The sequence below is a fragment of the Leguminivora glycinivorella genome, chromosome 7 (genome assembly GCF_023078275.1).
Source record: "Leguminivora glycinivorella isolate SPB_JAAS2020 chromosome 7, LegGlyc_1.1, whole genome shotgun sequence".
NCBI lineage: Eukaryota > Metazoa > Arthropoda > Insecta > Lepidoptera > Tortricidae > Leguminivora > Leguminivora glycinivorella.
In genome coordinates, this window is record NC_062977.1 from 2,487,897 (window position 1) to 2,776,254 (window position 288,358).

Consider the following 288,358-nt stretch of genomic DNA (forward strand, 5'->3'; position numbering starts at 1 on the left):
GCTTTACTCAGGCCACACGCTACAACCATACCGAGCGCATCGATCAGCCGCTTAGTTCCTACGCGCGCCAATAGATGACGCTTAAGCTATATTGGGAAACGGGACAATGACGTCATCTTTTTCGTGCATGCTGCCCGTAGTAACGAGTTATTAGACGTTATCACGTCAAAAAATATATTAAGCTAAATCGAAATTAAATAATCAGTACAGGAGAACTGCACTATACATTGTCAGTACCGGACATGTCAACAACCAATTTCGGAACATTGTTATCGAAATACTGTGAAATCCTTCATCCTTTTTTAGGGTTCCGTAGTCAACTAGGAACCCTTATAGTTTCGCCATGTCTGTCTGTCCGTCCGTCCGTCCGTCCGTCCGTCCGTCCGTCCGTCCGTCCGTCCGTCCGTCCGTCCGTCCGTCCGCGGATAATCTCAGTAACCGTTAGCACTAGAAAGCTGAAATTTGGTACCAATATGTATATGAATCACGCCGACAAAGCGCAAAAATAAAAAATGGAAAAAAATGTTTTATTAGGGTACCCCCCCTACATGTAAAGTGGGGGCTGAAATTTTTTTTCATTCCAACCCTAACGTGTGATATATTGTTGGATAGGTATTTAAAAATGAATAAGGGTTTGCTAAGATCGTTTTTTGATAATATTTTTATTTTCGGAAATAATCGCTCCTAAAGGAAAAAAAAGTGCGTCCCCCCCCTCTAACTTTTGAACCATATGTTTAAAAAATATGAAAAAAATCACAAAAGTAGAACTTTCTAAAGACTTTCTAGGAAAATTGTTTTAAACTTGATAGGTTCAGTATTTTTTTAGAAAAAAACGGAAAACTACGGAACCCTACACTGAGCGTGGCCCGACACGCTCTTGGCCGGTTTTGTTGTTAGTAATTTATCTCGTTAAGTATAATTATTTTCACTTTTTCAAATATTATTTTGGGCATATTTGCGATGAAACCGTTAGAAAATCTAAAATATTTACTTCTCGTTTACATCACTGACATTCAATGACTTTCGACGACGGGTGTCAAATATTAATCCTTGCCAGTAAAAGAAATTAGTTCAGCTGAAAATCCGCAACGTGGCGAGGGTCAAATAAAAACTTGTCAGGCTATATCGAATATAAAATAATTATTTGCCTCTCTATCACTCTAACTTGCTCTAACATACATAAGGAAGAGAGAATCACGAGTTAAGAATAATTTTGCGACTACAATTCGGACCTAAGCGATTATACACTGTGGTCGACGTCACTAGGTTGGTTGGTCAACGTCTGTCTATTCTATGTTTCTATAATCTATGACATCATGGTTGCGATGGTTGCTGTCATTTGACAGAATTTTTATTCTGCATTCGATTGGTCGTCATTGAATCGTGCGACAACACAATATTTCAACCATTTATGATATTGATACAAAAGAACAATCGTATTCCCTAAATAATCTTTTCTTTTATTAAAATTCTTCGTGAGAGCCGTGTTTATATTCTTATAGTGTATGTGAGTGATTTAAAAGCTATGGAAAATAGTTAACATTGACTGTCAAGCAAGAAAAATAATAGCAGTGGCCTCCAAACTTGTAATGGAATCTTATTTCAAAGCGACTTCCAAACGAAAGAAATCGGCTCTAGAGGGCTACAAGTGAGTTATGTTGTTAAACTAGTTCGTGAATACGTCGGTTGATCGGTGAACGCTGGTCGACAGGTTTTATATGCGCGTAACGGTGACATGAGCACGAATAAGAGGCGCGGAGGAGCTAGCAGTTGTGCCGTGCCCGGGGTGCCCGCGCTGGCCGTGACCACCGTGCCCACCGCCATGTCGGCCGACCTCGCGTCGTTGTTTGAATGCCCCGTGTGCTTCGACTATGTCCTCCCGCCCATCCTGCAGTGCCAGAGCGGGCACTTGGTGTGCTCGAGCTGCCGACCCAAGCTGTCGTGCTGCCCGACGTGCCGCGGGCCCCTCGGCAACATCCGCAACCTGGCCATGGAAAAGGTTGCCAGCAATGTAATGTTCCCTTGCAAACACTCCAACACAGGCTGTACTGTGACCCTTGTTCACACAGAGAAGGCCGAGCACGAGGAAGCCTGTGAGTTCAGACCCTACTCCTGCCCCTGTCCCGGGGCCTCCTGCAAATGGCAGGGCGGCCTCGATCAGGTGATGCCTCACCTTATGATGTCACACAAAAGTATCACAACCCTACAAGGCGAAGACATAGTTTTTCTGGCTACAGACATAAACCTTCCCGGAGCAGTAGACTGGGTGATGATGCAGTCCTGCTTTAACCACCACTTCATGTTAGTTTTGGAAAAGCAGGAGAAGTTTGATGGGCATCAGCAATTTTTTGCTATAGTGCAGCTTATAGGTTCTAGAAAGGAAGCGGAGAATTTTGCATACAGGTTAGAGCTGAATGGGCACCGTCGGAGGCTGACCTGGGAGGCAATGCCGCGCTCCATACATGAAGGGGTCTCCTCCGCTATCATGAACTCTGACTGTCTTGTCTTTGACACATCACTGGCTCAGCTGTTTGCTGACAATGGAAACCTTGGAATAAATGTCACAATATCTATTGCCTAAAATCAATATTGCCACATTAGTAGTAGAAAGCTGCCAGAAAAACTTATTTCATTGGCTATAAAGAATAATCTAATTATATTTTAAAATGTCAGTGAAATAGAAGTGTAAAGATCTCTTATGAATTATGTATAGACAGTGTTTGAAATTATCAAACTGGATTTAATACTTTGTTACAATTTGCATTGTTTACAGTTCCCTGACTTTGACATGTTTATATTTGATAGGACATCATAAGCCAAATGTTTTTTATTTCATTATCATTTTGTGTATGTGTGTTCACTTTAGTGTTAAGTAGTGGAAAGTTTAATTCGGAGTGCAATGCTCCGGAAACGCCTTGTAGACATAGATTATAAATTATATCAAATTATGACCTCTCATGTGTGAGGGAAAGTGATTACTTTATTCCAAAATATGAACAAATATTATTTGTGTTGTTAACATTTAATCATTTGTATATAGTGTAATGTTAAGAGGTTTGAGCAATTTCTATGCAATTATAACTGTGTGGTTGCTTTTGATCTAATTTAGTGCTGGTATTGACTGAGCTCAGGTTACAAGGATGATCATCATTCATTGCTAAACCTTTTTTGTTTTCTTAGTCAACTACTTCTAATTTCGAGGAATTTCCCTTGCTGAGGAATTCTCAAAAAGTTTATACATTGAAATCACATCTTAGATGTTGATAAAAATTATTAGGCCAGTAATCTTGAGCAAGATTACTAGGTTTCTCAAAATGTATAAAATTTTCCTTTTTGTTACTATACATTTTTAGTATTATTTATCTGAATAATATTAATTTGATTTGACTATTCTAATACAATCTTTATCTAAAATCATACATATAAATTAATTGATAATGTGGGATGTCTTGAAATTAAATATTATTTCGACTTCATTAAGAATTATGAATATCAGCAAATATTATTTATGTTTCTTTACACTTTAGAATCGACTGTAGGTATATCCACATTTCTTGCATTGTAAAAAACTGCAAAGTACAATATATAATATGCTAGCTCAAATTAAATTGTCTTGATAAAAAACCTGATGTGAAAAAGCTCAGTGAATTCAGTAACTAAATCGCTATCTTATTAGTAAACCATAAAATAAGTAAATAAAATAAACCTGTTTATCTTGTCCTAAAACCTGGCACTTCCGAACTCGAAAGTAGTCAGTTCTGGGCGTTGGTTGGTTCTGATCAATTGTTTTAGATGTATGCTTTATTTATACAAAGACCATGTTACTTAATCAATTAATCATAGTCTAATTGTTTGGGGTGCATTCGGATTCACTGTTTAAAAAAGTTTTTGCATGCTATTTGGAAAGCCTAAGGCACTGGTCCCACGGCGAGCTAGCAAACTATGAGCTATCGGCTATTTGTGCGACAAAAGATAGTCACTCCCGTGTAAATAAAAGTGACAGATGTATTATAGCTGAGCTATTGACTATTTTATAGTTCATCGCTCAGCTATAATACATCTCTTTCTTTTGTTTACACGGCAACGACTATCTTTTGTCGCATAAATAGCCGATAGCTCATCGCTTTACTAGCTAGTGGTGGGACCAGTGCCTAACCCCCTTATTCGTAAAAAAATGACTGAACTGATTAGTTAAAAAGTGTTTTATCTCTTTCTCTCACAAATACATAAGTTATCATGACAAAAAGGGACAAAACACTTTTTAAAGTAATCAGGTCACTAACTTTGCTATGATTGCTATAAGGGGGTCAATATTGCATGTTTTCAAATGCATTAAGAAAAACAAGGGAGTTTTGTGCAGTAGCACTTTTGGCGCCGATTGACTAGCGGCTGAAGCCTCAAATACTTTTACACAAAAAATGCATTTGTCTTGGAAAGATCAGTAGGTAGTTAAGAGTATAAAATAAGTACATAACTCCCGTCCGTATTCCGAAAAGGGGTAGGTAGAGTAACAAACTGCTCAAGTTTCGGTGCCACTCTTAGCAATTACAGATGTAGTGCGAAAAGCTTTCCTTCGTATATTTCCGGAAACGTACGAACGTGTCATGCTGTTTCAGTCAGTCTCAGTACAAGACGTACTGACACTGTCTGAACTAGCATGACAAATACGAACGTTTCCGGAAAAATACGAAGGAAAAGCTTTTCGCACTATGTCTGTGTGAGGTTGAAAGAAAAATTTGATATAGCAGTTGACAGGTTGCTAGGACGTCGCCCATACATTTGAATCCATACTAGTGAAATTCTTTTAAATAGGGAAGAGGCACTGTCAACTGACTTGCTTGTTAACTGGTTATCCGATATGCACTCCTATTTCTGTACTTGATTACCCTTCCATAAGTTTTTCCAATGTATGCCGCCATGGTAGCATACTTTAATAGTTATTTGTTATACAAAGGGGCGAAGTTGTATTTTAACGCCGAGTGTGGAATTGAAAAACGAGCAAGTGAAAGGATTCTATAGTTGAACCACGAGCGAAGCGAGTGGTTTGAGAATAGAATCCTGAACTTGTGAGTTTTTTAACACACGAGAAGTAAAATACATTTGCACCCGAGTGTAACACAAAACTTTTCCCCTCACTATAGCGAGGAAACTACAACGCAAAAAATGCGTTTATCACTGTTTCCAGTAGTTCCACAGGTGGTAAATCATCTTTATTACTAGATTCACCTACTTTTATCAATTTTAAAGCAGTTAATTTGACTTTATTCAAGGTCAAATTACTTTACCCACTAGTGGATAAAATGCGTTTTTACCCGCTGGTATTAAAGGACAAAACACGTGTTTCCGAGCTAGAGAGGGGAAATATTATTTAATCTTTCTTCTATCTCTTAGGGTATATACCTGGTAAACAAATACGAAAGATTCTAGTTTAAATAAACATTTTGTAACATATTTTGTGGTTTTATTGCAGTCAAACTTTGTGTTAGTGTACTTATATCACTTTATTATGAATAATTTATTATAAAGGTAGGTATTTTCACAGAAGTCTATACAGCTCGATTCAAAAAGGTTTTGGTAATTTAATGATGTTCTCTTAGGTATCAGTAGTTTATTTTAAATCGCGGAGAAATAAATTTAATTCGTTTTTGTCTATAATTTTAATGACTAAAGTAAGTATTATGATATATCGCATTTATTTTTGCAATCAAATTACTTATTCCTAGATTTTTATAACAGTATGTATTTATAAACTATAATAAAAATAAATAACGATTTCTAATTTTAAACACAATCACAGTGTGCAAGATTCAAAAATAAAATTTACAAGAAGGAAAAAACATGGTGAGCACCAAATAACATATTTTTTTTCCTAATTACATAATATTTCATAAAATCCACCAAGTATCCAATTTTTATTTTTAAGTAGTTACCTATGAAAGTGGCAAAGAACAAGATTGTGTCTTAATTGAATCAGTTACAGTGTTCATTTTTAACAAATAACGTCTGCAATAGATGCCACTAGGCTTAGAATAATTAAAAAGAGAAAAATGACTGCCTTGAGTGAGACTTCAAAGTATTTAGATTACAGCACTCTGACATGTGAAAAAAATGCGATTTCACCCATAAAGTCAGCGAAACTTTCCAGCAATAGGAACCTGTAGCGACATCTATCGTAAGAGCGTTATACTTAAACGATCCAGAGGTCGTGAGTTCAAGTCACACAAGGCAGTCATTTCCCACTTTAAAATTAATTCTAAACCTAATGACTGTTGTTACTGAATACCTTATACTGATTACAAACTTGTTTTTTCCTTACGTGTACAGTATTTTCAGCATTACGGGCTTTATTGGGCATATTCAGAATTTGGGACCCCCAATTAGCGTAAATTGTTAACAAAAATTACTCACTGTCAGTTTTGTGACGATAATCAAGCATGAAATTTCAAGCATAAGAATATTGTTTTTGTGTTAATTATATAAACTTTAAGCGATATATCTACATTCAGAATGTGAAAAAAATAAGTTTTTAGACAGATTTTATGCTGAAAATGCCCTATTACTTTTACAATTAGACAATACGCGCATATAAAACGCTATTTAAAGTTACATACAGGTCGAACGCGATTAATTAACATTATTTTTACCTTTTTTCCCAACGTTTCGGCCAGGTTACACTGGCCGTGTTCGCGGAAGATAATGTTAATTAATCGCGTTCGACCTGTATGTAACTTTAAATATGTGTACAAAGCGCGAGAACTTAAAGTGTTATATAAAACGCTAGTCTGAAACCGCTCTAAGACTACAATTTCTCACTCGCCCGAAATTAGACACGACAACGATCATTCTGCATGATTTTCGGATTCCAGAAATAACTAATAGTAAAATAAATCATACTTATTTCTTCCCACTACTTTGGGGTAGCAACGGCGATGGCAACAGACAGGCTGCCGTTGGCGAGTCACCGTCGTCTAAAATAGAAGCGTTATGCTCAGGGCTAAAAGGGTCCCTTTGCTTTGGAACTGGGCTAAAAGGATCCTTGGTTTGAGAAACAGCTGGGTTAAAAGGATCCTTGGTTTGAGATACATTTGGATTAAAAGGATCCTTGGATTGAGAGACAACTGGGTTAAAAGGATCCTTGGGTTGAGAGACATTTGGATTAAAAGGATCCTTGGATTGAGAGACAACTGGGTTAAAAGGATCCTTGGGTTGAGAGACATTTGGATTAAAAGGATCCTTGGATTGAGAGACAACTGGGTTAAAAGGATCCTTGGGTTGAGAGACATTTGGGCTAAACGGATCCTTGGCAGAACCGACTATGGGGCTAAAAGGATCCTTGCTAACTGTACGGACTACAGGACTGAAAGGATCTTTAGTAACTGCAGGACTAAACGGGTCTTTTGTAGAACTAACTGGAGCAAACTTTTTAGGAACTATTTCAAATGGATCCGAAGCCTTATTCTTGGAATCTAAAAGAGTGAACTGATCAAATATTTCTTGTACTGGACTAAATGGATCTCTAGGTGCAAAAGGATCAAAAGTGGCTTTCATTTCTGGACTGAAAGGGTCTTTCTCTTTAGGAGCATCTTCTGCTATACTATTATCTCCGCTAAAGTCTGATAAATCTATATCATAGTTGATATTGCTCAAGCCAGGGGCTAAGTGTTCTGATCCAAATTCATCTGGAGTCATCAATTCATCTATAGATCTTGAATCAAATGGTGTGAATCCCAAGGGTGATGGAGTTAGAAGTTCCATGGAGCTTGTCTGCTTTAAATCCCAAGGCTGATCTAAATGTGGAGACTTAGGGGGAGAGTTCAACTCTTCAAATCCTAAGATGTTTAGTTTCTCTCTCGGTTCAGGTTCTGAGCTAGTTGGTTGTTCCGTCAATATCAATGGTTGGACATTTTCCTTTGGCGGTTCTGTTCCATCCACGTCATCCTTGATGTCTTGAGCGACTTCAGTCTCTGTTTTCGCTTCTTCGGTGACATCTTGTGGTGGTGACGGGATGTCCAAGTCGACTAGTGGCTCAGAGTTGAGCGTTTTAAACTTGCCGAACTTTGGGAGAGTACGTCGAGGTTTGATCTCGAGAGGTGTCTTCGTGAGGACGTCTTGCACTTTCTTCGCTATCTCTTTCTGTAAATAGAATATTTTAAATTAGATCGGAGGTCTACAGATTTCAGTATAGTATAACTTAGTGTTCACCCAACTTCATTGATTACGCCATTACGCGAAGCCCTAAAGTAGTATGGCAAGCAGGGCTCTTCAAAGACAAGGAACGTTTATTTTCAGAACCATGATTCCACATTACCAGCGGTCTCCGCACGAACGCGCCTCTATTGCCTTAGCGTTAAAGCCGTGTTCAGATATTTTTGAGTACCTCGGGCACTCTTATATATCTTATGATACACAGACCAACCCCTATAGACATCCATTACAAGACGACTCGCGGTCGCCAGCCTTCCTAGTATTTGCACTGATATAAGCGCGGGCGCTCGCCGTGCCCGATCAGTATCGACCAAGTAACAGACCCGAAAGCAGCGCGTGTTTTTCGCACAAAAAAATTGAAAAAGGGTGTTTTGATGCCTTAAAGATGTCCACCTGTAGTGTGAAATGGTGTGGAAAGGTAACAAGAAGCTCAAATTTAAAAACAGACGGCATTACATTCCACAAATAAGTCATATTTATAATTTATTCAGAGCCGGCATAGGTCAACTTACATTGGCCACTTACGCGTCAGTAGAGGGACAGTCATACTTCTGTCCCTTTTCATCTGGCGCGACTGCCCGCCGTCCTTGAAACGGCCAATCACAGCGCGCTTAACACATTCCCCGCCCGCTCCTCGCACCCCAAACACTGGTGACTCGTATCGCGAACAAAATATACAAGATTGCTACTCTATAGGAGGTTCTCTGTGTTATGATAGCAATTGTAAATACCTGTTTCCGAACCTTGCTGGTAAAGCTAAAACTAACGCACCTACAAAGCTAAATTATTATGATTTCTAATGTGATTTTGGGGCTTACCTCGAAGGTTTCAGCGTTGGCTGCGAGCTCGTCAGCACCCCGTTCGATCTCCTGTGCCTGCGCGAGCAATTTCTTCGCCAACGCCATGTGCTCTTCGGCTTCGCGGAGTTCCGCTGACAGTGATAACGCTGCAGCCTGTTGAAATATAGGGTTTTTGTCAAAAAAAAAAAACAGTCAGTCTCCCGATAAACATATAATCAGAAATGGTAGAGCATCAAGCAACACATTTTAATTGATGCAATTGATATAGCCCGAATTAAAAAATGGAGTATTTGCCGACTTCTCTTTACTTTTCTCCGGTAAGTTTGAAATATCCAATAAGTATTTTACATGATTTGACGATACTTATTCAGGACAAAAAAAAAATAGTCCCAAGTCGGTCGGAAATAAAATATGGTCCCTTTATACCTTTGTTGCAGGGATGTAACGGAGCTCTGCTTCTGCTTCCGTTTCTGCGGAACTTCCGTTTTGTTTTACACATCCGCTTCTGTTCCGGTTCTGTTATTTTTCAAACGGAAGTTATAGCGGATGTCGGAATTTAGCGCGACGGTGGGACATGAGCGGCGTACATCAAAGACCAACAGGTCTATACCTGTCATTCACTCATCTCTCCGCTTGCCACGTGCTGCGATACTAAACATCAATCGCTTCATTCCATTGCGCGCCAATATTTATTTTGTCCTGTCCACTTAGTTAGTAGCGAGTGAACAACTATTCAGTGGTGCAGGGCTTATCTACGATCCCCTTAGAAGCAAACTGCCGTGAGATAAAGCTGCTAAGCTTTTGTTTATTAAATACAGTTTACTTCTTTTATAATCACTCCATTTAATTTAAAAATTTATTTGTGTGCTAACAATTACACATATAATTTTTACTGGTTAGTTTTGGATTGTATTATACTACCTACGAGTAAGTTTTCTTTTCGTTTCTAAAACCTTTTACGGCATAATAAAGGTTTAAAAGGATTCTTATGTGATTTTTAGTGATTACCTAAACAACTAAACATCTTAAAGTTCAAGGTGATTTAAATTTTTGGATTGTAATGAATGATATACTTAAGATAAAATATCAGGTAACTTTTCTTTTCGTTTTTAAAACCTAAGTGGGCCTAAAGGCTGATTACAAACTGCTGATTACAGGCTGAACAGTAAACACCTAAAGGTTCTAGGTAATTTAAGTAGTTTTGGTTTATGTTATACCTATGTGGTATTTTTTCATTTCGTTTTTAACATCTATAACTTCCGCTTCTGGTTCCGGTTCCGCTTCTGCTTCCGTTAAACTAAATTCGAAAGTTCCGCTTCCGCTTCCGGTTCCGTTAAAACCACATCCGTTACATCCCTGCTTTGTTGTATCAACAGTTTAATACGATTCAACCCAGTATGGGTATGTTGGTACTCTTATTTCTTAGTATAACGTACCCAAGAGCTGCCGCCAATAGAAGCCGGCATGGCCATGTAGCCGTCGAACTCTTTCTTGTCCATGTTAAGAGACTCCGCTGTCAGGTTTTCGATGAAAGACACGGCGCAGCACTGTAGGGAAAAAATATTGTATTATTATTTTTCTCATCCTGTTTCTTCTGTGTTTCTTAGCCTGTGTGGTGACGGGTTAAGAATTTCACCATCCCCTTTCTTCCCGTGGGTGTCGTAGAAGGCGACTATGGGATACGGGTTAAATTGTGGCTTAGGCGAGAGGCTGGCAACCTGTCACTGCAATGTCACAGTTTCGATTTCTTTCAACCCCTTATTTGCCAAGAGTGGCACTGCAGCTTTAGTAGTTTCATGTGTTCTGCCTACCCCTTTATGGGATACAGGCGTGATTGTATGTATGTATGTATGTATTTTTCTCATTTAGACCTAATACACTTACAGAACAATTGGAGGTCTAAGAAGTGGGGCGTACGTAGTGTAACTTTTATTAATTAGCAGAGTTCACTTCGCATTTTTATTCAGAGCGTTTTATATGATTTACACAGGAAAGAGAAATCGCCTGATAGGGTTTGCTATATATGGAGTACCATCAAAAACGCCACTTAATTCTAAATATCTGCTTCATAAAAAACTTCACGTTCTTATATCATCATCAGGGCAAAGAAAATACCTCTGTAAATCTCAGTCTCTGGAAGTATCAAAAACAAACTTACAATATTATGCATATGTGCATGTGTATTGTGTATCATAATTTAAATTACTGTGTAAAAACTATCCATCCAGTCTCTATTTGTGAGTTCCTATAATTGGCTCTGTATTGCTATTCTAAATGTATATTGTATCATTCATAGCTGTTGGAATTCCTTGTATAAATAAATAAATATTAGTGGTAGTAAATGCTTACCAAATTGGTGAAATAGTAGCCCCCCTCGCCTGTCATGAGCCTTTGCGCGTTGCAGAATCGCGTCACGAAGTTGATGTTGCTCACGAGACGGGGTGGGTTCGCCTTCAGTACCTGCACATTAAAGCACATTAGGATTTATACAAGCCCAGGCAAAGATAGCGAAACGATCTTGACGCCTTTCTGAAGAACTGGCTGGAGGAAACGGAGAATCTGGAGTCATGGAGAGCCAGGGGAGAGGCCTTTGCCCAGCAGTGGGACACACTACCCATACCACAGACCAATACAACAAGACGGCCCTTACAGGGCGACTCGCGGTCACCAAGCATACGACAAATCAGGTTTATAAAAGTTTGAACGCGTGCGACACCGATCAGTAGCGCCCAAGTATACGACCCGCTAACAGTGTTCGTGTCCGCTCGGGAAAAAATCTTAAATAATCAAATTTGGTTGCAAACAATGGTCTCTTGCAGCATAAAGTGGTGTGGCAAGTCTTCTAACACTTCTACATATAAAAAAGATGGAATAACATTCCACAGTTAAGTCAAATTAATTATTATTTGTGCCGTTTGTATATCCGAGGTCTTATATAGAGAGTACGTCGTAGACGTCGCATCGGACCGATAGATGGCGCCATCGTTCGTTGTAAGTCGCTCCGGCGTCACACCGCCGCGATGTTGGTAGTCCCGTTTTCCCCACCTGCAACATAAGGCTCCTACGCGCCACGACCCGCCACCAGCCACCCACATTGTTTCGTCGAACGCCGAAGTGACCGGTTGTCGCGTATTCCGTTCGAACATTTTTACAGCATGGTGTCTCGAAATTAATCTTTTAGTTTCTATTTCCTTGTTACTCCTGGTCAAACCAGAGTTATTCGTGTTTTTATTTAAAAAGTGGCTTATAACGTTTCGGAATTATGAAATTTTTCAATTTCAATTTTCACCGTCAATTCTTTCTTCCCTTTTAATTTACGCTCGTTCGTCTTGAATAATGAGATATATTATGCCTCGCTAGCGATCATTATTCATCTTTCGGGGTTCTCACGATATAAATGAACGAGCGGTGCTTTATGATTCTACCCACTTTTTTGTAAGAAAGTTCCATGCTGCAAAAATCGTTACCGTTAATCAGTTTTCTTTTTAAACTATTCGCATTTCCGAGACTAAAGTAGGAAGTGTTATCCGCGTATTAAAAGTTTCGCGCGAGAATATAAGCGGTAACGTAGGTAAGTTGCTCCGCCGGGGACCACGTGCTCCGGGGACCACGTGCTTCGCGACCGCGGGCTGCGCGACCTGCGGGCTGCGGCGGCGGCGGCGGCGGCGGCGCGGGCGCGGTGGAGGAATACCGCGCTCCAAGGAGGTTTGAATTTCTCCGACGAATGGGTGAGCAGATTCATATTATTTTAGAAAGAACATGTTCGGTTTCCGATTCGGTGCGGAGGCCCCAAGCCACGTGTCGGCGCCGGAACTTACTGTAGCGCTGCGATAGCGCCACTGACCGCGGCAGTGTTGTCCGCCGCGTCGGCGCCACCGAAGTTGCGTAGAAGTTGCCTCCTCGTTAACGATGGCCATCTCTGCGGTGCCGCCGAACAACGTTGTGGCCGCCACATAGGCATCGCGTGCGACGCTGTAAGTATGTCCGCTGCTGCCCCGACGCGAGCGCCGCGCCGTTAGTGATCTGTCGTCAATATGCAGGCTACCAGCGCGGCCACCTTCTGCCCCCGCCACAACGCCGCGAGCCTGCTGAAGCTGTCCACCAATATCGCTGGCCGCCACGCTTATGCTGGCGCCTCGATGGTGATGCAGAGCGTTCGTCTGCCGTGACAACGCCGCGATCCTGCTGAAGCTGTCCACCAGTATCGCTGGCCGCCACGCTTATGCTGGCGCCTCGATGGTGATGCAGAGCGTGCGTCTGCCTTGACAACGCCGAGAGCCTGCTGAAGCTGTCCACCAATATCGCTGGCCGCCACGCTTATGCTGGCGCCTCGATGGTGATGCAGAGCGTTCGTCTGCCATGACAACGCCGCGATCCTGCTGAAGCTGTCCACCAGTATCGCTGGCCGCCACGCTTATGCTGGCGCCTCGATGGTGATGCAGAGCGTGCGTCTGCCTTGACAACGCCGCGAGCCTGCTGAAGCTGTCCACCAATATCGCTGGCCGCCACGCTTATGCTGGCGCCTCGATGGTGATGCAGAGCGTTCGTCTGCCGTGACAACGCCGCGATCCTGCTGACTGTCCACCAGTATCGCTGGCCGCCACGGTTATGCTGGCGCCTCGATGGTAATGCAGAGCGTGCGTCAGCCCTGACAACGCCGCGATCCTGCTGTAGCTGTCCACCAGTATCGCTGGCCGCCACGCTTATGCTGGCGCCTCGATGGTGATGCAGCGAGCTCATCTGCCGTGACAACGCCGCGATCCTGCTGAAGCTGTCCACCAGTATCGCTGGCCGCCACGCTTATGCTGGCGCCTCGATGGTGATGCAGCGCGCTCATCTGCCGTGAAAACGCCGCGACCCTGCTGAAGCTGTCCACCAGTATCGCTGGCCGCCACGCTTATGCTGGCGCCTCGATGGTGATGCAGAGCGTTCGTCTGCCGTGACAAGCCTCAGTGCTGCACAGGCGTCGCAATCCTTCTGCTGCGTCTGCCGTGACATCGCCGCAAGCTACTTGAAGTTTTCCACCGGTGTCGTCGGCCGACACGCTGATGCTGGCGCCTTGATGTCGCCTCGATCGCACGAGGTAAGATTGCAGACGCGGCGACCTTCATCGCGCCACCGAGCGCAATACTGCGGCTGCCGCGAAGGCGTCGCTAATTTTCCTGCCGCGTCTGCCGTGACGACGCCGCGAACTCTGTTGATGCTGTTCACCGATGTAGCTGACTGTCATGCTGGCGCCGGTGCCTCCCGCGCTGACGGCGGCGACCTCGAGAGGGCCACCGAGCACGATACTGCGTGACGCGACAGGGGCATCGAAGACGCCTTTCGAGCTGACGACGGCCGTCTCAATCTCACCGCCGAACGTAACATCGTCTGCTGCAGTGACAAGCTGGTAAGATTGCTGATGTGGTCCCTTGGTACTGCTAGCCGCCACGCTGATAACGCCCGTCGCGCCTAAGATGTCACGCTCACCGCGAGCACTGTCTTCCCCTACAATGGTGCCACGACCATATCCGGGCTCCGTCTGCTACGGTATCGTTGCAGACTCTGTTGCTGACCAGGCTGATACTGCCCTCCAATGTGACGCCGGGCGCCGCTATCAGCTGACATCCCGTACACTATGGTATCCACTCTTCCCTTTCCAGTTCCCGTGAAGTACTTCGACAGTATTTACACTCTATTTTGACCAATGACTCCTCCGTCGCCGAAGTGAGAACAGATAAATTCTAAAGATACTACGTCCTAACGTGGCTTGGCCACCTATAGTTGAACGAGGTAAGACGTCAATAACCGGACGAGGAGCCGCACTGCTGCGAGGGTGTCCTGACGATGTTCGCGAGCTATCTAATCGGAGAGGCGCCTCGCGAGACGACCCTGTGATTCCTGTACGTCGCTCATTGTGTAGGTCAAAGACATCGTAAAGGTTTGCGGAATTAAAAAAAAAAAAAAAAACTCTTTCAGAATGTCCAGATCTGAATTCGAGCCAGCGTGCTGCATCCTGAGCGTGCGTCTGTTTACCGGGCGGACACCAAAACCGATCGGTAATCTGGCCGCGGGGGTTCCAAGTACACGACGATTTCCCGGAGGCTTGTGGCGCCCCCTGTCCATTCGAGAGATTAACTTATTCGCCGAGCCTCTAATAAACAAATTGGGAAAAATAAACCCGCTTCGCCTTAGTGAACTTGAGATTCCAGCTCAAAGCGAAAGGGGCCAGGAACTCAGGAGGACTTCAGTAGTTATCATCTGGCTCGAATATACTGAATTAATATAGTGCTTGATTCGATCGTAGAACCTGATTTCATCAATTTCACAACTTTAGTAGTCTACAGAGGGAGGTTGGTTTCCAGCATTACCTCGTACAGCTGCCGATAGCTGTAGGCCAATCGCTCCTGTTTTGCTTGCATTTGCAGCCCGATAAGACCTTCAATAATCGGAATATTATACAAAGTAAAGCTCTTCCGATGGAAAATAATCTTCATCAGGCGGTGGCGCTGGCGACTGAAGTGACATGCAGCCGGATTAAGGTTCGCATAGCACTATATGCTATGCACAGTTCGGTTGTATGTTATGTTATGCTGTACGATGGCAGGACTACATCTCTTCTGTTACGAGTAACTACGACAGTAACTGCTGACTCCAACAGACTGTCGTACGAGGTCAGTATGCACCCCCTGGGAGCCAAGTAAGTGACCTTCGGTGACCTCGCCTTCTTCTGCTTCGCCCGTCATCGTACCTCTTCGTCTGCGAGAGCCCTGCATTACGCCGTACAACGGTACGTATTAAGCCTCCGCCACACATAAAGCGCATTCCGCTTCGCTAACGCTACGCTATCAGCGCGCTGAATGCGCGCGCATTCCGCTCGCGTCTCGCGCGCGTTGCGCTCGCAATCCGCGCTCGTTAGTTCCCGCTAGTGCCCACTGGGCGCAACGCCAGCGTTTGTGCGGTGCACCGCCATTATTGCGCTCCGCCTACGCTCTCAAAGCGCGCATGTGTGGCGGTGTTTTAATTCACCCCTTGACCTGCTACCACGACGTGTTCAGCAACCACCAGCGATGCGACACGGACGTCACCTCTCAGTCTACACTGTCGACCTTCATTGCACGAAGTAGAAATCCGTCGCATCGGGTTTTGGATTAGGTAATGGATTACCCTAAGAGTCAATGACTGACTTGAAGAAATCGATTGATACCTCCGTCCAGTGTAGTAGCAATCGACAGCGCTCGTACTTTTCATCTTCTAGGCTAGTTTTACCGAGCGATCAGTATCCTCAAATGCCCTCACTAAAAAGAGTTCAGAGTTCAGGAGTCTCGCTTGTAACCGCGCTCGCTTGACGCGAAATAGTCTGATCGAAAATACCAGTATCGTAACAAATAGCCCTCGGGCGCGTGAGTGATGACCTTTTTCTGTGTTTGATATGGACGTAAGACGTTGGACTTTAAATAGTCATATCAAAGCTAATATTGATTTAGATAATTTTTACGAAGGGTTGACAAAAGCAGTATCAATTACGTTACCCTGCTACAGTACAGATAGTTACACTACTTTTACAGTTAATTTCCACACTTTGTGTCTGAAATTGGGTTTATAATAACCTGATAAAATAACGTGTCTGTTAATAATAAAAGTGTATCTAAGGTTTTTGTATCTTGTTCAAGTCAGCCTCGCCTACAATGTATAATAATGTCATTTCTCTAACTATTCGCTGACTAAAGCTAAACGTCATCACGAAAATCTCTTTAGGCGTTTCTGGCACCGAGATATTCGCGGATCGAAGGCGATTTCGACTGATACATCTGTCAAATCGGTTCAACAACCGATTCACTTATTCTTCTATGCTATGCCAATAGGGCTACCAAAGGCTTGCGCGCCAGCTGACTCGCCACCAGGAGATAATAAACAGGTCTCTATATAAGACCTCGGATATACAAACGGCACAAATAATATAAAAATTTTACCTTCCAATAAAATTGTTATTATTTTGCCTGGTATATCCGAGGTCTGAGTGATGCCTTCCTGGTAGGCTTAATATACCGTCGGCACTTCTCCTCAACAATGAGGGTGGCTGGTGGCGGGTCGTGGCGCGTAGGAGCCTTATGTTGCAGGTGGGGAAAACGGGACTACCAACATCGCGGCGGTGTGACGCCGGAGCGACTTACAACGAACGATGGCGCCATCTATCGGTCCGATGCGACGTCTACGACGTACTCTCTATATAAGACCTCGGATATACCAGGCAAAATAATAACAATTTTATTGGAAGGTAAAATTTTTATATTTTGTTGAATATTGTTTATTATCCGCGGAGTTCATTTATACTGGTTCATATGGTTGTACTGAGCGGCGCCGAGGCGCGTCCATCCCTTTTTGCCTAGTTAACAATGCGATATGCTATCCCTTTCACGTAAACGACTAGGGATGGGGCCATGTTAGTTTATGTCTGTTGCGGGAACTTCGTACTACCGTTCGTACCATGTGCTACCATTTTATGAAATATAAAAGAAAGCAGATTTGTAATTGTGAATAATTATCTAGAATCTGTAGAGTCTGTAGTGTTATTTAGTTGATTGATTAGTTTAGAATATTTAGTTGGTAATTTAACTTAGTAAACGTAAGTAAAAATGCACAGTTTAGTTATTAGTTACTAGAATGATTTTTATTGAGGTGCTATCACAATCATCATCCTCCTTGCGTTATCCCGGCATCGGCATTCGCCACGGCTCATGGGAGCCTGGGGTCCGCTTTGGAAACTAATCCCAAGATTTGGCGTAGGCACTAGTTTTATGAAAGCGACTGCCATCTGACCTTCCAACTCGAACGGTAACTAGGCCTTATTATAATTTAATTATAATATTATAATTTGTTGCAAAACAAATTCACCACAGTACTGGTACCGGTACCATTGTCTATAATAGACATGTCTCATTCCCATCCCTACTGCTAATCGTAAAGGCGCGCCATTATTTGAAACGACCAATGGCAGCACCGTGTGCTCCCGCCTCACCCCGCAAGGATTGGTGATTTGCGTCTCGAACAATATTGCTTGCATTAGGCTTCTAGTGGGGTGTTCTGTGACCCATACCCATAGGCTAGGGAAAATAAAGAATATATACACCCTGTTTTGACTCCCACGGCCACTGTACATCAGAAATTCATGCACAATAAGTTTACATTTACTAGACTTTTATTGTCCGGGATATAGAACATCATTGCCTTTTTGTTTATAGAGCTCCCTATATTTCGAATGCATGCCAACCCATAAGAAACTTGTACTTAACACAACAAAAAAGAGTGTACAAGTTCTAAGGAGGGTTTGGGTTGCCGACGACTCAAAGGGCAATAGACGGAACAAATTAGTTCCGTAGGTCCTTCCGTCACCAGCACACCACACCCTCGTTGAGCTCTGGCAGCCTTACTCACCGGCAGGAACACAACACTATGAGTATCTAGTGCTACTTGGGTGTGGTCTTTTGTAAGGCGGAGGTACTTCCTCAGTTGGGCTCTGCTCTAGACTCGAGCGAGATGATATCCGCTGTGCTTAAACAGACTTACAGTAAATATGAGCGCAGGCAGCAGGTCATCAGCGGAGGCCGGGGCTCCGCACAGCGCCAGCACGTGGCGGCAACAGCGGCGGACGCGAGCTAGTTTACCGCCGGGAGATGGCGCGCTATCCATTCCCAGTAATTCTAAAAGAGATTTTCAACTATCAAAATTTTGCAGATTCGTCATATTTTTATGATAATCAATGCGAACTGTTTAAGGGTCCTATCACACTAGTAAGTTGAAAGTGATATTAGCAGGCACCGAGCGCTCAAACTTGCTGCACACTTTCCTCACTTTCAACTCGCCTGTGTAATCGTAATAGGTAGGCTCCTTAGGGTTACTTAGGTATGATGAGAGCAGTACTGTACAGTCAATTAATCTGAATCCTAGGCCACTGTAGAACCCTTTCACAGTAAAAGTCAAACTGACTTCTATAGCAATTGAAGCACAGTGTCAATACGACAGGGTTCTAGAGTGGCCTAGGATTCTAATTGGTTGACCGTACAAGGTATGTAAGCAGGTAAAAGTAAATAATTCAAAAATTCTTTTGAATTAATACATTATTTATCCACAATGTAGTTCCAGTAGGATTTTTTTATGGCACGTAGTCATATGACTGGACTAAATACACCCAAATCGAATACGACTTGAAAGCATTTTCGTAAATGCTTTTCAAGCAGACTGTCGAAAATGGAATTTCAGATGGCGGGACGACTTATTAAATAAAAAATGTGTTTAAACATTACTACTGCATTTTCTTCGATTGGCTTATTTTATTTTAAGTACAAAACTTCCAGGGTTGAGTGGAAAAAAATGAAAATGAAATATTTATTTTTCAAGTAAGCATATTACAATGCGCATATGATCGTCAAATAAAGCTTCGCAGGCTCTAACCCTACGCCTCAGCCTCGAGAAGATTTCATTCCCCCCTCAGTTGGGAGGGGGGTATCCACTATAGGACCGGCAAGAAACTCGGCGGGCCACTTCTTTTCAAAACATTACATCTTATAATTAACGTGCATTAAATAACAAGATAAAATTTTTAATGTAACATGCAAAAGTGTTCATCAAAAAAAAAATAACAGACTAGGTAGGTAGGCTATGGAAATTAATTTCAATAAATTATATCAAATTGTCACAGAAGAAAAAGATAAAGATAATATACATCTCAATATCATTAAAAATGTGAAAAAAAGCAAATGGAGACCTTTGCCCAGCAGTAGGATACTTAATTTGGTTCATAAAAAAAACGCTAACCGTTTATAGCACGACATAGTAGTTGAATGCATTTCGCTGGTTCCGCTAGACGAGTTGCTGAATCCTTTCGCATAACGTCCGGGAACAGTACAGAAGAAAGAGATAGTATAACTATTTAGACAGAGATAGACTAACCGTTTATAGCAGGATAGAGTAGTTGCCTGCATTTCGCTGGTTCCGCTAGACGACATTCTAGTTGTTTCCCTCCGACCCAACTCAGTTGCTGAATCCTTTCGCATAACGTCCGGGAACAATACAGAAGAAAGAGATAGCATAACTATTTAGACAGAGATAGACTAACCGTTTATAGCACGATAGAGTAGTTGCCTGCATTCCGCTGGTTCCGCTAGACGACATTCTAGTTGTTTCCCTCCGACCCAACTCAGTTGCTGAATCCTTTCGCATAACGTTTGGGAACAGTACAGAAGAAAGAGATAGCATAACTATTTAGACAGAGATAGACTAACCGTTTATAGCACGATAGAGTAGTTGCCTGCATTCCGCTGGTTCCGCTAGACGACATTCTAGTTGTTTCCCTCCGACCCAACTCAGTTGCTGAATCCTTTCCCATAACGTCCGGGAACAGTACAGAAGAAAGAGATAGCATAACTATTTAGACAAAGATAGACTAACCGTTTATAGCACGATAGAGTAGTTGCCTGCATTTCGCTGGTTCCGCTAGACGACATTCTAGTTGTTTCCCTCCGACCCAACTCAGTTGCTGAATCCTTTCCCACAACGTCCGGGAACAGTACAGAAGAAAGAGATAGCATAACTATTTAGACAGAGATGGACTAACCGTTTATAAAACGATAGAGTAGCTGCCTGCATTTCGCTGGTTCCGCTAGACGACATTCTAGTTGTTTCCCTCCGACCCAACTCAGTTGCTGAATCCTTTCGCATAACGTCCGGGAACAATACAGCAGAAAGAGAAAGCATAACTATTTAGACAGAGATAGACTAACCGTTTATAGCACGATAGAGTAGCTGCCTGCATTTCGCTGGTTCCGCTAGACGACATTCTAGTTGTTTTTCTCCAACCCAGCTTAGTTGCTGGATTCTTTCGGATAACGCTCTGTCTAGGCGTTCGTCATCTGTGCCGTAGGGAGAGAATACTATTGATGGGAGACTGAAAAAAATATTATTAGATAAATTATATAACTAGTTGACCGCAATGACAGTATAGGTTTACGATTTAACTCGATTTGCTTTTTGTTTTTCGCATGATCTCATTTACAGGTCGTAATTCTTAACCGATTCGCGTGAAATTTAGTTACCAAATTCTAATATAAAAAAATGTCGAAACAGTTTTATAGTTATTTGTTTTACAAGGGGGCAAAGTAGTTGTTTAACAGCACGTGCCAATATTGATACCCGAGGAAGTGAAAGATTCCAATATTGAACCGCGAGCGTAGCGAGTGGTTCAAAAAGTGGAATCTTGAGCGTTGCGAGGGTTTCAAGGTACGAAAGTTAAACAAAGTTTGCCACCGAGTGAAACACAAAATTTTTCACCACACTAACACGAAGAAAATACTGACTATAAAATATCAAACTAAATGAAATCTATCGATTATTCAATATTTATGATTCAAAATCATCATTTTAGGTAAATTCTATCAGCTAGCTTAAGACATCAAGTTAAAATTTGTATGAAATTACTTTGGACTCTTGTGGCTAAAATGCAATTTTGCTATCTGTTTTCGAATAGCAAAGTAAGCCTTTACCCGTTGGTGTGGTGAAAAGATATTTTTCATCACCTCAACGGTGAAGGCTCTCTTTGTTAATGGAAAACAAATAGTAAAATTGCATTTTATATACAAGAGTGCAAAGTAATTACATACAAATTTTAAGTTGATGTCTTCAGCTGGCTGGGAGAGTTTACCTATTAAATGATGATTTTGAATCACAAAAATTGAATAGATTGATGGTTTTGATTTAGTTAGACGTTATACCGTTAGTATTTTGTTCGAGTTAGTGTGGTGAACAATTTTTAACTCGGTGGCAAGGTTTGTTTAACCAACGTACCTTGAAACCCTCGCAATGCTCAAGAACCCCTTTTTGAACCACTCGCTACGCTCGCTTGGAATCTTTCGCTTGCTCGAATATTAATATTGGTACGTGCGGTTAAATATTATAGGACATTCTTACACAGATTGACTGAGGCCCACGGTAAGCTCAAGAAGGCTTGTGTTGTGGGTACTCAGACAACGATATATATAATATATAAATACTTACATTTATGACACCGGAAACCTACCTAAGGACTGGCTAGTATCCACCTTCCTGCCCCTGCCCAAAAAACTTAACGCCAAATCATGCGGTGAACATAGGCTGATAAGTCTAATGAGTCATGTTCTCAAGATATTTTTAAAGATAATTCATTATAGAATATACAACAAAATTGACCAGCACATCAGTGAAACACAATTTGGATTCAGAAATGGACTGGGAACCAGAGAGGCTCTACTTTCCGTTCAGGTACTGGTACAAAATTGTTTAGAATTTAAAAAAGACGTATTCATATGCTTCATAGACTTCGAAAAAGCATTTGATAATGTAAGACATGATAAATTAATGGAGATACTGAATAGAACTGAGATAGACAGCAAAGACCTCTATGTACTGAAAAACCTGTATTGGAAGCAAACTGCACATATAAAAGTTGGCCAATGTTGCACAGAAGAGCTCAATATACTAAAAGGAGTCAGGCAAGGATGCATTTTGTCTCCAGCTCTGTTCAATCTATACTCAGAATTCATTTTTCGAGAAGCTTTAGATAACATCAACATTGGCGTGAAATCAAATGGAACCATAATAAATAACATAAGATATGCCGACGATACAGCTATCTTGGCGGAATCAAAGGAAGACCTTGAACACATACTAAATCTCTTAAACATCAAAGTAAAAGAATACGGCTTGAAGATGAATATTTCAAAAACAAAATTTATGTTGGTTAGCAAGAAAAAGAAACAGTGTGAACCAGTCAGAATTGACGGTGAGGACATAGAAAGAGTAGAAAAATATAAATACCTAGGCTGCTGGGTTAACCAAGAATGGGACCCAAGCAAAGAAATTAAAATTAGAATAGAAATTGCCCGAAGCACATTTATGAAAATGAAGTCTTTTTTCTTAAACAAAGATATAAATTTAAAATTAAGATGGCGAATGGTTAAATGCTATGTATTGTCAGTACTTCTGTATGGATCGGAGTGTTGGACTCTGTCCAAACAAATGTTAAAAAAACTTGATGCCTTCGAAATGTGGATATATAGACGCATGCTTAAGATAACCTGGCAAGACAAAGTTACTAATCAAGAAGTACTAAAAAGAATGAAAAAGAAACAAGAATTAGTACTTACAATAATGAAAAGGAAAACAGCTTATTTTGGACATGTATATAGACATGACAAATACAAAATTGTTAAAGGCATAATAGAAGGAAAAATCGAAGGCAAAAGGGGCAGAGGAAAAAGAAAAATAACCTGGATGGATAACCTTAGGAGCTGGACGGGAATAGACGCTGCCATGCTAGGCAGAAAAACTGCAAATAGAGAGGAGTTCCGGTCTGTGGTAGCCGACATCCGAAGAGGATATGGCACCTGAAGAAGAAGAAATACTTACATACATAGAAAACATCCATGACTCAGGAACAAATATCTGCGCTCATCACAAATAAATGCCCTTACCGGGATTCGAACCCGGGACCGCGGCGCAGCAGGCAGGGTCACTACTGACTGCGCCAGACCGGTCGTCATCTTAAACAACGGTTAAACAACAACTTTGCCCTCTTGTAAAACAAATAACTTTTCCAAAATGCACACATTGCTATAAAGGACTTGTGCGCCAATAGCGTGTATGGCGCTTAAGACCAACATGACTAGACTGAAGTAGACTGAAAGATGATGACTTGAAGAACTAAATGTTTTCCAAGCATATCACGAAGGTGTCAACAACTTACGCCAGTATTCCCATAAGGGTAGGCAGAAGTATGCTTTATGTGCTGAAGTACTTACGATGATAACCTATTTACTTATATAACCACACAATTAAAATTTTGAAAAACCCTCGACCGCGACATAGTAGACCGATTTTCATGAAACATGGCTAAGAACACTCCCGACTAATTCAGCTTTCAAACAAAAAAAAAACTAAATTTAAATCGGTTCATCCGGTCGGGAGCTACGATGCCACAGACAGACACACACAAACAGACAGATAGACACGTCAAACTTATAACACCCCGTCGTTTTTGCGTCGGGGGTTAAAAATAGAACAGTGTTATTATTTACATAAATTATACTTCAGTTTTCAATCTTACTTCATTGGTCATTTCCAGCTGTTACCATCAAGTTGCTACCCAAGAAAACAGATTTGATATTTTGGTATCTACTGATAAAACTCTAAAGTATGGAAAACCTCAAGAAATTCTAGAAAAGCTGATATTCGCTGTGTGGTAGGGCACAGCACAGCGGATATCGTCTCGTATGGGGTCAAGACCGCAGCCGAATAGCACTGACCCTACTCATAGTGTTGTGTTCCTGCCGGTGAGTAAGGCTGCCAGAGCTCAACGAGGGTGTGAGTCGTCGGCAACTCAAACCCTCCTTTGAACTTGTACTCTTACAAAGGGGAGTGTACCAACGCGCATGTGACACTCTTTGAGCACCTTTCCATCAGGCGAACCGTATGCTTGTTTGCCACCGACGTAGTATTAAAAAAAAAATGAAAACTTACTCGTGCAAGTATGTCATTGCGTGCTTTTCTACAAAGTCCATGAGCACCTCCTTCGTTTCGGAATCCACGGTCATGTAGTGAGACTCCATGTGTTTCATGTAGCGCTGTCAACAAAACAAAATGATGTTCAAATATTTAGAGACCCTTCATCAAGCATGAGTGATAGACTCTAGCTGTCGTGAGCACTCATGTCTGATAATGGGTCTCTGAATGATTTGAAAATAAATAGTGCGCTCGGGGATGGTATCCACCACGAGTATCCCTTGCCTATAGATTAAAGTGTCTAAAAGGCCTCTGTGCTGTTGGCTTCGGCCCCACGCATGCCTCCCAAAAGTCCGGGACCCCATGGTCCCGAGATATGATAAGACATACAAATAATAATAATAAAATGCTTTTCACCACACCAACTGCTTACTTTGTTATTCGAAAACAGATAGCAAAATTTTGCATTTTATCCACAAGAGTGAAAAGTAATTTTGAACTTGATGTCTTAAGCTGGCTGGTAGAATTTACCTATAAATGATGATTTTGAATCATAAATATTGAATAGATTGATGGATTTGATTTAGTTTGATATTTTATTGTCAGAATTTTGTTCGTGTTGATGTGGTGAAAAATTTTGTGTTTCACTCGGTGGCAAAGTTTGTTTAACCAACGTACCTTGATACCCTCGCAACGCTCAAGATTCCATAATATTGGAATCTTTCGCTTGCTCGCGTATCAATATTGCACGTGCGGTTAAACAACAACTTTGCCCCTTTGTAAAACAAATAACTATTAATTAATATTATTCCTGTTATCTCTAAGTTTTTAATTTTATGACGATCATGATGGGAATTCATATATTTTTGTACAGAAACACAAACTTATATTGTAATTTTTTTCGTGAAATAAATCATCTATCTATCTATCTATTGCACACTACTTACAAAAATAAAATACATAAATGAAAACAGATACAGATTGGATATCGTCACTACTTTGAAAAAATCTCGTATCTCACGCTGTTCCTCAAAGTTAAAACGCAGTAAGTCTATATGCATTCCATACATACTTACTACAATTTTCTTTTCATTGACAGACGAAGATACAAGTTTTTTTAAAAGTAGTGACGATATAATAATGTGAGTAATACATCCGTTTAAATATTTGAATATGTCTCACGAAAATGTACCGTCTACAAACTGTGATTAATTATTTTACAAAGCATGTGCGAGATTTAGGGATTGCAAATTGCAATCCGGCCAGCGGATGTCGCTACGGGTCCCATTGACTTAAATGGTGGAAAATTTGCTGGCTTGGTTGAACCCTTGGTTGCTCAGTTGGCAGGGCGCTGGAGTATCGTATCGATCCAGATACCGTGAGTTCAAGTCTCAGCCAAGGCAGGCATTTTCCACTTTTAATTTTATACTAAGACTATGCACTATTTTGTCAACCATAGCTCGTGCGTCGCGTTCTATATTAGGAGCTTGGGCGTATATGAAAAAGGGATGGAGATACATATATGTAAACATAAGACAAGGACAGCTAACCTGATAAAGTTTCTGCACTCTCTCCGACAGCTCATCTACAGACATGAACCCCGAACACTTGATGACGTCATGGACCAGTTTGTCAACCACAGCTCGGGCGTCGCGTTCTATATTAGGAACTTGGGCGTATAGCTCGGGGAATCTTTGGCGGAAATCACGCTTCATGTTTTCGAAGACGGAGGTTGGGACTTTGAACTCTTGACGCTTCTCTGGTGTGTCGTGGTCATCTGTAAATAAAAAATAAAAATAAAAATTCATTTATCACGTTAAACTTTCGTGAGACATATTCAAATAATTAATGAATCTACGGTTGTACCTACCAGCAGCACTGGTCCATACAAGCCGATTCCCACCGGCTTGCCTAAAATGGTTTACTAGTAAAGTACCTAATGTTAAGGTAGGTTTCTTTTTGCTCAGTGTTGCCTAGCAGAAATTTTCACCAGCCGCCACTGGTACCTACTCACGTTATTGTATCGCTATTGTTGCGACATGTTTCGGGCCAATTTGGAGGCCCCTCTTCAGGCATATAGGAGTTCCCGCGGCGGCTAAACTCCTCATTAATTATTAAAATTCATTTATTTCAAGTAACAATGACTCATAAATGTACATAATAATTTCATTACATATTTACAACACATTATCACTATTTAAATACAATTACAAAATAAATATCATTATATTCTATTCTAGAGACTATAGGTACTTTATTGATTGTTATGTATAACATGCATGTCGCAGCAATGGCGAATATATAAACAATCTACTCTGCCGGCAATCATAGCCAGGACGGCATTGGGGCTGGCTCGCATCCTACGCACCCGTTCGCGTCGCGAAGAAGCACGCCGTGCTTGCCTCCGCGAACATGCCCGACGCGCTGCAATAGCGAGACAGCCCCATCAGCATCACCGCCCTAAACGCATTATCAAATTGCACTCGGAGGATAAAGTAAAAAGTTTGTAACCTTGTCGCAACTGACGGGAGGTTAGCCGCTCCGAGTAGATACTCATACGCCTGATGAAGAATCACCAGTTGATTCGAAATATGTCGCCAATATCAATATAATAAACGCGAGTATAACCATGCTTTTCGATATTTACCCGACTCATCGTTCGCAGGTTCACCGTTTGAAGCAATAGAGGTCGAGTATGGTTGAGTCTTTTCTTTCTCTGAATAAAGAAGTTATCTTACCTGTGCTGATTTAAACTAACACGATTTGCACTCATAAGTCATTTTAGAACAAAAACGGGACTTAATCGCGTAAACACAACAAGTGCGGGTAGTTCGAAAAACTCGCGCGACTAGAAGATGTTGATGCCATTTCTCGCCAGTCTACCCGTGACCACGAACATAATGTAATGTTCGAAACGTCGGGCCAAATATAAATGTAAGTGTTTACGCGATTAAGTCCCGTTTTGTTCTAAAATTCTTACCTGTGCTGCTTTTCTTGAACACGCTAAACTTCAGAAGATTAGCCTTTTTTAGCGTCTCGCTCTGCCGATGCCGTTTTTCTTCAAACTTAGAGAAGGACGAATGTGGGGCGAGACGGCCCCGCTCACGTTCGGGCGTTCGATGCTCGGGGCGGGGCAGCGTTGACGCTTGGGCCTTTTCTTTTTCTGAAAGAATTATGGTATTAGACTTATTAGGGTTTTGCCTTTTTACTAAAAGACACAAGGGCGTAACGTAAGTAAAATCAAGTAACTAATTATATTCCAGAAAACTATGTCGAAAATAAATTCGAATATCTTTGACTAAATGTAACTTACCTATTTGAATGGCGTAGTTTAATGGCAAAATAGATTTAGCATATGGAAAATCTCAGACATAACCAGAAAGAAAGTTAACTACAGTTACAAAACCCGCTTGTAACCCGACTTCTAGTTTCAATATTTCAAACTAAAACGCCATACTATACGTACAACGACTTCTTCCAGTTTCAATCGTTTCCATTTCAACTAAATGTTCTGTTCTCTGTTTTTTGTCCTATTCTTGTGTACATGTACGTACGTGTTTGTGAGCGTCATGAATAAATGTCTTTTATCTTATCTTATTTTATCTTAATTAATTCATATTATATATCCGTTATCAGGATTAACTATATGTACTAGGTACATAATATTATTAATTAAAACTGGTCCTAATTACGTATTGACGTCATTAACTGGAGTATCATAAGCTTTTAAAATTATCATTTATCAATTTATTTAAATGAGTAACAGTCTGATTTTATCACTTGATTAATATAACTATCAGATTAATACTCTAAAAACTAAAAAACCTTGAATAAGGGAATTTCCGGCAACTGATTAAGAAAAGGCTTGGCAAATATAATCTTGGTAAAAAATTTCGCAATAATTTAACATTATCGCACATATTATGTCAAAATTGTCACGTAATACTTAACTGTAAAGATATGAGTAAGGTGAAGTTCATCTAATCTTGATATTTTGATATAAATCTAACAGGAACAGTTTAAGTTTATCTATAACAATTACGCAAGTTAGCCAAGGCTGAAAAACAGATTACTTCATATTGTTTTGTAACCGGTTATTTTAGAATTTAACCCCGGTAAACAGGAGTAGGTAGGGGTCGGGTTAGTTAGCTATAGGAGTAGGTTGACTAACTATTAAAAACTTGAGCCAAAATCGAACTTGAGCCAACCAGTGAGGTACGAAAGCCCGTCACCTCCCCCCGCTCAGTCACCGGTGAGCCTCTCGTACCTCATATCGTATCACTGGTTGGCTCAAGTTTGATTTTTGGCTCAATTTTTTAATAGTTAGTCAACCTACCCCTATAGTCAACTAGCCCCGGTCTCCCCTATAAACAACGCAAAAGCGTGTTAGCTCATTAAGCATACAGTAATCGTTGTGTGCGCGCGTGCATGATGACACAACTCGCTGGTCGTTCGAATGTACCTACACGCGCGTGTATTGCGCAATAGGAGCCTCCATCTCATGCATCTACAAGTCATCATCATCCTCCTTGCGTTATCCCGGCATTTGCCACGGCTCATGGGAGCCCGGGGTCCGCTTTGACAACTAATCCCAAGATTGGCGTAGGCACTAGTTTTACGAAAGCGGCTGCCATCAGACCTTCCAACCCGAAGGGTAACTAGCCTCCATCTACAAGTGTGTGGGTTTAAAAAATGGCGACTGGCATATTCAATACCAAAGAGGATCGACTATTATAGAGAGTTACTGTCAAAGTAAAATGTCTAATCACAGTGCATAGACTGCCATCTCTCGACACAGGCTTAAAACTTTTGAACCTCAGTTTTGACAATTTGGTCCATATTCTTAGCTTGATATGTGTTAAAATGTCAAATATTAATATTAGCGCCATCTAGCCGAGCGTCCCCCAAAAGTGTATCGTCATCTAGGTCACCGTACCTTTTTCTGTATGATTTTGAGGTACGTTTGTTTCTTAGACTACCTGTCTATACGGAGTTACATATGTCTTTGTCAATACTACTATTCCGGTATGTCCGATTGCCTTCCTTCCTATATCTGTGGTATACGAGTAGATAGATCATGTTCAAGACAAGTGAATTTGACAACCTTTAGGAGTAAGAGAGGCCGTGTCTTATAATTATGAATCAGTGTTAAGGATGTCTTCTATAGTTAATATTTTAGATGTTAGGAGTAGGACCAGTTTTCTATGCTAAATATGCGTGTGCTGGTGACAACCAGTAGTCTTGGTCAATGTTCGTTTTTAGTGTCTATCTATTGTGTAGATGATGCACGGGATTTCTCCCTAATTACGTACTAACTTAGATTAACAGGTTCTTCAATTTCCCTATGAATATATGTATCTGACATCCCCTGCTGCCTGACTGCTTCGACCCATAGCATTAGATAGGTAGTTTTCACATTTGGAGACTGCAGGCGTAAGCATTACCTATTAAACATCTAGTATCAAAATTCTATTCTATTTAAAATCAAATAAAATTGTTCCTAAAAGCCTCTATGTTTTACATGTATCTATATTATTTTGCTGTAAACAGATTTTTATGAATTATTTCCTTTTACTTTCATAAATAATTGAACACATATTTTATATTCATTAAATTAAATGGAAATATTTACTAGAAAGTGAATGTCTGATAAGTAAGCCCTCAGGCAACATAGTGATCTCATCTCATCTCATACCATGTACCTACAGACAAGTATATAGTGTGAAAAGATTTGCTTTCATATTGTTATGGAAAAGTCCGAACGTGTCATGCTATATCATTGATGTATGGAGTTAAAGTCGCCGTCAATAGAATTTGAGAACAATGTAAACAAACCTTGTATTGAAAAAGCCTTTAAATTCCATTCTGACTAATCAAATACTTGCTTTAAAATGTGTTATTCAGTCAATTCATATCACACCATGATCCTAGATTATTAAAACATGGAATATTTTAACCATCCAGTTTGTTTACATTGTTCGCAATTTCTATTGACAGCGACTTTACAACTTTTTCCTTACTTATTCCTCTATGCTGTAACATATAACAAAATTAGAACTTTACCTATCCAAGATTCTTTGCTATTGTTGAGACTTTACCAAAACCATAATAGAATTGGTCATGTTATTTTATAGATAGAATGGAACATTTATTTACATACTAGCGACCCGTCCCGGCTTCGCACGGGTACTATACCTACATGTAAACCTTCCTCTAGAATCACTCTATCTATTAAAAAAAACCGCATCAAAATCCGTTGCGTAGTTTTAAAGATTTAAGCATACATAGGGACATAGGGACAGAGAAAGCGACTTTGTTTTATACTATGTAGTGATAGTGATGATGCAAAATAATAAACCATGTCTCACTCAAAAGTAAATACTATCAACACTCCATCAATGGATATTTTAAGTACATAAAATGTTTAAAAAAATCATCTGTCCATTGTTTGTTATATCATAATATATATTCTATAAATATTCTTACATATTAAGTGGATTAATAACATTTATTCATGGCTAATAAATAATGTATTCATGAAAAACCCACTTCAATAACTGCATGAAGTCTAAACCAAGATATTAACGCATACATCTTATAAAATCTTAAGTAAATAAAATACTTAATCCAACATAAATACATTGGTTTCTACATGCATAAATTAAATGGTTTCACAGTCATGAAATAACATTTAAAAACACATGTTATGTATTCATTTTAAAATGAAATAAAATAAAATCACTCAGGAAAAAGTTGTTATGATGGGTACCTGACTGGTTCACTTATAATACCGTGTTGACTACACAAACCTTGAAAACATATGATGCTAATCATTAATTCAAAAATTTGTCTTTATCAGACATTCATTTACTTATTTATGAAGGGATAAAATGAATAACTGTACTAATTAAGGCTAGTATATTTTTATAAATAAGGATTCTATATTCACCTGCTCTTCGGGTCTTTGCCTTCTGCTCACGGTGGCACTCCGAGCAGTAGCCCTGCCACTGCGGGTTCCCATAGTAGTCACACCCATTCTTACACTTCAAGTCGCTCTGGTCAATGCGCAACGACGGCATCTTGGCCAGCGTCAGGTACTTGTACGATCTCTGCAGATTAGGAGCAAACCACATCATACAAAATTCGAAAACTGATTTTAAAGAATTCCAAACTAGTTTTTAAATAAATTCAAACTAGCTTCAAAGCTCTGTTCTCGTAAACCCTCCCGAAACTTGCATTGCGACGAACTTCAGCCCATTTTAGCGAAAAATTAAACTCGCGAATGTACTTTTCTTTGTGAACGAAAGCATTCATCGCAATATGTGTTGTTAACGGTGGCCGTTCAACGGAGCCCCACGTTATATAGGTTTTGCTTATCAAGGATTGTACTTGAGGCTATCTGTGATAAGTGAACGAATCAACATATTTTATTGTAACGAAAAATATCTAGTCGAACGGCTATGACACATACTTTTAAGAAGTGTACTTTTATATCGTTCTAACAATAGACTTACCTTCAAATATGTGTTTCACTTTTGAAAAGCGTTATAAAATTACATATATTATAAAACAATTTATTTGTGATAAATTTGTGAATCGTAGGGCTTTCGCTGTGACTCAAAACAAAGATTGACAGTAACAAAGATCTTTACAGGGGACAGCTCAATCACATTTTTTGCCATACGAAATTAAACCTTATTACTGAAACAGAAAGTCGATCGTATCAGACTAGCGAAAACGGTCCACATGAGAGGGCATTGTTTGGGCTGGTGTCCCTCTCGCACGTGTTGCCAGTGTTAATGAGGTTCCCATATTAGTAGTATTTTTATCTGTATATTACCTGACTTTATAACTTCTTATTTTATTTTAATGTTTCAAAAAAATTGTAATGTAATTATTTTGATGCCAGTAAATCAAAGATTTGTATAATTAAAAAATACTTTCAATTGGGTGTTAGTAGATTTAGTAGTAACTTTGAAAATTGACTGGTATCCCCAATTTATGACAGTGATGACGTCACTGAATAATGTTGACATTGTCAGCAAGTGCGAGAGGGACACCAGCCCAAACAATTACCTCTCATGTGGACACACTTTTTGACCTAACTAAACAATCTAGTTTAATAATTCTAAATCTATGGACAGTTGACAGTAATAAGACCCATTCCAGTTTTTTTATTGGCGTTTGAAATCTATGCCGTGCTACAGTTCGCGGCCTAATCAATGACTTTCTATTGTTATTTTACGTCGCGAGTTTTTTTTTAAGGTTCAAATGCGATGTCCGACTAACAATGACATCATGAATAAAATATGTACCCATTCTTACACAGATGACCCACGGTATATATACATACCTAGAAAGTACCAAGACTTAAATATAATAGTATAAAATTTTATCTGACCAGTTTTTTTTATTGGCGTTTGATATTGTTTGGTCTATGGAATTATCCCATTCAGCCAAAGATTAAAATAAAGTTATCAAAATTAATCTTTTTTCAATTATAGCATTTATGACTGAAAATATAATGTTAGATTTATTAACTGGACATTGTAGTATTTAACTGGTAAAAACGATACGGTAAATGAAACAGTACAAACAAAAACACAAAATAGAATTGGTTATGATATTTATTTCATACGCATTTTCCGAAATGTTAAGTTAATTCTAACACCTAGCAACTTTTTTCTAGTTGGTAATGAATGGTACCAAATATCGTTCGTAGGCGGATTCATGAACAATATACTCCCATGTTCCAGGTCAATTTTAACTGAAAAAAGAAAATTCTAATTTTAGTATAAATTGATTTGCATTACTAAATTCTAACATGGGGATTAAGTTAGTTATATTACTAACTTTTTTAGTACGTATGACAATCAAAATCACAATTCAATCAATCAATCAATTTGGACTTGATTTGGACAGTCATGGGCATGTTACCATAGTAACCTGCGTTGGCTGCGTTGTAAACACAACTGAAAACCAAGATTTAATAATTACCGAGTGGAAACTGTATATCTGAAGGGAATACTTTGAATAGATTATGGATTACATGCAAATTAAAGATGGACAGTATACTAAAACTATTTATACCATGGTGAGTACATACCAAAAACATTTTCGACCAATAATGGCACAGAACCCCGGTACTTACTAGTCATGTACTTGTACTCGCGTGGTTGCGACAACTTAAGCCCCGGTCTAATAAAACTACGCTACGCTTTGCAAGAAGTGTTCTGTTTATTGTATTGTGTAATACATCGGAATTATATTAACTCAAACTCTTAGAAATTTTTAGAATAAGATTTTATTTAACACTACTGTGTAGCAAGCGCATTTACATTGTACGTTATTTGATTTGTCTTGAATTCTCGACGTAAGTAAATATAGGTACTCATTAGGTACTTGTATTTGCAACGGCGGCGCATGCTATCATATATATAATCTTACACAGACAAGTCATTGTGTATATCGCATTGCTAGAGGTTGTTTACTTTTTAAAATAAATCCAGTATTTAGGGTCGTATTAATACTGGCTGGTTACACTATAAATTTGACGATTATTTTTCTTCCGCTACTAGTTTGACGTTGTTTGTCAGTTTAATCTTAATGTTTATCATAAGTCATAACAAATTGAACTAGTACCGGTAATTACAACCTTGTCATTTTGAATATTGAGTTTATTTGCTTACTGCGATTACCTGTCCAATTTGAAGTTTACTGTGACAAAGATTTAAAGTGTTTTACAGTGACATCTTAGCTGTCTATTGGTAAACCTTATGTCGTTGCAGTAACGTACACAAATAAATAGTCTTATGGTTTATGATGGTAGTTAGCAATTATTTTATTGAGTGTAGAGCTAAAAGTCAAGTAGAGCTGTACAGAAAATTAAAAATTCAATTTAAAAAAAAGTAACGATCAGATTAAAAGATGAATACTCTAGATGAGTTTAAAAAAATAAAAATCAGTTGGGGTGTCTGAGGTTTTGAGTGATACCGGAAACACCGTGTATTAACTCAAACTCTTAGAATTTTTTAGAATAAAGGTTCAGTTTCGTTACGATTTTATTTAACACTACTGTGTAGCAAGCGCATTTACATTGTACGTTATTTGATTTGTCTTGAATTCTCGACGTAAGTAAATATAGGTACTCATTAGGTACTTGTATTTGCAACGGCGGCGCATGCTATCATATATATAATCTTACACAGACAAGTCATTGTTACGTTACGAATCCACTCGTTATCGCATTTGATGAAATTTAGCATTTTATCAAATTGAAACGAGCACACGGAAATATCGATAGTACTGGCTTCGACATTTTTTGTCGGTATGCGAACTGTTTAATTGTGATAGCGATTCTAAATGAGTCATAAGGTGAGACGACATTTGATTCTACCATTTTAGAAATGGTGGGTACTATTGTAATAGGCCTTCGTTAATGTAGATTAGATTAACGACAGGTATTAGGAGTAGCTAGGAGTTTTAGGGATTACTTTAAGATTGCATAAGGTTATAGGTATTAATTACTTATCCCACTCGGTCACTCAACTACTAAAAGAATTCGACACTACCATAATAAATCATTGGAATTAAGATAATATAAGAATAAAGATAAAAATGAAGTATAATCGGCCAGCCTTTGACAGTAAAGATACAGTATGACCAAAAAGACTAGAAATTAATGTGGCAGCGCAGCGTTGTAGTGTGATCCCTTTCAAATCAATGTGTGTGAGAATACGGGACGACACTACGAGCGCACCTCGGACACTGGCGATCAAATATATGAAAGAGGCGCGTTCCTACCACACAGTCTAAGCTCGTGTAGGTGAACGCGTACTATGCTTGTATGAGTGAAATATGACAGGTCGACTGTTCGCATTTTTGACAGGCGGTAACTGTGAGGTAACCGAGAGGGGGTGGGCCGTGGGCGGCACTTTCAGCGGGGAGCGGGAGTGGCCATACTGTAGGTACGATAGTACTCTTTATTATACTGTGCTACGAGGTTGCCAGTGTTGCCACTTTTTAATTTCTACTCTTTTTGGTCAGACTTTAAACTTTGAATTTTCGATGGGTCGCCAAATTTCGCACCCACCGACAATGTTATATTTGTAGAAACTGTCTACTAGCGGAAATGGCTTGACAAACTATTATATAAATTCATATCCGTCTGTAATAAGTCGGTGTAACTGCATAGTTTTACTTTGTATATCGTTATTTGATTAGTTGATAACACGATAATTGGGGACAGGTACCCTTAGACAATTGAGTAACTAGGGTATCGTCTTTTTGTCTTAAATCCTATTTTTAACCAGATCCAAGATCGTTCGATACTCTGTAAAATAATTTTATTACGGTGACCTTAAAGTTTTTCTAAAATTAAACAAACAGCTTTGCTAGAACGTGTTTGCAATAACGCCGGCAAATATACTTAAGTCTGAAAGTTTTATCTATGACTAAGTACTCCTTAAGTAGTTTCCTTCAGTGCTTTATTTGTTTGTTTCTTATTATTGTGCAAAATGTTTAGAACTGGATTTGAAACAAATGCGCATTTATGAGCAGTTGTAATAGACATAATATTACAACTTCTTATGTTATCGACTTGTTTTGATTATTAAAAAATAGACAACATCAATAGATCTTTATCTACATAAATAGCCGGATCGTACTTGAGCTTGATTCAAATCAAGATAATTTAATAGTACTTCCAACGAAGGTTTTATATAGGGATGTAGATCATGTAGATAAAAAAGGAATACAGTTAGTAAATGTATTATAAGCCAGAGCCAGTGGAATTAATAACATGTAGCAAAAGCATTATAAATGGTAATGCAATTTTACTTAATAATCTCGAACGTTATTCCATCCGTTCTTTAAACTAGGATAGTAAACACTCAACCTATTTCTGGCGTAAAGGACATACACATGTTCGACTTATCTCAATGCAATTATGTGTAGGTATCATGCAGTTATCAGAGGGTGCATTCACTCAATACATGTGCCAGACATTTCTTTACTTAATAGTACTAAAGTAAATCAATAATTGCGCAAGACACTTCATAGTAGACCGATAGCATCTTGATATAACGCCTTTGATGTTACAGATAAAGGAAGCAAGGTACGAGGACGCCATAAAAGCACTCAATGATGCTATCAATTTTAACCCAAACAGAGCTGGACTGTCCTTGCTCGGTTATTGTTACTACAGGACTCAGGCCTTCGTCGAAGCAGCGAACTGCTACGAGCAACTGTCCGCTATGCACCCTGACGTGCCAGAGTACAAGCTCTACTTTGCACAGGCACTGTATGAGGCATCAATGTTTGATGAATCTTATAAAGTCACCATGCAAATTACGGCTCCAGAGTTAGAGCGAACGGTTATTAAACTACAATCAGCGATAAAATATGCAGAAGAAGATACCGGTGCTGCAAAAAGTCTTGTTGACTCGTATATTCAAGATGACGTTGACAAAGACATAAATCTGGGATGCTTGTTATACAAAGATAGCCAATACGAAGAAGCATTACAAAAGTTTTCTCGCAGTTTAAGTGTACTGGGTTTTAACGCGCATCTTCATTACAATGTAGCACTTTGCTACTTTAAACTGAAAGAATATCCTCAAGCATTGAAACACATCACCCTCGTTATTGAGAGAGGTATTCGTGATCACCCCGAGTTAGCCGTGGGCATGCAAGCCGAGACTTCCGAGGTCAAGTCAGTAGGAAACACTCTAACACTTCACGAGACAGCACTGACTGAGGTATTTAATCTTAAAGCGGCTATTGAGTACCAATTGAAAAATGTTGAAGCCGCAAGAGAGGCTCTCAACGACATGCCACCCAGACAGGAGCACGAACTAGACGCCGTTACTCTACACAACGTTGCCTTGACTTCTATTGATATAAAACCTACGGATGGCTTCGAAAAACTGCATTTTCTTTTACAACAAGACCCTTTCCCTCCAGAAACGTTTGCAAATTTGTTACTACTCTATTGTAAATTTGAGTATTATGATCTGGCTGCTGACGTGTTAGCTGAAAATGCGCAGTTTACATATAAATATTTAACCCCTTACTTATACGATTTTTTGGATGCAATCATAACGAGTCAAACGTCGCCCGAGGAAGCTTTTCAGAAATACGAAGATATTGCATCTAAACATGCCGAACAACTAAGGAAGCTAACTAAAGTTGTTCAAGAAAGCAGGTCGCAAGGAGATAATGATCAGGTCAAGAAAGCTGTTGTGGAGTATGAAGAAGCCTTGGAAAGGTACATTCCAGTTGTGATGGCTCAAGCGAAAATATACTGGGACATGGAAAACTATGGCCAAGTGGAGAAAATTTTCCGGAAATCTGTTGAATTTTGCAACGAGTCCGACGTATGGCGCCTGAATGTAGCTCACGTTCTTTTCATGCAGGAGAATAAGTACAAAGAAGCTGCTAGCTTCTACGAGCCTATCGTCAAGAAACAATATGACAACATTCTGGATATTAGTGCAGTTGTTTTAGCGAATTTGTGCGTCTCTTATATCATGACATCCCAGAACGAAGAAGCTGAAGATATAATGCGAAAGATAGAAAAGGAGGAAGAACAGCAAATTTTTGAAGACCCGCATAAGAAGTTCTATCACTTATGCATCGTTAACTTGGTCATCGGAACTTTATATTGCGCTAAAGGGAACTATGAATTTGGGATCTCTAGAGTGATCAAATCTCTGGAGCCGTTTAACAAACGCCTCGGGACGGATACTTGGTTCTACGCAAAGCGCTGCTTTCTGTCTTTTCTGGAAAATCTTTCTAAACACTTGATTGTAGTTAAGGATAATACTATCAAAGATTGCCTGCAGTTTCTTGAGGGTTGTGAGACCTACGGTCAGCGAGTCAGTACTGTTATTGAGAATCCTTTTCAGGAAGAAGATGCGAATACAAAAGCGAAGCAGACAGTGACCTATGAAGCCCGTTTACTGCGATATATGTTCAATAAGCTAAGAAATATTGATGACTCTGTAACAATTAATAAGTATGAAGATTTAAAGTAAAGTATGGTCACCTGGAGCTATCTGCTTTTTTTCTGGGCCAGGTTTTCTCGCATTTTTGTGTTTAAGAACAAAAGGTCGTTCTTGACCGAACGATATGGAAGCGATGGGGTACGTGGGGTCTAATTCAGGTTCATTGTCTCTATGTTCACCCATATGGTCATTGCCATTCCTGTACCTGAAAATAAAAAGTAAATTATTTAAAGGTGTCAGCTGGGTTTAAACACAGTTAAGTAGTAAATGTAAAGGCTTAGCTCTTAGAAGTTGTATTACATCTTTTGATACTTACTTGTTTACTAGGACAAAATCGTACTTAATCCCTTTTATACTCTCGAGGAAATTTCGCAAAGCAAGAACTGGTGCTGGCCACGGCAACGCTGGTATAGTTTTTCCAGAATATTTATAACATATTCCTGGATCCCCATACGCCACTTGCTGTCTAGGCAAAGGATACTCTTTGCCAAAAACGCTGGTTTAAGAATACAAGATAAATTTATAGTGTATGCTACATTCTTAGGTAACTTTCACATTCGTGTAATCAAATTATTTTATAGACTAGCGACCCGCCCCGGCTTCACACGGGTACTATACCTATGTACATGTAAACCTTCCTCTATAATCACTCTATCTATTTAAAAAAACCGCATCAAAATCCGTTGCGTAGTTTTAAAGATTTAAGCATACATAGAGACATAGGGACAGAGAAAGCGACTTTGTTTTATACTATGTAGTGATGATGAAGTGATAGTGATGTGGTCGTGACCTATAGTGGTCGTCCACGGTAATTAAAAGTTTGAATTTATCACCGTGTCTCCCCAAGACCAGAGTATTATCATATCATATTGCACGATTTATCGTTACCACCTACGATACTAAATGACACAGAACAGCGGAAAACAGAAGTAAAAAGTGCATGTGGTCCCTAGCTCCTAGCAGAGAAGGATAAGCACTTTCTCGAATAGCTGATGTGAGAATATAATAATGTTTCTTACTTAAGTAGCAAAATAGCAGAGTGACATTTATGTAAGGCCCACTTTCACCAAACATTTAACTCGGGGTTAGTGGGCTGTCATCTGTCAAATTCCATATGAGGAGTGGCTTTTCAAAAGGACTTATTTCTATAAGTCAACAAGGGTTATTTCTCTAGGAAGACAGATAAAAATAACCTCTGTTGACTTAATAGAAATAAGTCCTTTTGAAAAGACACTCCTCATATACAATGGTGGGTTAACCCTTTGTTTTCGTTGGTGCAAGTGGCCCTAAAGGTTGTAATAAAAGCTTTATTAAACTGTAGACAAGGAAAGGAATTACGTTATTTTTGCTAGATCCCCTTTAAAATATTCCAATGTCTTTTCTAGTTCCTTTAAGATGTTGTTGGCAATGCTTCTAGGTATAGCTACAGCGTAGTCTAAATCCAGCCCTTCTTTGCGTATTGTTTTCCATTTAATTGAAGTCGTGTCGATTTCGGATAACGAGTTCATTTGTCCTCTGCAAGTAATACAGGATTTTTCCAATTAAGGCATGGCAACATTTGAAACGTCAAAATGCAGACGTGACGTGATATTTTTTGGCTTTTTATTCGCATTCTGTTAAATTTCTTTGTACAGGACGATTTTACATATATTGGACTACATCGGAGAAGAGGGACAAACTAAGGGTTTCGGGGTTTCTCGACGAATATATACGGTTTATTTGTTTAATGCTGTGTTTTAGCTAAAACAGTTACTGGTAGTTGAATTAAAAAGGCTTTCTATTAAGTAAGACACAATATATAAAAATGCAGATTCTTACCTGGAATTTAGCTTGAATTCTTTAATTTCAAGAATTTTATTGAAATAATATAAGCATTACAGTTGTCAATAATTTTGACTTTTACATCGACTTGACTGTCAACGGTCTTAACGTCGTGATATAATGTTACCAGGATAAATTATGTTATTTCCCTAATTCTATTATTTCACAATACATGTCCGGGGATAAAAATTAATGACACAATCTTAATACAAACGAATTTATTTTCAAACTACCCAAACAATCGTTAATTGTCTACGAATCACAAACACTCGCCATATAGGGTAACGGAGGTGTTTCAGCGCTGGGCGGCAATTGTAAAGGAACGCTTTTAAGTAAGATCTTCGTTAGGAATCCTTGGCTTGAGAAGGATTTAATATCGAGCCTTAACCTTGTAGCACTCGCACTTAGGCTTGGGAAAGTTGGGATGGAAGCAGCCAAGCTGAAATATGAAAAAAAAAAACGGTGTATCTTTCTAACGAGTTAATATGTAAGTGAGGGTAGTTTCGCTGTCGCAAATCTTTTGTGACCTACTCCTACTCGATGTTGTAGGTGATAAATCCTTCCTTCCCTAGCAAGTGAGATCGTGGTCAAACGCTTTACACCTTTCTAACAAAAAAGTTCGCATTTCAGAGGGTTTCAAAGTATATAGGTATGTCAGTCGTACACAACTTACCTCGTCTGATCAACAAGACTATCTTTATCATGAAATACAGAATATTCTCGTATCCTCCGTATAGTTTCACCATTATCTGAATGAGCACCACATTCATACTCGTACAGCTTCTCAATAATGCCGTCCTTATTTTTAGCTGTCCAGACGTATTCGCCTGGTAGACCACGTAGTTTGGGTCCAGTGGACCCATAACTCGCAAAATTATCATCGTCATCCATAATTTCAGTTACCCGAGGAGTTAAAAGATCGTTGTTTGAAAAGTGCAATTTTTCGTCAACTACAGTTATCACAGGCTTAGATTTTTGCAAAAACTTGTGTATTTCAGCGCCGACGTCAGAATTCAGTAAGTTTTTCTTCGTGTGCACAATAAATCTTGTGCAATAGGCCTTTAGATCGTTATTTCTCGACCTATAAACGATATTTATCAACTCTAATAGATTTTTCTCTGCTTCCATTTTTTCTTTCTGCAGTTTTTTAATAGTCATTTTCATTAAACAGTTTTCTTTTGATGTTGTCATGTAAAGTTGCTGGAAATCTACGTAGCGCGATTTGTTCTCCTTCATTACATTTTGAGTATCTTTAACGTAACGTAGAAGCCGATTTTTGGCAATGATTTCTAACTGACATTGTCGCCTGATATTCTTGTTCTCTTCAATGGCTGCCATTAAAATCTGCCCTATAGCTTTACGATCACGCACAAGGTCCTTCATCCTTTTAAGTAATGATAAATTAGTGTTCTGTCCATTTTCAGATTGCTCAATGATGCATGGGTAATTTTGCAGTTTTTCCTTTAGAAATCTCCATAATTTGAGCATGGCAACACTTACATAATCGGCGATTATTTTTAAACAGTTTTGAAGTTCGAAAAAATGTAATGGTATAATAATCTTACTTCTGCAGTATGTGGCCAGCAAGGCTCTCTTATTGTAAACGAACAAAGCAATTGCGCCAGCCAAAAATGTTACATAGTGTAGATAGGCGATCCGATGGTGCTTTTTCTTTTTTCTTAGATGCCAGTTTTGGGTTATTTTTTCCATTTTTACGTCTTTTAATAAAGATTCGTTGCTATATTTGTAAACCTTATAAGGAGTGATGGCAGTACCTGTTGATTAGATTGCATAATAAGAATGGTACTTACATAGAGTATGGAAAGAAACAGATGAATTAGAAATTACATACAATTGATACAATTAATATTGCAGTAAGTAATTATTGATAAAAAGCAATTTTCTTGATCTAATACTTACTTAGATATATGCTAGTCTTATACTGGGTCAAATACATATCCAGACAGCAAAGACCCAGCCACATGGCAAAGCACAATCCCCACAACCATCTGAATGCAACATACATTATAAAAAAAATACTTTCTCCTAATAAAATACTATTTTAATACATTCACATGATGGTTTGCTCCACACTATATAAATTTTTTCACTTAATTTTGTTTTTCAATATTATAAATCAAAAACATATTTATACAAATTGGTAGTAAAATATTTGTCACAACTGACAAATGTATCAAAGACAAAGATAATTCTAAAATGTCATGTCGTTGTCAACCAGTATTTTTAATATTTTTATCAAACAGTATGTATGAGAAATATAAACTTTTATTTCACATGACGTCATCTGTACATTCTGTACTGAAAAAATACACTAGCCATTTAACATATATTTCAGTACAGATGGTGTTTTTTTTACGCACGTGCGAAAAGGTCGAAACTTCGGAGGAAATTCTGTAACTCGTACGTACACGTGCGAAAAGGAAATTCGTAACTCGTGTCGCCACTCGTTTCGAACTTCCTTTTTTACGCACTTGTATCGCAATGTACTATTTTAAAGGGCTGGTGGAGGGCCAGATAAAAATTTTTTGCAGGCCGGATTTGGCCCATGGGCCGTACTTTGTCCACCACTGGTTTAGCCCAAAGGTTATTTTATGGTCTGAGATTTTGTGAAGTAAATCTTACTTAACATTTGTATTCCAAAATTAAATAAAAATACATATAACTACTTATTACTTTTTAATCTAAATAATCTTCTAAGTTTCACTTGTATCGCTAAACTTAAAAGAGTAATATTTTTCTTGTACCACTCTATATTATAAGTAATGTGTGCTTTCCAGTTTTTATCCAGGTAGGCTTTGTAGAAGACACTCATCTCATCAGCTGTCAAGTTCTGTTTGCCTTCAGGTAAGTTCTTTTTAAGGTAATCTTCTCTTTCCTGAAATTATAATAATGAGAACTTATTATTACCTTCAGTTACCTAAAATAACAGAGACAATACACGTTTTATGTTTAATACGTAATTCATTTTGAGTCTGATCACTGGAAGTATTGAGTACTAAGAATGACGAACAGTCATGAGCGTACCTGAAAAAATCTCGAATTGTGTTGTGTCCAGAAGTTTTGGTTCCATTTCTGAACTTCCATCCGGAGCTCCCTGTACCTTTTTTCTAAATCCGTTTCATTTGCAGGCTGTTTGTAAATAACCTTTCGTAAATTCGACACGGGATCAGGGGGTCCAACCATGTCACAGTTGATTTTTGTGGGATTCGGTGTTTGCATTGATTTTGCTTCATTTGTAGTACTTGTGTTCCTGGATGTTAGTAATAGAAAGGAATTACGTAGATATATTCGACTAGACAACATTTTAAAGCATAGTAAGTACTCTATTATGTAAAATCTTTAAAATCCAAATCGAATTCAGGTTCGACTTTCAGATATTTCAATATGTCAATGTCAAATGTCAGTGTCAGTGTCACACTCAGAAACAAATTTGTTCCAGGCTTGTTTTAAATAGGTAGTTCTAGATATTTGAGATGTTTTCACATAATTTTACTGAACATATTATATTACTTAGACTGTTCTGTCTTGATATAACTTCAATTAACCAATTTAATAGATTTATACTTCCTATAAATATTTGATGTTGATGGACTTAATTTGATGTATTTAGTGTTGGATGGTTTTTTATGCAACTTAAATAGTTTCTAAACTATTTAAAGTTATATTTAAAACGACAAAGTCTCTGCAATGTCACGAAAACGCAGCTTTTTAAACATTGCTTGAAATGGTGTGGCTGTCAAATTGAATGTCAAAATGATGACAATCTGTCATGTGAAATTTTATTCTTCACTGCCGATTTGCATTATGTAAAAGTGTATGAGATCCCCTTTTATCTGAATTTGCACTATTTAACAAACGAACTTTTGCATTTTCGTGATCTTTTATCCTTTTGTGCAATAACGAACAACCCTAAATATGGCGAAAGGAAAAGAACCTGTCGACGAGTTCTCAGCGAAGCTGGACATGTGTCTCACGGACGGAGTTGTTAAAACCGGTAAGGAACAGAATTTTGGTAAACATTTTGGACCTTGAAACCTGTAGCCTGTTATATAATGCACAAGCTTTTGAATACAGAACTCATTCAGATTGCAATTTATTTGATTATACCTATTGTAAGATGCGTGTTATTAGTTACCTAAATTTTGGATGTGATCCATATGCTATACGCCATTTCTTCGCTCATTTCACATGTTTATAAGGCAGCAATGAAGAAAAAGGAGTCGGATAAGTTGTGTAAAGGTCTAATAGATAAGAATAACATAACTCTAAGAATTAAATGCAAGTCAAGAGCAGTGTTTTAGAAAATAAAGTCTAGTCTACTTATGCTGTTGACAAACTTGTGGACTAGTATTCATAATACGTAACAGTAGTTGTTAAAACATTTTATATCAGTACTGTTTTAGAACCCTATCTTGTTTTGTCAGTCAAAAGAAAAATGTGGTATCTATTGTATGACATGCATACCCATTTACTGCTCTTCAACTTTGAGACCGAAGTTAATGCCTTTCAACTTTTCAGCATTGTGATATACAATTTGTATTCAAATTTACATTTATTTTGTGGCCAAGTAAATGGGTCACTTTATACTAACATATTAGATGTGCTTAGCAAATAACTTTTTTAATAGAAAGGCCACTTACAATGGCAAAATATAAATGTGTTATATTTAAAGTCTTAACAGGTCGAATGTGAATAAATATAATTATTTCACCTTTTCTCCAACATTTTGGCCAGCTTGCACTGGCAGTGGTCATGGAAGACTGACGTCCCAGCAAAATATCATCAAAGTTGTAAACAACACAAAACTTCGAATATTAGTGACTTATAATTGTACAAAAATGGGAATGTATTATGTTTTGAATTTCAGGAGGTGGCCTGGTACTAGGATCGCTGGCATCCCTGCTCTTCCTCGGCAGGCGGAAATGGCCCATCCTCACCGGCATAGGCATGGGCATGGGCATTGCGTATGCCAACTGTGAATTTCAATTAAATCCCAAGAAGTCCACTTCATAGAGTAATGGTCTATGATTTACAGGTAAAATTATATTTTATTTTTGCTTGACCAATAGTTTTTTTTGTGAAGATTAGCTATTATTGATATTGAAAACTTTAAATAATTTAACTGTTTCATAATGACCAACAGCTTTATTTTAAGCATATAATTACAGACAGTTTTTATGGAATAAAGGGATCTGACTCTATATAGTGTTAATAAATGTTGAAGAGAAACTCTTACTATCCTTAGTATCCTTATTGAAAAGGATAAAGTATGTCCTCTTATTCCTAAGTTATGTTATGACTTACACTTTGAATGCTATAAAGCAATTTTACGGATGAATGCAGATATATAATAAAATAATAATAATAAATCCGTACAACTAGGGAACAAATCAAATTATTTTATTGAATACTTTTTTGATTTGTTATTTTTTTCAAGTAGTCACACTACTATATATAAATTATAAATTGAAATAGATATCATACACGAAAGAAAAAACGACAAGGCCCACTGGTGGCCAAGCCGGGAATCGAACCTGGGTCTTCAGCTTACGCGGCTAACGTCTTTACCACTAGACCACCCGCCCGCCAACCCTGGGCCTTGTCGTTTTTTCTTTCGTGTATGATATCTATTTCAATTTATAATAATAAATCCGTTTATTGCAGACAACATATGGTCCAAACAGTACAATTAAAAATATATGGTAATTCAATTTTGCACAGGATACATGAACAGTGTCCTGTGAAAATTGGACATAGAACCTTTTAAACATTGCACTGCACACTTATTGTAATATCGATTGTAAGAAGATTCCCATGTGTGGGGCACTGGACTGTAATCATGTTAAACTGTTACTATACAAGTTTGTAGCTGTCTTAGCAGCCTCAGAAGAAGTAAAATATACTTCATCATCATCATTCGCCTGCCCTTATCCCATTCATTTGGGGTCGGCGCAGCATGTCTTCCGCTTCCATACCTCCCTATCATCCGTCATTTCATCATTCACTTGCTTTCGCTTCATATCATCTCTCACGCAATCCATCCACCTTTTCCTCGGTTTTCCTCTCCCGTTACTTCCTTCCACACTCATTCGCAATGCCTTTCTCGTCACATGACTTTCATCCCTTCGCATCACATGCCCATACCATGCCAGACGATTAGCTCTTACTTTTTCTACTATCGGTGCAACTTTCAGGCTTCCTCTTATATACTCATTTTTTATCTTATCCATCCTTGTCACGCCACACATCCATCTTAACATTCTCATCTCTGTTACATGCAATCTCTTTTCATCCATCACCTTTAGGGCCCAGCACTCTGATCCATACATGACGACAGGTCTGATGATATAACTAAAATAAATAAAAAATAAATAAAATATACTTATGTGTAGTAAAATTTACTAAATAAGATTGTCTTTGTTTCAGATAAGGGATTTAAGTTCAAACAATATACAAACACAAGCAGAGCCGGGCTGCCTCCTACGGTTCAGTAGACACTTATTTAGACAATATTGTAATTTTGTGTTGTTATACTAATATGTAATTATTTAATTATGGAATAAATGCATTTTGTTTACACTAGTTCATTTTATTTCTCGATAGCTATCAATATGCGACATGTGACGTTATTTGGGTAAAGGAGCTTATTGTTGATGGCGCTTACGTCCCGCGGTGTCGTATTTGTACACGAACATCGCTCAAGCGCCATCAACAATTAGGTCCCTTTACCTAGATAATGGCACATATATCCTAAATGGTTTGAAAAGACCTATGCTAGGGTCATGAGGGGAGACAGATGTACATTTTTTTATGAATTTGCACATACACACATCAACATAAACAGTAAGAACAAACAAAAAAAAAAACAGATTATGTGTCAGCAAAAAGGATCAAGCTCAGAATTGTGCTTTTTTTTTTTTTTTATACTACGTCGGTGGCAAACAAGCATACGGCCCGCCTGATGTAAAGCGGTCACCGTAACCTATGGACGCCTGCAACTCAGTGTCACAAGCGCGTTGCCACCCTATTAGAAACTTGTACACTCCCTTTTGCTGTGTTAAGTACACAGCAAAAAGGAATGTACAAGCTCCAAGGAGGGTTCGGGTTGCCGACGACTCAAAGGACAATAGACGGAAAAAGTTAGTTCCGTAAGTCCTCCCGTCATCAGCACACCGCACCCTCGTTGAGCTCTGGCAGCCTTACTCACCGGCAGGAACACAACACTATGAGTAGGGTCTAGTGCTATTTGGCTGCGGTCTTCTGTAAGGCGGAGGTACTACCCCAGTTGGGCTCTGCTCTAGATTCGAGCGAGACGATATCCGCTGTGCTGTGCCCTACCACACAAAGCGGAATATCATTCGCTAGGCCCTACCTCCTCTAAAAGTGCTTCAGCACTTTGCATTAATATTTCTATTTCTATCTTTTTAATTTTTTCATATCATAATTTCTTACCTAGCTTTACCTGGATGTTCAATAGAGTTGCAAGGTAAATGTAAAATAAAACAAATTTAAAGAACAATAAATTTATTGTACAAATCGATACTGGAATTAATTAAAGGATAGATTTAATGTCATTTAAAAGTCCGTATACGATACGGCCAATATCGTCGAATATCGTTATGAAAATCATGCCCAAAGAGTTTACGGGACACTCAAATGGAAAAAGCTATGTTGTAATCAAACTGTAAATTGAATTAGAGGAATGGAAGATACATTTCCAAATCGTGTACGGACTTTTAAAAATAAAATAATTAAATACGATAATTATATTTAGTATGAATACATGAAAGCTTCCAACAACCCATATACAGACAGACACCCAACATGGTGGTAATTTAATACAATACAAATATAAAACAGTACAACATATATTACATTTATACCAATTTAAACGGCGAACGAATTGTACTTGTAAATAGTAAGTAACATTACACTTTATGGCACAGTGTACGAGGTATTCGCTTTTTTTATGACTACAAAGAGATGTATCCATTTTTTCACCTTATTTCATTGTAATCACATACATCATCAAGTGATTTCATGTTAAACTATGACAGAATTATTATTTATTAGGTATAGTAGATATACATATATGAACTAAAGTAAAAACGCTAGACGAAGAATATCGTGTTCAGAATGATTTCCTATCTCTATCGCACTAGCGTAATTTGGCATATTCCTGTCTAGCCCATGTTGACGGCAGTAATATATGGCAAAATGTGCCTGCAATGGAAATGGGAAATGTCAATGTACCCAATTCTTCATGCTAATGACATTGAAACATCCATCGTTAGTGTAATTATACCGAGGTACAATCCGTTCGCGCGAGCGTATCAAATAATGCAATGTGAACACAATACAACACCACATAAATATTTGTCTTTTTGTCAAACAAGGATCACCAAATGCATATTCGATAACTTTGCAAGTGCTCGGCAATAAACTAGTGTAGCCAACTAAATTGCCTACTGGTAGCTGCCGCGGGCAAATACAATATAAATAGACAGTCTACAATGACATTACAATGTTATATTAAAAAAAGCTAACATGGTAATTTACAATTTAATTTTTATTTTATGAAGTGCCCGATATTTAGGTACTGTTAAAAATGCGTCTTTCGCGCTACAGATCGATTGAAGTTTTGAATAGATGGCGCCATGATTCACCATGGATCACTGAGCCAAAATAGTTGGTTAGGATGCCAGCCCATTAAGCCAAATCTCTTAGGACAGAACTAGAGATAGATTTAAGTGATTTTGGCGCCATATATGCACAGTCAACCCCATTTCGTTCCTCAATCTATATCTCTGTCGCTCCAGTGAGGCTCAGCTGTCAGAGCAAGAGAGAAACAAATAAACAAAACTTCAATTGTCGATGGTCGAGTTATAAGAGGTACAAATAATTGTATGTTAGTGTAAAGCTGAGTTTAGACGTGCACGTTATTCCTGCAAGTTTTGAGACTATAAGTAAGAGTGAGTGGCAAATATCTGCATTTCTTTCTTGAATATACTTGCTGCAATAAGTTGCACGTCTAAACTTAGCTTTAGGGCTGATTGCACGCTCATATTGGGCGTGCAGCGGGGAAAGGCTTGCGGCGTGCATGTCAAACAATTGAAGCTCATACAAGTGTTCTGAGTCGACGCTGCATAGCGATCACGTGAGCGGGCCAGCCCCGCCGAACTGGACGCTCCGTGTGATACTATACAGCACGACCACGGATGATTTTATTAATTCTGTTGCGGTACAAATTCACCAAAAAAAATGTACTTCCTTTCTGTACCTCCTTTAAAAAAAATGTACATTTATGGTTTTGGAGTTTCAACATAGGGGCCGTGGTCGTGCTGGGTAGGTACTCCCTGGCACGACCACACTATATTAAATGAGTTTTTAAATTTCTGTTGCAGTACAAATTCACGAAAAAAAAAGTACTTTTTTGTACTTACCTTTTAAAAAAATACTCGCATGGTTTCAGAGTTTTGACATGGGTTGTGGTCGTGCTAGATAAGTACCTACTACCTGGCACGACCACACTATATTTATGTTTAATTTGATGGTCAAATGAATGTTAAACAAATGTTTTGAAATTGTACTATGTAAATTACTTCAAAAACTTAGTGTGACCTATCCTAGTACGACCACAAGCCATGTCGAAACTCTGAGTCCCTGCGGGTATTTTTTTTAAAAAGGTAAGTACATAAAAGTACATTTTTTATGTGAACTAGTACCACAATATAAATTTAAAAACTCATTAAATATAGTGTGGTCGTGCCAGGGAGTACCTACCTAGGACGACCACGGCCCCTATGTCGAAACTCCGAAACCATAGACGTACATTTTTTTTAAACGTAAGTACAAAAAAGTACATTTTTTTCGCGAATTTGTACCGCAACAGAATTAGTAAAATCATCCGTGGTCGTGCAGTATAGTATCACACGACGCTCCGAGCGTCCACTCAGGTTTTATACCAAGTATTGCCATGTTAACAATAGATACACATTCGTGGGCACAATATAAAGTGTGCGTGTGGATTGAGTGAGCACCTTCCAAAAATAAAAAAAAATATGCTGATCATTTAGTAAAAGTTCTAAAACAATTGTAAAACGAATCTCTGAATTTGTAAAAAGATAAATCAAAAGATACAGTCATTAACATGTGCTCACTCAGTTCTCACAAACCACCAATGAAAACAGTGAATGTATTCATTTAACATATAATATTTATATACTAACATTTAGTAAAAAATATGCCAACCTACCTCTATAAATTTTAGATTACCTAGTGACTCCCCAATCTCAATATGACAATGGGAAAGCCGGGAAAATCAGGAGCCGACATAGTGTGGTCACCCTACATGATACATTTGTATGAGAAAAATTATGTCTGAATATCTTTAAAACCAGACAACGAATATAAAATATTAGATGGTGGATATTTAGTAAATTTTTTTACTAAATGTTGAAGTACTTTCGAGTGTCTGTGGTGCTACAAATCTTAAGATATTTACATTTTTAACTTTCTCAAAACGTGTGGACTGAGTGAGCACTTACAAAAATTTATTATAAAAAAACCTGACACGTTAGTGGTTCGTTTTGTATTTTACAAATTCCCATTTCACTTTTACTAAACTATACACATATAATAGCGGTCTAAATCTTATGTTTTTCATCAAAATTCGGCTTTACAAAAGTGTGAGGATTGAGTGAGCATAAGAAACTATTTGTAAAAAATTTAATACGTCACTAGGTAATCTAAAATTTATAGAGGTAGGTTGGCAACGCACACAATATAAACAGTAATTAATAATAATAGATAAAAGGGCATTTAAGAAATATCAACAATAATTCAATACTTAACAATACATAGAATAAATTTAAAACTATTCGAAATACACAATCATAATTTTCGAAACAATATTTTGTTAAGACTAATAACAATTTAGCCAGCACAACAGGCAGCGATTATCGCGCGACATATATTCGTCTCTTTCGTAATAACCTAAGTGCGCAATAAACGGGTGGTGCGTATATTTGATAGTTATGCTAGCTCTTTCGATATAAACTATAGACAAGAACTATAATTTGTATTTAAAGGAAGAGATAATTATCTTAGGTAAGAGTTAAAAGAATAGACACTAACATAAACCTTACTGGCATTACCTGTGCTCGATTTGGACGTGGTTCTAATAATGAGGAGGCACACTGACATTTTTATCCCACCAGACGGCGCCTGTGCAAGGTAAGGCAATTCATATGTGTGTGAGAGAAAAAAAATCATTTTCTCGCTCTCACGTATGAAATTATTTATCAGCGCAATGTGTTTCTTCCTTTCTTAATTTCAATTTGTTGTATGTCATATTTTTTCCTGTCAATATTCATAAGATATTCTTTGTAAAGAGACCATTTTAATACATCGTTTTTACAAAATCTGGAGTTTTAGACATAAACCCATTATTCCCCGGCAACACAATGGACAAATAAGGTGGCCTTAATAACGTTTGAGTTCGCCTCCTCATTAGATCTAGATTAGCTAGACAGACTTACCTTATTCATAATAAAGTTACTGAACTGATTAGCTAAAAAGTGTATTGTCCCTTTCTGTCACGTTGACGTGTGTATTTCTGAGAAAGAGATAAACACTATAATAATAATAACTAATCAGTTCAGTGACTTTTTTTATGACTAAGGGCGTTACAATATAACCAGACCCTTCTAGCGGCCCACTATACAAGAAAAATGGCAGGCAAACGTCTTAAAATCGCAGGAATAAAAGCAATTCAGTTCGTCGAGTAAATTTTCGTTGGACACTAAAAGTTATGTTCTAAGTTCTAACCCCCTTATTCATAAACGTAAACTAAAATTATCATGCCGATAAAGTTAGTTTGTCCCTTTCGGACATATTGGTGTGATAGAAAGTGACAAACTAACTTTATCGGCTTGATAACTTTAATGTACATTTCAGTGGCGGGGCGTGAAAATTTTCGATGGTAAAGCACTGGTACATTTATTAATAAGGGGGTTAATCTATACTGTATATCGTCACTACTTTTAAAAAATCTCGTATCTCATGCTTCTCCTCAAAGTTAAAACGCAGTAAGTCTATATGCATTCCATACATACTCACTACAATTTTCTTTTCATTGACAGACGAAGATACAAGTTTTTTAAAAAGTAGTGACGATATGTGTCTCGAGTCTCGAAGCTTGCGATAAAATGCAAGCCTAATTCAACTTTTCAACATCCGCGTATGGACTATGGGTACATTACAATTATTAGTTTGCCTGGCTTCAGACATATTACAATCCTATTATTCGCTAATAAATAATATTTGGTATAAATCTTTTGACTAGCATGGTACACCCGTGTTTATAAATAACGGTGCAGGCAAGAATAGAGAGCTTAATACTTTTGAATACTAATCGATGAAAATATTCTCTAAGCAATAGCTATGAGATAAACAACTTATATTATTTTTTAAGGAAAGAAGTATAGCTTAAAATAAGTATTACTAGATGTTTGTATAGCTGAGTTTAGACGTGCAAGTATTGCAGCAAGTTTTGAAACAGAAGTATACGCAAGATAGAGATGCAGATATTTGCCACTCACTCTTACCTATAGTTGCGTCTCAAAACTTGCAGCAATAACGTGCACGTCTAAACCCAGCTTATGAATGCTTAGACAATGGACTTTGACCAGCGAGTCATGACACAAAAAATGCGGTTTATAATAAAATTAAAATCAAAGCTCGTTTATAGCTACATGCAGATAAAAATAATGGCTCATGAGCCATTTTTTTTTTGGCTCATGTACTGGCCTGGCGAACTCCCATAGCGCCGCAATTTAAATAAAAAAAATACAGAAAGGTTAACATTTTTATACACGAGTTTCGGTCAGATAAATGCGACTGAAATAGGGAAGAGCCTGAGATCAACTTTGCTCATATGGTGAAAATAGCGACATGATTCGCTAGCCAAAGTCTATGATCACTTTTATGGAACACATAGGAAGTACAGATTGATTCGTGAAAGCCGACAGGAACGGAATAAGCGATACTTTCATTGTATGATTGTCACTTTATACACTGTATAGTCATAGACACAATTTTATTGGTTGCATACACATAGATATTTTCATTCACTTATTTCGTTCGTGTCAGCTCTTGTGAATCCACCTGTAACATGAGTCATTTAACATTGAGATTGCAGATACCAAGCATAATTTCAATTAAATAATTACGATTGACACCAAAATAACTTAATTTATCTTTAATCAACTCTAATTTATAATCTTAAAAGACTAAATTGGAGAAGGCTGTGTCAAATAATCAGTAAATATGAGTGAGTTTAGTAAATGGTCCCACTTTGTCGATTGCTATAAAGCCGCTTTGTCAGTTTATTCATATAAAGATACAAACAAATTTTGTATTTTTGGTAAGCAACAAAATGGGACGTTTTTACAAAAAATTCACACAAATGTATTTAATTCTCGAAATTAACCATACATGTTTGGTAGCTCGATATTATAACCCATTCTACGCGTCGTTGCAACAATTGTTGGAATGTATATATGTTAAACTTTCGTAAGACACATTCAAATATACGGATATGGCCACGGAGTCTAGCCGCAGTGAGCACTCATGCCTGATGACGAGTCTCCAAATGATTCAAAACATATCGCCGAACTCGATGTATTAATGTATGTAATATTTCTTTTAAATATCATAACTTAGCCCTGTGATGGCGTCCTGAGAAAGGTAAATCTTTATATGAGCGGTTCTTATTTTCATAGGATCCGTTAAGACAAGGAAAAACGTAGAAATGTGATATAAAACATGTAGGTATAAAGGGAGTAAGGCAAAAACTATTTTTGAAAAGTAACTTGGTGACCAGACTGGCACCATAACATCGTTTTGACAGAACTACACAGACGTAAATCCGTTATAACCTTATCAATAAAACCTAACAGCATAATCTATTATTAAGCTAGTTATTCAAAATTGCAAAACGGTGCCTTCCAAATGTAAGACTAGCACCAAATACGATCTTACTGGGAACGTGAATTTCTAAAATATGGTTTTAACACATTCGTGTCCGGCACTGTTTTACTAAAAGCCTACACTATGCCGGTAGAAATTACTAAATTCTCATTCCTATGCCACTGGCATAAGTCAACTTCTTACTTCTATGCCAGCAGTATAGAAATATGAACGTTTTGAACACAACTGCTGTGTCGCCGGCATAGGGCGGTAATTATGTTTGAACACTCATGCGTGTCACTGTTGTTTTGATCACAGACCTTGTGTCACCGGCACCGAACGTGTTAAATGATCTTAGCACAGTCGTCAAAGGGTTAGCAAAACATTACAAACAATTTTCGTCCCGTTTTGATGTTAATTATCAGAGCTGGTCATAGATATCTGAACACTAATTTATTAGCAAGATTTCTTAATTCGCGTACATATATCAAGAATCCTTTGTATTTTATTTATGAAGACGACTGTACTGAACCATAATGTTACGTGTTTTATGTCGAGTTAAAAAATCTTATAAACCTGATCTAACTTACTTTATCTACGAGTCTACATTGTTGCTATTTGCTTACGTAGGTAATTAATTTAAAATCAGTAGATACTTATCACGAAGTGCAGTGTATATCGACTATATGGCATACATTCGTATGTGACGGTATAACAACCAAGCGTGTTTTTAAGGCGTAAGACAAAACACGGTATAAAAGTTACCATAGAATGTACCTAATAACCACAACAATATGATTTTGGTTTCAAAATCCACCCATGACAATTTTCTGAGATGGAGAGCCAACAATAGGCACATTTACCCTAATACTTATTAACGATGCTTATCGCGAGTAGGGGACCCGGTTTTTTACCGCAATATTTTAAAATTAAAAATTACATAAGCTGTGAATCTAAAATAGTATATATTTCACGCAATATTGGCAGCCAATAGGTACATATACCTATTTAAAAATGACTAGATTGTTTGTCCTTTATCTATTATGGCATTATCGATTTTATTAAATTCCTTTTTAACACATTCGTGGACACGTATGCTATAGAGGTAGCATACGCGTAGTCATTTGTTTCCTTTGGTCTATGACAGATGACGTCACTAGCCGTTCGTGAACGTGTTAAAGACTGTCTTTGTGTTTAGTTCTTTTGTGACTTTTACATTCTGATACTTTTTTACTAATACTGATACATTTTCAACTGATTGATATTAACCACGGTTAATTTAACAGCTGTTCACAATTTAACCATAACGTAAAACATTAAAATATAAATAATTTGTAATTAAATAATGGCACTTAGTACATAACAGTGTTTCGACGTGCGTTACCCGTTACCCCCTACTGTTTCTACTCTTTTTTCTCAATGTTTAATTTTCCGCGGTATACTTTATAAAATTGATAACACTTCGACTACATTGTACTTATATTGTAAAACGCTAGTTATGGTGAGACGAAGTAGCTAAAATAAAGCTAACTTTATAAAAGTGCGAAGAGAGATATCGGGTCAATACACAATGTACTATACTAGTTCAGGATTGCATGATACTACAAGTCCATTTATATACAAAGTATTAGCTAGCCGATGATACAGTCGACTACAAAGAGATGTATCCATTTTTTCACCTTATTACAATGCAATAAGGTGAAAAAGTGTATACATCTCTTTGTAGTCGACCGTACAAAATTTCCATATAACAAAATTTGACTTATAATAAACCTTGTTTCAATGAATTAAGGTCTAATAAAGTTCATGGAACTAAACTGTAATATCCTGGTCACGACACCAAATTGTAATTAGCATCCCACGAAATATTTGATGGGTTTTATACAGTACGACATAAAATAAGATAAATTAAATTAAGACGCCATTTTCAACGTTACAATCACGGCAACAATATGGCAACAATTTTGTATGGAGATTGTTTATGGTCTATTTTATATTTCTACTACTTTATGTCGAACTATAGTTATGTTATGGTATTATTTAACACTACTAGCAAGAAAATGCTTTTAATGATTCGATAAGGAAATCAGGTGATTCGAATGATCAGTTATCGATATTTAGCCTATTTGGACTCGTAATATCACGCTCTTTAAAAACCATGTTATAAATACATTTAAATGACAATACTTAGCGTATATGGCAGCCATCTTACTTATATCATTACTTTCACTTGCCATTCTAAGTTTCAGTGAGCTATTTAGTCTTCTTAGTGAATTTCTACAGTACGCTATAACTCGCTTATGTCATGGTCCCACCAAAACGAGTAAGCGATGAGCTGTCGGCGTTAGAAACGAACAAAAGATAGTCGCTTTCGTGGAAATGAAAGAGATGCGATGATAGCGCAAGAAAGTTATATTTCGCAGCTGAACGATGAACTGTAAAATGCTCGCTCTCTCTTTTGTTTACACGGGAGCGACTATTTTTTGTTTATTTTTATAGCCGATGACTCATCGCTTACTCGCTGGTGGGACCAATGCCTATAAAACGTTCGATAATACTAGAATATTTCAAATTTCATTCCAGAATGCTCTCACATAAACTCCTAAACGTCAGTTCTGAATGTATTAGGGAACTAACGTATAACCGCGTAGCTCACAAGCATTGAGCACAGATTAACATTTTCCATATTCGTGACATGATACTTATTTTTATTTCAGATTTTTACTTTAGTCAAGTAAGGTATCTGGGGATGACATTAGACAAAACTTGTCACAATTTCAGAAATGAGATTTACCAGTCTTAGGGTCAATTTTCAAGTTTAAAGTTATCCTTAGTAACCCAATTACCTCACTTAACGACATCATACAACTTTTATATTCGTCACCCTAGTTCATAATAGTACTAATAAAATAATGGTTGTAATAAAGACCTTGTTTATACAGTATTGTACTAATTACAACATCATTTTTGCCGAAATTGGTACAACTGTGAACTACGGTATTATTGGTGTGGTCTGTTTATATCCATAAAAAAGTTACTTAACTCGAAGATCTGCGTTCAAGCGTAGCTTGTACCCTTGGATGTATAGTAGGTAAGTAATACTGGCAGAGCTGCGTTCACTTGGAGGTCATGTCGGGCCAGTAGTTGATGTAGTAGCGGTGTGTGCTGCCTTCGAACAGACGGTCGAGCCAGTTCTCCAGACCGTCTAGCAGATTTTCTGTAATGAAAGTATGTAAAAATTAATAAATGATGTGCTAAAGGCCTATAACCGTCGATAATGACCCATTTTAGTGTAAATAGATTTATATTATATTTCCACTTACCTGTGTGGTGACGGGTTAAGAATTTCACCACCCCCTTTCTTCCCGTGGGTGTCGTAGAAGGCGACTATGGGATATGGGTTAAATTGTGGCGTAGGCGAGAGGCTGGCAACCTGTCACTGCAATGTCACAGTTTCGTTTTCTTTCAACCCCTTATTTGCCAAGAGTGGCACTGAAGCTTTAGTAGTTTCATGTGTTCTGCCTACCCCTTTATGGGATACAGGCGTGATTGTATGTATGTATTATATTTCCAAAACTAGCTAGCTTAACAATTGAGAATAGATGAACATATGTGGGAACGAAAGGCTCCATCGCGTTGTCTCCCTCCAACCTACAGCTCTATGGTCATTCCACAGAACACCCCACTAGAAGCCAAATGCAAGCGATATTGTTCGAGACGCAAATCACCAATCCTTGCGGGGTGAGGCGGGCGCGCACGGTGCTGCCATTGGTCGTTTCAAATAATGGCGCGCCTTTATGATTAGCAGTAGGGATGGGAATGGGACATGTCTATTATAGACAATGGTACCGGTACCAGTACTGTGGTGAATTTATTTTGCAACAAATTATAATATTATAATTAAATTATAATAAGGCCTAGTTACCCTTCGGGTTGGAAGGTCAGATGGCAGTCGCTTTCATAAAACTAGTGCCTACGCCAAATCTTGGTAGTAGTTTCCAAAGCGGACCCCAGGCTCCCATGAGCCGTGGCGAATGCCGATGCCAGGATAACGCAAGGAGGATGATGATTGTGATAGCATCTCAATAAAAATCATTCTAATAACTAAACTGTGCATTTTTACTTACGTTTATTAAGTTAAATTACCAACTAAATATTCTAAACTAATCAATGAACTAAATACCACTACAGACTCTACAGATTCTAGATAATTATTCACTATTACAAATCTGCTTTCTTTTATATTTCATAAAATGGTAGCACATGGTACGAACGGCAGTACGAAGTTCCCGCAACAGACATAAACTAACATGGCCCCATGCCTAGTCGTTTACGTGAAAGGGATAGCATATCACATTGTTAACTCGGCAAAAAGGGATGGACGCGCCTCGGCGCCGCTCAGCACAACCATATTGACCAGTATAAATGAACTCCGCGGATAATAAACAATATTCAACAAAATAATTAATTTGACTTAACTGTGGAATGTTATTCCATCTTTTTTATATGTAGAAGTGTTAGAAGACTTGCCACACCACTTTATGCTGCAAGAGACCATTGTTTGCAACTAAATTTGATTATTTAAGATTTTTTCCCGAGCGGACACGGACACTGTTAGCGGGTCGTATACTTGGGCGCTACTGATCGGTGTCGCACGCGTTCAAACTTTTATAAACCTGATTTGTCGTATGCTTGGTGACCGCGAGTCGCCCTGTAAGGGCCGTCTTGTTGTATTGGTCTGTGGGTCATTCACTAAAACTCGCATTATGCAACTCGTGAAAATCGTAAGTAGGCACAATAACTGGATTTAAGTTGCTGTGTATGTATCGGCCTTATTTGCCAAAATAGCATGGAAAGAAGCATGTTGAATATAAAACTTAAAGATAGAATAAAGTTGGACAACATTAGAAAACGAACAAAGATAACTGACGTAAATCAGACAATGAAGCAACTAAAGTGGAAATGGACTGGTCAGATGCTCCGAGATAAAAGAGAAAAATGGTCAAAGGACATAACATCATGGTACCCAAGAGACGGCCAAAGGAAGGATGGTGGACAAAAAATGAGATGGGAAAATGAATTCAGAAAGGTAGCTGGAGCCTTGTGGAGAAGACAAGCTCTAGACAGAGAAACATGGAGAAGTATGGGAGAGGCCTATGCCAAAGGCAACCAGACAAAACATCTGCGGAGAAAGGCTAGCAGTAAGCAGTAAGTAAGTATGTATCGGCCTTAAGCGTTGTGCAAGATCCACTGTTCATTGAGCTACAATATGTCCCAAAGGATGTACCTTCCAGTAATGGAGACGGCGGTGCCTCATCGGAGCTGGAGTCCCGTTCAGTGAAGCCGATGAACGCGCCCGCCTCGGGGTCCGCGGAGGCGCCCAGCGACCGCGTCATTCGGGACATCCTCTGTAACAATCAGTTTTTAGTAAAGAAGTGCAGCACTGGCCTTCTAGGGATTGTGACACGCGATACAACTGGGCGAGGTTACGCTACACAGACTTTTGAATATTTTGAAACAGTACTTCAATCCTCGCGCAAGAGTCCTGGGACCCTTGTCTGTGTCAGACATTTAGGTTACTGGTTGCATGCGTTCGTAACCTTGGCACTGCTCTTGACCAATGCTGTGCCTTAACTATGCAGTCACACTGCTATTTTAGTTTTGAGCCTTAGTGCGTTTTCACATTATCCGATCTGATATCGGATGTAGGACCGATATTCCATACATTTAAGCCGCCATCTTTGATTTTTGCCTTTGAAATCCTTCGACATCCGATATCAGATCGGATAATGTGAAAACGCACTTAGTGACTTATGGGGTGAACTTTACCTTATGTGGCTTTGCACCCTCTGGACAAAGACATATGTAACTCCGTATAGATAGATAAAGTCTAAGAAAAAAACTTACCTTCTAGGTGGCCTAAATGGCGTTACACCTTTGGGGAACGCTCGGCTAGATGGCGCTGATAAAAATATTTGACATTTTAACACATATCAAGCTAAGAATATGGGCAAAATTGTCAAAACTGAGGTTCAAAGTTTTAAGCCTGTGTCGAGAGATGGCAGCCTATGCACTGTGATAACACATTATACTTTGACAGTAACTCTCTACAATACTCAATCCTCTTTGCTCTGGATAAGTTACTTGCCGTGGTATATGTGGATGTAGTTGGACGGATTAAGAGCCATTATTCCTCAACGCAGTTCCCAGCGTTCATTCGAACATCTTGCCCTCCTACAGATTTCCATTTTCTACTATACTGACACTTTAATGTAGTATGTATATTTTACCTTGTGAGGCTTGGCGCCCTCTGGATGCTTGGCGTGGTATATGCAGAAGTAATTCCGGTGCGGGTTGAGCGCCAGCACCGTGCCCACACAGTTCCTAGCGTTCATTCGGAGCTCTTGCCCTCCTCTATACAGCTATATGAACATACATACATACAACATACATACATACAATCACGCCTGTTTCCCAGAGGGGTAGGCAGAGATCACGGATTTCCATTTACTACGATCCTGACAAACCACTTTCGCTTCACACACTTTCATAACGTTTCTCATACACGCTCGTCGGTTTCGAGTACTTCTGACCTGGCCTTTTTGCAATATTTCCCCGATTTGATCAAGAAAAGTTCGCCTAGGTCTTCCACTACCAACTGACCCTTCCACTCCTTTTTCATATACTTTCTTCGTTAATCTCCTCTCATCCATCCTCTCTACATGCCCAAACCACCTTAACATACCCATCTCAATCTTTGTCACCACATCTACATCCACTCCACACTTCTCTCTTATCACGCTATTTCTGATCCTATCACTCAACTTTACACCAGCCATGCTTCTTAACGCTCTCATTTCCACGGCATTCACTTGACTTTGAAGTCTTTTCTCCCACACCCAACTTTCACTACCATACATAAGTGTAGGCACCAAAACTCCTCTATGCACTGCCAGACGTGCTTTTTGCGACACTTTCTGGCTGCCCATAAAAGCGTTTAGTGCTCCATTCACTCTATTCCCAGCATTCACTCTCCTTTCAATATCTTTTCCATGTTTACCGTCCCTTGTAAACAACGTTCCCAAATACACAAACTCTTTCACTTGAACAACCAGTCAATATTGCGTTCTACTATATTTTTACACATTAATGCAGTATATTTTACCTTGTGAGGCTTGGCGCCCTCTGGATGCTTGGCGTGGTATATGCAGAAGTAGTTCCGGTGCGGGTTGAGCGCCAGTACTGTCCCCACACAGTTCCTAGCGTTCACTCGCAACTCTTGCCCTCCCAGAGATAGTTGTAGTACGCGGCGGAACCAGTCGATGTTTCGCTCCACTTGGAGATACGCGAAGAGGAGCGTTTTGTTTCTGTAAAAAATAAAATAAAAAAAGAAATAAGTATAAAGCGTCCCAGCGGTCGTAGCACCGAAAAGGACGGACTGACGTGATACGCTTTATCACGCGACCGCGCTTGCCCGCCAGATCTCGTGCTGTTGTGCGAAAACGGAAGATCTTTCTTCGATTTCAAATTAAAGACGATTGGCGTTTACAGGTTTTGGAAGACACACACAGGGTGCGAAAATAAGGTTTTCTTTGACAAACTTTTTTAATGCCATTATAAAGCTTGTGTACGACTAAAAAAACATCTGTGTGTAGCCGAATGCACAAACGCTCACGAGACGAAACGTTCGTAGATATCTATCTCTATCGCTCTTGCGTATTGGCGCGACAGAGCCAGACTACCTTTCGCGGCGTTTCGTTTTCGTCGCAGAAATGCCATTCAGCTACGGGGCCTGACTAGAAAATCCACAAATCGAGGATTTTTTCATACAATTTAGAATTTCTCATAAAATCTTTCCTTTTTATTTGCTTTTAATCTTTTATTATGTCATAAATACCTATAATAGACCTGCGAAGCGCTGGTGGCCTAACGGTAGTGATGTGCAAGTTGCGGAAACTTTCCAAAAAAATCTTAAATTTCTTAAAAAATTCACGAAACTTTCACGAAAAATAAAGGGAATTTAAATTTATGAAATGGAAAGTTTCCACCCATACAATTGTTCATGCAAAGTATGGAAAGTTTCCGAAGTTTTCCTATGTGAAAGTTTCAGAATTTTGGAAACTTTCCGTCGGCACATCAGTGCCTAGCGGTGAGAGCGCGCGGCTTTCGATTCGGAGGTCGCGAGTTCCAACCCCGGCTCGTACCAATGAGTTTTTCGAAACTTATGTGCGAAATGTCATTTGAAATTTGCCAGTCGCTTTTCGGTGAAGAAAAACATCGCGAGGAAACCAGACTAATTCCAAAAAGGCCTAGTTACCCTTCGGGTTGGAAGGTCAGATGGCAGTCGCTTTCGTAAAACTAGTGCCAACGCCAAATCTTGGGATTAGTTGTCAAAGCGGACCCCAGGCTTCCATGAGCCGTGGCAAATGCCGGGAAAACGCAAGGAGAATGATGATGAAATACCTATAATAGACCCGTAAGCAAACCCTAGTGTAGCAACACTAGCAACAAGATCCAAGATCTGTGCCTTTTTCGATCAAAAGGATACTTACCTACTAATAATGCTAAGGCGCTATTTCCAAAATAGCTGCAATATGAAATCGATCCTATCGACAACCGACTAAGCAAAAGGGAATGTACAAGTTTCACTGTGACACTGTTTGAGTTGCAGGCGTCCATAGGTTACGGTGACCGCTTTACATCAGGCGGGCCGTATGCTTGTTTGCCATCGACGTAGTATAAAAAAAAAAGCATGTGGACTATGTGGTGTCTTTTGAATACAAACGTCACAAACGATATGTTAACTTTATCATTAATGGTAACTACTTTGTTATGTTAGAGTACACTCACAATACTATCTAGGAAACGTTACGACTTGCACGAGGAATGTTTTCCCAATAAACGTGCAGTTGCCAGTTATTGTCCATTGTTCAGTAATTACTTGTCAAAGAATGGACAATTGTTCCTGACCTCAAACTATCTATCAAAGAGGATCGAGTATTATAGAGAGTTACTGTCAAAGTAAAATGTGTAATCACGGTGCATATACTGCCATCTCTCGACACAAGCTCAAAACTTTTAAACCTCAGTTTTGACATTTTGGCCCATATTGTTATCTTGATACATACACTCACGCCTGTATCCCATAAAGGTCCCCCTCAGTTGGGAGGGGGTATCCAGGGAGAACACATGAAACTACTAAAAAGCTTCAGTGCCACTCTTGGCAAACACATGAAACTACTAAAGCTTCAGTGCCACTCTTGGCAAATAAGGGGTTGAAAGAAAACGAAACTGTGACATTGCAGTGACAGGTTGCCAGCCTCTCGTCTACGCCACAATTTAACCCATTTCTTGATATGTGTTAAAATGTCAAATAACTATTAATATTAGTACCATCTAGCCGAGCGTTCCCCAAAGGTGTAACGCCATCTAGGCCACCGTACCTTTTTCTCTAGGGCTTTGAGGTACGGTTTTTTCTTAGACTTTATCCGTCTATGCGGAGTTACATATGTCTTTGCTATCTATTGAAGAAAGGTTATTTCAATATGTCGGGTCGAATATATGTTGGGCAGCGGAAACTGCAGTGACGTCTTATGTGCAATTGAGTCTCGTTCATAGAATAGTAAATTGTGCATTGAGGGCGGTCAGACTTGCAAATAACCGATGACCGATGAAGGACGACCGGTCTGGCCTAGTGCGTAGTGATGCTGCCTGCTAAGCCGGGGTCCCGGGTTCGGATCCCGGTAAGGGCATTTATTTGTGCGATGAACACAGATATTTGTTCCTGAAGTCATGGATGTTTTCTATGTATATAAGTATGTATTTATCTATTTAAGTAAGTATAGCGTCGCCTAGCACCCATAGTACAAGCATTGCTTAGTTTGGGGCTAGGTTGATTTGTGTAAGGTGTTCCCCAATATTTATTCATTTATTTATTTTTATTTATGTAATTTGAATTATGATGTGATGTCTATGTCAGCATGTGCTGTCAATAGAGTCAAAAATCGATGATGCTTATATACATCACTATGCATTTAATGGTTAAGGCCCTGTCTACGACTGCCATCGAATATCAGAAATAGGGAAACGATATACGCCAAACTATAAATAAACAAGGTTTATATTATCCGACATTGTAACGCTCGTTCCAGGTTTAAGGCCAGTTGCATCAACCACAGTTAACAGACACAAGAGTGTCACGCAGCAGAAGTCTAATAAAGTCCCATAAAAAAAATTGCGAACGCTAAATTTGGTAACCGACGGTTTGAATGGTTTGATGCAGTGCAACGGACCTATTGTCCCGGACAGCTCCGGAGCTGTAAGTTCACATTTTTGACACATGACAGTGTCCACAAAACGTAAACTGGCGCGACCTAATGAAATTTTAAATAAAATCCTGTAATAATAATTAAAAAAATTGAGTACCAAAAAACAATATATCGCTTACTTTAAACATAATATTACATGTTACATTTTTATTTATTTATTTATTTTATTTATTTATTTCAAAAAAAACTTATGACTATATTACATTTTTTTCTTTTCGCCAAACTGGAACCAGTTTGTTGGCGAATAGTGCGCTCTCAAACATATTTTACCTTAATTAAGTTGTTTACCACAAACCACAATGCAACTTACAACTAACATGCGTTTGCGTACCTACTTCGTCTCACGACAGCAGTGTCTATGAACCTTATTTATATGTTCTTACGATCTGCAACATGTCGCTCTCGTGAAACGAAATATCTACGCATTCCTACCCACTAATATTTACATGACATGATATGTTAACTGAAAATCCACTACTTAGGCAGTTATATTATCTAATAGTGTTGACTTTAATATTTTTTTAAACATCTGTTTACTATTACATCGATCAATTAAACTGTTGCGGATCTTCGTTAGTGAGTATTTTACAATATTAATTTATCACGCAGGATTTACTTTTTATGTCATTTATCATTCATTTTTATTTTTAAACTAGTGCTGTGGCAGAGTCTGTCATTTCGATTCAAATGACATTTCAGTAAGTTGATAGGAATCGTACATTTGTTTAAGCGCCTCTTTGTACATAGGGCCTAATCGATTCAACCAATTCGTAAATAATCGCTAGATTTGGCAAACGATACGTCTTAGCCACGTCGCAACATACTTCAAAACGAATGTGTCAAAAATGTGAATTTACAGCTCAGGCACAATACAGAATAGAGTACTTGTTACTTGCGACTCCGAAAAACTGCGGGTCATAACTGGATGAGACTAGCCCAGGACCGGGAGAAGTGGCGTACTAGAAGCACAGTATAATAAAGAGTACTATCGTACAGTATGGCCACTCCCGCTCCCCGCTGAAAGTGCCGCCCACCCCCTCTCGGTTACCTCACAGTTACCGCCTGTCAAAAACGCGACCAGTCCACCTGTTCACCTACACGAGCTTAGACTGTGTGCTAGGAACGCGCCTCTTTCATATATTTGATCACCAGTGTCCGAGGTGTGCTAGAAGAGAGGCCTATGCTAGCAGTGGGTGATAAAGGGCTGATATGATGATGATGACTTACTTGCGGTACGGCCACACGATCTTGTGGAACTTGGATAGTAGCTGCACGCGGCTCTGCATGTCGACGAGGAGCACGATGGTGCGGCAACCAGGTTTCAGCAATCTGTGGAAGATTGCCACTTTATAATACGACATTTTATTATAGGTACAGTCAACCAATTGGAACCCACTCTATAACCTTGTCAAAATGACAAGCAGTAAGAGATTTCTTACAATCTGATTTATAACGTCACTATGACATAGTTCTAAAGTGGCCTAGGGTTCCAATGAGGAGGTACACTGACATTTTATCCCGCCAGGCGGCGCCTGTGCAAGTGTAGGCTCACTGTCATTCATGTGTGAGAGAAAAAAAAATCATCTTCTCGCTTTCACGTATGGACTAATAGGGTGGCGCCATCTGTCATAACCTTTGAGTGTGCCTCCTCATTGGTTGACGTACAGTAAACTAATTTAAATCTTAGGCTACCGTACCGTAGAACCTTTTCAAAGTACACGTCTAAGTGACTGCAAGGGCGAATAAAACACGGTGTCAATAAGAGAGGGTTCTAGAGTGGAATAGGATTCGAATTGTTTGACAGTACAAACAACACCGGAACACATCTTTATTTTTATGGTGTGCGCGGCTGTTACAGGGAGACTGAGGTGAGTTGTGACAGAGGCGAGTTGTGACAAAGTCGATTTTTTGGAACTTATTACTCTTATCAGCAAGTTCTTTATTGAGAGAATTTACTAGCCTGAAGCTTGAACTACAAAACCTTGCTATTGTCACAACTCTCCTCTATCACAACTAGGGCTTGCATTCCGGAATTCCGGAATCTCGAAATTCCGGAATTTCGGACAATTTTTCCGATATTACAGTTCCGGAATTGAAACACATAATCTCGAAAATTCCGGAATTGAAAAAATATATATTTTTAGATAAAAAAGTGTAATATCAGCCTGGTTATTTTACAAAATTACCACAGAATGTATAAGAAATATGTAAATTCATAAGTTAGACACTGCTCGGACTCAGGTAGTACCCTATTTTATGGCTAAAGGGGCTAGTTAGAGCGAGATAGTGTAATTTTAAATTTTAACCCGCTAATGGCGCTAATATTAACCATTGTCACTTTCTGATTTTGCGAACTTAAATTCAGATGCGAAACGTAGTATTTGGTATTACATTCATTCACAAGCATAACGTCGTAGTTACTTATACACTTTTCACAAAGACGTGTGCATATTTTACTAAACTGGTGGACTTTACTGCAATGTATGGATAATGGTGGATATGAAAACTATGCTTTATTTTTTACAAGAATTCAAGGTCTATATGTACATGTACCTAGGTATAAATCAGGAAATCTGACTTTTTGGGCCTCGAGTCTGATACAGGTAATTCAATATTTATTTTATTACATTTATGTGAATAAGACGTTGTGCTATTGTTGTAAATTATTACTTTTACATTATTTCGGTGGACAATCGACCATTTAATCGATCATTTATGCATTTAAAAGTTTTAAAACCTTTGTTTTTATTAGATTAAATTGATAAGACAATAATGTTGTCCTCGTCCATATTGCTGTAAATCCTCAAATATGAAATAAGTTCAGAAGGAAAACACTGTATTTGGGGTAGTTTTATTTAGTTTTTGTCTAAAATATGTAGTTTTTATTACTGATTGATGTGTCAAATACTATTAAATAATAATGCTAAATATATTTACTTTAATGTTAACTACTATCACAAAACTGGCACTAAAACCTCGTTTGTATCGTTTGTTGTTGTTCGAAATACTTAGCAAGACCGATTTTGACACAAAATGGGCTTTCCTGTAAAATTACTAAAATGAAAATTGCAGTGTTATATGCCTTTTAGGTACGGAGTTATTGTCTTAAACGTCGATTAATAATAAATTATAATTTAAAATTGTATTATTTCATCAGAAATCCACCAGAAAACAAAACGAAAAAAAATTGTCCAATTCCGGAACTAGTTCCGGAATTCCGGAATTGAAGTCCAATCTCGAAAACCAGTTCCGGAATTGAAAATCGTCCGATATTGCAAGCCCTAATCACAACTCACCTCGGATTCGATGCTGACTGCACCTACACTTGACGAGATTTAAATGTAAGCGTTCTGATTTTATTATTATTTATTTATTTCGTGTAACAGAGACACATATTTTGTTAGTACATACATGGATGACAATAACAATTAACTAAGGGTTAGTAGAAGCCTAAATGTGCAGTTCTCAAAAAGTTTGTACAAAACTTAAAGAAAAAAATTTTTTTTTATTATTCCTATTTTGTTACCAAGATCTTTTTGATGAAGTGAAATTTTAGTACGTTTTATTTCATCATCATCATCATTGTCATTAAGGTTCTATAGTATCTATATTTTCTTAATTATAACAATTATCCTATATATATTTTACGTTTTTTTATATATTTTTTTTTTGCCTGTGTGGTGACGGGTTAAGAATTTCACCACCCCCTTTCTTCCCGTGGGTGTCGTAGAAGGCGACTATGGGATATGGGTTAAATTGTGGCGTAGGCGAGAGGCTGGCAACCTGTCATTGCAATGCCACAGTTTCGTTTTCTTTTAACCCCTTATTTGCCAAGAGTGGCCCTGAAGCTTTAGTAGTTTCATGTGCTCTGCCTACCCCTTTATGGGATACAGGCGTGATTGTATGTATGTATGTGTATGTATATTTTACGAAAGTCGACTTACATTACTAAATGTTGGTAACAAAATAGGATCAATTAAAATTTGCTGACGTGGCTATGTACAAACTTTTTGAGAACTGCTGAAATCTAAATATTTACGTTTAAACTTAACCTAAAGAGCTACCCAGGTGAATTTAGTCACTAGTTCCGCACAGTGTAGCAATAGAGGACAATCAGGCTTGTCCGCTATCATTCTCAAGATGACATTGAGGAATGTTTATTTTCCCCTCACTAGCTCGGAAACACGTGTTTTGTCCTTTAATACCAGCGGGTAAAAACGCATTTTATCCACTAGTGGGTAAAGTAATTTTACCTTGAATAAAGTCAAATTAACTGCTTTAAAATTGATAACAGTAGGTGTATCTAGTAATAAAGATGATTTACCACCTGTGGAACTACTGGAAGCAGTGATAAACGCATTTTTTGCGTTGTAGTTTCCTCGCTATAGTGAGGGGAAAAGTTTTGTGTTAAACTCGGGTGCAAATGTATTTTACTTCTCGTGTGTTAAAAAACTCGCAAGTTCAGGATTCTATTCTCGAACCACTCGCTTCGCTCGTGGTTCAACTATAGAATCCTTTCACTTGCTCGTTTTTCAATTCCACACTCGGCGTTAAAATACAACTTTGCCCCCTTGTATAACAAATAACTATAAAATATGTATCACTTAATATTCCGATTATCATTATTGGATAACCTTAACCGCATACAACACACCCACAATGAACTGGCTGGGAGCCAACACTTTCACGTATACACGTGGTAATAAACATACAACTAATGCCAAACTTACTCCACGCTTCGTGTTTGCATTGCATATATAGAGCTATATGTATAGGTAGCAGTGGCGGCTGCTGAAAATTTCTGCTAGGCAACACCGAGCAAAAATAAACCTACCTTAACCTTAGGTAGTTTAGGTACCAGTAATCAATTTTAGGCAAGCCGGTGGGAATCGGTTTGTATGGACCAGCCGCTGCTGATAGGTAGTTAACTTGTTTTATACCAGCGAAGATTAAGGGCCGGTTGCGTCAAACCGCCTGTCACCGTTAAAATGTATTGTATGGGAAGCTCCATAGACATCTGCTGCGTGACGACGATGTGTCTGTCAAATGTGGTTGATGCAACTGGCCCTAAAACCAAGTTCCTTACAGTAATTTTAATGATAAAGGGTCAATCCAAGAGTAACATGAGTCACGATTTTATGGCATGTTCAATTTATTCACGATTCAAGTTCAAGTGGTAATCTATCTCTAAATAAGTGTTATTTTCCCGACTTTTTCCTTTCACTTGCAGCTGTAGTTCAAATAAACAATCAATGAAGTCGTGACTCGCGTTACTTTTACGTGGATTCACCCTAAAGATTCCATGAGCCAACAAGACTGCGCTAGAAAAATTAATGTTCATTTGTCTGAAATGCAGGATGGCGCGAACTTATACATAAAGTAAAATTGTTTCTTTTGGAAGATGAAAATGAATTTACTTTGAGTAAAAATCAAATTCCTGGAAATTACCGATAAGGACCTGTGTGTGTTATGTTATACCTATGAAATGTATTCTCATTTTTATGTTATCTATCACCCTTATACCCTTAAAGCTTAGAGCGTATTTAGCCGTCCTCATAAGTTCAGGGCACGTAGCCAAAAGCACAAACGCTTACGATAATACCGTTGTCGTAGCTAGATCTCTATCGCTCTTCGATAATAGGGCGACAGAGCCAGACTGCGTTTTGATCGGCTTCTAGCGTCAACGTCGTCAACGATCGTCATTTGGACTAGGCTGATAGGAATATCTTATACTTTTAAACGAGCAATTCTTGTATATTTATTTATTTATATATTTATTTATTTATATATACCGACGATCTCGGAAACCGCTCTAACAATTTTGCTGAAATTTGTTATGTGGGGGTTTTCGGGGGTGAAAAATCGATCTAGCGTAGCCTTAGATCCTGGAAAACGCGAATTTTCGAGTTTTCATGAGTTTTTCTTTCGCGTTAGTAAACGTCAAATATGGTCGTTAATTTCGCCGCGCGCGCATCGATTCCGCTTAGCTCAGTCGTACGAGGTCGGTCTAATGTACGCAGATAGATCGTAGGTGTCAGGGTTTCGAATCCCGGCCAGAAATTAAGTTTTTGTTTTTTGTCTTTTTTTTGTTTTTATATTTATAAGAGTTTTTTTTATCTAAAGACGTGATATATTAAAATAGAACCGAGCGAAGCTCGGTCGCCCAGATATTAATTAATTAATTCAGTCAATGTACGACCAAATCGTGTACTGATCCATTTATGGACGATTTTGAGCTAAATATGGGGGGCATGGCCTGCGAAGGTGTTAAAATAATATTACTTGAGTATTTCGCAAAATTATCAATATGTACATTAAATAAAATACATTTTATGTAGGTACAGTCAGCCAAAAAAGTGGTTTACCACTTTTCGACCTTATGTGCCTAAAATAGAGTAGGTACATATCGATCTATGAGTTTTTCAGTAAGATATTCTTAATTTTCGAGTAGGTAAAACGATCACAAACGATCTCAATGAGCAATAAAAATGTTAATTTTCACATTTTTATTGCTCATTGACAGGACGAGATTGGAAAATCAACTTTTTTAAACAAAAGCGGAGGTTAGTAGGACTTTCGCACCTAGGTACTCCCGTATTGCACCTAAGCAATATAAACAAAAAAATCAGAGACTGTACTTGACAATAACATCACAAGTATTATAATTACTTAATTAGGAACCAACTGTTTAATACTTTTTACCTTTGCCAGAAGTTTTTGATCTCGAAAACGATCACCGACCTTAATATAAACAAACTTGAACTTGTTTGTAAGTTTGATAATGATACGAGTGGAATCGTTGAACTGTTTATATTTAGATAACATCTTTAATCATTACCAGTGTAGTTAATATGACGAAGTAATCACGCAATGATAAGTCAATGATCTATAAATAATGGCTTGTAGAATCTTCGCACTTGCCAATTTCTTACGCGCGCGTCAGTCACATTAAATCATTCATAGTGTTAAAACATACCCTTTTTTATTGTACCAGGTTAATTCAAGGTCCGTAATATTTGGGTCTACGCGTAACTAAATTACCTTGACTATCCATTAGTAATGATATCAGTACAAAGGCAGCACACATCGCTAGTGACTTTTTAAGCAACGCGCGCGACACACGGGCTCAGTGCGGTGCTGAACATCGGCAAGTGCTGCGTTTTTAAGATGGCTCCCTCCAGAGACAATGAGATTAAATCTTCGGCGTTGGAGCTGATCGGGAACACACCCATAGTCGCCTTGGATCGTCTATATTCGGGCCCCGGACGCATCTTAGCGAAATGCGAATTCATGAACCCTGGAGGTTCCATCAAATGTCGGTCCTCGTTATACATGATACAGAATGCTAGGAAGAATGGTGATTTGAAGCCTGGGAGCCCAGTGCTTGAAGTAACATCGGGGAACCAAGGAACTGGACTGGCTGTTGTATGTGCAGTGCTTGGACATCCGTTAACTCTGACCATGTCTAAAGGGAACAGCGTGCAACGTGCTATACATATGGAGGCTCTTGGAGCGAAATGCGTTCGAGTTCCTCAAGTTGAAGGTACATATGGAAAAGTGACTTTAGCTGATGTGGAAGCGGCTGAGAAGGAAGGGTTAAGGTTAGTTGACGAAACCGGAGCATTTCTCGTTAATCAGTTCCATAATGAAGCTAATGTTCAATCGCACTACGACTCAACAGGCCCTGAAATTTGGAGACAGACTGGGGGAAAAGTGGACGCGTTTGTCGCCACCGTTGGGACGGCCGGGACTTTTACGGGCGTCTCTAAATATTTGAAGGATAAGAATCCAGAGATTGTGACGTATGTGGTGGAGCCGGAAGGTGCTGAGCCGATCGCTGGAAAGGCTATTACGAAGCCGTGCCATCTGCTGCAAGGATCGGGGTATGGGGCAGTTCCTGGGTTATTCAAGTTTGAGTATATGGATGGTACTATGAATGTGTCAGACGAAGAGGCGGTGCATTATAAGAAGCTGCTTGGGGAGAAGGAAGGTTTATACGTTGGGTACACTAGCGGGGCGAATGTGGCTGCCGCCGTGAAGCTGCTCAAGTCGGGGAAGCTGCCGAAGGACGCGTGGGTGGTCACTATGCTGAACGACACGGGCTTGAAGTACACTCCTGTTCCGGACGAATTGACAAAGTGAAAACGCCTGTGAAAGTTGTGATAAAACTATATTTAGGGACATTTAATGGTAAGAAGTGTATTTTGTTATTAAATAAAGTGATAATTTGAGTATTGTGTATTTTAAATGTTTCGTATTCAAACCAGACCATTAATGTCTTTTGTTAGAGATAATAAATCATTTTACGACAACGTGCGCCTTAAAATTCAACCATGTGTAAATTAATTTTAATGATGTTTTAAATAAAAAACTATTCGTAACAAAATAATATTATTTAATTAGGTAACTAGAGATCCGTAAGCTAGCATTGACCTGTACTTAAATGGATATAATTAATGAATATTAATCAGTTCTTGGCCCTAAAATATTGAAGGCGTTAATTTGAAAAGGCAAACGACCAAGTACGCGTTGGACGATTTGCGTTGCTAAGGGTTCCGTACAGGTTCAATTATTACTATCATTCATTCAGTTCCTATCAAGTGTGTTTAACGCTCGTATCTCACATATCTCTACTAAGCTATACTAAAAATATGTTTATATAGCTATACTAAGAATATGGTTTAAAGAGTCGTCCTTTATTTTAATTTTATTAGACTTTTGGAATTATTTATTACAGACAGATGAACAGCGTATTTGCTTAAGCGTTTTTCTTCTATTAGGATCGAAAGAGCTCATTATGCTGAGTAAAAAAATAAATGCCCTACGAAAACCGTCGGCTTAGCAGGCAGGGTCACTACCGAAAAAAAAAAACCTCGACTAGCAAACTTTAAAATACCCTAATATGGTTTGTATTTGCACTGTGGTCCAGAACCCTAACGTTACGTAATAAAAATAAATTATATTATATAGCTAATATATTTGGTTGCAAATTAACCCAGATAAGCTTCCTTTTTTAGATAACGTAGGTCAGCGTTGACAAACTGCCATTAATAATTTATATTCGTTGCCTTACTAATACACACACCTATTTAGCATTCGATGCTCGTTCAAGTAGTAAAAAAATATCCAAAAAAAAACGCGTGTAAGTGCTTCTATAAGTAGTAAACAAAATAGTACTGCCGAAATAGTATTTTATGCAACAGGCGTTTAAAGGAGGTCAAAAAAGACGAGTGGCGTGGGTAACAATTTGAGGCGAAGCCGAAAATTGTTATTGAGTTGAGACGCCACGAGTATTTTTTGACTCAGTTAAACACCGTTGCATACAATACTTTTTCTACGACCATGCACTAGTTTTTAATAGTTTTCTTGAATAACTTTCGTGAAATTCACAGTTTCCTCTATTTTGACTCAAAGGTTTGCACTGTCAGCTTGGCTGCCCAAATCCTTCCCGCGCACGCCCGCAGTGTCGTTATAAGGCGTTGCTATGGTTACAGAGCCAAACAATGCGTTTTCAGTTTTTTCGATACTGCGCGCATGCGCGGAAAGCCGGCGGACGCTGGCTTTGGGGAATAGACCTTTATGTAGGGTTTTAAAGATCTGTGCACGATCCTGTAAATGACGAATAACAGTTCGGGAGTAGAAAAATAGTTTAATCGTCCACATTCACAGACCACATCAATTACTAGACAGAGCATTCAAGCCAACTCAAAGTCACCACACATATCATATGTGGTATACCGTAGTAATTTGTTTACTACTAGCTTTTGCCCGCGGCTTCGCTCGCGTTAAATTTAAAATTAAGGAATGTTCCATACAAACCTCCACCCAACAATTTAAGGAAAGTGGGGTGAGAAAGGGACATAAAGTAGCCTATGTCACTCTCCATCTCTTCAAAAATCACGTCAATTCGTCGCTCCGTTTTGCCGTGAAAAACAGACACACACACTTTCCCATTTATAATATTAGCATGGATGAGAACGCAATTCCTGGATTCAGTTGTGTCAACGTTCATAACCAGGAATCATTTAATTTTTATAAAAAAATGAATTTTAGGGTTAAACCTTGGCTAAAAACACCGTGTATAGCCTCCATTACTTAAAAGTACTTCACTCTTTACAAACGATTGATCGATAACAAGTGGTCTATACTAAACTTAATGTCGTAGAGTCTCAAGAGTGGAACTAATATTGGTTTTAACATATTACAGAATGTTAAGTGAAGTCAATATTTTTTAAACCCTCGAACAGTGGTAGGTAAATATTTTGTTCTAGTCTCTATTAGTATTCCATTGCCTAGCTAAATCGTGATTATTTATCTAAACAGCTTATATGTTTATCGCCTTCTTCTTCTTCTTCCTCCTACCCTTATCCCACGTTATGTGGGGTCGGTACAACACGTCTTCATCTTCCATTATCTTTCGTCATCTCAACACTCATCTTTATATGTTTATCACCAGGGGCCGATTTCATGCCGATGACATAAATTTGACGTCACGCTACATATTGATTCAAATAGTTTTATTGTAATAATTAATCATTATTCATTAATCAATTTAATCATGTACAAATGACTTCAAAAGTAAGCTATTCATACGTGGAATAATTCATACCTACTTGATACGTGAAACAAAAAGGAAGCAATTTGTTTTGTTTTAATAATTCATTGAAATATGGTAACAAACATATTTAATAAAATGAATGTAAAAAAATAAACAAATAATTTAATTTACTTTTCACGTATCAAGTAGGTATTAATGATTTCACGTATGAATAGATTAGTTTTGAGGTCATGATTAAAATGATTGATGAATAATGATTAATAATGAAATAAAACTTTTCAATCATCCTATATGCAGCGTAACGTCAAATTTATGTCATCGGCATGAAAGTTACGGGCCCTGTTTATCACCATGAAAATATATAAAATATCTACTGATACCCGTGGCGATCTACTGAGAAATGGCCGGTCAGAAGGCCCAGGTACCGATGGATCGATGAGGTCCAGAAAGACCTGTGATAGGAACGAATGGCGGAGTCTAGTGTTGGAGGTCAAGATCCGCTTTGAATGAATGAATGAATATTTTTATTTCGTGCAACCATGGACACATAATGCTGCGTGGCTTTGATGCCGCTGAGCGAGCGCAGTAAGTACTGATATTTGATGGGTAAAAAGTTATTGTCATTTGCTTGCCAAAGGTTACAGTAACGATTATCAAATATAAACATATTCTAGAGCGTTTTAAAGTCATCTGGCCTTTTGGTTGACCCTGTACTTGGTCGATTCTATTGACCTCGCACTACATTATGAGTTACCTTTCTCCCGTTATACATATAACCATGCATGAACAGACAGATCATAGAGCTCCTTTGTAAAGTCACATTCAACAAAATATCTGGGAGAAAATGGAAATAAAAATTCAAAAATCCGGGTTCCCAGAGATAAATTTATTTTGTTTCCCAAAATGTTCAGCAATACCAAATTTTCAGCGAAAGCATTAATTTCCAAGATACTTGAAATATTGAAAAATACATAACAAGAACATGAATTAAGATTTACTTTAATTAAAGAAAATCACATGGTGCAGTACCATGTTGTTTAAAACAATTACATACCTCTATGCCGATCAAATAATTAACGTACAATATGCCGCTGTTATCGAACTGTATCTCATTGTAAATCTAAAATTCGTCATTATTTATCTCATTTATTTATCAGTTCAAACATTTAATAAACACCTTTTCTGTAATTTTATTTGATTCATATCTTCAGACTAATTAATCTTTAAATAGATCTAATCTAATAAAATTACACTTTTTTTTTCCTTGTTTGTCATATTTTTTGACATTGTCATGAAATTGCCCGTTCAATTTTTTCCCGTGTGGTGACGGGTTAAGAATTTCACCACAACCTTTTCTCCCGTGAGTGTAGCAGAAGTAGACTGTGGGATATGGGTTTAATTGTGATCGATGGGGCTAGCAACCCATCATTGTGATAACAAGTTCGTTGTCTTTCGGACAATGATCAATGTGTTCCGTAACTATTTTGAACAGCTGACTGAGGGCTGCCATCTTGAATAGCATATTGGCTCGGGTGAGGCAAACGTGCGCGTTTGTGCACAGACAAGCGCGACGCATTGCAGCGAGGCATTGCCTCGAGAGGGCTGCTCGATCACTGTGGACTGTGGACCCGGCTATTGACATTTGAATTTTGCCATGGGAAGTTCCGGCCACTGTTCATAATGATCACAGAAGTCCAGTCGTACTTGAGCGAATAAGCTTTTTGACCGACATTTTTGAGTGTCTCTGGCGCTACTCAAAATATATCTGGAGTTGCCAAGAAATCGAACTTCTAATGAACAAAGTTTCAGGTTACTGGATCTAACAGTTAGGGTTATGTTTTAATATACAGCATAAAGTGACAAATACCAATAAAATTCAGTATTTAAGGGTGTAATTTTATAACGAAGTTTAAAATCTGCGGACAGATTTGAGTCGGTCAAAAAGTTGATGCACTTGGCAGGGTTTTTTCAATTAATGACTTTGGGTTTTTGGCTACCGCTTGACGATATACATATTTTATAATGTTATCAATCAATAATGATACCGATTAGCAGTCAAGCATAATCAGTCTATAAGCCACTGCAGGTTTATCAAATACGTAAGTATGTTTTGGTTTTTACGAGTGTTCATATAATGATAACAGTAACACTGATAAGAAAATAATGGATATAAAAGGTTAGTACTTTTTAAATAACTTTTTTCGTAAAACTATATTAAACAAAATATATGGAATGGTGGGCTTAAAGCCTCCGCCACACACAAAGCGTTTTGATAGCGTAGCGGAATGCGCGCGCATTCCGCGCTCGTTAGTTCCCGCCGGCGTCCGCTGGGCGCAACGCCAGCGTTCGTCCAGCGCTCCGCTATCATTGCACTCCGCTAACGCTGCGCCTACGCTCTCAAAACGCGCATGTGTGGCCGAGGTTTAAGGCAATACATATTTTACTTTCGTTATAAAAACTAACTTACCGGAAAAGTCCATCGTATCGAGATTTGCCCCGCTATACCTTACACTACTTTTTCGCCGTCGTAAATTTTCTCGGAAAACACGAAGATTCATACTTGGATATAGCCAAGAGCGTCAGTTGACGACGTTGGCAGCCAGCGTGCACGCTCATATTGGGCGTTGAGCGGGGCGGAGCGTGCGGCGTGCGAGTCAAACAATGGAAGCTCATACAAGTGTCCTGAGTCCACGCTGCATAGCGTGCACAAGGGCGGCGTTAGTCCGTTTTCACACTATCCGATCCGATATCGGAAGTCGGAAGGATTTCAATAGAAAAATCCAAGATGGCGCCTGTAATGTATGGGATATCCGACATCCGATATCGGATCGGATAATGTGAAAACGCACTTAGGGTAAACTCACATCTATCAGCATCGAAGCGTATTTTATATGTATGAGAAATCGCTCGTTAGTATGAAACACACGCATCGGAAAGCTGAAAGCATGCGTGCGGTTTCTGACAAAATGCATCGCGATGCTGATAGATGTGACTTCACCCTTATTTGACGTTTTGTACGGCTAAACAGTTTGGAACAGATATTATCCATACGAATATTATAAATGGGAAAGTGTGTGTGTTTGTTGGTTTGTCCGTCTTTCACGGCAAAACAGAGCAATTAATCGACGTGAGTTTTTAGGTGGAGATGGGTCAAACAGATTTTAATGTAAGGGTAATTGGTTATATCTCTCCTGTGGACATTACAAAAGTTAAGAAAATCTAGTGCTAATTTTTAAACGACATTCTAATGACGGGAAACATTGTTTTAGTTCTTGACACTCAAATAGGAAAAACGGGATACGAATGTACCAGAGTCGTTAACTTTTATAATATTGTCCACAGAAGTGACGTTTTTACTAAATCTTTTTGACCCAGATAGTTGAAAGGATGAAGAGTGACATAGGCTACTTTTTGTCTCTTTCTAACGCGAGCAAAGCCACGGACAACAGCTAGTATGTAAAACAACTTACAGTACGAGTCCGTTGTCATTCACGGACCTCAGCTCGTGTAACCGCAGCTCAGGCTGCGGTTCGTTGTTGCTTTTCTTGACAGTGCCTTTTTGATACCTCTTTCGCATCTAGGTGGTCATTGGTCAAGTCATATTCTATGATACAGTACAGACTTTGTTTGGGTTGTCATTTCTAGTATGTTAGTACATAGTAATTCAATGGGTTTCATTAAGGTCACCTCGGTTCGTTGTTGTTTTTCTTCACTGAGCCTACTCTTTTCGTCATCGTGAATCTTGTCGGAATCCACGAAGCTTTCTAGCCGCGAGCGTCAGTTGACATATTTGACAGCCAAAGAGATAAGAACTTAAGAAACCTCTGCGTGCTTATTTGCAACAAAATACACGGTGTAATATGAGAAACCGATTATTTTAAACAGTGTATTCCTCATCATATTATAAGAGTAAAATGTCATATAAACTTTTCTGGATTTCGCCTACTTTCAGAGTTATAAGCATTAAAAAAAAAACTTATTATTGCTCAGAACAAAACGCTATTTTGATAGCGATGATGCCGTTATCGGAGATATTCTAACTATCCTCGTTGACAGATTTCAAAAAATAACTAGTAACTCATTGCAAAAAAGTATTTTTTTTAGAAAAAAAAATATTTTAAGTGCTAGTTTTATAACTAGTACATTACATCAGAGGCCGGGAAAATGAGGATTTCCGGCCAAGTGGGTATATACGGCCGAGCGAGCGTGCGAGCGAGGCCGGATAGGGATATGAGGCCGGGAATCCGTTTTCACGCCGAGGCATGTATAGTGCTTTTCTCAAACATACAATGAAATAAAAAAAATGCTCTAAATGACAATATTTTATAAAAAAAAGTTACTTTGCAGGCCTAAAAAATAATATGAAATCCCTTTACAGTCCTCTCAAGTTGTTGCGCCCAAAAAGCGATACTTCCCAGCCCATTTTAAGGAACGTAAAGACAATATTTCATTGCATGTTTGAGAAAATTTACTTTTTATGTGAAAATACATCCAAAAAAATTACAAAAAAAAAATCCTTGGCGAGATTTGCTTGACGTCATATAACATTTTATGTTTATTTTGCCCTCAGAAATGCGTAGTTGAAATCTTTCGGTTCTCTCATTTTACACCGTGTATATAAAAACTAACTTACCGTACAAGTCCATTCTACTTCTCGGACCTCAGCTCGTGTAGCCGCAGGTCAGACTGCGGCTCGTTGTTTTTCTTGACAGTGCCGTTTTGATACCTCTTTCCGTCGGCGCACCGCTATCATTGCGCTCCCCTGACGCTCCGCTAACGCTAACGCTCCGCTAACGCTACTCTATCAAAACGCTTTATGTGTGGCGGAGGCTTTATACTGGGTTCTAGCCGCGAAGGTCAGTTGACGTATTTGGCAGCTAAAGAGTTAAGAACATAAGAGACCTCTGCGTGCTTATTTGCAACAAATGATATAAAAACTAACCCCTTGTTCTCGTAGATAACCAAGTTTGATAACTGGTTTTGTATGAGGAAAAATAATTCTTCTAAGCCCAGTTAGGGTTATGAAATAAGATTTTTTTTTCTTCATAGTTCAGTTTTCATAACCGGGTAAGCTAAGAAGAAAAAAAAAATCTTCGTAGAAAACTGCTTACAATAATGGTCTTCTTTGGGGAAAAAAAAATCAAGAAGAAAAGTTCTTCATAGAAAATTGCATACAATAATGGTTTTCTACGAGGAAAAAAAAAATCCCATTTCATAACCGGGTAAGCAAAGAAGAAAAAATATTCTTCGTAGAAAACTGCAAAAAAGAATGGTTTTCTACGACGAAAAAAAAATCTTATTCATAACCCAGTTAGCTAAGAAGAATTATTTTTCCTCATACAAAACCAGTAGGCCTAGCACATGATTGCCGCGGGAGTATGTCGCCGCGAGATAGATCACACGTCTTCTTCTAACTGTATTAATGACATAAGGACGGGTAGTATATCTCGCGGCGACATACTCTCGCGGCAATCATGTGCTAACCCTGCAGTTATCAAACTTGGTTATCTACGAGGAACAAGGGGAACTAACTTACCGTACGAGTCCGTTGTACTTCTCGGACCTCAGCTCGTGTAGCCGCAGCTCGGACTGCGGTTCGTTGTTGTTTTTCTTGACGGTGCCGTTTTGCCGGCGCCGCTCGCTTCGCTGCCGTTGGACTGACTCTTCTTCGACGCGGCTGTAAGAAACACTTCTATTAGCATTTTTATTATCAAATGAATAATTGATAAATATTTGCACTTTTAGCTCCGGACGTATCATGTACTGGTGTTCTAAAAGACAATATGATTGTCAGGTGACAGACAATACGGTGGTACATGTGGTACCAACCAAGGGTAATGTCACACCTCGGACACTGGCGATTAAATATATGAAAGAGGCGCGTTCCTAGCACACAGTCTAAGCTCGTGTAGGTGAACGCGTACCATGCTTGTATGAGTGAAATATGACAGGTCGACTGTTCGCGTTTTTGATTGGCGGTAACTGGGAGGTAACCGAGAGAGGGTGGGCGGCACTTTCAGCGGGGAGCGGGTGTGGCCATACTGTACGATAGTACTCTTTATTATACTATGGTAATGTGCAGGGTAACTCCTAATACGGATTTGGTGCGATTTGAACACCCGTACCAAGTAGTTAAGCTTTTAAGGGCCACGCCTGTAGTGTGCGGCTTGCCTTTCTGAACATTGTCATAATAATTTAATACACGAAGTTAGGCAGTCCGTTGACGTTTTAGCAGTCAAATTGTTAGTCCTATACCAAAGAGGATTGAGTATTACAGAGACTTACTGTCAAAGTAAAATGTGTAATCACAGTGCATAGACTGCCATCTCTCGACACAGGCTTAAAACTTTTGAAACTCAGTTTTGACAATTTGCCCCACAGACCTATCATTTCGCTTACGCTTAAAGACAGCTGAAGTGTGCGAAAGAGAAGCCGTCACGTATATGAACATCCCATGAGTGAGAAAGAGTCGGACTACCAATGACAAAACGTGACCATTTCTGAGCCCGACAGCGGCCGCTAGCGGCCGCGGCTTTGTTTACATATTTTGAAAATATTCAAAATAATAAATAATTCGGGGGTTGGGGTAATAAAAAAGGACGTGTAAAATATGGTGTCGTGCAGTTTACTAGATTGTTCTGTTACAGGGTCAAATAACCCGCTGAAATACTCATTTCACAGGTAATTATGATCTTCCGATTGAAATTTTCTTTACGATATTTTGTCAAATTAATAACTTAAAACTGTTTAGTAGGCACTCACATAGTCTATTATTAGGTTTTCTTCTGCTGTGTGCCAATATTTCCTCAAAATAGTCAATCATTTTCAATATTTTGTGTAAAAACCTAAATTGTTAGTTTACACTAGGGCTTGACAATTTCATAATGACAGTATCGATAACTTACAGGAGTACAATATTATATTAGTCGATATGTAATTATTATATAATAATGAATAAAACATTAACTAATATTCACTGCTATAATTAGTTTATTATTATAAATTTTTATTTTATAACAGCCAATGCAATAGCTAATTATACCTTATATTTTGCCACTTTCCACGACTTTGTACATCACAAGGAGACATAAGGTTTCCTGTAATAGAACTATTTTTTTATCATATCAACACTTACTGCTCTCATACCAAAGTGACTCAATAGTTGCCACATGCAAAACGGTTTACATAGACGGTGGCGCCCCTATTAATTTATACTCTCTTTTGCCAGGCTTTCGCTTAGGATTAAGCAGCATCAAATCCCATCAACCCGCCGTCTCTACTAAACAAGGAATTACTATGTATCCAGGGCTTCAAGTACGCTTGGATTTTTGCTGCGCGCGTAGTACAGCAGATGGAGGAAGCGGCGAAACTGCTGGCTGTACCGTCGGGTATAATTAGCACTGACTGGCAGGACCATTGTAACGGAATTCGTAACGTGTTTTAGTTTATCGCCACTCGTTTCGAATTTCCTTTTTTCCGCACTCATATGGCAATGTACTATTTTGTATTAACTTTGTATGCGTTTTTTAAATCTCTTACCTAGAGAAAAAAGATAAATAAAGGAATACGTAATACTCGTATGCAATTTTATTATTTGTGCCGTTTGTATATCCGAGGTCTTTATAGAGAGAGTACGTCGTAGACGTCGCATCGGACCGATAGATGGCGCCATCGTTCGTTGTAAGTCGCTCCGGCGTCTCACCGCCGCGATGTTGGTAGTCCCGTTTTTCCCCACCTGCAACACAAGGCCCCCCCGCGCCCCGACTCGCCACCAGCCACCCTCATTGTTTCGTCGAACGCCAAAGTGACCGGTTGTCGCGTATTCCGTTCGAACATTTTTACAGCATGGTGTCTCGAAATTAATGTTTTAGTTTCTATTTCCTTGTTATTTCTGGTCAAACCAGAGTTATTCGTGTTTTTATTTAAAAAGTGGCTTATAACGTTTCGGAATTATGAAATTTTTCAATTTCATCCGTCAATTCTTTCTTCCCTTTTAATTTGCGCTCGTTCGTCTTGAATAATGAGATATATTATGCCTCGCTAGCGATCATTATTCGTCTTTCGGGGTTCTCACTATAGAAATGAACGAGCGGTGCTTTATGATTCTACCCACTTTTTTGTAAGAAAGTTCCATGCTGCAAAAATCGTTACCGTTAATCAGTTTTCTTTTTAAACTATTCGCATTTCCGAGACTAAAGTAGGAAGTGTTATCCGCGTATTAAAAGTTTCGCGCGAGAATATAAGCGGTAACGTAGGTAAGTTGCTCCGCCGGGGACCACGTGCTCCGGGGACCACGTGCTTCGTGACTGCGTGCTGCGCGACCTGCGGGCTGCGGCGGCGGCGGCGGCGGCGGGCGCGGTGGAGGAATACCGCGCTCCAAGGAGGTTTGAATTTCTCCGACGAATGGGTGAGCAGATTCATATTATTTTAGAAAGAATATGTTCGGTTTCCGATTCGGTGCGGAGGCCCCAAGCCACGTGTCGGCGCCGAAACTTACTGTAGCGCTGCGATAGCGCCGCTGACCGCGGCAGTGTTGTCCGCCGCGTCGGCGCCGCCGAGGTTGCGTAGAAGTTGCCTCCTCGTTAACGATGGCCATCTCTGCGGTGCCGCCGAACAACGTTGTGGCCGCCGCATAGGCGTCGCGTGCGACGCTGTAAGTATGTCTGCTGCTGCCCCGACGCGAGCGCCGTGCCGTTAGTGATCAGTCGTCAATACGCAGGCTACCAGCGCGGCCACCTTCTGCCCCCGCCACAGTATCGCTGGCCGCCACGCTTATGCTGGCGCCTCGATGGTGATGCAGAGCGTTCGTCTGCCGTGACAACGCCGCGATCCTGCTGAAGCTGTCCACCAGTATCGCTGGCCGCCACGCTTATGCTGGCGCCTCGATGGTGATGCAGAGCGTTCGTCTGCCGTGACAACGCCGCGATCCTGCTGAAGCTGTCCACCAGTATCGCTGGCCGCCACGCTTATGCTGGCGCCTCGATGGTGACGATGCAGAGCGTTCGTCTGCCGTGACAACGCCGCGATCCTGCTGAAGCTGTCCACCAGTATCGCTGGCCGCCACGCTTATGCTGGCGCCTCGATGGTGATGCAGAGCGTGCGTCTGCCTTGACAACGCCGCGAGCCTGCTGAAGCTGTCCACCAATATCGCTGGCCGCCACGCTTATGCTGGCGCCTCGATGGTGACGATGCAGAGCGTTCGTCTGCCGTGACAACGCCGCGATCCTGCTGAAGCTGTCCACCAGTATCGCTGGCCGCCACGCTTATGCTGGCGCCTCGATGGTGATGCAGAGCGTGCGTCTGCCTTGACAACGCCGCGAGCCTGCTGAAGCTGTCCACCAATATCGCTGGCCGCCACGCTTATGCTGGCGCCTCGATGGTGATGCAGAGCGTTCGTCTGCCGTGACAACGCCGCGATCCTGCTGACTGTCCACCTGCTGTAGCTGTCCACCAGTATCGCTGGCCGCCACGCTTATGCTGGCGCCTCGATGGTGATGCAGCGAGCTCATCTGCCGTGACAACGCCGCGATCCTGCTGAAGCTGTCCACCAGTATCGCTGGCCGCCACGCTTATGCTGGCGCCTCGATGGTGATGTAGAGCGTTCATATGCCGTGACAACGACGCGAGACGCGACCCTGCCGAAGCTGTCCACCAGTATTGCTGGCCGCCACGCTTATGCTGGCGCCTCAGTGGTGATGCGGAGCGTAATACTGTTAACCGCTGCACAGGCGTCGCAATCCTTCTGCTGCGTCTGCCGTGACAACGCCGCAAGCTACTTGAAGTTTTCCACCGGTGTCGTCGGCCGACACGCTCATGCTGGCGCCTTGATGTCGCCTCGATCGCACGAGGTAAGATTGCAGACGCGGCGACCTTCATCGCGCCACCGAGCGCAATACTGCGGCTGCCGCGAAGGCGTCGCTAATTTTCCTGCCGCGTTTGCCGTGACGACGCCGCGAACTCTGTTGATGCTGTTCACCGATGTAGCTGACTGCCACGCTGGCGCCGGTGCCTCCCGCGCTGACGGCGGCGACCTCGAGAGGGCCACCGAGCACGATACTGCGCGACGCGACAGGGCATCGAGACGCCTTTCGAGCTGACGACGGCCGTCTCAATCTCACCGCCGAACATAACAGCGTCTGCTGCAGTGACAAGCTGGTAAGATTGCTGATGTGGGCCCTTGGTGCTGCTAGCCGCCACGCTGATAACGCCCGTCGCGCCCATGATGTCACGCTCACCGCGAACACTGTCTTCCCCTACAATGGTGCCACGACCACGACTATCCAGGCTCCGTCTGCTACGGTATCGTTGCAGACTCTGTTGCTGACCAGGCTGATACTACCCTCCAATGTGACGCCGGGCGCCGCTATCAGCTGACATCCCGTACACTATGGTATCCACTCTTCTCTTTCCAGTTCCCGTGAAGTACGACTGTATTTACACTCTATTTTGACCAAGGACTCCTCCGTCGCCGAAGTGAGAACAGATAAATTCTTAAGATGCTACGTCCTAACGTGGTTTGGAGACCCATAGTTGAACGAGGTAAGACGTCAATAACCGGACGAGGAGCCGCACTGCTGCGAGGGTGTCCTGACGATGTTCGCGAGCTATCTAATCGGAGAGGCGCCTCGCGAGAAGACCCTGTGATTCCTGTACATCGCTCATTGTGTAGGTCAAAGACATCGTAAAGGTTTGCGGAATTAAAAAAAAAAAAAATCCCTTTCAGAATGTCCAGATCTGAATTCGAGCCAGCGTCCTGCATCCTGAGCGTGCGTCTGTTTACCGGGCGGACACCAAAACCGATCGGCAATCTGGCCGCGGGGGTTCCAAGTACACGACGATTTCCCGGAGGCTTGTGGCGCCCCCTGTCCATTCGAGAGATTAACTTATTCGCCGAGCCTCTAATAAACAAATTGGGAAAAAATAAACCTGCTTCGCCTTAGTGAACTTCAGATTCCAGCTCAAAGCGAAAGGGGCCAGGAACTCAGGAGTACTTCAGTAGTTATCATCTGGCTCGACTATACTCAATTAATATAGTGCTTGATTCGATCGTAGAACCTGATTTCATAAATTTCACAACTTTCGTGGTCTACAGAGGAAGGTTGCACCGCTGCAGTCTCCAGCATTACCTCGTACAGCTGCCGATAGCTGTAGGCCAATCGCCCCTGTTTTGCTTGCATCTGCAGCCCGATAAGACCTTCAATAATCGGAACATTGTACGAAGTAAAGCTCTTCCGATGGAGAATAATCTTCAACAGGCGGTGGCGCTGGCGACTGAAGTGACATGCAGCCGGCTTAAGGTTCGCATAGCACTATATGCTATGCACAGTTCAGTTGTATGTTATGTTATGCTGTACGATGGCAGGACTACATCTCTTCTGTTACGAGTAACTACGACAGTAACTGCTGACTCCAACAGACTGTCGTACGAGGTCAGTATGCACCCCCTGGGAGCCAAGTAAGTGACCTTCGGTGACCTCGCCTTCTTCTGCTTCGCCCGTCATCATCGTACCTCTTCGTCTGCGAGAGCCCTGCATTACGCCGTACAACGGTACGTATTAAGCCTCCGCCACACATAAAGCGCATTCCGCTTCGCTATCAGCGCGCTGAATGCGCGTGCATTCCGCTCGCGTCCCGCGCGCGTTGCGCTCGCTATCAGCGCTCGTTCGTTCCCGCTAGCGCCCACTGGGCGCAACGCCAGCGTTAGTGCGGTGCACCGCCATTATTGCGCTCCGCCTACGCTCTTAAAGCGCGCATGTGTGGCGGTGTTAAATTCACCCCTTGACCTGCTACCACGACGTGTTCAGCAACCACCAGCGATGCGACACTGACGTCTCCACCTCTCAGTCTACTCTGTCGACCTTCATTGCACGAAGTAGAAATCCGTCGCATCGGGTTTTGGATTAGGTAATGGATTACCCTAAGAGTCAATGACTGACTTAAAGAAATCGACTGATACCTCCGTCCAGTGTAGTAGCAATCGACAGCGCTCGTACTTTTCATCTTCTAGGCTAGTCTTACCGAGCGATCGGTATCCTCAAATGCCCTCACTAAAAAGAGTTCAGAGTTCAGGAGTCTCGCTTGCAACCGCGCTCGCTTGACGCGAAATAGTCTGATCGAAAATACCAGTATTGTAACAAATAGCCCTTGGGCACGTGAGTGATGACCTTTTTCTGTGTTTGATATGGACGTAAGACGTTGGACTTTAAATAGTCATATCAAAGCTAATATTGATTTAGATAATTTTTACGAAGGGTTGACAAAAGCAGTATCAATTACGTTACCCTGCTACAGTACAGATAGTTACACTACTTTTACAGTTAATTTCCACACTTTGTGTCTGAAATTGGGTTTATAACCTGATAAAATAACGTGTCCGTTAATAATAATAGTGTATCTAAGGTTTTTGTATCTTGTTCAAGTCAGCCTCGCCTACATCTTTTTTTTTTTTTTTTTTTTGGTTTTGATCTGCGATGTATAATAATGTCATTTCTCTAACTATTCGCTGACTAAAGCTAAACGTCATCACGAAAATCTCTTTATGCGTTTCTGGCACCGAGATATTCGCGGATCGAAGGCTATTTCGACTGATACATCTGTCAAATCGGTTCAACTGATTCACTTATTCTTCTATGCTATGCCAATAGGGCTACCAAAGGCTTGCGCGCCAGCTGACTCGCCACCAGGAGATAATAAACAGGTCTCTATAAAGACCTCGGATATACAAACGGCACAAATAATATAAAAATTTTACCTTCCAATAAAATTTGTATTATTTTGCCTGGTATATCCGAGGTCTGAGTGATGCCTTCCTGGTAGGCTTAATATACCGTCGGCACTTCTCCTCAACAATGAGGGTGGCTGGTGGCGAGTCGGGGCGCGGGGGCCTTGTGTTGCAGGTGGGGAAAAACGGGACTACCAACATCGCGGCGGTGAGACGCCGGAGCGACTTACAACGAACGATGGCGCCATCTATCGGTCCGATGCGACGTCTACGACGTACTCTCTCTATAAAGACCTCGGATATACCAGGCAAAATAATACAAATTTTATTGGAAGGTAAAATTTTTATATTATAATACATATTAAAAGTCACAGTTTCGTTTTCTTTCAACCCCTTATTTGCCAAGAGTGGCACTGAAGCTTTAGTAGTTTCATGTGTTCTGCCTACCCATTTATGGGATACAGGCGTGATTGTATGTATGTATGTACATATTAAAAGAACATTATTTGAAAAGTACCTAGTCGATAAAATAGTGGAATATCGATAGAATATTTATGTCTATAGACATCACATCACTATTTTTGACACACACATACACAAATTACTCACACACGTGCATGTCATTTTTGGTCTCGTTTTTGAAGCTTGAGGGGCATTCTTTGTCATCCTATTTCTATGATTTGCCCCATATATTTTTATTAGCGCCATCTAGCCGAGCGTTCCTCAAAGGTATAACGCCATCTTGGCCACCGTACCTTTTTCATTATGGTTTTGAGGTACGTTTTTTTCTTAGACTATCCGTCTATACGGAGTTACATATGTGTTTGTCCTATACTCACATGAGGTACGCCATCAGGTAACCCGCCGCCAACACAACGGCCACAGTCCCTAGTACAGAGGCGAGGGATACAGCCTTCTGTGTCCGTAAAGCGACGGCCGCGCGCTCCGCCCACTCGCATATGAGCAGCATCGCGCGCCATAGCGGACCCCGGGCTGCTTCGTCCAGTAAGTCCTGTGAGAAAAAATAAAAATATTCTAACACATTCACTACCAGACAAAACATGGCGCACTGCCTAAGAAACCGGTCGTAATTTGTAACCGCCCGCTTGTATGGCGTGAACCCGCCCAGCGGGTTGTGCGGTATTTGAGCAAAGTTTACGATTGCCCACCAGGCGGGTGTCGAACGTGTTAAAAGTGTCGAGAGAAATATCGTTCGAATTTCTGCTTTTCATACAAGTTGACTGGATAAACTAGTATTATGAATTTTAACTGCTATTCGGCACTGGTCCCACCGCGAGCTAGTAAACTATGAGCTATCGGCTATAAAAACGAACAAAAGATAATCACTCCCGTGTAAATAAAAGAGACACGGCGATATTTATAGTTACTCGCCCAGCGGTGAGCTATCAATATCGCCGTGTCTCTTTTATTTGCACGGGAGTGCTTATCTTTTGTTCGTTTTTATAGCCGATAGCTCATACCTTAGCTCGCGGTGGGACCAGTGCCTTCAGCTGGGAAATTGCGACATAAAACAATGCGAACCGTCTTAACAACAAACGGATCAATTTGTGATTGTTAAAGGTAGTGAGTCCAACGTCGGTAGTCCTTGGTCCAGATACTTATCCATACTAATATTATAAATGGAAAAGTGTTTGTGTCTGTTTGTTTTTCCGTCTTTCACGGCGAAACGGAGCGACGGATTGACTTGATTCTTTAAGTGGAGATAGTTGAAGGGATGGTTAGTGACATAGGCTCCTTTTTGCCTCTTTCTAACCCTACACTTCCCTAAAATGGGGGGTGCAAGTTTGTATGGAGTATTCCGCAATTTTCGAATTTAACGCGAGCAAAGCCGCGGGCAAAAGCTAGTAATTGAAAAAAAAAAAAACATATCGGATACCTGAACATGTGCTTCATACGCCATCACTTCAGTCGGCTTCAACAATCTCTTGACCAGCTGTTCCAAAGCCCGTTTCGTCTCGTTCAGCCTAGTTTGATACACCACATTGGCGGGTTCACTGAAGTCGTCACAGTGCCCGTTGGAACATACGGGCCAGGTTTCGTTGAGCCATTCGTATTGTATTCGGGTTGCTTCGCGGCGCCAAAGGATGACTACACGATGCTCCATTTGAGATGTGTCGCTACCTGAAAAATGGGTTTAAATTAATACAATTGTTTAGTCGGTTTATTTTGGAGGAATTTTCATATATTTTAGTTATTCTTAGCTCTTTGTCGTGTAATAAAATTACCGGCGACGCCTTCTCCCACACAAACTATAGAAATCATTACTGATTTTTTCTGTGCCAATCGTTTTTATTATGAACGCATCACAGAGCCGGAAATATAGCAGTTCGCAAAGTTATTTTCATTTAAGTTTCAGCGTTTTAATTGGTGCCGTGACCAGGATATTGATAAAATTAACACCTCTTCTGTCACAATTCTTCTAGCTAATTGCCCTCGATATTTTACCCAAGCTAATGCCTAATGGCTTGCACGAAGTTAGGCTGCGCGTGCATATACACATGTGTAGTTTAGGGCCCATTTAGATGGTAGGAGAAATAGCATACAAGCTTTATTACATTGCGGTATTTGATAGCTGTGCAAAATTGTATGTAACCTCAACATCTCGCAATGTAATTAAAATCGCATGCGAGTTCGCACGCCGTCTAAATCAGGCCGTAGTCTCTTAGGCGCCGTTTTCACCAATTTTTCTTAGTAGGCTTCTTTTACAAATCGGTGCCACGCCCAGGATTTTTAGATTCTTGTCACCCCCTCTGTCGAAGAATGAGAAGTGTATGGAATCCTTACCCGAGCCGTTAGCGAGCGCTTGCACGAAGTTGGGCTGCGCGTGCATATAAACATATGCGTAGTGTAGTCTCTCAGGCGCCGCTCTCGCCAGCCGCCGCAGCTCCGCGCGCGCCGCGCCGGCCGCCGCGCCGGCCGAGCACAGCAGCACGCAGCACAGGCGGCGGCGGTGAGGCCGCCACTCTATGGGGCATACGTGCTCGAGTACCGCCTGGAAAATATTTATATAAGTGTTATGAGAAGTTACTAGAGTTGTACTAAATAGAATTTGTAGAGGCCCGATTGCATTTGATAATTTCGCTTTCGACCGAGCTAATGGATAAAAGATCTACGATAGTACCTCATGTGACTTCACAACAATATGTTATTATTTTTCCTTAAATATTTTTGCAAACCACCATAATATTTAAGTGGGAAATAGTACATTACATCAGAAGCCGGGAAAATGAGGATTTCCGGCCAACTGAGTATATACGAAATAGGGATACGAGGCCGGGAATCCGTTTTCACGCCGAGGCATGCATAGTGACTTTTCACAAACATATTGAAATTAAAAAAAATGCTCTAAAGGACAATATTTTATAAAAAAGAGATACTTTGCAGGCCTAGGCCTAAAAAATAATATGAAATCCCTTTACAGTCCTCTCGAGTTGTTGCGCCCAAAAAGCGATACTTCCCAGCCCATTTTAAGGAACGTAAAAACAATATTTCATTGCATGTTTGAGAAAAAGTATTTTATACAAGCAATAGCCTATACCGATCAAACTTCATTGTACGCCTGTTACAATTCGGTGCCGCGACCGGGATTGATTCTCCTATCGCATTGCTGTCGTCACAATTTTGATAAAATAGTACATTACGTGCGGAAAAAAGGAGGTTCGAAACGAGTGGCTTTTAAATCGACCCGAAAAGTTTCGACCTGAAAAAAAAAATGTTACGACCACTTTGCACACTAGTGTGGGCAAAAAGCACCATCTGTTCTGAAAAACCAGTTACCTGCGAAGACAGCCTCGGAAGCGTCAGCAACTGATTTGCCTCGATCAGTTCCCGTAGCGTTTTAGTGGGTATTTCTGTGGTGCTGACGGTGGCCGCCGGTTCTGGACTGTCCTCCTTCAGCAACACCATGGTGTCGATGTGTCGCTGGACTTTATAGCGCGAGGTCACGTTGGTGGAGTCACGTGCTGTCATTGCGACGAAACTGGAAGGCGATACGATATAATTAATATACGACATCACTGTAGCTCTTCTTTAATTTACAGATTCAATAAAAAACTGTGCAAGGAAATTTTAGAAAACTCATGTCAAAGACGAATAGGTAGGGAGTCCACACAGAGTGAGCAGCGTCGTTAGTATTTTTTTTCCTCGAACGGCAAACATTAAATGTACTCATCATCATCATCCTCCTTGCGTTATCCCGGCATTTTCCACGGCTCATGGGAGCCTGGGGTCCGCTTTGACAACTAATCCCAAGATTTGGCGTAGGCACTAGTTTTTACGAAACCGACTGCCATCTGACCTTCCAACCCGAAGGGTAAACTAGACCTTATTGGAATTAGTCCGGTTTCCTCACGATGTTTTCCTTCACCGAAAAGCGACTGGCAAATATCAAATGACATTTCGCACATAAATTCCGAAAAACTCATTGGTGCGAGCCGGGGTTCCAATCCGCGACCTCCGGAACGAAAGTCGCACGTACTTACCGCTAGGCTACCAGCGCTTACCTAAACATTAAATGTACTATCAGCTGCAAAAATGCATGGCGAATTTATCAATGAATTCATTCATAATTTCTCCATGTACTTTTACAGCTGATAGTACCTACAGACGTTAAATCTCAGAGCAGCGCATTCTTCACAGGGGAACGCGCGCTACGATGGTCGAGGCACGCCTACAATGCCTACATTGTCCATTTGCCGAGGAAATTGCCTGCCTACGTTGCTCAGTGTGGACCGGTCCAGATAAAAATGTGTTTGAATAGTATTAGTACGTACCCAAAAGAAACTCGGTCTCTATAATGGAACGCAGTGAGCAGATATCGCAGGCGCATGGTAGGCTGCTCTTCAAAGATCAGGGCTTTGACCTTGTTGTCTTCGAAGTCTCCCAGCCAGCCGGTCAGGGAGGAGTCAGTCACTCGGGGGACGAGCTTGTAGGGGAACTTCCAGCGTATCCAATCTGGAGCAATGAGTTTAGAATTATTAATGACGGAATGATGGAAATCCATGAAAGAGGCATATATGTTCAGCAGTGGACGCAAATATGCCGAGAAGAAGAAATGACGGAAAGATGGTGAATGAATTTATCAAAGCGTTACCGTGGTCTGCGGCTTAACTGGGGCCACTTAACCCCTCGTATGCTTAGACACGGATCCGTGCATGGGAATTTTAATCTATTGCTTTAAATGTCAAGGTCATAAGGGTGGTAGGCGAAGATATACTTACTTACATAGATAAATACATAGAGAATACATAGAACTTGCATTTTTATTTACTGTATGTTCTGTATAGATCGCGTGTACAACAGACCCTTTAACACAACTTGCCTTGTCGCGCGCGAGTCATCATACATCAAGCGCGACTTCAAACAAGGCAAGTTAAGTAACTTATTGAAATTCTAGACAAATGTATTCCTAAAAAACGTGTAATAATAAAACCAGGAAATTCTAATATTTGGCTCACTCGAGGTATCAAAATATCATGTAGACATAAGCGCCTGTTGCGAACCCACGTTACAGCATCTAGGAATCAAATATTAAATCAACACTATAAGTCCTATGAAAAAACTCTAAAGAAGGCTATCATAACATCTAAAAAACTACAATATATTAGAAAGATGAATAAGGCACCAAATAAAGTAAAATGCATGTGGCAAATAATTAAACAAAATAACAATAAGAAAACCAGTTTTAATAAGAAAAATTTACAAATCACTATTGATGACAAATTAATATCAAACCCTAAGTTAGTTGCTAACGCATTCAATAACTTGTTTGTGAATGCTGGGCGGTCCCGGGCGGACGCGGAGCCGGCCCTGCGACCGGCGGAACCGCAAGAGGTCTACTCTTTAATACGCGGATTGAAGAACAAAATGAGTTACGGAATAGACGAGTTACCGGCCACTCTTATAAAAACTTGTGCGGATGTATTAACTCCGCCACTTACGTTTATTATCAATCAGTCGTTTTCTGAAGGTATATTTCCCGATAAATTAAAACAAGCCATTATAAAACCTGTACATAAAAAGAATACGCGATCCGACCCGAATAACTATCGTCCGATTGCGCTATTACCTGTACTTTCTAAAATATTTGAGAAAGTCATGTGCAAACGGCTCTACTCCTACTGCGAAAAATACAATATCCTTGATAACGCGCAAAACGGTTTTCGCAAAAAACGATCAACCACTTTAGCTGCTTACAAATATGTTAATGATATTTTAAATGTATTAGATAAAAAAGAGTACGCGATCGGTGTGTTGTTCGATATGACGAAAGCCTATGAAAAAGTAAAATTTAATATATTGCTCGATAAACTCTACGGTATTGGAGTGCGAGGCATTACGCATAATTGGTTCAAATCCTATTTAAGCAACCGGATGCAGTACGTTGATATCGAATACACGAATGACAAGTCAAAAGAAATTAGCACTATCAGGTCAGACGTCCAGCCCGTGTCGGACTCTATACCACAAGGCAGCGTGCTCGGCTGTCTACTGTTCATCATTTACATTAACGACCTTCCAAAATCTCTTGATGAAAAATGTGTAATGTTCGCGGATGATTTTTCGTTGTTGTTATCATGTGACGGCAGTATAAACCTTAATGAAAAACTAACGGAGAAAATAACTAACATTATAAACTGGACAAAAGACCACAACCTAGAAATCAATTTTGAAAAAACTAAAATAATGCAATTCAGGCCCCACCAAAAACAAGAATTAGACATAGATTTTGAGTTCCGAAATAAAAAAATAGAATGCGTGCCCTCCTTCCCACTTCTCGGCATAACAATTGACTCTCATTTGAATTGGAAAGACCATGTCGAAAAAATAAAAACAAAAGTTAGCCAATTTATTTACGCCCTGAGACAATTAAAAAAGACCACTAATTTACAAACTGCTCTCACAGCTTACTATGCATTCACCCAAGCATGGCTTTGCTATGCTATAATTTTATGGGGAAACAGTACAAACGCACAACGCCTATACATTTTCGAATTATGTAAATTTGTTAAAACGCACTCTGAGTTCTACACTAAACTTGTGTGTGTGTGGATTGAGTGAGCACCTTCCGAAAATGAAAAAAAATATGCTGATCATTTAGTAAAAGTTCTAAAACAATTGTAAAACGAATCTCTGAATTTGTAAAAAGATAAATCAAAAGATACAGCCATTAACATGTGCTCACTCAGTTCTCACAAACTACCAACGAAAACAGTGAATATATTCATTTAACATATAATATTTATATACTAACATTTAGTAAAAAATAGGCCAACCTACCTCTATAAATATTAGATCACCTAGTGACGTATTAAATTTTTTACAAATAGTTTCTTATGCTCACTCAATCCACACACTTTTGAAAAGCCGAATTTTGATGAAAAACATAAGATTTAGACCGCTATTATATGTGTATAGTTTAGTAAAAGTGAAATGGGAATTTGTAAAATACAAAACAAACCACTAACGTGTCAGGTTTTTTTATAATAAATTTTTGTAAGTGCTCACTCAGTCCACACGTTTTGAGAAAGTTAAAAATGTAAATATCTTACGATTTGTAGCACCTAAGACACTCGAAAGTACTTCAACATTTAGTAAAAATTTTTACTAAATATCCACCATCTAATATTTTATATTCGTTGTCTGGTTTTAAAGATATTCAGACATAACTTTTCTCATACAAATGTATCAAGTAGGGTGACCACACTATGTCGGCTCCTGATTTTCCCCACCTTCCCATTGTCATATTGAGATTGGGGAGTTTCGTTCAATTTTGATAATAGTTTACCGGATTTGTAAGTGGGAGCGAGAAAAGAATAACTATTTCTCGCTCCCACTTACAAATCCGGTACGCTCATCTGTTAGCGCGATTAGATTACCAGGTTCTGGTTTCTTACTAGTGAAGTATTATATTCTTTGTTTCTTACCAATTATCATTCATGTCCTTTTTAATGCATGCATGTCGATATGGTTATTATCCTGACGTCGATAAAAATTACACAATACACATCATCACTAGGCCAAGAACATAACCTAAAAACAGTTTGCAGATGGATAATTAATATGGTATTAGTTTAATATTATCAAAATTGAACGAACGATACTCCCCAATCTCAATATGACAATGGGAAGGTGGGGAGAATCAGGAGCCGACATAGTGTGGTCACCCTACTTGATACATTTGTATGAGAAAAGTTATGTCTGAATATCTTTAAAACCAGACAACGAATATAAAATATTAGATGGTGGATATTTAGTAAAAATTTTTACTAAATGTTGAAGTACTTTCGAGTGTCTTAGGTGCTACAAATCGTAAGATATTTACATTTTTAACTTTCTCAAAACGTGTGGACTGAGTGAGCACTTACAAAAATTTATTATAAAAAAACCTGACACGTTAGTGGTTCGTTTTGTATTTTACAAATTCCCATTTCACTTTTACTAAACTATACACATATAATAGCGGTCTAAATCTTATGTTTTTCATCAAAATTCGGCTTTTCAAAAGTGTGTGGATTGAGTGAGCATAAGAAACTATTTGTAAAAAATTTAATACGTCACTAGGTGACCTAATATTTATAGAGGTAGGTTGGCCTATTTTTTACTAAATGTTAGTATATAAATATTATATGTTAAATGAATATATTCACTGTTTTCGTTGGTAGTTTGTGAGAACTGAGTGAGCACATGTTAATGGCTGTATCTTTTGATTTATCTTTTTACAAATTCAGAGATTCGTTTTACAATTGTTTTAGAACTTTTACTAAATGATCAGCATATTTTTTTTCATTTTCGGAAGGTGCTCACTCGTCGCGCTCTCTGCTGTCACCCTATGATATAATATAATATAGCTTCATTGCCGGCTGTATAAATGTGCTAGATTAGTTACTTAGTTTTAGTCTTTATTGATTATCGATTTCGTTAAATTTTATAACCATTTTTTTCGTTAAATTTTGTAACCATTTTTTTGTTTCAGAAATTGGCATAAAGGACTTAAGTGCCAGTAGCTTTGGCGCTTAAGTCCATCGATCGTGAATAACTGTGTTAATAAATCGATGAACTTTTCCTGTCTACGTTTTCTAAGCGTATCGCGAAGTCTATAGCTCACAGAGTCACGATTCATAATGATTTAATGAATGTAATGACAGATGATTGTATAAATTAATATTGATTGAAAACAAACAAAAAAATCATAAAGATCAAATTAATAAATGACAACATAACATACTCAGGGCTAAAAATAGGATAAAAACATACAAATGAATTCACCCTTGAAATGAAGAACCCTTTAACCGCCGTAGTCCTATTTATAAGATAAACAATATTCGCCGAGGTCTGATAAATACGACAAGCGTATAACTTCGTACTACCGTCGGCGACACAAGCACGGCTGCGTGGAAAATTGAATGAATGGTATACTCTTGGGTCGACAGGTTCGTTTTTCGTCACGTTCCTAAATTTATCCGATTCTGCTTTCGTCAGCCATTCTTTATTCGTCACGATCGTCGATCCATTTCGTTGTTCGTCTTTATCTTAATCCGTCTCGTTCTTTACTCGTCATAATCTTCTTTTGGCATGTTCGTTGTTAAATCTAAGTTTTTCGTGTTTTTTCGTAGTCTTAGGACGGTACCAACTTAGAATATAACCAAATACGAAATGACGGAAAAAGATTGAGTAGAAATAAGAAAAACCCTAACAACTCATTATGGTCAAAGACGATAATGACTGCAGACTAAGTTGACGAATGAAGAATGGCTGACAAAGCAGAATCGGACCAATTTAGGAACGTGAAGAAAAACGAACGTGTCGTCCCAAGAGTATACCGAATGATTCACTTAAATATTTTAACTAATTACACTCACCCAATATCTTCGGAATGGAGCTCAAACTCTCCTTATAAATATACACATGTTGTTGCAGAACCAGGGTAAGACACGGCACGCCATGCACGCCGATTCTTCTGACTAAGCTCGCTTCATGGCCAGCGTGCACCGTGGCCGCCGTCACACCGAGCGGCTGCAGCGCCTCCACGAGCCGCCGCCAGAAGGCCGCCGCCCGCACGCAGTCGAAACACCAGTCGGTGTAAAAGAGGACAAGCGCGGGTGTGTGGACCGATTTCTCCATTATGTTGTTTTCGAAATGCCTGATTGAATTGAAAATATATATGATCACGTTGGAAATAGAATAGAAATATTGTTCAGTTGGCTTTTGTTTTACCATAATTTTTTTCCTATATTTTATTTCTATTTTAGGCATGATTAAAGAGTAGTCCCCTTATTCATAAACATACATTAAAGTTATAAAGCCGATAAAGTTCATTTGTCCCTTTCTATCACACAAATACGTCGGAAAGGGACAAACGAACTTTATCTGCTTGATAACTTTAGTGAACGTTTATAAGGGGGTTTGTGTTTAAATTGCATGTATGTAAAACTTGACCAGAATTACAAGGTGCTCGCGAGGAACCCGCATAACTTGAACCACGCGTTTCTGAGGCCAAAAGAAAGAAAAAATGTTATATGAATTTTCAAAAAAAAATCGCAAAAAAAAGGGTTCCGTACAAGCTTTTTTTATCGTTTTTTTCATAAAACTCTACAACTTTTTCCCTCAAGACGTATTTTCACATAAAAAGCAATTTTTATGCATAAAGTTTATTGTTAGACAATTAAAATGAGTTCCTTAATAAATTTTTCTAAAAATGTCCAAATTTTTTGGAAGTTTTATCTTGTCAAACGCGATTTTGACATCTATCAATGACTACTGTGAGATCTATCGGCAAATTGCGCATCAGCGCCGTTAAGAAAACCTTTTGCTCTGAGTAACAATACCGAAATGTTTGTTTTTTGTTGAATTGGCAATAACTCTGAAACTAGACGAAATCTAGAAAAAGTTTATATGACATTTTAGTCTTCAAATGTGACCAAGAATATGTTCGTTAAAGTTATATGGGTTCCTCAAAAAACATTTTTTTCCACACCTTAAATATTTTGACTAGTCAAGAGGGTGCTGTTATTCTGACGTGTGTAGTGCGGTGACAGTTCAGTATATTATGAAAAAAAAAAAATGTTCTAATGAAGTTTCGCAAGATGCCGCTTAGTCATATATTTCTGGTCAGGCTATATGTTTAAATATTGTACAACAATCATTTGATATAATGCTGCCCTATTATTTAATGTTTAACATATCATTATCAAAAAAATGGTTGACTAGGATAAATTAAATTAGAATTTATTTACTTACTTAGCAGTGACTGAAAGCTTATGAAATAATGTGATGTCTTGGTCCTGAGTTCTGAAGTGGTTTCCAAAGAACTCTTCGAATGGGTCAGTGCTGTAACAATGAAAAGTGTATATTTAATAAACAAGGCTAGATTCCTAGAGGTTAGCCTACCAAACAAACGCTGTAGTACAGTGTTGGGGAAAGTATGGCCCGCGGGCCAAGTCCAGCCCACAGAAGGCTTTTATCCGGCCCACCACCGGTCCTTCAATTCAAAATAGTGTGTGCATAGATTTAGAATTATTAAACTAGATTGTGGAATCACATTTTTTGCCATACTAAATTGAACCTTATCACTGAGACAGAAAGGTGATCGTATCAGACTAGCGAAAACGGTCCACATGAGAGGCCCCTCTCTAATGCATTGTTTGGGCTGGTGTCCCTCTCCCAGAGGATGTGGCCAGTGTTAATGAGGTTACCATAGTAGTAGTATTTTTATCTGTATATTATCTGACTTTATAACTTCTTATATTATTTTAGTGTTATATTCAAACTAGGGATTTCGATATATTTAAAGAATTGGAAAATAATTATAATGTAATTATTTTGATGCCAATAAATCAAAGATTTGTAATGAAAAAACCTGCTCCTGCAAAAAATATGTTCAAATGGGTATTAGTAGATTTGGTAGTAACTTTGAAAATTGACTGGTATCCCCAATGTATGACAGTGATGACGTCACTGAATAATGTTGACATTGTCAGTAAGTGCGAGAGGGACACCAGCCCAAACAATGACCTCTCATGTGGACACACTTTTTGACCTAACTACTCATTCTGGTTTAACTGTAATTCTGTGAGTGTGTGATATAGCCAGCACTGTAGTAAAAATGCATTTTTGTTATAAATCAGGGTTCGAGGATATATATCAATGGATATATATATCAAGATATATCGGATATATTTCCAGCGGAGTTCGACGATATATAACAATGGATATGAATATCCGATATTTATCATTTGTTTATAAAATATTGCAATACAAAAATGGTTTCGAAAAATGTAACATTGTTAAAAATATAGTTTTTTTGTGTTTGTTACTGTTTTTCTACTAAATGTTATGTTTTTAGTAGAATTTTCCTTATCTAAAGTTGTATTCATAAAATAATGCAACAAAATAATAATATGCCTTCCATACAAAATGGATATTATATCAAAGTTGCTGTATATCCAATATATACAAAATGGATGTATATCCGATATATATCATAAATATCCGATATTTTGATATTTATTATAAATATCGGATATTTTCGAACCCTGTTATAAATCTGGCTCGCCTCTAAAATTCCTTCAAATTTTGGCCAGCAATGAAAAAAGTTTGCCCACCACTGCTGTAGCACAATCATTTTACAATACAAAGTTCGTAAATAGCTTTAAACATGTGAACTCTCAGTAAACACTGATTAGTTTAAACAGGCCAAATGTGAAGGCCAGACACACTTAACTATATTTACCTTACTCTTATTACTCAGGTTGGTTACAAATTATACCCGTTCGATCAAAAAAAAAATTTTGAAAATCGGTCCACAATTCTCGGAGATATCGAGGAACATACATACAAAAAAAAAAAAAAAAACATTCAGTCGAATTGAGAACCTCCTCCTTTTTTGAAGTCGGTTAAAAAGTTGATATAGAAACAACAAAGTTCTGCTTTATATAGAATGAGATTTTAAATGACTCATCGGTTCTTATTTTTTGATTCAGATGTGTTTGATCCAGACTGAGTTTGTTTACCAAGCAATTAGTATGTGTGATTCAAAGTGGCTAAGGAGGTAAATATTTGGAAGAGATTCAATTTAAACCTGAATGGACTACTAAACTGAATCACAGTAAAAATATATTAGGTAGGTACTCAATCTTTTGACCAAATAGGATCACTACTGACACCATACTTACAGCCCAATATCAACCACTGTGCATTTTGATAAGGTTTACAATGTCATGCTGCATATCAAAGATTAATTAATAAAGTGCCTTGTCTTTTTAAGGGCACATCTCTTATAACCTCGTAAGGCCCACTATAGTTAATTTTCCCATTTTGAATTTGAACCTTATTCTATAAATAAATTGGTAAGATTTTCGTTTGTTTCAAAAATCAATATAACAATGGAAATTCTACTTTATTCCGTTCATGGAAGGTTCAAATTAGATTGCAATACTATGTACATTGTAATGTACATTGGGCCTTACGAGGATAATTTAGTAGGAATAAAGGAACAGAAATAAATATTTTAAAGAGAGTTTTATTTACTACTAGCTTTTTAACGCTTCGCTCGCATTAAATTCGAAAATTGCAGAATGTTCCATACAAATTTCCAACCCCCATTTTAGGGAAGTGGGGTGTTAGAAAGAGACAAAAAGTAGCCTATGACACTCTCCATCCCTTCAGCTATCTCTACTTAAAAAATCACATCAATTCATTACTCTGTGTTGCCGTGAAAGATGGACAAACAAAGAGACACACACTCTTTCCCATTTATAATATTAGTATGGATTTATATATTTTTTACTGTAATTTGAAATACTAACCTGAACCGAGAATAAGTGCTGTAGTCATGTCTCTGTTTGTAGAGGTGTTCATCTTCATTTGTGATACCATACTGGTCATAAGCTTGCCGGCGCTCCGTGTCCGAGAGTAGCTCATATGCCTGCTTGATTTCCACAAAGCGGGATTCTGCATTTGGGTGAAGGTTTTTGTCAGGATGCCTGAAAAGTAATTAATAAAATATTGGTACCTTCTCCTGATCATTGCAAAAAGACATCATGCAATCTTTATTGTTTACAATATTGACTGTTATTTCAGTATAAATATATGAGACTGAAGTATTAACATCCTTTATACCTATCTCAGGCCCATTTACCTGGTCTCCTTCACTTAAGGAAATCATTGAAATAAAATCTTTCAGAAATATTTTTTTCTTTCTTAAAATAATGTCATATTTATTAGATATCTTAGAGTTAACTAAACTCCAAGATATCTGTGGAATCCTAGGGATTTGAAAACACAAATGTGTCACAAAAAAACCCCAATATTGATGTGTTTATTGCAAATAAACAAAAATTTAAAATTAAATATATCTATATCCCCTCAATTCTGGGCCTCATTATTTTTTGAAATGGGCTAAGTTAGAAATGGTGCATTGTATTTTGAAAAAAGCACATTTTAATTACATATATAAACGGTATGGACTGTAAGAAATCTACCACATGATATCAATAAACAAACTGAATAGTTGCTAATGTTTATGGATTTGTCGCGCCATTTGTTTATTCATAACTTATTGATCCAATCACAAAACAAAACCAGGTCAGTGCTGTTCACTATACGATAGATGATACGATAAAACTATGAACGTAAACTCACCATTCTTTAGCTTTTTGCCTGTAAGCTTTGCGGATTTCTACAAGTGTCGCTCGACGGGAGATCCCGAGGATCTCGTACGGGTCACCGATCTTCTGGGCTAAGACCAGCGGGCATAACGCTGCCACTAACAGTACCCACAGCCATCGCCTCTTCCAACCCTTGTATATCCATTGCATATTACCAGACTGTCCCAACCACAACCCTCAGGAAGCTACCTCCACACTATTCATAGAACTTTCATACCGACGCTTTACACACGCTGACTACACACATGACACACCAGAAAATAATACAGGAATTCATGAAACTCTTATCAGTCATTAGTCTTAAAATAGAACACAGATGGCTGAAAATTTGTAGAATCGGAAAAATCTCGCGAAAATTATAAAATGTCAACCGGGGTGTACCATAGACAAGATCCTTTACTTTCTTAATTTACTGCAGAGTGCAATGACTGCAATGCGATTGGAATGATCGACCAAAGAACGAACGGATACAAAATATTCAATCCATAAACAACATGGGACTCGAATGGAATGAATGGTTGGACCATATGGCTTTGACGTTTTCCAGCTGGCTGTCACTGCTGTCATTACGTCACATCAAAGAACGTCACACTTGTGACTGTCCTATTGGTTGGTCGGTCAGTCACTTGTCATTGTCACTTCAGTCACTTGAGTCACTTCAGTCAGTGTGAGAGCTCGGTGTAGTAAAGTATCGCCTTTTATTTTATTGTAATAGCTTTAGCAGTGAATGCTGCTTAGCTAAATCTTGATTTATAAACGTTTGACGCAGTGTAAATAGAATCATTTTATAGAAACGTTTGCTGAAAACCCGGAGTTCATCGTAAGTATATTTTTACACTTTGTTATCTTAACCTGGCAACCAAGTTAAATGTGGTGTAATATAATATTTACATTCTAAATATACAGTAATTAATCTTATAGTACCTATTGTTATAAAACTTATTGGCATTATATCTTATGAGAATTTATAGAGAGTCGATTTCACAAGTTAGCATCAAGTTACACATGTATTGTTACCAGACTTACCAGTAGTGTAGACATGGAAGTAGCTTTTTGCTGATCATTGTGAATTTTTTGTCTTGTCGCTATTTCGAATCATGACCCTGCATTTTATATAAAATTTGTGAATAAGATGAAGGTAGAATTAGGTACCTAGTACCTACACACAGTTATTATCCCCATAATATCTTTCCTTGGTTTGATACATAAAATGTGTGCAATAATTAAACAATTTAATTTACATAACATTTAAATTGGCTTGTACTTGACTATAGAATATAGCACTATTACTATTTATTATCTACTATTGTATGAGTTCAATATCAAGATGACCTTGACTTTATCTTACAATTACTTCATGAATAGGAAATAGTAATTAGGTAGAGTTAACAAAATCATAATCTTGTATTTTGTACAAACAAAGTACTTACCAATTCAATTTAAAGTTTCATTCTTTTAGAGAAATAAAATTTTAAATCCTGACAAAAAAATGTTCAAATCATAGGTTTTTTTAGGGTTAAATGGTCTAAACCTATACCTTGTACTTTTGGCTCTTGAAAAAAGTGTAAAACAAACCGGAGCTGTCAAATTTGAGGGTTGTTTATTAGGTAACGTTTGGTTCCTGATTTTTTTTTCTCTATTTAAAAATAATTTGAGTTCACTACTATTTTCCATTTCATTCCACTAACATGTAATTTCGTTTAATTTGACGAAACATAATACACCTTCATGAATACAAGCATATTGTCATTACATTTAATTAATATTATTTTCTTCAGGGAATCATCAACCAAAAAGTACCCAATTTTGCAGAGGTGTAAAACTCATGGTTGCATTTTAACCTGGGTGTAACACTACTAAAATATAAAGGTACTAGACCTTGCGCGATTTTTAATTTTATCTGACATTTTCCATTGCTTGTTATCAATCATCATCATCATCATCTGTTCCAAATTTGATATTTGAGTTTTCAAGCTTCCGTTTCTCCATATGAGATGATGATTGTTATATTTATGTATTTTTTTATACTAGATGGTAGTTTAGTTGATTCAGTAATATTTGTGAGTGTATTTAGTAAAACGTCCCACTTTGTCGGTTACCATTAAGGCGAAATTTACTTGTATCTTTATATGAATAAACTGATAAAGCGGCTTTATCGCAATCGACAAAGTGGGACGTTTTCCCGTGCACACTCACATTTATAGGTACCAAACAAAATTTTGATGAAAGACAGAGAAATATAAAAAAGCAATAGAAATTAAATTAAGATTATCTGTGCATGAAATAATAAAAAAAAAAAAAAAAATATGTCGTTCTTTTCTATGTGTTTAATGGTGAAAACATATGTATATTTTTAAGTAAAACGTAATACTTTATATATACGTTATTTTATTCTGGTGAGGACGGTGACGACGATGAGGATGAAGACGAAGATGATTCTGTCACATTTATTATTATTCTGTCGGCCAAATCATCAATCTTGCTGTCTAACTCTTTCATTTTCTCCTCTTCCTTGATGACATGTTCTTCGCATCTTCTCCAGTTTTCTGGTTTCACATTAGCAATGTGCGTTTGCCGACCCATTATAAACTTGTACTTACACTCGTCTTGTCTAATTGTTCATGTGTATTTGGTAAAATTAAGCGAAAGTAGGTATATGTTTTTGGAATGTAACGGACTATAGTAGTGAGCTCAATTATTTTTAAATACGAAAATTTTAACAGGAACCAAACGTTACCTGCTAAACAACTATTAGACGCTTTGTTCACTGTTTTTTAAATACCTAATAAAATTACAAGGAATCGCATTGTTACTCTCACCTTACTTACCATTTATGCGTTTATAATCATTAAAATTGGCTCACTATGAATAAAAAGTACCAAGTAAGTAGCCACCTACAATTTTGTTCTTCGATCTGGCCTTAAAAGGTTCACTACCCCTGGATCTGTCAAACTTGACGGCTCCGGTTTGTTTACACTTTTTTCAACAGCTAAAAGTACAAGGTATAGTTAATAATGGCAACACTTGCCATTATTGACTTATATACTACTTCATAAGGATGTGTCATATGGGCACCAAAAATTGTACCAGAGTTAGTACCACCACAGAGCACAAATGGGAGTCGAGCATGCGGAGTATACATGTAACTATTTGCTTAAAAGTTATTTATGTTTAATATATCGGGAATGGTGTCATATTTTATTTTTTTAGGGTTCCGTACCTCAAAAAGGAAAAACGGAACCCTTATAGGATCACTCATGTGTGTCTGTCCGTTGTCACTGCCAATTTTCTCCAAAACTACCGAAAAATTAATTTGAAATTTGGCACACATACAATTAAATGACATGCATGTAATTATTACATATTCACACACACAAACATGTAATTTAAATTAAGAAAATTCAATTATAGGGGCCACTTTTGGGGGTAAAATATGTGAAAATTAAAAATCAAAGTTTCTAGAACTATATTGTGTTACATATCAAATGAAAGAGCTTTTTATAAGTATTTCAAAAATATTTTTTTAATAATTTTTAGTAAAGTGATTTCAGAAAATAGGCCAAAAATTACCATTCGCCCTCCTTATCTCCGAAACTACTTGCGTAAAATTTTCAAATAAATACACGAGATAGTTTTCAATCTATAGATTACAGGAAAAGCTATTAGAAATCTACAGTAAAGCGTAAGTCGGACTTAAAAAAAACCTCAAATTACGTATTTCACTCACTGCCGCTGCAAGGAGTTACCAAATCTCTTGAAATTGTGTGAGCGCGCTTGAATATTACATATAAACTCATTACTGTTTCGTTTTGTTCAAAATATCGATTATTCACAAAAATGACTTAAGTTCCTACTAAAATTTAAAAAGGAGGCGCTTAAGCCCTTCTTGTAGTGTACGGAACCCTTGCAACGCGAGTACAACTCGCACTTGGCCGGTTTTTTAACCTTTTTCTGACAAAGTAGCTATTGCGTCTTCTACACCAGTCTTTTACACCCGCATGCAATAGAGTTTTTAATGCTCGAAATTACCAGTGTCACCATTGCTATTTATGGTATGGATGGCTATATGTATAATACCTACATATAGGTACAGTCACAGATAGGGTTGCAAAAAAAGGTTTTTAACCTTTTGACCCTTAATGTAGCAAAATCAAAATTTTTAACCTTTTCACCTACATCATCCACCCAGCCCACTACTTCACTCAAAATTGTTGCCCATAGCTGCCTGGATTTTGCTGAAAACACCAATAATATATGCAATCGCTCTGGACCTGGACATGCATGCACATGCCCGTCTCTTACTCATTGTCAAACTATCCAATATCTTGGTATAACGATTGACTCACATTTACGCTGGCACCACCACATACACAATTTAACTAGTAAAATCCGCAAACTTATATACGTTTTTAAGAACATAAGATCTGTGGTCGGACAGCAGGCAATTAAAACGATATACTTTGCACTTGCGCAATCCGTCCTAACTTATTGTGTCGGAGTCTGGGGTGGTGCACACAAGACAACTCTTTTGCGTTTAGAACGGGCTCAACGAGCGGTCTTAAAAGTAATGTCCAAGAAACCCTTCCTATTTCCAACAGTTCAGCTCTACCGTGACTGTAACGTCCTAACGGTTAGAGGCTTATTTATTCGCCAGGTGATAAGTAGGAAGCATAAAACTCTACCATTTAACCCAGAACTTACACGTAACAGGCGACGTTCGGACCGTGTCTGTGTGGTGCACCGTTTTCGACTGAAGCACTCTGGTCGTCATTTTCACTATCTGAGTCCAAAATTATATAATCGGGTTAATAAAATTATAAATATCTACAAACTAACAGTTAAGGAATGTCAATCAAAACTCTCTTCCTGGTTGATGACCTTAACCTATGAGAAATTAGAGGATCTTGTAAAATAAAATAGGTCATATTTTGTTTAAATGATTTATCCATCACACCCCCCCCCACACACACACACACACACACACACACACACACACACACACACACACACACACACACGCAAACACACACACACACACACTATGCATGCCCCTGCATGAATTTGTAAATGTACCTGTAGATCATCCCTATTATTTTTCTACATTGATGATTATTTAATACAACCTCATTATTGCAACCAACTCCTGTTAGGTATACATTGTAAAAAATCTCGTTGAATATTTCTCCTTGTCTCCGGGGTGAGAGCCTGGAGATCTGTATTACAGGTTCACGCCTAGTTCAGACTCCAGTCTCTCACAAAGGATAGTAAAACTAAGCTGTTCTAATTTTAGTTCAAATTGTTTGTATGTCCTTTGTGAGGTGAAAATAAATGAAATTTATTATTATTATTATTATTATTTCATGATCGTTTATAAATTGTTGTAGATTAAGTTCGTACTACTGATTTGCAGTAGGTATATTCATTATTAATATTTTGGTAATTTCCTCATAGGTGACGTGAAAAATTGTATATGTCACATGGTAGCAAAATTATTTCCACCTTGAGCGTTAATACTTGAATCCCTCACTACGCTCAGGATTCTAATTTTGAATCCCGAGCGTAGCGAGATTAGAGATTCCTTTACTTCGTTCAGGATTCAATAAACACCCTTTGCCTCATTTTGCTCGATTACGACTTCAAAAACTCAGTAGAGATTCAGATGTTATTAATACTTAAATATTTGTATACTTAATACATAAATATTTGTTTCAGTTATTAAAAATAGCAAACAATATACAAGTCATGTATATACATCTTCCGAAGAATGTATTGATAGAATCTTTTTTTGATGCACTTCCTAACGCCAGCGTATATATCGACGAGGAAGACGAAATGATTTTGCTTGAGAAGTGCACAGTTTGTGCCACTAGTCATAGTTTCGATATGACCCTCTGTGCCTCCAGGGTTCAGTTTCTGCCGTCTGACGAACAACCTTTATCAAATATGTTTTGTCAAAGGTGCGCAAATATTATGTTTTCTGTTTAAATAAATAATTGGATTCAAAATGCTTACTTTTATTTCTAAAATACATAACTCTCTTTTGAAATATTTGTCGCCGCATGTTGCACAATCTATACAAACACTACCAACTTAAATATGATGATGAGTAATGCAGTGTAAGTAGGCTTAGTTCTGTTCACCACTTATAATTCTTCACAACTATGTCATTTTATTTAATACTTTCGAATGATATAGTAACACTATACGAATCATTACCAAAACTGTATTTCGAAGTTAAAATCAAAAACGGTTCAACTATCATAAGCAAAAAACGTACTTATATATTGATATTGTTTACACTCGACTTATTTCCAATAAAGCCTAAAAAAGATTGGCAACTCCTTGTTTATCGTATGCCGGTCTTGCCTTTCTCTTTTATGCCGGACTTTCTGAGTAGGCACAATTTCTAAGTTACATATTTCAGAACATAAAACAAGAAATTGAACGCGTTTTGAGTAGATTAATAGTACTAGTCAGAAAGAACGGTTATTAAACGACTACGTTACATACATGATATACAAATATTCCGACTGCTTCTATTTTATTTTAATTTTTTGCGGAACCATGTTGAACTCGATGCTCGAGTTCGAAACACGAATCAAGTTTATTAGTAGAGCGGCGAGAGGGTCTCGGGAAAAGTTGATGTGACTGGAGAGTATACTGCTGACAAGTGGTATCGTTGTGATCGGTACACTTTACTGAGTACGAAATAATGACTTGTCACTTTCTCAGACTGTGGGGGGGTTAACTATGACGTCACAAAGATCGCGGTCCCGGGTTTAATTTTTTTGCCAATTTGTCTAGAACCCCTTATCCAATTTTGAAAAATGAGGTGTCGATTGAAAGCGTATATTATAACATGCTGATTAAGATTTATTATATGTGAAAAGTATAGTTTAGTTAGTTATTTTTTAATTAACAATAATGCAAAAAATACGTTTTTTTTACTCTCTTTTTTGATTTTTGTGACTCAAAAAGGCAATGAAAACGGCCACTTAGCTAAAAATATGTTATATAAATCATTTAACTACATTATTAAGCTATCTGTTGCTTTTTGAATTTCTACGATCGGATAATAAATGAGCAAACTACAACCACATACCTGTAGGCGGGGAGTACCGCTTGACACGCGTTCCCATACATTCGGCGTCTACCAAATTACACCTCGCGCAAAATTCGTTTCAAGCAGATATACCTCTAATCTTATTCATCGTAACCTATCAATATTGATATCATTTGAAAGCACAATTAAAGTACTTTAAAAAACAATGTCAATCATTTTTTTAAAATCAATAATCGCCAGTCTGTGGTGGTTACAAAGGAAAAAAGTGGGTATGCAATTTGACTGGTTTCCTAGGTTTGATACCTAGACGAGTTTAAAAGGGGAGGTAAAGGTGACATATGGGTTTTACTCTGGCCTAAAAGCTACACAGAGGGTCAGGGAGAAAAAACTAGGGTTTAAGTTTAGTTTTAAGTTATTTTTCCTTTATTTGTTGATTTTATTGTGTTAAATTTTTTTGTAATTTTATCAAGGATACACGTTGATTTCTTTTGCTAAAAGTTGCCTTTTTTATGAGAAATGTTATGAATTTTATGGCTTTTTCCGATAGAGACTAAAATTAATTTCAAATAAGGCCACATAGTCATACTTTTACTTATATAATATTAAGGGTATGACTATGTATCAGTAGGCCACATAGTCATACTTTTACTTATATAATATTAAGGGTATGACTATGTATCAGTATGACTATGTGGCTTTATTTGAAAGTTAATTTTAGTCTCTATCGGAAAATGCCATGAAATTCATAACATTTCTCATAAAAAAGGGAATTTTCAGCAAAAGAAACCAATGTGTATCCTTGATAAAATTACAAAAAAATTAAACACAATAAAATCAACAAATAAAAGAAAAAATAACTTAAAACTAAACTTAAACCGTAGTTTTTTTCTCCCCTGACCCTCTGTATAGCTTTTAGGCCAGAGAACAACCCATATGTCACCTTTACCTCCCCTTTTAAACTCGTCTAGGTATCAAACCTAGGAAACCAGTCAAATTGCATACCCACTTTTTTCCTTTGTAACCACCACAGACTGGCGATTATTGATTTTATGAAAATGATTGACATTGTTTCTTAAAGTACTTTAATTGTACTTTCAAATGATACCAATATTGATAGGTTACGATGAATAAGATTAGAGGTATATCTGCTTGAAACGAATTTTGCGCGAGGTGTAATTTGGTAGACGCCGAATGTATGGGAACGCGTGTCAAGCGGTACTCCCCGCCTACAGGTATGTGGTTGTAGTTTGCTTATTTATTATCCGATCGTAGAAATTTAAAAAGCAACAGATAGCTTAATAATGTAGTTAAATGATTTATATAACATATTTTTTAGCTAAGTGGCCGTTTTCATTGCCTTTTGAGTCACAAAAATCAAAAAAGAGAGTAAAAAAAAAGTATTTTTTGCATTATTATTAATTAAAAAATAACTAACAAAACTATACTCTTCACATATAATAAATCTTAATCAGCATGTTATACGCTTTCAATCGACACCTCATTTTTCAAAATTGGATAAGGGGTTCTAGACAAATTGGCAAAAAATTGAAACCCGGGACCGCGATCTTTGTGACGTCATAGTTAACCCCCCCACAGTCTGAGAAAGTGACAAGTCATTATTTCGTACTCAGTAAAGTCTACCGATCACAACGATACCACTTGTCAGCAGTATACTCTCCAGTCACATCAACTTCAAAACTAGACGACTTTTTTCAATTCCGCCGCCTTACTATATTGTTAACTAGTGTTCGTCCTAGAGATATGTATTCAAGACCAATGGCTTAAGGATGAAAAACTGGTATACCTTCGGAGGTGTGAGAGGCGTAGATATATAAACACAAAAGTTATTGTCAATAGACGGTCTTTCCGGGTAGACGGTCTTCCCCACACTGACCTTACGTCAGTAGCAAACAAGCATACGGTCCGCCTGATGGAAAGCGGTCACCGTAACCTATGGACGCTTGCAACTCAAGAAGTGTCACATGCGCGTTGCCAACCCATTAGAAACTTGTACACTCCCAAACTTGTTAAGAATCAATATCTGGGCGACTATCGGTTCTATCATGTCTTTAGATTAAAAAAAACTCTTATAAATATAAAAAAAAAAACTGTTATCCCTCATCAGGGACATTAATAGGGGTTATTAGAAGAATCTTCCACTTTTGCTCGATCCTGGGCGTCTAAAGTTTACGTTACTTAATCATAGTATAATAAAGAGTACTATCGTACAGTATGACCACTCCCGCTCCCCGCTGAAAGTGCGCCCACCCGCTCTCGGTTACCTCACAGTTACCGCCTGTCACAAACGCGAACAGTCGACCTGTCATATCTCACTCATACAAGCATGGTGCGCGTTCACCTACACGAGCTTAGAATGTGTGCTAGGAATGCGCTTGTATCATATATTTGATCGCCAGTGTCCAAGGTGTGATCGTACAGTATGGCCACTTCCGCTCCTCACTGAAAGTGCCGCCCACCCGCTCTCGGTTACCTCACAGTTACCACCTGTCAAAAACGCGAACAGTCGACCTGTCATATGTCACTTATACAAGCATCCGTACGTGCCCGTTCACCTACACGAGTTTAGACTGTGTGCTAGGAACGCGCCTCTTTCATATATTTGATCGCCAGTGTCCGAGGTGTGCCTAAATGGAGAAATTATGAATGAATTCATTGATTAATTCGCCATGCACTTTTGCACCTGATAGTACTTACAAAGATAAGCCTAGGTCTTTCATCCTCTCCCCCCTTTTCGACCTCTAAACGACCTTCTCAATCACCTGCGTGCAAACTGGCGTGTTTCCGAACTGTGACGTCACTCGTGGGTGTGCGAGTGACGCGCTAGTGTCAATTTCAATTTGTTACTCGTTTGTAATCATTTGTAGGAATTGCGCACAGTGTAGGCTCATGACAGTATCTAAAGTGGCTAAACTTTGATATAATTAATGATTATTAACCAAATATACCCTCACTCGCTGTGGTGTATTCTATGTCATTCCCTGGCCCAGGATATATGGCGCTATATTACCGCACTTGTTTAGGTAATGTAATGAACTCATCACGCAACTATGTCAAAAAGTGAAATGGCCATATGCACTGTAGATCGTTGTACGATACATGTGCGAATAACTGTTTCGCAACTCGTGTCAATTTAAAACACTCTACGTTCGTGTTTTAACCCTTTATACTCTTTAAGTATAGGGCACAGGTTTCAAAGAAGACCACCTGTATATAAGTAAAGCTGAGTTTAGACGTGCAAGTTTTGAGACCCAACTATAAGTAAGAGTGAGTGGCAAATATCTGCATCTCTTTCTTGCATACACTTCTGTTTCGTAACTTGCACGTCTAAATTCAGCTTAAGATTATCTTTTGTATTTTTTCTTGCATAGATTTTTTAGGACTATTGGATGGCGATGTGGTTTGAATTCACGATTTTTTTAAGTTTTGCCCGTTAAAGGGTTAACTGGGTTAATTTATCGCGACTCGTTTCGAATTTCTTATTTATCGCACTTGTAACGTAATACTAATGTACTATGTATTTCTTACTAGCTTTTGCCCGCGGCTTCGCTCGCGTTAGAAAGAGACAAAAAGTAGCCTATCTCCATCCCTTCAACTGTCTCCACTCATCAATCCGTCGCTCCGTTTTGCCGGGCATAATATTTATAATATTAGTATGGATGTCAGTACATATGGTGTTACTTTTCCCGCGCTTGTTTGCAAAGTACCTACATTTCTCGTCAGGCCGAAACTTCTAAGGGCCATCTGTACTGAAAAAGGTCGTACGATACACACATGAAAAGGAATTAACTTCTTTTTTTCCGCACTTGTATCGTAATGTACTATTTATTTTACTGTGGCAAGGATGTGATTGTTTTCAATCATGAAAGACATACTTAGTCTTTTATGATTGAAAACAATCACATCCTTGAAAATAAACCTTTTTACAAATGCAGTAGGGTATATTTTTCATTGTTTCTCTCAGTTTGATACCATCTATTGCGATCCCTTACATGACACGAGATTTGCAGGCTCAGGCAAACCGCGGTCCCCCGACGCGACAACACTTTACCATTAATTAATAATGGAAATCAATAAAGAGAATAATAATTAATAATTTATTTTGTCATATTTCTTGTGTTTAAGAATTCAAGTAATTTTATGTTTAAGTACCAAAATTTTTACGTTCAAGAATTTCGTAGTTAGGTTTTCATCTTACGTATTTCGTAAGAAGGTAGAAGGTAGGTAGATATTCCTAAGAAGAAGAAGGTAGGTATTTCGTAAGAAGGAAGGTAGGTATTCCTAGAGCTACTTATTTAGTTATTTTATTACTTTTTGAAAGCTCGCACTTTTAGTTTTTTTCACCCTTTTTTTATTTAATTTTTAATTTAATTCACCTTTTTTTGTGTCGGGGGTTTTTTAAATTTATAATTTAAGGTTTTTATTTCTTTCTTTTTGTAGGGGGCTCTTTCTTTTGTCATATTTCTTGTGTTTTGGAATTCAAGTACCGAATTGTATGTTAAGTGCATGCTGTTTTTATAAAAATACTAAAGTCACTATAAGCGTGCCGTTCAGATTTGAGGAGTTCCGTTCTGACCATCATCAGCAGTTCCACTGCACCAAATGTCACTGTTCCGTAAGTAAATGCATGCCATTCCTTTAAAAACACAAAAATCACCATATGTATGCCTTTCAGATTTGAGGAGTTCTCTCGATTTCTCCAGGATCCCATCATCAGGCCCCGTAGCCGAATGGCATTTCTCCGACGCCACTAGCGCTTCGTTTCGTGAGCGTTTCGTGAGCGATTGTGCCATTCGGCTAGCCACCCAAAACTGGGTTCTGAGAAAAATGGGACCAATCTGTATTCATATACTATCAAAAAAAAAATTCAAAATCGGTCCAGTAGCGACGGAGATATCGAGGAACAAACATAAAAAATAAAATACAGACGAATTGAGAACCCCTTCCTTTGAGATTTGAGGCGGCGGTTAAAAATCAGCACCGATAGCATGGTCGCGCCAGGCCGTCCTTTTCGCACTTACTAATAGTACGAATATCACAGAATATAATAGTACAAATACTGAAGGCTCACTCCTTTGATGTTCATAAAATGCCGCCATTCTAAATTCTTACCTACATTAACAAACAGACCGCACGCGAGCAGCCGACATAGAATTCTATTGCGCCGCGTGAAGGTCGTCACCAGTGAACGGGCCGCGAAACTCGCGGCCGCCGCCATGTACATGTAGCGCGGCGATAGAATCGCAGAATGAGCCGCCCCTTTAGGCCTAGCACATGATTGCCGCGAGAGTATGTCGCCGCGAGATAGATGAGATGACACGTCTTTGTCGTAATTGTATTAATGACATAAGAACCGGTAGTCTATCTCGCGGTGACATACTCTCGCGGCAATCATGTGCTAACCCTGCTGGTTTTATCATTTATCGCGCGATCATGCTTGCCTCTGTAATCCATAATAAATAAATATTTTTTTTTGTGGCGGCGACCATCTTGGCCCAGCGGCCATCACCTACAGCTACATATACATACAATCACGCCTGTGTCCCATGAAGGGGTAGGCAGAGCACATGAAACTACTCAGGTTTCAGTGCCACTGTTGGCAAATAAGGGGTTGAAAGAAAACGAAACTGTGACATTGCAGTGACAGGTTGCCAGCCTCTCGCCTACGCCACAATTTAACCCACATCCCACAGTCGCCTTCTCCCACGGGAAGAAAGGCCCTCACCTACAGCTAATATAAATAAAAACACTCGACTAATTCACCTTTTATAAACAAAAAAATAAATCAAAATCGGTAGATCCGTTCAGGAGCTACGACACGATGCGATGCCACAGACAGACACACACATACACACACACACACACACACAGAGACAGATAGACACGTCAAACTTATAACACCTCATCGTTTTACGTCGAAACACAACTTTCTACGATAATTGGTCAAGTGCGAGTCGGATTTCGACTCTTCCATACAATTTAGTCATGAGCGCCTGATGGAATGTGATAGCAACGATTTCACAAACAAATAGTAGAAGTTTAGTACATTTCGTACTTTCAAGACGTTATATCTCGGAAACGATAAGAGATAGACCAAAATGGACTTCAGATTTGGGCTTTCGGTGGCACAATAGTGCCACGTGAATTTTATATTTTCGTATATATAGACATTTTTTTGGACCGATTTGGATAATTTTTTTTTCAAAAAATCTAACCCGGTGTAAAATCTTTATTTTTTGAGCTAGAAGGCTGAAAAAAATAGTATTTAGGTGTTTTTGTAATACATTTCGGGCCGCTAAGAATCAGCCACATACCATTGTAATTTTTTTTTATTAAAAAAAAAACTAATTAAAATTTTGAAAAACCTCCGACATAGTGGACCGATTACCATCAAACATGGCTAAGAACACTCCCGACTAATTCAGCTTTCAAACAAAAAAAACTAAATCAAAATCGGTTCATCCGTTCGAGAGCTACGATGCCACAGACAGACACACACACAGACAAACAGACAGACAGACAGACAGACAGACAGACAGACAGACAGACAGACAGACATACAGACAGACAGACAGACACGTCAAACTTATAACACCCCTTCGTTTTTACGTCGGGGGTTAAAAATGCCTCGTTACGTGATATTCAATTGCAACAACACAAAAATTATGAACAATCAAGAGCCTGAGACATATTTAAAATTACAGGCAAGAAACAACTTCAGTACAAAATTTGACACGCTCGGCCCCTATACAAATAGATGAACTTGTTTCTTCTATATAAATAAAGTTCTGTGTTAGTACCACTTGTCTTCTGGTGTTGCGGGTGTCCAGAGACAGTGATCGCTTACCATCAGGCTATCTGCCTGCTCGTTTGGCTCCTATCGCACAAAAAAAGATGGTAAGCAAATCTAATACACTTTAAGTTATAGAGCTACAAACTACAAAAACAAATAGGTATACTTTGGGCACATCTCGGACACTGGCGGTGAAATATATGAAAGAGGCGCGTTCCGAGCACACATTCTAAGCTCGTGTAGGTGAACACGTACCATGCTTTGTGTGAGTGAGGTATGACAGGTCGACCGTTCGCGTTTTTGACAGGCGGTAACTGTGAGGTAACCGAGAGGGGGTGGGCGGCACTTTCAGCGGGGGGCGGGAGTGGCCATACTGTACGATAGTACTCTTTATTATACTGTGCTTTGGGTAAATACAAATTGGGCCTTTCATGATGGTCAAAGCCATCCGGTCTGAAGTCGGTATAAATTCCCATCCGGTTCAAAAGTGAACCAGTTAAGTTGATAAGTACTTGTTTTTTGACCGACTTCCAAATCTCAAGGGAGGAAGTTATTAATTCGTCGGTATGTGTTTTTATTGTTATTCTATATCTCCCTCATTTCTGGAGCGATGTAGATTTTTTTTTTGATTGAATGTACAGATTAGTTCCATTTTTTTTTAACGTCACTTATATGTATTCGCCAGCGCTCGCGTATCAATTATAATAGCAGCTATACTCGTCCTTAAGTAAAAGTGGTCATTGCGATTTATTCTCGGTATCTCGGGTCAGTGTTAAGTGATCTATTTATACACAAGTATGAGGAAGTCATGATTCGTTTGCTGATATTTAAGTGGATCCTTTTTATAGGTTTTTGTTTTTTGCAGTGGAACGTTTCGCTTCTATTATCCTTTTTCCTATGGAACAGGAGGTCATGGGTTCGAACGGGTAAAAGGATTTATCTATGTATGTTTGAATCACGAATCACCTAATTAAAAATTTCACGAATAGTCATATAACGATGACGCTGGTGACATTTATCAGTGTATCGCAGTTATCTATTTACTTATCTTATTATTAGATATACATATATTATATCGTTGGATGTCCAGTACCCCCTTAGTTTAGTGTTCATTGTTACAGACGTTAACCCGCTTAACCAAAAATACGCTATTAAAATTTTGACTACGTAGGTCATAACCTATAGGTCAGCAGGGTTAGCACAGGATTGCTGCGAGAGTATATCGCCGCGAGATAGATTACCTGTCCTTATGTCATTAATACAGTTAGAAGAAGACGTGTCATCTATCTCGCGACGACATACTCTCGCGGCAATCTTGTGCTAGACCTACAGGGACTTGAACTTGACGCACGCGGCGGCATCGGCATGATCAAAATGTATAGGTTTTGATTGATGATTTTTCTGACTTCAGCTGAGGCTGCTTGCTAAGTATGTACGCCATCTGCCTTGCCTTGTCGCCCGCCGCGCCGCTTATCATATGCGTCCATTCCACGACCTAATGAGTTGGTTGACTAAATACTAAATAATCGAAGCCTATCTTAAGATTACAAACGCGTGCACTTTGTATCTACGTGGCCGGATTGCTTACGATATAAGAATTGACGATGATTTATAATAATATATGACTAGAATTTTCATGATCTGGCGGTTTTTATGATTGACTGACGATATGTACGGACATATCGACTGATAGGCCTGGCGAAGCGCACAGTTACCCTGCCCGATAGTCCTGTAGGGCAATCATGGTTGCGCGATAAATGATAAAACATCGGGCCGTCCCTATCGCACTTACAAATAGTGCGATAGGGACGGCCTGCTGTTTTATCATTTATCGCGCGACCATAATTGCCTGCCTGGAATCGAATCCCGGTACAGGCATTTGTGACACAAGTATTCCTCAGGAGAGATTGGCGTGATTAGTTTTGACGTTTCGATAGTCGTATTTTTTTGTAATATTTATTTATTTAAACTTTATTGCACAGTAAAAATATACAGTTACAAAAGGTGGACTTAGTGCTACATGGCATTCTCTACCAGTCAACCTTTAGGCCAAACAGAGAAGACCAAAAAAAGGCGTCCATATCAAGGCAAATATATTATTGTTTTACCACAAACATATTGTCTTCCGCAGAATTCAAGATGGAGGCTCTCTCAAACGCTCTGCAGCCCTACAAGGAGATCGTGGGCACAGTCGCCGCCATTGTCACCATGGGGCAGATGTTCTCCGGAGTTTTCATGTGCTGGGACATCTATAAACAGAAGGACACTAAGAGCGTGCCGCTTATGGCCTTCTCTGGAGGTCTGGTCATGTAAGTTACGTTTATTTTGAGCTAACTCTCCTCTGATTTGATGCCTATAGCATCTTGGCAGTGACGTCCTCGCGTCCTTTCGTCCTAGCCGTCCGTTCATGGACAACGTTCTCCATGAATTAATGTAGCGTCCATGAAATAATGTAATAGGAGGCGGCACGGTCGCTATTGTTGGCACCATGGGGCAGATGTTCTCCGGAGTTTTCATGTGCGAAGGACACTAACGGCTCAGCCACGACATTGGTTTAAGCGCGACAGCGGTGAGCGGCGGTCATACACTGGAGCGAGATACAGCGATGGGACTTTTCATTCGCACATATGGCTACCGCTCACCGCTGTCGCGCTTAGACCAATGTCGTGGCTGAGCCGTAAGAGCGTGCCGCTAATGGCCGTCTACGGAGGTTTGGTCATGTAAGTGTCAGCCTTTAATTTTGAGCAAAGTCTACGCTGACTTGATGTGCCTCATTGGCATCTTTGCAGTCACAAGTTCACAACCTCGCGTCAGAGAGACTTTCCCGCTTATGCGCTTTTCCTGAAAACTAATCAGACCCTTTAGCACAACTTGCCTTGTCGCGCGCGAGTCCATAGCCACATCAAGCGCGACTTCAAGTATGGACTCGCGCGCGACAAGGCAAGTTGTGCTAGAGGGGCGGGTAGGTTAGATTTACGTAAATCACGTATATGTACTTTAATTTTATACTGAATTGATGCCTTTGGATGTGGCCTTATATGCGCGGTACCTATCAGTTAACTAATTTTAATCCACTGTAGAACCTTTTTATACTATATTTCAAAGTGAATTATATGGCAAATAAAGCATGATGTCAATAAGACAGAGTTCTAGCGAGTTCTAGGATTCTGGAGGTATTGCAGAGATGTACTTTCGTAAGTATAGTTTCAAAGGACAGATGATCTCTGGTTCTTTAATTTGATGACAATAGGACATCTACCTATATGTAATATAAGATAAGTAAATGCGTGGTTACAATCTTTCGGTTTCCTCTTGTGACCACATATACAGGGTGATTCATGAGTCGTGAGCAGGAGTGAACAGGGTACTGGAGAGGGTCACACTGAGCAACTTTCATAATGGGGCAACACTAAATTGTGATATTTTTTTTTCTTAACTATGTTATTTCTAATCATCAATTAAGTCATAATTAGAACGTAATTGATAATTAACTATCAATTAAGTACTTATCAATTAAGTCATAGTTAAGAAAAATAATCACAATTCAGTGTTGCCCCATTATGAAAGTTGCTCAGTGTGACCCTCCCCAGTACCCTGTTCACTCCTGCTCACGACTCATGAATCACCCTGTATAGCGTGTTATACATATAATATTACATATCTAGAGTCGAAAGGTGTGTCAACAACCGGAAACCTGACCTTGTTGCACATAATGGCTAAAAATGTACTAGACCAAGGCCGTAACCAATCAGGCGAAAATGATTTACAGTCCGCATGTACATATCTAATCTAACGTGCTCCGGGGCGCTGCCACCGTGCCGTCTATGTTGATATTAAAAACCGTACAAAGGTCTAAGCTTCGCTCTCGCTATATTAGCCAGCGTTCCCACTTAAGCGTCGCGTGTCTCGGGGCGCGCAACGGACGTCCGCGCCACGCCACCTGCCACCGTGCGCCGCCAAGCGCGCGGCGCGCGCCACGCCGCCGCCACGCCACCTGGGGCGCGTCTTACGTCCTTCCTATACAAAATGTACTGAGGAGACGTTTTTTGAATTACATTAATAATTAAAATAAAATAAAATTAATTATTAATTAATTAATTAATTAATTATTATTAATTAATTATTTAATTAAAATTAAGTTAAGTAAGAACACTGACATGTAAAATATATTATTTTATCAATAAATAAATGAATGAATGAATGAATGAATTCAGGTGGCGTGGCGCGGACGTCCGTTGCGCGCCCGCTCTCTGATGTGGCCGGTCCCTTAGGAGGCGAGAGCGAATGTGAGGGAAACCATCTTTGACCCTTTATTTTCGAGTCAATTTGGGTACATATAAAATTGCAAAAGCGAGCGTAGCGACCATTTTTTTTCCATATTAATAACACAATTTGTCGATGTATCATATAGATAAAGGAAAAGTTGAGACAGTTTTTTGTATAAACTCCCTGGGTACGTAGCCGAATGGCACAAACGTTCACGAAACGCTCACGAAACGAAACGTTCGTAGATATCTATCTCTATCGCTCTTGCGTATTGGCGCGACAGAGCCAGACTACCTTTCGTGGCGTATCGATTTCGTTTCGCGTCGTAGAAATGCCATTCGGCTACGGCACCTGAACCCCTGAGTCGAGTTTCGAAGAGTTTACAAGATATCTATTCTTTTTAATCCATTGAAATAACGATATAAAAATCCATATTTATACGCAATATATCTACATCTCATTAGTATTTATTTATGCGCTTTATACGGCTGTGCATAATGTGCATAGCTAATTAATAATGTATTGTTATTGCTAAGAATGATTTTATTAAGTAAAGAAATTACTACGTAATGAGTTCACGTGCTGAGTACGGTCACCTAGGGAGGCATGTGGTGTAGATAGTGTAGAGATTATTTAAGATTATCCAATTATGTTGATTAGATAACACCAAACACATATACTCCGTATAGACTGATGAAACCTAAGAAAAAAACGTACCTCGTAAAGTAACAATCAAGAAAAAATTATGGTCAACTATAGATGGCGCTACACCTGTCGTTGATCCTCGGCTTGAAAGAACGCTCTTACCTTACCGGTAGGCCACCAGCGCTTTATACATATGATAGGTAAGGTCAGTGCGAGCAAGAGTAGCAAGGTAAGGTCAAAGCGGCATACTTTATTTGAAATAAAGTTTGAGTGGATAAAACTAGACTATTAAAGTAGTCAGTGTACATGGAGTTCGAAACACGAATCAAGTTTTTTGTTAACTGGTGTTCGTCTTAGGGATATCTATTGAAGACCAATGGATTAAGGATGAAAAACTGGTATACCTTCGGAGGTGTAAGAAGTGATAGATATATAAATACAAAAGCTATATTCAGTAGACGGTCTTTCTGGGTAGACGGTCTTCACCACAGTAACCTTAATTAAATATGATAATTTATTTTTCCCCTCACTAGCTCGGAAACACGTGTTTTGTCCTTTAATACCAGCGGGTAAAAACGCATTTTGTCCACTAGTGGGTAAAGTAATTTGACCTTGAATAATATCAAATTAACTGCTTTAAAATTGATGAAAGTAGGTGAATCTAGTAATAAAGATGATTTACTACCTGTGGAACTACTGGAAGCAGTGATAAACGCATTTTTTGCGTTGTAGTTTCCTCGCTATAGTGAGGGGAAAAGTTTTGTGTTACACTCGGGTGCAAATGTATTTTACTTCTCGTGTGTTAAAAAACTCGCAAGTTCAGGATTCTATTCTCGAACCACTCGCTTCGCTCGTGGTTCAACTATAGAATCCTTTCATTTGCTCGTTTTTCAATTCCACACTCGGCGTTAAAATACAACTTTGCCCCCTTGTATAACAAATAACTATTATTTTCTCACAGGGGAGTACTGAACTTGCAATATGGCTTCATCCTGCGCGACGACACAATGATCCGAGTCAACTTCTTCGGTATCGCGCTCAGCATCGTCTACTTGTCTGTCTACTTCTGTTACACGAAAAAGAAGGTATGTGAGATAAATAACGATGTAGTGCGGAAAGCTTTTCCTTCGTATTTTTCCGGAAACGTTCGTATTTGTCATGCTAGTTCAAACAGTGTCAGTACGTCTTGTACTGAGACTTAGGTACTGAAATAGCATGACACGTTCGTACGTTTCCGCACTAAATCTTAATACTATTATTACTTGTTAGAAACTATTATATTACTTGTTAGAAATGGCCGCTCAGCATATCAGACGATAACCATTTCTTGCCTCCTGATAGTCCTGATTTCAAAAATAGGTGAACAATGCTTTCTTGACGGAACAATTTTTCTGCTTCAAGTAGATGACTCAATATGGGCTGTGCTAATAGGGTATTGCTGAACCGGTGAGCTTCGTCTTATGTTTTGTCTACCCTTTCCATCAGGTGACTTATCCCCAGTGTGGTAGTGTATACAATATCAGCTTAGCCCATATAATAGCAAAAAAAGCATCCATACTAATATTATAAATGGAAAAGTGTGTGTGTCTGTTTATTTGCCCGTCTTTCACGGCAAAACGGAGCGACGAATTGACGTAATTTGTCTCTTTTTAACCCCCCCCCCCCCACTTCCCTAAAATGGGGTGTGGAAATTTGTATGGAGCATTTTACAATTTTCGAATTTGACGCGAGCGAAGTCGCGGGCAAAAGCTAGTAATGTATATAACAGCAGATAGTCGATTAGGTACAGACCTTAAAAGTTCTGAATTAAAATTGATGAAGTGTACTGATTTTCATAAACGTGTCTATTTGTAGGTCCAAGCGTGGTTCCATATGGGTGTATGGGGCGCGTTCACAGGCGGCAGTAATCAGCTACGTTCAAATGGCAGACCCTGCCGTTGTTGAGAATCATCTCGGGACGTTACTGACGGCTTTCATGTTCTACCTGATTGCGTCACCACTCTTCGGACTGGTAAGATGATTTGTCGTTCAAATATTAGCTGTAACTAATAAAGTTTATAGGGGGCCTTCACCGCGGCAGTAACCAGGTACGTTCAAACTGTTCACTTCGTTGGTACGGTCACTTGCTAATTATGGGAAACGATTAGGGCTGACAAGAAAGCGTTCTGGGGTCCGCTTTTGGCCGTCCGTCGGGTCGACCCAGGTATCGCTGGGAGGACAGTGTGGCGGCGGATCTGCGTCGGCTTCAAGTTAGTGACTGGCAAGAGGCTGCGCAGGATCGCGACAGGTAGCGATCTCTCATTTCGGAAGCTAAGATTCACGTTGGATCATTGAGTCAAAAATTAAAAACTAGTAAGTTATAAACCATATAAATTAACCTAAATCTAAATATAGCCTAAATTAAAACTAAAATAAAAATTCCCCCTTCGGCAATGTTCCGTAGATGCTGGTAGCATTACCTCGCTGAATCGCAACGCTTATGCGCTGAGCGAGGAAGCTGCCAGCTCTACGGTCCCCAGTGACATCAATAATTTTTTGAGACAGCGCCCCGTGAAGTTTCTTGGCACTTGGACCCCACGGACCAAGAGTTTCAACGCCAAAAGCAACAAAAGTGTACTCTTGGCCAAAATTGTTAGTTAAACTATTCACATGTATTTTTTTTTATCCGTTGCAGAAAGAAATCATCGCCAAGCAGAGCACCGAGGGTCTACCTTTCCCCATGATCATCTCCGGTACCGTCGTCACCTTCATGTGGCTGCTGTACGGCATCATCCTCAAAAATGGCTTCCTCGTCGTAAGTATAAAATACACATTAATAGTATTTTATGCAACTGGTGGTTAAAAGAGGTCAAAAAAGGTGAGTGGCGTGGGTAACAATTTGAGGCGAAGCCGAAAATTGTTAATAAAGACGCCACGAGCATTTTTTGACTCAGTTAAACACCGTTGCATACAATACTTTTAGAAAATTATAAATTCAACAAATACCTACTTTCAGTCATCTTAGTTATCTAGGTGGACCGTCTACCATTTTGAATATGCAGTTTGAGTGCAAACATGAAAATAAAACTGTCTATGGTATGGTTCTTTGAAGCCTGGCCACTAAGACGAATCGAGCCGAGTTGAATCGAGTTCTATACATTTGAATGCGATTCGACGCGTCGCCAATGAACGCAGCAGAAAACGAAGGAGTCTCGACTCTGCGAATTGGTTTGTTAAGTTGGTAGCAATGTATTTACTAAACTGTAAAACAGCTATATCGTGCGACTGCTACTAAATGTTTTCAGGGTATAGACTAGATAGACTTGTCCTGACATCTTTTATGTAGGGTTTTAAAGTTCTATGCACGACCTTGTAACTCACGAATAACAGTACGGGAGTAGAAAAATGTATAAAATTTGTACTTTCTTAATATGTCTTATGAAAACGTTCAGTACCCAAAAGCACAAAGGGTCTGCGATGTTCCTCTCTGGTGCTGCTGTTAGGTATAGAGCATCATTCTTAAGAAGTACAAGTATGCATTTGATGTATATCTCTTATCAGAGGGTTCAATATTCAGATGTATGTTCCTCTCTAATGTTTTATGGCTCCATGTGGTTGTTCTTGGCAACGTGCATGTTAAAGTGGCGCTTATTGTCACAAATGCACTTAATCTTAGGCATGACCAACATTAATGCTAACGGCGGCCGTTGGAACTAATTTAACTCCATAAGATAAAACATTGAAAAGCCACAGAAGAGCTAGGGACATATAGCTGTGATACGCTTGCGAGGTACCCTGGGCCTTATTTATCTATTTTGTTTCAGCTCCAAAACTCAGTGGCGTTCGTGCTATGCTCTGCACAACTGTCCCTCTTCGTGATTTACCCGAGCAAGCCCAAACAAGCCACCAAGGCGAAAGCGAAGAAAGCAGACTAAACTAGCCAATTGTACTAGGTTTATATTAGGTTAAGCGAAAGCACATTTTATGGTAATAGCTAAGTAGAAAATGCAACAAACAGTGAGAATAAATGTGAGCGTTTAGTAAAGCGTCCCACTTTGTCGCTATAAAGACGAGATTTGCTTTTATCTGTATTTGAATAAACTGACATAGCGGCTTTATAGCAATCGACAAAGTGGGTCATTTTACTAAACTCACTCACAATAAGAATATGTCATGCATTTAATGCATTTCAATTTTAACATACAACAAATTTGAACATTACAAAATCATTTTTATTTTTGGAAGAATATTTTTCCGTAAATTAATTTATCTCATTGTAATTAAGTATGTACATAAAATCATTACATTTAATACAATAAATCAATATTTTAATATGAATGTATAAGTCAATTTTAATGTAATACATTGTTGTGTTCATAGGGAACTATGACTGTATAATTTTAACATGCAATATGACTTCATTTTCCAGCATTTTATAATATTTTTTTCCTCGAGTTATTTCACAAGCAGTTAATGGCCGCATTTGCGGGCTCGCTTCCCTCCTTGAGGCCACCACTCATACGCGATACTGGCGCTTTTAGTAGGAAGGGTATGTCTGAATTGTCTGATCCACTTCCAGGACTATAATTATTATATTATTTTTCGAGACGTCACGTACCTTATGTTTTCGAATGACATTTACGAGTACACTTGGGGCTCAGGACTACAATTATTTTGTGTTCAATTGTTATTAGTTCTTCCTTTCCTAAAAGTGTTGTTGTATAATAGTAAGCAAAGATTTCTCTATAAGAATATATTTTCAGAGAGCTATTAGGTGGTATGGTTGTGAATGAAACATCCTCTTGTAACAGAATAGGCGTAATAGAAAGACTTCTTTGAAATGGTTATATTTACATTGTTAAGTGAAAAAAAATCATGACATTACTTAGACGGTATGATATGACTGTCTAGTTTCAGCATGCTAAATTTAACCATATTTAATGTTGCCTTCACTACATAGTAAGTAGCTCATAAGCATACATTCCGTTATGTATTTTGTAAGAAGAAATGAGAACGTTAAATTTAACATCGTGTTTTTCATAGTGGTGTATTTACATTGTACCTTAATGTTTTTAGGGTTCCGTACCTCAAAAGGAAAAAACGGAACCCTTATAGGATCACTTTGTTGTCCGTCTGTCCGTCCGTCCGTCCGTCTGTCAAGACCCTTTTTCTCAGGAACGCGTGGAGGTATGAAGCTGAAATTTATATCAATTACTCAGGTCTACTGTCCCTTGAAGCTGTGAAAAAATCAAACTTCTAAGCCAACGCAATCAAAAGATACAGCCGTTTATGCCGCAAATTTTCGACACTTGCAAGGGAATCAAAACCTACAGGGTGCTTCCCGTGAACTCAGAATCTTGAAATTTGGTACGAAGCAACGTCTTATAGCATAGATAAAGGAAAAATTACGAAAACCATAAATTTTTAGTTACATCACATAATATATTTTTTAATTGTAAACCTTGCAGGTTTGTACGGAACCCTCGGTGCGCGAGTCCGACTCGCACTTGGCCGTTTTTTTTATAATTAACATACTTAATATGATATTTTAAACTGTAAACTTTTTAAAAATATTTTTTATCTGTGATTTTGTTTCCCTAGATCCCATGCTGTGAGTAATTATGTTAAATTTTGTATTATATTTGTTGAGTGAATAAATAAATTGTTCGTTTTAATATAAAACCCTGTCTTATTACTTGTCTGTTAGTTACCTGTATCTAAATTTGTGCCAATGAAATATAAAAACCTTAAAAGTTAGCCTCGGCTAAACGCGCATAAAGAGATGACTTGAGTTAAAAACCTAACCAGGCAGAAGATAGTCAGTTACCCAAAGTTACGTGTCTACGTCAGCCGGCTTAGCAGGTGTGTGTGTGGATTGAGTGAGCACCTTCCGAAAATAAAAAAAAATATGCTGATCATTTAGTAAAAGTTCTAAAACAATTGTAAAACGAATCTCTGAATTTGTAAAAAGATAAATCAAAAGATACAGCCATTAACATGTGCTCACTCAGTTCTCACAAACTACCAACGAAAACAGTGAATATATTCATTTAACATATAATATTTATATACTAACATTTAGTAAAAAATAGGCCAACCTACCTCTATAAATATTAGATCACCTAGTGACGTATTAAATTTTTTACAAATAGTTTCTTATGCTCACTCAATCCACACACTTTTGAAAAGCCGAATTTTGATAAAAAACATAAGATTTAGACCGCTATTATATGTGTATAGTTTAGTAAAAGTGAAATGGGAATTTGTAAAATACAAAACGAACCACTATAGTGTCAGGTTTTTTTATAATAAATTTTTGTAAGTGCTCACTCAGTCCACACGTTTTGAGAAAGTTAAAAATGTAAATATCTTACGATTTGTAGCACCTAAGACACTCGAAAGTACTTCAACATTTAGTAAAAATTTTTACTAAATATCCACCATCTAATATTTTATATTCGTTGTCTGGTTTTAAAGATATTCAGACATAACTTTTCTCATACAAATGTATCAAGCAGGGTGACCACACTATGTCGGCTCCTGATTTTCCCCACCTTCCCATTGTCATATTGAGATTGGGGAGTTTCGTTCAATTTTGATAATAGTTTACCGGATTTGTAAGTGGGAGCGAGAAAAGAATAACTATTTCTCGCTCCCACTTACAAATCCGGTACGCTCATCTGTTAGCGCGATTAGATTACCAGGTTCTGGTTTCTTACTAGTGAAGTATTATATTCTTTGTTTCTTACCAATTATCATTCATGTCCTTTTTAATGCATGCATGTCGATATGGTTATTATCCTGACGTCGATAAAAATTACACAATACACATCATCACTAGGCCAAGAACATAACCTAAAAACAGTTTGCAGATGGATAATTAATATGGTATTAGTTTAATATTATCAAAATTAAACGAACGAAACTCCCCAATCTCAATATGACAATGGGAAAGGTGGGGAAAATCAGGAGCCGACATAGTGTGGTCACCCTACTTGATACATTTGTATGAGAAAAGTTATGTCTGAATATCTTTAAAACCAGACAACGAATATAAAATATTAGATGGTGGATATTTAGTAAAAATTTTTACTAAATGTTGAAGTACTTTCGAGTGTCTTAGGTGCTACAAATCGTAAGATATTTACATTTTTAACTTTCTCAAAACGTGTGGACTGAGTGAGCACTTACAAAAATTTATTATAAAAAAACCTGACACGTTAGTGGTTCGTTTTGTATTTTACAAATTCCCATTTCACTTTTACTAAACTATACACATATAATAGCGGTCTAAATCTTATGTTTTTTATCAAAATTCGGCTTTTCAAAAGTGTGTGGATTGAGTGAGCATAAGAAACTATTTGTAAAAAATTTAATACGTCACTAGGTGATCTAATATTTATAGAGGTAGGTTGGCCTATTTTTTACTAAATGTTAGTATATAAATATTATATGTTAAATGAATATATTTACTGTTTTCGTTGGTAGTTTGTGAGAACTGAGTGAGCACATGTTAATGGCTGTATCTTTTGATTTATCTTTTTACAAATTCAGAGATTCGTTTTACAATTGTTTTAGAACTTTTACTAAATGATCTTAGCAGACAGAGCAATCGTTGACGCTAGACGCCGATCGAAACGCATTCTGGCTCTGTCGCGCGCCAATACGAAAGAACGATAGAGATAGCTAGGGATATCATTTGGATACGTACCCTGAACACCTACGTGAACCTTGCGATCGCACATTGTTGGCATCTCTCTCTTTTACTCCAAATTCCGTAAGAAATATTTTTTTAGGTATTGGCCAAAGAGACTAGATTATTTTACTCTATCTAATCCAAACTTTTCTAACACTGGCCATAAAAATGCTAGAAATATTTCACAACGATCTGTTCTATATTCCACAACGCCATTAATATGTCAGAAACAACAACATAAAACCATAATTTAGATTAATTTCCTTTTTTTATAAATATTTACATTTTTCATCAAATTTCAAAAATTATAATAAAAATACATTTCAGATTTCTTAATTAACAATGTCTTTGGTAGGTTTGTCTCGCCCCTCGATTGCCCTGTATGCCTCTCACAAAGTTTTTAAACGTAACCATCCCGTGGTAAGTCGATTCTTATTTTATGAATAATAAATTAATATTGGGGAACATCTTACACAGATCAACGTAGCCAAAATCTGAACGAACTTTTGTAGTGTTTGTGCTCTTCACGCCAGTTCTGGGGCTGTGTGGGTTGTCAGAACCCGATAAGTAGTTCATTTTACCTTATAATACGGGGAAATTAGCTAAAATTACGGCATAATTAATGGAAGATTTTTTTTAATTGGAATATGTACGTTATAGACCGAAGTTATTTTTCATCAACCCTCCCCACTCCTCCCCCCTCTGCGTCACCCCTCTACCCTCCCTTAAAGTGCCGAAAATGCGGTTTTTCTCGATTTCTGACAAAACTGTTGAAGATACAGAAAAAGCGCGTAGGAACAAAGTAATCCTTAATAAATTTACTACAAATCTTTCATTGACACTTTAGTTCTAGCACTTATAGTTTTCGCGTGATCCATCACGAAAGTTGGTCCTTTGCTGCAATTTTCTTTAATGAATGTTAAGTTTTCGCCCAAAATGCTTACGAAATCGTCGAAATTTGTTTGATGTGACTAAAATATTGTAAACTCATGACTAAAATAAAATTAAGGGGGAAAAATCACTACCATGAGTGGAATTTCCAATATGGCTTGGAACTCCAGTAACTATTCAAGACGTAATATTTTCACGGTAGTAGTCGCTAGGAGTACCATTGATCCATATACTCGTAGTATATCGCTGACTGGGGATGAGCTTTTGGTAGCTGTTGGTAGAGCCCTGGAGTATCAATCCAGATGCCGTGAGTTCAAATCCCAACCATGGTAGTGATTTTTCCCCCTGAAATTCATTTTCAGTTTAAATAATATTTTAGTAAAATATTGAACAAACTTCGACGATTTCGTAAGCATTTTGGGAGAAAACTTAACATTCACTAAAGAAAATTGCAGCAAAGGACCAACTTTCGTGATCGATCACGCGAAAACTATAAGTGCTAGAACTAAAGTGTCAATGAAAGATTTGTAGTAAATTTATTAAGGATTACTTTGTTCCTACGCGATTTTTCTGTATCTTCAACAGTTTTGTCAGAAATCGAGAAAAACTGCATTTTCGGCTATTTAAGGGGGGAAGAGGGGTGACGCAGAGGCGGGAGGGATGGGGAGGGTTGATGAAAAATAACTTCGGCCTATAATGTACATATCCCAATCAAAAAAATCTTCCATTAATTATGCCAAGATCTTTCATACATAACTTTCCAGGAGCAATGTACTATTAGGTACGCATAGTTAGACGTAGTGCGAAAAGCCTTTCTTTCATATTTTTACGAAAACAATTGTATTTGTCATGCTGCTTGAAACAATGTCAGTGCGTCTTGTACTGAGACTGACTGAAATAGCCTGACACGTTCGTTGACTTCGTACGTTTCCGTATACTAAGGAAAATCTTTTCCAACTACATCTGTAGAGCTTCTTACTAAGGACTAAAGGTCATCATTGGTGATTTAATTCTTTATATTTGCAGTATTGGAGTCCGCCCAGAGTTCTAAAATACTCTCAAAACGCGGAGTCATTTCTCAGCGGGTCAAATGCCAATTTTCTGGAGGCCCAATACTTGGATTGGTCTAAGACTAAAGGAAGCATAGATCCTGTAAGTTTTTAAAATAAATTTAGTATGTTGGGACGCCCCTCTTAAATCATTAAAATTTTAGAAAATGGGCTGACACTATATGTGGCCGCATTTTAATTTCTACAATTTATTATAGGATTTATAGGACTGTAAAATGTGTTTTCCTTAGTTGAATCTGATAGGTTATTAGGGGGCAACTGATGGATCTGGTTGCTCCTAGGGGTAAAGATGTAGGGTCACCGTTACCATCCATATGTCTTCATAAAACGCGTATCTACCTTCCTAAACTTTGACGTAGGCGGAATCATCGACGAGCCATATCACTCAAAAATTATTGAAAATGTAGGAGCGAAGGAGTTTTAGATCCCGGATTTGGATGACCGTCTAATAAGTACTTAGAAATCTAATTATTGTCAACATTTACAGTCGTGGGACAATTTCTACAACAGCGTATCGGGGCCGCAACTGCAAATTGAGGAATTCGAAAATGACTTCAGCCCAACGACCGTCAGTAAGTATAAATTATTCTTTTCTTCTTTATATCCTGTTACCCTCTGCTCTGGCCCCGCAGCCGAATGGCATTTTTGCGACGCGAAACGAAAACGAAACGCCGCGAAAGGTAGTCTGGCTCTGTCGCGCCAATACGCAAGAGCGATAGAGATATAAAGTGCCGTAGCCGAATGGCATTTCTGCAACGCGAAACGAAAACGAAACGCCGCGAAAGGTAGTCTAGCTCCGTCGTGCCAATACGCAAGAGCGATAGAGATAGATATCTACGAGCGTTTCGTTTCGTGAGCGTTTGTCAATTTACTGGCCAGTATAAGCACACTGTGGTTAGGTTGTCCAATCAATTACAAATTATATACTAACTAAGTTCATACTCTCGTATATTTTATTCCGAACCTAAAGCGCCAACTATTTGTCTAAAATTTATAACTTAATACGCATCTTTCGGTTTTTTAACTAACAGAGCCAAAAGATGGCAAAACGTCTAGCGCGAAAAACCAAGAAGATACAAAGAAGAAGATAAAGTTACATTTAGCGGTCCAACAACTCATACGCAGCTACCAGGCAAGCCAGTAGAATTGTTTTTTATTTTATTTCTTCGAGTGCTCGAGAGATACATACCTAATATAATAAAAGTATTTTAAATTTAACCAAATAATTACGTTTTCTGTCCTCGGGCTGGTAAGCGTCAAATTTAAGTCGCTGCGCTAAACAAAATTATCGCTCCCGGCCGTCGGACAGAAATAGTTATTTGTTTTACAAGGGGGCAAAGTTGTTGTTTAACCGCACGTGACAATATTGATACCGAGCAAGCGAAAGATTCGAACCGACAGCGAAAAAAGTGGAATATTTCGCTTGCTCGGGTATCATGTTAAACAAACTACAGTTACAAGATTTTTTACCACACCAACACTATGAAAATATGAACTGTAAAACATCAAAATAAATAAAATACTTAATTTAACGTTAATGATTCAAAATCATCATGAAATTACTTTGCACTCTTGTGGATAAAATGCAATTTTGCTATCTGTTTTCGAATGGCAAAGAAAGCCTTTATCAGTTGGTGTGGTGAAATTATATAGTTTACACTCATTGTCGAGTAGTTAAATAAGAAAGTCTCAGCCCTCAGATCACATGTTAACCTCACCGGCCGAAAGTCACATTTGATCTGAGAATGATTCTTACTTTACTGACCTACCTAAGAAACCTGCAGATAGATAGACTACATATGTAGGTAGGTAATTTACAATTTCTTGTTTTACAACATTTTGCAAACATTAAAATACATCCGGTTCGAAGGACCATTTTTCTTTCCAGTCCTAACAGAAACTCTAATTTTGCTTTTGTAAATGCGAAATCAAAAATCCTACAAAAAATCTACGAAAGCTGCCACACCATGTCTCAGCTTTTTCTTTTCCGTGGTACTTAAGTAGTAGGTATTAGAGGTAGTTAAATCTACCTTCGGAGCATTCCAGGAAATAGTCTATCGTTGTCCCGTACACAGGCAAATTTTCTGCTAATTGGCTCTTTTGTAAGGCAGTGTGAATGCAGAATTAAGTATAGAAAAATGACCGTCTGCTTTAAAACGCTGAAAAAATTGGGACACGAAATAAATTGCATTTGAATGGGACAGCACGTTGGAATGCTCCCGTTGCTGACGGGTAGGTGTATATATTTATAGGAAAGATACACTTTAGTGGCACGCGGAGCGATTGGCACCGGACTCAGTTAACGATTCGGTTTTTACCCTTTCGGCTTCGGCTCTTATCGGGAGGATGGCATAAGTGCGAGCAATAGATATAAAACCCGAATCATTAACTGATGTTAATCGTACTGTAATATGTACCTCTATTAAGTTCAGGGAGCGTGGAGTGGGCCGATTGGATCTCAGATTTCCTTTGGGAGCGTAGGTTCGGATCCTACCGACTGCGCCATGTAAAATATATATTGAGACGGAGGAATAAATAAAATAACACACGTAAGCTGGTTCTAAGACTGAATATTTATTCAACTACCCACACATATGAAAGTATAATGTGACAGGTCCGCGCGGACGATAACATCAACTTCATATAAAATGGTCGTGCATAAAAACGTAAAATGGCACAGCTGAAAGAGTCATACGAGATTACTTAGCATCAAGTATAAAGGTTACATTTTATTTATTTTTACCGTAACAGGCACGCGGACATCTCTTAGCGAAAGTGGATCCACTAAACCTGATGATACCTGCGCAGATGATTTACAAATTCAGAAAGACTGAGAGGGGCGACACGGGTTTGAAGAGCCCTATCGTGGCGCGCGAGCTCGGCACCAGTCTGAGTAAGAAACTAAAATAGCACACATACATACATACATATAATAATCTAAGCATATAATACATATAATCATGCCTGTATCCCATAAAAGGGTAGGCAGAGCACATGAACTACTAAGTTTCAGTGCCACTCTTGGCAAAAAGGGGTTGAAAGAAATCCAAATTTGCCTAAAAAGGTATTTTGTGCAAAATGCAACTGGTGGTTAAAAGAGGTCAAAAAAGGCGAGTGGCGTGGGTAACAATTATAGGCGAAGCACAAAATTGTTAATAAAGGCGCCACGAGAATGTTTTGACTCGGTTAAACACCGTTGCATACAATACTTTTTCTATGATTATGCATTTACTATACATAGTTTTCTAGAATAACTTTCATGAAATACACACTGATTGCTGGATTTTGACGCAAAGGCCTCCCTCTCTTTTCCTCCAGTCAACTCTGTCGCTTGTACTTTCCCAAGCAACCCCGCTAACCTTCCACCCACCCGCCCGCGCACCCACACAGTGCGTTAAAATCCAAAAACACACTGCTACAAAGCCCACCAGTGCGTTTTTGGGGAATAACTAGACTATAAACTTTCTTGACATCTTTTATGTAGGTGCATAGATTCCTGTGCAACTTTCAGCCACCAACGTAGGGAGTTTGATACGAAATTTGTTTTTATTTGTCATTGCAGAAGAAGAACACATGGACATGGTGTTTGAGCTCCCAGAGAGAACATCCATCGGTGGCTCTGAGAATGCATTAACGTTAAGGTAAATTTTAGATCTCAACCCGTCCTTTTCTTATTAAATACGCCTACTTATTCGCCTAAATATATGCCTCTTCGCTTATGGTTCGCAATAAAAATACAAGTTACAGCATTTAGGCACTGCTCCCACCAAAAGCGGATAAGTGATTAGTGATAGAAACGACTAAAATATAATCGCTCCCGTGCAAATAAAAGAGACGCGATAATAGCGCGAGCTAATTTCGCTCGGCGACGTACTTCGCTCGCTCTCTCTTTTTAGGGTTCCGTAGTCAACTAGGAACCCTTATAGTTTCGCCATGTCTGTCTGTCCGTCCGTCCGTCCGTCCGTCCGTCCGCGGATAATCTCAGTGACCGTTAGCACTGAAAGCTGAAATTTGGTACCAATATGTATATCAATTACGCCGACAAAGTGGTAAAATAAAAAGTTAAAAAAAATACCCCATTCCAACCCCAACGTGTGATATATTGTTGGATAGGTATTTCAAAATGAATAAGCGTTTCCTAAAATAGTTTTTTGATAATCGTCATATTTTCGGAAATAATCGCTCCTAAAGGAAAAAAAAGTGCGTCCCCCCCCTCTAACTTTTGAACCATATGTTTAAAAAATATGAAAAAATCACAAAAGTAGAACTTTACAAAGACTTTCTAGGAAAATTGTTTTGGAACTTGATAGGTTCAGTATTTTTTAAGAAAAATACGGAAAACTACGGAACCCTACACTAAGCGTGGCCCGACACGCTCTTGGCCGGTTTTTAAATACCTATCCAACAATATATCACACGTTGGGGTTGGAATGAAAAAAAAAATCAGTCCCCACTTTAATATAGGGGGACCCTAACAAAACATTTTTTTCCACTTTTTATTTTACCACTTTGTCGGCGTGATTTATTGGTACCTAATTTCATCTTTCTAGTGCTAACGGTCACTGAGATTATCGCAGACGGACAGACATTCATGGCGAAACTATAACGGTTCCTAGTTGACTACGGAACCCTAAAAAACGATTGAGATGATGTTTGTTTCAGGGAAATAATAAGGCGTCTAGAATACGTGTACTGCGGCCCGCTGGGCATCGAGTACATGCACCTGTTCGACGTGGACGCCGTGCAGTTCATCCGCGACCGGATCGAGAAGCCTGGCTCCTACGACCACACGGTCGAGGAGAAGCGGCTCATCATGAGGAGGCTCACTAAGGCTGTCTTGTGAGAAACACTCAAATAGCTACATTAAATAGTTTTTACAAGCCGGTTGGGTACCCTGAGGCACATTTCGGACACTGGCGAACAAATATATGAAAGAGGCGCGTTCCCAACACACATTCTAAGGTCGCGTAGGGGAACGCGTACCATGCTTGTATGAGTGAGATGTGACAGGTCGAATGTTCGCGTTTTTGACAGGCGGTAACTGTCAGGTAACCGAGAGGGGGTGGGCGGCACTTTCAGAGGGGAGCGGGAGTGGCCATACTGTACGATAGTACTCTTTATTATACTGTGCCTGAGGGGAATAGCTAGATCAAATCAGGGCCGGATTAAGGGTAGAGCGAGTGGAGCGGCCGCTCTAGGCGCCACATGGTAAGGGGGCGCCAAAATCGAGAATGTGGAAAAATCCATACAAAAAAAAATTATCACAAACCGGCGAGAGGAGTCTGGAATTAATCCAGCTATTGAAAATCTAGATTTGTAATTCAGGTTGTGGAAAGTTGCACCACATTGCTAACATATACCAACATTCATAAGGGCGCTGTTGCTAGGGCGCCGTAAAAGGAGGATTTTAGCCCTTGACGAACCACATTGTTGTGCGGCACAACGACAAAGTTACGTTATCCAAATGCAAAATTATGAGTCTATCCGATAGTCCATAGCGGAGTTCGTCATAAAGCCAAAGGCGCAAAACGTCTCAGAGAGGCGCAATTTTGTGAGTCACAGGAGATACTTAATGAGCGAACTTCAAAGGACTAAGATCCCGAAGGGCACTTAGTGGCAAAATACCGAAATGGGCATCCCGACGGTGACGATCGAGTTCGCAGTTAATGTCTTAATTATAATAGTGATGGCGAAATATAAGGCCTAAAAGTCGGGAACATAGGCGCTGTAAAGTCAAAATACCCTAAAATATGCCAAAGACCGCAGCTCTGCAGTAGATCAAAGCTTGAAACTCGCTGCTTCCCCGCTAGCGGGTTGAGTCTTAATAAATTGCGTCAATAGGAAAAAAAAATCGCGCTCGCTTCGCTCGCGCTCACTATTTATATCAGATCTCTTTTAGTTACTTAGGAAAAATTCCGCGCTCGCGTTTTCATTTCAAGTCTGCTTTCCTGACTTGGCCACTATAGTACTCCATTTTGTTCCTTATTTTATGTACCTGATATCCACGTTCAGCCCCACAACCATACTAGGGCGCGACTGCGAAATTTCAACCCTTGTCCTTTTATTCGTACTCTGTATGATGAAATCCATAAAATCTGTAGGTATTGCGTTAATCTTCAAACTACGGCAATACTATGAAAAAAATTTCGCGCTCGCTACGCTCGCGTTTTTTTTATCTGCGTCGTAAAACTTATTCCCAAGGGCGCCGAAACTCAAACTCGCTCTACCCTGATCGAGTGCACGGGCCGGCGCTGGATCAAATCCCCAAACGCGATAGTGCCGCGTAGCAAAACTTTTCCCTACTAATTTATTACGTTCCAATTCGCATATGCCGAGTGAACGTTATATTAACTTAGGGGAAAAAGCGACAGGGAATGGACACTCGTAAAAAACCTCAGTATTTCAACATACTTAACAATTGGTTAAAATATAAAGTGGAGAAAAATGCGACCGGAAATTTTGTTTCTCGGGACTAACGCGTTTAGGGTGTAGTGTAGATAGAGCTACTCCCGGAAGGTGAACGAATTTTTTAGAGCAACCCCTCATTTTAGCGTCAATAGGCCTTACAAATGCCGATCTATAAGGCCTATTAAATCCATACCACCCAGGCCCAATACCAATTGCAGGATATGCATACCGTGTCACAAAGTACCAAAACTTCTTTAGTAATATTTGATATAGATGATGTAATACGTTTCAGCCTTGAAAAATACTTCGCAACAAAATGGCCGGCGGAGAAACGTTTCGGTCTAGAAGGAGGCGAGAGCATGATCGCGATGCTGGAAGAAATCGTAGACACCGCCACTAGACTTGGCGTGCAATCTATTATTATTGGCATGCAACACAGAGGTACGCATATGCCCTTAGCCACGCTGCTTCCCGCTTTCTACTTTTGAAAATACCTTCTCCTCCTTGCATCTTTACTCCACTGACGCATTTTTCTTAATACCTGAACTAAACCCGGTATTGGAAGCCGTGGATCCTAACAAGGTTTGAATTCATCAGTTTATCTGCGTTTACAATAGAGATGCAACGAATATCCGGTCTCTAACTGGAATTCGGCCTATCCAGCCACATTTTCCTATCCGGCCGAATATCGTATAGTTGCGTAGAATACGACCGGATACCGGATAGTGTTTTAGTTCCAAATTTAAGAAGGAAACTTGCGGAAGATAAATATCAAATCGAATAGTTATCATATCAATATTAAGGTCATTTGAATCTCACAAATAATTATAAACATTCGAAAGTATTAAAATACTTAGTAGGGGTATGCATTATGTTCATTTGCTATCAAAATTTGTCTATTACATACCTACAACTAACTTCGGGTTTTTGCTACTGTGATGTTGAATTTGGTGCCGACTTTCCAGTAACAATGAGTTTCGGGTAGCTTTATACGGGGTTCCCGAATTACAAATAATTCTCTTGTCCCATTTTCGCGTCCAATCCCCTCCCTATCTTATTTTTCGGTTGCAGGGCGATTGAACATGCTGGTGAATGTTTGTCGGAAACAGCTCACAGATATCTTCGCACAGTTCAAACCTATGGAGCCAAAAGAGCCGGTACCTACACTACAACTTAGTCTTCTCTTAAACGACCAGTCTGGTCTAGCGCCTAGTGACCCTGCCTGCTAAGCGCTGGGTTCGAATTCCGATAAGGGCATTTTGTGTGATGAGCACAGATATTTTGTTTTTGAGTCATGGATGTTTTCTATGTATAATTGTATATCTGTGCAATAATGTACTATAATATTTATTTTGCTTTGAATAAATATTATTAGACACATCTTCTCATAAAACACACAAACTCAGAAACCTGCCTCGACTAGCCCTTTGTTCCCAATTGGTATAGTCTTCTTCCCATTAACTTACTAAGCAGTAGTATAGCTATCCATTAATTTCTTGAAGGGATCCGGTGACATCAAGTACCACTTGGGCACATATATCCACCGCTTCATCCGACGAACGAACAAGTACATCAAGGTGTCCATGAGCGCCAACCCCTCCCATTTAGAGGTGGTCGGGCCCGTGGTCGCTGGGAAGACTAAAGCCGAGCAGTTTTGGAAGGGAGACTCCAATGGGGATAAGGTAAGCACTTCCAGTGTTGTAGTAAGGGTCCCCCCACATCTAGCGTCTCGCGAGCGTCGCGTCGGGCCAACTGTATGGAAAAACGTCGCGTCGACACGACGTCGACGCGGCGTCAGGCTTTGCCCATGCAGTTGGCCCGACGCGACGCTCGCGAGACGCTAGATGTGGGGGGACCCTAAAGATGTAGTGCGAAAAGCTTTTCCTTCGTATTTTTCCGGAAACATTCGTAGTTGTCATGCTAGTCCAGACAGTGTCAGTACGTCTTGTACTGAAACTGACTGAAATAGCATGAGACGTTCGTACGTTTCCGTAAAAATACGAAGGGAAATCTTTTCGCACTAAATCTGTATCTGTTTTTTTGTTCCCTTTGCTATGGCTGTACTTTGACACCATTTTGTATCCTCAATTCCTCACCTTTTAAAAAGGTGTCAGACCGAACAGCACAGTTTAGGAAACTGTATTTCCAGATATTTTGCTACTTTGCAGCATGTTAGGTACGCCACTAGTTGTTTTTTGGACATTGAAGTAGTTTTGGATACAATCAGTAGCTCCCTACTCGAAATCCTTACTATGTCCTACCGACTGCGCCATGTTCAAAAGGTAAGCAGTTTGGGAGGGAGGGAGCAAAATATGCAGATCAGATCTTATTCACCCAACGAAATACAGACCTACACAGCTAAACTGTGGAATTCGTTTCCAGACCGACACGATCTTACTATTTTCTAACCCTTATCTTAATATTTCCATCAGACAATGGCTATCATAATGCACGGAGACGCAGCTTTTTCGGGCCAAGGCGTGGTATACGAAACGATGCACCAGACCAGCCTGCCAGGATTCACCACCCACGGCTCCATACACATAGTGTGCAACAACCAGATCGGCTACACCACCGAGCCACGGTTCTCGAGGAGCTCGCCTTACTGCTCAGGTACTGACCACGCTACGTATATTAATGCATGGTGATCGGTGACCCAGTCTTTATACCAGGGTGTAGTGTATGACACAGACGCAGCAGACCAGCCTCGTCGTCCATTTTCTTTCCTTGTTTGACTTTCTGGCATCCTATCTCAGAAAAAAATAACTTGAAATGTCAGAGAGTCACTGATAAAGCTGCATGCTCTATCAACCTTATGCTATGAAATTTATCTTTTAGGGCCTTTAAATGTCGAACTGGGACGGCCCGGGACGACCAGCCGGCGTATTATGCTTCTTAATATATCTATTTGGATAAAGTATCCGTCGCGCTTTGGCAAGTATGTCAGTGTGAGAGTGACAGATGTCTTATCCACGTGGATAAGTGATAAAATTGGAAGCATAATACGCCGGTTGGACGTGTATCTCAGCGACTGGCGTGAAATCGCTCATAACCGGGACGAGTGGGAATCCAAGGGGGAGCCCAGCAGTGGGACACAGGCTTTAAATAAATAAGTAATAGATGTTGAACCGTGACGTAAACAAATACTTTGTTGTTACAGACCTCGCCAAATGCGTTGACGCTCCTTGCATCCACGTAAACGGAGATGACGCAGAGGCAGTCGTGAAATCCGCTCGAATCGCCATCGAGTACCGCTGCAAGTTCAAGAAGGACATAGTGCTCGACCTGGTCTGCTACCGGCGGTTCGGACACAGTGAGGAGGACGAGCCTATGTACACGCAGCCTTTCATGTACAAGAAGATTAAAACTATGAAGACAGGTAGAATACTCACTATAAACTATAAAAGAACAGGCATTTACTGCCATTCAACTGTAAGATAGGGAAAAGGTATACCGTTCCGTTCTTGAAAATTTACACAGTGCCGTCTACAGGCTATAATACTAAAATAAAAGTACATAAAACCCGGACAACAAAAATTGAACTTAACTGCGGCATTACAGGACAAATAGGTAGCATAAACTGGCATAAACACTACTCTTCCACAGGTAAACTCTTGCCCTCTTATTCATAAACGTTCACTAAAGTTATCAAGCCGATGAAGTTCGTTTGTCCCTTTCTATCACCCCAATACGTCGGAAAGGGACAAATGAACATTATCGGTTTGATAACTTTAGTGAACGTTTATGAATAAGGTGATTAGTAGTTTTAGCATTAACAAAAAACATTCGGAAACTGCTGCAATCCGGTCACTAGTTTTTAAGACACTTACAATAGTACATTACTACAGAGGCCGGGACAAAGGGGGTTGCCGGCCGAAGACATATAGACGGCCGAGCGAAGCGACGCCGGATAGGTCTGAGGCGGGCAACCCCATTTCCCGCCGAGGTATGTATAGTGCTTTTCTCAAACATGGTATGAAATAAATAAAGTCTACTGAAAATAGTAACTTTGGATGGCTGTATCTCCTACCTAAACGGTGCGTCGTAGCGCAAAAATAATCGAATTTTCGTTCCCCTTTGGTACCCCGTATACGCTTATAAAAAAACAAAAAGTAAAAAAAAATTCAAAAAAAAACGAAAAAAATTTTTTTGTATGAAAACGCACCCAAAATCAAATATTGTCTAGGGCCCGTACCAGTTGCAGTCGGCACGTCTATAAAGCCCCTTATAGTTTTTTTTTTAATTGGCTAAATACCTGGATGTTATGTCACAAATATCTGTGTTTGGAAATTAAAAAAGAGGACTTTGCCGGCCTTGGCCTGCAAGGTTTGTATGAAATTCCATTATCTATCAATCGTCCTAGCCGCACCTGCAACGTCATACTTCGCTGCATTATAAGGCACATAACATCAATATTTCATACCATGTTTGAGAAAAACTATATTATTCCCTCACTAGCTCAAAAACACGTGTTTTGTCCTTTAATATCAACGCCATTTTATCCACTATAAGGACAATAAAGTCAAATTAACTGCTTTAAAATATGTGCATTGAGGGTCCATTTTTAGAGCTTTTGAATGTGTCAGTCTTTAGTAAAAGTTCTCAAACGATTGTAAATTCAACCAATAATTTGTAAAAGTAAAAAAGTTACATTCGGTTAAAGGTGGATCAGTCGTGCATTCAGGTATCCATATTTCATAATCCACTTCAAATTTACAAGTTCTGTAAATGACTATTCTTAGTAAAAGATTTGTAAAACTAATTTCATTAATTGTGACTCCTTTCTGCTAACTCAATACGAAAAAATGGCATGTAGAATGTGGTCCCTCAATTGATCGCGATAGGTTCACATTAAGGCTAACTCGGCGTTAAAATACAACTTTGCTCCCTTGTATAACAAATAACTATAAACACACCAACAGGTAAAATAAACTAACCACAAAATTTTAATTTTGAAAGAAACCCCGACATAGTAAGAACAGTCCCGACTAATTCAGCTTTCAAACAAATCTAAATCGGTTCATCCGTTCGGGAGTTATGATGTCACAGACAGACACACACACACACATACAGACAGACTAACAAACAGACAGACAGACACGTCAAACTTGTAAAACCCCGTCGGTTTTGCGTCTGGGGTTAAAAAAACTGTCAAAGAAAGACCCATTCAAACAATTCCCATTCCCATTCACCAGTGGATCAAGTGTACCGCGACAAGCTAAAAGCTGAAGGAACAGTTGGCGACGCGGACATCAAGAAATGGGAGAAGGAATACACGGACACGCTGAACCAGCACTTCGAGCTAGCCAAGAAGATCACCAAGCTCAGCATCATGGACTGGGTCGATACGCCCTGGACGGGCTTCTTTGAAGCCGTGGATCCCAACAAGGTTTGTTCATCAGTTTATCTTGGGGCGACACATTCGTTTTTCGTCACGTTCCTAAATTTGTCCGATTCTGCTTTCGTCAGCCATTCTTTATTCGTCACGATCATCGATGGTCTTTCTCAACTACGGTCAATTTCGTTGTTCATCTTTATCTTAATTCGTTTCGTTCTGTATTCGTCATAATCTTCTTTCGGTATGTTCGTTGTTAAATCTATGTTTTTCGTGTTTTTTCGTATTCTTAGGTCGGTAGTACCAACTTAGAATGTGACCAAATACGAATTGACGAAAAACGATTGAGTCGAAATAAGAAAAAAGCCAACAACTCATTATGGTCAAAGACGATAATGACTGCAGACTAAGTTGACGAATGAAGAATGGCTGACGAAAGCAGAATCGGACAAAGGCCATGCTAGGATAAGCTAAGTGAATCTGCCCCCAGCGAGTTTTGGCTTGAATTTTTTTAATGATTCGTCTTTGTATTGGTATCGAGTATGCCAAATTTCAGCTCCCAAAACTTTATAGTTTAGTAATTAAAAAAAAAACGAAATTTGAACTTTCTTCGATATTTTATTTTCTGGGCAGCCGATTTTGACGTGCGTCACGTATATTGTGCATGTAGGTAGGACAATTATATGATATTAATTTTGTATTATATTGCCATAAAAAACTTAAAAAAAAAAAAAAAAAAAATTTTTTTTTAAGTATTATCATGCAAGCGACACCTCCTGATTTTTCATCAAAGTAAAGTCTTTAATAAGCTACCAAATGAATATAAATACTTAATTTTATCTGTGGTAGAACTAGGTGTTTTTTTTAATTGAATACAGCGATTCGTTTTAACGAGCGTGTATGGGAGTAATATGTACACTGCAGTGGCGGCGCGTGAAAAGTTTTGTTGGTAAAGCCGGAGGGGTTTTTGGCATCTGTTTTGTATGGACTTCTATAGATACTAGAGAATTTTAGGGAACCCGTTGGGAATCGAGTTGTATAGACGCTCCGCCACTGGTACTCTGATATGTGTGTATTTATATTCATTTGGTAGCTTATTAAAGAGGCTTACTTTGATGAAAAATCTGGAGGTGTCGCTTGCATGATAATACTTAAAAAAAAATTGTTTTTAAGTTTTTGTATGGCAATATAACACAAAACTAATATCATATAATTGTCCTACCTACATGCACAATATACGTGACGCACGTCAAAATCGGCTGCCCAGAAAAAAAATATCGAAGAAAGTTCAAATTTCGTTTTTTTTTTAATTACTAAACTATAAAGTTTTGGGAGCTGAAATTTGGCATACTCGATACAAATACAAAGACGAATCAATAAAAAAAAAATTCAAGCCAAAACTCGCTGGGGGCAGATTCACTTAGCTTATCCTGGCATGGCCTTTAGGAACGTGACGAAAAACGAACGAGTCGACCCAAGAGTATACCATCTGCGTTTACATTAGAAATGCGACGGATATCCGGTATTCAGCCTATACTATCATTTTACTATCCGGCCGAATACGGGATAATTGCGCAGTATGCGGCCGGATATCGGATAATGCTTTAGTGCCAAGTAATCTCTGCTGGGGTCCTCTTTGACAAATAATCCCATTATTTGGCGTTGACACCAGTTTTACGAAAGTGACTGCCATTATACATCATCATCATTCATAAACATGGTACTTAACAGAAAAGCTCTATTAAGTATATCACATACATAGAATCACGTCTGTATCACATAAAGGGGTAGGCAGAGCACATGAAACTACTAAAGCTTCAGTGCCACTCTTGGCAAAAAAGGGGTTGAAAGAAAACTAAACTGTGACATTGCAGTGACAGGTTGCCAGCCTCTCGCCTACGCCACAATTTAACCCATATCCCACAGTCGCCTTCTACGACACCCACGGGAAGAAAGGGGGTGGTGAAATTCTTAACCCGTCACCACACAGGGGACGATTGTATAACGTAGTCAATCATTAACAAGACTATTTGTTTTATTCAGATCCAACCGACCGGGATCAGTCAAACGTCTATCAACACCATAGCCAACCATTACTGCAAACCACCTGAACCTTGGGCGTTTGAGCTCCACAAGGGTATCGTCAGGATCCTGCAGAACAGGGAGAAACAGGTATGTATAGTCTTATGATAAAACATTAGGGTTCTATTTCGGCTTGTTAGAATCAAGCACCAATCATGCGGAAATAGCTTAGAGGTACTCCATGACATAGATAACTAGGAAGTTCTAAGAAGTGTACGAGTATCTCTTTTTGCTTTTCTTTGAACATAAATTTCCCGCCGGGTATCTGTCCGTGGACAAATTTGTGTCTATTTCTCGCCACACATGGACGGATGTGTCCGCCGGACACATCTGTCAGGCAGATCCGACGGACAAATCCGTACGTGTATGGCTACCGATATGGCGCAGTCGGTAGGATACTAATCTTTAAAAAAGTTGCTAGTTGCAGTCAATACGTACAAATGTTCGTCAACATTTAATTTAATAGATAAACATTCATATGATTGTATGCGTTTTCGTTAGTGCAGCGATCTGTAGTTTTTGCTCTGAATGTAAATTACTTTATACTAATTAGCGGTAAGCGGTGTGGGCCACACATATTGTAAACGTTGTATTAATTAAGGACTTCGGGCACACCGCTCGTAAAGCACATCTTGTAGTGGCTGTTTGTTTACCCCAATAAATAGAAAAAAAAAAACATTGAACCTCCAAGATTATTTATTTAGGAAAATGCTTTGTAAATACAAATAGGTGGGTACAGTCTGACCAAAAAGAGTAGAAATAACATCGTGTCATCCCTTTCAATTCAATATGTGTGAGAAAACTTGACGACACTTAAGAGTAATTAAGAAGTGGAGATTGCGAACAGTGCCGCTTTCAGTAAAGAACCCGAGAGTGATTGGACCGACGTACTACGAACGACTACCCGCGAAATTGCGAACTGAACCATCTGACGAAACATATGAACGCCAATTGAGAATCTTTTTGTTGGGAAATCCATTATCCATACTAATATTATAAATGGGAAAGTGTGTGTGTCTGTTTGTTTGTCCGTCTTTCACGGCAAAACGGAGCGACAAATCGACGTGATTTTTTAGGTGGAGATAGTTGAAGGGATGGAGAGTGACATAGGCTACTTTTTGTCTCTTTCTAACGCGGACGAAGCTGCGGGCAAAAGCTAGTATTCAATAAAGAAATATATGGAATGACATGTAATACTACGACACATATTGATTTGAAAGGGGACTACGACACATATTAATTTCTATTCTTTTTGGTCAGACTGTATCAAATCAATGCTTCAAATTTTAAGTAAGGTCAAGACGGGTGTGTCATAACGGTAACTGTGTCTGACCTTCACATTTGGCCTGTTTAGACCAATGGTCAGTGTTTATTGAGAATTCATACGTACGTTTACCACTAATCATGTGTAGCAAGTATGAAGTCGCAAATACATCGTTTAATGTGACGACCAGACACACTAAACTTCTCCTTATGACACACTTGCCTGTATTTACTTTAATGAGATCGAACAATAGGGATGACGACTACATTAAAAAAATGGCATTCTGTTTAGTCCGTCGGTTAGATCGTCCAAAAATACTGAACACATATTTTTCACTTTATCTAATTAGTGAAAAAATACAAAGATATAGAGCATCAAAGTGCCGGAGTGGGGGCCTGTGACGTCACTTTTAAGTAAAAATTGTACCTAGGCGTGACGTCACGCGAAACTTCAATGCACTGTACCGTCGTCATTTTTTGTTTACAAGAATAGGTGTCCCAAATTTTTCTAATCTATCTGAAGGACTTTTTAGTCGTCTCGCTTATTAATGTTTAACTTGTGACAGGTGAAAGAAGGTATAGCAGATTGGGCAATGGGAGAAGCGCTCGCTTACGGTTCTTTGCTCCGAGACCAGATTCATATCCGCTTTTCTGGAGAAGACGTGGAGAGAGGCACCATGGCACACAGGTATACCATTATCTTCAGCTGGGGCATTCCACTAAAAGTCGCTTTACGACATGATTTTGCCTTGTATGGCAGCTATATCAATCAAATCCGTAAAGTTCGAGAAAATACTGCCAATTATGAAAGGTTGTCAGATACAACTTCGCTTTCTTAGAGTCTTCAGAAATATTTGAATAATTGCATATCTCGGCCACTTGTTCATTCGAATGAACGGCTAGCGTGTAGGTACTTAAGACGCGACCGCGAGGGAGTAACGTAGGCCTGGTTGTGCTGCCAAATGCTCTTCTACAGACTTATGCTCTTCTACAGAATTCCTTTGCCCTTGCAGACATCACGTGCTACACCACCAAGGCGTAGATGGAGCCACTCACCGCGTCTTCGACTTTCTCTACCCCGACCAGGCCGCGTATAGTTTGCACAACAGCTCGCTGTCTGAGTTTGGTGAGTCACAATGGCTGAGAACATACTTGAGAAAAGAATTTAGTAAGTGCGTTTTCACATTATCCGATCCAATATCGGATGTCGGACCAATATTCCATATATTTACGCCGCCATCTTTGATTTTTTTTCCTTTGAAATCCCTCCTACATCCGATATCGGGTCGGATAATGTGAAAACTCACTAAGGCAAATGACCAGACATCGGATTCCGTGGGGCGAAACTTCTTGACAGCTAGGGACTTCCTATATCGATAAACTCATTTATCGATACTAGTTCTAAATACTAGTGATCACACAAAGGTTTGCTTTTTTTTTTAAAGAGTATGCGCATGTGACACTGTTTGAGTTGCAGGCGTCCATAGGTTACGGTAACCGCTTTCCACCGCACCGGACCGTATGCTTGTTTGCCACCGACGTAGTATAAAAAAATATATATATATAAAATAAGAACTCAATTTTCTTCTTCTTTTTTTGAAAACGTTTTTAAAAGTTTACTCGCCACAATTTATTTCGACGCTATTTATTTTAGACGCTATGAATGAATTTCATACTGGTCTTCAGAACAATAGTTACAAAAAACACACAATGTTGGGGGCGGTCACTAGTATATAGAACTAGTATCGATAAATGAGTTTATCGATATAGGAAGTCCCTAGCTGTCAAGAAGTTTCGCCCCACGGAATCCGATGTCTGCAAATGACAATGATGCCTAAAGGTACAAAGGCAATTACGACTAGGGGGCAAATTTCAAAAACTCGATTTTTTTCAATGTTTTAAATTTTATGCATTACTAACGCGCAATTTTGACGCGAGGCGAAGCGTTCAAAAGGTTAAAGGTATGAAAAACCTGATATATTTGAGGATTCTCGTAAGACGTTCTAATTTTGTTTCTTTCGTCAGGAATTTTGGGTTTCGAAGCAGGCTACTCATACTCCAGCCCCCGCCTGCTCACAATATGGGAGGCGCAGTACGGAGACTTCGCCGACACGGCGCAGCCAGTCTTCGACACGTTCATTGCCAACGCGGAGAGCAAGTGGATCTGCCAGTCGGGGCTTGTCGTCCAGCTGCCTCATGGGATCGATGGAGCTGTCAGTTTATTTATTTCCTTCCCTTCTTCAAAGCCGAAAGTTAAACAAAAATTCTGATAAGATTGTCCTTGTTGCACTCGAAACGACCCTTTAGACCAGTGGTTTGTACAAACTTTTTCCTTTGAGGGCCAAAATATAAAGGAATTTTTTACATCAAAAGGCATTCTTACTACAGTCTCAGACTCAGACTACAGACTCACTCTTTTGAAGGACCGACGGTGCGCGGTGGGTTGCCCACCACTGCTTTGTACCTTCCCAATTCAAGGCCAAACGAGATGTGTTTAAGGAACATTGTGTATCGTTTATCTTAGGAATAGGACTAAATACATTGTTGGTGGCAAACAAGCGCGCTACGCATCTAATTATAATCAATCACTGTAGCTTATGGACACTTGCAACTAGATAGGGGTTTTGCCGACCTATGGTCCACACCACATTTTTATTGGACTCGAGCAAACACTCCTCGACAGATTATGGAAAATGAATTTAAAACAATCACTGAAAATTAATGTAATGTTGTTTAGGGTCCTGAACATTCGTCAGGTCGCCCGGAACGCTATTTGCTGCAAGCTGATGATGATATGGATCACATCCCCAATCTAGACGACAAAGATCTAGTCTGTGAGTCTGTATACTGCTGCGTATGTAGTTTTGAGTATTTGATATTTAGCGGTGTGAAGTTATCGGCCAAAAGTTGGCGGTCAAACGTTGCGCCACTCGATTGCCAACATTTGGCCGCTAACTTCACGCAAAAATTGGAATGGTGCGGCATGACAGCCGGTACCCCAGTGTTGGCTCAGGTTGGCTAACAAATTCTGCGAGATACGAATCAAATTCGCCCTCTCGTTTCACGTGGAGTACAGTCGCCATCACCGAAAAGCGACTGGCAAATATCAAATGACATTTCGCAAATATGTTCCGAAAAAGTCATTGGTACGAGCTGAGAATTTAAGTGACTACCTATTCATTAAATTAATCAAACTGAATGAAATCGAATATTTTTGTATTATGGGGAAAACCTCGTAATTTGGTGGGGCCTGGAATTAAACTTTTATCCACAGTATGCCCTCCCTGTCCTTTTAAGTATGCGTTGTATAACATGTTCAGTTCTCTATAGTACCATAAATTAAATATAACAAGATCATACCATCCCATACATTAAAATGCGACCGCCTATGAACGCGCTTACACTCCACCACACATAGATGGCGCCACAAAAAATGCCTTGTTGCCACCGATTATTTGTAGATTGGCATTAAGTGTCAATTCCGAGCCGTAAATCTATGTCAAAAGTGACACTTAACGCCATCTACAAGTATAATCGAAAGCTACAAGACATTTTTTTTATGGCGCCATCTACTCGTATGTGTGGTGGAGTGTAAGCGCGGTCTTAGGCGGTCGCATTTTAATGTATGGGATGGTATGATCTTGTCATATTTAATTTATGATAGTACGGACAGGGCATGGTGTCATACGTCATATTAAGGGCTGGTGGCCTAGCGATAATCCGGAGGTCGCGGGCTCGTACCAAGGAGTTTTTCGAAACGGTAGGTGGTGTGCGAAATATCATTTGATATTTGCCAGTCGGTTTTCGGTGAAGGAAAACATCGTGAGGAAACCGGACTATGGCAGTCCCTTCTGTAAAACAAGTGTCTATGTCTATGCCAAATCTGGGAGAGATTAGCGGACCCCAGGCTCTCATGAGCCGCGGTGACTGCCGGGATAACGCAAGGAGTATGATGATAATGACGTCATATTATACCCTCCAATAATTTTCTAGTGAAACAACTTCGCGCCTGCAACTGGATCGTGTGCAACATCACAACGCCAGCCAACTACTTCCACATGATCCGGCGACAGATCGCCATGCCCTTCCGTAAGCCGGTCATCATCTTCACGCCGAAGGTCGGGCTCAAGCACCCATTCTACCGCTCGCCGTTTAAGGACTTCCTGCCGAACACAACCTTTCAGAGGTAAGATGTAACGGCTCAGCCACGACATTGGTCTAAGTGCGGCAGCGGTGAGCGGCGGCCATACATTGGAGCGAGACACAGCGACGGGACTTTTCATTCGCACGTATGGCTGCCGCTCACCGCTGCCGCGCTAAGACCAATGTCGTGGCTGGACCGTAAGGCTGGCGTAGACCGTGGCTTGCGTGGACGACAATGGCGGGACCATCGCCGTCGCATTGCCTATCTTCCATAGTTAATCGATGTCGCCCACCTTAAGACACTTCTATAGAGATCGAAGGTTTGATTTTGTCGCATCGCATCGCCGTCGCGTGCCCGTCCTCCACGTAAGCCACGGCGTTAGGATCGGTTGCATTACAACGTCTGTTACCGTATTTAAATTCGTTACCGTTCGTTATTTTTTTATGGGATTTTACATAGACTTCTGCTGCGTGACGTTGATGTGTCTGTTAACCAGTGGTTGATGCAACTGGCCCTTGTTACACTGTACAAGATTTCACATGCGAGATTCATTACTCATTAGTCATTAGTCCGCAATCGGTGCTCAAATTCTCAGGACTGCCCGGGAGTGTAACACTGGTGACCTAAGGGTGCGCGCCCACGGGCGACAAAGTTGCTCGGCGACTTACGTATTTGTATGAAAAGTTGCGTCACTTCGTGAGCGCACTTTCATACTAGCCCATGGTCGCGACAAAAAGTCGCCTTAGATTTGAAACTAAAACGAGGGTGCGCGCACGGGGTGCCACGGGCGACAAAGTCGCTCGACGACTTTTTTGTCGCACACATCTAGTCTATGGGCTTGTATGAGAGTGGGCACACTTGCTGGTGTGTACCATCTAATGCGGGTGTTGAACTTTATTTACTGGAACAGGTAGGTACATCAAGTACATGCAAGTTGCCATTTTGGCCCACTCAACTCCGAGTCCTCCTAGCAACGTTATCGAAATTATAACAAAATAATTTCTTTTGAAAGGTTTAGGAAATAAGTACCTACTTATAGAAATTCAGTTATTAGTTCGTATTTTTTAAATTAAGTAAAGCCCTAATTTTATTGTAGTTAGCGACATTTTACTTAATGAATAAATGGAAACTCAGTAGGTATAGAAATTGAAATTAAAAGACACATTTAGATTATCCACGGTTTATTGATTATCAATAAAAAATACAAATACAGTAGTTGTAGATTACAATATCAGAATAGTGATTAATGATTACTAAACTATTTATATAAGCAACCTAACCAACGGTCAGTAGGCGTTCGATGGACAGTATGGACTCAGTTATCGTCTAGACAAAGCATATGCCACCATTGCCACACCAATGCTTTGTGATTTAAAAACTCAAGAGTAACATAGTTGAGATCTGGCAACCTTACTCACTGGCAGGAACACAGCACTATACCTAAGTAGAGTCTAAGTGTTTAAGTTTCTCAGTTTACATAAATCAATAAATATCCGATCTTGATAGGAGGGAGGAGATTTAACCACAATAACCTCTAATTATCCAATTGTAATAACAGTGCAACGCTTCTTTTGATCCAATGAGCAGAAGGTTTATCAGATGGCAAGTAAAACGCTAGCACAAAATTAGACGAATGTCCAGTAGTCGCTAACACCCCCTTCCTTTCCAAAGTTTTATAAAGAGGGCACTTGTATCGTGATCCCTCCTCAAACTTAGACTTTAATTTTGGGTACAGCCAAATTGCAGGCAAATTGTCATTTAACACTTTAGGGATTTGCTCGGCAATAGTATTCGTTTTCCGGTCCCAACGCCCGCCATCCATAAAAAGCCCTGCTACGTACACTCCTACTTTAGGAGAGCTTCGTTCAAAATCAACCTCACGAACTTCAAAATCGAATACCAGTAAGTCTATTGGTATCTTTTTCGCTCTAGCATAGTTTTGCATTGATCCAGTAAGAAAAGCCTGTGTGAAAAAGAAACCTGAAAGCCAAAATGTCGTAGGTTTTCCGCTATCATACCAGTGTTTCAACATCTTAAGCCTGTCTATAAGATCCGTAACATAGCTAGGTAGCGGTTTTAAGCTGGGGTAGGAGACGTTGCGCCAGTTTTCCGGTATTTTACCGAGCAGCATCGCAGTAGCTTGATGCTCTAGAGCTGGTGACATAACAATAAGGCCTTTCAACGCTTTTTGTAAATCCAGCAAAGAAATTTTGATTTCGTTTATCAGTTTGTTAAATCTTTGCATTTCCTGGACAAGTACAGTGTTCATAGATTCACTGTAATCGACAGGATATTTTTTCTGTGCCAACTCTATATCGAACATCTCGGGAAGCTTGGACAATACTTCTGACGACATTTGGTCTAATATTACTTCTGTATTTCCACCTTCTCCTCCAGTTCCTGTGCCCTCAACAAGCACTAATGCTTCTGTCATTCCTACTGATATGGAATAGTCGCGAGTGATTCCTGCATTCATATTTAACCCGTAAACTTCTGGCGGAGGATTCACAGGAACTGTTTCTATGTGTCTTAAATAGTCCTGATATTCGCATCTCCGAGGCAAACCGTAATGAGGTCCAATGTGACAAAAAGTATAATTTGGATCGCTTACCACTCCGGTATTAACATAGTCGTCTAAAAGTGTATTTATTAGACGTCTATCCCAATCATCAGTCACTCGACCTCCATAGTTGCATTCTCCAGTCAAATATTTTATAGCCACGTATTGAATTTCTTCATACTGATTCAAAAACATCTGTAACTGCATAACGGATATTTGAAAATCTGAGTCATTGAAACCATATTGAATATTCCATCCTAGCGGTCCAAACTTCTTTCTCTCTTGTACTACAGCGTGGAAGAAACTTATCCCGTATAAAAGTTTACTAAAAGTTCTGTCTTTGCTTTGACAGCCTTCAAAAAATTGAGGCTCTTTTAATGGTTCTGAATTATAAGACCGATTCAGGTTGTGTTGGAGTCCAGTTGGAGGTTCGTTAGTCATTTTCACACCGACTTGTAGAATTGACTGAGGAAATTTATCAGATGGGTAACTTGTCAGCCAGAGTCTAAAGCTTAAGTCTGTGTTAGTCAAGTCAAAACTTTCAACTATATCTTCAAGAACCGGAAGCCATGAAGTAGCTAAGTGACAGTTCTGTAAACAGACCCAACCACCTTCCGATTGAGCTTTTTCTATCATTGCTGATGCGATTGGTCCCTGCCCTTGTCCTAATGATATCGAATTAAACCGATTTGTGTAACCCGACTTATCACAATATTTCATTAGAGCATCCATGGGATCCGAACCAGGAGATAGAATAAAAATTAATGGTGTAAAAAAGTTGGAGTCGCCGTACGATTTTGCAATATCAAAAGCAGGGGGTGTAACATACTTAGGTCCCAAATGTTTCTCCACAAATTCATAAATGGCAACGGTTAATTTATCAGGTCGCAAAACTCGGATTATTAACAATTTTTGAAAGTCTGTTAATGCCTGATCCCATTTGCCTGGCAAAGGCTTATTTTGTGGATTCAAGTCATCATAAAATGTTTTCCATGAAGTTATAGAGCTCACCAAATCATCTCTTATCCCACTGAATGAGGGTAGGTCATTAATACGACATATCTCGTCCCAGGATTTATCTTTAAGCCATTCAGCAGGCTTCTTCAAAGGATTCTCGACAGCAATTCCTCCAGTTATTAAAAATATATATTCACCGTAATCTATATCACCTCTGGATAACATCACTTTAGAGCACATAATAAAGGAAAACATGAGTTTATCTTTATCAAACAATGATCGGCAAACATTTTTGTACAAATTATAAGTGAAAGTATCTTTTAGGAAATTTAATCTCCTTTCTAAAACTTTGGATTTATTAGCACGCTCGATTGATGAAATGTAAAGACTAATATACCAGGTCAATGAGTATTGATACATGGGATCTACGTTCGGAAGTTCCGTTACACAGTAATACAGCACTGCTGAATGGGAAGCAATAGGCTTATAACCAAGTCTAAACTTTTCAATCGCACGTTCAGTTTCAACACTTGCTTCTTGTTTTTTCATAATATCGATTGCCAACAATTTAGATGAATCCAATACTTCAATTGCTGTTTCATCCTCTAAAATATCTCCTTTTGATTCTTGCAAAGTGCGTAAAATGTCATCTTCCACTTGTTTTAAAGCACTTTTATTGGCTGCGCCTTGAACTATAAGTTTTTCCCGTTTATCTTGCAAATCAGGACGTTCTTTAGCTACGACTATTCCAAGTAATTGATCCTCCAAACCGTCTTTAGTTAAAGCAAAGTTAATTAAAGTCACTTTATTAAAAACGTCAGGCAAATAATGAGGGTTCCTTAACTTTGTAGTCATGTATAACCTAAAATTGGGATGATATTCTATGACATTGTCACCTAGTGAGATAAACTCTTTGCCACCTTGCTTATACGTCTGTTTCAATAATATCGGATCTAAAGGTGCCTCTATGTCTTCCAATATGCAATCAAACAAAACAGGTTTACCGTACTCTAGAGACGTTTCAATTACTTTCATGTAGTTATCATCAGTGAATTTTAATACTTGGAGATCATTGGATTTTTCCATATTTTTAATCCATTTATTCGCTTGCCCTTGGGGATCTACTAGTAAAGACCATCTTAGGGAATTATCTAGAATAATACCATTGTCAATGGAGAATGCATCTCTAGGTAATCCCGCAATACACCAATTTTGTATTTTGATGCTGGCACCTAAAACGTTTTTCAGAACAAAAACATCCGAATGCGGCATATCCAGTTGAATTATTAGTTGAAACCATTTTTCAGTCATCTCACTCCTTACCGGTGAGGTATAAGGCGCTAAGTACGCAATTATTCCACAAGAAACCAATATGTCTCCAGCAAGATTATCAAACAATAATTGTAGATTTTCTGCGGCTGTCGTCCAGCGCACTTTTTCTCCTCCTAAACCACCTAGTAATTTTTCGGCTCTACAAAGTTTGTCTATACATAACTGCACCTCGTCTTCTAAAGCTTTCTTTTGAATATTGGCTTCTGTTAACGATTCACGTAATTCAGATAGTTTAGCTTCCAAACGAGCAACGGTCGCTTTTTTTTCTTCTAATATGGCCATAGTTTCAGCAAACTCTTTTTCAGCTGCATTTAATTTAGCTTTTTTTGGGGCTACCACTTTAGCAACTGCATCATACATATCCATAGCAATTATCCATTTACACAATCCTTCAGCTGCCGTAGAAGCTTTAGCAATAATATGGGGTTTGAAATCTTTATTCGAAAGATAATCTTTCCTAATTTTTTTCATAGTCTCAATAGGTATATTATCCTTATCGTAATTTTTGAGAGATTCTAAAAAGCTCATGTCACCTAATATCCTCTTACTTGGTCCCCAGTAATCCAGTATTTTTTTTCCAGGATTGTCAGGATCTGGAATTTTATCAGGAGGTATACCTTTCATGACGCAAACTGCAGCCATGACTAATTTAACAGTAGCTGGAGGATTTTTCATTGATTTAACAATAGTGATATCTGCAGGTTTAAGGGTATTTAAAGCTGCAATAGCATCCTCTAATATTGGTAATGCAAGAGCTAAATCAGCTTCACAATCTTTCTTCAGCTCTTGCGCAGCTGCTGCTTGTACGTTAGCGACTTTTTGATCAGCTCTTACTTGCGCAGCAGCTTTGTCAGCACTCTGAGTTTCCGTTTCTATTTCTTCCATCATTTTGGCTGATTTTTCGGCCATAATTATGAGTCGAGGTTTTAACTCATTTAAATCACTCTGCATAATACCTACTGCATCCGCTGCTTGGCTAAGTTTATCCAAACCATTTACATATCTAAGCTTAGCCGCCTTCAGCTCTCTTTGTTTTTTATTCGTCAGCATAGTGAAGGATTTGATCAAATCTAAGTAAGATGCAGATGTTATGTAAGTTTTTCTCCCATATTGACTATAAAATTCTTCTGATACATGTCGAGCATCAACATGAAATTGCTTACAAGCTATAACAGCGGCAGATTTGGCTTGATCAGACACATTCACTTTTCCCATATAATGATGAGCGACCATAGTCAACGCGTCTTCTGGCCAGCTATCATACCAATCTATAGTGCAACAGTTTACTAGAGATGGATAATGTCTTAATCTTGTTCGGAAAGCATTGCCAATCGGGCTGAAACACAACACACAATGTAGTTTTGTTTTACATCTGGCAACAAAGAAAGCCATAATTTTCAGAGGACTGATGTCTAGGTTACGGTTTCCCCCTTGAGCTGCTAAACGTACTAGCTCCAGTATTTCTTGTTTTTCATCTATACCGTATAAATTAGGGACTTCACCTGAATTCAATAGACTGTCTAAATTCTGAATGAAGACTTCTTCAGTTATTTGACTATCAGTGAACAAAAATGTTGTTTCTTTATTGAGACCACCTGCTTCACGAAGGACTAACTTTATATCACCGCGCCAATCTTTAACATTGTACGATTTAGTAATCTCAGGTTGATAAACATTTTGCCCTAATATTGTACAAGCTAACCGTGTTAATGACTGGCGACCCGAACCGCCTACCCCGACTAATAAAGCGTTTCCCGAAGGCATCGACAAAAGACGACAAATTCTTGACAAATGTTCTAATGCATAATCGAATAAAACGATATCCATTTTTGCTTTGTGCATAGAATTATACTCGTTTAACATTGCGTCCGCAACATTCAGAAGAGCTTCTTTTGAAGATAGTTCATCATAACGCCTTTCACCTTCGACACTATCCGTGTCTAAATAGCAACCAAACATCATAGCTTTGATATTTTCTTCTGTTACTTGGCCTTCTTCATTTGCATATGTATCCAGTGCATTTTCAAATGCATCTTTCATACAGTCACGAGTAGACTTTTTTAGAACTTCGTAAAACCAAGAACGATCACTTTCATCTACGAGTCTATCATAAAATACACGCATAATTTCATGCACCCAAAGCCTTGTAAATGTTTTTTTGCTCTCAGCCGATTCCTTTCTTAACAATGTGCAGCCTTGTATGACTCTCGAAATATCTCTAAGGTTGAAGACGTAATGCGATTTGGCAGGAGTAGGCCGCAATCCTTCAGTAGCTTTATCGTAAATATCCATTGTAGCTGCTATTATATTTACAATAACGGGCTGTGTATCTTGACCGAAGCCATTTTTTCTCCAGCCAAGTTGAAGAAGAGTGGTGAAAATTTTTGACATGCTTTCCTTGGAAAATTCGTTTATTGAATAAATATTGAAGTGACGCAGCATTCTTGGGTATATCAATTGCCGGCTGCCTCCGACTGGGCCAATAGCTCCATAAAAAAGTGTATCGAGGAGGTACAGTTTTTTAGTGGTTTTTAAGTTGTACCAATGTTTCTGGTCAAAGAACAGTCTGAGCAATTCTATAGCCGCTTGTGCACCGTATTGTTCTTTTGCAGGCATATTCATGTCGTCTATAAATATAATTGCTTTTTTACCTTTGGTGGGGCCATATATATTGTTTCTTCTTTTCACTAACTTGGATATGACCAACTCTTGTGTTTGATTAGCCGAAGTAGTTGTGGTGAACGTTATAAAACCTGGTGTGTACTTCTCCATATCAATTTTATTCATCAAAAAGTTTTGGATATAAAAACTTTTTCCGGTGCCCGTCGGCCCAATCAGTAATAAAGGGTGGGCAAATTTTGTATGCAAGTTTAGTAAAAACATATATTTTTCTGTTTCAAGAGTTGGTATTACAGTTTGTAAAAGATTTATTTGTTCTTTCACCTGGGCGGCCTTCACTGCTTCAGACCACGTCTTCCAACAGCCTTTTCCTTTATAAATGTAATAATGATCAATGAGCATACTCTCGGGAGGAATAGATACTTCGAATCGATCAATTTGTGATGGCATACCCTTTTCGCCTTTGAAATATTCCTTTACAAGTTCATCAAACTTTTCACGGGACTCACTATTTAATATGCCACCTACACCCCATACCAACGCAGTGATGAAAGATGCCTGAAGCCAACATCGGGTATGTTTTGTATCTTCTTCACCCTCTATAGCATTGTTCATCAGCATTTCAATGAGACGTAGTGTACTCATTAATAAATTGACCTCCCCTGCTGTAACCAACTGGCTACAGTTTTTTCGGACAAAGTAAATCATGGGCTCAAAAATCCACTCGCACATATCGTAAATAAATTGTTCATTGTCTTCAAGCCAATAAGGGTTAAGTGTTTTTATCCAGGATTTATAAAATGGACGAAAACCAAGAGTAACCGATTCCATGTAAATCATGCCACATCTTGATACCGTGGCCGGCGAGGCTTGAGCGAGGTCCATTACTTCGAATATCATTGACATTACGTCTGTCATAGCCATCACTTCACCGGAAGTTAAACATAGTTTTTATTATCATCTAGCACAGTGTTCATGTTCTCAATCCATACAGCGTCCACGGGGCCATCAAAAACAATCCATTTCCTGGTTGGAGTATCTTCTGAAGCGAAATCTCTAAACATCGTGGCAACAATACCATCTGTCCATTCATATGAAATGGGATCAAATGCTCCGTAAAGCTGTCCCATTGTTACAGCCTTTGGATTTATTACTTTATAGGTGCATGCACAGCCTCCCGGTTGATTTTTATCATGCATTAAAGTAAGAGATTCGGAAAGAATTTTTAAAGTCTTGGACTTTCCTGAATAGGGATCTCCGACCAACATGAACCCGTGCCTAACAATCATCATTTCATACGTTTGAATTACTTTCAACAGAAAACAATCCATTGGTTGGAGGTTATTTGACTCGCAGGTAAAGTTACAAGCTTTTAAAAAATCGTCGTAGTCTGGTTTTGGTAAAGTTATGTCAGGGAACAAGTCTGATATTATACCTTCAAACAATGGGACATCAAATGACAAGAACTTTGGCAAATTTACGTCAGTGATTGATCTTAGCAGTAAAATGTTTTCTTTTTCGTTGGGAAAGCTTCTTTTTAGTTTCCCCGCAGCAGATAAAACTGTTTTCACAGCCCGCATTCCGTAATCATAATGATTTTGAGAAGATAGTTGTTCGGAGCAGAGTTTGTACGTGGTTACTATTTTTACTGACAAATTGCGTGCATCTATGAACCCAAAAGAGTAAAGCGATATTTCCCCTATCATCGCATAATCTGGAACCATCATGGCTACAGTTCTAAATAAAACTTTAAGATTGTCCGGCAACTCTGACCTACCAGCATATCCTGGATTCATAGTAATGCAAACGTAACAAGCCGGATTTAATATCAATTTTGTACCTTCAAATACAAAAGTTTCCAAATTTGCTCTCACAGCTTGGATAATACATAAAATTTGTTGAGCTATTACGGATAATACTTCCACTTCGATACGATTAAACTCATCAAAACATGCCCACGCACCGCACGAAGCTAGACCTTTGAAGAATTTCCCCATAGCTTTGTAATCTAAGCCGTCAGAACAATTGAAGACGACGCATTGAACCGCCAAGGCTTTGGCCAGATCTTTAGTCGTTTCTGTTTTGCCGGTACCTGCTGGTCCTTCAGGAGCACCGTTTAGATGTAGATAATACGCTCCTATTAGGGTACGGTAGCACCTATCCGTCAGGGGGGTTATTACTAGTCTGTCAGAATTTCCCAAATATTCATAAGCGTAATTAACTACTGCATTAATAATCTTCACATAAACCCTTTCTTCTTCCCAATAGTAACGAAGCTGGGCCAGCCATTGGAAGTCAGTAACCTCTGTTACGTTTTTAGAAATGAGCTCATTTATAACATCTTTTGCGTGGACATCTATTACTATGAGGGCTTTTATAGTAATACTATTCAGCTTTGTTAAGTCACTTCTGCGTATTATTGCGACTGTATCGTTGAGTTGATTTGTCAAACGCCCGTGAAAAGTTTCAAGCACAGTCAGTTTGTGAGTATCAAGTGCTTCGTGGACATCTACAGCCCAGTAAATCTGTGATATGGATAATACGACCATTCCTTCCCATGATAAAACCCATTCAGTTCGTCCTACATTAGGATATTCATCGTAAGCTAATTCCGTTTCCATTTTGACAGCTTTAACCATTTGTTCTTCTACTTGAACAAGCCATTTTTCTACAGATCCACATGTAGCCTTTACGTTTATGTTTTCGAGAAACTCTACTTGTTCTCCTTCCATTGATACCATGGCTGTGATATTGTAATCCGGGTCGAATACTAACCTGTTTATTCCTTCGAAGCATTTTTTTAAATGTGGTTGCACTTTTAACGGATTTTTAGTTTCTGATAAAATTTCTAACATTTCATCATTGGATAAAAAGAAGAACCTTGGAAAGAAAAGTCTCTTCTTTTCTAAGTAGTTATTGACCCCGTCATTGATTCTCTCTAAAAGTCCAGAAGCAATTTTGAATACTTCTAGTACTCCAAGTCCTCCGGCGATTTCAGTGACATGAGGATCAGCATTAACCATCCCCATGTATCTACGGTATATAGTGTTGACTTCACCAAACATAACTCCTTCTTCTGGCATTTGTGCCACAATATCCTTTGAGGAAAAAATAGGAAGCAAGTATAACCATTGGCTTTGAACTTTTCCCCATTCTTCTATAGTTGCGTTTATTCTTACTATTTTGTCGTACCATTCTTTCACTTTGGTTTCAAATGGTTTAACGAAAGCGGAACCTCGCATAGCTATTGTTTTAACAATATGCTCATCTAAAACACATTGTATATCGTCTAGTCCAGATAATATATGTATTCCGGTATCTTTATACTCACTAGTTTTGAAACATATATCGTCCCATTCAGCTATCATCTTATTTAGATTTGTTACCAGGGCCAATTCTTTAGTTGCAGCAATGCTTATTATTTCGTATTGGTCAAGTTCATACCAAAGATTAAAATTTATTATTTTCCGTAAAGTGGTACCTGCATTAGGAGTCAAGTCGAATTTAGCAATTGCAGACATTTCGTCCCAATGTCTTTGCATCAAAGCTTTATTGCACATGATATGTGCCATTTGTACGTTTGGTCGCCATTCCTTAATTTCTGCTATTGTCTGGGCACAAAGTTTCATGGGAGCGGGAAGATTATTCACATCTGGATCATCGACTAATCCCTGAAATCGTCTTTCATTTCCCTCGGTGATCTGTTGCTTGATTTTATTTTTGTACTCTTTTGATAATTTTAAAAATTCTTTATAGTAAAAATCGTGGTCTCTTTCTATTGCTTGGTCATCTAAATATTCGAACGTACCATCCATCCAAGTATAGTAGCTACGTTTCCATCTATGAACTAAATGGACTAGATTATAAAACGGTAATATAAAGTCTTTTACTTCTTCCAAATCAGCAAAAGTGGTAATTGGGAATTTAAATGTTTTTTCTTCATTGTTTATCCATGACACTACTTTATCACAGTCACTCAAGCGGTAAGCAAACTTACGCAAATATTCAAGATATTCTAATGTGTTGTTGACATCGTCCATGTTGTCAAGGAGTTCCAGATAAGGAATCATTTTTAACACTTCATCATTAAGGTAAGTTATTTTATTCATCAGATTATCTTCCATTTCCATTTTTGTGGCTTCGAAGTCCGCTGCATTCTTTTCGAATATTGGCTTAATGTCTCTTAACCAATTCACACAACGCGTATTTGATTCCACGTGTTCAACAGTGAGATGTGTCATTTCTAACAGGTTTGATACGATACTTATTTGTCTTGATATTCTTTCTTTCAGGGTTTCAACCAATATTGTTTTAGCATGAGTAATGTAAATTCCTTGTTCAATTAATTCAGCTGCATTTTCTGGTTGTTTCAATGCTTTATCTTTGATTATTTCGAATTCATTACAAATATTTCTATTTTCGTCAATGTGTGCTTTTACTATTCCTGCTATAATATCGTTAATAAATTCCAAAGCCTTGTTTTTTAATCCAGTTATCATTTTTAACTGACTAACAACAGCGCAATTAAAATACGCATTTTCTACCACTGCAGTTATATCCGAACCTACACTTTGGAAGTATAGTATTTTATCTCGGAATTCTTCAAATTTTTCAGCGTTTTCTATAAAATGTAAAAGTTCTGATTTTGCAGTTGGTCCATATAGCATACTGTATTCCAGACGAAGTTTATCTAAATACCGAATGAGTGGCTGAAATACGTCATCTAAATGTTTTTGCAACCTCATATGTCCGTCTTTGTATAACCACTCGTTATATTGCACAGGAAGAGCGTCAACGTCATAAGGTAAATTAAGATACTGTTCTATCGGCATCAATCTTTGAGCTACTAACGATATGGCATTGACTATATCATGATAAGTTTCAAAGACTGTTTCTAGAGATTCTTCATAAACAAATTCTCCGTTGAAATTCAAAATCAAGTTTATTATTGGAATGGAATCTTTACCTTTCACGGCGTTAATGATTGCTTCAATAGATCTACGCATTAACTCCTGTATTTGCATTGAGATCATTTTTGTCGCACAACGAACGAACTGCGGGATCTTTTTAGGGTGCATGCCTTTTAAACATCTTGGATTCTTTAGCCACTGAACGAGTATAGCATACCAAGTACTGGATACTAAATGGTCAGCCCGTCTGATTTCGTCCATAATCTTTGTTCTAAATACAACTAAATCTATCGGTCCTTTGGCTCGATATTTCTCCATATTAATGATCTCAGTCGGAAACATTTTTTCAGACGATTCAAGAACAAGTCTTATAAACGGATGCATAATTAACGCGCCGTCTTCAAGTCTCTTTCGGAACTTGAGCATTTTCGCGTGGTTTTCTGTAATTCCTTTGAATTTAAAAAATGGTTCTTCATACCTCTTACGTGGGACTCCAGGATCATCTCTGATGATGGTCTTGACGGCTAATTTGTGGAGATGGAGGTTCCATTCATCTTTGCCTTCGTTGAGAAGCTCCGCGGTGAGAGCCGGGAAGGCATTACGAAGCTTAGAAGGCACGAGGGCGGTGATCTTTTTCTCCCAGGCTCTGAGCATGGGCGTCGGCTGCACGTTTTCAGCGCTGTTCTTGAGCGTGGCAATGATCTGGTTTTGTTCTGCCAGGTCGTACTCCAGCAACTGCGCTAGCGGCGGCGGCGGGCGGCTGATCTTCATTTTAGTCTTCGATGCGCTCTCCTCTACTGCTTGTCGGAAATGAGCTCTTTTTTCCTGTATAGTAATGTATGAAATGTGTTAAGTACGGCTGTAACTGTAAGACGGCTGACAATATTAGTACAAGTTCCCACTATGAACCCTAGCGCAAAAGACTCAAGTAATCACTTTCAAAGACTCTACCGGGTGGGGCCTGTAACGGATGTATATCTAGATTCCTAAAGTTTTTTCTTCTATTTTTGTTTCGCCTAAAACTCTTTGGTATAATGATCGGTTGGCATAATGATAATGTGACCTAATTGTGGTTGCCCTATTCAGTTTTGGATGAAATTTTTATGACCTATAATTTTGTGTTCTAATGTTAATTGGCATACCTATTAGTTATACTAACATAGTTTTTCATAATAATTCATTGTCATAATCCTTTTTCTCCCTAACGCATTTTATGGCCTAATAATTTTTACTCCTGTAGCGATTTAAACTAATATTATGTGTCCTAATATTTTTGCTCCTACTGTAATTTTGTAGAAGTATTAGATGTCCTACTTGTTAGTGCTTTGGCGTGATTTGGCCTAATGTACACGTTTGTAGCAACAAACGCTATGCTATGGGATATGGGTTAAATTGTGGCGTAGGCGAGAGGCTGGCAACCTGTCACTGCAATGTCACAGTTTCGTTTCCTTTCAACCCCTTATTAGCCAAGAGTGGCACTGAAGCTTTAGTAGTTTCATGTGTTTTGCCTACCCCTTTATGGGATACAGGCGTGATTGTATGTTGTTGTATGTTGTTGTTGTTGATAGCAACAAGTCGATTTTGTGGTTGTCACAGTTCTAACCTAACCTAACTCACTTTTCTTGCAATAAGTCGTTTCTATTAAGGTCACAGTTCTAACCTAACCTAACCCAATTTTGTGCCAACAAGTCGATTTTGTGGTTGTCGCAGTTCTAACCCAACCTAACCCACTTTTCTTGCAACAAGTCGTTTCTTTAATGGTCACAGTTCTAACCTAACCTAACCCAATTTTGTGCCAGCAAGTCGATTTTGTGGTTGTCGCAGTTCTAACCTAACCTAACCCACTTTACTCGCAACAAGTTGTTTAATGTAATGGTCACAGTTCTAACCTAACCTAACCCACTTTTGTGGCAACAAACACATAACAGCAACAAGTATTATTCTGGTTATTTTCGGGCAGGCAACAAATCAAATTCAGCAAACAATTTTAGATTACTGAGTTGTTATTATTAAGGCGAAAAGAGTTATGGAATAATAGTATAGATCAAAAGTTTTTATGATCATAAATTTTATTGAAAATAAAATAAGGCCTTTTAAGTAATATAGTAACAATAAATAGGACAAATAAAGATTAGGCCATCCATTACACTATGCCAAGTACGATGTTATGCTAACTGATTATTAGGTTACATGCCCATTAGGCCAAAACGGTTAGGCCAAGTTATAATAGTACAAACGTTCTTAGGAATGTAAAGGGACACCCCCTGTAACACGAGCAAAAAATTAAACTGTAACCTGTAGTCTTCAAACTATAAGCAATATACATGGTGAAATAAAAAGGACCGTTCCAATTTTGCATAGTTAGTGACTTTTGAGGTCATAATGAACAAGATTGTTTATGGGACTAATGCTGACATCGCAAAAAAATTAGCTGTTTCATACGGGTCCATATTGACTCATATAAAATTATTTGTTATAAAATTGTTGTTTATACCGATTTGTGCTCCGAATGATCATTTCTCATAATTTTACTTATCATAATTTTGTTTCATTATTATCAATAGTGCTACTATCACTGTTCATAATTATCATTTAGCCGAAAATTTTTAATCACGCCAAAATCGAGAATGTGGAAAAATCCATACAAAAAATTATATGTTGCGTAGGCGCGCACATATCACAAAATGGCGAGAGGATTCGGAAATTAATCCACCTATTGAAAATCTAGATTTGTAATTCAGATTAAGTGGAAAGTTGCACCATATTGCCATTCATAAGGGCGCTGTTGCTGGGGCGCCGTAAAAGGAGGATTCTAGCCCTTGACGAACCACATTGTGCGGCGAACGGCAAAGTTACGTCGCTATCCAAATGCAAAAATATGAGTCTACCCGATAGTCCAAAGCGGAGTTCCTCATAAAGCCAAAGACGCAAAACGTCTCAGGCAGGCGCAATTTTGTGAGTCGCAGCAGATGGTGAGCGAATTTCAAAGCACTCAGATCACTTAGTGGCAAAATACCGAAATGGGCGTCCCGACGGTGACGATCGAGTCCGCAGTTAATCTTTTAATTAACTCTTAAGCATTATTATAAAAATAATAGTGATGGCGAAATATAAGGCCTAAAAATCGGGAACATAGGCGCCCTGTGAAGTCAAAATACCCCAAAATATGTCAAAGACCGCAGCTCTGCAGAGTGCAGACGATAAAAGCTTGAAAGTTCGCGGATTCGCCGCTGGCGGGTTGTCTTAATTAATCGAGTCAATAGGAAAAAAATCGCGCTTACTATTTATAAGTATCTGCTCTTTTAGTGCCTCATACACACAATAGTGCCTCATTTTGTTTGTTATTTTATGGACATGATATTCACGTTCAGCCACACGTAACCATACTAGGGTGCGACTACGAAAGTTCAACCATTTGTCCCTTTCGCACTCTGTCTGATGAAATCCATAAATTTTGTATTGCGTTAATCTACAAATTACGGCATTACTATGAAAAAAATTTCGCGCTCGCTACGCTCGCGATTTAATTTCCTACGTAGTGAATCTTCTTCCCAAGGGCGCCGAAAATGTATGCCCTGGCGGTGAACTAGTGGCACCTCGTACAACTGGTCGCCAAACCCATCGCAATAATGTTCCAGGGGAAACTGCGGAGATATACTACCGGCGAAACGTATATTATTCTTTCTTGGAAAATTTGATATCCGAGTTAGATCCGAGTCATTTGTCAACCCTGGAGCCTGAAAAAATCCTAGACCTGCTATTGGGGCCATCGACCAGTGTGATCTAAATTTCTTTCCTTGGATCAGAAAGTTGCTATTGATACTGGCCACTTAGCCAGTATCAACAGCAACTGCTGAAAGAAGTTTTTTAACCTTAAAAAGGTTAAAAACATTTTTGCGTAATAGGACGGAACAAGAGCGCCTCACGGGGCTAGCCCTTATGTCTATCCATAGGGAAATAGCTGCCGTAATAATAGACGCTAATGATATTGTCAATGAACTAATTTTAAGAAGAAAACGATTAATAGTTATTTGTTATACAAGGGGGCAAAGTTGTATTTTAACGCCGAGTGTGTGTTTTTAACACACGAGAAGTAAAATACATTTGCACCCGAGTGTAACACAAAACTTTTCCCCTCACTAATAGCGAGGAAACTACAACGCAAAAAATGCGTTTATCACTGCTTCCAGGTAGTTCCACAGGTGGTAAATCATCTTTATTACTAGATTCACCTACTTTTATCAATTTTAAAGCAGTTAATTTGACTTTATTCAAGGTCAACTTACTTTACCCACTAGTGGATAAAATGCGTTTTTACCCGCTGGTATTAAAGGACAAAACACGTGTTTCCGAGTTAGTGAGGGGAAAATATAGTTTTATAACGAAGTGGTGTCTTTTATTTTGCATCATTATTAATTCGAGTCCTTTCGAGACCTATTTTTATCCGGTTGAGTTCATGACCCGGACCCCCCCCTTAGACTTTCTATATATACGTGCTTGTGATATGAACTTTGGCGCACCCGTTTCATACATTTCGACTGTCATGATGCCGCTCATTTGAATGCATTTTTTTTCACGATTTTAGCATTGGCCTCATAATAAAAGTTGTTCATTATGGCCTCAAAAGACACTACTACTACTATGCAAACTGCAAAGTTTAAATAGTCCTTTTTATTTCACCACCTTTTTTATGGGATAGGAGGCAAACGAGCAACTTTATAATAACTTGTATTTGAGTTTTTAGCACAAACTATTAATTAAGTTTATCCTAACAAGCAAATTTTGTTATGTTAATAATAGCGTGACATTACAGTACATTGGTGGTAATATTTCATTCGTAAGTATGAAAAACCGGCCAAGAGCGTGTCGGGCCACGCTCAGTGTAGGGTTCGTAGTTTTCCGTGTTTTTCTCATAAACTACTGAACCTATCAAGTTTAAAACAATTTTCCTAGAAAGTCTTTATAAAGTTCTACTTTTGTGATTTTTTCATATTTTTTAAACATATGGTTCAAAAGTTACACACTTTTGGGGGGGACACACTTTTTTTTCATTTAGGAGTGATTATTTCCGTAAATATTAATATTATCAAAAAACGATTTTACTAAACCCTTATTCATTTTTAAATACCTATCCAACAATATATCACACGTTGGGAATGAAAAAAAAATCAGTCCCCTCTTTGACATGTAGGGGGGGTACCCTAACAAAACATTTTTTCCACTTTTTATTTTACCACTTTGTCGACGTGATTGATATTCATATTGGTACCAAATTTCAGCTTTCTAGTGCTAACGGTCACTGAGATTATCCGCGGACGGACGGACGGACGAACAGACAGACATTGCGAAACTATAAGGGTTCCTACTTAGTTGACTACGGAACCTTAAACAGGGAAATTCAAAGAGCTCATAATAATTTTCAAAACTTATTAAATAAAACATAATTGACATCGTTGGCAGAGTATAATTATTTGCTCGTGTTACTATTCTGCTTATTAAAACTTCTACATTAAAAGCAATTAGGTACCTCCTTAACAATTTTAAATTTTAAACGCATCTTAAACACGGACGGGACGTAAGTTCGTCGTATTGGAATATATAGATTAGATTACATACCTTAGCCCTTTTGTAAGGCGGTGTTGGTGTAAAAGGCAAATTTTCCATAATTTTAACATTTGGAATAGGCAGCATTTTCGGTATTCGACAACCATTTTTCGTCTGTAAAAGTTTTCTAAATTCATATTCTTCCATTTTGTCTAAAAATCCTCGTTTCTATACACAATTGAAACTTTGTATAAAAGAGTTGTCCATAATGTAGTAATTTAATAAAGTATCGTACTAATCCCTTTTGATGATAAGGGATATGAGTTAAGTTGTCAAGGCGTTTGATTGAAGTTAAACATGTAAATAAATCCATGACAACATTGACAACGTACAACACAACGTCTTAGCCACGGTTGTTTTGTAAATATTCGAGTCTCCAAGCAACCCCTGTTATTTATAGGGCAGCGGTTCTCAAACTTATTTTCCCATGGAACCCTTTTGGAAACCAAAATATCTGACGGAACCCTTAAATTAAATAAATGAAAAAAAAAAGTTGCAATTTATTTTAATAAGTGTTGAACTATCCGACTAGAGAGGAGAGGTGTATTTTCGATTTTTTTCATTGTTACCAATATTCACACGGAGCCCCCAGAGAGGCTTGACGGAGCCCTAGGGTTCCGCGGAGCACACTTTGAGTATGGCTGTTATAGAGTGATAGTTTAGTTAAGTACCCATATTATGTATTTTTGAATGGGGGTCATATTAAATTGCTACCTAGTACAACTACCACTAGACAAGAATTTCAGATTTTTTAATAAACTCATCTACATGTTCGGTTCAGTCGAGTTCATAACGGACGCGCTCCAAGGTGTTATAAGTTTGACGTGTCTGTCTGTTTGTTTGTGTCGTGTGTGTGTGAGTGTGTGTCTGTGGCAACGTAGCTTTCGAACGTATAAACCGATTTAGATTTAGTTGTTTTTGTTTGAAAGCTGAATTAGTCGGGAGTGCTCTTAGCCAAGCCAAGTTTGATGAAAATCTGTTCACTATGTCGGGATTTTTTCAAAATTAAATTTTTTGAAAGGGCGATCATCGAAAGCGGTCCGGCAAGCAAGAAGCCCGATGGCGTCAAGAAGCTGATCTTCTGCTCGGGCAAGGTGGCCATCACCATCGACGAGCTGCGGAAGGAGAAGAAGATGGAAGACCAGATCGCCATGTGCCGTATAGAACAGATTTACCCGTTCCCCTACGATATTGTTCTTCAGGTAAGTAATTATAGAATCTTGGCACTAAAAAAAGTCGGCAAATTTGAAAAAAAAAATTATAAGGACATTCTTACACAGATTGACTGAGCCCCACGGTAAGCTCTAGCTTAGAAAAAAATTATCAATAAACATGGCTATATATGACTTTCTACAAAAAATATACACTAGAATGGATGATAGTGTCCCAGTTTTTGCTATCTTCATAGATATGACCAAAGCATTTGACTACGTTGACCACAAAATACTACTGGACAAATTGTATTTATACGGTGTTAGAGGCAATGTGTACAATCTGATTAAATCATACCTTACAGGTCGAACACAGCGCACTAATATAACAAGAATATCTACTCACACTAAAACCGAATTAGACTTTCTCTCTGATGAAAAAACAGTTGCGCACGGAGTGCCACAAGGTAGTATTTTGGGCCCCTTACTTTTTCTAGTATACATAAATGACCTTCCAGGAGCTATCATACATCCGACAGTCCTGTATGCGGATGATTTCACGGTAGTGCTTACACAAAAAAATCAAATAATTAGCTGCCTTGAATCAATAGTACATTGGCTAGAGAAAAATAACTTGAAAATTAATTTGCAAAAAACCACAATAATGAGTTTTAGCCAAAGAAAAACGGAGGATAGCGCTACTGTAGTATTTAAAGATACAAACATCTCAATCACACATAGTACTAAGTTCTTAGGACTACTCATAGATGATAAAATGAATTGGGCGACTCACACTGATAGTCTCTGTAACAAACTAATGAAATATTCGTATACCCTATATATGCTTAGTAAAACTGTAAATCGCGATGCTGTTATGTCTGCCTATCACGGCTATGTATCTTCTGCACTACGATACGGTATCATTTTCTGGGGGAACTCTAGCCAAGCCGACGATGTTCTCAAAGCACAAAAACGATGCGTAAGATCGATCTGTAAGTTGAGATATAATGCCAGCTGCCGACCACACTTTAAGCAACTACACCTACTAACTGTGCCTGCTTTATACATTTTAGAGACAGTATTGTTTGTACGAAAAAATTTACACCTTTACACACGTGTTGCAAGCGTAAGACATTGTGATAAACTTTACCCTGTTCCTGGCAAATCAGCTCTTTTCCAGAAGAGCATTTTCTCAATGGCGCCGAAAATCTATAACGGTTTGCCTAAATCATTAAGGTTGGTAGATGATGAAGTCGTTTTTAAGAAATTGTTAATTAAGTTTTTGCATGAGCACTGTTTTTATTCAATGAAGGAATTTTTTAATATTAAGGAATGACTTTTATGACAACGATTATTCAAATTAATTACTTGATATAATATTACCTAATTTAATTATTTATTTTGACCTCAGATAATTTTATAACTTTAATTTTGTATTTTAAATATGATGTAAATAGTTTTGTAAATATTAATGTTTTAATTTAGGTAGGTATTTTTATAATTTGCATGCCATATGGGTCAATGCACTGATACCATGTATATATTTCCACCATTATATTATGATGTACGTGCTAAAATGCAAATAAAAGTTTTGAAGTTTTGAAGTTTTGAAGCTCAAGAAGGCTTAGGCAAATCTAGCTCTCACCGGCCAATCTTCTTCATAAAACGCGTGCCTTCCTAACTTTGACGTTGGCGGAATCATCAACGATCCATAACTCATAAAAATTGATTGAAAATGTAGGGTTTGTAGGGGCCAAAGTTTAAATCCCATAGAAAATTTGAATTTATCCCCCTTTTTGTACCAAAACTTGGTCATTATAATAACGTAACCCGCTTAGACTATTTTAAACTAGCTTTTGCCCGAGGCTTTGCTCGAGTTAGAAAGAGACAAAAAGTAGCCTATGTCACTTTCCATCCCTTCAACTACATCCACTTAAAAAATCACGTCAATTCGTCGCTCCGTTTTGCCGTCAAAGACGGACAAACAAACAGACACACACACTTTCCCATTTATAATATTAGTATGGATATGTTTGAGTCTCACAGAGTTTTACATTGATGATAAACAAGCATATGGACGCTTGCAACTTCAGAGAAGTTGGGTACCTACTGTTCTGTACTGTAGACCCTGATGGGCAAAACTATTTTACTTGAATAAGCATGTTAGAACGAGCTGAGTAGTAAAGATACAGGTTACATCATATTATAATACTATGCCTAAAATTTGTAATTTTTCAGGAGTTCTGCCGCTACCAAAAGGCCCGCATCTGTTACTGCCAAGAGGAGCACAAGAACCAAGGCCCATGGATTTACATCAAGCCTCGCATAGAGAATCTTCTGGGGAAGAAAGTAGAGTAAGTGCCACTTTTTTCATTTCTAGCCCTTTTTTTTTCTTGGCACAAAAAGATGGCTCACCGGCCAATTGTCTTCAAAAAACGCATGTCTTTCTAAACCTTGAAGTTGGCGAAATTATCATTTGGTTGACCGTCTATACTTATCTCTATTATCACCTGTAGACACTAAGTCTTATTGTGGGACATATATCGTCAGTGGGAGATGAATATGGCCACTCCGTGGCAGCCTGCGGGATCTACTACAGACGGGGTTTCCAGGTTCAGATGAAAGAATTTTCAGAAAACGATTTTCAGTTTTTTACAATGATACAGTCTATTCTAGTCTATTTTTCTGCCCTTTATTCAATTATCTAATTGCTACATATTGTTACATTTCTTCTCTTTTTGCAGAATAATTTCCCGGCCATCAAGCGCTGCATCGGCGACGGGCATCAAGTGGATGCATGCGAAAGAGCTGAAGGAACTTAAAGAGAAAATTATTGCGTAGCAACATTTTGTGAATCTGTTATGATGTCAATTTTCAAACCGTTTAGTATAATAAATTAATTCAGTTGTTTCATCCATATTTATGTTTGTGTCTTCTCTACACCGGCTTTGGCAGGTCAGCTTTTTAGTCGACAAACTTAAATAAAAAAGGATTGATCTCCCATAAAAATGTTTCGTCATTTTCACCTAACAAAGCAGGCACTCTTTGATTACTTAAAGTATTACGAAGTTTTCTCCCACTGATTTTTACCAGATTTTTTTTTATGAACCTTCAGAATAATTAACAACAATTTAATAAAGCATTATTTTCTAAATCAGTCCAGCCTTCTTCCAACCTAGTTCTTAGCCGGAGCTACGACAGTCCAGTCTGGCAGAAAGCATGAAACTTGGCATGTACATAGCCAAATATATAACTTATAGGTTTATAAGAAATATTAGTAGAAACACGCCGAGGTGTCAATGCTCTTGCCCCTCATCTGTGTATCCCAAGAATCTTATATACATACTTATATACAACTCTTAGTTCGGCATGCAATATCCAGTATGAATATAAGATTCTTGGTGTATCCAGTTTTTTTTTTAACACTATTTTCAGTTTTTTTATGTAGCGAAAATGTCGTAGCGCCGCGTAGAGCCCGGTTTCGAAAGTGTTAATTTTGATGAAAACTGTGAAAGATACAATCACGACAATTAGGAGAAGTACCTATAGGTATTCTCTATAAAATTCTCTACAATACGACCATAAAACTATGAGTTACAGATATACCTTCAAAATGCCTTCAAAGTATTAAACACAAATAGAACACGGGGAAATTGATTCGGTCAAGTTGTGTTCGAATGTATGGGAAAATTGGGAAATTAAAAAAAATTAAATCCAGCAAAATTTGCGTCCCCTACCGTCCCCCTGACGCAACACCCCCTTTTAGCACGAAATAGGTCCCGTTTTACGGTTTTTCTTCATTTTTCAGAAAAGTATCAGAGTTAGGGAAAAAGTGTCTATGAAAGAATTAATTCTTATTAAATTTTAGACAAAAAAGGTTATATGCATTTTTTTTGTAACACTTACCATATTCGTGCATTAGCTTGTTGAAGTTCGATATAACTCAGTACTTAATGAAATAGTCATAAGTGTATTAGTGGTTTAATATCAGAATTTTGACAAAGTTTATCAAGCGTTTTTTGCCCTTCTGAAGTACCTTTTTACCAAGTTTCAAGCCTGTAGCTTTAAAAAAACTTATTCCCCATACAAACTTCAGCCAGCCGCATTTTAACTCTCTTAAAGGATAAAAATCCAAAAACGCTGAAATTAGTTTCTTTCCATTGTAATTTTACCTTTATAGTCTTTACACGAAGTTTTAAGCTCATATTCTCAAAATAAAGGTAGATCCTCATACGATTTTTTACACCCATTTCACCCCCTTAGGGGATGAATTTTGAAAATTCCTTCCATAGCGGGTTCGTAGACCTTATAAATAACCTACGTGTCAAATTTGGATTCCTTAGCATCAGCGGTTTGGGCTTTGGCCTTGATTTAAGTCAGTCAGTCACTCAGGACTTTGCCTTTTATGTATGTAGATAACATGAAAATAGTGCATGATATCAAAAAATATTATATGACCTTTCTTCTTGGGAATTTCATGAGCATTATTTCTTTCATTGACAACTTTTTTCTAAAATGTATACTTTCCCCAAAAATTAAAAAAAACTAAATTTTGGGACATGTTTCAGGGTAAAGGGGGGTTGCGTCAGGTGGGGGGAGGGGACGCTAGTGTGCGCAAAGCACCTTACGCTAAGGTATCAAACCGCATTTATTTTTATTTGGATTTAATTTTTTTTTTCAAAAAACATAGTTTCACCGAATCAAATGAAGCATAATTTGAAAATGATAAAATGATGAGTTACAGATGTACCGTCAAAGTATAGCTTCAACTCATCAACTCATAATTTTCAAATTATGCTTCATTTCCCCGTGTTCTATTTGTGTTTAACCACTAGTGGGATAAGTAGGGGGAGCAACTATGCGTTTTTGTCTAGGCAATGGTGCCTAGCGAGATTGGTCCAGGCTAATCAACCTTAATTTAGCTCAATAGCCACGAGATCGTGACTACCCTCCACAAAAAGGAGGGGAAAGAGTCTGATTTCTTCAAACCGGTAGTGACTAAGACAATATCCATATATCATTTTCGTATAATTTAGGGAAGATTTATTCATTTCCGAAAAATTTTTATTCCTTTTCATAATTAAAACAAACCGGTTTAGTGACTAAGACAATATCCATATATCATTTTCGTATAATTTAGGGAAGATTTATTCATTTCCGAAATTTTTTTATTCCTTTTCATAATTAAAACGGATTTATTGCGTAATTACACAACGAACGTGAGTAATGCAGCGCAGCCATCAGGTTAATTTTTAAATTTCGCGCCGATGTGTTTATGTACAAATACAAAAGATAGATAGAGTTAAAAACTATAGCTTGAATATACTGGCACTTGATTTGACACTGACAGTGTCAATTTGACAGTGACAGTTTTGGCATGTTTTGAATTTTGTAATTGTGTGGTTGGGAATTTTCTGTATAATTCAATGAACATAATAACTCGAAAGTTTATGCATTATGTCGTACTTTGAATATTATAGTAAGAATTCAAACCAACCTCTCGAAACAAAAACTACTGTTCCCAAAAAAGTGTACTCTGGGTAAGCTTAACTAATTTATTTTTGGTATTTTGTCATCAGAATGTAGTCTTGTAATAATATCAATGTATTGTTTGTGTTTGCAGGCCCAAAAACAAACCTAAAAGCAAAATTAGCAATGGATTTAATTCCGAAACAACAAAGGATACAGAAAGTATAAAAGGCACTTGTCTGTCAATGTGCCCTGAGGATGAAGTTAAAATGTAAGTTTTTATTTTGATTTAGACGCGATTGTAATATTTTTAAATACATTTTACTTACACACTTTTTGCAGGCGAGATATAGCCAAAATGGTACATGTTTTGGAGGTTATAAATGGTAGGAAGGTTCTGGTGAAATGCTACAGTCGTTCTGCAGCGGACTCAACGGTCGCGGTACCACGGCTGCTGCGGCCCTATGAGGTCCTCCAAGATACCGTACGACATCTTTTACTACAGTAAGTTTGATAAAAAGAATGATTATAACATATTGAACTTTAACTTTGTTATTATTTTATATATTTATACATAATTCCATTTGAGAAAGGTTCTCGGAACCGTGTCGAGCATATCAAAATCGAAAATATTTTTAAATATATTGAACTTTATTTGTTATTATTTTATATATTTATACATAATTCCATTTCCAGGGTAGCACAAAATCGAGATACCAACATGTTGTTGATATATGACTTTGTTAGTGATCGTCTCCGTGCTGTGCGGCAAGACATGACGGTACAGAGGCTCTCAGCTAAGGAGTGCATGACCTTGTTAGAGCCCATGATACGCTTCCATGTTTATTTCGGTTATAAGTGAGTTCTACTGTTAAAATCTTATTTTGAACATGATTTTATTTGCTTTAAAGTTACATTGATATTTTGATTATTCACAAAAAGAATATTTAGTCTTAAAATATTAAACTCGAAAGTTAATAAATAAAATAAAAAGCCTTTCCTGCTAGGCTATTTCCTGTTATTTTGTAGGAATGAAATTGTTGCTGTTTGTTAGTAAATATTCGTTTTTCTCTAGTTCCAATTTAGTTTTTGTTAGTGATTACATATACATGTTTTTTTTAACTCTAAACTAGTACTTAAATTAATTATAAGGCATATCGCGAGGCATATTCACACTGCAAAATGTTCACGCCTTGCCAGGCACCTTTTTATTTTTTAAAGTGTGTACCTACCTTAGCCAGAGAATGTCTACACTGAATGTTTCCCGCGCGAGGAAGTCTTATAATATTATTATGTGCCTTAGGAAAGCACAGCGTCGCTTTATGAAGATGCAATGTATTTTCTATGGAATGTAGAATTTAAAGGAAGCCTAACTGTCGAAGTAGAACAGTCGCAAAAATGACCGGCTGTCAGTGTTAAACTGAAGTTACAAATCTCTCCGCTAGGAGCGCATGTGTCACTCAATGGACAGGAACATGACATGACATTAGACGTTCGTTTCTGTAGGCTGATTTCGTCAAGTTGTACATGTCAAGACGTAGTCCCGTGGTAGTGCGCTTGCTTCGTATGCAGATGTAACCAGGTTCGATCCTGACAAGCGGTCTTTTTGTTATTATTTTTATTTTATTTGAATTATCTTTTTGTGTATTTTAATTGTGTTTAGTTACTGTTTTATTTATGATATGTCTATTTACATTGTTTGTCCCATCCTAGGTAATGTTGTAAGTCTTTCGAATGAAATTTCCTTTATTTTCGCATAAAATTAATTTTAATGTTGTAACAAGATTTATGGATAATAATAAAATAAGGAAAAAATATCTGTAGAAAAACATATAAAAAACCCTCATCAGGATTTGAACCCGGGACCTCTTGCTCCGTAGGCGGGGTTACTACCGAGAAGGCTAAGAGATTGTCAAATCCTTATGTACCAGCGATTGCCGCGCCACCTATCTCCTCTTTTATATGTGCACATTTGATAGTTAAAGATATCGCTCCTCCCTCTAATCTCCATAGTATTTTCTCACCTATTGTCAGATATTTTTATTCGATTTCTGAACGTTTTTAGCGTTTCTGAACGAATTATCTGTCACCAGAGGGCGCGCGCGCTTTAGACTTGTCATTGCGTGTATTTCTCGCCGCCATATCGGTATTGAAAAATGAGATTGTGAAGAAAAAATAAGAAATATGAGTGCGGAAGAGCACAAAAAGGCCACAGAGACGGAAACTAGCTTCAGGGCTGTTTATGTTCCGTTTTCCGACTCGGAGTTGGAACCTGAATACCTACCCTTACGGGTAAAGTAACGAGAGTAACGGCCCACGCCTTGCTCTCGTGAGGTATGATGCTGATGGCCCATCATTTACAGCTATTTGGCGGCTCGAGGGTATAAAGCGCGTCGGCCTTCCACGCCTTGCTCTCATGAGCCAGTGTTTTTGAGCATCGGCGATCCTCGCCATGTTATCATGAACCATGACCCAGCGTTTTCAGCTCATTAGCGGCTCGCGGGTGAAAGAGAGCATCGGCCATCTTCGCCATGTTCTCATGAGCCATGATCCAGCGTTTTCAGCACTTTAACTGCTCGTGGGTGAAGACGAACATCGGCGGTCCCCGCCATGTTCTCAGGAGACATAACCCAACATTTTCAGCACATTAGTGACTCGCGAGTGAGAAAGAGCATCGGCGATCTACGCCATGTTCTCATGAGCCAGCGTTTTCAGGCTGCTCGTCGTGGTCGTAAGGCGATATAGTGTTGGCTCGAAGCCAACCATCAAGCCATTATCAATCAATGCTGTTGTTGCTTCTAAATCAAGATTTCCTGGCGACCATGCCACTACAAGCATCCAGGCACGAAGCAGAACCTTCCGGAGAATTAAAGAGTGACAGAGATGAAACAAGATGAAAAAGTCGAAGTGAAATTAAAGATTATTCTGTAATCTTTATGAAGCCTTCCAGAAAGGACCTGCTACTAACGTAGAGGGACTACATAATTGTATAATGAACCAGTATTAACAGACTTTGCAGAAAACAAAGAACTTTCCTCTAAAGAAGGGGAATGAACGTCTCAAAACATAGAGTTATGCAAGTTTGTTTAGTGCAATACTGAGACAAAAATAATGAACTGGTTCGCACAGGCCTACACTTACACTATTGTATTTACAAGGCTACCCGGAAGGTGAACAGCATGTATTTCAGAAGAGAAAGTGTGGAAGACAGCAAGTTGTAGAAAACGGAATATTCATGTTGATATTGGAAGAACAATAATGCTACAGGATAATAGATAGATAAGAAGATTTAAAAGTAGAACCTTACTAAGAAGAATTCAAACCAACCATGAGAGCAATACACTAGAATTGTTTGTAAAACTTTAGGCAGAACAGAAATTCAATATTTCTACGGGACAATTATATCATAACCCCCTTGTGCCTATGTTTTCAGTTGCTTCTTGGTTTCATTAAATAATTTATTAGGAGAGTTAAGAAAGAGATGACAAGAAAGAGAACTAAGTTATATGGAAAACCACACAGTCACTGCACTACAGGCAAAGTTTTGTGATGAGGTTGATAATATGATGAGCTCAGGCTCAGAACCAGTAAAGTTGTCACCAGTGACAGATCTAGCGTATCTTTTGCTCAAGAGTAGCCAGTTATTTTTCACAACACCTGTAGTAAAGCAATTAACAACTAACCCATTCTAAGAGAGAATAGAAGAAGAGTTTGAGTGTATTAAGCGAGTGATCTGAGTATGGTTTAGTATACCAAATAAATGTATATTATGCTTGAAGATTTAAGTAAATAATGAATGAAAGAGAGATGGTTTATCCATGTTCGAGTAACATAGGACAAGGCAAGAAGTAGAGAAAATAATTTCTCTTATGTGCCACCTATAATATATATGAGAGATACTCCTAAGTACTTCTCCCTTTTGGCATTTTATTGGCACCCTGCCCCAGTGCCCCTGTGCAGGATTAACTTTCTGGGTCGCGGAGACCTTTATGAAAGACACACTGCCTTTACCACTCCATGTGCCAGCATCTGTCTTGGCCCCTTCCTTGTCACAGCACCTCTATGTGGAAAGAACTAGCTGGGTAGTGTTGACGCTGCAAAAGAGATACCTTGCAGTATTTTAGCGAAACAAAGTTCTTATTGCCGTTACCACCTTTCCTTGTGAGGGATTAACATGCTGGGTCTCGGAGACCACATGTGAGTGAGGTTGCCTTGGGCTAGTAAACCTACATGATTCCTTGTCCCATCTGAGCATTTTGCAGTCCTGAGTAGGGCCAGACAACAGTGTGGTTGGACATTATTAGGAAAATAATCTGGACTGGTGTCAACTTGTCGAGTGTCATGGAACTCATGCCTATGTCAGAGCTGATGGTGATGCCTACTAAATCAATAGAGTATCCTGCATGAAAAGAGAAGATTATTTCTCAGTCCAGAAAAGTCTGGAGAATAACCACATGAATTGCAACACCGGCTGTGACTCCTGAACAGATAAATATATTTTATTCATACACAGTGTAAACAAAGATTAAAGAACTGATGTACAACAATAAGAGTAGCGCCAGATACTTAAAGTTGACTCATTACTCTCACTTGCAAGTAAGGAATTCTAGAGAGGATAGAAACGTTAGATAATAGAACGGTGGGTCAGAGTTATCCATCAGGCAGCAGTAATAATTCACTCTACTGAGTTGCCTAAACTGTGATGTTTAAGATGGCATAAAGACAAATTTAATTGAAGATGAAAAAGCAAGCAGATTAAAATGCATTTATGAAGGCTAAATAAAACTATATGCATAGCTTATATGCCAGTTTTTTATACAAAGTCTCGCACAGCTTCTCAATTTGGCTATGGCAGATCAATGAAGCATAAGATGTCATACTACTGTTAGACATACATCACAATTGCAAACTGACTGCTTTCTACAATTGTCAGCTGCTACACAATAGCCTGTTGTGAAAGGCACCTAACCTAACTCTGGCAGCCACCTCGGAGGTGGTCACCCTGCCATATCAAGCCATTGTGTTAAAAGACTTCAGATTGAATTTCAGAGACAGTTAACAAATTGTGAAACAACCTGGATGAGGCGATAATCTAGCCTTCTTCCTTGTGAGTTAGAATACCAGATGAATCCACTTAGTGCTCAGGGCACTAGCGGGTTGTACACACTGAGTCAGGCAGACTTGCTGTCAAGAACAACAGTGGACCATTTCAGGTTATAAAGATTTCATGAGGTGGATAGAGTTGACTCCAGGCCTACCTCCCCCAGCAATAGAGACGGTACAACTGCTGAAACAAAGGATATTGATACTAAGGAAGACAAAAGTGTTATTGAAAATGAGACTATTTCTATGTAAGTGTTTTAAATAATATAGACAGTAGAACACCAAAGCAGAGGAAGCAGAGGTACATAGATCAGCTGTTCTGGACTAAAACCTCCTCTAGTTATAATAGTTATAAAGTTAGAAACTGCTTTGAAGGTCCCCCAACTAGGACGTCAGAATGGCAGATGCCCTCATCTGCAATGCTGCTCACAGTGGTCCAGATCACTCCAGCTGAGCTCACTCTTGTCCTCCCAGGCTGCGGAAGCTAGTATATGACACGCAAGGTGTCACATGGAGAAGATACCCTAGTGCACAAAGGTTGGCTGGTACGAATTGCCCTTTAGTGACCAACTGCCTGTTGGTGTACAACTTCTGAAGTTGCAGTGTAAGTTACTGTATTGTTTCTGTATTGAGGTGCACAATAAAGAGTATGTCTGGTATTATACCTTTAGCTTTGTGTTAGCTAATACATACAAAATATTTAAGGCTATATACATATATATATTCTTAAAATTCTTAAAATTAAATAAATTAAATTAAATTATGAAGTTTAGACAGTCAAGATGACACATCCCTGAAGATTGGAGATCTAATGAAGAATCTCTGAAAAGCTTGAAATTCCAGGTTCTTGAACACTGTACCCATCATGTTTCAATTACCTTCAGTTGGTACTCAGACTGGTAGGTAACCAGGGCAATCAACAACCATAAGTAAGTTGCCACATTTGTGAGGGCTTATAACCATTGAGGAAAGCCCCCTTGGGCCAGTAGTGCCAGAAAGCAAGAAAGGAAGGTAATAAATCTGTATTTTATTTATTTACAGTCAAGTTCCTACACTGTCCTGCAGCTTGGTGCAGACTGGACACCTCGAGTTGTAGTACCTACAGTAGTAGGTACTTAGTACAGGGTACGGGCATAGGTGCCCACTGAGCAACTACCGCTCTACCGTCTCCTGCCTTGGGCAGACTGTAGGAACTTACTATAGAAGCTTGCCTACGAACAGGTAGTTGGCAGAGCTACAATATTTAAATAAGTACTAATGCCAGTAATGCCGAGAGATTGATTGCACAGGTACGCGACATATAATTTAAAGCTATCTTAAATATTGTAACATTTAGTTTGATTGTTACTGACTATCATGATCAATTGTGTGTTTATGGTAAGACATGATATCTCAGATCAAATGCTATGAGAGACAGGACTGACTGATATAAGCTACTGCTATTAGAACAGTGTGCAATTATACTTTAGTCCGTATGAGAACAGACCCTTGCTTTAAGTCTGTTAATTTTGTACCTTAAAATATTAATAAAAAATTAGGTACATGCCTCCCATCTAATCAGTTTATGTTCATTCTTACTAATGAAGTGATTAACATTATCATCAAATTGCGTGTGAAATTGTCACCAGCAGATAACAAACACGTCTTCATAAAGCGACGCTGTGCTTTCCTAAGGCACATAATATAACCGTTTTACATAACAATAAAACGATTATTATGTGCCGAGAGAAAGCACAGCGTCGCAGGAAGTTTCTTCCTGGTGAAGTACGCCATGACAAGTCTAAAGCGCGCGCGCCCTCTGGTGACAGATAATTCGTTCAGAAACGCTAAAAACGTTCAGAAATCGAATAAAAATATCTGACAATAGGTGAGAAAATACATTGCATCTTCATAAAGCGACGCTGTGCTTTCTCTCGGCACATAATAATCGTTTTATTGTTATGTAAAACGGTTATATTTTTATTGGATGTGTAATCTATCATGTCTCTTATTTCAGACTATGTGAATATCCAATTAAAGCATATGATCCAGTGTTAAACAAAAAACTGCTTCTAGAGTGTTTAAAGTGGTTCCTAAGCTGCAGTGATTCCATAGACCAAACTCCAAAAGACCTAACTACAGAGATAGAGAAACTGAATCTAAACCACAATCTTATCAGAAATAAGAATCAAGATATCTTTAAATGTGACAAGGAGTTGATAGAAAGTTTGTATATACTGTGTAATCTGGATGATGTGCATCCCATGTATAGGTACTTAAATTTGGCAAATCATTTGAAAAGGTGAGCATAGTCATATTCATTTTAACGTAAACTGACTGACAGACAGATATTATGAAATTCTGTTTTTGCCATTCTGTCTACATTTATTTTAATTTAATTTCTGTCTGTCTGAAATAATCAATGTTTTTATTTATTATTTATTTATAGCCTCCTACCAATCCGCATCAAAACCTAATTGAGGCTTACGTAACTTATAATAATGCTTTGTTTTTCAGTCACAGAGCTATAAATTTAGCTTACAAAATAGCAACAGCGAATTGGAGGGGCAACTTCGTAAAAGTATGCAAGCTGCTGCATAACCTGTGCCCACTGACATACTGTGCCTTGTGTCTGCATCTACCAACATTGCAAAGGTAAACTAAACCCATAGGTACTAATATTATAAATGGAAAAGTGTGTACCTGTTTGTTTATTTGTCCGTCTTTAACGACAAAACGAGCGACGAATTGACGTGATTTTTTTAAGTGGAGATAGTTGACGGGACGGAGAGTGACATAGGCTATGTTTTGTCTCTGGGAGCTCAATGGGAGGGGGGGGACACCTACATCCACTGAACGTGAATACGGGTGCCATATGTGACCAGTGGACATGTTGTTTTTTTTCGATCCATACTCTTTTTATTAAATACCTCGTCTGTCTTATTAAAAAACGTCACGCGGCCCGCCAGATGGTTCTATCGTTTTTCAGTGCTAATTAGCTCTTTAAGATTTTACATTTCTTTTATACTTGCAGACATGCCCTGCCAGTAATAAGCACTGCGTACAACAGCAAGCAACTCACAGTGCCTCTAAGTGCCTTACGTACGTGGCTGCGTTTCGACAGCGACGCGGCGGCGGCGAGCGTCTGCGCGCACTACGGGCTGGCAGCCAATCAGGGCGCGGTACGGTTTAGTAAAGCAGACTTCAAGGCAGATGTCGCTACGGTACATACAATTGTTACAACTACACACTAATTCATTGACACATTCACTACCAGACAAGAAATGGCGCACTACGTCAGAAACCGATCATAATTTGTAACCGCCCGCCGCATACCAGCGTATGGCGAGAACCCTCTCAGCGGTTTCTCCGGCATCTGAGCAAAGTTTAAGAGTGCCCACCAGGCGGGTTCTTGATTTCGAATGTGTTAAAAAACGGCAGTCTCGCAGCGAATTCGTTACACACGCTCGCCTCTTTCAACTCACAATTTCACTTTTTGCTAAGAGGTTTTTTGTTAACCCGCATGATTAAATAAGTCCCGTGTAAGCTCCTAGTGTAATAGCGAAGTTACGGTTGTAGCCGTCGTAGTCAAAAGGTTATTAATTGGTAATTTGTTAATTCACTACCAGACAAAAAATGGCGCACTCGATCAGAAGCCGGTCGTAATTTTTAACCGGCCGCTTGAATGGCGAGAACACGCCCAGCGGGTTCTCCGGCATCTGAGCAAATTTTACGAGTCACCACGTTTACGAGGCGGGTTCTTAGTTGCGAAAGTGTTATTGTTAAATGTTATTTTATTGTTTGTCATAATTTACGTTTGTTTATTTCTAGCATCAACCATCAAGACTGCTTCTACTGGACCAGAAGATGGATCTCTCACACAAGCATGTGTTCACATACCATTCAGAAGATTACACTTACGGTGCTTGACACCAACGCAGTTGTCTTTAAAAACCGCTTTTTATTAGGGTTCCGTAGTCAACTAGGAACCTTATAGTTTCGCCATGTCTGTCTGTCCGTCCGTCCGTCCGTCCGTCCGCGGATAATCTCAGTAACCGTTAGCACTAGAAAGCTGAAATTTGGTACCAATATGTATATTAATCATGCCAACAAAGTGCAAAAATAAAAAATGGAAAAAAATGTTTTATTAGGGTACCCCCCCTACATGTAAAGTGGGGGCTGATATTTTTTTTCATTCCAACCCCAACGTGTGATATATTGTTGGATAGGTATTTAAAAATGAACAAGGGTTTACTAAGATTGTTTTTTGATAATATTAATACTATCGGAAATAATCGCTCCTAAAGGAAAAAAAAGTGCGTCCCCCCCCTCTAACTTTTGAACCATATGTTTATAAAATTTGAAAAAAATCACTAAAGTAGAACTTTATAAAGACTTTCTAGGAAAATTATTTTGAACTTGATAGATTCAGTAGTTTTTGAAAAATACGGAAAACTACGGAACCCTACACTGAGCGTGGCCCGACACGCTCTTGGCCGGTTTTAGTTGCAGATAATGCTACTCAACTTTTTTGCCTCTTTTCTTGGCAGTTTTATTTTTGTATATATTTATTTTTTGCAAGTAAACTTTTATTTGCCAAGTTAAAGGTTGTTGAAACCTAGACAGTATGACTGTGTAGATAATTTTAAAAGAAATTAGATATAATTTTCTGTATGAACACAAAACGTGTACGTAATTCGTCTCATATTATGTGCAATCATGAGTAACGTTGTGTAATTTTAGCTTATAGAATATGTTAATTTTTGAATTGTTTATTAATCACGATCTCAAGAAGTGTGCTTTATTTTAAAATACTTAACTACGAATAAAACAATATTTTTATATAAAGGAATCCTTTATTATTTACATAAGAAAATTCACCTAATTATGACAACTAATTACAGTGGACAACAAAATGTAAATATCAAACGGTCACATGGCTCCCATGTATGTATTGTCGAAATAAACATGTCAAATTCATTTTTTTACAATTCAGCATCGGGTGTTCGAAGCGGTCTTGTACATGCATAAAACAGTATATCTTAAAGCGAATGTACAATACAAAGTATATCTCATAAAATGATTTCATTCCTTCGAATCGTTGTATTTATTAATTTCATCGAAATCATACGAGTAGGTTAGGTTTAACATGTTCACAGTCCAGTGCCAAGGGAAGTTGGAGCTTAAATACGACCCAATAGTAAAGTGAATGACCAAGCGAGTCACTATTGGGTCATGCCACTAGCCACTAAGACCAAACTAAGCCACTTTTACTATTTGCTTAACCTCCAACTTCCCCGTCCCGTCCGCCAGCGCGACTCTTGTATGACAAGGCTGTGGTCCCGGCAAGTTATAAAGTCGTAAGATTTAAAATTCAGAGTGGAACAGTGAACGTGTTCAACGATTTACAACGTCAGAATAAAGTGGAGGATTCATAACTAAAGTTAACTTTTATGATAAAATGACCGCTTCAATTTGCGATGCACAGCCGAGTATGAAAATATATACATAATCAACATACGTAAATAACGACGGTCTTATGACAGTGATAAGAACGGAGCTTATTTAGATATCGAGTGTTATATTTTTACATTTGACTACATGTAATTTTTCGTATAGGTATATCATATTTTTCATACATGATATCTAGCCAAAATAGTGGCAAATGTTTGGGACCGCGTCCCACTCCTAACTAATGAGAAAGGGCCTCTATTCCCAATAGGTACCATCATGTCCTAATATTGACCCAGAACAGCTCAGCGAGAGATCACCTGCTAAAAGAGGTACAAATAAGGCATCCCAATACCAGAACATGCGCTGCAGCTCAACATACACGGTTAGGCACTGGTGCCACCAAAAGCGAGTCAGCTATGAGCTACCGGCTATAGAAACCAAAGAGGATCGAGTATTATAGAGAGTTACTGTCGAAGTAACAGGTGTAATAACAGTGCATAGGCTGCCATCTCTTAACACAGGCTTAAAACTTTTGAACCTCAGTTTTGACAATTTGGCCCATATTCTTAGCTTGATATGTGTTAAAATGTCAAATATTAGCGCCACCTAGCTGAACGTACACCAAAGGTGTAATGTCATCTAGGCCACCGTACCTTTTTCTGTATGGTACTGAGGTACGTTTTATACTTTATCTGTATATACGGAGTTATATGTGCGAGCTCCGCTTCGTAGGATGTGTGATAACTACAACAAACGCCTGGTCTCGGTTGACATTTTCAATAACACCAAAATACGATTTAAGCGTTTAGTAAGCTCATTATTATAGTTCTAAGCCTCCAAAATATTCAATAATATTGTGTAACTAACTTCCTAATCTGTTTCTTAATCTTTTTCTGTTGGTAACAATCTATGTCGCTTTATAAGGTTAAGTTTAAGTCTTAGTATAAGTTTGTTAATTAGTTCCTAAATAACCGCATCCATTCGCTGACATCAATATCCCCTAACCAGATCACAATGCTGTCCCTAAAACTACTGCCGTACCTCCTAGTGGGAATTGTGTTAGGATGTAGGCTATAAGTAAGATTTTATAACTTGTCTGTAAATATTATTGGTCTGTATCTGTTTTTTCCCCCAATAAAGAAAAAAAATATATATATATATGTCTTTGATAGAAACGAACAAAATACAGTCGTTCCGGTGTAAATAAAGCAAGCGATTTATAGTTTATCGCTCGACGACGAACTGTAACTCGCTGGCGCTATCATCGCCTCTTTTTTAATACGCGCTTTTGTTGGGACCAGTGCCTTTAAAGGACTGGGACATGACATTGATCTAATTAAAATTCAGTACCTAACATAGTTTTTTTTTTTATCTGACCTAATCAAACTGCTTGATGGTACTGAGAATTGAGAGACCCAACTATGAAAAGTACTACCAGCAACAACTGACAGTAAATATACCTTATTTCTTTGCAATAAGGTATACCAACTGTAACAATATTGATGATGGTACTCATGTTACTCATGTGATAGTTTTCATGGCTAGTAGGTGGGCGAGAAATGTGTTATATACCAAAAAAATTGCATCATACCCGAGCCTTTTGATCTCAAAATGTTGTTGTACTACGTGTCAAACATTCGCTTTTTGATTTCTAGACCGCTCACGTACTAGCCACTTAATGACATGTTTAATGGATATATATGCCCGCGAATGTCCGTCCGCGAAATATACGGGTGAATAAATAATCTAAAATAGCTCAAATCAACGTTGACTTTGCGTTCGTGTGTTTAAATGCTGAAATTTGTGTACTTAAGAAATAGCGCTAGGACTTCAGACAAAAAGACGGTAAGTCCAAACAAATTTTTAAATAAAAGATATGATAATATTATTTTATAAATGTCATTTTAGATGGCAAGTGTTTTTATTTTTGTAAATTAAGTCTGATTCATGACATGAACGATTATTATTATTCAATTTATGAAAATGTGTCAAATTAACACCCGCCTAAGCACATTGGGGTTGCGTCGGTCAACACTGAAATAGTTATTTGTTATACAAGGGTGCAAAGTTGTATTTTAACGCCGAGTGTGGAATTGAAAAACGAGCAAGTGAAAGGATTCTATAGTTGAACCACGAGCGAAGCGAGTGGTTCGAAAATAGAATCCTGAACTTGACGAGTTTTTCAACACACGAGAAGTAAAATACATTTGCACCCGTGTGTAACACAAAACTTTTCCCCTCACTATAGCGAGGAAATTACAACGCAAAAAAACGCGTTTATCACTGCTTCCAGTAGTTCCACAGGTGGTAAAACATCTTTATCACTAGATTAATCCACTTTTATCAATTTTAAAGCAGAACATTTGGCTATATTCAAGTTCAAATTACTTTATCCACTAATGGATAAAATGCTGGTATTAAAGGACAAAACGCGTGTTTCCGAGCTAGTGAGGGGAAAACCTACTTACGATAAGGGTTCCGTTTTTTCCTTTTGAGGTACGGGACCCTAAAATAACTAGATCCGTTTGGACCCAGCGTCTTTGTCTATAAACCAGGACACAATCGTACTAATCACACGAAAATAGGTGCCGTGAAAAGAATTTGTGCACGAAAATTAAGTTAAAATGTCATTGGCAAATATAAATATGTACTTAATTGGTACAATTGTGACATGGATATTGTCGTTTTTGTTGGTAAGATTGCATTTTTTACTAAACAATACTTAAAGTCAGTGTATAATAAGATAAGAAAAACTCACGCTACACTGGAGATTTCAATAATATTTGCCAGTTTTTGGCCGCCATATTTTAGTAAAAGGTTTGTCGGCAACGCGTTTTATATAACTCGGGAGTTAATGCGAGCTTAGGTTTCGGTGATCGCCTACCATTAGGCGGGCCGTGTGATTCTAAGCGTGAGTCATCTATAACATTACTTGATTATCAATTTCATTGTGAGTAAAACAAATATGGTACAGTACCAGTTATCAAAAACTCGTACACTGCCATGTATCGTGTAGTGGAGACGCAATACGCTAAAAAGCCATATAAAGTTGTATCACAGGTAATCAATACTTCGGGCGAACGCATTGCCAAAGTACCGGCCTACGGTTCCTTCAGGTAACTAATTCGTATAATCTCTAGCACGAATTACGTCGCGCGTACAGAACGTAGGTATTAAAGCAATAACTATACACTAATAAATACGTAACATACAGACAGATAACACAAGCAGCGTAAACGTACTTCATAAGATTGTCTTGTTAGAATTTCCTAAAATTACAATAACAATTTTTTAGGGAAACTAAACGTTCGAGAGCTTCTATTCGTATATACAGGTAGCACCGCGGTGTTCAAGGCAAACAATAAACTAAAATCACAAAGGAACCATAACCTAACATAAATTCATTCAAGCGAGTAAAATGTCAAACATTCAACAGTTTCTTAGAAGTTAGCCTTCGCGTAATTCGATCGCTAAAACAAGTTAATAAATAACGTGTGAAAACAACAACAAGTCGTAATGTACATAGAGGTATCGCTAGACTATACACTGAACATAACGTTTACCTTCGGTGCCAGTCAACGGGCGGCCTTTGTGAACTGCGCATTCCTTACCTGCGGGCAAAAATTATATAGTTTTATAGTCTTACTGTCAAAGTAAATTGTGTAATCACAGTGCATAGACTGCCATCTCTCGACACAGGCTAAAAACTTTTGAACCTCAGTTTTGACCATTTGGCCCATATTCGTAGCTTGATGTGTTAAAATGTCAAATATTAATATTAGCGCCATCTAGCCGAGCGTCCCCCAAAGGTGTAATACCATTTAGGCCACCCTATAGTCAACCAATTGGAACCCTAGGCCACTTTACAACCATTAACATCAGCCATCTCTTACAATCTGATTATACGTCACTATGACATACTTCTACAGTAGCCTAGTGTTCCAAATTGGTTGACTGTACCTTTTTCCTTATGGTTCTGAGGTAAGATTTTTTTCTTAGACTTTATCTGTCTATACGGAGTTACATATGTCTTTGCAAAAGAGTCAAGAATTATAGCAATTACTTTTTGAACGCCTGTTGATGAAGGAATAAAATCACTATTTTGAACAGCTAAGTGCCGCCATCTTGCCGAGTGAATTGGTTCGGGTGAGACGTTTCCGCGCAAGGCTGCTCGGTCTGTGTGAACCCAGTAATGTTATGGGAAACGTATTCGATAAGGCCGCAGCCATATGTGACGGTCAAAGGGTTAATCGAGCTATGTTCTATACAAAGAGGATCGAGTATTATAGAGAATTACTGTCAAAGTAAAACGTGTAATCTCAGTGCATAGACTGCCATCTCTCGACACAGGCTTAAAACTTTTGAACCATTTTTAAATCCAATTTCTATTTAATAAATCAGGTAGAAATATATGTATAACCTGACAAGATTTTATTTGACCCTGAAAGAGTGTCGCTACAAACCGCTTTCATATGGCAATAATGTGCCGACGTCATACGTATTGGGGACAGCGTGTACTGGTTACCTGTTAATATTTGTAGAAAATTAAAACATGGTTTTAGAGAATCAAAATTTAAAAAGCAAGGTTTTAAGACTCGCTACTTCTTTCCGCACAGCCTAAAATCCATGAATCTTGTGCCTTAATCGAAGTCATCGATGTTTATTTTGTTTTTTCGTGGGACCTTGTTCTGTACTGGTGGCAGTTATGGAACGGCCTCCTTATTTCTATACATATTTTTCACGGCAGAGCTACAGACACCTTAAATTAGAACAAAAAATATATTAGGCTAAACGCGAAACCAACAAATTAATGCAGGAGAACCGCACTATAAACTGACAGTCCCGGACTTGTCAATAACCAATTTCAGAACATTGGTATCGAAATGCTGTTGAATCCTTCATTCTTTTTTGTTGTAAGTAATTTATCACGTTTAGTATAATTATTTTCAGTTTTAATCATATTATTTTGGACAAAATTGCGATGAAACCGTTAGATAAAATATTTGCTTCATGTTTACATCACTGACATTCGATGACTTTCGACAACGGGTGTCAAATAGTAATCCTTGCCAGTAAAAGAAATTAGTTCAGCTGAAAATCCGCAACGCGGCGAGGGTCAAATAAAAACTTGTCAGGCTTTAGTAACTGTGTTGACCGTGACGTCACTCAATTCGATTTCATATTAATTTCATATTAGCAAGTTTGAAATTCGTTTTGACAGTTCTTAAAAAGAAGCTGATTTGACTAGGAGGCAAGTAGCCTATTATAGCAATTGCTTTTTGAACGCCTGTTGATAATGGAATAAAAGCACTATTTTGAACAGCTAAGTGCCGCCATCTTGCCGAGTGAATTGGTTCGGGTGAGACGTTTCCGTTTCAGAAGGTTAATCGAGCTATGTTCTATATAACTGAGCTGTATTAAAACTTACCACAGCGGTTTTATTCAGTTGTGTGCGAGGAACGCGTCGTCGAACAGCTCGAGCTCATGTCCCAGGTAGTTGGCCTTGTTCCGTAGTTTCTTGGCGGAGGTGGACGCATCCTCGAGCATCTTGATGGCCTCGCGGACTTCTCCGAGCTCCTCGTCCATCTCCGTGGTCGCCTCGTCGATTAGGCGGCACAGGCGAGCGAACATCGTTGATAGCTCCCTGAAAAGGAATGTAAAAGATTTCATGTTTAAAAAAATTGAATAGGAAACATTCTTCTTGAAACATTGTGTGAAGAGCGTAAACTCAAAAACAAGGGTGGTTTATAGTAAAATTATTGATATTAAAAACCATATTCTCAAATCCGCAACGCAGGCTTCGTCAGCTGAATACAAAATCCAGTTATCAGCTACAAGCTTCATCAAAAAGTAAAACAATGGAAAATCCACAACATGCATCGTCAATAAACTAAACCTAAAAGTACATACTTAAAAAAAAACACACAACTCAAAAACACCCTGCAAGTCGCCACCAAGCAGCGTGCCCAGAAGGCTGGCCGCATTGCCTCGCTGAATGGCTGTGCTTATTCTCTGAGCAAAATACTGGCCAGCCCTTTTGTCACCGTCACATCTACCAAACGAGACGCCAAACCTTAGTTTATAGTTGGTTTATAGTAAGATAGTAATCAGTTGGCAAACGTGAGGTCGACGATGAGTCGCATTTTTTTAGCGTGTCCCTCTTGTGTCGTCTGTGTGTTGCTAGTATGTCCCGAGTAATGAGTCGCAGCTTGTTGTTGACATGTCTCTCCTGTGTCGCCCGTATGTAGTTCGTATGTCGCTGTTAGTGTACTGTACGCTCTTCACTGCTGCGCTTGGTGATTGGTGCAGTTAGCGAAGTTGAGTGAAGAGATGAACCGCAGGTTGTATCTTCTGTGTCGCTCGTATATCCCTTTTAATATACATTACAAAAGTACAATACTCACTGTTGCACTTGGTGGCTGCAGTTGGCGGAGGTGAGTTCTATGATGAATTATAGCTTGTTACTGGCGTGTCTCTCCTGTGTCGTCAGTGTGTCGCTTGTAAGTCCCTATTAATAAACAGTACAGTACTCACTGTTGCACTTGATGGCTGCAGTTGGCGGAGGTGAGGTCGACGATGAGCCGCAGCTTGTTGCTGGCGTGCGCGACGTACTGCTTCTTGAACAGCCTCTCCTGCGCCTTGGCCGTCCACGTGAGCCGCTCGTACAGATACAGGGCTCCGTACACGGCCCCGGTCACTGCGACTATGCGCCAGCCGACTGTCTTCAGCAACTGAAAAAGCGGAGAATTTTAATTAATATTTTTCTATCAAAAACACGGAACTGCGCTCCAGAACCTGAACCAGAAGCTTAAGTGGGACTGGGCTAGACACGTCTGCCGCATGCACCCTGAAAGGTGGCTCAAAATGGATACCGAGTGGGACCCACGGACTAACATAGATGGTGTTAAGAACGTGCAAACGATAGGGTTGAATAGAGGAAAAAAGGGGAGGCATTTGCCCAGCAGTGGGACACTAAAGCAGGCTAATAAAAAAATGTGAATATTCACGGACCGCTGTTCGGACGGTACAGAACGCAATATTCACATCCGAGATGATTCGTACTATATACAGAGGAGTGTGAAGTGTTTGGTATAGTAGTTGAATGTGTGGATATGTTACCAGGCCGGACAGCAGCAGGCCGCCCATGGTGCCCTGCGAGGTGAGCGCGCCGAGCGCGAACTTGGACACGAGGCTCCACTCTTCAGCACTGAAGGGCCCGATCGCGCCGCTGGGTCGCGTTAACTCCATGGAGGTGGGTGCGGGTGTGATCGTCGCTGGGATCTGAAATAGAATGATTGAAACAATTTAACATTAATAAAAGTACCCAAGTACCCAAATAAAATGGCCAGTTTTTCATTGTGAATAGCCGGGTCCACACGCGCCGCGCGCCTCACGAGGAAAACGTCAGTTCTCATGCGCATACGTTTTCTCAGGCGGCCCTCATGCACTGGTCCCACTGCGAGCTAGTAAGCTATGAGCTATCGGCTATAAAAACGAACAAAAGATAATCACTCCCGTGCAAATAAAGGAGACACGGCGATATTGATAGCTCACCGCTGGGCGAGTAACTATAAACATCGCCGTGTCTCTTTTATTTACGCGGGAGTGATTATCTTTTGTTCGTTTTTATAGCCGATAGCTCATAGTTTACTTGCTCGCGGTGGGAGCAGTGCCTCAGTCAGCTGTTCAAAATAGTTCTCGCGCTTCACGAGGCGTGCGGCCAGTGTGGACCCTGCTAATAAATCACCAATTTCTAGCGCAGTGATATTGGTAGAAGACAAATTGGAAGTTTATGCTGAATTGACATCAGTGATTGTATGGTACTTTTTAGGGTTCCATAGTCAACTAGGTAGGAACCCTTATAGTTTCGCCATGTCTGTCCGTCCGTCCGTCCGTCCGTCCGCGGATAATCTCAGTGACCGTTAGCACTAGAAAGCTGAAATTTGGTACCAATATGTATATCAATCACGCCGACAAAGTGGTAAAATAAAAAGTGGAAAAAATGCTTTGTTAGGGTAAACCCCTACATGTAAAGTGGGACTGATTTTTTTTTTTTCATTCCAACCCCAACGTGTGATATATTGTTGGATAGGTGTTTAAAAATGAATAAGGGTTTACTAAAATCGTTTTTTGATAATATTAATATTTTCGGAAACAATCGCTGAAAAAAAAAGTGTTCCCCCCCCCTCTAACTTTTGAACCATATGTTAAAAAAATATGAAATAAATCACAAAAGTAGAACTTTATAAACACTTTCTAGGAAAATTGTTTTGAACTTGATACGTAGTTTTCGAGAAAAATACGGAAAACTACGAAACCCTACACTGAGCGTGGCCCGACACGCTCTTGGCCGGTTTTTATTTATTAGATTAGGCTCGTTTTGTCAGTAACAATGTCGACATTGTTCAATGTTGGAACATTTGGACATAAAAGCTACGAAAAAGTTTGAAACAGCTTCATGACGAGTGTGTTCTTGAGTGCTATTTTCGTGTGTCCTTTTAAACGCTGTATGATCGCAGAGAAACCGTAGGAGAATCCGAAGCTGGGGTCTTCGGTGAAGTATGCTCCAAGAGGGGGTAGAGCATTTTGAAGGGCCGCTATAGAGGCTGCATTAGGAGAGTCACTCACCGGTGTGTACTGTGGGGCGTTCTTGAGCGCTGTTTTCGTGTGTCCTCTACCTTGGAACTACTGTATGATCGCAGTGAGGCTATAAGAGAATCTGAAGCTGAGGTCTTTAGTGAAGTCTGCTCCAAGTTTGTTGCAGTTGAGGGGTAGAGCATTTTGAAGAGCCGCTATAGAGGCTGCATTAGAAGAGTCACTCACCGGTGTGTACTGTGGGGCGTTCTTGAGCGCTGTTTTCGTGTGTCCTCTGCCTTGGAACCGCTGTATGATCGCAGTGAGGCCGTACGAGAATCTGAAGCTGAGGTCCTCGGTGAAGTCTGCGCAGAGGTTGTCGCAGTTGAGGCGGTAGAGCACCTCGAAGGGCTGCTGGTGCGGCTGCATCACGGTGGCGGCCGCGGCCCGCTTGTGCATGGGGAGGATGTTGTACATGCGCTCTGGAAATGAAATCTATGTTTACAAAGTTTCTAACAAATCCCGAAAATTAAAAAATTGAGGCATAAAAATGTGACCAACAAGAAGCTAATCTGTCTCATTTGCCAGAATTTTGCGCCTCATCCATCGTCTCGTACATCGTGACAGAGCTTTTTCTTGAGCCATCACCTTAGACTGGCTCGGGCGCGGTGTTAGGGCTTTCTGTTATTGATCTATCTTCTATCAGACGACCCTGCCTGCTAAGCCGCGGTCCCGGGTTCGAATCCCGGTAAGGGCATTTATTTGTGTGATGAGGGCAGATATTTGTTCCTGTCATGGATGTTTTGTTTTCAATGTATATAAGTATTTGTATATTATACTAGCTTATGCCCGCAGCTTCGCTCGCGTTAGAAAAAGACAAAAAGTAGCCTATGACAGTCTCCATCCCTTCAAATATCTCCACTTAAAAAATCACGTCAATTCGTCGCTCCGTTTTGCCGTGAAAGACGGACAAACAAACAAACACTTTCCCATTTATAATATAAGTATGGATATATCGTTGTCTGAGTACCCACAACACTTTCTTGAGCTTACTGTGGGACTCAGTCAATCTGCGTAAGAAGTCCTATAATATTTATATTATTTGTGCCGTTTGTATATCCGAGGTCTTTATAGAGAGTACGTCGTAGACGTCGCATCGGACCGATAGATGGCGCCATCGTTCGTTGTAAGTCGCTCCGGCGTCTCACCGCCGCGATGTTGGTAGTCCCGTTTTTCCCCACCTGCAACACAAGGCCCCCCGCGCCCCGACTCGCCACCAGCCACCCACATTGTTTCGTCGAACGCCGAAGTGACCGGTTGTCGCGTATTCCGTTCGAACATTTTTACAGCATGGTGTCTCGAAATTAATGTTTTAGTTTCTACTTCCTTGTTATTTCTGGTCAAACCAGAGTTATTCGTGTTTTTATTTAAAAAGTGGCTTATAACGTTTCGGAATTATGAAATTTTTCAATTTCATCCGTCAATTCTTTCTTCCCTTTTAATTTGCGCTCGTTCGTCTTGAATAATGAGATATATTATGCCTCGCTAGCGATCATTATTCGTCTTTCGGGGTTCTCACTATAGAAATGAACGAGCGGTGCTTTATGATTCTACCCACTTTTTTGTAAGAAAGTTCCATGCTGCAAAAATCGTTACCGTTAATCAGTTTTCTTTTTAAACTATTCGCATTTCCGAGACTAAAGTAGGAAGTGTTATCCGCGTATTAAAAGTTTCGCGCGAGAATATAAGCGGTAACGTAGGTAAGTTGCTCCGCCGGGGACCACGTGCTCCGGGGACCACGTGCTTCGCGACCGCGGGCTGCGCGACCTGCGGGCTGCGGCGGCGGCGGCGGCGGCGGCGGGCGCGGTGGAGGAATACCGCGCTCCAAGGAGGTTTGAATTTCTCCGACGAATGGGTGAGCAGATTCATATTATTTTAGAAAGAATTTCCGATTCGGTGCGGAGGCCCCAAGCCACGTGTCGGCGCCGAAACTTACTGTAGCGCTGCGATAGCGCCGCTGACCGCGGCAGTGTTGTCCGCCGCGTCGGCGCCGCTGAGGTTGCGTAGAAGTTGCCTCCTCGTTAACGATGGCCATCTCTGCGGTGCCGCCGAACAACGTTGTGGCCGCCGCATAGGCGTCGCGTGCGACGCTGTAAGTATGTCTGCTGCTGCCCCGACGCGAGCGCCGTGCCGTTAGTGATCAGTCGTCAATACGCAGGCTACCAGCGCGGCCACCTTCTGCCCCCGCCACAACGCCGCGAGCCTGCTGAAGCTGTCCATCGTCTGCCGTGACAACGCCGCGATCCTGCTGAAGCTGTCCACCAGTATCGCTGGCCGCCACGCTTATGCTGGCGCCTCGATGGTGATGCAGAGCGTTCGTCTGCCGTGACAACGCCGCGATCCTGCTGAAGCTGTCCACCAGTATCGCTGGCCGCCACGCTTATGCTGGCGCCTCGATGGTGATGCAGAGCGTTCGTCTGCCGTGACCACGCCGCGATCCTGCTGAAGCTGTCCACCAGTATCGCTGGCCGCCACGCTTATGCTGGCGCCTCGATGGTGACGATGCAGAGCGTTCGTCTGCCGTGACAACGCCGCGATCCTGCTGAAGCTGTCCACCAGTATCGCTGGCCGCCACGCTTATGCTGGCGCCTCGATGGTGACGATGCAGAGCGTTCGTCTGCCGTGACAACACCGCGATCCTGCTGAAGCTGTCCACCAGTATCGCTGGCCGCCACGCTTATGCTGGCGCCTCGATGGTGATGCAGAGCGTGCGTCTGCCTTGACAACGCCGCGAGCCTGCTGAAGCTGTCCACCAATATCGCTGGCCGCCACGCTTATGCTGGCGCCTCGATGGTGATGCAGAGCGTTCGTCTGCCGTGACAACGCCGCGATCCTGCTGACCTGCTGTAGCTGTCCACCAGTATCGCTGACCGCCACGCTTATGCTGGCGCCTCGATGGTGATGTAGAGCGTTCATATGCCGTGACAACGACGCGAGACGCGACCCTGCCGAAGCTGTCCACCAGTATTGCTGGCCGCCACGCTTATGCTGGCGCCTCAGTGGTGATGCGGAGCGTAATACTGTTAACCGCTGCACAGGCGTCGCAATCCTTCTGCTGCGTCTGCCGTGACAACGCCGCAAGCTACTTGAAGTTTTCCACCGGTGTCGTCGGCCGACACGCTCATGCTGGCGCCTTGATGTCGCCTCGATCGCACGAGGTAAGATTGTAGACGCGGCGACCTTCATCGCGCCACCGAGCGCAATACTGCGGCTACCGCGAAGGCGTCGCTAATTTTCCTGCCGCGTTTGCCGTGACGACGCCGCGAACTCTGTTGATGCTGTTCACCGATGTAGCTGACTGCCACGCTGGCGCCGGTGCCTCCCGCGCTGACGTCGGCCACCTCGAGAAGGCCACCGAGCACGATACTGCGTGACGCGACAGGGCATCGAGACGCCTTTCGAGCTGACGACGGCCGTCTCAATCTCACCGCCGAACATAACAGCGTCTGCTGCAGTGACAAGCTGGTAAGATTGTGATGTGGGCCCTTGGTGCTGCTAGCCGCCACGCTGATAACGCCCGTCGCGCCTAAGATGTCACGCTCACCGCGAACACTGTCTTCCCCTACAATGGTGCCACGACCACGACTATCCAGGCTCCGTCTGCTACGGTATCGTTGCAGACTCTGTTGCTGACCAGGCTGATACTACCCTCCAATGTGACGCCGGGCGCCGCTATCAGCTGACATCCCGTACACTATGGTATCCACTCTTCTCTTTCCAGTTCCCGTGAAGTACGACTGTATTTACACTCTATTTTGACCAAGGACTCCTCCGTCGCCGAAGTGGGAACAGATAAATTCTAAAGATGCTACGTCCTAACGTGGTTTGGACACCCATAGTTGAACGAGGTAAGACGTCAATAACCGGACGAGGAGCCGCACTGCTGCGAGGGTGTCCTGACGATGTTCGCGAGCTATCTAATCGGAGAGGCGCCTCGCGAGAAGACCCTGTGATTCCTGTACATCGCTCATTGTGTAGGTCAAAGACATCGTAAAGGTTTGCGGAATTAAAAAAAAAAAAAAAAATCCCTTTCAGAATGTCCAGATCTGAATTCGAGCCAGCGTCCTGCATCCTGAGCGTGCGTCTGTTTACCGGGCGGACACCAAAACCGATCGGCAATCTGGCCGCGGGGGTTCCAAGTACACGATGATTTCCCGGAGGCTTGTGGCGCCCCCTGTCCATTCGAGAGATTAACTTATTCGCCGAGCCTCTAATAAACAAATTGGGAAAAATAAACCTGCTTCGCCTTAGTGAACTTCAGATTCCAGCTCAAAGCGAAAGGGGCCAGGAACTCAGGAGTACTTCAGTAGTTATCATCTGGCTCGACTATACTCAATTAATATAGTGCTTGATTCGATCGTAGAACCTGATTTCATAAATTTCACAACTTTCGTGGTCTACAGAGGAAGGTTGCACCGCTGTAGTTTCCAGCATTACCTCGTACAGCTGCCGATAGCTGTAGGCCAATCGCCCCTGTTTTGCTTGCATCTGCAGCCCGATAAGACCTTCAATAATCGGAACATTGTACGAAGTAAAGCTCTTCCGATGGAGAATAATCTTCAACAGGCGGTGGCGCTGGCGACTGAAGTGACATGCAGTCAGATTAAGGTTCGCATAGCACTATATGCTATGCACAGTTCAGTTGTATGTTATGTTATGCTGTACGATGGCAGGACTACATCTCTTCTGTTACGAGTAACTACGACAGTAACTGCTGACTCCAACAGACTGTCGTACGAGGTCAGTATGCACCCCCTGGGAGCCAAGTAAGTGACCTTCGGTGACCTCGCCTTCTCCTGCTTCGCCCGTCATCGTACCTCTTCGTCTGCGAGAGCCCTGCATTACGCCGTACAACGGTACGTATTAAGCCTCCGCCACACATAAAGCGCATTCCGCTTCGCTAACGCTACGCTATCAGCGCGCTGAATGCGCGTGCATTCCGCTCGCGTCCCGCGCGCGTTGCGCTCGCTATCAGCGCTCGTTCGTTCCCGCTAGCGCCCACTGGGCGCAACGCCAGCGTTAGTGCGGTGCACCGCCATTATTGCGCTCCGCCTACGCTCTTAAAGCGCGCATGTGTGGCGGTGTTAAATTCACCCCTTGACCTGCTACCACGACGTGTTCAGCAACCACCAGCGATGCGACACGGACGTCTCCACCTCTCAGTCTACTCTGTCGACCTTCATTGCACGAAGTAGAAATCCGTCGCATCGGGTTTTGGATTAGGTAATGGATTACCCTAAGAGTCAATGACTGACTTAAAGAAATCGACTGATACCTCCGTTCAGTGTAGTAGCAATCGACAGCGCTCGTACTTTTCATCTTCTAGGCTAGTTTTACCGAGCGATCGGTATCCTCAAATGCCCTCACTAAAAAGTTCAGAGTTCAGGAGTCTCGCTTGCAACCGCGCTCGCTTGACGCGAAATAGTCTGATCGAAAATACCAGTATTGTAACAAATAGCCCTTGGGCGCGTGAGTGATGACCTTTTTCTGTGTTTGATATGGACGTAAGACGTTGGACTTTAAATAGTCATATCAAAGCTAATATTGATTTAGATAATTTTTACGAAGGGTTGACAAAAGCAGTATCAATTACGTTACCCTGCTACAGTACAGATAGTTACACTACTTTTACAGTTAATTTCCACACTTTGTGTCTGAAATTGGGTTTATAACCTGATAAAATAACGTGTCTGTTAATAATAATAGTGTATCTAAGGTTTTTGTATCTTGTTCAAGTCAGCCTCGCCTACATCTTTTTTTTTGGTTTTGATCTGCGATGTATAATAATGTCATTTCTCTAACTATTCGCTGACTAAAGCTAAACGTCATCACGAAAATCTCTTTATGCGTTTCTGGCACCGAGATATTCGCGGATCGAAGGCTATTTCGACTGATACATCTGTCAAATCGGTTCAACTGATTCACTTATTCTTCTATGCTATACCAATAGGGCTACCAAAGGCTTGCGCGCCAGCTGACTCGCCACCAGGAGATAATAAACAGGTCTCTATAAAGACCTCGGATATACAAACGGCACAAATAATATAAAAATTTTACCTTCCAATAAAATTTGTATTATTTTGCCTGGTATATCCGAGGTCTGAGTGATGCCTTCCTGGTAGGCTTAATATACCGTCGGCACTTCTCCTCAACAATGAGGGTGGCTGGTGGCGAGTCGGGGCGCGGGGGCCTTGTGTTGCAGGTGGGGAAAAACGGGACTACCAACATCGCGGCGGTGAGACGCCGGAGCGACTTACAACGAACGATGGCGCCATCTATCGGTCCGATGCGACGTCTACGACGTACTCTCTATAAAGACCTCGGATATACCAGGCAAAATAATACAAATTTTATTGGAAGGTAAAATTTTTATATTATATTATATCGTTGTCTGAGTACCCAAACATTTAACTCAGTCATGTGACCTATAATATTTATAAATTATTTATTTATGTGACTCTATAAGAGTGATGTCTCACTCACCAGCCATCTCCTTCTGCGCCTCATCCATCTCGTGTCCTATATCGTGGCTGAGCCTCTTCTTGAGCCTCGAGCCGAGCCCGGCTTCGACGTGGCGATGTAGAGCGCGCTTGTACTGTTCAAGCGCGGCGCGGTCGGCGCGGAAAGAGGTGTCGTACTCGTCCACTAGCGCTGCCAGGCGACGGATCTCTTGACTGAGGGTCAATGACACCTGTTGGTAAAAATACTTGTGTCAAAAATATGAAGAACAGCTTGAATTTAGTTCTACAAGGTTAATTCATTTGGACTCTGATTCGGATTCTGTCTTTGATAGACTTTTATCAAAATTATAATATATTGACTCATCATAGTTTAGGACCGGGGACCCATTTCCCGAAACTACAAGTTACAATTTACATGTGGTAGTCACTGTCTAATGACAAGTTGGAAAGAGACTTCCGCTTGTAACTTGTAACTTTCAGTTTTGAGAAATGGTCCCCAGTGGTCCATTTCTCAATGCTAATAAATATTACAATTTACAAGCGGAAATCTATTTTCTTTGCGGAAATTATTATTTTTAACACCCAACGCAAAAACGACGAGGTGTTATAAGTTTAACCTGTCTATCTGTGTGTGTCTGTCTGTGGCACCGTAACTCCCGAACGGATGAACCGATTTAGATTTTTTTTGTTTGAAAGCTGAATTAGTTGGTAGTGTGCGAACATGGCTAAGACATGTTTCATGATAACCACAAAATTAAAATTTTGAAACAGCCCCCGACCGTGACATAGTGGACCGATTTTCATGAAACATGGCTAAGAACACTCCCGACTAACTCAGCTTTCAGACAAAAAAAACTGAATCAAAATCGGTTCATCCGTTCGGGAGCTACGATGCCACAGACAGACACACACACAGACAGACAGACAGACAGACAGACAGACAGACAGACAGGCAGACAGACAGACAGACGGACAGACAGACAGACAGACAGACAGACAAGTCAAACTTATAACACCCCTTCGTTTTTGCGTCGGGGGTTAAAAATCGGTCCACTGTGTCGGGGTTTTTTTCAAAATTTAAATTTTGTGATTAGGTTATAATAGACAAACTTTACTTTTTTACAAATCAGTAGAGCTTTAGAATCATTTTAGAAATGTTAACAGTAGAGGTAAGACATTTTCTGGACGGTAGTTACTCGCCCAGCGGTGAGCTATCAAAATCGCCGTGTCTCTTTTATTTGCACGGGAGTGCTTATCTTTTGTTCGTTTTTGTAGCCGATAGCTCATAGCTTATTAGCTCGCGATGGGACCAGTGCCTAAACAGTCCTCCTACCTTGTGTTCCACACTCTCGACCATGCGGTTGATTTTGTCCTTCATCTGTCGGGTGACGGTAGTCAGTTGCTCTTCAATAGAACTCAGTTGTTCGTGAAGGATGCGCTGCTTTTCCACTTTTGCGGATTTTTGTTCTGTGGCATTGTTGTATACCTGAAAAAAATATAGTAAGTTTTCGTTTTTTCAGAAATTATAGTCGTTGCAAGAGTAGACAAACAAATTAGATCTCATTGGATTTTGTGAAACCCATATTTTGAAGTTATATTTGGCCATGCCAGGCCCTTTCGTGTTTTAGATTGAAGTGGTAATTCCTTATCTTCTTTCAACAGTTAAATCGGTTACACACTACGTCCGATCCGTAAATAAGGTCCGTAGTAGCCGTAGAACAATTTATATGGTAATTTACTCACTAGATCCGATCTCCGTCATACGATTTATTTCCGTTATTGTTATTGTTCGTACATATGTTATGGCCTAACTCATAATGACACATGCCATTTAATTTAGTAGGCTTCCTTCTCTTTTCCTTTCTGTATTGTCTTGATCCTTCTCTTTACCTTCTGTTTTATATACCTACTTACTACTGTTTAAGATTTCCTATTGCTCTTTTTTTTTTTTTTTTTTTTTTTTTTTTTCTTTCTCTAAGATTAATTGTTATTTTTTCCAAAGTGCTATATTTAAAGTGTTATATTTTCCTATTGCTGTTACCACCGTTACCAATTTAAGAGCTCACACCTTAGTAGGAAGAATCACTGACTCCCGAGTCACAGGCTTGACCTAGTTCGGGAGGCAGAGGCTCAACCCCTTACCTAATTGTGTTACAAACCTAATACATAAGTATGTTTCGTGTTACTATCATTATATATGAAATGTAATGTATGGTTTAAAGCAATAAATATTTTTCATTTCATTTCATTTTTTTTTCATTAATATGCCTACTCGGCATCTACCGTATATAAAAAAGGACACGAAAAGAAGGAGCACAGTACCTGGTCGAGCTTGGCCATGACATCGGAAGCAATATTCTTGCCGCGGCGCGAGTGTTGCGCGAACTTGGTGCGGACGGCGGACTGGCTGATGCATTCTTCGAATTTACGCTCGAAGTCCACGAACTCGAAGTAGCGCACTTGGTGACCTTCTACCAAAGTCGGTGCTGAAAATAATTTGTAACTTATTACTGTAAGATTACCTTATATTGTAAACCTTACCTTACCTTATATTATTCTAAGTAAACGTCATTCAAATTTCGTGAATCAAAGAAATAGCCTAAAATGGAACATCCACATTGAACGAGATCCTGTTGCTCAGTTATGCTAATAAATTCTAAACATGGATCTTTTGGAATTAAACAAAAGGAAGAACAAAGAAAAGGAAGGACAAAAAAAAATTAAAACAATAATTATCAATGTTTAACAAGCGGAAACATCTTTTTTTATTAATAGACAAACTCCCTTTAATTCATAAACGTTTACTGAAGTTATCAAGCCGATGAAAATCGTTTGTCCCTTTCTGACGTATTGGTGTGATAGAAAGGGACAAACAATTTATATCGGCTTGATAACTTTAGTGAACGTTTATGAATAAAGGGGAAAATTATTAATATAAAAACAAAAATTATGTCTGTCCTACTCACACGTGACAGGCTTCTCTCGCTCACGCATTCGCGTCAGCAGCGCCTCCTTGGCGGAGATGAAGAAGATGCGTTCTTCCGCTTCCTTCGGCGAGCATACCCGTAGTTCGCGAGAGAGGAAATCTACGCAACGATTGGCGTGCTGGGTCCGGACCTTTAACAAACATAACAAACGTAAAAAACATCGCGACAGCAGATAAATTACCTCTAAGGACACAATAGACTTAGGTAAAATTTCATTTCTTACAATATGTACCTTTATTAACACTTTCATTGCTAGGCCAAAATCAAAGTCCTTCGCTGAATGCTGGCGTAAATACAAACATATATATAAGACTCCCCCGTGGAGTCCAATCGCACACACTCAACGAACTCAATGAATAAACAACGCCGCACGCTGAGTACTCCGCTGTGGAGTTCATTTATTTCTATGCCGTATGCTAGCGACTCCTCCAGGGCTGTCACAAAGGACAAAATTCGCCATGCATGCATTTAGTTTGCAAAGTGAACATAAAAAATAAAATCCCACGGTAAGGAAAATAAGGCTTGTGTTATGGGTACCAGGCGGCTATGTATATAATACGTATAAACATCCATCCGTTTCATAAAGTTACAATTTACGATGTCACTGTTTGCGTCTCTTTCTATCCAATGTGTTAGATAGAGAAGGAAACAGCGATGCCTGTATGTGTAAAATAAATAAACCCCACACAGAGACTATATGCTCGTATTTTTAAGATTAAGAAAATATCGGTCGATTCATTAATTTCAGTAATCTTTAAAAAATATTTAAAAAAAACATTTAAGAGAATAAGATTTAATATTCCATTGTCAACGTTATGTAGAAGAAAATGAGGAAAATATGCAAGCTTTTAAATTGTTTTTCTTAAAAAAAGCACGATTTTTCTAATCCTAAAAAACGAGGTAAAGTGACAGCCCTGAAATATCGTAAGTTTCGTAAGAACTCGCTAGAGGAGTCGGATAGCATGGCGTTTAGTAATCTATAATTATATAGTACGAACTCCTCTCGGGAGTCGTGTCGCATGTGGACATAGTTTAAGAGAACTCCACGGTGGAGTTCTTAGCAATGAAAGTGTTAAGTGACTAGCTTTTGCCCGCGGCTTCGCTCGCGTTAGAAAGAGACAAAAAGTAGCCTATGTCACTCTCCATCCCTTCAACTATCTCCACCTAAAAAATCACGTCAATTCGTCGCTCCGTTTTGCCGTGAAAGACGGACAAAGAAACAGACACACACACTTTCCCATTTATAATATTAGTATGGAAGTATGGATATTTTAATAAGTAACATCAATAGGGAACTTGACCGTAGTTAAAATAAAATATTTTTCCCCTCACTAGCTCGGAAACACGTGTTTTGTCCTTCAATACCAGCGGGTAAAAACGCATTTTATCCACTAGTGGGTAAAGTAATTCGACCTTGAATAAAGTCAAATTAACTGCTTTAAAATTGATAAAAGTAGGTGAATCTAGTAATAAAGATGATTTACCACCTGTGAAACTACTGGAAGCAGTGATGAACGCATTTTTTGCGTTGTAGTTTCCTCTCTATATTAGTCAGGGGAAAAGTTATGTGTTACACTCGGGTGCAAATGTATTTTACTTCTCGTGTGCTAAAAAACTCGCAAGTTCAGGATTCTATTCTCGAACCACTCGCTTCGCTCGTGGTTCAACTATAGAATCCTTTCGCTTGCTCGTTTTTCAATTCCACACTCGGCGTTAAAATACAACTTTGCCCCCTTGTATAACAAATAACTATTATATCGTGCACGAAATAAAGCATCAAATAACAACAAACATGACAAAACATGGACAAAAGTTATTTTTAAATCCAATTTCTATTTAATAAGTCAGGTAGAAGTATATAAAGTAACTGAGTTGACCGTGACGTCACTCGATTCGATTTCATGTAAATTCCATTTAGCAAGTCGTTCAAATTCGTTTTGACAGTTCTTAAAAAGAAGCTGATTTGACTAGGAGGCAAGTAGCCATTACCTGATCCAGATATTCAGGTTCGGAAGCGGAGGCATCCCACCGGTTGTTGAGTATGAAAATGTTCGGCTGCGATATCTTTGTCGATACTTTGTGGAAAAAGTTCTTTTCCTGTAACAGAGGAGCTCGAATTAGATTCAGACATTATTTCCTTTGCAAAGAATGAGATAAAATAAGGATTGTGATAATGTTCAATAACAGAACCAAAAACAAATAACGGATGATTAATAACGTAAGTTACTAAATTATGGCAACATTCGGAGATTGTGCGTTTATGGTTCTGCAACATAGATCGCTGTTTCTTGCTGATGTCTGCCTTTGCCTGCATTGGATTTCCCGCATAAAGTGAGAAACAGCCGACATGCAATTGGTCCTTAATAATCCTTAATAAGTCCTTAATAATAGTACTCACTGTAACCATGAGCGTAGACTCTTGCGTTAGCCACTAGCACAAACACATCAGTGTCAAGACAGTACTGGTCGATCCACTCGTCCAGTACAGGGTGGGCGTGACGTCTCCTCCAGGCCAGGACGGGTACTAGGATGACATCATCACAGGGGAGACTAACGTATACTCACAGTAACCATGAGCGTGAGGTCTGCATTAGCTACTAGCACGAACACGTCAGCGTCGAGGCAGTACTGGTCGATCCACTCATCCAGCTTGGGCCTGACATCTCCTCCAGGCCAGGACAGGTACTAGAATGACATCACTAACGTATACTCACAGTAACCATAAGCGTGGACTCTGCGTTAGCCACTAGCACAAACACATCAGCGTCGAGGCAGTACTGGTCGATCCACTCGTCCAAGTTGGGCGTGACGTCGACGCCGGGGCTGTCGACTAGCACGACGTCGTCGCGCAGCAGCGCGCAGAGCTCGCGCGGCCAGTACACGTGCACAAGGGCGCGCTCTTGCAGGCGGGAGTCGCAGAGAGCGTGGGCTAGTTGGCTCACGGACTGAAAACAAAAAACAGAACATTTACCCCCTTATTCATGAAGTACTCTAAAGTTATCAAGCCGATAAAGTTCGTTTGTCCTTTTCTAACGTCTTTTATACGTCGAAAAGCACGTTAATGAATAAGGGGATTAGTCTGTGGTGTAGAAACAGAAGATTTAATCTGTGGCTTAGAGTAAGCCCAGTTAAAAAAAAATATTGATTGGTAGGTTGGGTCGCAATAAGCAGTTACATGACAGATCTTCAAATTACCTTTTAGTTTAGCAAGTGAAAAATATCAAATCATTCAGGCTTATTTAGACAGCGCACGAAATTATTATTATTTCGTTTTAGATAGGCAACTGATGCTGGTACGCCTAAATCATAGTTCACTTTGCACGTTTTCACTTCTTAGATAGTTTGTCTAGTCTATTTTTAAATAGATTAACACTGGTAGAGTTGAGACCTGAGTAAATATGAGCGTGCACTCGGGCCTTACCACTAAGGAAACTCACACGAGTTTTCGCACCGTGTAAAATGAAACATATTCTTTTTAAGATTACAACACGCAATGCACAAAAAAACTGGCATCAGATCCAGCTTTATACCTGTACAGGTTGTTTCTCATCCGAGCCCTCAGTCCGTAGGAACGCCTCGTCAGTATCTGAGCCCTCAACTTGTAAGAAGCAGTTCGTAGTGTGCCCGATGCCGCTCGGTAATATCTTATCGTGAAGCATGGCGTTTATCACTGAGCTTTTACCGTTGCTCGTTCTGTTGACAGAGACATAGATAATATGTAAGATTTGTGATTATATTTTAAACATAAATATTTTAGAGAAGAGCTAAGCTAATCTACGTCGGTTTTATGATATTTGAAAATATTTATTTATTTTATATATAGGTTTACTCCTCAACTGTAATCGAGTTTCCAAAATAGGATAAAAATGCGGAAAAATTCTGCAGAGTGCAGGTTATTTCGTTGATTGATAAAACACTAATATGTACACAAAAAGGTGTAGTCTGATCCAAAATTTGATAAAATATATTTATAAGCAAAATATGTACGACAGAAATCTGCTCTGGCCCATCAAATGTGGCCGTGAATGTCGGGAACCTTGTCAAAACGAATAATAGTTGACATTGTGCTGTAGCCGTCAACTGTTGCGGCCAAATATCACTAAAGTTTGACAGAACGTCCCCATAAAGTTTTAATTGAGTGGCAATCAAAACAAATCGTAAACCACTGAGGCCAGTGGCCGCTACGAGTATAAAAGGGGCCATTTCACGGCTCGCTGAGCGGAGTGCACCACGAACAATGTATTCAGCGCATAACTCGCCATAATTACGATAATTAGCTTTTAATCGGCTTCTTATATGATTTTTACATAGAGGGTGTGTCTTGAGAACAGATATTGCATATAATACACAAAGTATAATGCACAGATGTCATATAAACCATAGATCAAGCAAACGTATCTACTTAGCGTGTCAAATGAACTCAGTGAAATCCACTGAGTTGTCCGTCTTTAATCGCAGCTTGCAGCTTTCGGGCGTCAATTTTTGTAAGTTGAAGTCAACAAAAACATTAAAAATGCCTCGTTACATGATATTTAGTTGCAACAACATAAAACTTATCAACACTCAAGGGCCTGAGACATATCTAAAATCACAGGCAAGTAACAACTTCAGTACAAAATCTGACACGCTCGGCCGCCATACAAAAAAACCGGCCAAGTGCGAGTCGGACTCGCCCACCGAGGGTTCCGTACCTACAAAACTATTAGGTACTTTTACGTTACTCACATAAGTCTAAAGACTGGGCTAGGCTAGAAGTATAGGTTCTCTAATGAGCATAATTGTGTTTAGCGCCACCTCTCGACGAATTCGCGAACTAATTAGCACAGCTTGCGTGAGGTCTTTTATAATGTTAACCAAATTCAACATTTTTTATTTTATTTTAAAGTAGGTGTTTTATGTAAAATTTCGTAGCTATAAATTTTAACACCTTTATTCATAAACGTACACTAAAGTTATCCAGCCGATAAAGTTCGTTTATCCCTTTCTATCACACCAATACGTCGGAAAGGGACAACCGAACTTTATCGGCTTGATAACTTAGTGTACGTTTATGAATAACGGGGTGAGTATTACCGTACTGTAAAAATGTAATGTATAGTTGTATACGGATTAATGAATTTAATATAGATAGGTAATTATTGATATGTGGCAAAACGAAGAAAATTGTTTACACCTTCGCAATAAGTATCTAATGATATTTTTTTAATTTACCATGTTACTTCACGTACCTACATAGGTACTTATTTTAAAAACTCTGAAAATGTCTATTGAGTTTCTGTCGCAGACCACCATGTGGCTTCTGCATATTCTGCGCTGTGATAGAGTTGCCATAGTAGGTATGTATACCTATATTGTATAATAGGCAATAAGAGGCAAAAAACATATTGTGCTAAAATATTTAAAATACCTACAGTCATTTCCGAAACGTGTGAATTCATGTCAATACTTTCTTTTATCAGTATTACACGGAGTAGGTAAACGTTTCGTGGCAGCGGCAGCGCACACTGCAGAGAGCGCACGTGGACACCGGCGCGGCGCCACAGAATATATAATAGCACAAGTAAAGAAGGCCCACTGCTTTGATGTTTCCGAAATGCCGCCTTTTTAAATACCTACAACATTCTTACAAAGAAACGAGCCGCACGTGCGCGGCGTCCGGTGATAGGGTTACCAATGGATCCAAACGAATTAATACTCACATTAAATGTTATATTATTATATTCAAGTCTTGAGTACTTTCTAGGTATATACGCTGTATTTATATATTTTTGTTCAAGGTTCCAACATCACAAGCCTTATTGAACTTTTCCGTGGGACTTAATCAGTAGTAGATCTGTATAAGAATATCTTTTGGTATTTATTTTATTCAATATGTCTATTTAATTAAGTATTATTAGCCATTCCAACCTCGCGACGTAAAGTAACAATAGAAAGTGCGAACGTGCATTCCGTGAGAATGTGCGCCACCCCTGAGTAGGCCGCGAACTCGCGGCCACAGCTCGCGGCCGCCAGGATATACTTGTAGCGCGGCGATAGGATAGCGGAGTGAGCCGTCCCTGGCGGCGCCAGCGGACGCGTCTGTGTGCGTGAGCTAGGTATGCATACAACTACAACTGCTGTAGGCACCGCCCCCCCCTCAGCGCGTCCTCTGCGGCGCGGCGATAATCACCTAGCCCTAAGGCCCTGGTTTCTCTGGCCCGTCACACGCGCCCGGCGGTGTTTGGAATGTTTGGATGTGAGCCGTATGTGCCGCTGTGCCACACGCTGTCGGTCGCGGGTGCGTGGGTTTTCTGACCCTTGGTCACCCGTCGTCGGCGACGGAACTCAGAAGCTCTGGTAGACTGATTTTTGAACTGTTGTGTTGTGCTCTGATCAAAATGAATGCAAAAATACTTACATTGTAATTCTTAGAGGAAGAAGATTATACGCGACTTAATCCGTTACCATATAAATATTGATATTACCCAAAAAAAGAGACAGTCAAACGATATTTTTGTATGAAACCGGCAAAAAGAAAGTGAAATTTTTAACTTGGTACTCAAACACTTTCATTGTAGTAAAGAAAAATTTACATCATATATTCGATTAAGTATATCGAAAACAGTTCACAGAAGTACAATTCATCCATTGAATTACTATGTACTAACATACTAGAAATTACACCCCAAACAAAGTCTGTGCTCCGGCCGGCAGCGCGCGGCGCATGCGTGGGGAGGTACCGTGTCATAGAGTAAGACTTGACCAATGACCACCTAGACGCGACACTCTTAGTGTAGACCTTTTTTTATACTTTTTGTAAAATACGTCCCCTTATTCATAAACGCACACTAAAGTTATCAAGCCGATAAAGTTCGTTTGTCCCTTTTCGGCGTATTGGTGTGATAGAAAGGGACAAACGAACTTTATCGGCTTGATAACTTTAGTGAACGTTTATGAATAAGGGGGTAAGTAGTTTAATTTAAGCACTATCATACATTGTGCTATGTTTAAGTTCTACTAAGTGAAACAAAAATACATTATTGATTTTTTTCATATACCTACTTTAATTGCCCTTGAAGAAAATCATAGGTTATTATTGTATGAAAATATCGATTACAACTCGTGTTAGAACTGTGTAGTATTCATAAGTATAACGTGAGATAAATTTAACATTTCTCTTTTATATATTACAAACAGAATATAATCACAATTACTATACTTCATTACCTACATGTCAAGTCTGTGCGATTATGATGCGATTAATCTATGATTTCGTTCAACAAAATGACAGCGATAGCTTCGCGTTTGAGGAGCGCGTCCCTTCATTGAAATAATTACTTAAATAAAGATCGATTAACATAGCGTGTAACCGATGAAATGTGACACGTCAGTTTTATTCGATTTTCTCGTATGGCTTAAACAGCATCTTGTTGCGCAGGAAGGCATTTTTACATTTTATTTGTGTGCAGGCAGAAACATAAGTCCAATGGACTTATGTTTGTAGCGCAAACGTTTTGCTCGCAGTGTCCTCTCTAGTATTACTTCAATGAGTTCATCATTATCTTTAGTGAAGTCAGTCATTTTCCATATCAAGACGCCACCCGCTGTCCGTTGCTATTGTACAAAACGAATACAGACCGTCGCGTGCGGCGTGTGACCTTCGCCCGTCGAACCACCCGCCACCGGCGACGTTTCAAAGAAACCACCCTCAAACATTTCCAAACAAAACATTCGAACGTCGTCAGTCGCGGACCCGCGTAAAAAACCACAACACGTTCTATGAACATTGGTCAAGTGCGAGTCGGTTTTCGACTTTTCCATACAAAGAACTCATGAGCGCCTGAACGACTGTGATGGCAAAGTTAACTTTTCGCACTTTCAAGACTTTACGTATATATCTCGGAAACGATAAGAGATAGAGCAAAATGGACTTCAGATTTGGGCTGTCGTTGCCACAAATTCTATGTTTTCGTCAACAGAGACCTTTTTTTGGACCGATTTGAACAAAATTTTGCTCAGTCCACTTACAAACGGTCTTAAGCGCCTCCTTTTTAGTAGGAACTTAAGTCATTTTGGCAAATGAAAAAAAAAATTGAACAATTTCTAGAAAGAAAAAGCCAGAAATGAATTTCTTTCTACCTGTCCATCACGCTTACAAAATTTTAAGACGTTTAGTAACTGCTTGCAGCGTCAGTGAGTGAAAATCTTAATTTGAGTTTTTTCTCGTAAGTCCGACTTACGCTTGACTGTAGATTTCTAATAGGTTTTCCTGTAATCTACAGGTAGAGGGCTATCTCGTGTATTTTTTTGAAAATTTTACGCTAAGTAGTTTCGGAGATAAGGGGGAATGGTCATTTTTTGTCTATTTTCTTAAATTACTTCTAAAGCACCAAAATTAAAAATTAAAAAAAAATATATTTCAAATGCTCATAAAATGCTCTTTCATTTGATATGTAACACAATATAGTTTTAATAACTTTGATTTTTAATTTTCAAGTTTACCCCCCAAAAGTGACCCCTATGATTAAATTTCATTTAATTAAATTACATGTCCGTCTTTGGGCCACAGGTTTACATATGTGTACCAAATTTCAAGTAAATCGGTCCAGTAGTTTTGGAGAAATCGGCTGTAACAGAGGGACAGACAGACACACGAGTGATCCTATAAGGGTTCCGTTTTTCCTCTTTGAGGTACGGAACCCTAATAAATGAACTCGTTTCTTCTATCTAAATCTAATTCTGTGGTATAATGCATCAAATTGGCTAAAACTTAACTTAATCTATCTTAATTAAGATTTTACCTAATACTACTAAAAATAACGCTAAAATCTATTTACGATTAAAATGGTTTGACGGGCTGTGTGTGTTAAGTAGTTACGTATTTAAATATGTTACGTAATGCACAATATTAGTGACCAACGTAACCGTATTATCCAACAAGAGATTGAAGACTTTAGTGTTGATTATATTAGGTACCTAATCGATAATGTGAAGCCTTTTAAGAGATCTGCCCAATACACCACCACATACAGCCATACAACTCATTTACTTTAACGTAAATTTAACGCGTAAACTTGTACACAGATTATTAAGACTAGTTTTTGTAAAAAAAAAACAATGCGTGCAAATTACCAGTTAGCTATGATGATGTGAATAACATATGCCAAAAAAGTTTTACAACTTACAAGGCTATAAAATTTAATGATTGGTTAACAAGTTATAAATCAACCTATATTAGTAAGAGGAGTATAAAAAAAGGATTCGCTTCACGGTAAATAGCCGTGAGCGTGCTCACTTTTAATCACCAAATATCTATCTCCACCTGTACCACTTCAATGATGACCAATCTGTTTATATGAATTTACAGATAATATAGATTGTATAGGATGTTTATTGTTGTCCATTCCATCCAATGTAAATAAACAGGTTATTCAACAACTTTTACATTGTAATAATTCGCGGTCCCACTTAAAACTTCAATTTACTTATAAGAAATTAACGAAAATCACAATTATTTTCGGAATTCAAAGTATTGAAAATTGAGATATTTTGTAAGTCTTGAGTACTAATTTATTATGGGTTCATTAACAGTAGCATTTTTAATACAAACTGGTAAACAAGTAGCTAACTGGTAACTCAGTGGTGGGCAAAGTAAGCATTTTATCAGGCCCTCCACTTGTCTTTTAAAATAGTGTGTAATATGGCCAGCACTGTAGAAAAAATGTATTTTTGGTGTAAATCTGGCCTTGCTCTAAAATTCCTTCAACTATCGGCCCTGGATAAAAAATTTGCCCACCACTGAGCTGACTAACCAACGTTTTTTGTGAGAAACATGGCTGATTCATTATATTTCTTTCAACTGACCTGCCAAAAAACGCCACTTTCATGTGATCCCTCTTGAGCACCTCTCGAATGGCCTGCACTTTGCTGACATAGGCCTCCACATTGGTGACGTCTTGTGGGGTTGCGATACTGGTGTCGCCTGATACGGCTGAAATTTTTATTATTGGAAATGAAAGTTCAAGATTTATTAGCCAGGTCCACCTAGAGTAAGGCACCTCGCAAGGCAATTTCCTCAAGAGGCAAACATGCTATGTAGATCCTGTCCATCCTGTCCTGTGTCTCAGCCAAAGCACGTCTATATAGCATGCTTACCGCGTGAGGAAATTTCCTCGCAACATAGCCTTGCTGTGTGGAGTTGTGGACCCAGCTATTTACCTATTTTAAATATTTCTTGTAAATGTAGTATTTAAGGAATTTTTATGGTAGGTAGGTAGGTTTATGGTATTTAAAATTATATTAGAACTTTGCGTGCAATATAAAAAGTGCAATATAAACACAAGTGCAGTGATAATATACATGCATCAGCTTGAAGAGCTGCTAGTGTATCAAAAATAAATAATAAAAATACAATTCACTAAAAGTCTACTAAGGTTTAGAATTCAAGAAATTAGAATTCAAAAAAGTATTTGCAATTATGCAAAAGATAAAAAATGAGCAGAAGTATAGAAACAACAGTAATATCAATTTCCAAAAATGAGAAGTTTTTATTCAAATTTTTGTAAAAGTTACCATACTGCATTCAATTTCTAAAACTACATTATATTAAATCAAAACAAACTACATTATAATTATATTAATATGCTAGTATTGTAGAACTCATTTATTTGCCAGACATAGTGTACATGAGAGGGAACAATTGAACAACGGCCCATTAAAGTGACACACATTGAAACCGTAATTGTCACGAAGGTCACCCATATAAGAGAGTAATGATAATCTAGGCCGTTGACTTTTAGAACTAAATACTGATCTGTCACTATCCAGTTATCATGCCAAGACTGATAACTAGATTAACATGTTGAACAGATCAATGTAGTATTTATGTATTATTTTAAGGTTTTAAATTCAAAGTCATTGGAGATATTAATATTTTGTGACCTTCACATTCATAATGGTTGTTTTTCCAGTTAATTCTCCATGAAATTCATTTGTGTTTGTCAGAAAGGGGCCTATATGTTTCAGGGCTATGAGGGGTCACAAGGTTTAACTATGATTGAAACTACTAAATTATTAAAATAGAAACTTACCATGCATAAATGTGACGGCATCTTTAACATAGTCATCAATTTCCACAAATATATCATTGATCTTCTTCTTGGCCCTCACAAAAATCTGCAGCGGAGAGTCCACGTTTGACATGTTGACACGCACATTGCCGTTGTTCAGCCCAACATTGTGCGGCCCGTCACCAGCCATCATGGATATGGTTCGATTAACATATGCAGCCATACGGAAAGGGAAGATGTACGGTTCTCGTTAGCTGTACCTTACGGTGGACAACGCAACAATATAGTCACTGTATCACCTCTACAGTTCGAACACAACATGCAGGTTACTGCAACAGAAAATAACAGGCATAATAATGTGCAACCGAATATTAAATTAAACAGTGCAGCATAGTGATTGGTTCTATAAGAAGCTTGAACAGTAGTAACAAGACTAGTAGCTGTGAGCAGGGAGTGCACGCCCAAAGGGCGGGTGCAGCCAGGATAAGCACTGGCACCAGGATCACTTATTTGAGGTTATGTCTCAGGTTTGTTTGGTGGGGCAACACAGCACAGGCACAACATGAAGATACGGTTCGAATAAAGTGTATGCAACGCAAATTATGCAGTACGAAAGCATTAGTAACTAGAAATAAACTGCACCTTATCATCTCGTTGCATCATCGCAATCAATGCGCATCGCTGCAGTCCAAACGGCATAAATGATTGTGTACAAATTGAATGATATTTATAGACAGGATATATTTTATTTCAGAAAATACACAAGACGTAAAACAACTGACAGCCGCTAAATATAAGTCAAAATTGAGTACAAAATTTATCTACTTATCATCTGTAGCACTGAAAATTGTGAAGTAATGCACTGAATCCAAGTGGTATACTCTTACCTGTACGTTAGAGCAACATTTTGAATATATTTAGTCGGAAACTGAAATTATTTTTCAGCAGGGATTACCTAGAAAATTTTCATGTAAGATTTTTCCCTATTTTTAATTTTTTACTAATTTTCATGTTGGTACGTTTTCATATATCGATGTAGGTCAAACTTGATTGGTCCTTAACTCTTAATGGCGTAACTACCAATCAAAACATTTGACCGGTTTGTTTAGTTTTTGCATTATTTAATTTATCAATTAACAATTCCTGCTTAACGGGGACGTTCAAATTATTGGTTATAAAATTAAATTGGTAATAATGTTATAAATTACGAATACCAATTTTATCTCTTTAAAATAGATCTATAACATAAAAAAGTTACCTATTTTATTTTTACCATGCAAAAACCTAACGCAAGGAGTCATAGACTACCATAGAACATGCCATAGACGAACGTAACTATCATATTGATTTAATAAAATACTGACCTTACTGCATTAAGATAAGACAGGATATTCTTTACTTTCATAATTCATCCTCCCGTCGGCGGTCTTCACCCCCTACCCCCGCAAACCATAATGGCGAAATTCGTGAAGTGAAGCCTTGTGCGGATGATTTTGAACGCCGTTGCAAATAAACTTGTTTAATTTTATTTTAACTAATAACTTAATTATTGCAGTATACATTAATATTAACTCTTAGCACAATGTCTCGTTCCGTACGCGCCGAAACTAGAAACCGTGTTAAAGATGACATCAAAAGAGTCATGCAAGCTGTTGAAAAAGTTCGCCATTGGTAAGCATTTTATATAGTTTTATCTAAACATGTTTTCACGATAAATATGTATTATCCTAACATAAATAAATATTCCATAGGGAAAAGAAATGGGTGACAATAGGAGAAACGACCATGAAAATATATAAATGGGTGCCGATATCAACAAACGAGCAGAAGAAGAAGCACGCGGCCAAGCGCGATAATAAGGAAAACACGTTGACCCCCAAAAAGATGCACGATTCATCCAACTCCAACTTCGGGATGGCCGAAGATTCTAACACATGTAAGTTCTTGGACAACAACTTCCAACATAAATAAAGTTTGTGCCAACCATATTATACAACTTTTAGTGTTACATGATGCTTACGTTTTAATAAGAAAGCCTTTCATGTAAAAATTGTTGCAACATTTTATAGGTACATTCAATTCGTTGTTTTTTTTTAGGTTTTTCAACTGTGAGTGACTCCCAAGGCCCTACAGAGTTCAGCTCAACACACATGAACTTCTCAGAGGACTCCAATTCCCAAAGCAGTGGTACCACAACACCGGCGAAACGGTTAAAGACTGACTGAGGCAAGCTCAAGCAGTAAAAGCCTCACAGAGGCAAGGACTATTGCAACTGGCTGGTAGAGTCTGGCTAGTCAAAGTTGAACTAAGCAAATTCAGTCTGGCTTGCATTTATACCAATTAATTTACCATAAAATTGATTTTGTTTGGTTCAACTTTTGTTAGTCATACTCTAGTGATGGCTAAGCAGTGCTATTTGATATTAACATTTACTTCTATTGATTTAATGTCTGTGCTGTGAATACTATTTATATAAATGCTGCCATACATGATACTTGTAAGCAAGGTGAGCTTGCAGGCGACTCAGCAGCTTACTTTAAGTGCTAGGACAACACTATTTTAAAGTTTAATATTTTTATTTGCATTTTAATATGATTTTAACAGAATTTGTCAGCAGTCATTCATACTAAGCATTAAAAAGTTATCTGTTTCACACTTTCTAAAAGGAAGATAAACAATTTATGTTAGTCATGAACGGTACATGCAAGTGCTGAAAAATATGTATGATTTTTGTAAATATCTACGGTAAATTATTGAGGGAATCAGTGTGTTTATAGTTGTTTTTAAAATTTACAAGTCACCTAATAATTTTTATAGTAGTTATAACATTAATGTGTGGTCTAAATTTAATGACTATGAATAGAATAAACGAAAACGTGACTTAATTTTATCTATTTAAGAAGTGTATACATACAAATTTTAATGATAGGCTTGTATTTAGCTATTAAACGTAAAAAATATTTTTTTTTCTTATTTCTTAAACACAAGTACAAAATAGCAATATTTGTAACTTATTTGTTAGTTTAAGGCCTTGGGTTATTTTATTTTTGGGATACAAGTAAATCTGAAAATGTTAAATAACAAAGCTGTTGTACACACAAACACATTATGCAGAGCAAATTTTTTAAATTAATATTTAGATCTGATTTATCTAAGCATTCAAAGCTATTTTTGGTTTATCTCATAATTCATAAGATAGCATTTGATTTCAAACTGAAGTCATATTTATAAAACAAGTGTAAAAATTGAGATTTTATTTGTAATAAGACAATATGGAATACACATTAGTTGTTTCTTTCCCTTTCATCTGAGGTGCCGGTGACTGAGGAGTGACAGGAAGAACCCAGTGACTCCCTCGCAGAGTACTGATCTCCTGACAGGTCCACTTCCTGGATGCCCATGATGTTCATTAGAAGCTCACGAAGTGTTATGGTCTGGGGAAATATCACATTTTGGTCAAGAGTAATGTAAAATGCTGTCTGTATGTTTCCTGGCAGTAGCCAATTAGACCACCCAAAAGGATCGCGACCTTTGGTCTGCAGCAATATCACATAGTTTTGCCACTGTCGTCTAGGTATCAGGGCGCTGACGCATTTTGTGAGAAAAGCAAGGCGAGCACGAAGCGACTTCGCCGCGAGAGACATTTTTATGTACAGTCACCGGCATAAAGAAGTGATGATTTCTGTACCTTATCGCTTTTAATCGTTTGACAATTTCGTATGACATTTCAAACAAGACAAGGTACAAAAATCATCACTTATTTATGCCGGTGACTGTACCACTGTGAAATCTCGAGTGAAACTCGGTACGCGCCGCGCATTAAACGAGTGAAGGTGGGGTCGTTACTCATCGAAAAAGATCGTTATTTCGACCTAATTAAATGTGAGTAACCGCTTACAATATTCTCAATATGTTTCGAATATCACTGGAGTTTTATAGTTAAAAGATTTACAACTCATCTTTGAACTTGTTTCAGATGGACGCGCGGTTAAAGATTGTAACAAAATCAAAAGCCTATAAGGAGTGACATAGCTAAACAAGATTATCTTTTCATTGCCAGATGAACTGAAAGTATACCTCGGGCAAGAAGGAGAAGTCATCCTCAGGCATATTGGCGCGGTCTTCGAAGCTGTGCCCTAGAAGTATGGACAGCAGGTACCAACTCAGGTCGCGCGAGAAGCATTCTCCTGAAAATAGGTAACGAGTTGTAGTTTCTGTCACGAACTGAACTGTCGAATTTGTGGGTTTTTATTAGAGACGTTCCGTGGCCCATTTGCACTGCACGGGACGGGTCGTGTTAGGCACTGGTAGCTAAGCGATGAGCTATCAGTCATAGAAAGTTAGAAACGAACAAAAGATACTAGCTCCCTTGTAAAAGAGAGAGCGAGCGATTTAGTTCATCGCCCGGCTGCGAACTCTGAATCTTTTGTTTGGTTCTATCGCCGATTGCTCATTGCCATCGTTACTCGCCTTTGGTGGGACCTGCGGAGCTTTTCTGTGGAAGAGTTTGAATTTTGTAAATATGTACGAAAGTTATTTGAATTCAAGCTGTATTAAACTGAGCTTTTTCTGAGCTGGAGAGATCGCACATGTAACGATTTTTGATCCATTTAGGGACCTAGCTAAATTGTTTTCTTTTTCAATTCAATAAGCGTAAGCGCTATAAGCATCCAATTAATCTAGAACCTTAGTCAATCGCGGATCCTGACTGTACCAAAAGTATTTGAAACTAGCTATGTACGCGTTTCGCTATGATTTTACCATAACTCGCGAGCATGTCCACAAACTCATCCCTGCTCATGACGTAATTCTCCTTCTCCAACGAGGCGAAGGTCCTGAAGGCGTTGCGCACGCGGCCCAGCTCCTCCCCGAACGCGGGCCGGTGGTTCAGGTACAGCTTCACAAACTCCTCGAAGTCTACCTCCGCAGAGGGCGTCGGCTGGTACACTTTGAACTTGGCTTCGATTAGCAGGTTCTCTACCTGGAGTCGGTAAGCATAAAATTCACCTTCAGTTTGAAAGCGGTCGACAACAGTTTTATTTGGGGCTATCTTCTACCTACAACTCTATGTCCTTTCCCGGGTCTTTACTATCCCAAATGTCATCGAAGCGTAAAAAGGCAACAGACAGTCTAAGGTAATATGTAGGTACTTTGGCGTTGTAATATAGCCAATATAGGTTAGTACGAGAGGACATGATCTTTTTAAAAAAGTGAGTGAATAACCCAAAAAGCACCATTACTCATGATTTTATGAAGAATAAAACTGCTTATGCTTTTGGAATGGTCAATTGGTCACCAACCTCGTACTCAGAAGGAAAGAACCCAAGAGCCCTCATAAGGTCCGGCAACGAATCTATCGGTATGTAATCCTTCACCGTCCGCTTTGTGGGAGAGAAGGTGCCCTGGCACAGTATCTGAATGTAGTAGAATAGGTCGCGTATCTCTTGGAACAGCCAGCCGGGCGTCCGTTCTCAATCAGGCAGTAATATGGGTCGAGGTCTTCGCCACCTTGCTGGCATGTACTGTCTACTGCTCTGAAGAATAGGAATAAATCGCATAGTGAGTTGCATGTGTCTTAGGGGCAATACATTCTGATTCAGCGGCAGCCTTGAGTGATACCGCGGAGGATTAGTCCCTGTGACCTCACCTAAAAATCCTGGTCTAAGTACCAAGAATGCTCCATAGAGCTAAAAATCAATAGACCTGGAGCGTTGCTACGGTCAAGGCTGCCGCTATTTGGATTCGTATGGTTTGTCTACCTGTAGTTGGCAGCCCACTGGCACAAGCAAATATCCTTGGCTCCTTGAGTGAACAGCGTCCCTATGTCCTCGCGGTAACACAGGTCGGTAATCTGGAAAAAGCTGGTTTGGTACAAATGTTTATGATATCTACAGAATACAAAGTTCGTTTCGTGAAACAACGTATGATTTTTTGTATACGTCTGTTCGACCGATCAGCTGGTGTTAGTAAAATATTTCGAATTGTCATACCTGTATAGGGTGTCCAAGTATCCCGACATGCTTCCAAGGATTCCCATCCAGTGGCAATTTCTGCAGTCCGATGATATTCCTAGTGGCAAAGAGGATGTACTCCAGCACATGCTGCTCTTCTTTCCTAGAGACCAGCTGCATTCTGGAGACGGGGCTCTCGAAGCGCGGCCCGAGCACCGTGGCCAGCGTCATCGCCGTCGCGTAGTTCACGATCTTGTATTTATACTGGTTAATGAAGAAACATATTTTACTACTCATATTGATAGTCAGAAAAATGCAACTTCTGATATTAGAATAGAACCTGCATAGTAGTTATATATGTGATATATGTGATACGTGACAAGTGGTTATATATGTTTCAAGATAAGAAAGAGATATCCGTACAGTATGCCCACTCCCGCTCCCCGCTGAAAGTGCCGCCCACCCCGTCTCGGTTACCTCACAGTTATAAAAAATAAATAAAATAAAAAAAGCTTTATTTGTTCCACATACTTAAAACATAAATGAGAAATAATTGACAATAAGAGAAAAAATTTAATTAACTTAAAATAAATATGTGGGCCCCTTTCGGGTAAAAGCCTCCCCCAAGGAATTCCACTCCTCTCTGTCTTGAGCTGTCTCTGTCCATTTTTGACCTGCCGCTGCCACTAATTCGTCGGACCATCTCCCACGTGGACGGCCTCTGCCTCTTGAGCCCAGTGGCCCAGGCCACTTTACAGCTCGTATGGTCCATCTATCGTCACTGTATCTGGCAACGTGTCCTGCCCATTTCCACTTCCTTTCGAGTGAGAATGTTAAGGCATCTGTAATATTTGTTTTTCTCCTTATGACTTCATTCCTAACTCTATCCTTTAATTTTTAAATAAAAAAAATTTAAAAATTTTAAATTAAAGGATACCTCACAGTTACTGCCTGTCAAAAACGCGAACAGTCGACCTGTCATATCTTACTCATACAAGCATGGTCCGCGTTCACCTACACGAGCTTAGAATGTGTGTTAGGAACGCGCCTCTTTCATATATTTGATCGCCAGTGTCCGAGATGTGATCAGAGTGAGTGATAATGAAGCCATGACAATCAATAACCACAGAATCCTGATATGTCAAGAAAGAGCTCTGAGTGAAAGTTTCAACTGTACTGAACCAGACTTCTGACACAGTTTCTTGGCTTATAATATTTAGGTATGTTTACAGTATGGGGAAAAAATCACCAAATATCACCATGGGGGGTGGGGGGTTAGGAACATATCACGTGTATTTTTTGTTACACTAACCTAACGTAAAGAAAAAATCATATTTCTGAGCTATTTTTATATCAACTTTTACAGTCAGAACTTGCGTTGTGCAGTGCAAAGAGAACAGAATAGAATAGAATATAATTTATTCGTGAACACAGTCAAGATTAATTACACATTACAACACAAACAGAACGGAATGAAGTGCCACGAAATGGCCTCATCTCAGCGTGTTGCTGGTGACTTCCAGCGCTGATCTTCCGATGAGACCATCAAGTGAGAAAAAAGAGCTGTGTGCAGTGTGTTATTTTTACTTCTCAAAGATTTTTTTAGTTTGCCCTCATGACGTGTACACTGACAGTCGGTTATAGACGGACAACCTAATCATGGCACTGAAAAAAGGCGGCAAATTTGACAAATGTAGAGCTCACCGGCCAACTGTCTTCAAAACACGCGTGCCTTCCTAAACCTTGACGTTGGCGGAATCATAGACGAACCATAACACTTAAAAACCGGCCAAGTGTGAGTTGGACTCGTGTTGTAAGGGTTCCTTACATCACAAGAAGAGCTTAAGCGCCTTCTGGAGGCGCTAAGTCATTTTTGAAAAGAAAATAATAATATTTTGAACAATTTATAAAAAACCGGCCTAGAGCGTGTCGGGCCACGCTCAGTGTAGGGTTCCGTAGTTTTCCGTATTTTTCCCAAAAACTACTTAAAGTTCTACTTTTGTGATTTTTTCATATTTTTTAAACATATGGTTCAAAAGTTAGAGGGGGGGGACACTTTTTTTTCCTTTAGGAGCGATTATTTCCGAAAATATTAATATTAACAAAAAACGATTTTAGTAAACCCTTATTCATTTTTAAATACCTTTCCAACAATATATCACACGTTGGGGTTGGAATGAAAAAAAAATCAGTCCCTTCTTTACATGTAGGGGGGTACCCTTACAAAACATTTTTTCCACTTTTTATTTTACCACTTTGTTGGCGTGATTGATATACATATTGGTACCAAATTTCAGCTTTCTAGTGCTAACGGTCACTGAGATTATCCGCGGCCGGACGGCCGGACGGACGGACGGACAGACAGAGACAGACATGGCGAAACTATAAGGGTTCCTAGTTGACTACGGAACCCTAAAAAGACGAAACAAAAATGAATGTACATGTAATATTCAAACGCACTCAACACTTTCAAAAGATTTGGTAACTCCTTGCAGCCCCAGTGAGTGAAATTCGTAATTTGAGTTTTTTTCTTTTAAGGTCAATTTAATGGTCATTTTTGTCTGTTTTCTTAAATTACTTGACTGAAAATTATTAAAAACATACTTATTACATATTTTTGAAATACGTATAAGGGCCATTTTTTTCAAAGTTTTTTTGTAACATGGGTATTTTTTACGCGATTCATATTCAGAATCGCGAGGTCTTTTGATCGTGATAAGAGAAAAAAATGTCCCAAGATTTCCATATTTTTTTTAGACGGAATGGACCGTTGCCGCCATACAAAATGTATGAAAAACTGGTAACGGAATGGGAAAAACCTTGGGACACTTTTTTACTCCTATTAGGATTGAAAGAGCTCGCGATTCTGAGTGTAAAGCACATAAATTATTCCAAATAAAAAAAAAAGTGGGGTGGACAACTTTGAAAAAAAAAATGGCCCAATTAACGCTCTTTCATTTGATATGTAACACGCTAAAAAACTATTTCAAAAAACGTTGATTTCTAATTTTCACTTTTACCCCCCAAAAGTGTATATAGTTGTTTTTTTTTCATTTTATTTAAATTACATGCCCGTCTTTGGGTCACAAACTTTACATATTATGTGTGCCAAACAAGTTAATCGGTTCAGTAGTTTCGGTTCAGTGGTTTCCTTTTTGAGGTACGGAACCTTAAAAATGAGGGGGCGAAGGTTTAATTCTCATAGAAAATTTGAATTTCGCGCCAAGATTTGGTTGATTCGTGGGTTGGAAAAAAGTCTACTTGAGTTGCCAAAAAATTACACGTCATATTGGCCAGGGGGGGAGGGGGTCCTAAAAATATCACCAAAGATCACCATGGGGGAGGGGGGGGGTCTAAAATAAGCCAAAAACGTATGACGCGATTAATGGACGCCCCCTATGATGATGTGCCAAAGAATTTATAGAAATGTACCTCGTCGTTAGCGATAAGAATCATAGGCAGGTCGGTGCGCTGACTCTCAGGATCCACCTCTTTGGGCGTGGGCCAATGGAACCCCGCGAGTGGGACCGCCGTCTGGTCCACGCGATCCAGGCTGAACACTTCCAGGTGCTCTCCTGAACTAGCTCCTGTTGGAAGATGTAACATCGTACCACAGTCAACACTACATTAATGGAAAGCGAAATGGAGAGAGTTTTGCCATGCTAGTCATGAATTAATAAGTTTTCAGCAATTAAAGATCTTAGGATAATAGTAAAAATCGAATTTCGTGGAGAACGGAGTTCATATCCTACCGACTGCGCCATTCCAATAAAATAAAGTAAAATGTTTAAAATCGTACCAAACGCATTCTGCATGGTATTTAATACAGAAAGTGTAGCAAAGACAAAAGTAATTTATTTTATTTATTAAAATAAGAGGTATACATTCAAACCTGCTCAGAAACCGGGCTATACATTTTCGCTACATAACCTGCTCGCTTCTACGAGCGGTGTTCGTTCTTGGTAGCGAAAGTGTTAAAGTTAGTGTAAAATTAGTAAAAACGCATTCTATTGCAGACCATATAATGGGGTCCCCATTCAGAACAATCTGCGGTTTACAATACGTACCAATATTGTACTCTACCATGACCCTATCAGCACCCAAAGAGAGCAGCTTGTAGTCCCCATTATCGTTCAACATCGGCGTAAAGAATACGGCAGTGATGTCCTTGTAGTGGGCGCGGTGTTTGGCGATGAACCTCCACACCAACGCCTTGCAGTCGTACTTGTACACGCATACTGTGTGACCGGCATCCTGAAATAGATACCGTATCGGGATTTCAAAGTTGGCAAAAATCAAGAAATATATTAGGACCCAGCGTCTAACCAAGCTAATCACTTTGGGTTCTTGAATTGATAGTTTTCTAAAACGATTGGATTGAGAAACGATTTTTACGTGGATGACTTTTATAATCGGTAGATATCCGTACTTCTGGCACGCCAGAATAATCCCGAATGTAAACTCAACTCACCATTGATATCAGGCCTAATTTCCTACTGTCGCCTAACATGTCATGAAATTGTGTCTTCAAAATACAATTTCGATTTTTTCGATCACTAAGACACAAAAGTTATCCCTTTCCTTGCGAATTGAGGCGATACTACTGCTGATGCTACTAAAATCGTGAGATGCATGCAGCAGAACTCACAGAAAAGGCCAATGTCAAAGAATCGCAGCTGTAGCTGATCTCCTTGATAGCATGCTGCGCGTCATTAAATGGCTGCGACAGGATTCTTATGGTGACAGGATCGAGGAACAACAGTTGTCCGGTGTTCAAGCCACAAGCCAAATGCAAGCCTGCAACAGAACTAGAAGGTCAAATGGATTTGGAAAGATGATGGGCGTAAATTAATGTCAAAACATCGTATTAACCACTAAGGCGCAAGTTAGTACTCATTTATTCTACGGGAATGTTTATCCTACATTATAATAGGATATCGGAAAGCTTACCCGAGGGTGAATACCTCAAACAAGTGACCGACAGCTCCGGCTTGTTTATTTCGTACTCGTATTTTATGGATTCGTCATTGGGCGGCACCACAACCTTGTAGTGTTCTCTTAAGTCTATCCTTGCAAACAGCTTGTGTTGGGAGAAGTTCACTAGGTCGAGCACACCGTCTTGAAAACCTTGGCATACGTATGGCCTAAAGAAACATAAGAAGTTATCCTCGTTTGTTTACTTAAAATTAAAAAAACTGTGTGTCTGAATTCGATATCATTTGTTTGAGGTATGTACACTATTTAACAAACGACGGAAAACTCCTAGAAGTTTGAAAGCAGGTCGTTAGGTAAGCACCAACGATTTACTAAGAAGATTCTTACATTCATCTGATGCATCCTTCTTGCATGGGAACAATTAGTTATTCGAAATAAACTTGTAACTCACTTTTCTGGATGCACTGTGACGCACAACGCTGGTGACGTTCTGTAATCCAATATCGTGACCAGTTTCTCCGTCACAAAATCAACGAAGCCAATTCCTTGATTTCCAGTAGCTGTAAAATATTTTTTCTTGGTCAAAAGGAGTAATGGTTTCCACAATCATTCTGGTTTTCAGTTTTTTTTTATTCTGACATTTTTGAAAGATGACATTGGATTGGGCCAGCTATTTTGTACCAATTGATAGATACTGCACAGAACTTACTGACGAGGAAGTCCCGAACCAAGAAGGTCTTGCCGCTGGTAGTGGCGTCGGTGGGAAGGTTCTTCTTAATCAATTTCTGGCGAATAATCCCCGTGACCGGGTCGGTCTCTGTCTCCACGTTCTCCCAACAAGGACATTTCTTTGGCTTCCCACCTGTTACACCAAATTCTCTACTGTATCATTAGGTAATCTTCTTCAACCTTTTCCTAGCCTAGTACCTAAGATATAGATATACTGATGACGCCATACCGGGTGTGAGATGTCCTATCACCCCTTTTCGTTTTAGCGTTGGTTTTAGGGACACTCGGTATAATTGTCAATGTAGTTGTAGATAATTTCGGTCAGACGAGGCTAGTATAGTATGCGTATAGATAGGGACCTGAGAGTCCTGAAGCAGTTGCGTCAACTCTATCGAGCTAAAGGATAAATCTCATCAAGCTCATATGTTGGTGAGCTTTAAAGTCCGTAAATCGAAAAAGGAACTAACACTTGAGGTCAATGATTTTGTAGCTCCGTGAAGAGATGTTGAAGCTGATGGAGCGCACGCGGTCCACGGAGAAGTCCTGCAGCCAGTGCAGCAGCTTCAGCTGCTCGTCGTAGAAGCGGATCTGACCACCGTTGTTGCCCGTCACAATGACTCTGAGGAATAAAGCATTTGCCAGTAGACGACTACGTGGTAAAGAGGCAAGAAACTTGGTGTAACAACATACTTAAAGAAAGAGATGGACCGGGACAAACTAATTACTCAGACAACCCAGAAACGAGTTCTCTTGCGCAATGCACAGAGACCCCCCGACTCTAGATCAACTGACGAGAAACGACCCATGTTGGGTTGGATTAAAGAAGAAGAGTAGACAATTAGTTTTGGCTTCGGTCTTTTTGAGACCGTAAGAACAGATCGTCTATGAGAAAGACTTGAAAAACTGGTTACTGTCGATCATGCATCGTCGATAAAACGCATTCCATATTCTACCTCTACACATATATTAACAATACGTCTGGACAAAATCTGCTTTCATGTGGTTTTGGTTTTCATGTAGTTCTATAGGTACAGAGATCAATTTTCTTTTTAGTTTTAACTGACCTATCTACTGGTATTTACTTTTTATAACAAAAGTTCTTACCCATCAATACTCCTAATAACATTTATCTTACTATCCTCCAGCTTCAGCGCTTTCACAAATTTCATGAGCTCAAAACTCTTAGGTTCGATGGTCTCATGGTATTCGATAGTGTAACCATTCACGTGTATGGCTCCCCTGTAAGTGCCCACCAGGATCTGTGAGGTCATGCTCACGAACGTAAAGCAAGATAGCTTCCCAAATGCCATATTTATTTCGGGCTTCTTCTCAATCATTCGAATTTTCAACTCGTATTCATCTGTTTCCTTGAGAAGGCCTCTCTCCATGACAAAAACTTTCTAAAACAAATATATAATACAATAATTACACAAAACCTAGGAAGCAGAAGATCAAAATAAGCAGACATACCTGGGCAAGTCCAATCCAAATGTCTGTTTTCGTCATAAGCACAAACTGCCAGGTGTTATCTGGATTAAATTCCATAGCCAGAACACCTTCTCTAGATATGTCGACGTCCAGAGCAGCTAAAACAGTAGGTCAGTTCTATAGGTTTCGATTGACTTTGTTTAACATATCATTCAAAGTCGAAGCAATCTTACCATGCGGTTCATCTTGCCCAGACGACCAAATCCACCAAAAAATGGCAGTTTTCTCATGGTATCCCACCGTCAGCATGAACCTCGAGTCTTGGCTTAAAGCCACCTTGGATACGCGCATGCTGCCGTGTGGAAGGAAGTAGGTCTTGTTGGGGAAGTAGTCATCGCTATCCCAGATGGTGATGAGGTTCTCAGGACCACAGTCGGAGGTCACCAGCCACTTGCCGTCGCCGTCCGCTGCGATGCAGTTCACCATGTGTCTCTACAAATAACTTCTAGTTGTTTAAATTGAGATAAAGAGTGGATCAAGAGGGACTTGTTTTCTCGTCGTGTTGTCTAACGGCATGTTGCAAATTTTGTTACAGCTACTGTGTCACAACAGAATCATTAGTGTATAATAGGTAAATGTGAGCCACTATCCCGGAAAACTGAAAAAATGCGGCCATCTCCTTTGCGTCGTTTTGTGGAACAAGATCTTAGGGTATCAGGAATGGGGCGAGAGAATGTTAACTATAAGATGTCCAGCCGGAATCAACGGAGGCATCATTGACATTCTTCACATGAATATGATTTTACCCCTAAAGGGGCTAGAATAGGGTAACATGTTTTAAAAAAGAAGTAAATCGTAATATGACAGGTATAATTACGTGTCCCTGCAAGATCCTCATCTGATTGGTGGTCCAGTTGTAGAGAATGCCGCAGTTGCAAGCCGCGTAGAATACCGTTGTGCTGCCGCGCGAGTTGAGGTTGATCACGCCCGCTTTGGGGTTCCAGCCTGTTATCCAACGGAGGCTCTGGAACGTATTTTGAGATTAGGAAACTTCTCCAACTGCTTGGGACTAGTCACCCACACCACCCGTTTCATACATATTTCAAATAAAGACTCCTAATCGGACATTTGAGATAGGTCGAAAAAATCTTACTGTATACTTAGGTACCTAGTTGCTGGGATACCAGTCCATTTTCCAGATACCTAATTCTTCGTTTTACAGTGACATCAGTTGCATTATGTAACTAAGTATATCGCTAACTCACATCGAACTTGCGTGAGGAATACAAGATAAACCTTTGGTATTATAGTTAAACTAAGTTTTGTACCCAGTATTAGTGGGACATATCATAAGCAAAAAATATGTCCAGCCGACCTAGCCGAATGGCAATCGTTGACGCCAGGCCCCGTAGCCGAATGGCATTTCTCCGACGCCAAACGAAAGCGATACGCCGCTGGCTCTGTCGCGCCAATACGCAAGCGCGATAGAGATAGATATCTACTAGCGCTTCGTTTCGTGAGCGATTGTGCCATTCGGCTAGCCACCCAGACCAGACGCCGATGGAAACGCAGTCGCGCTCTGTCGCGCCAATACGAAAGAGCGATAGAGATAGCTAACTAATGCGACAGGCACATTATTATCGTGAGCGTTTGTGCATTTGGCTACCAACGCTGATGGTACGGTGAATCAATCTTACGAAAGGCGACGGCTTGTGGTGATAGTCGGAAAATTGGGACGAATGTCTCCGTATCTGCGAGAGAGATAAACTGTACAATCTCCTATCTTCAGCAGCGTTCTTCCCGGCATCCGGGCGCACGTTCGGAACAGAGTGGAACTTCTCCTTGTCTTCTTTGATCTTAGATTCATCCTTACTCATTGTTAATAAGTAGGTACTTAATCCAAAAATCTAAGTTATTTTATTTATAAAATAAGCACTGTTTGTTTACGAAAATTAGCGCTTCAAAATATTATTGTCATTTTCTAATGACAAGACATTTGACACAAAGTCATGGGTTTAATAGAAATGAGGTTTTTATTTTAGATCGTGAAAGGATGTTTTAAAATCAAATCTCACTTCTGCTTCTGTCTCATCTTGACTTGTCCTTGAGAAGTCTCACTTCTAATAGAGTTACAGGCGTCCATGAGCTACGGTAACCGCTAACCATAAGCTCGGCTGTATGCTTGTTGACACCAACGGAGTTTTTAACAAAAATTCGAGGGTAGAAATAGGTCAATCTTAAGGCCGATTTGACCGAGTCCGTAACTAACGATCCAGTCAGATCGTAAGGTCTACATTTACGAAGTTGATAAGGCCCAATTATTGTTAGTGTTAACTAGGTACTTAAGAAAGGTTTCTCTACAAGACCTTTGACGATAAGCCATGTTTAGAAAATAAACAAAACATCTGCATACGGCCATGGCCTTAAGGGCAATAACCAAATCGGTTCCTGGCCACTATCTGCAGTCAAAGGTCATTGGAGTGCACTGGCGGTATCAGTGCTTTGTGTCCCGTCGCAATGGGCAGACGTCTACTGCTGTGCCTCCTTCTGGCCGTGTCTGCGAAGACTCGGACTATCTATGTTGAGGATACCAGGCCTACGGAAGAAGAGGTCAGTGTTTCGGATCTTATCAGTTAGGTAACCTTGTTACTCGACATAAATGGGGACATCGAACTTAAAGAAAAATGTGTGCTGTTAAATATTGTTAATTTATCAATTACATTTATGAATTATGGGTTGCATGTTGTATATGTTATGGACCAAGTGATAAATCGGGCATTATACATAATGCCCGGGCATTATGAATAATGCCCATTGTGAGTGGGCAGTTTGATAATAACTATTCAAATAATTAAATTGCCCGGGCATTATGCATAATGCCCATCCTCTGTTGGGCAAAGTAATAATAACACATCGGACAGCTGAATTTTGCCCGGGCATTATACATAATGCCCATCCTATGTTGGGCAAAATGATAATAACATATTGAATAGCTGAATTTTGCCCGGGCATTATACATAATGCCCATCCTATGTTGGGCAAAGTGATAATAACATATTGTATAGCTGAATTTTGCCCGGGCATTATACATAATGCCCATCCTCTGTTGGGCAATGTGATAATAACATATTGAATAGCTAAAGTTTGCCCGGGCATTATACATAATGCCCACCTCTGTTGGGCAAAGTAATAATACAACATACAATCGACATCAACATACAATCACGCCTGTTTCTCATAAAGGGGTAGGCAGAGCACATGAAACTGCTAAAGTAATAAATTAATAATAACACACCAAATAACAGAATTTTGCCCAAGAATAGACATTTTATAGATTTTTTTTTATTTTATTTAAACAAAGAAAATTACACAGTATGAGCAACCATACTAATATTATAAATGGGAAAGTATCATTACGCCGGCGGCCTGCTGAACGGATCACCGGAATCATTACGCCGGCGGCCTGCTGAACGGATCACCGGAATCTGGCCACCGCAGTCTCCCTCTTTCGACAACCTTTAAGCCACTCTTCAAGTGTTGCTCTGTTGTCGCACCGTGTGTGCGCCCGTTTTGCAGGGCCCATAGGGGACAAGTCCGACATAGGCCGCAGAGCAGAGCTCGCCTCCAGCCTTAGTGAGACATAGATGATGTCGGGGGAGGGCGAGAGCCATAAGGCAGAGCTACCGGTAAGCGCTATCATAAAAGTGTACTTTCATGAATGGCAAAGATGGTGAAACATGATGACCAAGTGTCCCTTTCTTGCAGAGGGATAAGATAGCACGAGGTAGTATCAAAAACCAATTGTTAATAAACTTAGATGATGAACTAGCTCTGCAGAATGCCTCCACAAACATTGTGCCGCGGTAGGCGGGGCCGGGTTATAAAATTGTATCATTTGCAAATGGTGGTCAGTCGGCTTAGTCGGGTTCTGGTACTCTCGAAGCAGAAAAAGAGGGGTCAACTTATTACGGGCAGCTGCAGTATCATAATGCCCGGGCAATGTGATAAAAAATGGCGTTCAGGCAAACTTGTTAAATTTATTATCAAATTGCCCAACAATCACGTATCAGTATCATAATGCCCGGACAATGTGATAAATGGCGTTCAGGCAAACTTGTTAAACTTATTATCGAATTGCCCAAAAATCACGTAGCATTATCATAATGCCCGGGCAATGTGATAAAAAATGGCGTTCCGATAAACTTGTTAAACTTATTATCACATTGCCCAACAATCACGTAGCAGTATCATAATGCCCGGGCAATGTGATAAAAAATGGCGTTCAGGCAAACTTGTTAAACTTATTATCAATTTGCCCAATGGTCACGTAGCATTATCATAATGACCGGGCAATGTGATAAAAAATGGCGTCTAGACAATGATTAATCACTTTGCCCAATATGGCTAGGCATTATTCATAATGCCCGGGCATTATACATAATGCCCTTATTAATCACTTGGTCCATAACATATACATGACTAGGCGTTCATTAATTAAACATTTAATGAATGTAAAAAGCAAAACACATAAAAAACCTAAACTTAGCAATTAAATGGAAACGGTCACCAACTTTCGGCACAAGTATTAAAAATACAGAACCCTCTCACCCAAAGGTTGCGAAACCGCGCGATGTTTTCACCAAGATTCTTCTAGGTGATGTGTTTTGATTCTACGCAAAACGTTGTTGATTGCAGGTGTCGTTCATGAAGCGATACGGCTACCTGCCAGAAGTGCCCGAAGGCTCATTATTCTCTTACACCCCACTGTCTATCACCGAGGCTGTGCGTCGGATGCAGGCCTTTGCTGGCCTCACGCCTAGTGGAGTCATAGACAATGACACCAAACAAGTTAGTGTCTGACCTAGATTCGTCTTACACACCCCCTGCTCTTACTCAAATTGTAAATTACATCCAGTAATCAGGGATTCGTCAGAGGAGTTATGTAACGACTACTTGAGTTATCAAACCAGGAAAAATCAAACGATCAAATGCAAATGTTATCCGATCATCAGGTTTCACCGTTTCAGTAACCAAATTAGTGTGCCAAGCTAATTAACAAACCTGATAATGTTTTAGCTGTTCAGGAAAAAGCGGTGTGGCGTCAAAGACATCATCACTACATCATCCAGGTCAAAGAGATATGTCACAAGAGAAGCATGGACCAAGAAAAACATTACATACAGGTAAATATATATGCTTAAAAACTGCTGCACAGAACCTCCCCAGAACAGAACAGATCCTTTCTAGATGCTAAATAAATGATACCCAAGGAAAAAGTTAAGAAACGTAAGCCATGAGCTGGTAATGCATCCTATGTAACAGATACTAAAGCCACAGATCAAGTCAATACAACTTTCTTTATGTTTCCTAGAGTGCTCAACGGCTCCAGAACGCTAGAGAAGCATCGAGTAGAACAACAGATGGCAGCCGCCCTGCTGTATGGGCTCCGCACGCCGGGCTTACCTTTACTCGCCTGGACAAGGGACAGGCCGACATCGAGGTCTCTTTCGTCACCTTGGACCATGGGGACGGGTGAGTTGACTTCATGTGAAACAGAGCTGCTTAAAGAAGATTATTTCTGGCCATGTCCAAAAAATGTAGAACACATCTTTTGTGACTACCTACTTGCCCGCTTAGTTTTAATCATAATCATATGCTATTGATGGTAATGGCCGTTTCAGACGCAGTATATTATTTACTTAACAAAGTTTACAGGTCTCCATTTGATGGCCCTGGACAGGTGGTGGCGCACGCCTTCTGCCCTCCGCTCGGTGATTTACACTTCGATGACGATGAGGTAAGCTACTCTGGTAATAAGTATTTCTTTGGAATTTGGACTTCCCTAGCACATGAGTTGACACAATGCATTGTCACATTACCCGTTCTGATAATGGAAGTCGGATGGATTTCAAAGGCAAAAATCAAAGATGGCGGCTTAAATGTATGGGATATCGGTCCTACATCCGATATCGGATCGGATAATGTGAAAACGCACTTAGTATTATCGCCATATGATATTTCTTTAGGTACTTATGCTCCTGACTGAACAACCGATAAAATTTCCGTGTCTGTAGATCTGGAGTGAGTACCCCGCCTCGGACGAGGAAGACGAAGAAGCGACGGATTTCTTCGCGGCCGCCGTGCACGAGATCGGGCACTCGCTGGGCCTGGCGCACTCGGACGTGAGACAGTCCGTCATGTACCCCTACTACCGCGCGAGGGTGCAGAGCCTGTACGAGGACGATATCTTGGGCATGCGGGCGCTTTACAGTTAGTAATCCAACTAGAAGTTACAAGCGGAAGTCTCTTTCCAACTTGTCATATTAGACATTGACAACCACGTGTAAATTGTAACTTGTAGCTTCGAGAAATGGGCCCAGCAGTTCTTGTGGGAGTAGGTCTGGAGCGATTACCCTGTTTCGGTCGAGGACTGGACGGATTTCGTCGCGGTTTCATTGGTAACAGAGGTATAAATACATTTTTACGACAGCGTTGTTCGTTACATCCATCTCTGCTCTGGGTGCGTAGCCGAATGGCACAAACGCTCACGAAACGAAACGCTCGTAGATATCTATATCTCTATCGCTCTTGCGTATTAGCGCAACAGAGCCAGACTACATCTCTTCGCTACGGCTGGTTTTATCAGGTATACCAGTTTTCTTTAGGTACATACAGAATAAGTGAATAAACAATTTAACTAAATATCAGTCAAACACAAATGCACTCTCAGATCCACCGTGTGCCGAATCCAATTTAGCATCCATCTACTTCATTCCAGTAAAGGACCAGCAACCCGAGACCTCTGCGTTGACAGTACAAACAGAGGACCCGATGGCGCCGCGGTTCTCCCTTGACCCTGGTGTTACAGACGAGGAGGACGTGCCAGACCTGTGCTACACCAACTTTGACACCATTCAGGTGCTGCAAGGGAAGATATACGTCTTTGAAGAGGAGGTAAGACATACCTAATCCTCAATAACTCATGAGTACAGGTGTAATGCGAAAAGGGTTTCCTTCGTATTTTCTGGAAACTAGCATGACAAATACGCATTTGTCATGCTAGTTCAGTCAATGTCAGTACAACTTGTACTGAGACTGACTGAAATAGCATGACACGTTCGTACGTTTCCGAAACAATACGAAGGCAAATCTTTTCGCACTACATTTGTAACGGTTAAAGCAGACAAAAGAGACGACCAATCGCTTGCACGTCTTTGTGTCTTCCTAACAGTCTTCCATATTAGCGCGACACAATAACAGTTGTATTTGGTTTGCCACGGAGCGAGCGTTAAGAACCTAGCCACAGACTACTGAGAAGACCTAACCGACCTAATACAATACACGTTCTTACCTGTCTTACGTATCTCTCCCATAACCTATTGCCCATAACTTATGATCGTTAGAACAGAAAGCTAAGTGAACGTTTGATTATGAACAATTGGAAATTTCTCAAACAGGAAGACAGTATTAAATCGTATTGATAAAAACGTCAAACCTCATTGTTTAATTATCAATAGGGTGTATTGTTCGCAGTGGGTGTGGGTGCTCAGCGAGCGCAAGGAGATAGACCCGGGGTACCCGAAGCGCTTCCATGACGTGTTTCATGGATTGCCGGAACATGTTGACACCATCAGGACTATTTATGAGAAGCGCAATGGAAACATCGTCATATTCAAAGGTTTAATAATAATTTACTTTCTCTAACGTTTTTTAACTTCCTGTAACTTTATAATAAACTGGCAACATGGCTCTTTTATGCCGGTAAATTACCTTTAAAACCCAGTGTTGCCACATTTGATTGAAGTTTAACCTCAACCGAAAATGTACTAATTTCTAAACTGCGTGTTTTTACGACTTTTGAATATGTCAGGATTGTAAGGTATTTTACGGATTGAAAAACACTTGCATACTTTACTTGTACAATTTATTTATTAACCCACTCCTTTACTTGCCAAATTTGCACATGGCGCACAAAGCCGCAGGTTGCATTTGCAAGCACCTACACCTGCGCCGCGTGCAAGCACCGTTTAATTTATCGGGTTACAAGTGTTAACTTCACAAATTTCACAGATAAGCAATACTGGGAGTTTGGCCCAAATTTCCGCCTGATCAAACGCGGTCGCCTGCGAGACTACCGCCTGCCCGGGCGTCTGCAGGAGCTGACTACGGTCTTCCTATCCAACTACAATAATAAGACGTACCTCATCGACTCTGAGCGCTTTTGGAGGTTCAATGAGGACACTTGGACTATGGATAAAGGGTATGTTTCGTTCGTACCTCGCTTAGGTTAATAATATGAATAATGTGTAAGTTTAAATCAGTGAATTGTATGTAAAATATGTCATTCACAGATACCCAAAAGGCATGTCGGCGTGGAGGGATCTTCCGTACCCAGTAGATTCAGCAATTATTTGGAAGGGAGGTAAGTGCAGTCGTCCTGAAAGAATAGTTATTTGTTATACAAGGGGGCAAAGTTGTATTTTAACGCCGAGTGTGGAATTTGAAAAACGAGCAAGTGAAAGGATTCTATAGTTGAACCACGAGCGAAGCGAGTGGTTCCAGAATAGAATCCTGAACTTGCGAGTTTTTTAACACACGAGAAGTAAAATACATTTGCACCCGAGTGTAACACAAAACTTTTCCCCTCACTATAGCGAGGAAACTACAACGCAAAAAATGCGTTTATCACTGCTTCCAGTAGTTCCACAGGTGGTAAATCATCTTTATTACTAGATTAACCTACTTTTATCAATTTTAAAGCAGTTATTTTGACTTTATTCAAGGTCAAATTACTTTACCCACTAATTTTTTAATTTTTTTTTTAATTTTTATTTATTTAGGATTACCAACAGATAATACATCTTACATGCTCTTAAATCTAGTTACAAAAGTCTAAACTGATGCTTATCCAATTATAGGTAACCACAACTTACATAGGTGTCTTTTACCAGTGAACTACAGCTAAACATGCAATACCTAAACTTATTATTACCTAATGAGTACATAATTTAATAATTTAATACCGGTTCATTAAATTACAAAAAAAAAAAATAGTTTTACTACCTACATTTCAATACAAAAAAAAAAGAAGACAGGTTATTTGGTAACTATTATAATATATTATATTACGCATTTTAAGGTATTGGTGGCTGTATATGGTACTATGTGATACCCAGTGTGCTAACATATTTTGTCACTTTCCTTTTGAATTTTACTGGTGTATCGTTAAATATATCAACTCCCGCTGAGCTTGGGATATGATTATATAATTTAGCCATTCTTAAAAGAGCAGAATTGCGACCCAAATTTGTTTTTCCAAATGGAATGCTAAATAACTTGTACAAACCAGGACGAGGTAACTTAGCAGGAACAGTTATTTTTATTTTACTTAACAACTCTGGACAATCTAAACCCTTATTATTAACTAATTTATAAAGGAACATTAAATCTAGTACTTTTCTCCTATTACTAAGCGAAACAAACCGAAAGAATTTCAGACGTTTATTGTATGATGTGAGTTTACGGTTTTTGGAAGAGTTAAATCCTAAATGTGTTAAAAAGCGTCTCTGTACCTTTTCAATTTGATTGCTATGCACCTCATAATAAGGTGTCCACACCTGGGAGCAATACTCAAGGTTGCTTCTCACTAACGTATTATAAAGTAGTACTTTAGTTCGAGCCCGCCTAAACTGTTTAGTGTTTCTTAGTAAAAATCCTAACATACGAGATGCTTTTTTAATGATGTTAATGTAATGCGCATTGAAATTTAATTTGCTATCTAGCGTTACTCCCAAGTCACAGATTGTATCTACCTTTTCAAGCTGCGCGCCTCCGATGGTATAAGTAGTAGGCACCATAGTTTTATTGCGTGTAAAAGAGATGTAACAGCATTTCTTTGCATTTAACGTCATTTTATTCTCGGAGCACCAAACACTCAGCCTATCCAAGTCTTCTTGCAGTAAGATGCGATCAGTAGAATTTTTAATAGGTCTAAAAATTTTAAGATCGTCGGCGTAGAGGTAAGGTTCGGAGTTGACACAACAGTTCACTATACTGTTAATAAAAATTAAAAATAGCAGCGGCCCTAGGTGCGATCCCTGCGGGACGCCTGATGTTGCAAAAAACTTCTGAGAATGTTCACCATTAACAACTACGTGCAGCATGCGTTTGGCAAGGTAGGACCTGAACCAGGACAATAGTGAGCCAGAGACGCCATGATCTCTCAGTTTATTTATCAAAACGGTATGATTGACTTTATCGAAAGCCTTGCTGAAGTCAGTATACACCACATCGACTTGTGTACGGTTATCAACATTTTTAGTAAGGCTTTCGACAAAGGCTACCAAGTTAGAGTTAGTGGACCTACACTGCACGAATCCATGCTGCCTCTTTGTGAGTTGGCGTGCAAAGTGGGAATATAAGAAAGGGTAGACCAGAGATTCAAGAATTTTTGGCATAACTGACAAAATTGAAATAGGCCTGTAATTTTTAATGTCAGACTTCGAGCCGTCCTTAAATACAGGTACTATTCTTGTCTCCTTCCATGTTTCAGGGAAAATGCCCGAGTCGAGTGATTTGTTAAAAATAAATTTCAGCGGTTGGATGAGACCTTTCGCACACCTAGAAATGAATATTGGCGGTAGACTATCCGGGCCAGGTCCCTTATTTAGATCCAAAGCTCAGGCAAAAATTGTTGGTTGGGAAAATGGTATAGATAAGTTTACTAACTTTTCAGAGAGCTTCCTAGATGGCGCCATTATGTCAAAAACAATTTAATAAACGTTCTTGGAAAATATATATAACAGTTCGCTATGTGCACGACTAGTGCCGCCCTCATTTTATCGGATTTTCCGTATAATTGTATGGTACCGTGTCAAAGTAGTTACAACGGCCGCCGCTAGCCCATAAGATGACGTGTATTTATGACAATCAGTGCCGTGTACTCTGACATACGCGTTACCAATAGTCTGTCTCTCACCACCTTTGGAATACCCTGTAATGTTGCTTGTTTCAGACACATATTTCTTCCGCGGCCCTCGCTTCTGGCGCTTCGACAACGCTCAGATCCGCGCGCACCCCTACTACCCGCTCTTCACCGCTCAGATCTGGTTCCCGTGCGAGCCCACGCCTGACATGGTGCAGTACACTAAGAACGAAGATTAAAAATCTTCGAGATCGTAAGATTTAAATATAGTTAACTGTGATAACAACTGTTTCTCTTCGACAACGCTCTGCAGGCTTAGCACACGTTTACCGCGAGAGTATGTCGCCACGAGATAGACTACCCGTCCTTATGTCATTAATACAGTTAGAAGAAGTGTCATCTATCTATCTATCTCGCGGCAATCACGTGCTAGGCCTACAAATCCGCACGAATCCCGATTAGCCTATTACCCACTCTTTACTGCTCAGCGTAAGGTACTCGCTTCGTGTTATTGCGAACAGTAGTTTCTTGTAATTATTTTACCATTATTCGAGAACTTCTATGATAACATGTTTTACTTGAAAGCCTAAAAAACTACAAGTTATTTTAAAACTTGAAGGTCGATTTTTAGGAGTCAAAAAATCATCAAACCTGTCCAAAAGGAATAGGGGCGGTTAATGGGAAAAAATATTCAATAAAAATATATCACTTTATTAAAAGAGTACAATCACATACAAATGTAAAATAACATCAACTGATTTAATACGTCTTCTGCGGAATGTGCAGCCTCGCAACATAGTGAACAATTTGTGATATTGTATTAAATTAATACTGTTTCAGTAATATCATAAAATGGCTTTAATCAACCAGTTCTATTATTATTACCATAGATAAGAAAAGCTTAGGATACACTCGTTATTATAGTCATCAAATAAATTCTTAATGTTCGTTTTTTGACTTGGTCAAAATCCACGTAACATTTATTCTATCGCCTGCATATTTGATTCAGACAGTAACAGTATAAAAATAATAAGTGGTGAACTGGTGAGGCTCGACATTAAATTATGCTTTCAACTTTGCGACATAGATATTATTATATTAGTAAAATTTGTTCTCACTAGTAGGATATTCCATAAAGCCAAACTATTGTCAAAACACAGGTTTGGAAAAGTGCCATAGTCACTGCATAAGAAAAAGATACATACCATTTAGATTTTAAGGTAGAATCTTCTTAATTATGTTATATTGCACTAAACAATGGATAAATTCATTTCATAATAAATAATTGTGCAAGTTTTCTAACTACAATATATTTTTCAGTTTAATTTTGCTACAGGGTGTAATTGAGTTTTGACCGTTCACGATTCAAATTCAAAAATACACCCTAATTGTCTTTTTACAAGGCAAGACTTTATTCGCAATGGTATTCATTCGAGCGTAGATTAGATCAATAATATCATTTGCGATATACATATTTCCCATGAGTCGAAATTTTAGATAGTAATGTCCTATGGCATGTATTGTCTAAGTAGCAAATGTATGTAATAAGTAGCGCAGCCCAAACCGAAACCCTGTCAACAAGGAACTATTCTAACACTTTCACAGTCTGTTCATTAATGTGAGAATTAATATACACTATAATAAAATGTCTGAAACCATTCAGTGCGTACACATTTTTATAGAAATGATTTTACAAAGACTGTGAAAGTGCTAAACAGATCCTAATCCAAAACAATTATACCTCATTCATGTTACAACATTATTCTAACATTCAATGTTAGGATCCAACGTTAGCTAATTAAATATAACATACATCGCGCCAAACTTCTGCGCTAACAAATTTCGATCTATAATGAAATGGTCATAACAAGTCTATTTGTTTGATATCGATACTACAAATTTTAAATTGAACTGTATAGCGCTATTATTGGTCTTATTTGTTTTACATTAAACTAGATATTTGTTAGCCCACACATAGACGCAGTATCAAATGTGTCTATTTTACTCTCGAAAACCATTGTAAATAGGACACATATTGCATAGTCAGTCCTGGGGTTCAAGTAGTCACGTCCCATCTGTAAAAAATTGATTTCTAAATCCATAATTCTCGGGACTAAAAGAGACAATTTTATTATTGTTTCATATTGATCGCGTGCATGTGTATGATCCATTTTCGACACGGATCCGGAGCACCAAAATGTCTATCACTGTTTGTTTTCAAAATATTATCATAGGTATGGGAAATTTCATAGTATTTAAAACATTCAGGTCCAGGGACCGGATAGACGGATTCGATATTCGTAGGTGCCTTTCGCTATATACTCATCGTTCCATGCTATCGGCAACGCGCGGAGGACGCGCTACCACTGAATGTGTTAACTGAAATAGTTGGGACTGGCCTATTAAAAGTGAGTGTGAACATAATGTGATGTATATCGATATCGCTCTCGTGGTCCTCGCCTGCACCTGCGGTGTGTCTAGCTGCAGCAGGACGCGGGGTTGGGGTCGCGGCCGGAGCGCTTGGTGATGTTGAGGCGCGTGAACTCCTCCGCCACGGTGGGGTGGATGCCTACGGTGTTCATCAGCTGTTCCATCGTGATGCCGCATCTGAAAATACGAGTTTTGAATAAAAAATCTGAACGATGTGAAAGAAATCTAACGACATACTTTGCCGGTACCTACATCTTGACGTTTTCAGTTTCGCTATCGTTTTCATTTCGTAATTAAAGTGCAGTCCAAGGATTCTTTGAGGCGCCTTTCGTAAGGCCACGGCTTTGAGGTAGCGATTGCGAATATTACACTATGGGATGAAATGCATCTGATTAAGTAACGACACAAACTCACTTTATAGCGGCAGCGAAGCCTTGAATAACCTCTCCAGCGACAGGGCCAGCAAAGTGCAGTCCAAGGATCCTCTGAGGCGCCTCCCGTAAGGCCGCGGCCTTGAGGTAACAGTTACAAATACTGCACTACTGGATGAACTACTTTAAATTTTAGAACGGGTTAAAGTAGGTTTACTCACTTGATGGCGGCAGCGAAGCCTTGAATAACCTCCCCAGCGACAGGACCAACGAAGTGCAGTCCCAGGATCCTCTGAGGCGCCTCGCGTAAGGCCACGGCCTTGAGGTAGCAGTTGCGGATGTTGCGCTGCGGGATGAAGAACTCTGTGGGCTTGTAGAACGCGTGGTACACCTCGATGTTGTCTGCGCCGTGTCTGGGGAATACAAACGAATATTTAAGAATTTGGGGACAAGAAAAACAACAAAGACAACTGTGGAAATTTTATGCTAATAGCATGACATAGCACGCGTATTTGTGAATGCCATGAACTCTAGAAACTGAAAATACATTACGATGGTATAATCGACCCACGAAAGAACTTTAATAAAGTTTATGAGCCCATAAAGTTAAAAGCGAGCCAGCAAGTACACTGCAAGCCTGTAATAACCTTACCATGATCGCGCAACTATTTCGCTGCGTACATTCTCAGATACTGATTAAGATTTTTATATGTTACAAATACGTAGGTAGTACCTTTGTGTAGCCGCTTCCTCGCTGAGCCCCACACATCCATACTCCAAAGGCGTGAACACAGTGGTGGCCACATTCTCATAGTCCATGTGTTGCGTGCCGTTGCCGAACACTCTCCTGGCCAGCAGTCTACCGGCGTGTATAGCTACGGGCGTGAGCTCGAGTAATATCTAACGAACCTTTGCGTAGCCGCTTCCTCGCTGAGCCCCACACATCCATACTCTAAAGGCGTGAACACAGTGGTGGCCACATTCTCATAGTCCATCTGTTGCGTGCCGCTGCCGAACACTCTCCTGGCTAGCAGTCTGCCGGCGTGTATAGCTACGGGCGTGAGCTCGAGTAATATCTAACATACCTTTGCGTAGCCGCTTCCTCGCTGAGCCCCACAAATCCATACTCTAAAGGCGTGAACACAGTGGTGGCCACATTCTCATAGTCCATCTGTTGCGTGCCGCTGCCGAACACTCTCCTGGCTAGCAGTCTGCCGGCGTGTATAGCTACGGGCGTGAGCTCGAGTAATATCTAATATACCTTTGCGTAGCCGCTTCCTCGCTGAGCCCCACACATCCATACTCTAAAGGCGTGAACACAGTGGTGGCCACATTCTCATAGTCCATGTGTTGCGTGCCGTTGCCGAACACTCTCCTGGCTAGCAGTCTGCCGGCGTGTATAGCTACGGGCGTGAGCTCGAGTAATATCTAACATACCTTTGCGTAGCCGCTTCCTCGCTGAGCCCCACAAATCCATACTCTAAAGGCGTGAACACAGTGGTGGCCACATTCTCATAGTCCATCTGTTGCGTGCCGCTGCCGAACACTCTCCTGGCTAGCAGTCTGCCGGCGTGTATAGCTACGGGCGTGAGCTCGAGTAATATCTAATATACCTTTGCGTAGCCGCTTCCTCGCTGAGCCCCACACATCCATACTCTAAAGGCGTGAACACAGTGGTGGCCACATTCTCATAGTCCATGTGTTGCGTGCCGTTGCCGAACACTCTCCTGGCTAGCAGTCTTCCTGCGTGGATGGCGACGGGCGTGAGCTCAGGACGGCCTTCTAGTACGTCGCCGACGGCGTAGATGTGCGGCACGTTGGTTTGTTCCGTCTCGGCTATGATCTTGCCGTTTGGTGATAGTGTCTGAAACAGTCAAGTTAGATGACTTAGGAATCTTAGGATCAGTTGAAAAGAGGCACTGGTTATCTAGTTACGAATGTAAACTAACCTAACCACAAAATTAAAATTTTGAAAAAACCCCCGACTGCGTCATAGTGGACAGATTTTCATGAAACATGGCTAAGAACACTCCCGACTAACTCAGCTTGCAGACAAAAAACTAAATCTAAATCGGTTCATCCGTTCGGGAGCTACGATGCCACAGACAGACACACACACAGACAGACAGACAAACAAACAGACAGACAGACGGACCGACAGACAGACACGTCAAACTTACAACACCCCGTCGTTTTTGCGTCGGGGGTTAAAAGAACGGATTAGGGATTAGCTAGAAATCTATAACCAACGAATCCAGTGACTGGTATTAGTAAGAGGCCTGGTTGGGACGGTGACATGGGACGAAATGTTCATATAGACAATTTGCGTACCAAAAGGTTAAAAGATAAAAGAGTGACTTTGAATATGGTTTCCAAAATGTTTTTGTTACGTACAGTGATTCCAGCGGCTTCTAGGTTGAGCTGTTTGGTGAGCGGGTAGCGGCCGGTGGCCAGGAGAACCGTATCGAAAACATCCTCGCCCCTGAAAAACGACAAATCATAGTTAGAACTTCATTTGTAATATAGTAATCGAATGAAATAATAAATCATAAAAAAACATACTAACTATAAATTTTAAACAATATCGATACGCAAACTATTATCGACACTACGAGTACTATTCGAATTTCTACGATAACAAGTCATTAGCCGGTTACACAGAGCGAGGCAATGAGCTCACGCGGCAAACGGCCAGTGTAGACGTGTGTCGGCCGAGGCAAGTTTCTTGGCCGAGCAAAACGCACGCACTGGTCGAAGGTTGTACTTACTCTTGTTGAGTCTGAGTGTTAACCCAGCGCGCCTTCAGCCGTCCGTTCTCCGACTTCTCGACGGACAGCGGGATCGTTCTATGATGGAAGGTGACTCCTCGCTGCTCCATCTCGGCGACGACCATCTGGTGGTTGTAATTTTACTCCTGTCGAGTTTGAGTGAAGACCCAGCACGCCTTCAGCTGTCCGTGCTCTAGCATCTCCACTGACAACGGGATCGTTCTATGATGGAAAGTGACTCCTCGCTGCTCCATCTCGGCGACGACCATCTGGTCGAAGGTTGTACTTACTCCTGTTGAGTCTGAGTGTTGACCCAGCGCGCCTTCAGCTGTCCGTTCTCCAGCTTCTCTACCGACAGCGGGATGGTCCTATGATGGAAGGTGACTCCTCGTTGCTCCATCTCAGCGACGACCATCTGGTCGAAGGTTGTACTTACTCCTGTTGAGTCTGAGTGTTAACCCAGCGCGCCTTCAGCTGTCCGTTCTCCAGCTTCTCAACCGACAGCGGGATGGTCCTATGATGGAATGTGACTCCTCGTTGTTCCATCTCGGCGACAACCATACCGGCCATCTGCTGGTCGAAGCCGCGTAGAGGCACGGAGCGCACCAGCACGGTGGCCGAGTAGCCGAGCGAGTTGAGGAAGCCGGCGCATTCGAGGCCGATGTCTGTTCGTTGGTTAAGGAACTTGCTTTTAAGGTATACGATATGTACGTTGTGCTCTAAGGTATATAATATGTATGTACTTCTGAGTAAAAATAAGTTCAAAAATAATATAGAGCTAAATAAAGTCGGTATACTTCTGTTTTGGTTATTCGAATCTAGAATATGTACAAACTTATAATGCACAAGAATTGTAAAACATGGAAAAATTCGTTTAATTGAAATTGCCCCTGTACCTTACCATGTAAATTAAAATACATTTTTGGTAAAAAGACAATGTTTCATAAATCTAAAACTAACTAATGGTAGAGAATAACACATGGTATTAAGTTGTTTTGTATTTGAAGTTTATCTTTTGTGCAATAAAATTAATAAATAAACCACGAAATTCCCACGTAGATCTACAATCTACTTATAAACTAATCAACTTTACAAGATCTTAATCAGTATAAATCATTCATATTATAAACTGCATTGATTACTACTTCTTATCGTATCCGCTTAGTGCCTAACACACGCATACATGCAAGTCATTCATCAATTATACAGACCAATCAACGTGTGAGTCATACCGGTCATGCGGGTACTATGAAAATAATACTATATGAAAAACTAGGAAATCATGCAATACTTCAATACCTAAGTATGCGTTAGCATGGTAGCATACGGTCTCGGAATATTATTTTACTTTGATAAGAAATATTAACCAATAAAATATAATACATATTTTTTAATATGTTATTTAGCTTCAATAAACTATAATAAGCGATGCTTACTCATAATTAAAAACCATTTTACAGCAGGTAATTCCAACAGTTAAGTAAGAAGGTAAATATGTTATGCTACCAACCAACTACAAATATGTCAAGTTACCCCACCAACTGTATAAATATGTTTCCTTTTTCCCTCTGTTCTTACTTCCGTGCCCTTATTCCAACTTGATATTTTTCAATTCTAATTAACACTCAAGTTAAATTATAATCTATTGAAAATATTCATGGGGGGCAAAAACCATACCATTCTACCCTAGGGATGGTCAGAGGGCGCTACGAGTCCTTGTATAGATTACTCATATGAGAGATAATTTCGACCTCAGCAACTGTGACCTGGGTGGCCGAGCGGATAAACAGGCATCTGCCGCGATTGCAGAGTACGCTGGTACGTTTCCAGCCTCAGGCACCAGAGGCCTTGGTACATTTTCTTTCATATGTGTAATTTATTTCGGTTTTAATTGATATTTTTCCATATAAGTTATACATGCATTAGTTTTTACAAGTTTTTATCGCTCAACTGGATACGCTATTTGATTAACTAGTATTTCATTATTCATTAAGAAAAGGAAGTACCGACGTAATAGGCTATATCATCACCCTAGTGTGCTCCACAGGATTTCAAATTCTTTTTCAGTGCTTGGCGTACTTGCAAATTTAAAATTTTATCACCAGACATTCCAAATGGTTCTGTATCTAAAAATTGCTTCACAACGCCTATTTTGCAGCGTCGATGACGCCGCGGGAACCCCAGCTCTAAGCTCAAATTTTCCTTATCATTTTGGAAACCCTCCTTCATCATTGAATTTAGATTCTTCGTTAAAAAGGATACATCCAGCGCCAACGACCAGCGTCTTGCCTGGCGGATGCGCCAGGCTGAAGATGTCGTCGGAGCTGATGCAGTACTCCAGGCCGCCGGGCATGTCGGGGTAGTGCGGGCGGCCGCCCACGGCGATCACCACGTTGCGGGCCGTCAGCTCCTTCTTGGACCCATTCTTTAGCGTCGCTATTAGCGTGTGCGGGTCCTGGGGAAATTATAGGCAATGTTCAGTATATTGCTTAAGGAATCGCATATATTTTGAGGCCTTCAAAAAGTAATATTTTATTGCACGAAACTGACCACAATTAGAATTTCCCAGAAAAAAAGAAACCTTTTAAGTCGGGTCCGCGTGACCGACACAACGGCATTGGATTGTAACTATCATGTCAGAATCTATTTGCTGTCGGTTTTTAGCGCGAATATTAACCCTTATTGATAAACGTTTACTAAAGTCAATGAGCCGCTTCTATTGGTATATTTGGTATGATGGAAAGGAACAAAAGATTTTTATCGGCTTGTCAACTTTAGTAAACCTTTATGAATAAGGTGGTAAGGTAATTCGTTAAACGTTCACGGTATGAGGCCAAGCTTAAAACGATGTCATAATTTTTGGTCGAGCCGTCTCTAAGATGATTCTACCACGATCTTCCGTCTGCGCAAATTCTTTATTATTGTAGTGTTACCTTGTGCTCTCCCAGACCATTGATGTACTCGATCTTCTTATCGCGCAGGTTCACCCTGGTGACCCAGTTGACTGACTTGAGATTCTGCACGGAGCCTACACTATACAACCTGTCACTGCAAGGACGCCGCGTCTAATTCATATCTAAATTTGACTCCGTTGTGCACCAATGTAGCCAAGTGTGCAGACTACCGGACCAATCGCGGGCACGATGCGTATAGGTACATTAGGTACTCATGGACAGTCAAGTGTAAAAATATGGGTGCGTACCACTTATCAAAAATATGTCCCATAGCACTTTATGTCGGCGGAACAAGGTCTCGGTACATATTTTTAAGCGGATAAAATCGATACGTATTTTTGCACTTGACTGGATCAATCGGTTAAAACTTTTGACAAACCTTGAATTCTCCCAGTCCATTGATGTACTCGATCTTCTTATCGCGCAGGTCCACCCTGGTGACCCAGTTGACTGACTTAATGTGGTTCTGCACGGACTCTGTGAGCGCGCTCCAGTCGATCTTGACGGCATTGACGTCTGGGACTTGCCAGCCGTACGACACGGCTTCCTGAAATTAAACATAGTAACAATCAGGAGTCGACAAAGTTAATCGTCATTATTTGATTAAGTGCTTAACATAAAATTGCCTACTTTGCTACTGACAGGGCCAATATGCTTCGTATGATACTATGAGGATTATTTTATCAGAATTTCTGCAAAAAAATCTACAGAAAGGATCTTCTTACACGAAGTTTTATGTAAGAAAATTTTATAAGAAGTAATAGAATGGCCGTCAAATTATATTTCAATAAATTTATTATACTAAGTAAGATTGGAACTTAAATTCGTTCGTAAACGGTTTTCCGAATTGTGTCCATAAAATAATTTTTAAGAAAAAAAACCGCCTTCCTTTGGGGTTCTGGTGATAAATACTTTCAAATGTTGGATTATGTTATCAATTCGTCTGTATATTTTTTTATGTTTGTTATTCGATATCTCCGTCATTTCTGAACCAATTTTGAAATTTGGATGATTCTGAAGTACTTACAGATGAGAATGATTATCAGAACGGAACTCTAACCAGGGGCGGCTCACTCTTCATCAGCACTTCCACTGCACCAAATGTCACAGTTCTGGACATAAGTGCATGCTGTTCTTATAAAAATACCAAAGTCACTATAAGTGTGCCGTTCAGATTTGAGGAGTTCCGTTCTAACCATCATCAGCAGTTCCACTGCACCAAATGTCGCTGTTCTGGACGTAAGTGCATGCTGTTCTTATAAAAATACCAAAGTCACTATAAGTGTGCCGTTTAGATTTGAGGAGTTCCATTCTGACCATCATCAGAAGTTCCACTGCACCAAATGTCACTGTTCCGTACGTAAATGCATGTTGTTCCTTTAAAAACACAAAAATCACCATATGTATGCCTTTCAGATTTGAGGAGTTCCCTCGATTTCTCCAGGATCCCACCACCAGAACTGGGTTCTGAGAAAAATGGGACCAATCTATATGCATATACATTCAATCAAAAAAAAATTTTCAAAATCGGTCCAGTAACGACGGAGATATCGAGGAACAAACATTAAAAAAAAAAAAAAAAACAGGAATTGAGAACCCCTTCCCTAGAGATTTGGAAGGCGGTTAATAAATGAAACATATTGACACAGTACACACTATGTACTATGACTGTGACTAGTAGATGATGGACACAAGGAAACTATTACAAAAAGTAGTTGCATCATTAATATTAATAGAATAACAACTCATATTTACGATTTACAGCCAGAACGTTGGCAAATTCTAGTGCTTCTAATAATATGTGGGATCTTCTCTTACAGATTTTATTATCGCTATCTACGATATCAAACAATGTTGGACTTTGTATAATTTTTAATCTAAATCAACTAGGTACTAAAACACGGTAAATATATCAATAGTATCCCTCAAAAGAGTCCAATAAAAATACAATTTCACAAGTAATTTATTTAAATGATAAGAAACACTTCAGTAGTGATAAAACTCTTCCGAAAGTCCCATTGAATCAAACTACAGTAGAACCCGGTTAAAACGATCACGTTTAATACGATTTCCCGCATATTACGCCATTTTACGCCGACCCCTACAATTTGAGACTTGTTTTCAGACATTTTTTCACGGTTAATACGACTCGCATCCCCGCTTAATACACCAAAACCACCTTGCAATACTTTACAACTTTATTTATGCGGGTGACAAAAATTGGAACTAATTGTACTGTACTAATTACGCGATTCTGGCGACGCCACCACCCGTACCTAAAGATAAATTTCTTATTTGTCGTCCTAACTCAGCGGTTAGTGCGACAGTTCGTACCTACCTGAATTCTTTGTCCCATCTTTGGTTCAGTGATGTCAAAAATAAGAAAAAAGCATTATCGTTCCAAGAAAAAGTGACCATATTAAAAGTTTACGATGAAACACAATGTTTTCACGTTTAATACGATTTCCCGTATAATACGCTTTTTTGGCTGGGTCCCCTTAGAATCGTTTTAAGCGGGTTCTACTGTATAATTTAAATCGGTTAGCACAATAGCACATACATTTTATATTTATAGCTTCATTCCAAATATTAATGTGTGTTTAATTGCCGCGATTTATCCTCTTACAATAATTATATACATCATGATTTATTACAGTTTACAACCAACCCATGAACCCGTAACACAAATTGGAAAAAAAAATCGCGGTGGTGTTATTTTGAGCGAACCTAACGCCGACTCCAGAGTTTTGCGTCAAAATAGCGAGTCGTAGTGAGTGAACGATGTTGCGGTTTCTCCATGTTATCTTCATCCGAAACTGCGATGCGCGACGAATCGCATCCGTTGAGCACGGACCTCGCCAGCGCGGAATGGCGGCACGCAAGTAATCTTCATTGAAAGGTGAAAAGGCATGCTATATTTGCATACAAATCCAGATTCTACAATAAAAATCGCAGCATGGAACGCCATTCAAATGTGCAATGATAAAACTAACATTTCAGGGGCCCATTTCTCAACACTGAAAGTTACAAGATACAAGCGGAAGTCTCTTTCCAACTTGTCATATTAGACATTGACAACCACTTGTAAGTTGTAACTTGTATCTTCGAGAAATGGGCCCCAGACATCAATAACGCCTTTATATAAATGTCATTTCATCATCTAATTCAAAGAGTGACTTGCAAATACTTGCAATCCAAATATCATCCCGATAAGGAAAACATGTGCTTGTAATATTGTTATATGAGAACACAAATAACACAATCATATGCATGACGTCACTGATAGATATGTGAAGCAAAATTATCAGTTAAAGTATGGGTAGTTTATGCCATCGATTATTTCAAGGGTATATTAGGTAGGTATTTCATAGTGCAGCAGCCGTCTCGCAGTGACAACCTTTCAGCTTAATTGTGGTTACCCTGACGCTAATATAAATAAATATATTTGAAAAAATAGAAGTAGGATTTTGTAGCCTGAGAAATACGGAAAATAAATGTATAAAACCAAAAACATTTTCGTAATATTCGAAAAACATACTCATTGTCTCGTTTGTTAGAATAAGTATAGTTGACAATGTTCAAAATGTTGCATTGGGATGATGAAGGACGAAGGGAATGCATTACATGGACCAAAAACCCAACTCCTGCAATCACTGACAACTGCGTGCGTAGCGGAATGCACAAACGCTCACGAAACGAAACGCTGTAGATATCTATCTCTATCGCTCTTGCGTATTGGGGCGACAGAGCCAGATTACCTTTCGCGGCGTTTCGTTTTCGTTTCGTGTCGTATAAATGCCATTCGGCTATGGGGCCTGGGGCGAGACGAGATGTCCCAATCGTTCCAAATGACAATACAAGGGAAGTACCTATTCTGATTATGTTCCAGTGATGTAGTGAGGTTAGTCCCAATAATGTAGTGACATTTTTGTCCTACTGTAGATTGCGGGTGACCTGCTTACTTAATCCTAAGCACGCTCACTGTCTCCATTCATTCAACTAGCTTAATTAGCATTGATTAGCTGGTGGCGTGCCGTTTCAACACATTTTAACGTAATTATACCTACAAAATGGACTAATAGGCCTACAATAGCTAAATTAATCGTTACAATCGACCATATACTATTATACACATGCTGCAAGCTCTACATAGATACAAGACATGTAAAGACTACAACAGTACTAGTAGGATTTAATAAAGTTACAACTGATGGACTAATAGGCCTACAATATTAACTTGCTAAACAAGCTGAATCGATTATGTAATTACTATAGAAACAAGTGCTCACAACTAATGTGGTTACTATGAATTCAGAAAACGTTACGCTATAGTGAGAACGTCACAGAAAATATAAGTTACTTTATTAGTTCTAGTAGGGTTTAGGGTCGCTGTTCACTTTTTCCTTAGATTTACATGATATGTATTCTGAACAGAATAGATACAAGATATGTAAAGACTACAATAGTACTAGTAGGATTTAATAAAGTTAATAACCTTATGTAGGTTATTAACTTGATTAAATCCAACAATCTGATAACAAGCTCTGCAATCTGCTAACTGATAACATTAGAATGTAATTACTATAGAAACAAGTGCTCACAACTAATGTGGTTACTATGAATTCAGAAAACGTTACGCTATAGTGAGAACGTCACAGAAAATATAAGTTACTTTATTAGTTCTAGTAAATAAGGGTTTAGGGTCGCTGTTCACTTTTTCCTTAGATTTACATGATATGTATTCTGAACTTGTAGCTACAGTATATTCGTAAACTTGAGGGCGTACTCTATACAACTTGTCTGACAGCCAAAGAAGGTAACGCCGCGACTGATTTATGACTACATTGTCATTTATCAATCATGCGTTCGAACTGTGACTTTGACTTGGATATAGTGACCTTGGAAAGGTAGATGCGGCCAGAAAGACAATACACATTCACCGTAAGTATTTATCATACGTTTTTTGGCTATATTGGTGTGATACTATACAGCACGACCACGGATGATTTTATTAATTCTGATGCGGTACAAATTCACGAAAAAAAATGTACTTTTTTGTACTGACGTTTAAAAAAAATGTACCCTTATGATTTTGGAGTTTCGACATAGGGCCCGGGGTCGTGCTAGGTAGGTACTCCCTGGCACGACCACACTATATTTAATGAGATTTTAAATTTCTGTTGCAGTACAAATTCACGAAAAAAAATGTACTTTTTTGTACTTACCTTTTAAAAAAAAATACCCTCATCGTTTCGGAGTTTTGACACTATATTTATGTTTAATTTGATGGTCAAATGAATACTAAACAAGTGTTTTGAAATTGTACTATGTAAATTACTTCAAAAACTTAGTGCGGTCGTGCCAGGGAGTACCTATCTAGTACGACCACAACCCATGTCGAAACTCCGAAACCATGAGGGTACTTTTTATAAAAAGGTAAGTACAGAAAAGTACATTTTTTTTCGTGAATTTGTACCACTACAGAAATTAAAAAAATCATTAAATATAGTGTGATCGTGCCAGGAAGTACCACCTATCTAGCACGACCACACCCCATGTCAAAACTCCGAAACCATGAGGGTATTTTTTTTAAAAGGTAAGTACAAAAAAGTACATTTTTTTTCGTGAATTTGTACTGTAACAGAAATTTAAAATCTCATTAAATATAGTGTGGTCGTGCCAGGGAGTACCTACCTAGCACGACCACGGGCCCTATGTCGAAACTCCAAAATCAAAAGGGTACATTTTTTTTAAACGTCAGTACAAAAAAGTACATTTTTTTTCGTGAATTTGTACCGCATCAGAATTAATAAAATCATCCGTGGTCGTGCTGTATAGTATCACACCTTTATTGATGGATAAAAAACCAATTAGTTTTTGGTAACGTCCGACCGAAACCGGATGTTTTGTCGAAACCGAAAACAATTATCAGTCTGGCTCTAGTTTCAGCAGGGCAAGCACAATGATAGTTGCGATAGTTTTTCGCTCGCGGGATAGACTACCCGACCCGCTTGTTCAAAAATTAAATTATAATTATTATAAAATTACATGTAGGTGCCATCTCGCGCCACCATGCATATTGCATACCCATTGCCCACATGATTCTGTTGCTGAGACCGAAACGTCGATCAAACTTGTCGAAAAGCCGAAAATTTCGTTAATCGGGTTAAACCGAGCCTTCGACTGCAACATGGTTTTATGCTGAAACCTGTGGATACTCTAACCACAAATATTCATACATATGATAAGCATCGAGCACAATTCGACTGTCGCTACGAAAATAATCGAATCTTGTTAACGTCCTGAATAAATTTATTTTCTTTCTTCCTTTCAAATTTCCCACATCATCGGCTAACTAATGATCGCTAGTTCGATTGTAATTATTACTATTACATACTTTATTACAAGCAAAATTATAGTGACGGAACATTTAATTATCAAAAAGACGCGATAACGACATTTTGATGTTAATCGCCGTCCTTGACTGTACGAGACATTACTTCGTCTAGGCCATCGCTAGCCTTATTCTAATACACAACACTTCAAAATTCAACTTTCTTTCCATTAAACAAAGCACTAATTGAAACGGCTAGTAAAGAAGAGCGTTTAGTTGCGGTGGGCGTTACAAAACTGTTGTAAAACGGTAGATTAGTGTTACTTTATTTCTGAATAAAAATAAGTAATGTTAAAAATGTTTTTTCTGACAGAAGGGTCCTTATTCTTCAAATGCACTAAGGACCAATTTATCTGCTAGTTCAATTCCACGAAAAATTCTGATACGATGGGTTAGTCCTTAATTCGTTATTAAGGCATTATTATAAATATAATGTATGGAAATTATCATTATCATTAGACTTAAGATTTCCTATGGAAATCACGTAACATTTCCACTTTTCGGTTGATATACCTAAACGAATTTCGATTGCCTTACTTAATTTCTACTTAAACGTCTTCAACTCACGATCTTTTTACAAAATATAAATAATTAAAACATGGAACAAAGTAGGTAGATACTACTACATAATACATTACAGCCCTACGTAAAGGTTAAAAAAAAAAAAGAAACCATAATCCGTGCAATAAAAAACCCATAGTTTTCATTTAATTATGCATTCGTAAGTTAAATAATGCGCCTTGACAACGAAACAATAGCCCATTACGCACATGTGCCAGTGAGAATTCTCAGATGTTTACAGTTATCATTTTAATGGCGGCGCTCCGAAATGATACCGTAAGTGTATGAGTCTTGTACCACAGAATATACACTGTATAATAGTACAAGTACGGAAGGCTCACTGCTTTGATGTTCACAAAATGCCGCCTTTCATAAGGGCCGCAAATGCGCGGCGGCCGCCGGCATTTACTAGCTACTTAGTTGCTTTTGGCAACTCTAGTTACCAGCTGTCACATATTAGGTAGTTCGGCTCGGCAAAAGAATCGCGGAATAACACCTGCTTGTACAGTGGACATTATCAGTAGTCTGACCACGGTCGGACACTGTCCCGATCGGGCAATTCCGGCTCTGTTCGGCTCACGTTGCTACGTATACATATAGCAATTATTAGGGTTGGCACTTGGCACAACTTGATGTCCCTTGTGCGTACGCTAAATAACACTTGACAATTATGTTAACCATTAAAATTACAAAATACTAGAGTGACAGGTATTCTAAATTCAAAACAGAATTTTTATTTGATGACCATATCTCTTGAGTATTGTTGATGTAGAAAGTAATTTAATAAAAAACGATTAAAGTTATCAGAGTGACTATTCAACAATTACTTGTGTTATTTTCAAATTGCAAGTCATCTGCTAACAATTTCAGTCATTTAAATTTTCCTATGACGAGGCTATGTCAGTTTACCTTACTTTGACTAATTATTTGAAGGGCCATAGTCTTTTATTATGGATTATGGTTTGTTACCTACTACATGTAAACCAATATCTTGCTTATTACTCATTCCCCATACCTTTCCATGTAGTGTGCACTATTGCAGATGTTAATATATTATCTATTATATTTTTAGGCTTCATCAATTAACTTTTTATGACATCAGAAAATCTGACGTGATAAAATATATCACCAATAAATAAATAAAATAAATAAATAAATTTACATCTACATACCTGATTTACCTGAACCTTACAAAAAATACACCCAAGGGTGTGCGTTAGAAGTGTATTTCAGCTGTTATTGAATATGAAAAATACTACTCAAATAATCCTGGTACCGATCCCGGTTCCAATGATACATAAAATAAAACAATTACAATTTACCATGCAGACTATCAGAAGGTAAGGATAGGATTAAACCAGTGTTTGGGATTATTCCAGGGAGTTATGGAGGAGCAGGGTGGAGGGTGGGTGCCACTTCAAATCGCCACTTACCAACGCCTATAACCAAAGACAATTTACAATTAATCACATGGAATGAAGCTATAAACATAATTCTTATTTAAACTGTACTTTGCAGAAGAGACAAATCCAGATCAAACGCTCAAATTTGTCTTATATGCAAAACACAGTTTGCAATTATATATCTATAAATAACTTAAAAAGTGACTTACATGAATGCTTTCTCCTAATAATGCAGCCTGATGCATCAGCTTCTTTGGTATGCATCCAACGTTGACACATGTGCCACCCAGGCCCCATTTTGTTCCCAGTGGCGATGGTGTCACAAAGTCCAGGACCGCCACCTTCGCCCCGAGGTTCACAGCCTCCTTGGCACATGCCAGTCCTCCGGACCCACCACCAATGACCGCCAAATCATAGTCAAAAGTCCCATCTAAAAGGTGCACAATGGAATAAGACTAAGTGATTTATTAACAAATTAAAGCTAAGATGCCCAAGACATGTGATGCTTTTACAGTGAAAGTGCTTCTGATGGTTCACAGACACAATAATGAGCACCAATTGAGGATACCATCATCCCAATACAAATTATACCTTGAGTCAAACTTTCAGTGGGTGCAATAGAGTTGGTCTTACGTTTAGGCCAACAAGGGACTCCGCAACCTGATGACACCAATAACCACATTAAATCACCAAATTGTGGTAACAGACTCTCAGCATGAGTAGAAGGTAAGGTTAGTCACAATTACATCATACTCAGACAAATTTAAGGAAATACTGATTGCTAAATCAGTCAAAAACCCCCACAAGTGAGTCTATTTTTATTATAAATTAGCTTTTGAATCAATAATGTTGTGAATTGTGCAACCCAGGTTACAGATACAGATAATATAATTTACTAGAAGGAATGGATAAGTACAAAACATCATGAAAGGCATTCTAATATTGGATAAATAATAAGAAGAAAATAACCAGCAACAGTGACTTAACAGTAAAAATAAGGTTGCTCATTGGACAACAAGATGAGGTTAGGCGGCGAACTGGGCCTTCAAGGTCAACTGTACAATTATGCGGTGCCACTTACTACTGCTGAACGATCTTCGCAATATTACCACCGTCCGATCCGCTCGATAAAACGAATTAGACAAATTATTTAACTTTAACAATTTCTTGAGTATTGTCATGTTGACGTAAACGTCGTAAACGATAGTGACAGAGACAAGAAAATCCTTTTACACACAAGCAACTTTGCACATTGATACTACGGGTAGCTCCAGATTTTAAAAGTTATTTCTGTGAACTAACCGGTTAAGTCGCAAGAATGAAATCTGTGCTAATCACTGGAGCCAACAGAGGCTTAGGACTCGGTATGGTGAAATATCTCACTAAACACAACAAAGCAGAAACAATATTCGCGACATGCCGCAAAGAATCCGAGGTATGTATGACAAAATCAGTGATAACACTTACCTATAGGTGCCATATTTTTCACTATATTCTATTATTTCACTTAATAAATAAACGAAACAGACACGAAACGGGTAAAATACGTGTTACACTTCGCGAGTACTTCAACGAAAATGTGAAGGCTCCGTTGGAGTGCTTTTTGTAGCTCAATTATAGGAACGTGTGAAAGAGACGACGAATCGCTACCGGCTGACGTCACTTGCCTTGAAAAGGTAGCAATAGTGACGTTACACTTATGACGAATACCGAAATGATTTCACAATCATCTAGATTCTTCTTTATAGTAAATATGTGTATTTGCTTTCAAGTAAATTAATTAAATGCTGATTAAATGTATGTAAAATTACGCAAACAATAATCATAAATCATAATAGTAAATGAAATGTATCAATTGATATCCGTTTGCGCTACGACTTGGCTCATCCCTGCACGGGTAGCATGGTCGCGCAATAGACGATAAAATATCAGGCCGTCCCTATCGCACTATTAGTAAGTGCGATAGGGACGGCCAGATGTTTTATCATTTATCGCGCGACCATAATTGCCTGCCTGGCTGGTATTGGTCACAACTCAGCGCGCTTCTTTTTGAAACTATTGCGCGAATCAATAGATGTTATAAAACTGTTTATTTTTATAGTTAATGCCATGGTTAATGCATTTATTTTTACTTTTTCAGGAACTTAAGCAACTATCGCATGAAAACAAAAATCTTCACATATTAAACTTAGGTAATGCTTAAAAAATATTAGTAAAAATACTGTAATAATTACCTACTTATATTATATGACGTTTTAAACCTACTTTTAACTCGTTATTTTATTTACAGATGTGGCAAACACGGGTAGCTATGGCGAGATTTCATCGCAGATCTCAGGAGTAGTGGGTGCGAGCGGGTTAAACTTACTTATCAATAATGCTGGGATAACCACTAAGTTTACAAAGCTTAATCTTGTGAAAACTGAGCAGTTACTTGACAATCTCACCATCAACACTATCGCACCGATCATGCTTACAAAGGTAAACCATGAAAATTACAACGACGCGTATCTTTTACCTGATAGCACTCACTTAACACTACCGATCTTACAAGAAATTAATTGGAATAAATAGAAGCAATACTTTTTTTTAATAAAAGTTACCTACTTGTCACGATTTAATCTCTCGATGCACTTTTTATCTGCATTTATAGTTCAAAGCCACCAAATAAACGCAAAGCCGAAGCCAGAACGTAAATGAATGGCCAAAGTTTTCATTATTTAAGATTTTCTATTAATTGAATGCAAACTTATTTTACTGTGTTCATTCTTCAGACCCTCTTGCCATTACTGAAACAAGCAGCCGAAGCCAACAAAGACCAGCCCTTCGGAGTCCGTCGTGCTGCCGTCATCAACATGAGCTCAATTCTGGGGTCTATCGCGCAGAACGACCAGGGCGGGTTCTACCCTTACCGGTGCTCTAAGGTTTCTATTATTTCGATTATGTAATACACATAGGTTACTGTGACCGCTTTACATCAGGCGGGCCGTATGCTTGTTTGCCACCGACGTAGTATAAAAAAATATGTAAATATTCACTCTTCGATTATTGAAGTAACCAAAGTTTCTTCAGAAGTTCATTTGTTGCAGCTAAACATCAGCTAAAGTTATTTTAACGATTACACTTCACTATCTTTTGTCTTTCAAGATTTAATAATAAACCCCCAAACCCCAGCACTAAACATTTTTAAGGCCCGTTCAGTCGGGATGATTAAATTGATCAATTGATCATGAATATCATGGGAGCTAACTATTACGTGTAATTTTTATTTTGGTGCCTCAATTTTTTTTTTATCAATTAATAACTTGATAAGGTCACTGTGCAAGAATATTATACTTCGACACTACCTGTAAAACAGTTTAATAAAATTGCAGATTAATTGTCCCGTCTGAACTAGCCTTTATTAGGTAATTCCTTTCCTATAATTCTTCAATGAAATGGTAACTTAAAACGTAATTAATCTTATTATTTCAGGCAGCCCTCAACGCTGCAACCAAATCCATGAGTATTGACCTCAAGAAGGACCAGATCCTAGTGGCAAGCATGCACCCCGGCTGGGTACGTACCGACATGGGCGGCAAGAACGCTCCACTGGACGTGGAAACCAGCATCGCAGGCATCTTCGAGACGGTCGAGCGGCTCGGCGAGGCGGACACTGGCCGGTTCTTGCAGTACGACGGATCTGAGTTGCCATGGTAACCGGTAGTGTGTTGGAGGACGAACAAAATACGTACCAAAGCGCTCAAACGGCGATGTGATAGTCTATTTTTATATCACCGAGCATTTAAGATTAATATAATTATTCACAAATTAAAAAGCATTTAATTGTCCAACATAGGTACATAAGTACAGGTCTCATTATACATTTTTGTCTCACTTTGTGGTGCCGTGAGGCGTACAACGTACGAGCATTTAACTGTTTTAGTACAAAAGTAAGTTAGTAGCACACAAAATAATGCGTATACCTAAGTATAAATGTGTTATAAATTAACAACAGTAGGTACTTCGAGTCTTCGATACTTTGGATCTTACTTTACATCGATCTACGGCAACTGCGTCCTACTTACATTAACTGTGTCTTTATAAACTTGCTTTTATGTATACATACCTACACATGAAAATTAGGATAAGTAGATATGTTATTTTTAATAAAAGCGTTGTTTTTGGCATGTAAAAAAGCATTATTCAATTTCTTCGTTTAGTTACGTATTTATTTCCCTCTTTCTATTATTAGTTGATAATAAGAGATTTAATAAAAATGAAAACAATTTCTTCATTTGGTCCAAAAAACGATTTCAGAAATTCAGCGTGAAATTAGCACACAAGCAAGTTAACTTTGCAACGCCTATTATAAATGTACAGGCAAAGTGTTATGCTGCAAACGTAAATAAATTAGCTGAGTGTGCTTTTTGCTATATGTCCGACAGTGGACATATAGCCTTCTCTAGGTTCTATATAAGTTGACCAAATTTAATCAAATTAAGAGTGACATACCTTTCACGGTCATTAACCTCATCACATCGTACTCGACTTTAGGAACAGCGCTTTCTGGAATCAAAAATGTAACTGTTAAGAAGACGAGCCCACACGATAAATAGTTGGTTTGGTGGTGCTGGCATCAGAAAATAATAGCACCACCACTATTCCATGCTATCCCGTGGGTGTCGTATAAGGCACCTGGCGGTGGCGTGGCGCGCGCCGCGCCGCCTGGGGGCGCGTCTTACGTCCTTCCTACTCTTCTGTACTTTTTCTTGCGTCTTATGAGTGTGGATGGTCCCTAAGGAGAGCAGAAAACTGGTGGCGGCAGACATACAAGGCTCGCTTCCGTCACCATGATAAAAAAAGTTTCGGTGAAACGCATGAACGAAGCTGATGACTGACGGAAGAGTCGATTTATCAAATGCCCTAATAATGTGTTGCATAATGTACCAACTTATGTTCCTATGATAGCAATAAATAATTACTGATTACTAAATGTTTGCGATATTGCTGGCTGTAGTTCACACAAGACTCCTCATCAAATCAGATACCCCTTAAGGTCCACTTGATAACATTCTTAAACCTACCTATGTTAAGGGAAGCGGTTTTACAGGTAACATAGATGGCGCTGTGTGTTACCGTACATTGTGCGGTAGCTCTCGTAATAGTTATCACAATTTACTACATAACCCATTCAGCTAATCATCTACTTACCTAAGTCAATCAATCAATCAAAATATTTATTCGACTTAAACTTAAAACTACACAGTAGTCCGTTTTCACATTATCCGATCCGATATCGGATGAAAGGATTTCAATGGAAAAAATCCAAGATGGCGCTTGTATAATGTATGGGATATAGGTCCGACATCCGATGGATCGGATATCTAATGTGAAAACGCACTAAGTCGGTCGTTATATTTTTAAATTAGTTACTAAGAATCTTTTTAAACATGCTTTACCTAATTCTTGATCCCTCAAGCAAGGCCAGGGAATTTTTAAACATATTGAAGCAAATTGAACTCATTAGCACCTGTTTCGAACTTAAAACCGGCGTCACGCATACAATATATGGAAAGAGGAGAAGACTTGAGTATGAAACACAGTAACGCCAGGGGCGGCTTATCCTTTCACCGCGCTACAAGTATTAGGCGGCGCAATAGAATTCAATATGCGGTCCGTTTGTTAATGTAGGTAAAATTTAGAATGGCGGCGTTTTGTGAACTTCAAAGGAGCCTTCTGTAGTATATATATTCTGAGTAACGCTTAAGTATGTATTAGGTATTTTAAAATAACACGTACGAGTAAGTTACGAGTAGTAAGATTGATAGTATACCTAAGTAAATTATTACCTACATAAAGATTATTACAAATATCTAACTGCACACCTTTCGCACAAACATTAATGGAACTTACAAAAATGCATTTAATAGAAAGTAGCTTCACTAGCTTTATCTAATGTAATGTGCAATAACGTGCACTGGAATATAGAACGGAACGTAAAAATATCAAAGTCATCGTTGTCGCGTACATATAACAAATCAAGCGTGGCGCGATACTGCCACTCGCAGCGTATATACGCGTAGGTACCTACACGCGTGTAATGAGTCATTGATTAAGATATACTTATTCCCATAGAGGTAATATTAGCTCATGGTTATTCCACTACCTACACACACACTTATTGTGTACCCTTTTTATCAAGTTAGTGAGTCCAAATTTATATAGTGCCGAAATTGCTCTACCTACCCACGGAAGCTTTTCAGTCATAAAATATGGATCTACTTAAAAATACCTAATTATCTCCCCTATTATAGTATTGACGAGAAAACAAAGCGACCAGTTTCTGTACAAAAAATAACAAGTTCTCTACTCTGCGATAGTGCCCGTCGGTAATACCTACAATCAGATTCAGCATCTCTGTCATTCTATTTTAGGACATAAGTATAGTAAGGTAAAAAAGGAACAAATCATTTAAGTGGGTACCTACGTGGTAAACTGGTTATGTGCACTCCATCGCCATTGGATAGGTTCTGCCTTCTACAGGTGTTGAGATAAATGATAATAACACTAATAACCACCGTGTGAAAATGCATTACGATCACTTCCGTAGCCAATCTGCTACTAAACTGATTCGAACCCGCATTAAGGCAATAATTTATTATAATGGAGGTAGGTATATCGTTAATAAATACCTAACATGTTCGCATGCCTGTAGCAACTAGCAATATTACTTACCTTTTGTTTATATTATATAGGTAGTTGGGGAAAACTCGCGCAAACAGGATCCTGATATAAATTATGCATTGGAAAGTCTCTTCACGAGACGATTGCAAGTATACTGTACTATTTAAGTAGGTATACCTACCTACATACAACTTACAAGCGTATGTTGCGTTTGGTTTGAAGAGTCGGAAGTAAAATATGTAGTTACTACCGAAAATACCACGCGGAGTCGTCGGCAATACGCATACGGCAACACCTCTGGAATTGCAGGCGTTCATAGACACTTCTTATCAGCCGGGCCTCGCGCCCCGCCCTATGCTTGTGTTTGCCTCCCACGTAGCACAAATCCATACTAGTTACGTTAGGGTCACTTGCACCACCGAAAATGGAGGGGTTAACCCGAGGAGGAGGTTGACAGCCCACTTAACCTTGAGTTAAGCGGGTGGTGCAAGGGACCCTTAGTAAAATACGTATAGGCCTCGTAGGTTGTGGACTTAATTAGGAACAAGTTATGAGTTCAGAACAGTATGGTCTCTTACCCATTAATTTACATTTGTTGTCATTGGGACAAACTGTATAATCTGCGTATAAGTGGTCCATGGCAATGTGTTTGTAACCCTTCTCTTGTAATGAAATGGGCTAGTCGCATGACATCTTTTGATTTTGATAACTTGTCAAATGGTTCTAATGTGATAAGGTTTGTTAAATTTGTTTGTGGTTTATTAGAAATTTGCACTGGAAATTTGTGTCAAAGTTAGACAACAGACTCGATATAAGAAAATAAAAACTACCTTTTTATCATACTTCCACAGTAAATGCACACGCAGGCAGAGAGGGAGTTATGAAATTTCTAGTACCGTGTTTAACTGTTTTATTTATATCTCTATTTATTATTTTAATTATCTGTATTATTTTAATTGAGGTATACTACTGTAAGTGTGAAGAAAACCATTGACATTGTGTAACTCGGGGCGTAAGAAATTAAGAATATTGCAAACTCGTTGGCCATATTCAACATCCGCCTCACGTTGCCCAATGTACTATAAAATCTTATACTTTTAAACGAGCAATTCTTGTATATCTTATCTTATACTATTAAACGAGCAATTCTTGTATATTTATTTATTTATATATACCGACGATCTCGGAAACCGCTCTAACGATTTCGCTGAAATTTGTTTTGTGGGGGTTTTCGGGGGTGAAAAATCGATCTAGCGTAGCCTTAGATCCCGGAAAACGCGAATTTTCGAGTTTTCATGAGTTTTTCTTTCGCATTTGTAAACGTAAAATATGGTCCTTAATTTCGCCGCGCGCGCATCGATTCCGCGTAGCTCAGTCGCACGAGGTCGGTCTAATGTACGCAGATAGATCGTAGGTGTCAGGGTTTCGAATCCCGGCCAGAAATTAAGTTTTTGTTTTTTGTCTTTTTTTTTGTTTTTGTATTTATAAGAGTTTTTTTTTTATCTAAAGACGTGATATATTAAAATAGAACCGAGCGAAGCTCGGTCGCCCAGATATTTTATTTATTTATTTACACTGACGATCTCGGAAACCGCTCTAACGATTTCGCTGAAATTTGTTATGTGGGGGTTTTTGGGGGTGAAAAATCGGTCTAACTTATCCTTAGGTCCCGGAAAACGCGAATTTTCGAGTTTTCATGCGTTTTTCTTCGCGCGCCATCTCGTGTGCAGTAGTTGTACTGTTAAGACAGAATTCTTTCGGTCGATGTAAGTACTATTTATTGCAAACACTAGATGGCGACACAGGTCAAGGCTAAAACGAATAGAAAAATACACTATTTGAGTTTTTGTGGCGAAATGCGCGCCATCTCGTGTGGAGTAGTTGTGTTGTTAAGGCTAAGAATTCTTTCGCTCGATGTAGGTACTATTCATTTTTGAACTAGATGGCGACACATGTCAAGGATACGAAACAGAACCGAGCGAAGCTCGGTCGCCCAGATATTATACATATATCTATGGACTCTAGTCCATCCCATGATAGGTTGTTCTATTAGGATGCGCTCACAGCTGGTCATGATCGTGCCGAGTGCTTCATTGCCTACAGTTGCCTGTGCAAGTGTATTGATGGCAGTGATTGAGCGTAATCGCCAGTCTGTTTCTTCGGGCTAACATCAAAAGAAGAGGCGTTGCCTTAATTGAACCGCCGCTCCAAATTCCACTTTTCGAACAGCTCGCTTGATTTTGCATCATCAATATTTATTAGGACGAGCAATTAATTGAACGATTTTTATGCGATAGGAGGCAAACGAGCAGACCAGTCTTCTGATAGTAAGCGATCACTACCGCCCATGGACACCTGAAAGACCACTAGGCCCAGCACATGATTGCCTCGAGAGTATGTCGCCGCGAGATAGATGACACGTCTTCTTCTAACTGTATTAATAACATAAGTACGGGTAGTCTATCTCGCGGCGACATACCCTCGCGCCAATCATGTTCTAACCCTGCAGACGTGTTGGAGGTGCGTTGCTGGCCTTTGGGTCACAATCTAAAAATTCAAGTTAATCGAACTAAATAAGTATAAATAATTAGATAATGAAAACTCAGATGCGCAGCCCAGCCCCAGAGTAGGTTAGGTACCTTAATCAGTTTCATACAGAAACCATAAAAATGCAGAGGAACTGAGGAACAGCAACCCTATGGTGAACGACAGTTTTGGAAGAGATAAATTATCTTTCGCGCGGCCGGCGCCAAACTCTCATTGCCAAGATCACTAGGTAGAGAATGGCACCAAGCACGAAAACTGAAGATTCTTGGCGACTAAAACATAATTTTATACATCTATTATGAACGAAGGAACTACAAAATCAAATAAAATAAGCTGGTTGGTATCAAAAATCGGATTTATATTTCCATTTTGCTGTATTGGTTAATGTCATTAACAATTTGCCAGGTTACAGATTTTGCCGCACAGCCGGTATCAAGCATAACATGTACTTTTTGTAACAATGATACATTTCTTCAGACCTAGTAACCTAAACTTACACAGACTACCTACAAAGATATACAATACGGGTAAAGCTAAAGTATCTACATCATTAATAAGTTATATACAGAATAACAATACGGTAAAGTTACATATTTACATCCTAAATTTACTTATCTGTAACCTGAGAAACTTTGATTTTTCCTACACTCGGGGCAGTACCACTTGCCCTTGGGCGGGACCATGATGCCGACGCACTCAAAGTGGAACCATTCGATGGCGCAGCCCTCGGCGTCGCACGCGATCATCTCCGAGACCTCGTCGTAGGGGCAGCGGCAGTAGCAGTATACGCTCTCGCCCTCGCGCGCCTGCCGCACGGGCGGCCGCTGGAACGGGTACGGCAGGCTCGACGTGCCCGAGTTCAGGTACGTGGGCGCCGGCGCCGGCGGCGGCGGAGCCCCGTAGCCCGCCAGCGGCTGGAATATCTCCAACGCTCCTTCTTCACTGGAGTCAGAGTCACTCGAATCCATAGATTCCGAGTTCATTAAGATTCGCGGCGGCTCCGGATCGGGGATCGGAGCGGTCAATCTGATGTGAGTATGCGTGGGCTCTGGATAATTGTACATTCTATGGGAGAGAGTCGTCGAAGGCACTTCTTTTTTAGCTTTATGCGTGACGGGCGAAGGCAAATCCTCTTTTCTCCATTCGAGTTTTGGAGGCAGATGTGGTTTTAATGCCGATGTTGTCGCATGCTGACTTCCCTCGTCTTCGCAGTAGCCGTAAAATTTGTTGGGCACTCTTCTTCGCTTGGAAGCGCGCTTGCTACTGTCGGAGATGGAAGCGGTCGGGGTAGTCGGTTTCACGCTAGTCAGTGTCACGGAAGGGGATGGTATGGGAGCTTCCGGAATATGGACCGTGTTTGATTTCAAAGAAATCGTCATTTTATTCGGTATTAATGGCGTTACCGGTGTTTCCATCTCGGATTTTGCAATAACGTCCTTAGGAATGTTCACTTTAATAGGAGCATGTCTCTTAGAGCTCTTGGATTTCTTTTTCTTCTTACTTTTCTTTTTACTGCTTGGTGGTTTTTCTTTTATTTCACTTTCTATCTTGGGCTCAATTTCTTCCTTGATTGGCGTGGCAGCACGGCTCGGCTCGCCCGACACAGACCCTCCGTCCGACGGGGCGACAGACGCGAGAAGTAATAACTGGTTGCGTTTCTCCGCATGTAATTTATTGGCTAGTTTCTGCGGGTGCTCGTCATAAAATTCTTCATCTGTTTCACTCTCGTCTGTCTCTAGATCGGTTTCATTGATAGGGGGTTCTGGCTTTTCTGGAACTAGTATTGGCGTCTCCGACATACCCATTACATCTACGTTGGATCCATTGCTTAATCGTCTATTAGGTAGCGTTTTACGTAGTTGTTTATTCTTTTTCTTCTCGTTTCCAGACTCATCTGATGAGTCGGAATCGGAAGAGCTAGACGACGAGGAGCCACTGCTGGATGAGCAGCTGCAGTTCGAGCCGCAAGAGCAGCTCGAGTCACTGTCGCTACTGCTACTGCTCGATGACGATAGATCTCCGTGTCTCTTTTTAGGAGACTTTTTATTTTTCTTTTTGTCTAAACTAAACATATCCTCGTCACCATTTAAATCGTTAGGTACTAAGCAGTAATCATGGTCAGATTCACAAACGTGTTTTCTGATGGGGACTAATGGTGGTGTTTTTTCCTTCTCTGCTTTTGCCTGATATTTTTGTAAGTTATGATAGATTTCCAAAACTTTCTCATGCTCAGGTTTTACCTCAGCAGGTTCAGAATCTTCTTCTATTTTGTCTGGAGCCACATTTGCGGCCGAGTCAGTTGTGTCCGTCGTAACAATAGTGGTATCTTTAACATCAGGTTTTTCTTCATCAGGAGGCTTCTCATCTTTCATCACAACTGGTGCCGTAGCTGGTGGAACACCACTGTCTGATTCGTCACTGCTGTCACTTTCTGAGAGATTTAATGCTGGTAGGTTCACGTCCAAGAGCAATGCATCCTTGTCTTTTAACTTCTTCTTCTTAGATTTTTTAGATAACAATTCAGAGCCCTGCTCAGATTTTATATCAGAAGTTCCAGCTTCTTCAGGCTTATCATTAACTAAATCTATGACAGGAATTGGATCTTTACTATCGGCGGGATTTTGTTCAGCTGCTGTAGGTTTTTCTGCATTCAGATCTTCAGTAAATAATTTCTTTATGTGGTCATCTGCATGTTTCTTTAGAAGCTTCTTGGAAACAAATTTCTCTGTGCAACCTTCTTCTGTGCAGACATGTGGAAACTCTTCAGAATGGAATCTCTTGTGAACTTTCAGATACACAGCTCTTGTAAATTGTAAGTTACATTCATCACATGCAAATACCGTTGGAGGCGTACAAAAGTGGTATACATGAGGCCACTTCTTTTGCATACATTTCTTGCACATGACACTTTCTGTTCCATGTTTCCAAAATAAATGTTTGGTTATATCTGGTTTATTTCTGTAGGCTATACCGCAGCGATAGCATAAATGGTGCAGTTTGTGTTTCCAAACATGGTTTGAAAGACGCGATTGACTGTGGCAGAATTCTAAACATACATTACATGCATGGTGAATCTTCCTAAGGTGCACCATTAACCTAAATGACGATGGTATTGAATCTACATTGCACAAGCAGCATCTAAACTTAATTTCATACTCAGAATCATATGTTCCAGGGCATAAATGACATAATAACTCACTATAACTATAAAAATTAGATTTACACATAACACACAACAAAATAGTTCTCTGATGCATTTTCCGATTATGTAAATAGAGATCTTATGGATAGGAGTCTTAAAAAAACACTGAAAACATTCAAATATATGGTCAAACTGAACTCCTTCACAATTGTCAGCACTGTCATATGAGTCTAGGTTGATGTACACAGTACTGAGCTCTGCAGCGCCTGCGCGCACCTTGGCAGTGATGGTCTCCGGCAGCAGCTCTTCGGCCGTGATGCTGTCAACTGTGGCACAGAAGCGGTGCTGCTCCACCATGTGCAAGCATAAATGCTCACAGTTCACTGCAATCTTCCGCACATGATTGCAATAAACACAGTTGAATATTGTGGAAGCCAAAAAAACTTTCAGTAGATCTTTAAGAGGGTACTTATCCAAAGGCCTGTCTAAATTCAGTTGAATCAATGGTAGGTCATCTGCAGCGGGATCTTCAATTTTTACATCACCATTTAAATCATCAGTAGTCTCAGTCTTGGGCTCAGCTATTACATCGGTAGGGATATCATCTGTTACTTGTATTGGTTCCTCTATTTCTGAGTCAAGCTCTTCTTTGACATTCTCCAGTGGTGGCACAGGTTTTTCTGACATTGTTGGCTCTGCCTCTAAACTGTCATTAGGTACAAGCGGTGGCTCTATGTCTTTTTTATGTTCATCAACTGTTAACTTATCCCCATAATCACTATCTGATGATTCATCGCTAGAAGAGTCCTTGTCCAGAAGTTCTTTTGGAACCCTGACAGTTAATTTAGGCACCCTGTTCATAGCATTATCATCTTCTAACTTATTATCATAGATTGTAGTCTTTATTGTATTTTCTGGCTTGTATTCTGGAGTTTTAGTAGTGTTTTCTAAATTATTGTTTAAAAGAGCTTTTAAGGTGGTATCTTGATTATTTTCATATATAGTTGTTTTCACAAATGGGCTATCAGCTTTATCACAAATAGTCATTTTAATGGATGGTGTTTTTGGCAGAAAAGATGTATCAGTAATATCTTTTTCATACCGGAATGGTGCAAAGGTTTCTTTTTCATACCGCTGAGGAGGAGGAGGAGTATCTTTTTCTGACTTCTGTGGTGGTGGAGCATCTTTTTCATACCTCTTGGGAGGTCTCCTCATTCTGCTTGGTGGTTTGTTGGCACTGTGCTGCCCAACTGTGGGATCAACTGTAGAATTAATAATTACTGGTGAATTAGCATTGTTCAAACTTAATTTCAATTTTATGCCTTCCTTTTCCCTCTCAACTGGTGGACAAATTGGTTCTTCAGGTTTTGTTGGTGGAGGTATGAAAGATGAATTATATTCATTATGCCTTTCATCAGTCTGAGAGTCACTTTCTTCTGAACTTTCAGTGTTATCGTCTCCATTGTGATGATCATTATGTATTTCTGGGCTTGGCTCTCTTGGTTGGAGAGGGCTAGTGGGTTTAGTGATAGAACTATCTAATTCCATGCCAGAATCTTTTGTATCTTTACTTGTGTCCTTTCCAGATGATGTGGAATTATCAGAGCTGATACTAGTGTCACTGTGTACTGTCTCATCATTAGTATTTTGTAAAATTTTACTACTTTGTGATGTAACCGTCTCTAATTTCTCTTCAACAATTTCTTTCTTGTCAAATTTATTATCACTAACATGTTTGGTCACTTCTTTTGCTACTGTGGGAGGTCCATTAACTGATGAATTATTTGTTTTGGACTTTAGAACATTGTTAGTTTTCATAGCATTTTTACTAACAAGTACCGGCACTGGTTTCGGTTTCACATTGTTGCAGTCATGGTTGAAAAAGTCATCCTTTTCACTACAAATCTCATCACACATGCAGCACATCAAATACAGAGTCCCATTGTAAACATTAAAGAAGTCCTCCTTTGATTCATAATTAAATTCCTGTACATTGTGCTTATTGGTCAAATGCGCAGACAGTTTCTCAGCTTTTGAAAACATTCCAAGACAAAATAGGCAGATGTGTCTGTTATGGACTTCTCTCATGTGGAGAAATAAATTCCAGTTTTCATAATATGTACCACAAGCTGAACAAAGATAGACCTTCCTTGTAACCCTGGATGGGCCACCAGTGTTCGCTTCCGTATTTGGCGCAGCCTCAGGACTCAGTGCAGGTTCTTTAGCCTGAGCCCGACATACTAATTGATGTTCTTTTAACATAGCAAGGGTCTTGAATGACATTGAACAACATTTCCGACACTTGAATTTCACCATTGGTTGTAATCCTAAGCTTTGGGCATATTCTTTCAACTGGGATCCTTTTTCCGGTTTACCTTTCTTGAACTGTGCCAGCTGGCTTTTTGGCACAAGCCGAGGCACAGGCTTGTTGTGTTCACTATCATTTGCACTGTTATCAACTGTAGGCATGACATTGTGTAAGCGTTTTGGTATTAATTTAGGAACTCGGGGTAAATTATTCCTGGGTAATACACTCTGTTCAATGGGCTTATTTACAGAGAGTCTCTTTTTTTCACTGTGCCACAATACTGTTGGGAGTTATCCACAAAAGGCCGCTTGCCAAGGTGTATTCGCAAAGGGTTGATACGTTTCTTGCTTCTGTCCGAGTGCAGCGCCTCGGCGCTAGCGCGACGCGGCGCTGCGGACTCAGCGCGCGCCTCGACGGCCGGGCTAGGAGGCCCGTCTTCCAGATCGTGCCCATTTGCAGTCAATTTAAAGCTCTTCTCGTCGTAACAATTCGCCAAAGACGCTAACGCGTGTTTATCATCTTTCGTATTGGCATTATTACCATCTTCCATAGTTTTCTGAAAAAATTAAAACATGTGCTTACTTTTGACTGGTTAGAAACAAAAGACGTACAAGAGAGGCGGAATCGAAGCATTATTTAAATATTTATCACGATGATAACATTGTGTACAATGACTTTACCTCTGAAATCGTACGTCCAGTACGAGTATAACAGTAAAGATTCGTTTCCATGCATCCGTTTTAGCGAAGCGCTCCTTACATCAGGCTTATTATGAGGCAGCCGCGAGCTGATCATTCCCGTAAAATGGCGTCACTTCGCAGAGCGAGGAATGCTCCTACTAAAGCCGTTCATTTAGGTCCGTCACGCCACTTATTTCACATTGCACAACCATTATTCAGTTTTCACATAACGTAAACAATCACAATTAAATTAATATAATTACGTTATGCTGTTTATTTCCCAATACATTGGAGAGAAATAAGAAACGCGTTACGAGAAGCTAATTCATGAAGCATAGACTAAATTCAAACTTCTTAAATTTAACTTTTTTAAGAAATGGGAGTTACACAAAGGCACTAGTAACACGTGGTTTTGGCCATAGACAATATCACCATGTGAAATTGTTGGAAATATTTTAAGTGTGTTATGATAATTGCCTTAATTTATTAATAAATATATTTGAAAAACAAGATATTAATGACCTCAATATTTAATTCTAATATATAGAAGAAGAAACCAATTTTAAGATACCAGGTTCACAACACTAGTTGCTTGATGCTCTAATTTTGTTTCGTCTCTGTGGCACATTTGCATTATGATTTTGCGTTTGCAGATTTGTCAAAAACCTGGAGAAGAGAAGGGTGTATAGTGGTGGTTTTTTAATATTATTTAGTGTATGTCGCAATTTTATGTTTGTTAGGGGATAATGATTATGCAAGATGATGTCTGATCAATTTAGAAAGGTGGAACCATACTCGCCAAAGTCCTCGCCGAGGGGCGGTAGGTCGCCCGTTGTCTCTCGGCAGGACTCTTCTGGCACCCTCAAGACTACCATTCAACTCGGCAAAAATCCTTCCATCGTTCACAGTGGACCTTTTTATTTGATGAAAGAACCACCTGGTAAGGAATTTTCTCCATAAGTGTAAGAGTTTCTTTAATGCGTATTGTACTGTTTTCATTTCATTTTTCAAAGTACCTACTCGTTTTGGGATATGAAATGGAATTACAGAAGTTTAATTTCGTTGCAGGAGAATGTGAACTCACTGGAGCTACAAACCTAATGGCATATTATGGTCTTGAACACTCGTACAGTAAATTTAATGGCAAGAAGCTCAAAGAATCTTTATCCTCTTTTTTACCAAATCTACCGGGCATTGTGGATGGGCCAGGGCAAGAAGACAACAGTACCCTCGGCTCTGTGATAGCCAAGAGACCTATAGGTGGCAAGGAGCTGCTGCCGCTCACTAGTGCACAGTTGGCAGGATTCCGCCTGCATCCGGGGCCTCTGCCTGAACAGTACCGCTATGTTAGCTCTACTCCACCAAAGAGGCATAAGAGCAAACACAAGAAACATAAACATAAGGATGGGGCACCACCTGGTCAAGACACTCCATTGCAAGGTATACCCACTGTTAATCTTTGTTTTTTTTTAATTAATTTATTACATCAACATTGCTTTTATTTACAATGCTTCTCAAAACTACAAGTTGTGCGAATATTTAACTCATTATGGGGCCTACCAAAATGAATTAATGTCACATTCTATGGCAAAATCTGTCCAGCCTGTCTGCTCTCTGCTCCCTCTGTGTGGAACCACCTAAAGATCAGTATATACTTTCCTACAATCACTATTAAATGCAAGTAGCAAATGTATGAATTAAAAAACCTGTTGCAAAGAGTAAAAAGGCCAGATACTTATCCCTATGTAGCGCCCATATTAGTAAGAACCCATATTGAACTTGATTAAATTTTCTATTTAACTTGTGCACAGTAAGAATCTTGACCTGAACTTGGTATAAGTCTGGGTTTTGCAATTTTTTCTAGTACAGTTTTGTTCTGCCCTATACAGGATAACCAAGGTTTGAACCCACAACATTAAATTTGACTAAATTTCATTCAAGGGCGTAGTCTCATCATTCAGTTAGTTTATATTTTATTTTCATCACACTCCGACAGTAAATGTGCAATTGCAGGCGGAGAGGAAGTTATAGAAAAATCATACTTCCTACAGTTATGTTATGAAATTTCTAATACCCATATTCAGCTTTTTAAAATACATTTGCATATTTTCTTATATTGCAAATGTGGTGAAAAGCATTTTGTGTAACTCTGTACATAAGAATATTGTAAACATATTCTCATCAGCACAGAACTATATTTAGATAGAAGAAACAAGTTCATCTATTTGTATAGGGGCCGAGCGTGTCAAATTTTGTACTGAAGTTGTTTCTTGCCTGTAATTTTAAATATGTCTCAGGCTCTTGATTGTTCATAACTTTTGTGTTGTTGCAATTGAATATCACGTAACGAGGCATTTTTTATGTTTTGATTGACTTCAACTTACAAAAATTGACGCCCGAAAGCTGCAAGCTGCGATTAAAGACGGACAACTCAGTGGATTTCACTGAGTTCATTTGACACGCTAAGTAGATACGTTTGCTTGATCTATGGTATATATGACATCTGTGCTCATCAGTAATATTCAACTTTTTCCCCACATTGCAGAATATACTATTCTTCTTCTTCTCTAAATCCTGTTACCCTCTGGTTAAGTGTAGGGGTCGAAACATATTTCTTCATTTACTACGGTTTTGGGCAGCTTGGGTAACCTCCTCCCACCCCATTCCTAACTCCCTGAGCTTTTGCTGAACAGACCGACGCTAAGTTAATGCCAAGTTGTTAATGCTAATCATAAAGGAATAAGTAAGGGAAGAGTTGTAACTAACTCCATACATTAGTAAATGACAAACACGCGTCAAATAGCCTGAATTATCAGTACCACTATTTGATACTAGGTGTCAGCAGTGTCTCGTCTGCCAAAAATTTAATATTAGAATGGTTTACAACTTACATTACAAGCAGAAGGAATTGTAAACAGAATACTGATTAATACTATTGTAATATTAGCTAAAAATTCCTCGTTCGTCGCGACATCTATTGTCAAGTAACAGTACTGATAATTTTCGCTAGTTGACGCGTGATTGTCGCTAGATGTCACTATAACTATGCCTATACAAATAACTCGCATTTACTGATGTATGGAGTTACAACTCTTCCCTTAGGTACTTATACCAATATGATGCTAATAAATAAATGACTTACCTTCCAGACTCCTCCAACCCAGACACATACGAGAAGAAGCACAAAAAGCAAAAGCGGCACGACGACGACGCCAAGGAGCGCAAGAAGAGGAAAAAGGAGAAGAAACGGAAAAAGCAGAAACACAGCCCCGAGCACGGGAGCCTCACGCCCAACCAACATGCTGCGTAGTGCGTAGCCTACTCTTCCCACCATAATATGGAAATGTTTTTAGGTCTGATATTTTATATTCAATTACCGTGCCACACAATCTTAAATTAGGATTCTGAAATATCTGAAAAACAGCACAACATACTAAAACTAAAAAATGTTTATTTTTACCAGAAATCATCATCATCATTAGGCCTTATGCATCTTTACAGATGATTTAAGCAGCATCTCTGATCGAGCGACAGCGCCGCTTGTGGCTATATCCAATTCGTGATCTGTATAATCTACCACATCTGTCACAATTAAAACTTAAATGAGAGTCCGCACAAAAGCGATCCTTGTTGTGCCTTATTGCCCGTTTTTGGGCTAAGTTTTGAAACTAGGACCTATCATGCGTCCCTCCACTCGTCACGGTTTGCTGCTAGGTCTTCCCATGAGTTGTAATCAATGTTAAACGCTACCATATCGCGCTTTACTTACGCAGTACTTAAAGCGGAGGACTGGAGGAGGAGAGAGAGAACACCTAGCAATCAAATTTTTATACTTTAAAATAAAAATATGTAAACATATACTCAGGCCTGTATTCCCAAAAGGGATAGGCAGAACACATGAAAATGCTCAAGAGTCAGAGTCACACTAATCAATTAAGGGTTTGCTAGCTTCTCGCGCACCACACAATTGAACCCATTTCGCAAGTTCAAGCCCGGGTTCCACTTAACCAACACAGTATTTTTTTTTTCACTTTTATATTTATCTTGAGTTTCTGTATCTCAATTTAAAGTTGTGTGGTATAAATGTAAAAGTGGTTACAGAGGACGAATTACGTCCATTATCTAGAAATTAGCGTGGAAAATTTAGAGAAAGTGCACTGAACTTTGCCCTTTGTAAATGTAAACACCTTAATAAGTACATTAAATTATGTTCACAAACATTCTCGGGATAACAACATTTACACAAGACAGTCAAAAAAACTAGTATAAAACAGTAAAATCTATGAAAATTATGAAATAACCTAAAATCAAAAAGATAAATTATGATTGTATCTCTTTTACTCTAATAATGTAAAATGCTGCCAAATTTTGAGATAGTAGAGTGCATAATGTTGCCTTGTTATTTGACTGGTGCAGCTTTTTTCTGATGCTAAACTTTAAGATAAAAGATTTCTAGAAAAAAGGATCTTCAAAGAATTTTATTGTCACAAATAAAGTGGAACATACTTGTATAAAATTTCTTATTACGTATTTTCAATCAAACCTCTGTAATGTTTATTCAAACTACTTGCCCCATGACAGATGCTGTTCAGGTTCAGCTAGAGATGAAACACAGGAACCACTCCACAAGATAAATAAACAAGCCACATTGATAAATAATGATTTAAATAACTGCATGTTTTATCAGATTATGTCGAAGAGAACTGTCGCGAAATGGATATTCAAATCTTGAGCCAGTCCTTTTAAATATGTAGTGTCCTTGTAACAGCCCACGACATTCGGCGTTCATAGGTTGGAGCGAGACACAGCGATGGGTCTATTCATTCGCACCTATGGCTGCCGCTCGCCCCAATGTCGCCATTCATAAACTCTATTGTAAAGATACAAGACATACTTATGTTCAGTTAAAAAGTGTTTCTTCATTAATGTGTAGCACACCAATGTCATCATTATGTGTATGTGAAATAGGTCCTAAATCCAAAAGAGAGTTGTACGGAGCGTTCCTGGAAGTATATATAACCTATGTACTCGTAGTCTAAGAAATAGTCACGTTATGATATGAATGACGCATTTTCTATGATTCAGTTCAGAGCGTGTCCTATCTTCTTCCAATGCTTTTATGATTGCCTGGTAGTATACCTAATTATTGCGTCATTCATGTCATTGTAAATATCAATATCATGCTTACATTTGTAGATAGAGACTGTACCAGACCTTAGAAATAGACTTCTCGACTTTCTAGCTAACAAACGACCGCACCGTATGGCGACCTCGGCTTTTTTTTTCACGTGAGAGCGAGAAAATAATAACTATTTCTCGCTCCCACTTACAGTATAGTATATGGATGACCTTGGTGCGGTATGGTCATGTGATCACTGTATCATGTAAGACTCATGTAAGACTTTGTTTTAGTAGTTTTCTAAAGTACCATTGATAATTATATATTTACTGGTGTAATTACTAGTTTCTTCTTTCATATTGTGTTTAATGCCTACTGACACTGATAATAAGTCAATACTGAAATATCTGTCTTTAAAGTCCTTGATTCTAAACTTTTTTTACTTCCTCTACTCATAAGTTCAACCACAGTAGAATGTTTCGTGCTAGTTGTAAGGTTGTTAATTTCATGTTATTTGCACCATTCTGTAAATAATCAGTTTAGTTTATGATACTATAATCACTTGGATAAATAAACTGGTAAGATGTTTTCCCGTTTCTTTTTGGATGTACATTTTTAACCCTTTTCCAGGTCTCATTAGAGGTTCTGCCTAATAATCCAAATACATATATAATGTACACAATGTTCATTCTACATTTCTCGAAAGTATAATCTAATATGAAACTAAAATCGAAGAGCTAAAGTTGAAATACTATTAGCACTTATATGGCAAATTACTATGCTAGAAGTAGGACATTACGCTACAAGTGCGAAAAGAGGGAACTCGAAACGTGTGGCGATAAATTAAATACGATTGAAGGGAGTATTTTAAAACGACGCGAGATATAAGTTCCCCCTTCGCTCGTGTATCTTACGACGTTTTACAGTACATAATTATGGTCATTTGAATTTTTGACATAGTTGCGTAATGAGCTCATTACCTAACTAGTGCCGTAATATAGCGCCATATGTACTGCAAAAAAGAGTTAAAGGTACACCCTAAGGGTAGGAAAACCACGACTACTTGTAATATGTATAATTGACGTTGGGAAATGAAACGACTATTTCAGAGCGAAGTTTATTCAAAGTATCCAAATTTATACATTATTAAGTCAAGTCTCGCTTCTTGTCAGTCCTAGTTAAAACAAAATAAATTAGTAATTCAGCACCAAAATACATACATCGTTCAGTCGGCCCCCACCGACGTATAACCGAATATTAGTGATTATAATTAAATTTTAATAGTTTCGCGTCGGTAAGGGATCGCACTGATATTCCTACTTATAACTTAGTGAGGGTGGTTTATATCCTATAATATTGCATGCTAGTTTTACAAGCAATTCGTAAATAGTCAACCTTAAATGTTCTTTGTTGTTTACATTTCGAAATCTAGCAGGCAACATTTAAGGAACAAAATTGAAAGGATAGAAAAAATAATTGCGAATCCAGCGCTTCATACAAGACTTCATAACGGCTAAATACTTTGCACCAGGGGTCTCCAACCTTTTTACCATGGCTCTATTTAACTTTCAAGTAAATCTACAAGAGTTTGCAGGTTGAGAACCCCTGGTTTACATCTTGCAAATGCATAAGTCCCTAAATGCAGGTGCAGTTATATTGTGGCGTATAAAAGTCTACCTCTACGGGTTCGAAACGACCCGTTGATGTCATTCGAACCATTCAACCGTATATAAAACATCTGACAAGCATATCACTAAAGCTGCGAACACACTGCATTTACTCGTATCGTATTTAGGAGACGAAAAGTTTTAGATAATGAAAAGTAGCTTAACAGTAACAGCCGTCATAAGGTTATAGGGATAACAACTGCCAACGTATCCAAGCTACAAGAATAATACTATAGAATTACGATATGTATGGAGCCGTAAATACAGCGCCATAATACGTCTGCTGTCAAATTTGAAGCACGATCTTTTCTTACACTACAATGTTTCTTTAATATTAGGGCCCTTGCCTAAATAATGTATAAGGACTATAATTATAGCAATGGGGATCCCTAAAACTCTCCAGTATCTGTAGAAGTTCATACAAAACAGATATCGAAAACCCCTCCGGCTTTATCAACGAAAATTTTCACGCCACGCCACAGCTATATAAACCTCTTTTGATGGAGAATATTAATATTTTTTTAAAAGTTAAGTGCAGTGTGTCCACAGCCTAACCGCAACATGAATTGGTTACTACAGAGAACTACCACATCGATTGTATTCTAATACATTAATTTGGTGCGCGATGGCACGGTTACGTGAGCATGACTATCGAATTACAACTATATTACATGTACAACAAGGTCCATAATCGCCCACATTGCTCCACCCATCAAAATATATAGAACATCCGAGCATTCATAGTTATATATTAAATTCATTCATGATATTAGTTGAGACGAATGAATAAGAAACACTGTTAACCTAATTATAAAATTTCACCTTGGTCAAGATTTCATATTTGTGGGGTGTTTAGTAAAACGTCCCACTTTGTCTGTTACCATTAAGGCGAGATTTAAACATATCTTTATATGAATAAACTGACAAATCGAGTTTATTCATATAAAGATACGAGTAAATCTCGCCTTAATGGTAACCGACAAAGTGGGACGTTTTACTAAACAATCTTCTTTATAGCAATCGACAAAGTGGGACGTTTTACTAAACAATCTTCTTTATAGCAATCGACAAAGTGGGACGTTTTTCCGTGCACTCACATTTAGCTAAGTATAGAAATCATATAACTATAAGGAACCACAACCAGCTAAAGTAGAGAGAATCAACTTTTTGGCGTGATGTATAGACAAGTCAAGTAAAGGTGAATTTTAAATCAAATTTTGCCAATATAAATGTTTGTCCAAATAGGCTAGTTTCCTACTAGTCAAATCAGCTTCTTTTTAAGAACTGTCAAAACAATTTGCTAGTATGGAATTACTATGAAATACTGAGGAGTGACGTCACGGTTAATTCATTTACTTTTTATCTTTCTCTTTGACTTATCAAATAGAAATTTTGTTGAAATATAACTACTGTCCATATATTTCTTCAAAATTTGTGAAGCTTTATTTCGTGCAGTACATAAAATATTTTATTTTAAGTATAGGAAACTAGCCTATAAAGATTCAAGTCAAAATGAAAGAGGAGACATTTTATAGGACGATAGGTGGCTTTTCTATACCATAACTTATCTTAAGCTTAACAGACTTTCTTATTCAATGATCTCTGTAAATTAGTATGAGTTTGGTAACTTTCCAATAAGTATCGTAATCTCAAGTACCGCGGACGCGCTCGGTGGAAGTTTCAATTCAGCCCGCTATCACATAACGTGGGACACCTTTGAGCAAACATTTTACACATTAATCAACCAATATATCACAGAATTAATATCGGGGAGTAGGTTACAGTTTGGCAAAAAAGAGAAGAAATAGAACTATTTTTTTTTATCATAGCAACACCAAAGACATATAACTCCGTATAGACAGATAGTCTAAGAAAAAAACGTACCTCAGTACCATACAGAAAAAGGTACGGTGGCCTAGATGGCATTACACCATTGGGGTACGCTCAACTAGATGGCGCTAATATTAATATTTGACATTTTAAAACATATCAAGCTTAGAATATGGGCCAAATTGTCAAAACTGAGGTTCAAAAGTTTTAAGCCTGTGTCGAGAGATGGCAGTCTATGCACTGTGATTGCACATTTTACTTTGACAGTAACTCTCTATAATACTCGATCCTCTTTGGCAACACTTAACTCTTCTCATACAAAAGGGTCACAATAGTTTCCACATGAAAGTCGGTTTACATAAACGTTGGGCGCCCATATTATTTTCTACTTTTTTTTTGCCAGGCTGTTACATACCAGTAATAATATGTTACTGTTCGAAGGTCGCAAAAATATCTGACACGATCTTATTTGTAGAGCAGTAAGACCGTGTCACATTTTTTTTTATACCAAAATTAACATATTATAGCCGATGAATGTACAATGAGAAAGCAAACTGACATTTTATAACGCCAGGGGGTGCTACTATAACCGTCTGCCGTCACTGTCAATCACATAAGTTTTTGGAAGATTTTTTCTGACTGGGCAACAGTGCGCCTCCAAACCTTTCAATGTGCCTCCTCATTTTTGACATACTGACTAATTATAGTTTAGCTGGCCCTTTATAACAGACAAATCACAAGGTTTTCTTACAATTATTGTCTATAAAAAGCTGTTATTTTATTTCTACCGTTATCGAAATAATAACCAGCTAAATTACATGAAGCCAATAATAATAAATGCATGTACATATGTTATCTTATACTGGGTCTCCATTACCCCCTTTATTAACCATGTGACCTTCCCACTCTTCCATTCGTACTTCCTCTTCCATTTTATTGCAAATAAATCAAATTTGTGATACCGAATGGCAAGTAATAAAATAAATTTTAATATTAGTACGCGAAGCGAAATATCGGCAAGCTATCATTATTCATTATTCTTAAATAAAAATAGAAAATATACAGAAAAATACGAACATAATTCAATGCATTAGGAATAAATAATTATCATTAAAACAAATTAATTATACACATGATTATTTATACAAAAATTAACATTATCAAGCAATTTACAAATATTAGAATTATTAAATGTTTTACAACACAACCAAATTGTTTGGGTGTATAACATGTCACGGCTTGTTCATATGGACTTCCATTCCCAAAACCTAAATAAATTACAATAAAAAATTGCGTGTTTATCCCCGTTCCTGTTCAAGATAAATTTGCAGACATACATGGCAATGGCATGGTAGTCCATTCCGCTGAAGATTCAGCATTTTTACCTACATTATATTACATGGCTACATGTTGATTGGTATCAGACAAGTGTCCCATACTGCATTTAGGTATTGCCACACGTTGAATCAGCACACAAGATATGATATACTGCAAATATTTTTGAAGACACAACTTACAATTAGACTTTACGTCATCGGGTTAAGGTATTGATGTATTACACAATGCCTTCGGGCGAATAAGCCATGATTGCAGCTCGCGTTATTGTAATTTAGACTTTCTTCTGTCACAGCTGAGTTCATATTTATGATGCTCGGGCTAAGCCACAGCAGAGCACCAGCCAACATCACAATCGCTAAGGCATCGGAAACGTTTAGTAGCTAGTTCTCCTCTACTGGCACGACAGAGACAGACTGCGTTTCGACGGCCACGTAGCGTCATCGATTGTCACTTCGGCTAGGACTGAAATAGTGATTATAATATAGACTGCGTGTGATTAGGCTGAAGTACGGGGTTGTGTTGTGACTCACAACTCACAGCGCCTTGAGTAGCGCGGAATTGGTCTTCGTGAGCTTGTTTGAAGCCCAGCGAAGGCCGAGCTCCGCGCAAGGCCGAAAGCCCGGAGCGTCACACGGACGAGGAAGTTGGAGCTTAAACACGACCCAATGTGTGACCCAAGTGTTGAACAGCCTCCGGCCATATAGACTGTATGTTTAGATAGGGGTCGGCGTGGGGCCGGGTCACAGCTCCTTGAGCAGCGCGGACTTGGCGTTCTTGAGCTTGTCGAGGCGCTTCGTGAGGTGGCTGTTCTCCGTCTCCAGCTCTTCCACTCGGTTTAGGGCTTCGCGGGCCTGGAAATGTATAAATAAAGGTTTTATTTGTATATAGGATTCGTGAAAAGTTTTAGCAAAAACTTACATTAAAACAAATTTTATGGGTGTAAAATTATGAAAAAAACTATATTTTAGTAGGTAAGTTCAGCAAATAACAACACACTTAAATGTCTTGCCATTTTATGGAAAAAACTCAATTACTAGTATTTGTATTTTGCGGAATGGAACATCTACGAAAAAAGACAGTTACGTGTATTGTTTTTGGTACTAGGATTTATATACAATCAAAGAGCAAAAAACGAACACATTTAGAAAAACAACGTAATATTTACACGTAATTTAAGTCATTGAAAATATTTTTATTTATTTATTTGAATAGGACTATACAAGGATTTGCGGTACATCATTATGAGTATTTATTTTCAAAGTTAAGGCACTGGTCCCACCACTAGCTAGTAAAGCGATGAGCTATCGGCTATTTATGCGACAAAAGATAGTCGTTGCCGTGTAAACAAAAGAAAGAGATGTTTTATAGCTGAGCGATGAACTATAAAATAGTCAATAGCTCAGCTATAATACATCTGTCACTTTTATTGACACGGGAGCGACTATCTTTTGTCGCACAAATAGCCGATAGCTCATAGTTTGCTAGCTCGCCGTGGGACCAGTGCCTAAATTGGTTTATAATATAAATGGATCAATGTACAGTCAATGATTATGTCAGGGCAAAATTATAAGTTCATCATGCGAATATTTGGTGGCATATGTGGTTGGGTTTGTTTATATACAATTTGGTCAGTGGTTATTAAATCAGTTTAGTGTTTAATAACACTAAATTACTGTTGTAACATTTACTCGACGTACAGTCAATTGCAGAATTTGTGTGTGGACAAAGTTATTAAATAGTCTAAATAGGTAATATTTTTTAATACGAGGGCTGATTGAAAAGTTCGCGGCTTAAGTATGAAATCAAAACCAAAGTTTTTTTATAATATTTTTATTTCTCTACGTAGTCCCCGTTAAGGTCTTTGCACTTATTCCATCTGGATTCCAAAGCCATTATACCACTTTAGACAGACACATTAAAGAGGAAGTAAATAGCTTCTCAAGGAAATACAAGGAAAGACTCACAATCCATGAAAATGAACTTGCTAGAGACCTACTAAATGAAAACAGTAACAACACAAGACTCAAAAGGTGGAAGATCTTGGAACTAGACCAGAGAGAATAACGCCCCCTCTCTCCACAAAAGGAATGGTGGTTAATGGACCACCACCGGGAAAATGTTATTAATAGTACCATACAATCTGATTATGGCTAAGAAAGCCGATGGCAGATGAAACTTCAAAAAAAAAAAAAAAAATTATACCACTTTTAAAAAAAATTCCTCCAGGCCTTCAAAATAGGTATCCACTTCAGCTTGGACCTCGTCGTTGGTCAAAAATTTCTTACCACCCATGTGTTTTTTTAAGTTTGGAAATAAATGGAAGTCCGATGGTGCCAAATCGGGTGAATAAGGCAGATGCGGCAATAATTCAAACCCGCAATTATGAATTTCTGCCATTGACTTTAGTGACGTATGCACGCGTGCATTGTCCTGGTGGAAAAGAACTTTCTTTGTCAGCACTCCAGGTCTTTTTACTTTTAAAGTCGACGTAAAAGTCGACGTAATCGACGTAAAAGTTCGCAATAATAGTCCGAGTTTATAGTCGTACCTTTTTGGAGATAGTCAACCATTATTACACCCTTTGCGTCCCAGAACACTGATGCCATAACTTTATTTGCCGACAAAATGGCCTTTGCCTTTTTGGGTGGCGGAGATCCAGCACGAACCCACTGTTTTGATTGCTGTTTAGTCTCGGACGTATAGTGGTAGACCCATGTCTCATCCATAGTAACATATCTGTCCAAAAAGTCTTGAGGGTCAGCTTCATACAGGTCTAGACAGTCGCGTGAAATTGTTAGTGAGTGATTTTTTGTTCCACTGAAAGGAGCTTTGGAACCCATCTCGCCGACACCTTGGAAAACCCTAATTCGTTAACTATAATGTTTTGAGTTTTTTCATAGGAGATGCCTACGATGTCGGCTATTTCTCTCACTTTTAACCGTCGGTCTTGGATTATCGTTTTGCATACAGTTGCCACATTATTTGGATTGGTCGCAGTAGTTGGCCTCCCGGAGCGAGGGTCATCTGCGATACTGACTCGTCCCCGCTTGAATTCAGCTGCCCACTTTTTTACCATCGTATATGATGGACCGGATTGCCCTAATGTACACTGCATATCTTCATAAATTTGTTTCGCAGTCAATCCTTTTTTATGGAGATATTTAATTACATCACGTTGCTCCAAATTATCCATTGTGAAAAAACTGCTTACACGTATTTTTAAATGAGAGGAAAACTTATTTTAAAATATTGCATTTAATTAAAATTTCGCGGGATGACAACTAAATAATGACAGTTCAAAATGACGGCAGAAAAAAGAAACTAAGTTTTTTTTTTAATGGTCAGGCCGCGAACTTTCCAATCAGCCCTCGTAATAAAAATGTATAAAGATACTTTTTGTTTGTGTAGTTATTCCTGTTAATGGTTGTACATTAGAGAATAATAGTCGAGTAAAAGTTATATTAGGGGCACGCACAAATGCACCGTACCGTTAACTATCGCCATTATTGATAACGGCCCAGAAGTCAACGACTTCCTGAAAACATATTAAAGTTATAGAATATAGTATTTTTAACATTACCTGTCGTGTCGGTGAAAAATAATAAACGTCCTAAGCTTTAATTAAGTTTATGTCATTCACTGTCGTTTCTAAACACTATTTATGAGGCCTCCGTATAAAGATAGTCTCCTAAGAAAGTAGACGGAGAGGTAGCTCGAGCGCGCAACGTTGCGGTTTCGCGACTTCCACGTTCGCTTATGCAAGCGAGAGTTGTCGTCTGTCAGATCGTACAGGCGAGTCTACGATTCCCAGAGTTTAGAACACCGATCTCTGCAGTCTCCCGCGCTCCCGCTCGAGTCGCTCCTCGGCGTCGCGTCTAGCGTCGGCCCCACGTTTACCTCGGCTCAAGTTTCACCGACCCGGCCACTGTTTACCGGTCTCTGAATTCGATCGATCGACCGTCAGCAAACGGTACGAGCCTATCGTCTCCTATCCTATGTTCGTAAAGCTCCCAGTCGTCTTTAACAAGTAGTGTCGTCGTCGGATACACACCTCGCGCTGCAGTTTCCTGCGCTCCTGCTTGAGCTGCTCCTCGGCGTCGTCGCGGGCGTCGGCCTGCGCCCGGAGCCGCTGCAGCTGCGCGCCGAGCCGCGCCCCCGCCGCGGCCTGCAGCGCCGCCTCGGCCTCGGCGCGCGCCGCCCGCGCCTTCGCTTCCGCGTTGGACTTGCGGAGGGCCTCCACTGAAATACGACAATTATCATTTTGTATTTACGTGTTATATGGCCTCCCTCGGCGCTGGAAACGGATTAATTAAAAAAATTGTTAAGCCGCGAGCGGACGCCGACCTTATCCTTCGATTCTTTAACGTGCTATTTCGTAACTTAAATTATAATACCGAATAAAGAATCCGATCGGCATCAAATAAAGAAACCGCAAAAACATACACGCACACACCGGTAACACCGAAGGAACCGAGAAGCAAATCTACCCACGATCACAAAATAGTACATTCGTCTCTCTAAAAAAAATCTTTATCTGACAAAATCAACATCGATCCAAAAATATGAGAAGCACTACTTTAGAAGCACTTATTTTTTGATAAGTTTAGTATCCATCCGACTATTTTTTCACTTCTCGTGCTCAAAAAATACACCTTTATGTCGTGCTTTGACGACATAAAATCGCTTTTTATGGTCTAGAGCATAAACTAAAATTGTCTTCTAAGACTAAGGTAATCGGTCTCAATAACCAAACAGTTAAAACCTTGCCTCGTGTTGCCCTGGGTAAAAATAGGTCACGCGGCATTATGCTAAGTGGGGGTCCTATTTTAGCGTCTAATGTTTTTTGTTTGCATGACTTCTGTTTTATTTGTACTTTGTTGTGGCGTTAAATGTTTTCTATTCTATTTTATTATGCCCTTGTTGTACAATCTACTATTTATTTTAGCAACATTAGCACTCACATTCAGACTCGAGGTCCTGGTCGTGCGCGCGCGCGACGCCGTTGTGGCGCTCCTCGTTCAGCTGCAGCTTGAGGCGCCGCACCTCGCCCTCCAGGGACTGCTTTGAGCTTAGCAGCTTTTGCAACCGGACATCTGGAATACATGACATAATTATCAATTAATAATGTATGGATCAAAATAGTTTACTAAACCATAGATAAACTTTAGTTTTCTACAGCCAACATATAACACAAAATCTACATTCGAAAAAAACATTCTAACTGCATTTGTTTAGCTAGTATTCGTTCGTGAACCCTTTACAGCTTCTCATATCATCGACAGTATCGACACTTAATTCTCCTCTTCATAATAGTCCATGGGCCAGCTGGTCCAATTTTGCCAAACGGTATAATTTGGGGGTACTAAGTTTCCTTTTACAGCAGTTAGGTAGGCTTATAAGGATGTTAAAAAACCATGATTGCCATCTCAAAATGGTAGCTAAACAAAATGGCCGCCAATCCAAGATGGCGGATATTGAGTTTTAAAAAATCGACCATAACTCCAGAAGTATTGGTCCGATTTCATTTTTATTTTTTTTAAACGAAAGCTCTTTTTGTGTACCTAAATACTTGTCATATTCATTGTTTCGCTAAATTCAACCATTGGTTAGTAATTAACGAAAAATGTAAAAAAATCTCTTTTTTCTAAGACTTTTTGTCAAAAATCATGTTTCTACAAAATACCTTGCATATTCTAATAAATATTTAAATGCAGAAAAATAGTGCCATTAATCACCTTTAATTTGATGTATAAAAGATACAGATTTAATTTACAAAAACACATAGAGGCTTAAATTTAAAGCTGCCTTCGTTGAAATTCACCGTTGTGCATACAGTACTAAAAGCTTCAGGTTGGAGTGCATACAGTACTAAAAGATGTGTGCAGCTGGGGTGCATACAGTACTAAAAGATGTTATAGGTACAAATATACTGTTTTTAGTTTGTTTTAGCAATTGTACAATTAGAATAATAGTTTTGAACATGATAGTATGTAGATATTCGAGAGTACTAGGATAAAATTTGTTTAGATACCATATTGTGCAACACACCTCAATGATAAAAATTAAGTATTTAAGTGTACTAGGTATATGACTATGACTAACATGTGTCGATACTGTCAAGATAGAACCATTAACCTTTTGACCGCCACGGACGGCCACGGTGGTCACCAGAAATTCTTGCCAAGGACGCCAACGATACGGACATACGGACGGATAATTTCGCTCATATATTCGCGAATTCGCAATGCAATTCTGTTGCGATTGTGCCTGGGAGACGGAATACTCCGTCATCATCTTGCGTTTAAGGGTTAAGATCGTATTCCGGATTGAAAATCGTTTTGCATTCAAGGACTCTCAGATATGAAAAAAAAAACCTACGCACGAGCGGGTTAGTGAAGAGCACCCCCAGAATTCGGGCAAACTTTGAAATGTTCTTTAGTACAGCATTCCTCACCTATATTTCATTCAGCAGCATTCATTCCTTACCTATATTTTACCGATTACTAAACAACGAAGCCGTGAAATACCGGATGGACAAACTTTGAGACATTTTTCACCGCTTAAAGTAGAGCCAAATATTATTAACATGACTGTATTGTTGGTCATTACCGAACGAAAAACGTTAGAAGACGTTAATAACAGACGTTTTAATTACCCACGTGAGTTGAATTTTCATAAAAGGTGTACCAAAATGCGAATGTTTCTATGCAACCTGCTATTGAATCAGAAGAAAAGTTAGCACCCGTATCGACGAATCTTAATTAGCAGAGAGGAACTCCGGGGTTATGCAATCTGGCCAAGTTTTTAAAGAGTAAGGCATTTATTAAAAGCCTCAATAGGGATGATAGATGTATGAATGTATGCCTCAATTATCTTCGATATGCGGATAACATCGTCATCTTCAAAGAAGCACATGTTTCCCGTCAGATGCTGGAGGAACTGTATGCCGTCGGTGAGTGTTGGGTTAAAGTAGTTAAACATATATGTACAAATTGAAAGTTACGGCAAGGACAGGCTTATCCAAAGCTCCATATTTCAGCCTTTATAATAAGTAACAGAGGACAAGTTATCTGGAACAACAAATAAAGCTTGGGTTAAGGAATGCCATAAACGACTAACGGAGGTAAGTCATAATAACAAAATCATCCAATGGACCAAAGGACACAGTGGATCTCGAGATGATGATGCGGCCTACGAGCTGGCCAGGCAGCTGGGGTCGACTGCCGATTCTCCCGATGCCCTTCAGCAAGGTATGCTCAATAGGAAACTATACACAACACACTGGCAAAACCAGATCAAATGCTGCAGTCAAACAAGCCGAGCCTAGCATCAATGGAAAACTCACAAAGACGCTCCTTCAACTAGGGAAAGTTATTTAACAAACATATTTTCATAACAGATGCTATGAACATTCCCCTGTGACGAGGGTGCCTCTCACCTGATGATGGAGTGAGCAGAGTGGCTCCATACAGGAAAAAAACATCTCGGATCCCCGAGAGACCTCTCCAAAGTTCTCCTACTCAGCATTAAAGGTCTAATAGGATTTCTCGAGGAGATAAGCTGGCAGGACTAGCTAAATCCCCCACATCACGCAAAATAGGCACAAAACGTCGGGTTGTGGCGAACCATAACACAATACAGAGACTTGGGTCGGCCTCGCT

The 288,358-nt window shown here is 39.3% G+C and overlaps 20 protein-coding genes across 27 annotated transcripts in view; 11 read left to right on the plus strand and 9 right to left on the minus strand.

Moving 5' to 3' along the window:
- The first annotated feature begins 1,343 nt into the window (after positions 1 to 1,343).
- Positions 1,344 to 4,008, plus strand: LOC125227944 (E3 ubiquitin-protein ligase SIAH1A-like). The gene has a single exon (XM_048132352.1). It carries the CDS (start codon positions 1,736 to 1,738, stop codon positions 2,579 to 2,581), a length of 846 nt encoding a protein of 281 aa, XP_047988309.1. The 5' UTR covers positions 1,344 to 1,735; the 3' UTR covers positions 2,582 to 4,008.
- A 1,474-nt stretch (positions 4,009 to 5,482) lies between these two features.
- On the minus strand, positions 5,483 to 31,841 carry LOC125228108 (rab5 GDP/GTP exchange factor). The gene is made up of 11 exons (XM_048132558.1): positions 31,468 to 31,841; positions 27,499 to 27,681; positions 26,069 to 26,295; positions 24,537 to 24,640; positions 20,768 to 20,931; positions 18,555 to 18,688; positions 11,355 to 11,465; positions 10,442 to 10,552; positions 9,024 to 9,158; positions 7,421 to 8,133; positions 5,483 to 7,006 (listed from the first exon to the last, which is right to left on the minus strand). Exons 1-11 carry the CDS (start codon positions 31,652 to 31,654, stop codon positions 6,895 to 6,897), a joined length of 2,181 nt encoding a protein of 726 aa, XP_047988515.1. The 5' UTR covers positions 31,655 to 31,841; the 3' UTR covers positions 5,483 to 6,894.
- Positions 31,842 to 33,129: 1,288 nt separating this feature from the next.
- On the minus strand, positions 33,130 to 42,524 carry LOC125228414 (DNA oxidative demethylase ALKBH2-like). 2 transcript variants are annotated; one of them, XM_048132984.1, is made up of 7 exons: positions 42,266 to 42,524; positions 41,019 to 42,120; positions 40,343 to 40,784; positions 39,863 to 40,039; positions 38,841 to 39,020; positions 38,566 to 38,729; positions 33,130 to 33,285 (listed from the first exon to the last, which is right to left on the minus strand). In XM_048132984.1, exons 4-7 carry the CDS (start codon positions 40,030 to 40,032, stop codon positions 33,146 to 33,148), a joined length of 654 nt encoding a protein of 217 aa, XP_047988941.1. In that variant the 5' UTR covers positions 40,033 to 40,039; positions 40,343 to 40,784; positions 41,019 to 42,120; positions 42,266 to 42,524; the 3' UTR covers positions 33,130 to 33,145. The 2 variants fall into 2 exon arrangements, with proteins under 2 accessions (XP_047988941.1, XP_047988940.1); XM_048132983.1 differs by lacking the exons at positions 33,130 to 33,285; positions 38,566 to 38,729; positions 38,841 to 39,020; positions 39,863 to 40,039 and having other exon boundaries at positions 40,551 to 40,784; positions 42,266 to 42,517.
- On the plus strand, positions 33,486 to 38,570 carry LOC125228413 (tetratricopeptide repeat protein 30A). The gene is made up of 2 exons (XM_048132982.1): positions 33,486 to 33,612; positions 36,620 to 38,570. Exons 1-2 carry the CDS (start codon positions 33,559 to 33,561, stop codon positions 38,552 to 38,554), a joined length of 1,989 nt encoding a protein of 662 aa, XP_047988939.1. The 5' UTR covers positions 33,486 to 33,558; the 3' UTR covers positions 38,555 to 38,570.
- A 501-nt stretch (positions 42,525 to 43,025) lies between the features above and the next one.
- LOC125228341 (COA8 family protein CG14806, mitochondrial) lies at positions 43,026 to 43,734 on the minus strand. Its single transcript, XM_048132875.1, has 2 exons — positions 43,391 to 43,734; positions 43,026 to 43,241 (listed from the first exon to the last, which is right to left on the minus strand). Exons 1-2 carry the CDS (start codon positions 43,667 to 43,669, stop codon positions 43,029 to 43,031), a joined length of 492 nt encoding a protein of 163 aa, XP_047988832.1. The 5' UTR covers positions 43,670 to 43,734; the 3' UTR covers positions 43,026 to 43,028.
- Positions 43,735 to 44,142: 408 nt separating this feature from the next.
- LOC125228283 (MICOS complex subunit MIC10-like) lies at positions 44,143 to 46,943 on the plus strand. Its single transcript, XM_048132781.1, has 3 exons — positions 44,143 to 44,360; positions 45,234 to 45,401; positions 46,793 to 46,943. The coding sequence occupies exons 1-2, from the start codon at positions 44,282 to 44,284 to the stop codon at positions 45,377 to 45,379; spliced, it is 225 nt and encodes a 74-aa protein (XP_047988738.1). The 5' UTR covers positions 44,143 to 44,281; the 3' UTR covers positions 45,380 to 45,401; positions 46,793 to 46,943.
- Positions 46,944 to 52,420: 5,477 nt separating this feature from the next.
- On the minus strand, positions 52,421 to 103,076 carry LOC125227893 (dnaJ homolog subfamily C member 16). The gene is made up of 14 exons (XM_048132292.1): positions 102,606 to 103,076; positions 101,771 to 101,947; positions 99,204 to 99,293; positions 97,826 to 98,106; positions 92,738 to 92,918; positions 91,743 to 91,944; positions 90,750 to 90,957; positions 89,842 to 90,086; positions 88,784 to 88,956; positions 80,760 to 80,900; positions 65,893 to 65,994; positions 61,503 to 61,704; positions 59,625 to 59,745; positions 52,421 to 57,554 (listed from the first exon to the last, which is right to left on the minus strand). Exons 1-14 carry the CDS (start codon positions 102,779 to 102,781, stop codon positions 57,454 to 57,456), a joined length of 2,400 nt encoding a protein of 799 aa, XP_047988249.1. The 5' UTR covers positions 102,782 to 103,076; the 3' UTR covers positions 52,421 to 57,453.
- LOC125227894 (putative inactive cysteine synthase 2) lies at positions 71,600 to 72,899 on the plus strand. Its single transcript, XM_048132293.1, has one exon. The coding sequence runs from the start codon at positions 71,833 to 71,835 to the stop codon at positions 72,805 to 72,807; it is 975 nt and encodes a 324-aa protein (XP_047988250.1). The 5' UTR covers positions 71,600 to 71,832; the 3' UTR covers positions 72,808 to 72,899.
- Positions 103,077 to 103,280: 204 nt separating the features above from the next.
- Positions 103,281 to 126,466, plus strand: LOC125228327 (sugar transporter SWEET1). Its single transcript, XM_048132845.1, is given in 7 exon segments — positions 103,281 to 103,451; positions 118,637 to 118,814; positions 122,378 to 122,501; positions 123,271 to 123,312; positions 123,314 to 123,427; positions 124,091 to 124,210; positions 125,220 to 126,466. Coding segments are annotated over 6 exon segments (681 nt in total). The 5' UTR covers positions 103,281 to 103,451; positions 118,637 to 118,644; the 3' UTR covers positions 125,331 to 126,466.
- A 2,965-nt stretch (positions 126,467 to 129,431) lies between these two features.
- On the plus strand, positions 129,432 to 172,414 carry LOC125228220 (2-oxoglutarate dehydrogenase, mitochondrial-like). 2 transcript variants are annotated; one of them, XM_048132708.1, is made up of 22 exons: positions 129,432 to 129,511; positions 131,009 to 131,134; positions 131,540 to 131,624; positions 132,084 to 132,184; positions 133,804 to 133,945; positions 134,615 to 134,693; positions 135,715 to 135,891; positions 137,753 to 137,901; positions 138,532 to 138,617; positions 138,963 to 139,142; positions 139,893 to 140,073; positions 140,621 to 140,839; positions 142,656 to 142,849; positions 144,839 to 144,967; positions 146,707 to 146,828; positions 147,154 to 147,266; positions 148,166 to 148,353; positions 148,878 to 148,974; positions 150,134 to 150,326; positions 169,288 to 169,468; positions 171,656 to 171,771; positions 172,162 to 172,414. In XM_048132708.1, exons 1-22 carry the CDS (start codon positions 129,434 to 129,436, stop codon positions 172,256 to 172,258), a joined length of 3,033 nt encoding a protein of 1,010 aa, XP_047988665.1. In that variant the 5' UTR covers positions 129,432 to 129,433; the 3' UTR covers positions 172,259 to 172,414. The 2 variants fall into 2 exon arrangements, with proteins under 2 accessions (XP_047988665.1, XP_047988666.1); XM_048132709.1 differs by lacking the exons at positions 129,432 to 129,511; positions 131,009 to 131,134; positions 132,084 to 132,184 and having other exon boundaries at positions 131,580 to 131,624.
- A 2,138-nt stretch (positions 172,415 to 174,552) lies between these two features.
- LOC125228286 (germinal-center associated nuclear protein) lies at positions 174,553 to 184,046 on the plus strand. Its single transcript, XM_048132784.1, has 8 exons — positions 174,553 to 174,957; positions 175,041 to 175,157; positions 175,229 to 175,390; positions 175,583 to 175,744; positions 181,986 to 182,270; positions 182,486 to 182,623; positions 183,003 to 183,192; positions 183,800 to 184,046. The coding sequence occupies exons 1-8, from the start codon at positions 174,875 to 174,877 to the stop codon at positions 183,896 to 183,898; spliced, it is 1,236 nt and encodes a 411-aa protein (XP_047988741.1). The 5' UTR covers positions 174,553 to 174,874; the 3' UTR covers positions 183,899 to 184,046.
- A 3,754-nt stretch (positions 184,047 to 187,800) lies between these two features.
- LOC125227964 (transmembrane GTPase Marf) lies at positions 187,801 to 215,557 on the minus strand. Of its 2 annotated transcripts, none has more exons than XM_048132380.1 (15): positions 215,440 to 215,557; positions 214,574 to 214,881; positions 213,348 to 213,474; positions 207,035 to 207,197; positions 206,219 to 206,449; positions 205,494 to 205,601; positions 203,484 to 203,634; positions 202,840 to 203,003; positions 201,851 to 202,003; positions 200,540 to 200,747; positions 194,246 to 194,478; positions 192,542 to 192,703; positions 191,957 to 192,153; positions 190,851 to 191,066; positions 187,801 to 189,033 (listed from the first exon to the last, which is right to left on the minus strand). In XM_048132380.1, the coding sequence occupies exons 2-14, from the start codon at positions 214,773 to 214,775 to the stop codon at positions 190,865 to 190,867; spliced, it is 2,301 nt and encodes a 766-aa protein (XP_047988337.1). In that variant the 5' UTR covers positions 214,776 to 214,881; positions 215,440 to 215,557; the 3' UTR covers positions 187,801 to 189,033; positions 190,851 to 190,864. The 2 variants fall into 2 exon arrangements, with proteins under 2 accessions (XP_047988337.1, XP_047988338.1); XM_048132381.1 differs by lacking the exon at positions 215,440 to 215,557 and adding an exon at positions 215,195 to 215,399.
- Positions 215,558 to 215,997: 440 nt separating this feature from the next.
- LOC125228362 (B-cell CLL/lymphoma 7 protein family member A) lies at positions 215,998 to 217,095 on the plus strand. Its single transcript, XM_048132898.1, has 3 exons — positions 215,998 to 216,223; positions 216,304 to 216,488; positions 216,650 to 217,095. The coding sequence occupies exons 1-3, from the start codon at positions 216,135 to 216,137 to the stop codon at positions 216,775 to 216,777; spliced, it is 402 nt and encodes a 133-aa protein (XP_047988855.1). The 5' UTR covers positions 215,998 to 216,134; the 3' UTR covers positions 216,778 to 217,095.
- Positions 217,096 to 217,791: 696 nt separating this feature from the next.
- LOC125228361 (cilia- and flagella-associated protein 251-like) lies at positions 217,792 to 229,558 on the minus strand. The gene is given in 19 exon segments (XM_048132897.1): positions 217,792 to 217,986; positions 218,630 to 218,739; positions 219,314 to 219,533; positions 219,853 to 220,016; positions 220,019 to 220,086; positions 220,312 to 220,403; positions 220,543 to 220,767; positions 223,936 to 224,090; positions 224,571 to 224,757; positions 225,152 to 225,300; positions 225,454 to 225,647; positions 225,890 to 225,998; positions 226,148 to 226,300; positions 226,635 to 226,786; positions 227,272 to 227,567; positions 227,638 to 227,753; positions 227,829 to 228,087; positions 228,473 to 228,619; positions 229,293 to 229,558. Coding segments are annotated over 19 exon segments (3,126 nt in total). The 5' UTR covers positions 229,473 to 229,558; the 3' UTR covers positions 217,792 to 217,836.
- A 517-nt stretch (positions 229,559 to 230,075) lies between these two features.
- On the plus strand, positions 230,076 to 238,802 carry LOC125227817 (matrix metalloproteinase-2-like). Its single transcript, XM_048132172.1, is given in 12 exon segments — positions 230,076 to 230,205; positions 232,291 to 232,443; positions 232,672 to 232,778; positions 232,967 to 233,025; positions 233,028 to 233,127; positions 233,311 to 233,392; positions 233,670 to 233,865; positions 234,374 to 234,549; positions 235,129 to 235,273; positions 235,666 to 235,855; positions 235,947 to 236,017; positions 238,610 to 238,802. Coding segments are annotated over 12 exon segments (1,521 nt in total). The 5' UTR covers positions 230,076 to 230,112; the 3' UTR covers positions 238,759 to 238,802.
- Positions 238,803 to 239,209: 407 nt separating this feature from the next.
- Positions 239,210 to 261,963, minus strand: LOC125227816 (thioredoxin reductase 1, mitochondrial). 4 transcript variants are annotated; one of them, XM_048132170.1, is made up of 10 exons: positions 261,870 to 261,963; positions 259,895 to 259,948; positions 255,610 to 255,830; positions 247,422 to 247,589; positions 246,351 to 246,543; positions 244,525 to 244,753; positions 243,715 to 243,802; positions 242,934 to 243,184; positions 241,542 to 241,733; positions 239,210 to 241,126 (listed from the first exon to the last, which is right to left on the minus strand). In XM_048132170.1, exons 2-10 carry the CDS (start codon positions 259,914 to 259,916, stop codon positions 240,997 to 240,999), a joined length of 1,494 nt encoding a protein of 497 aa, XP_047988127.1. In that variant the 5' UTR covers positions 259,917 to 259,948; positions 261,870 to 261,963; the 3' UTR covers positions 239,210 to 240,996. The 4 variants fall into 4 exon arrangements, with proteins under 4 accessions (XP_047988127.1, XP_047988128.1, XP_047988125.1 ...); XM_048132171.1 differs by lacking the exons at positions 259,895 to 259,948; positions 261,870 to 261,963 and adding an exon at positions 256,868 to 257,042; XM_048132168.1 differs by lacking the exons at positions 259,895 to 259,948; positions 261,870 to 261,963 and adding an exon at positions 256,482 to 256,693.
- Positions 256,620 to 259,578, plus strand: LOC125227818 (C-factor). 2 transcript variants are annotated; one of them, XR_007177224.1, is made up of 6 exons: positions 256,620 to 256,835; positions 257,541 to 257,592; positions 257,691 to 257,881; positions 258,175 to 258,324; positions 258,875 to 259,196; positions 259,228 to 259,578. XR_007177224.1 is itself a non-coding variant. In XM_048132173.1 (5 exons), exons 1-5 carry the CDS (start codon positions 256,719 to 256,721, stop codon positions 259,097 to 259,099), a joined length of 735 nt encoding a protein of 244 aa, XP_047988130.1. In that variant the 5' UTR covers positions 256,620 to 256,718; the 3' UTR covers positions 259,100 to 259,578. The 2 variants fall into 2 exon arrangements, 1 of the variants encoding a protein (XP_047988130.1); XM_048132173.1 differs by having other exon boundaries at positions 258,875 to 259,578.
- A 2,987-nt stretch (positions 261,964 to 264,950) lies between the features above and the next one.
- Positions 264,951 to 271,064, minus strand: LOC125227998. Its single transcript, XM_048132434.1, is given in 3 exon segments — positions 264,951 to 267,893; positions 267,896 to 270,619; positions 270,744 to 271,064. Coding segments are annotated over 2 exon segments (4,998 nt in total). The 5' UTR covers positions 270,225 to 270,619; positions 270,744 to 271,064; the 3' UTR covers positions 264,951 to 265,224.
- A 323-nt stretch (positions 271,065 to 271,387) lies between these two features.
- On the plus strand, positions 271,388 to 276,450 carry LOC125228278 (mediator of RNA polymerase II transcription subunit 19). Its single transcript, XM_048132775.1, has 3 exons — positions 271,388 to 271,683; positions 271,812 to 272,183; positions 273,893 to 276,450. Exons 1-3 carry the CDS (start codon positions 271,503 to 271,505, stop codon positions 274,051 to 274,053), a joined length of 714 nt encoding a protein of 237 aa, XP_047988732.1. The 5' UTR covers positions 271,388 to 271,502; the 3' UTR covers positions 274,054 to 276,450.
- Positions 276,451 to 280,009: 3,559 nt separating this feature from the next.
- The window catches only part of LOC125227996 (leucine-rich repeat flightless-interacting protein 2), a 23,213-nt gene continuing 14,864 nt past the window's right edge, over positions 280,010 to 288,358 (minus strand). Inside the window, 3 exon segments of the mRNA XM_048132433.1 lie at positions 280,010 to 281,548; positions 284,749 to 284,936; positions 285,659 to 285,790. Of these exon segments, the coding sequence (XP_047988390.1) occupies positions 281,438 to 281,548; positions 284,749 to 284,936; positions 285,659 to 285,790 (431 nt within the window). The 3' untranslated portion in view covers positions 280,010 to 281,437.

Coding starts and splice junctions, on each gene's coding strand:
- LOC125227944 (XM_048132352.1), top strand. CDS start 1,736: ATGAGCACGAATAAGAGGCGCGGAGGAGCTAGCAGTTGTGCCGTGCCC.
- LOC125228108 (XM_048132558.1), bottom strand. CDS start 31,654: ATGATGTGGTTTGCTCCTAATCTGCAGAGATCGTACAAGTACCTGACG. Junction 24,641..26,068: donor GAGTGCAGAAACTTTATCAG/GTTAGCTGTCCT, acceptor TTTTGTTGACAG/CGCTACATGAAACACATGGA. Junction 20,932..24,536: donor GCAATGACATACTTGCACGA/GTAAGTTTTCAT, acceptor TATTTTTTTCAG/TCTCCCATCAATAGTATTCT.
- LOC125228413 (XM_048132982.1), top strand. CDS start 33,559: ATGGATTACATGCAAATTAAAGATGGACAGTATACTAAAACTATTTAT. Junction 33,613..36,619: donor CTAAAACTATTTATACCATG/GTGAGTACATAC, acceptor TTGATGTTACAG/ATAAAGGAAGCAAGGTACGA.
- LOC125228414 (XM_048132983.1), bottom strand. CDS start 42,371: ATGTATGTTGCATTCAGATGGTTGTGGGGATTGTGCTTTGCCATGTGG. Junction 42,121..42,265: donor TAAGACTAGCATATATCTAA/GTAAGTATTAGA, acceptor TCTAATCAACAG/GTACTGCCATCACTCCTTAT. Junction 40,785..41,018: donor AGTCTTGTTGATCAGACGAG/GTAAGTTGTGTA, acceptor TTCATATTTCAG/CTTGGCTGCTTCCATCCCAA.
- LOC125228341 (XM_048132875.1), bottom strand. CDS start 43,669: ATGTTGTCTAGTCGAATATATCTACGTAATTCCTTTCTATTACTAACA. Junction 43,242..43,390: donor ACAATTCGAGATTTTTTCAG/GTACGCTCATGA, acceptor TTATAATTTCAG/GAAAGAGAAGATTACCTTAA.
- LOC125228283 (XM_048132781.1), top strand. CDS start 44,282: ATGGCGAAAGGAAAAGAACCTGTCGACGAGTTCTCAGCGAAGCTGGAC. Junction 44,361..45,233: donor GGACGGAGTTGTTAAAACCG/GTAAGGAACAGA, acceptor TTTGAATTTCAG/GAGGTGGCCTGGTACTAGGA.
- LOC125227894 (XM_048132293.1), top strand. CDS start 71,833: ATGGCTCCCTCCAGAGACAATGAGATTAAATCTTCGGCGTTGGAGCTG.
- LOC125227893 (XM_048132292.1), bottom strand. CDS start 102,781: ATGCAATGGATATACAAGGGTTGGAAGAGGCGATGGCTGTGGGTACTG. Junction 99,294..101,770: donor AGCACTTATTCTCGGTTCAG/GTTAGTATTTCA, acceptor TCATTGTTACAG/CACTGACCCATTCGAAGAGT. Junction 92,919..97,825: donor CTCCATTCCGAAGATATTGG/GTGAGTGTAATT, acceptor TCATTGCTCCAG/ATTGGATACGCTGGAAGTTC.
- LOC125228220 (XM_048132708.1), top strand. CDS start 129,434: ATGTCTTTGGTAGGTTTGTCTCGCCCCTCGATTGCCCTGTATGCCTCT. Junction 134,694..135,714: donor GAGAATGCATTAACGTTAAG/GTAAATTTTAGA, acceptor TGTTTGTTTCAG/GGAAATAATAAGGCGTCTAG. Junction 169,469..171,655: donor CCTACGATATTGTTCTTCAG/GTAAGTAATTAT, acceptor GTAATTTTTCAG/GAGTTCTGCCGCTACCAAAA.
- LOC125228286 (XM_048132784.1), top strand. CDS start 174,875: ATGTCGTACTTTGAATATTATAGTAAGAATTCAAACCAACCTCTCGAA. Junction 174,958..175,040: donor CCCAAAAAAGTGTACTCTGG/GTAAGCTTAACT, acceptor TTGTGTTTGCAG/GCCCAAAAACAAACCTAAAA. Junction 183,193..183,799: donor TCAAGGCAGATGTCGCTACG/GTACATACAATT, acceptor GTTTATTTCTAG/CATCAACCATCAAGACTGCT.
- LOC125227964 (XM_048132380.1), bottom strand. CDS start 214,775: ATGGCTGCATATGTTAATCGAACCATATCCATGATGGCTGGTGACGGG. Junction 202,004..202,839: donor TCATGGCCAAGCTCGACCAG/GTACTGTGCTCC, acceptor TATTTTTTTCAG/GTATACAACAATGCCACAGA. Junction 194,479..200,539: donor GGCGCAGAAGGAGATGGCTG/GTGAGTGAGACA, acceptor TTTCATTTCCAG/AGCGCATGTACAACATCCTC.
- LOC125228362 (XM_048132898.1), top strand. CDS start 216,135: ATGTCTCGTTCCGTACGCGCCGAAACTAGAAACCGTGTTAAAGATGAC. Junction 216,224..216,303: donor GTTGAAAAAGTTCGCCATTG/GTAAGCATTTTA, acceptor AATATTCCATAG/GGAAAAGAAATGGGTGACAA. Junction 216,489..216,649: donor GGCCGAAGATTCTAACACAT/GTAAGTTCTTGG, acceptor GTTTTTTTTTAG/GTTTTTCAACTGTGAGTGAC.
- LOC125227816 (XM_048132168.1), bottom strand. CDS start 256,581: ATGACAATACTCAAGAAATTGTTAAAGTTAAATAATTTGTCTAATTCG. Junction 243,803..244,524: donor AACACTCAGACTCAACAGGA/GTAAGTACAACC, acceptor GTCGTTTTTCAG/GGGCGAGGATGTTTTCGATA. Junction 241,734..242,933: donor GAGGAAGCGGCTACGCAAAG/GTATATTAGATA, acceptor TGTATTCCCCAG/ACACGGCGCAGACAACATCG.
- LOC125227818 (XM_048132173.1), top strand. CDS start 256,719: ATGAAATCTGTGCTAATCACTGGAGCCAACAGAGGCTTAGGACTCGGT. Junction 257,593..257,690: donor TCTTCACATATTAAACTTAG/GTAATGCTTAAA, acceptor TTTTATTTACAG/ATGTGGCAAACACGGGTAGC. Junction 258,325..258,874: donor ACCCTTACCGGTGCTCTAAG/GTTTCTATTATT, acceptor TTATTATTTCAG/GCAGCCCTCAACGCTGCAAC.
- LOC125228278 (XM_048132775.1), top strand. CDS start 271,503: ATGATGTCTGATCAATTTAGAAAGGTGGAACCATACTCGCCAAAGTCC. Junction 271,684..271,811: donor TTTGATGAAAGAACCACCTG/GTAAGGAATTTT, acceptor ATTTCGTTGCAG/GAGAATGTGAACTCACTGGA. Junction 272,184..273,892: donor TCAAGACACTCCATTGCAAG/GTATACCCACTG, acceptor CTTACCTTCCAG/ACTCCTCCAACCCAGACACA.